Here is a 234,867-nt window from a genome sequence, read left to right on the forward strand (position 1 = left end):
GAGGTGTTGTGTCATTGTTATTGTGGGTTGTGTGCTGGTTGTATGAGGTGTTGTGTCATTGTTGTTGTGAGTTGTGTGCTGGTTGTATGAGGTATTGTGTCATTGTGGGTTGTGTGCTGGTTGTATGAGGTGTTGTGTCATTGTTGTTGTGGGTTGTGTGCTGGTTGTATGAGGTATTGTGTCGTTGTTGTGGGTTGTGTGCTGGTTGTATGAGGTATTGTGTCATTGTTGTGGGTTGTGTGCTGGTTGTATGAGGTGTTGTGTCATTGTTATTGTGGGTTGTGTGCTGGTTGTATGAGGTGTTGTGTCATTGTTGTTGTGAGTTGTGTGCTGGTTGTATGAGGTATTGTGTCGTTGTGGGTTGTGTGCTGGTTGTATGAGGTGTTGTGTCATTGTTGTTGTGGGTTGTGTGCTGGTTGTATGAGGTATTGTGTTGTTGTTGTGGGTTGTGTGCTGGTTGTATGAGGTATTGTGTCATTGTTGTGGGTTGTGTGCTGGTTGTATGAGGTGTTGTGTCATTGTTGTTGTGGGTTGTGTGCTGGTTGTATGAGGTGTTGTGTCATTGTTGTTGTGGGTTGTGTGCTGGTTGTATGAGGTGCTGTGTTGCTCTGGAGAGATGTCACGTACGGCACCCTTTGTGTGGAGGGACTGAAGGCCCTGCTGGGTGGTTGGGAGCTCCAGGTTGGAATACAAGCTGTGTGGGGGCGAGTGTACCAATTGGTATATGGCTGTGTACCAGTCCTGCGTGGCCTAGAGCAGTGGTTCTAGGAGTATAGTTCTCAGGTCAGCAGCATAGCATCACCTGGACACTTGTCAGAAATGCACATTCTCAGGTCCCACCCCAGACCTCCTGAATCAGACACTCTTGGGGTAGGGCTTGAGGTAACAAGCCCTCCTGGTGCCTCTGAGGCATAAAGTGTGAGGAGCACTCCCCTAGGGATGCCTGTTTGGCATTCAGTGTTTGGTATGTCTTTGCACAAGCAGGCAGGGTCTGGTCTCAAAGCGGTCTTGCTGGGAAGCAGAAGTGCTGGGCCTCCAGTGCAGCGTTCCTCCTGTCACCCACTCAGCCTACCCAGCACATGCACCCACAGCACTCATGTGTGAAGGAATGCTGCACGTTTCCCCCATTCCCTGTGCCTTCCACACTGCTGACTCCACCCACACTACCTTAGCAACATGGGAGAGTTTTGTACACTGCTTTGAAAATGTGCCCGGCTGCATGTGAATACGAGCGTGCCAACTTGCATGATGTGTCTGTTTTACCTCCTCTGTTAGACAAAGTGCTCCTCCAGCAGAATCTTCCCACTGGCTGCTGCAGTACTCAGTATACAAGCGCCTGATCCAAGCACCAGACTCACTCTAACCCTGGCCACACAACCCGCCCCAGGCTGACGGTCCCAAGCTCATTCGTGGCCCCCATAACCTTGTGGTAACCTTGATGTGCCTACCCAGCACCTGCAGCCCATTTCCCCCCTGCAGGACTCTACGTGTTTCCTAACGAGAGAGGAGCTGTGCGTGGGTGCCGGCTGCCGGCAATGACAGCCTTTACCACCCCACTTCCTGTGTTGACTTGTGATGGGGTGTTGGGTCCCTGCTGCCTGAGTGAGCTGTGAACATTCATGCTACTTCCCATTACTGTCTGAAGCTTGGTTTCCGCATCTGCAGTGTGGTAATAAAAATACCCAACCCTTGGCAGGGTGCGGTGACTCACGCCTGTAATCCCAGCACTTTGGGAGGCTAAGGCGGGCGGACCACGAGGTCAGGAGATGGAGACCATCCTGGCCAACGTGGTGAAACCCCGTCTATACTAAAAATACAAAAAATTAGCTGGGCGTGGTGGCGCGTGCCTATAATCCCAGCTACTCCCAAAGCTGAGGCAGGAGAATTGCTTGAACCAGGGAATTGGAGGTTGTAGTGAGCCGAGATGGCGCCACTGCACTCCAGCCTGGCGACAGAGCGAGACTCCATCTCAAAAACAAAACAAAACAAAAAACTCAACACTCAAAGGCTGTTCAGGGGATGAAAAGAAACGACCTGTAAAAACCTATCATAGTTCGTGGCACATCGAAAGTACCTGATGAAGAGCCCGTGCAGGGCTTAGCCATAGTTTTCCCTTTAGCCAGCCAGGTAAGTGCCTGTCCTTTGCAAACAGCGCCTCTGAGAGAAGGGCCGTGGGGTCTTGTGGAGGGAGCCCCGCATTTGGTGCCTACAGGGCTGACTTCAGGCTCTGACTCCGCGACGAACCCTCCCTGCAATCACGAGCAAGAAAATGAGACTCGGTTTCCTTATCCCCCCAAAATACGGCCAGGAGTGATGCCAATCCCTCTTGTACAAGCTGCTTCAAGGACTACAAATAATTTTTTTTTTTTTTTTTTTTTTTTTTTTTGAGACGGAGTCTCGCTGTGTCCCCCAGGCTGGAGTGCAGTGGTGCGATCTCGGCTCACTGCGAGCTTCGCCTCCCGGGTTCACGCCATTCTCCTGCCTCAGCCTCCTGAGTAGCTGGGACTACAGGCGCCCACTACCGCGCCCGGCTAATTTTTTGTATTTTTAGTAGAGACGGGGTTTCACCGTGGTCTCCATCTCCTGACCTTGTGATCCGCCCGCCTCGGCCTCCCAAAGTGCTGGGATTACAGGCGTGAGCCACCGCGCCCGGCCAGGACTACATATAATTAAATGTGAAGATTAAGTGAAATATAAAGATTAAGTAACATCAAATTTAAACTCTCATGGGACTGTGTAGACCGGTGACTGCTATGCAAGTGCTATGGTGAGTTTCCTTCAGTGCTGAGAGGCATACTCTACTCTTCCTGAGGCTGATGAGTTGGGGACCTGAGAGCTCTGTTCTCAGCTGTTAGGAAAGACCTAGAGAAAGAAGAGAACAAGGTCTCTGGCAAAGTCAGAGAGGGAGGGAGTCCCAGGTTAATAGAGGGGGAAACCCCAGCCCGTTCCCCGCAGCAGCACCCCAAAACTGTGTGGAACAGCTTACTTTTTCTGTGGAATATGGAAAATGAACTCTAAGACAAGTGATTGCATTTAATCTCTGGAACAAATAGAAATTCAACGTAATCCATGGACTGTAAAGTATAATTACTGAGAAAAATCCACCTAGGCTGATGTAAGCAGCCACCCATGCCTAAACCAGACACAAACCCAGTCTTTGGCGGATGCATCAGTAGTCTTTTTGTCTTTTTTTTTTTTTTTTTTTTTTTTTGAGATAGGATCTTGCTTTGTCATCCAGGCTGGAGTGCAGTGGTGCGATCTCAGCTCGCTGCAACCTCGACCTCCCGGGCACAAGCAATCCTCCCACCTCAACCTCCTGAGTAGCTGGAACCACTAGTGTGCAGCTAATATTTTTAGTTTTTGTAGAGATGGGGTATTCTATGTTGCCCAGGCTGGTCTCAAACTCCTGGGCTCAAGTGATCCTCCCACCTTGGCCTCCCAAAATGCTGGGAATACAGAGGCGAGCTACCAGGCTCAGCCTCTGGTGGTCATTTTGACGAGAAGGCTAGAAAACAATTTAGCCTCAGTTAGACTGCCTATGGGGTGGGGATTGGGATCCTGCATAGGTGAAATATAAACAAGTTGCAAACTGAAATAAAACCTGGGCTGCTTGACCTGGAAGGGTCCTCTCCCATCTGATTGTCACACACAGGTGGAACCTCTGACATCTCCCCTTCAAAGGCAAAGGATCACAGCTTAGACATTGCCCTCTCTATCCTAGGGAGCTAGTCTGGCTTTATGTGTGAAGACTGTAAGATCATGGTTTCTAGTAGAGGCAGTAACTCTGTGAGCCTTCTCAAGGCAGTATTAGAACTCATGGCTGCTGGGCATGGTGGCTCACGCCTATAATCCCAGCACTATGGGAGTCTGAGGCAGGCATATCGGTTGAGCCTAAGAGTTCAAGACCAGCCTGGGCAACATGGTGAAACTCTGTCTCGACAAAAAACATAAAATTAGCCAGGTGAGGTGACATGTGCCTGTAGTCCCAGCGACTTGAGAGGCTGAGGCAGGAAGATGGCTTGAGCTCAGGAGGTCAAGGTTGCAGTGAGCCTTGATTGTACTACTGCACTAAGGCCATAAGAGCAGCTCCTACCTTGTCCAGTACATGCTTCAATCACCTCCTCACTCCTCCCCCTGCCCTATCATCACCATCATCATCATCATCATTGCCATAGCCACATCACCACACACAGAATGCCTATGATGTGCCGAGCACAAGGTAGTTCTTTTTGTTTGTGTGTTTTTGAGACAGAGTCTCACTCTGTCACCAGGCGGGAGTGCAGTGGCACCATCTCAGCTCACTACAACCTCCACCTCCCAGGTTCAAGCGATTCTTCTGCCTCGGCCTCCTGAGTAGCTGGGACTACAGGTGCGCACCACCACACCCGGCTAATTTTTGTATTTTTAGTAGAGACGGGGTTTCACCATGTTGGCCAGGATGGTCTCAATCCCTTGACCTCGTGATCTGCCCACCTTGGCCTCCCAAAGTGCTGGGATTACAGGCGTGAGCCCCAAGTAATTCTTTCTCTCTTTTATTTTATTTATTTATTTTTTTTTTTTTGAGATGGAGTCTCGCTCTGTCACCCAGGCTGGAGTGCAGTGGCGCGATCTCGGCTCACTGCAAGCTCCGCCTCCTGGGTTCACGCCATTCTCCTGCCTCAGCCTCCTGAGTAGCTGGGACTACAGGTGCCTGCCACCACACCCGGCTAATTTTTTGTATATTTAGTAGAGATGGGGTTTCACCATGTTAGCCAGGATGGTCTTGTTCTGACCTCGTGATCCACCCGCCTCAGCCTCCCAAAGTGCTGTGATTACAGGCGTGAGCCACCATGTCTGGCCAGGGAATTCTTTCTACACATTTTTTCCAAGCAGTTCTCATCATGTCCCACACTCTCCACCCTGTCCGCCTCTCCAGGCGCACCAAGCCTTCGCTCTCTCCAAGCCTCCAGTGGCCAAGACTTCCATGAAGTGTCTCCTGACCTTTGGGTATAGTAGGTCTGTAATGACATGAAGCAGAGTTCTGATTTTGGCTTCATCCTGTCGATATTTGCCATCAGAACTTGGATAGACCCAAGGATGACTTATCTATATCCCAGAAATCACCCAGAGGTCAAAAAACAGGGTGTCAAAGGACCCAGAAACCAAATCTTCGAATAACGACTGAAGACACTGTGGAAGTGTGTTTTGGAGACAAGAAGACTCTCGGGATGTGCTGGCTGTCTTCAGAGGATGCTTATTGGAAGAAGAGTTAGACAGTCCAGACAGAAGGGACAGCCAGGACCTCTGGGGTGGAGTTACAGGAAGACATATTTTGACTCATCATGAGGAATAAGTTTCTAATCATGAAACCATTCTCCATTGAAACATGATCTATTGAAAGGAGCAAATGTCTCACCTTCAATGATGTTTGTATTCATTGATGCTGGGTGATCATCTGATAAGGATGCAGTGACAGGAATCTTGCATTTGCTGGGGGTGGGGGTGTGGTTGAGGATAGTCTGGTTTATCTTTCAAAGTTCCTTTCAATTCCTCTGTGATTCTATAGGCTGTACTCCTTCCTGATCAATGTCCCTAGCCGGGGTGGCCAAGGCTAAGTCGAGTATGCTGAGGGATTGGAGGGGCAGGGATGTTGAGAATAGGGTGAATGGAAGGATGAGGAGTTCCCAGCAAGCCTGGGACACAGGAAACCTTGGGGCAGCTTCCTCCCGGAGGTATCAGGACTGGAAGTGCTGGAGAAGAAGTGTGATGCCTTGTCCTGAAAGCCTTCCTCCTTGAAAGCAGCTTCTAAAGGCAGTGAATGGAGAAGAGCAAGGAAATGACCCCAATACCACCAACAGAGGCTGGAAACGCTTCAGGCTGTTTAAACCTAAGAATGATGCATCTGTTGGCTGGCCGCCGTGGCTCCCATCTGTAATCCCAGCACTTTGGGAGGTCAAGGTGGGCGGATCACCTGAGGTCGGGAGTTCAAGACCAGCCTGATCAACATGGAGAAACTCCATCTCTACTAAAAATACAAAATTAGCCGGGATGTAATCCCAGCTACTCGGGAGGCTGAGGCAGGAGAATTGCTTGAACCCGGGAGGTGGAGGTTGTGGTGAGCTGAGATCGCACCATTTCACTCCAGCCTGGGCAGCAAGAGCAAAATTCTGTCTCAAAATAAATAAATAAATAAACAAACAAAATTAGCCGGGCGTGGTGGGCATGCCTGTAATCCCAGATGCTCGGGAGGCTGAGGCAGGAGAATTGCTTGAACCTGGGAGGCAGAGGTTGCGGTAAGCCAAGATCATGCCATTGCACTCCAGCCTGGGCAAGAAGAGCAAAACTCTGTCTCAAAAAAAAAAAAAAAACAAAAAACGAATGGTACATCTGTTGGGGATGCAGTGAGGTAAGCATCTTCAGTAAGCAAGGTGTGAAGAGGGGAAAGAGGGAAGGTGAATATGGAGGAGAGGGTGAAGGAGAGCACTGGAAAGGGTAGGATCCCAGTGAAGGGCGATTTGGTTGAAAGGGAGCATGATACAAAGGTGGGGGTGGGGCCAAGAAACAGCCACCATGTGTGGGTGCCGCTATGCGTGCAGACATTGTTTTCACATCATTGTGGACCAAGAGAGGAAATGCCCACTTCTGGAAGAAAAAGCCACAAATGAGACTTGGAAGGGAAATTGATCAACATCTACAAAAGGGCTTCTTAAAGGAAACGGCCCTCAGACAGGGCAGAGTTGAGGGAAAGGACAGAGGTTATGAGCGCCTGCAAGAGTGGCAGCTTGGAGTAGAGAAAACACTAAAGGTGGAGTCAGAAGACCTGAGTTCAAGTCCCAGCTCTGCCACTGGTTAGCAGTGGGATCTTGGGTAAGTTGCTCTCCCTCTCAGCCTCACGGACCTCCTGCATAAAAATTGGGGGTTAGACTGGATGATCTCTGAAGTCCTCTCTCGCCTGGTAGTCTATGAGGTTAATAATTTATCAGCAAACCAAGTTAATTTATAGATAGAACATCATTATTTTTGAGTCAGAAAATGACTCTGTAACTGTATGCTTTTCTTGGTGATTTCACTTTTTTTTTTTTCTTTTAGAGACAGGGTCTTGCTATGTTGCCCAGGCTGGTATCCAACTCCTGGCTTCAAGCAGTCCTCCTGCCTCGGCCTTCCAGAGTTGATTTCATTTTTGTCTTCCAGTGTTGTTTTACTGTTGTTCCCTTTGAAAAATTCTAACCTATCTTTTCTGAACTTGAGCTGAGAAGGGAAGGGGTTTTGCCCCTGTTGGGCAAAAGGATGGTAGCAAGTAGTTTGACCAAGTGCCCTGATTTGCCAGGACTTAGGGGTTTCCCAAGTCAAGGGACTTTTCAGTCCTGGGCAGACTGGAATGGTTGATCGCCCTAGTGGTGAGGAAGATGAAGGTCTGGAGGTGGCTTGGAGGAGAGGTTGCTGGGAGCGCTCTTCTCCTGTTCTCTGTTGATCAGGAGTTTCCCTCATCAGTCTGCTGACTTTGTGTGGTGGTTTCATTACAAGTTGTGAGCCCCTTATTGGGGGTATAGGGAGGAGAAGAGAGAGCAGCCTTTAAACTAGTCATAGGCCCCAGTTGAGACAATTGTTGCCGGGAAAGAAGCTGAAATGCTTGACTAGCACTGATGCTGTGGGGGATTTTCCCTCTTTCTTCAAAAAAACAGAAAAGACCCAGTGGAAAAAAAAAAAAAGTGATGAGTTGTGAGGCAGGTCGCGGCCCTACAGCCCCAGGAGACGATGCGCAGCTCATTTGCTTAAATTTGCAGCTGACGGCTGCCACCTCTCTAGAGGCACCTGGCGGGGAGCCTCTCAACATCAGACAGTGACCAGTCTGGTGACTCACAGCCGGCACAGCCATGAACTACCCGCTAATGCTGGAAATGGACCTCGAGAACCTGGAGGACCTGGTGAGTAGACACGGGTAGCTTCCTGTCGCCGAGGCCCTGCCTGGAATTCTAATATCCTCTGCCAGAATCCGAGAGAGAGGGGACAGCGTGGGAATCCTCTCCCGCTGTGGATCTGTAAAATCTAGACAGGTCAGTCAGCTCCTGCCCTTTAAGAGTTTATTTTCCATTCTGTGGAAGAAGCAGATAAGGAGAGCTGCTGTCCTTAGTAGACATCCTTTAGAGGAAGCTGGAAGACATGGGGTCAGGCCCTGAATCCTCCTCTGAGTTGCTATGTGACCGGGAACAGGATACTTCACTTCCCCATTCTTTCTCTCCTTTTCTCTTAGGGTGGGAATATGGAACTAGACAGGAAAGTACCTTTGGAGGTTTTCTTACCATGAGGAGGCTGGCATTGCTCATCAGTCAATCAATGCATAGCTGTTCATCTCTTACCATGTGATTATATCATCAGGGCACTACATTCTATGTTGGGTGGAGAAGTTGAGGATCTGGTCTTTGCCCTCAAATAGCTTCTGCTCTGGCCAGAGAAAAAAAAATCACTCACTGGAAGCTATTAGACAACAATTATGTGCTAAACTGAGAAGTATGAGAACAGATGGTAGCAAGGAAGAGGATCCCAGCAGGTTGGAGTCGGGGAGCAGGGTGAGAAAACTGTTAATCTGAAAAAATGTCTTGGAACCTGTTGTAGAATCTCTAGAGATAAGGTATTCTTGGAAAGGTTTCTTGGGTGGGCTAAGAAAATGGTCCCCAGCACTACACCGCCAGCACTCATGTCTCTGCAGTGAAGCGTAGAGGTGCAGTTGACCTGGTCGTCACTGGGCTCCCAAAAGGTGTATGTGTGGAGCAGCTCAACCGGAGAAACACAGGGTTCCTTGTGAGCCGACGGCAGAGGCTGGTTGTAAGGGTTTCTTGGAAACTTCTTCACGGTCTTTTCTCCCCCTGGGGAGAGGACTTGTCTTGGGACTGCATTCTGGGTTAGATCATGAAGGAGCCAAACCCTGGCTCCTACCAACTCTCCTGGCCCAAACTTACCCTGAGATATTGTCTGACTCCCTCCTGCTCCCCCAGCTGGAGTGGACTTTGTAGTTCCACCAACCGTGTTCCCAGACCTGCTGGGAGAAGCCTGCCTCTCGCTTGCCCAGATCTCAAGGCTGGGAAGTGTAAGTAGGACACGGGGAGAAAGTGAGCAGAAGGGCTAACTACCCAAAGCCTGGCCTCTCGGATCCAAACCGCAAGCAGAATCAGAACTGGACCATTCATTTAATCAGGACCTGCTTCATAATTTGTGGGATGTAGTGCAAAACGAAAACATGGGGCCCCTTATTGAAAAATTATTAAAAATATCAAGAAAGCAACAGCAGAGCACTAAACCAAGTCAGGGGTCCTGCTGGGTGCAGGCCCCGTGTGACTGCACCAGTTGCACGCCTATGAAGCTGCCCTGAGTCTAATCGCAGAGTCTGAGCAATATCCCAAATCAGACTAAAAACCCGCAGCCCCAAAGGGGCAATGTGCTCCCACCCTGGTCCCCAGTCACGGCCGCTGGCCTTGCCTGATTCAGTTACTGGGCGTCTTCCTCTGCCTGCAGCTTCAAACTGACCACGAGCCCTGACCCAGTTGGATTTCTTAGTAACCGACTGGAGACCTGGCGGGTCCCAGCTTCTGAGAAACCTTGAGTTTCCCCTAACTGCGCGTCTCACCTCACTGAGTGACCTACTAGAGACAGGTGGTGGCAGGGGCCAGGGGCAGCAGGGTATGTCCCAAGAAAACTTACATCTGGGGGAAAGGGACCTAGTGACTTGCTTCATGTCACACCTCAAATGAGTGATCCTCAGCCAGGCATTCAAATATCTGGATCCCTCACTCAGGGTCTAGCCGGGAGTCCGGAGTCCTGGACCATCTGGGCTCTGGAGTTCTTCAGCCAGCCACCAGTGCGTCGTTCGCCCTTCACGAATCTCCTACATACCCTGTCTCCAGGGCCAATGTCCCCTCAGAACACAGACCCTCTCCTCCACCCCCACCTACTCACTGAAGGGCTGTGAGCAGCTTGGCAGACTGTCCCTCAGTGTCACAGTACAAAAACCCCGGGCATAGTGGTACAGGCAGGAGAATCTTGCATGTAGCAGCTTCTCAATAAGTATTTATTGATTTGTGATGCAGTAAAGCTCTTAGCTCACCATTTTCCTCTGGAATTAGTCCAGGTTCTTCTACTCCTTCTGCTTCCTAGTCTCCTCCTTGTCCTTGCCCATACCAAGTATTGGTTCATATTCCTTGAACACTGGGTTTTACACTCTAATGTTGGGCTAAGAACTGGGGACTTTTGGCTACACAAACTTGCCAGGAAAAAAAAAAAAAAAGAAAAGGAACTGGGGGCTCCTGGCCATAAGCCAGGTTGGTCATTCTGTATTCCATTTGTCCTGTTGAACTCGAAGACCAACTTGAGCCGCTTAAAATGTCCACTTCTTTAAGGCAGGGGCCGGGAGGTGTGGAGGGGCTACTAATTCTCAAGAATGAATGGTCCAAATAGAAAAAAAAATTAGATGGCTGAGAGCCAGGAACCAGAAGATTCCAGGTCCTGGGGTGGGCATGCCAGGGACCCATCCTGCTGGAAAGGCAGATCCAGGCAGACCTAGAGCAGCCCCTGTCTATGCGAACCTTGATCTGAGAGCCTCCTTCCAACAGAACCAGGGCCTGGGCTGGGGCACCCACAGAGGCTGGTCATAAACTATACCTCCAGCCCCACCCTGCACGCCAAGCAGGAGGGGAAGCTGCTATAGCGCAGGGTGAAGCTGGCCCAAGCCCCAGAGCCTGGCTTTCTATGACCCCTCTCCATAGATAATTACCACACATCATGACTTCAGTGTGACTAGAGCATCACAGGCTACACAGCCCGTCCACGTGGACCATCTCATTTCATCACGGAGGTGTGAAGAAGAGGAACCAAAACCAGCTCAGGCTGTTTCTGGGGGGAAGGGAGGTTCTCCACCCGCCCCCCCCAATCAGATCAAAAGTCCCAGAGCAACCCCAGCAGAGCAGGCCCAACTGGGGGTGTGGTTGGAGGGGTCAGACATGAGGGAGAGCCCCAAGGCCAGGCTGAGGATGGGTCAGGGTCAAAGTGAATCTGGGTTCAGGCATACAGACTGCAGAGTCTCGTCAGGAACTCTTGCCTTCCCCAGGGATGCAGTCTGCAGCTGATCCCACTCCTCTAGCAGAACGGCATCAACAGCGGCCGTGTATATGGATCTGAGAATCAGGACACAAGAATGAGCGTTCTTTCAAGAGTGGTGGGGCAAAATATTTCCAGCCCAGGAGATGGTTTCAAGAGGCTGCCACACACACCTGGGAGGCCTGTCTATCTGCACCTTGGATTGTGTGACCCTGTATCCAAAGGGCAAAGAGACGCTGGGGTGCCAGGTGGGGCCCCTTTAAGCCTCAAGACTTGCCGCAGAGGCTTGGAGTAGCTTAAACTCTCCCCCTAAAACCACAGCCAGCGCAGTACCTGCTTCTAATGGCCCAAACCCGTGGGAAGAGATGGAAGAGGAGTCTCACAGGCTTGTCCCTGAAGGCTATGGGTGTAGCAAGGGAGATGTGACAAATGGCAAGCCAGAGTCTCAGATGGTCTTTAAGGGCTGTGGGCCTCCTGAAGAAAGACGGGCTAAGGGATACAGACCTACACCCTCACCCATAGCCCAGTCTCATTCCTCCAGACCCCTGCACCCCTTAAGCCACCGAAGGCTGGAATGACAGATACCCTGGCCGGCTCCACTCACAGCTCCTGACTCTCAGCTGGGAATATCCACACAGGGACATAAAAGGAGATGGAGCTTGCATGCTCCCCGTGGCCAGAGCAATGACTGGCGTCTGTGTGCAGACACCTCCCGTGGCCAGCATGACTCAAGCCTTGGAGTCCTGGGGTTCGGCCTGAGTGAGCCACGCACGCAGGCAGCCCTGCCCCCTCCTCGGGGCTGAGAAGTAAGGTCAGGCTGGGGCATTCACTGGTGGCAGAATGGACTAGAAAAGCAAAGTCTCCAGCTACTGAGCTAGACGGAGATCACACTGAGAACCAGCTCAGCCCCAGGCAGGGCAGGACAAACAGAAAATCTGGGAGTGAGAGTGAGGGGCATTTGAAGGCAGAGTCCAGCCTCCTTCTTCCCAGGGCAGGAATCTCTTCCCGCACACTTGGGCTCAAACGTTCCTCTCCTTCCCAAGGGTCCCATCTCATTGCTGGACTCATTGCTGGACAGTTCTGCCTGTTAGAAAGTTCTCCCGCCTTTGACTGAAACTCTACCCCCTCAGCTTCTGCCCAGTCCTTCTGGACCGCCCCTGGAAGCCCACAGCAAGAGTCCATTGCTGCCCTCTTGCCCATGGAGTTTCTTTCCAATCCGTGACATCAGCCCTCATGGACTCAAGTCTTCTCTGTCCCAGACACTACACCCCTAGTACCTGAAAACTTCCTCCACGGGCAGGGTTTTCCAAGCCCCTCAACAAAGCGGTCATCCTTGTCCAGACCAACCAAACTGGGCTGGTGCCAGCTGCCCACTTCATCTGTTCTAGGTGAACAGATGAAGGTAACAGTGGCCCTTCTGCTGGCCACGTCACTCCCATGACTCATCTTAAGCTTGTAGGCAACAAACTCCCAAGTGTTTCTTATGAACTGTTGTTACCTGGTCTTCCCTAACTTATCCCTGGATGGGTAAAGTTTTAAACCTGAGTCCTGGCTTGTATATTTTTCCCCACGCAATTTCATCTGGTTAGGTTGGGCCCATGGTTCCAGCTTGTAAAGAACTCTGTGTTGCCTGAGAGTGCCCCCAAAGCTGGGTTGAGAGTGCTGAAGAGGAGGGGACCCAGGATAGATCCCTGAGGCATGCTAGACACCCCTGACCAATGTACCTGCTGACATAGAATCCCCATTAGCAAATGTGAGCTGAGCTTCATACTGGTCAGTGCTGGGCAGTGGGGCAGCTTTGTTATTTGGAGAAGTGAGGTGGGGCCTGGAAACTTAATTATCCAGGGAGGAGCCTGCATCCTACAGTGGAGGGAAGGAGAAGAGTAACATTTTGGGCCCTACCACAGGCCAAGTACTTTGCATCTCTTTACACCCCGCACCTTCCCCTAAGCCCCTCAATACTGGACACTGTTACAGCCCCTGATCCTCCCCAGTGCTCACAGCAATTTTCTAACTAGATTCTAGCTCCACTCAGCCTCATTCTGGTCATTGTGTTTCTTGCCTTCTTTGGGGCATGTGGCCCTGGCCTATGACCAGGCTGTTGTCTGCTGGGTGCCTGTCTATGCCACACGCTGGTGTGGCCCATCTTGGGACCTGTGTCTATGCAAGGTGGGTGTTGCTGTCAGAGTGCGTGTGTGCATGAGGGCCTTGGGTTTCTGCAGCTTTTCATGTCAAAGAATGGGCACACCGCTCACACAAACGGGCCGCCCTGCGCTCCCTCTGGGCACGGGATTGGAGGGCTTTCTCAGCACCACATGCCCCACAGTATTCAGGATTCCTGATTCCTCAACTTCCCATGAGGAAAGAGCCAACCTTGCTTTATTGCCTCTCTCCATAGTTTGGGGGAGATTGGGGGAGCTAGAACTCCTATGTGTGGGAAGTGGCTTTAACACGTGCCACTCCTGAACCCCCAAAACGTCTGTTTGACACCTCCTGCTGAGATGTGCCGTCAGTTCCCAGCACCCCTCAAACCAGCTTCCTCCCATCTTCCTCTCTCTGACGCTGCCAAACAAATACCTCTTGGCAAGGAGGAAGAGACAGGCCCCTCCCAACCCCCCTCTAAATCTGGTTCTCAGGAGATGGGAGCCCTAGGGACAGAAACCCAGGGCTTTCTGGGTCAGATAGGCTGGTTGGACCTAAGCCCTCACCCAGGCACAGCCAAGGTAGGTGGAGTTCAGCCCTGCTGACCGCCCTGGGCCCTGCTGCTCTCCTCCCTCTGCATGAATGGCTTGGCTCTGCGTGAAGACTGCTGAATTCCAGTATTAGTCAAGTGGGTGTGCTCAATGACAATACTGGAAATAGCTCCCAATAGAGAGAGAGCAGTCAAGATAGGATCTAGGATCCAGGCGGTCAAGGTTATTGGGAGAAGGCAGAATGCAGAAGGTGACGGAGTGAGTCCCTGCTGAGACACTAGCCTAAGTCTCAGATTATCAGGGCTCCTGGCCTTCTCTGGGAAACTGCTTTCAGAGCAGGTCAGCACACATCTGTCCTATGTAAAACACATGACCTTGGGAGGGGGACACAGAAGGCCTGCTTCTAAGACCTTTGCCATCTGGTTAGAAAGTGGTCATCCCAACCCTGGGTGCTGTAATAAATGCACACACATCATAAGGAGAAGAGAGAATTCCAAGAGGGGAGCCAGCAAGGATGTGGGAAGATGGGATTGAATTCGGCTTTGGAGGAAGGGTAGAAATTAGATAGGCCAATTTGGAAAGAAAGACCTGCTAGGCAGAAGGAAAAGGCCAAGGGGTGACCTAGAGCAATAATATATTAATAGAAGACAAAGTTTGAAAGGTCAGAGGAATATACATTTGGGAGGAACATAAAGGCTCTGTTGGGGAGGTTACACTTCATCCCACAGGTCCATGGTTTTCAAATGAAAGTAGAACCATTTTCTTCAACAAAAGCTTATGTGTGAAGCACTACACAAGTCAAAAGTGGAGAGCTATAGTTTAAAGTCAAGAAGGGGAGCCTGGAGCCACACCACCACTCTCCACCCCAGGGGAACCCTGTGACACACACACACAGTCATGGGTACTCTAAAGAAAGTCCTTGGAGCTGGGCGCTGCTGTCACATACCTGCAGTCCCAGCTACACAGGAGGCTGAGGCAGGAGGAGGATCACTTGGGCCCAGGAGGTCAAGGTGTAGTGTGCTATGATCACACCTATTAATAGCCACTGCACTCCAGCCTGGGCAACATAGCAATACACTATCTATCAAAAAACAAAAACAAAGGTGTGTGTTTGGGAGAGAAATTCCATGGAATCCTACTGCATGGGATGTTCTGCAATTAGTTCTAAACTTTATTTTAAAAAAAAAATGTTTTGTAGAGTTGAGGTCTCGCTATGTTGTGCAGGCTGGTCTTGAACTCCTGGTTTCAAGCAATCCTCCCACCTAAGCCTCCCAAAGTGCTGGGAGCCACTGTGCCCAGCAGTTCTGAAATTTAGCAATGTGTGAATGGCACTAAGTTTGGCTTACTCTACTCTTTTTTTTGAGACTGGGTCTTGGTCTGTTACCCAGGCTGGAGTGTAGTGGCATGATCATAGTTCACTGCAGTCCGAAATTCCTTGGCTGAAGTGATCCTTCTGCCTTGTTCTCCCAAAGTGATGGAATTACAGGCCTGAGCCACCATGCCCAGACTCCAATCAATCTTCTACTGACGAACATTATCACAAATATGACTTTTTCTTGTAGTTGACTTTGTTATTAAATGTGAAATTGAGACCTGGTACGGAAGCTCATACCTGTAATCCCAGCACTTTGGGAGGCCGAGGTGAGTGGATCACTTGAGGTCAGGAATTCGAGACCAGCCTGGCCAACATGGTGAAACCCTGTCTCCACTAAAAATACAAAAAAATTACCTGGGTGTGGTGGCAGATGCCTGGAATCCCAACTACTCGGGAGGCTGAGGCAGGAGAATTGCTTGAACCCAGGAGGCGGAGGTTGCAGTGAGCCAAGATCGTGCCACTGCACTCCAGCCTGGGCAACAAGAGCAAAAATCCACCTCAAAAAAAAAAAAAAAAAGTGAAATTGAAAAAATAAATAAATAAAGACAAAAACCAAAAGAAAACCACTGCTTATGGGTGATGGGGAACCGGCAAAGGACTTTAAGCAGAACACTGAGGCAGTGGGATTTGTGTTTTAGAACACGCACCCCGTCCTCTGTGCAGGACGTGGACAGGAGTAGAGAAGCTGGTGGAGACGGGACCCATGGAGAGATGGTCTCCTGAGCGTTAGCGTGAAGAGAAGGAAGACTAGACTGAGGCAATGGCAGAGGGATGCTGTGGGAAGAGTTGGCAGATGGCTCTGCCCTTGCACTGATGTATCTCCCACACCTGCTTCTCACAGAGCCCCATTCCCCCAGAGCCAGAAGGAAAGACCCAGGCTGGGGAATGGGTCTGCTCAGCATTAGGAGTGAGTGTGTGACCCACAACTGTGGCTCCAGAGAGGCAAGAAAGCCCTGTGGCACCCAGTGTGACCACCCCCTCCTTGTGGGGGGGCCTTGCTCTCCTAAAATGGGGGCAGCATTAAGCCACCCGGAGCCTGGTGGACAGGGTACCCCATCCTATCCTCTGCCTCCCTGGGGCTCATCATTTATAGTATTGCCTTTTTGAACCCACATAGGTTGGTTATAATTGATTTTGAATTGCCTGGGGAGGGGCTTGGGTAGGGAGGGTGGGAAGAACAGAGCTGAGAGGTGAGGAGGAACAGGTGCAGGGGACAGCTGTGAGTGAAAGGTGTGAAAACAGGCACATGTCTTCCTTTGTGGTTAGCTGGGTAAACAACCTGAGTGCTGGGGTGATGGAGGTGGGGTGATGGGGAGAGGAAGAGGAGGATGGGGAGGAGGGAACTTCCGGAGACATCATGGGCACGCCCCCTGCACTTGGAGTAGGCTCTCTCCTTCTCTCCTGCCAGTCTCCCTGGGTCACCCTCACTTTCTCCTGCCTCTGTCTGCCTCTGGGCTTTCTGCTTCTGAGTGCTCCTAGCTGCAGGGAGGTTGCCAGTGATGGGAAGTAGCAGGGAACCTGCATCTGCTGCCCCTAGAAGGAAGCCCAGGCAGGGTTGTTCAGTGGAAAGTATTGGCTTTGGAAGTAGATAAATGTCAGTTCACACAAACCTGATCTTTAGCAAGACACATCTGTGAAATAGGAATACTATTACATACCTTGAGCGGGTTGTGCATATTGAACCGGATGGGAGACTATTACTGCCATTTCAGTGATAACGGAGACGGTCAGGAACAGTGAGACCCATGAGGAGGGAGCCGCAGGCCACGTCAGCACCCGCCCGCCCCCAGCCCCCAGCACGATGCTAAGTTGCAGTGCCCGACTGTTCTGCTCGGAACTGAAACAGACGGGTCCTTGTACCAATCAGGTCCATTCCCCAAATTGACTCCAGCCCCCAAGGCTGCAGGCTTCCATACATGAGGACCCCAAAACACAAGCTGACTTATGGGGCCCAGCCCCTCAGCACTTACAAAGCATGGCCACCCGCACACCTCCCTTCATCTGCACCACCACTCTAAGGAATGCGATCCCTTTGACAGGCAAAAAACTGAAGTTGGAAAACACAAAGTGATTTGTTCAAAATTGAAATGTGAAACTTGACATTTGGTCAGTGGAGCCTATGTAGGAAAAACCTCCAAGAGAGCTAGGGTTCCTCTCGGAGAGGAAAGACAGTCCTCACCCTCCCGTCTCCTTGCCCTTGCAGTTCTTGGAATTTGACAAATTCGACAACTATAACGACACCTCCCTGGTGGAAAATCACCTCTGCCCTGCCACAGAGGGGCCCCTCATGGCCTCCTTCAAGGCTGTGTTCGTGCCCGTGGCCTACAGCCTCATCTTCCTCCTGGGCGTGATCGGCAACGTCCTGGTGCTGGTGATCCTGGAGCGGCACCGGCAGACACGCAGCTCCACGGAGACCTTCCTGTTCCACCTGGCCGTGGCCGACCTCCTGCTGGTCTTCATCTTGCCCTTTGCCGTGGCCGAGGGCTCTGTGGGCTGGGTCCTGGGGACCTTCCTCTGCAAAACTGTGATTGCCTTGCACAAAGTCAACTTCTACTGCAGCAGCCTGCTCCTGGCCTGCATCGCCGTGGACCGTTACCTGGCCATTGTCCACGCCGTCCACGCCTACCGCCACCGCCGCCTCCTCTCCATCCACATCACCTGCGGGACCATCTGGCTGGTGGGCTTCCTCTTTGCCTTGCCAGAGATTCTCTTCGCCAAAGTCAGCCAAGCCCATCCCAACAACTCCCTGCCACGTTGCACCTTCTCCCAAGAGAACCAAGCCGAAACGCATGCCTGGTTCACCTCCCGATTCCTCTACCACGTGGCGGGATTCCTGCTGCCCATGCTGGTGATGGGCTGGTGCTACGTGGGGGTAGTGCACAGGTTGCGCCAGGCCCAGCGGCGCCCTCAGCGGCAGAAGGCAGTCAGGGTGGCCATCCTGGTGACGAGCATCTTCTTCCTCTGCTGGTCACCCTACCACATCGTCATCTTCCTGGACACCCTGGTGAGGCTGAAGGCTGTGGACAATACCTGCGAGCTAAATGGCTCTCTCCCCGTGGCCATCACCATGTGTGAGTTCCTGGGCCTGGCCCACTGCTGCCTCAACCCCATGCTCTACACTTTTGCCGGCGTGAAGTTCCGCAGTGACCTGTCGAGGCTCCTGACCAAGCTGGGCTGTACCGGCCCTGCCTCCCTGTGCCAGCTCTTCCCTAGCTGGCGCAAGAGCAGTCTCTCTGAGTCAGAGAATGCCACCTCTCTCACCACATTCTAGGTCCCAGTGTCCCCCTTTATTGCTGCTTTTCCTTGGGGCACGCAGTGATGCTGGATGCTCCCTCCAACAGGAGCTGGGATCCTAAGGGCTCACGGTGGCTTAGAGTGTCCTAGGAGTATCCTTAGCTGGGGTAGCTAGAGGAACCAACCCCCATTTCTAGGACATCCCTGCCAGCTCTTCTGCCAGCCCTAGGACTCAACTGGAGCCCAGGGAGCGGAAAGCAGCTCAAAGGCACAGTGAAGCCTGTCTCTACCCATCTGCACCCTCTTGGGCTGAGAGAACCTCAGGTACCTCCCATCCTAATCATCCAATGCTCAGGAAACAACTTCTACTTCTGCCCTTGCCGACGGAGAGCGCCTGTCCCTCCCAGAACACACTCCATCAGCTTTAGGGCTGCTGACCTCCACAGTTTCCCCTCTCCCCTCCTACCCACCTGTCCGCAAGGCCAGGAGAAGCCAATCCCCTCTCCCCTCCTACCCACCTGTCCACAAGGCCAGGAGAAGCTGAGCACCAGGGGATGAGTGGAGGTTAAGGCTGAGGAAAGGCCAGCTGGCAGCAGAGTGTGGCCTTCAGACAACTCAGTTCCTAAAAACATAGACATTCCACCAAGCCCCCAAGCCTGCAGCCATTTTGACCAAGCAGGAAGCTTGGACTGGTTGAATTCAGGTAGCTGCCACTGGCTTGGACTGAAACAGCACTTGGTCCTCCCCATGTCACTGGGTCCTGGGTGGTTTGCAGGCAGGGCCGTCTCTAGGTGCCCTTGGAGAGCAGCCAGTGACCTGAGGAAGTGCAAAGACCAAGAAGCAAGAGAGAAACCCGACAGAGGAAAGAAAACAGCTTTCTTCCCCAACCCCAAGGAGGGACATGGATCAGTGAAACTCGGTGGTCCCCTCCACTAGGTGAGATGAAGTGGGGTGGAGAGCTCCTAGGGTGGCCGGGTCCAGGGGATGGGAGGTTGTGGGCACTGATGGGGAAGGAGGCTGGCTTGTCCCCTCCTCACTCCCTTCCCACAAGCTACAGACCCGAGGAAACTCAGAGTCCGAATGGAGAAAGGTGGACTGGAAGGGGCCTGTGGGAGTCATCTCAACCATCCCCTCTGTGGCATCACCTTAGGCAGGGAAGTGTAAGAAACACATTGGGGCAGGGAAGTCCCCAGGCCCCAGGAAGCCGTGCCCTGCCCCTCTGAGGATGTCACTCAGATGGAACCGCAGGAAGCTGCTCCGTGCTTGTTTGCTCACCTGGGGTGTGGGAGGCACTCCCTCCCACCTCCCTCCCACAGTTCTGGGCACTCCCTCCCACCTCCCCACCCTTTGATCGGGTAGGGAGTCAGGGACCCCTGCACTTGTCCCACCAAGCCAAGCAGCCAAGCTCCTTGGGAGGCCCCACTGGGGAAATAACAGCTGTAGCTGAGGGGAGAGTGTCTTCACGGGGGAACAACAAGGAAGACCTGGGACGGGCCTTTTTTCTCTGACTATCTCCTAGCAAGCTGGGTAATCTAATTGACAGAGTCTGAAGCAGAGGCAAAGAGGCAAGAGGCTGGATTTTGAATTTTCTTTTTAATAAAAAGGCACCTATAAAACAGGTCAATACAGTACAGGCAGCACAGAGACCCCCGGAACAAGCCTAAAAATTGTTTCAAAATAAAAACCAAGAAGATGTCTTCACATATTGTATTTATATATTTATATTTATATATATATTTATATAATGGTACAAAATGGCTAGGGGTATGGCCATGGATGGAGGGAAGAGTAGGCTGGCCTGTGGCGCGGGTGGGAGGAGAGGGGACTGAGAGGGCACTCGGCCCGCTGCGATCTGACCCCTCTCTCCTCAGGGCAGGAAACACAGAGTCAGACAGTTTGGGGGGTCTTGGGCCAGGGGTGGAGGGCTCAAGGGCACAGGGCCCAGGCTGAGGCAGGGTGGGCAAAGCGCCTGGCAGGATGAAGGGCAAGTGACCCCCCAAACACAGAGGCCCTGGCCATGGCCCCTGGGAGGTGGCCAGGGGGAGTCAGGGGCCTGTTGTCAGCCCCAGAGGAAGCGCTGGACCTGGCCGATGGTGGGCCGAGAGGACAGCACCAGGCTGGGAGAAGTGGGGCAAGTTCCCTTTGTATTACAGCTGCCAGTGCGAGACCAGGCCCTCCAGGCCAGGAAGGCTAGGGACTGGTCCTGGTAGAAGACACCCTGTCTAGAATGGCCCTTGGCCCTGGAGGCGGGGCGCAAAAGGCCTCAGCCAGGGAACTGCCCTGCCACCTCCCGAGGCAGGAAAGGAAGTGAGAAAAGGAGAAGTTTTTTACTCCTGGGGCCAAAGTAGGGGACAAACACCCAGTCGTATATGGCTTCAGCTCTGACCAAAGGCGGATGGGGAGCTCTCCTGGGGAGGAGCAGGGAGCCTAGGGGGAGGCAGTGGCTGTGCCTGGGTGGGCACAGACAGATCTGGTACATGGCCCTGAGCCCTGGGCAGAGGGACAACCTTGCCGGTGAGTGGACAGGCAGAAAGGAGGCGGCAGGATGCTGTTTCCCCAATTCCATCCTCAGGGGGTGGAGCCTGGAGGGGAGGTGCACTGACTCAGATGAACTGTTCTCCCCCTTCTTTGATAAGAAGTAGGTGGCAGCAGCCTCTGGAAGTCAGGGCCCTGGAGGTTACCTGGCCCATGGCTACTGCAGCCACAGGCCCCAATGGCACCATGCTACACCTTCCATGGCTCCACTCAAGGGGGCCACACAGCCACCGCCTCTTCCTCCTTTCCTTCATCCCAAACTGGGACAAAAGACTTCAAGTTCTGGCTAAGATGTAGCAGCGGGGGACGCCCAGGCATCGAAAGTGGGAAGCCAGGGCCCCGTGTCACCGGTGTGGGCAAACACGTGTGCGTGTGCACACATGTTCTCCCCGAATCACTCAGCAGCAGACAGGCTGCTGCCCTGGGGGTCTCAGCCCTGCTAGGGCTCACCAGGTGGAAGCCTAGGTGGTCTGACCTCAGTTTAGGAGTGGGGCATTTACGTCATTTTACCATTTGGGAAGGGGACAGGAATGGTATCCCTTAGGGACTCAGAGACACTGCAAACAGTGGGTGGCCATGTAGGGCCGCACGTCCTGGGTCCAGGGGAATGGAGAGGGCAATAACTTGAAGAAGGGGGAAGGGTTTCTTTTATCCTTTTTTTTTTGTGTGACTTCTATCAAAACACAGAAATACAGCACACGCACAAACCAGCACAAAAGTGCAGCGCTCTATTTACAGCTCCGGCTGGCACCTGCCCACCTGGCCAGCCACCTGCAGGGAGGGGTGGGAGAGGGGTCAGCCACATCAGCAGGGAAAGGATACGAAGCAGGTAAAGACAGAAGGAAAATGGGGGGGTGCAGAGAAACGAAGAGGGAGGTGGAGCTCCAGCAATGTGGACACGAGGAGACAAGAGCAGAAGGGGCTGGGGGAGACCTGACCTGTCCTTCCTCTCTCCCCCCAGATCCCATCCAGGACTCCAAAAGCATAGCTGAAGGGGGTGTGGCGGGTGTAGGGATGCAGGGAAAGAGGTAAAATAGAGAGGCTCTATAGGAATTAGGAGGAGTGGGGGAGGGGCAGTCCTGGTGGCCAAAATGGAACCAACCCCAATCCAAAATCCCCCCACCCCACTCTGCCACATCCCCCTAAGCTGCCAGCACATCTGGTTTCCACAAATGCCACTCCCTACGCAAGCTCCCTCCCACCCCCTCCACCCCACCCCTCGACCCAGGCCATCCCAACATTGAGGGGAAGAACTTTGTTAAGGTTATCGTATTTGCAACATTGCCCCGGCTCCAGCCCCAGCAGCGACTTCTAGAAGGGCAGGTTGGCCATGCCGCCTGGCGCCGGGAGGTAGCCCATCTGGCTGTCCAGGGACACACTGCGCTGCCGAAGGGGGTGGGACACCATGAGGTTCTGCTGGGGTGGGGGGCCCATGAGGGAGCCCTGTGGGGAGAGCATGTGGGGCGGCTGGCTGTAGACCTCGCCCCCCACGCCCCGCTGCTTCATCAGCATGAAATTCTGCTGGGTCATGAGGCCTTGTGGAGGGGACATGACCCCCTGGTGCAGGCCATGGGGCACCATCCCCTGCTGTGGGGGTACGCCTGTCCTGCCCAGCAAGGACATCTGTCCGGGGTGGCACATGGACATGTTGAGCCCCCGCTGGACACCCTGCTGGCCTGGGAGGTTGGGAGGCCGAGAAGGAGTCTGCTCCGCCATCATGTTCTGCAGGTTCATGAGATGCAGATTGGGGGGCTGAGCCTTGGGGGGCTGGTTCTCGCTCTTGGGGAAGTACTGGAGGGTGCTGCTTGGCTTCTCAGAGGGGATGATCCTCGACAAGTCGAACTCGGGGATCCCCGTTGGGGTGGGCCGGATCACCTCGCTCAGCTCGGGGTCGTTCAGCACTGATGCCACCCCAGGGAGCACACCCGGTGGGTATGTGTCGCCCATGCGCCCAGCCATGGCTTTGCCCATCAAGTGCTGCTGGGGAGGCATGGGGCCTGGCGGCTGGTTGGGCAGGTCCTCGGGAGGCAGGGGCATGCCTGACGGGTAGTGCTGCTGCAGGCCAGGCCCCCCGCCCCCACCCCCAGTGGGGGCCATGGCACCATGTGGCTGCTGCAGTCGAGGGGGGAAGGGCATCATCTGGGAGGAGCTGGGCACCGGGCCACACGGGGCATTCAGGGAGTCGGGGCCCCCTGGGGCCATCATCATGGAGTTTTGAGGGGGCCCTCCTGTCCCCTGTGGGTTGGGATGCAGTGGAATGTTGGAGCCCAGAGGGGTGGGGGAGGGCAGCATGGCGGGCGGGGGCTCATGGGACAGGGGCTGCTGGCCTGGCAGGTTCATGCCCATGGGGCTCTGGGCAGCGGCTGAGTTCAGGTGCATCTGGCTGGGCTGGCTGTTGCTGATCCCTGTAGGGAATAAAGACAGGGGGTCAGGCACAGTGCGCCCAGCTTAGGGAGGGTGCAGGGCTCAGGCCTTCCCCACTCCCAAGCCAGGTGGTGCCAGGGGTCGGAGTTTTCACCACTGGCTTCCCCTGGCTGGGAGGGAAGGGACTGGAGGCACTGAAGCTAGAAGCCAAGAGACCAAGTTCTGGCTCAGGTCACCAGACACCACCAGGTGTTGGAAAGACCACTCGAGTGCTCTGGGCTGCATTTCACTAATGACTCCAGTGAGTGGGAACAGCATCCCGGAGCCTCCACCCCCATGCCCAGGGCCTTCAGAAGCACAAAAAAGTCAGCACAACCACAGCTGTGCTACCCGATCCCAGTGCCCACACCAGCTGGCCTCCCTGGAGCCCCGGCCTGTCCTCGCACCTGGCCCAGAGCCCTGTGGTGGTGGTGGGGGGGGCAGCAGGGGCCGGTCGGGCAGCAGCTCGTCGTCTGAGGTGGCGATGGTCTTGATGGCATTGTGGTAGAGCGGGGTGGAGCTGGGCATGGCGTACTTGGACATCTGGGTCATCATCAGTGACAGGGGGTTCTGGGAAGGCGTGGGGTCTGGGGAGGAAGTGAATGGTAGGCTGGGGTTCATGAGGCCGCTGGGAGGGTTGGCGGGAGGTGCTGAGGAGCTGCTCCGGGGGCCGCTAGGCGGGAGGGCACCTACAGAAACGGGGAGACAAAGAGAGCAGGGGTGACTGGGGAGGGGCAGATGAGTTCGGCTGTGGATATTGGGGGGGTTTAGGAAGAGGTCAGTTCCCCAAATCACCTGGTCCTTCAAACACACCCATAGGCCCCCACTATCTCCAGAGCCCACCAGCCTTCAAGCAATCCCTGCAGCCTCAGGGCCCCGAGCAAGGGGACGATCCTGGGCACCAAGTACAATCCCTCAAAATGCCTGAGACTCACGTAATGCCCTCTGAGAAAGCCCACAGCTGTCATTATCTGCCCCGCAAGCAGAGTCATCCACCTCTGGGCCCCAGTACAGAGGCCTCGACTCACTGCCCAGCCCCAGCATGGGCACACTGCTCAGAGCCTGCCTGCCTGCCTGCCTGCGCAATTGACTCACCCTGTTCCATGTTGCTCAGGGTGGTGGAAGAGTTCATGTTGAGAGGCGGCTGCTTGTTCTGGGAGACCCCAGGACTGGGCATGGCCGTCTTGGGTGAGGCAACCCAGCCTGGAGAAGGCACCGCCATGGAAGGAGACTTGAGCCTGCTGGGCGAGCCAGTGGGTGAACGGACGCTGAGGGAGGAGCCGAGGACCTGGGGCGACTTGAGAGGTCCTGGCGGGTTGGCAGAAGGCAAGGGCACCATCTGTGAGGGAGTCTGGGGTGACTTGAGGTTGGCAGAGGGCGAGGTGACCAGGGGTGAGTGCACCTGGCTAAGGGTGGGTGACTTCAAGTGACCCATGCCCGGTGAGCCCATCTGATTAATACTGATGGTGAGGTCCGAAGGCCGCCTGCCTAGCCCCCGGTTTGGGGCTGAATGCACGGTCCCAGGAGGATTGGAGGCAGCGGGCAGAGGCATGTGGCTGAGCCGGGTGGTGCCCACGTTGCTCATGGGCATTGAGCTCTGATCAGGGCTGAACATGTCTTGGGTATTGCCCATGTCCTGGGACATGGCTTGGTAGGGTCCCTGGCCCCCAGAGAATCCCTGCTGGCCCTGGCTGGGAAACTGTGAAGGCATCAGCATCTTTTGCGGGCCGCCCATCACGCCACTGCTGTTCTGGGCCCGAACCCGGGCCATCTCCTCAGGACTGAGGCCCTGGGGCCCCATCATGTCCCCAGGGCCCCGCATCTTCTGCGACATCAGCATCTGCTGCTGAGGGGTCATCTGCACGTTCAGGTTCATGTTCATGTTCATGTTCACATTCATGTTCATGTTGAGGTTGCCTGGCCCCATGGGCGGGTCCACCTCCCTCAGCCCAGACTGTCCCATGGGAGGGCTCAGGAGGCCCCGGCCTCCACCAAACTCCATGCCCATGGGAGTGCCCGCCAGGCCCTCACCGCCAGCCATCTGCCCGGGGAACATGGCAGGATCCATCTGCCGGTGCGCCTGCATCATCCGCTCCATCTCCATGCTCTGTCCCATGCCACTGCCTGCCATGCCCAGGGGGCGCTGCATGCCCATCGACCGCTTCTCCAGCAGCTGGTGCCGCAGCAGCTCCTCACGGACTCGGGGGGTCATGAATCGCTCCGCCTCACCCTGCCCACCTGGGTAGGGCATGGTGTTCTGGGCAAAATTGCTGGGTCCCCCCATAGGGGGCAAGTCTTCGGTCCAGCCCATGCCTGGTCTTACGGGCCTCTGCATGGCATTCATGGGCACCTCCATGGGCATACTCTGCATGCCCCCAAACCCAGGCACCCGTTGTATCTGGTTGCCTGGGAAACGGGGGCCAGGAAAGGGAGGTCCGCCCCGGAGCTGCATGGGATCTTGAACATCCATGGGTCCCCGCAGCTGCGCACCCATTCCAGGCGGCCACTGATCCCCAGGCTTGCTGTGGTAAGGAGGCGGGGGCCCCCTCACCATCATGCCCCCCATGCCCATCATGTCCTGCAGAGGGCGGCCCCCGTGCAGCCCAATCTGTTCCTCTTTCCGCCGTTTCTCCTCGTAGTACTCCTCCTGCAGCTTGCGCCAGGCCACCTGCTCGGGCGTGAGGCTGTCCTGGCCCAGCCTCTGTATCATCATGTTCATCTGCTGCCCCATGTCCCCACCCGGGGGGTGCCCAGGCACTTCGTGCTCCAGAGGGGGGCCCCCTAGGCTCTGTGTCTGCGAAATCATGGACTGCAAGGGTTCCTCGTACTTCTTCAGCCCGCTGGGAGGGGCCGTGGGTGGCTGCTGGGCGGGGGGAGGGGGTGCTTGTGCTGGTGGGCCCCCCTCACCCGCTCCTCCTGGGGTCCCCTTGAGGAAGGGCTCAGTCTCTCCGCTGCGGAGCAGCAGTCGCTCAATGTCTCGCAGCGTCTGGAGGGACCGTTCCCGATGCTCCAGCTGCTCTTTGGACAGGCCCTCTGAGCCCACCAGGCTGCGCTGCCCGTTTCCAGTGGGGGCTGCCTCCCCCAGCAGGGCAGGGCCGGGGGCACTGCTGGGGTCTCCTCCAGGAGGCAGAGGGTTGTTGGCGGTGGTAGCCGTCGGGGTGTTAGGGTGGGTGCCCCCAGTCCCACCACCTGTGCTGGCAGCTCCCACTGAGTTGGGGGCCAGGTCCTGACTGCTGTCCTCAGGAGGCCCCTCTGGGGGCAGAGCAGGCGGGGCACTGCCAGGGGCCGGGGGTGGCGGCGGCGGCAGTGGAGGTGGCTGGGACTGTGGGGTGCCCGCTGTCGGCGTGCTCAGGGGTAGCGGTTCTGGGGTGGGGGGCACTTTAGGGGCCTGCAGAAGGACAAAGAGAGCATGAGACAGGTAAGGGGACGTTCCGCCCCGTCCTGCTGCTCACAGAGGCACCACGCTCACCTGGTCAAGCTTGGCCCGCGGCACGTTCTGCTGGTGGTAGGCGAGGATGGAGTCTGCCCGGCCCTGCAGCACTGCCTCCGCAGCCCTGCACAGAGTGAGGGCACCCACAGCTCAGAGAGGTGAGCAGGAGGGAGCCCCACCCTCACCCACCCCACCCTGCCCCTGCACATGGCTCCCTCAGAACCCCAGGCTGAGAGGTGCTGGGCAGAGAGAGAGAGAGACGTGGCCTGCCCACCAGGCACTTACGTGTTGGCCAGGTGGGTGGTGAAGACGTATACGAACTGCGAGGGAGGCTTTCCGGGGACGCCCCCGCCCCCGCCCCCAGGGGCATCAGGCCGAAGGCCAGGAGGAGGGCCGTGCGGGGCGCCTGGCACGCTGCTCTCGCTGAGGGGCAGTTGGGTGGTTTGGCCGGGACCCAGCTGTGGGGCCGCCATGGCTGGGTCTGCTACATTACAATCTGCAGGAGGAGAGAGGAGAGGGAAAGGGGCTAAGTGGTCCAGACGCAGGAAGGACCAGCTGATACCCCTCCCACTGATGCTCACAGCCTTACAGCTCGTGCCCACAGGAACATATGATGTCACTATCTGGTGTTCTCATCAGGCTGGTTTCCATCATGGCAAGAGTGGTGACCATGTGGAGAGCAGGGACAGAGAAAATGTGTCCTTTCCACAGGCTCCCATGGGCCTGGCATTCTGCTGGGGACTTAACAGGTGTGATTTCATCTCATCAACACACCCTGGGAGGAACCTGTCACACACTCCATTTAACAAAGGAGGAGGCCGGGCGCGGTGGCTCACGACTGTAATCCCAGCACTTTGGGAGGCCAAGGCGGGCAGATCACCAGGTCAGGAGATCGAGACCATCCTGGCTAACACGGTGAAACTCTGTCTCTACTAAAAATACAAAAAAATGAGCCGGGTGTTATGGCAGGAGCCTGTAGTCCCAGCTACTCAGGAGGCTGAGGCAGGAGAACGGCGTGAACCCTGGAGGCGGAGCTTGCAGTGAGCCAAGATCGCGCCACTGCACTCCAGCCTGGGCGATAGAGCGAGACTCCATCTCAAAAAAAAACAAAAAACAAAACAAGAAAATAAACAGTTACACAGCCAGTTAGTACAGAGCCAGAACTGAAGCCAGGGCAGGGACTCTGAAGCTCTGCTCTGAGCTCTGCTGCTGCCCCTCAAACTGGGTAAGTGTATGTGCACACAGTCTAGTCACCCAGTTAGGGAGAAGGCAGAGAGGGTACACAAGCTGATGATTCAAACGATGGATGGATTTTCACTCTAGCCCCACCACTAACTGACTTTGTGATTTTATGAACCAGACATCCCTCTAAGCCTCGGTTTCTTCATCTATAAAATGTAAAATACTAACCTCCTCCTTGCACAGCGGGCAGGTCAAATAAATATATTTTTTAACAGTAAGTTTAAATCAATGTCACAGAGTAAAAAAATCCATTTGAAAAACAGAGAGCCAGGAGCGGTGTCTCATGCCTGTAATCCCAGCACTTTGGGAGGTAGAGGCGGGAGGATCACCTGAGGTCAGGAGTTCAAGACCAGACTGGCCAACACGGTGAAACCCCATCTCTACTAAAAATACAAAACTTAACTGGGCATGGTGACGCATGCCTGTAATCCCAGCTACTCGGGAGGCTGAGACGAGAGAATTGCTTGAACTTAGGAGGTGGAAGTTGCAGAGAGCTGAGATCGTGCCACTGCACTCTAGCCAGGGCGACAGAGGGAGACAGTCTCAAAAAAAAAGAAAAGAAAAGAAAAGAAAGAAAAGAAAAGAAAAGAAAAGAGAAAAGAAAAGAAAGAAAAGAAAAGAAAAGAAAAGAGAAAAGAAAAGAAAGAAGAGAAGGAAGGAAGGAAGGAAGGAAGGAAGGAAGGAAGGAAGGAAGGAAGGACGGACGGACGGACGGAAGGAAGGAAGGAAGGAAGGAAGGAACGAAAGAAAGAAAGAAAGAAAGAAAGAAAGAAAGAAAGAAAGAAAGAAAGAAAGAAAGAAAGAAAGAAAGAAAGAAAGAAAGAAAGAAAGAAAGAAAGAACACAAAAAGCTGACATACTGGAAACACTCTCAAGACAGACCAGCTACCCTCAGCACCAAGGGAAGTTTTGTTCCATGGTTATACACTTGACTGTAAGTCTTAGTGTAGAAAAAAATCTCCAATGGGTCTAGGTGAGTGGGTAGGCCCATTCCCATGCCAAGAAAAGCAAGTCACGGTGCCTGGCCCGCAGACAGTAAGTCCCAGCATTCTCAGTTAATGGGAGACAAACTGCCTAAAGTTGTCTCCATTGAGCCAGGGCAGTGACCACTGGGCCATGGGCCCAGCGTCAGGCTGCCCTCTTTGGAAAAAGTTTCTTTTCCACCTTCTTCTCTGATGGACCCACCCCAAAATGGCCCTGCTCTAGACCCTCTCTCTCCAATTTTACATAGAAGAGCAGAGCCAGAAATTTGTGGGGGAGCTTAAGAGCTGACCTCGATGTGTGAGGGTTGCTGAGGGGCTCTTGGATACAAGCTATGGGGAGAGAGGCAGGGCTTAGTCCAACAAGGAACTTTCTAGTACAATAACAACGATAAAAGCTAACATGTTATATGTACAACCTCATTTACTCCTTGTACGAACCCTATGAGATAAATAATATTTTTATAGATGAGGAAACGGAGGCCCTTTCCCAAATTAACAGAAATAACCTGGGTTGCAAACCAAGGCAGCCTGATGGCAGAACTAGTTCTGTCAATGTCTACGTTCTATCGCCCCTCCAATAAGAACTCTTTAAGAATCTAAGGGCAGTGGCCAGGCGTGGTGGCTCACACCTGTAATCCCAGCACTTTGGGAGGCCGAGGCGGGTGGATCACCTGAGGTTGGGAGTTCAAGATCAGCATGACCAACACGGAGAAACCCCGTCTCTACTAAAAATACAAAATTAGCCGGTCATGGTGGCGCATTGCTATAATCCCAGCTACTCAGGAAAGCTGAGGCAGAAGAATCACTTGAACCTGGGAGGCAGAGGTTGTGGTGAGCCGAGATTGCGCCATTGCACTCCAGCCTGGGCAACAAGAGCGAGATCACGTCATTGTACTCCACCCTGGGCAACAAGAGCGAAACTCTGTTTCAAAAAAAAAAAAGAATCTAAGGGCAGGCCGGGCACGGTGGCTTATGCCTATAATCCCAATAATTTGGGAGGCTGAGGAGGGTGGATCACTTGAGGTCAGGAGTTCGAGACCAACCTGGCCATCATGGTGAAACCCCATCTCTACTAAAAACACAAAAATTAGCCAGGTGTGGTGACGCATGCCTGTAATCCCAGCTACTTGGGAGGCTGAGGCAGGAGAATCGCTTGAACTCAGGAGGCAGAGGTTGCAGTGAGCCAAGATTGCGCCATTGTACTCTAGTCTGGGCAACAAGAGTGAAACTCCAACTCAAAAATAAATAGGCCGGGCGCGGTGGCTCAAGCCTGTAATCCCAGCACTTTGGGAGGCCGAGGCGGGCGGATCACAAGGTCAGGAGATCGAGACCACAGTGAAACCCCGTCTCTACTAAAAATACAAAAAAATTAGCCGGGCGCGGTGGCGGGCGCCTGTAGTCCCAGCTACTCAGGAGGCTGAGGCAGGAGAATGGCGGGAACCCGGGAGGCGGAGCTTGCAGTGAGCCGAGATCGCGCCACTGCACTCCAGCCTGGGCAACAGCGTGAGACTCCGTCTCAAAAAAAAGAAAAATAAATAAATAAATAAATAAATAAATAAAAGACTCTAGGGGCAGTACTACTAAATTAGTTACAATAGTCGCCTTGAGTATGGGATGTCAGCAATTTCTACTTTGTATTTCCCTATGTTTGCCAGGCACAGTGGCTCACTCCTGTAATTTCAGCACTTTGGGAGGCCAAGGCATGAGGATCACTTGAGACCAGGAGTTCAAGATCAGCCTGGGCAACATGGCAAGACTGTCTCTACAAAAAATACAAAAATAGCCAGGTGTGATACATGTGTGATACATGCCTGAGCCCCAACTACTTGGGAGTCTGAGGTGGGAGGATCACTTGAGCTCAGGAGTTTGAGGTTGCAGTGAGCTGTGATCACACCACTGCACTCCAGCCTGGGTGTCAGAGAGAGACCCTGTCTCTAAACAATAAACAAATAAAACTCACAAAGCTTCTACAATGGTGCAGTCTGATGTGACATAAGTGAACTGGAGGTGTTGGCTATGGGGGGAGGTGTCTGGCCTGGGAGGCAGTAAAGGGTTCTATCATCAAAGGGTTCAGCCAGAGGCTTGGCGACCACCAGGTTAGTCCCACAGGGGAGAGAGAACCGATACAGGATGGTCTGTGAGGTTCCAGTTAGCTGTAGAGGTTTGGTATTTGACCCTCTGCACCCCGGCCACAGACATAGTCTGCTCACTCCATCACATTTGCTGACTCTCTTTCCTCCTCTGTAATTGACATTATGATAACACTGACCTCACAAGGCTATTGTAAGGATTAAATAAAATAGAGTAGCAAAGTAGTCAACGTACTCTTTTCTTTCTTATTTCTACCATCCCCGCCTTCAAGAAATTCACAATTTAATAGTCTCTAGCTAGTTTCTTTTTCTTCTTTCTTTACTTCTTTCCTTTCTCTCTCTCTCTCTCTCTCTCTTTAGAGATGGGGTCTCCCTATGTTGGCCAGGCTGTTCTTGAACTCCTGGGCTCAAGCAATCCTCCGGTTTCAGCCCCGCAAATTCTGGGGATTACAGGTGAGAGCCACCGCACCTAGCCTCTCTGGCTAGTTTCTTATGTCTCTCCCATCAAAAAGATGTAAACTTTGAGGGGGAAAAAAATGTGTACAAGCTTCCCAGGGGTAGGGGTTACCTCTGGCTCTCCCCCATCACTCATGGAAGGCCAAAATACAGGCGGATTCATAAAAGAATCGGAGGAGGAGTGGGCATCCCTCCACACCCACTTCTTGTCCTGGTGACACACCCTGGGTACTTGCCAGGAGTCAATTAGAGGTTAGGGAAGGGCACCAGAGATACAGCCAAGTGGCAGCTCACACCCAGGCTTAGCAGGGCTTTGCACAGCAGAGTCAACTGTCCCACTCCCAGGGACACTGGACCTTCACTGCCCTGCCTCCACTAACCAGAAGGTGGCAGCATAGGCCAGGAATTCACGAGTAGAGGTGTGGGTGATGTGACCAGTAAGGGGGCCATTCCACTCTGCCTCACCAAGGGTCCTTAGGGAGAGGGGGCCACTGAGCACCTGGAAGGCAGAGGCAAGGCTGTTGCAGTGCAGGGAGGGACAGAGTCTGAGGTGGGATGGGAGAGACAAATCCAGGGCTCCCAGCCCTCATTTCTTTCCCAGGCTCAGTCCTCTCAAGTCCATCCCCCTGGAACATCACTGGCTACAGCACCCTGGCATCAACAGGCACTCACTGTGGGTGGCCCCAATGGGCTTGTCGTCCTCCTCACTGTCCGGTCCAGAGCACCATTCGTCCCCACTGTATGGCTGCTTCCGCTCCAGCACACAGCGCCGCTTACTCCGGGGCGCCACCTCTGCCCAGGCAGGATGGAGGAAAGAGTGAGTGCCCAGAGGCCCCATCCTCCCACACCCGGGGTCCCTCCCAGACCCATTCTCTAAGATGCCCCACCCTAGAGGGCACTGCCCAGGCCATGGTGGGCACTTCGCCAGCCCGTGGTCCCTACCACACCATTTGTTTCTGATTTCTCTCTATAGCCCCATGCCTGTCTCCCCTCCCCCCCCCCAACACCAAGTACAGCATAATCCCCAACCACAACTGGTTCTAATTAGGGCTGGCGGGGAGGGGGAGCTGCTGCTACTCTTCCAGGCCCCAGTGCCTGCTCCAGAGGGCTCCCACCAGCAGGGATACGGAGGCTCCTGGGAAGTGTGTGGGTCTGGGGTCTGCTCCTCACTCCACAGCACCTCCCTGTCCCTCTCTGGAGCTCTAGTGGGTAAGCAGGAGGAGAAGGAATCCATAGTCTGACCACTCTGTGTGGCCCCTCCATGGGTGGCACCATGGCCAGCCCCAATCCCGAATGATCTGGTTGGTGGGTGTTGAAAGGTACCCATGCAGAAACACTGGAGAATAATGTGGGGTGAGGACTGGACAAGCAGGGGGCAGAGAGGTGATCTCCCAGAACATCTGAGCCTTGGACTATAGGAGATGCTAGGGTCTTGGGGATAAGGAAATAGGGTACCTTTGGCCTCCGAATCCAGGGATGGGGTCCCAGCCTCTCGCTGCTCTCCAGAGTCCACAGACACACTCCGTTCCCTCTTCACCTTGCCCTTGAGCGAGCTGAAAGGGGGCACCCCTGTCTGGGGGTTCTTCAGACTTGAGTTGCTAGGCGAGATCTGGTTGGCCTTGGCCCCATGGTTCCCCGCCCCCACGCCCTTCGAGCCCAGGTTGCAGGTGGGTCCTTGGTTCACATTCTGGTGCTGAGATTGGGCCCCGCCATTCCCTGTTTTGCCATGATTGGTCAATTTATTTTCTGGGTGCATTGGCTTGGCTGGGGCAGGGGGGCAATGGCCGCGGGGGGACAGCGGCGGGCTCCCTGGAGCTTCTCTCCTCCTGGGGTGGGGTAACCTGGGAGAAGGTAGGAGAGATGTGAAAAGTTAACCTTGCTAGGGGCTAGGCATGCCTGGAACTTAATTGCCCCATCCTGCCTCCTCTAATAATGGGGGATGGTAGGGGGAAGGGGTGGCATCTCAAGACCACCACCAGCTATTCCCTACTTCCCTCCACGGCTTCCTCAGACAAGGGCTAAGGCCCTCATCCACCTTGGGGAGTGGAGACGGGGAAACCCTCCACCCTCCAGCCTCCACAATTCGAATGGAAACCAGGGCCCAGAGTTGGCAGAATTCGCCCACCTCAGCCCCAACACCCATCAGCCTGCAAGCTTCTGTGGCAACCCTGTCCTCTGTATCAGACTTAAGCATCCTCTCTTCTAAGATCTGCTGTCTTCAGACTCCTTCCAAGGTCTCAAACCTCAACTCCCATATGTCCCAACACCAGCAGAGAAGGGCCGCAGGACCTGGGGTCACTGCACATGCCCCGGTCTCATTCCCCAGGGACAGTGGGGAAACGCACACTGGGGAGTGGTACCCACTGGTCCAGACAGCTGGAGGGGAAGGCCCGAGGAGGGGGGCCTGGCAGGCCGGCCGGCAGGCAGAAGCAGGAGGAAAGGGGGAGGGGAGCGGTGTGTCAAGCAGATGGGGAGTGCAGCTTGAAGCCAAGGATTCCTGCAGCCTAGGCTGCGGGCCCTTTAAGCTCCAGCCCGCTCCCCCCGCCGCCTCCCCCTCCCCGGAGACCTATTAATAGCCGCTGGAAAGATCACATCACGGGAGAGGATATTTATCCCCCCTCATTCCACACCAGCTCAGATTTATTTCAGCTCTGCTGTCCTGCTGCTGCCGCCTGGCCCTGTCTGCCGGCTTCTCCGGGGTGGGGGGAGGGAGGCAGGCACCGCCCCCTACTCCCGCTCCCACCTCCAGCTAGACTGAGGCCAGAGGCGGCCTTCGGACCCCACAGTAGGGTGGGAGGGGGTCTGCTGAAACCATTTTAAGGAGGGAAGAACTAGAAGGGACCAAAAGCCACAAGCAGAGCAGGCTGCCAGTCCCCTCTGCCCCCCGGGCCCAGGTACTAAGGCTGGCTGCGCCTCCTGCTTCGGGCCAGGCCTTCCCATGCTAACCCCGCTTTAGCCCACTGGTGGCCTGGGAGCCAGGTGCCCAGGGCGGCTCCTCTCTTGGCCAGCACAGCTTGGGCCCCATCACCACTGGGCCCTTCCCTTCCCACACTCCACACACACACATCCCGCCCGCCACGACACCCACACACCTTGTCTTGTTAGCCAGGATCCTCATGGCTCCCACACACAGTGGGGCTACGGCCCCTGTGCGTGCCCAGGGCCCAGCCAGGTACTCGGTACTGGAGCACGGACTGCAGCAACAAGCCCCAAAGAGAAAACTCGTGACTTGGGGAGGGGGTGTGAGAGGGGGAGGGGAGAAAGGAAGCCCCAACAGCCCTGGGACTAGGGAGCTGGGTAGGGTGGGGTGGCACTGGAAAAAGAGGATTACGAGATGGGATCTCGATCCTGGAGGCCAGCCCTGTCCCCATCCCTCCCGCACCTTGCCCTCAGGGGGCTTGCAGTCTCCAGCAAGCCCCCGCCCTGACGGGCGGCAGAGACAGAATTCACTAAAAGGCTAGGTAGCAAAGGTACCGCGTGTGGCGGCCGTGAGGTCTGCCCTGGCCCCTTGAGGGATTCCTGCTCCCAGACGCGCCCCTCATCCAGGGTGGGGTACCCCTCACGCCCCACCCCCAGAACGCTCCAGCCATGGAGGGGGCCCGGGGTGGGGGCCACGCCCCGCCCCGTCCCCAGCTCGAGGCCTAGCCCGTGCCCATCCCAGCAGGCCCGGGCGGGCAGCGAGAGGCCTGGCGGGGCCCCGGGGCTGCAGCTGGGCTCTTCTGGAGACCAGTAACGCTGGCTCGGATTCCTCCCCGACCGCAAGAATGCAGGAGCCTCCCCTCCCCCCGCCCTGCACCCCCACCCCGCCCCCTTCGGCAAAGCCCGGGTGGAGAGGCAGAGCGAGAGCGACAGCCAGCGAGGCAGCGAGCGGGAGGCGGACAGGACTGCAGCGTGCTTCTCCAGGCCCCGCGCGCGGACAGACACACGGACTAGTCCCGCCAGGAGCTGGGGCGCGCGCCAGCCGGCAAAAGCTTGGCGAGCACCGGGTGCTGCCGGCAGGGGCTCAGAGACCCACAGACACCCGAACTCTGACTCACACACACTCAACAGCTCACACGTGGACAGGGAGACAAAGACACGCACGGAGCCCAGGAAGCTAGAGGCGCGCCGGAGGCCAGGGAAGCGCCGGCCGGAGCGGGAGCCGCGGAGATAGCCTGGGGCACGCGCAGACACCGGGGCTGCCCGAGGGCTGAGTGCGAGCGCCGGACTCATTGAACAGATGAAAAGACTGAGGCCGGCCACAAGAGAGCCGAAGAAAGTTGAGCCTGGTAGTTACAAAGAAACACGCACAGGGCCATAGATACAGCAACAGACTTACACAAACAGAGGCCTCACCCAGTTGCCCCCAGCCCTGGCTCCCCCTCGCCTCCCCTACCCGCCCTCCAGCAGTCGATCCCTGTCAAAGGGGAGGAGTCTTGGGCCCATGAGCCTCGTCCCGGTGACAGGCCCGGCCAGACACCGGTGCACACTCCTGATGCTCCCTGCGGGGCTGCTGGAGGCTGGGCGGGGACCTCGGGGTGAGGGGCCCCCACCTGCCACCCTGCGGGAGTGTAACCCCAACTTAACCCTAGGGCACATTGGCCTTCGCCACTCCAGCCCTGTCTCTGGGGAGGAAGGCTCCTGGGGGAAGGTTCCAAAGTCCAGGACCTGCCTGGGAAACAGCCCGCCACCCCCAGCTTCTCCATCACAACCAGGGAAGAGCAGAGGCAGAGGCTGGAGTCACTGGAGACAGCAGGGCTCTGAGCAGGCTCCTGGCTGGCATGCATCTCAGGCTCTCCCTTCACCAACTCGCAGATTCTCAAAAGAATCGACCCCATTTCAACAAGGAAACTGAGGTCTGGGAAGAGGAAGTGATGTGACCTTGAGTCACAGACCCAGTACGTGGCAGTGTGGGGACCCTCATTCCAGACACTGCAGTGGCCCCACCTCGACACCCCAGGCAGGACTGCTCCTCTGAGCCTGCATCAGATAGGTGGGCTTCCCACACTCCAGCCACAGTGCCCAGGCCCCCCATAAGGGGGGAGGGGCAGGGCAAGGGCCATTCACTACCTGTGTTCACAGCCTCAAAAATTGAGAACCTGTAAGAATTTGGGAAAGGGCTATTAGAAAATCAGTCCTCCCCAGTGGCCTTTCAGGCCTAGGCTCCTCCCCAGAAGACTCTTTCAGTCACCCTCCCCTCTGGGACTCCACCCCCTCTCTCCCACCCCGCCGCAGGGCGAGCTGAGTCAAGCGTGGATGAGTCAGGACTTTCCCATCTCACACCTCCCCACTTTGCCCCTCAAGAGTCTGCCCCAGCTCCCAAAGACCCCTCCTCCTCCACACACTCAGTCTCTGAAGACACCTGGAAGGCCTGGTGATGGGAAGCAGGAGGGCTGATCTCAGTCCAATGCAATTTTGAAGTACCAAGTGAAGGGGGCTTCCTAGTACCAGGCCAGGGGCCCTTGAGGTGCAAGAAAGCAAAGGGATGGGGCTCTGGGAACGCATCACCGTGCCTCCCTCTTAGGGGGTTAGGTGGGGAGGGGTAGCAAGCTCACAAACAGGGAGCAGGTGCAAGTCACCTGAGTGGAAGGCCAGGCACATACCAGGAGAATGAATGTGCCCGGAGGAGCGGAGGAGGCGGCTTGACAAAGGGCCTGAGATATCCATCCGTTCCCCCACCCACCACCCCACCCTGAGTGACTGCGAGGGTAGGAGCCAGCAGCCTAAGGGTTGCTAAGGGTTAAAGTGGACCTGGTCCTGGCTGGGGGAAGAGCTGAGGAAGGCTCAGATGCCCAGAGCCTCCAGGTGTGACACACCAGCTCTGCTCCACACACAACTACCACAGGTAGGGCAGGCGTTCACACATCCAGTGGCAACCTGCCTGCTTCCAGCTGCCCCCACGTTGGGAGCCTCTGCTTGGCTCACCAGCTGGCCCACCAGTGTCACTGCCTAGCTCAAAACCACCCCAAAGAGGCAGTAAGAAAATGTTTTGGAGGGTCCATGCTTCTGTCTGCCAGGGCCCTCTGTGATGACACGAGGGCTCAGGACCCTGCTGGGGACAACAGAGCAAACGAGATCCTTGGCCTCTGGCTCAGGGAGATACAGCGCCAGAGATGACAGGGTCCCAAATCCCCTTTCTCCTGGGTGTCAGGACCCCTCAGACCTCAGAAGCTCTCTCCACCACTCAGGTCACTTCCTCTTCCTGAGGTGGTGACTCAGCGGGTGGGGAGATCAAGGATTCGTAGCCCAGCAGGAAATCTGCTCAAGGACCAAGGTGCTGCTCTGGGACCCTCGCTGTGGGGACTTCCAGGCTTAGGGGGCCTTCCCATGGCCCTGGTTCCTAGTAGCTCTCCCCACTTCCCCCCACCCTGTGCCAAAGGAGACCATGCAAATCAGCCATTTTTGCTTGGGAGGTTTTCCCTGGGAGTTTCCAGCCCCACCCCACCTGCAGCCCTAGGGTAATGTCAGACAACCCCAGCTCCACAGGGCCATGGAAACTCCTGGTCCCAGACCTTTCTGGTCTGGGATCGTTGAACAGGGTACTGGGGGGCGATCGGTGGTTTTGCCCATTCTGGCCCACTGTCCCTTCTGGAGCTCGCAGGGACAAGTGGCATTGCTTGGACAGGCCTGAGGTCACCTCACTTCTCTTGGATCCTACAGTCATTGTCAGTGTGGTCGGGCCTTGGGCAGCAATCATGGCCTGGCAGTGGGGTGCCCCCAAAGACAGCTACCCAGTCCCCAGCTGCTCCCTCCCACAGGGGGAGGGGTGGAGAGGGGGTGGGGGGCACAAGGAAACAAGACAGGGCAGGAAGCCCAGGCAGGCGGCGGGCACTCTGGGCCAGGCACAAACAACCAACACAGGAAACCACAGCCCACCCCCGCCCACCCCACCCGCCCAAGGCTCTGGGAGAGAGGAGTGCCAAAAGCCTGGTACCCCAACAGAGGCAAGGGCCAGGGGTTAGCCCAGGGCGAGGGAGGAGCAAGAAGCTCTCCAGTCCTCTCTCTGCCCCAGACCCTACCTGGGCAGGGGAGAGGGAGCCAGGCTGGCAGGGATGGTGCTGCCTCTTTAAATCCACCGAAATCCTGAGCTAGGCCCAACCTAGCTCTGGTTTCACAGGAAGGAAAGGAGCTCAGGAGCCAGTAGGGCAGGCAGTGGTGGCTGGAATTAGCCCCACCGGCCCAAATATATCTGGTCTCTGCCCGCCGCCCCACTGGTACTTCCTGTCCCCTGGCACCTGTACCAGGGTGGGGGTAGGAGATGATCCAGGTGCCACTCTCTACCCTATGGAGGCTCCTATCTCAGGAGGTGGTCTGGTGCTGGGTTCATGTGGGTAGAAGGTAACTTCCCAAGCCTGGGTTCCCAGAACAGGCAGAGATGGGCAAGGCAGCTCCCTGTGGGCCCTCACCTGGCCTCAGTCCTCCAAGGGGTTAATCTGGTCCCTATTTAGGGGGGTAGGGGTGGCCGAGGAACCTCCTCCAAACTGCCTGGCTGCTGGGAACAATGGGGCCATTGTGGGAGGATGGAGTGCAGCAGACTGCTGGCACAGCCAAGCGCACCACGGTGGGACCTCACCCAGCGCCCGCCCGCCTGCCTGCCTGCTCTGCTCTCTCCCCAGGTACAGCCAGAGGCAGAGGCATCCTCCTGGCCCCTCACCTCGCCTGCTGGCCCACACTCTTGGCACCAGCAGCACCTGGGGGCTCCATGAGCTCTGCCCACATTGACATCCAGACTGTCATGACCCTCCAGGATGCATGGGCACGTGGGCCAGGCCGGGAGGGGTGGGGGTGATGAGACAGGATGTATGCCTGTGATCCTCTGCAGGGGAGACAGGAAGGCCACACGGGGTTTCTGGTGTCAGTCCTGGCACCCTCAGGCAAAAAGGGCTTAGGGGATTGTGAGAGCGGTGACAGGCAGGGTCCCCTGTCCCCAGGCCTCCTCTCCCACACCCATTCAGTAAAGCTGCTCCCAGAGGAGGTCTGGTGCCTGGCGGCCTCGCCCTCTGGGGCTGGGGCCCTGGCATGCAGTAGGATGCAGTGGAATAAGAACTGAGTTTGAGGGCCGGGCGCAGTGGCTCACGCCTGTAATCCCAGCACTTTGGGAGGCCAAGGCAGGTGGATCACGAGGTCAGGAGTTCAAGATGAGCCTGGCCATGATGGTGAAACCCTGTCTGTACTAAAATCACAAAAATTAGCCGGGCATGGTGGTGGGCACCTGTAATCCCAGCTATTTGGGAGGCTGAAGCAGAGAATTGCTTGAATCCGGGAGGCGGAGGTTGCAGTGAGCTGAGATGCACCACTGCACTCTAGCCTGGGCGACACAGCAAGACTCCATCTCAAAAAAAAAAACAAACAAGGCCGGGCGCGGTGGCTCACGCCTGTAATCCCAGCACTTTGGGAGGCCGAGACGGGCGGATCACAAGGTCAGGAGATCGAGACCATCCTGGCTAACACAGTGAAACCCCGTCTCTACTAAAAAATACAAAAACTAGCCGGGCGAGGCGGCGGGCGCCTGTAGTCCCAGCTACTCGGGAGGCTGAGGCAGGAGAATGGCGTAAACCCGGGAGGTGGAGCTTGCAGTGAGCTGAGATCCGGCCACTGCACTCCAGCCCGGGCGACAGAGCCAGACTCCGTCTCAAAAAAAAAAAAAAAAAAAAAAAAAACAAACAAAACTGAGTCTGTAGTCAGACAGTGTCAATCACACCCTGCCCCTTCTCATCTATGGGGCCTTGTCCTTCCCTTTATCCCTCTGAGCCTCAGTTTCCTCATCTGCAAAATGAGAATAATTTTATACAGTGAGGTAACAGTGTGAAACTACCAGAATGCCTAAGACACACCAGCCCTCAACGAACCACTTCTGGCCTTAATGTCCTCATTTTTACCTTCTGCCATGGCACCCAAATATGTGGGCATTTGGTAAAGGAAGGCACTGTCCAGATATTTTCCCTGTGAGTGTCCAAGAGAACAGGGCCCGTGGGCATCATATTAGCGGCACCAAGTACCAAGACCTGGCTCCTTCCCTGCCTTCCTCTCAGAGGCCAGCTCCCTCCACTGGCACAGTCCTGGGCATCCTGGGCTCACCGACACACTCAAACCCACAGCATGAAAAAAGAGAGGGGCTGGGCAGCTGTCCACTCTCTTAGCCTCAGGACCATGTCTCAAAAGTCCAGGAGGCAAGTAAAGGGGAATTTCTCTTCAAGAGGGTCAGCCTCCCCTCTGCCAGGTGCCCTTCTCCCTGCCTGTCCCTTGGCTGTCACCCTGTAGTACTTGGGCCGGGAGAAAGCTTAAGCCTACTCTCTAGCCGTGGATCTCAAAGGAACAATTGACAAGCAGTTCTGGAAAGTAGGGGCCCAGGGAGAAAACCTGTTCTCTTCTCAACTAGAGAGGGCTATATCTCTCCAGGTGGCCCCACAAGCCCCCAAAGGGTTAACAAGGTCCTAAAAATAACCTGCGCCCAGCAGTACCCACTGATCGGAACCCTCCAGCCATCTGTTCCCATTTTCTCCCGTTCACATTGGAACATCTGAAACCAGCCCCAGAGCCCCAGCCCGATCCCAAAAATAGCCCCAGCCTGCCCAAGGAACAGGCCCCAGGGGCTGGGCACAGGAGGCATGGCCAGCCCAGCAATGAGGCGAGGCATGGCCCAGGCAGACCCTGAGCCCTCATTCCCCCAGCCCATGGAAGGGAGGTGTCCTCTCTGGATCCAGAGGAACATGGTAAGCAGGGCCAGGGGCTCCAGCCCACCCCTCTTGGTACCACGCCAGAGAGACACCTGCTAGCTCAGTCCAGGCCTCAGACCCAGGGGCCCTGGGATCCTAGGCACTTCTACCACATCTTAGTCCCCAGAAGATTTTACCCACCTGTCTGCATAGCTTCCACACCTCATTGTGGGCACCCCATCCCTGCCGCCCACTCCTGGGCTCCTCATCCAGAAGCTCCCAAGCCTCAGCCCCTCCACCATCCCACTCTCACCCCAGGGCCTATAGGAGCCCTGGCCGCCTGGCCCCACGCAGCATTCTCCCTTGCCAGCACACAGGGTTAAGGCAGAACTTTTCCTAGTGTCCACACTCCCCCTTGCAGCTCAGGGAGGGACTCTGGAGGTGTCCCTTGGCCGTTGTGGATGCTGATATTACTCCACTCCACTTCTGGGCTTCAGCATGCCCCGTCCCTGACCATCTGTGTCCAGCAGGTACCAAACACGCCCCTCAGGGCTCCCCCACATTATCATAGGCCTGGGCACTGCCCCTCAGGGAAATGCCCCGGCAGGGCACAGGGAATCCGGGGGCCCAGGGCCCTGAGGCGTTCCTAACAGCTGCCATCCAGGTCACAGCTCCACACTGACACTTCACTCCCCAAGCCAGGTCCCTGACCCCTAGGCCAGGAAGGAGAGGAGGCGGCCATTTAAGCCATTTAAGGACGGAATGTCTTGTTTGCCTGGTGAGAGCAGAGCAGCAGGGGATGGGGCAGTGGGAGGAGTGCTGGAGCAGAACTGAGCAAACAGCCTCAGGGAGGAGGGCTGGCCCTGAGAAGCCTGAAGATAGCGAGGGAGACGTGTCCTAAGCTCCCTGGGCCTTCTCCAGGCCCCTGGCTATTTGGCAAACTTGCAATCAAGAAGTCAGCAAGCACCAACGATGGGGAAACAGAGGTAGCAAACAGTGGGTCTGGAGGGGTATTAGAATCCAGGAATCTGGGCCAGGCGCGGTGGCTCAAGCCTGTAATCCCAGCACTTTGGGAGGCCGAGACGGGCGGATCACGAGGTCAGGAGATCGAGACCATCCTGGCTAACACCGTGAAACCCCGTCTCTACTAAAAATACAAAAAACTAGCCGGGCGAGGTGGCGGGCGCCTGTAGTCCCAGCTACTCCGGAGGCTGAGGCAGGAGAATGGCCTAAACCCGGGAGGCGGAGCTTGCAGTGAGCTGAGATCCGGCCACTGCACTCCAGCCCGGGCTACAGAGCAAGACTCCGTCTCAAAAAAAAAAAAAAAAAAGAATCCAGGAATCTGGAGTGTGGAAAGGCTGTCTCTTCCCCACCCCCACACTCCCTCTTCTCACTATCAATTCTTTCCGTGCTAAAACCCTGGGAGGGTCTAAAGTTCCTGTGAAGAGCTCTAACTAATAAAATGAGAAGGATCACCAACATTTATTGAGCATTTACTTTGTAACTTCACAGTCCTAAATGCTTCAAGTGCATCATCTAATTTAATCCTCAGAACAGTCTGGTAAGAAAGCATTCTTATTATGCCCACTTTCCCACTAAGAAAAGGGAAGTGCCAAGAAGTGAAATAACTCGCCTAAGGCCCATAAAAAAAGGCCCATAAAAAGAAGAAGCAGGATTTGAATTCAGACTCCCTGGCATCTGGGTTCTGGGCCATTTCACAATACTCCAGATGCACCACAGTATCAGTCCTCTGAACGATGATGAACGAGGTACCCAGGCCCCACCCTCTCGCTCCTCACATCCTCCCTTCATGCCTGATGTGCCCAGGGCTTGCCCAGGGAAGATGAGAGAGAGAGCACCACTCCCCACTCCCTCAACCCAGGTACCCGTCTGGCCTGGCCTGTGCTGCCAGGACACAGCAAAGTTCTCCAGCCTCCCCCAGCCCCGCCCAACTCCAGTCCGTTACCTCCTCACCCATCCTTGTCCCTGCTGGTCAGAGGAGGGCACAAGGCCAGTCATTGAGACAACAGCACAGAGCCCCTGCCAAGAGTTACCATGGGCTTGTGAGAGGCCCCAGGTGGGGGTCAAAGGTCAAGTGGGACTCACCAGTGAGGGTGGAGTCCCAGCCCTGCTCCCCACCCACCTGCTCAGCCACACCTGGCCAATGTTCCCCATTTCTTTCATTCCTCAGTAGAGAGCAGGACCACTTCCTCGGTGTCCCTGGGGGGGTGGCTTCAATGGGGAGGGTGTGGGCTGAGGTGGGGGGATGAGAAGCCCCTCCCTCCTGGGGATGGTCTAGGAGAAGCGCCTCCTCCCAGTCCCCAGCTTCCTCCAGCTTTCCCTAGTCGGACCAGGAGCCCTCAGGAGTGTTTGTTGTGAATTCAGGGAGTTGTTGCTAAGTAAGGAAGGGGGGCTGACGGAGGGAAAGAGGCTGGCGCGCGCGCACGTGTGTGTGTGTGTGTGTGTGTGTGTGTGTGTGTGTATACATGCACACATGTGTACACTAGGGGACCAGGGGGCCAGGGCAGAAACCACGCTACTGTGGCTGGCAGCCACTCTGGCTTTGACTGAGCCAGAAGAGGCCAAGCCAGCGAGGAGGAGCAAGGACTTGGGATAACCAGGAAATCGTACCTTGCCCTCCAGGGCGATTGGGCGGAATCTCCTCGCCTCCCGCAGGGTGGGGCGGGTGGGGGGTGAGATCGGCTGAGATAGAGAAGGGCTGGACTCTCACTGGAGCCTGGCTGTAACCCCTCCCGGCCCGGCCCCACTCCCCACCCGACTGGGTCTAGGGTTCTGGTCAGGCTGTTTGCCCACCAGGAGCCAGAGGAGACCTCCCTCCTCTGGAGGGAGGGGAATGAAAGGAGAGATGGGGGCAGAAAGCCAAGAGGAGGGAGCCCAAAAGACAAAAAGCCAAGCAAGAGGCTAAGCCAGGATGACGCGGCCGCCGCGGACAGAAATCAGGGAGGCTGAGAGGGACACACAGGGGCACACAGACCTCTCACCTCAGGAATAATGTCGGGCTCAGGCTCAAGGGTGTGGTCTGGGATGGGGGCTCCCTGTGGAGAGAGGGTCAAAGCTAGAAGCCCCCTTCCAGCAATCTATGCCCCCGCTCCTCCCATCACCCCAGCACCCCCCACCAACACACCACATAAACATGTACACACAGTCCACACAGCCTGCAGCTCCAGGAAGTCTCTGAGCTACTCATTTGCCACCCCCCACCCCCGCTAGGACTTCTGTGGATTGGCTGGGAGCCAAGCCTGACCCAGCTGCACCGCCCCCCCGCACCCCCCACCCACCACGCCATCCCCTCCCTAGCCTGGAAGAGACGAGAAAGCACTGGAAGACCTTAGCGCTCCCTTAGAGCTTGGCCCCATGGGGAGGAGGAGAGGCAGAGGACTCCCACGACCTGGCCTGAGGACCTGGGGGAGGAGAGGCATGGGGAGGCTGGAGGACCCCAGATTCTAGTGCCAGCCACCTCCAGGTTATCCTATGTCAGGGAAAAGAATGGCTGTGTATTCTGTGTCCCTGTGTGGTCTCCCTGGCTATAGCCCTGGTCCCCTGAAGACGCCAAGTCCTGAGGACCTGGTCTGGTTGGGAGGGCCTGGGGCGAGGGAATAGGTTTAGCAATTCAGTAGGAGGGGGCTGGGCGAAGCTCCCACAGCAGGCGGGAGGGAGGCTGGTGGCTGGGCTCAGTTTGTACTGGGGGGTCAAAGGGGAGTTCTTTTCCGAAGAATTCTGGGAGAGACGCCAACTAGAGCAAGCTGCTAACCACCCCTCCCTCTCTCTCACTGCACTGGGCGGGGGGTGTCCCTGCCAACCAGACTTAACCCTCTCCAGCCTGTGTTCCTCCCAGACCTGAGATGGGGGCTGCTGGGGAGAAGACCTTTGGCTGGGCTCAACTTTCCATTCTAAGGCTCATACAGAGCAGGGCATCTACCAGCAAAAGGCTGGTTCCACATGGCCCCGTCTGGCACTGCCCTGCCCTGCCGCCACCTAGGTGACTTTTCTGAGCTCATCTCCTAAAGGTGTCTGCAGTGACGTGTGTGCGTGTCTCAGAGACAGAGATTGAGAAACAAACTGAAAATTCCTTGCCAAGGCCCTCCCCCTGCTGGGTCACTGAGCACGGTACCAACCTGTACCCCTCCCTTCCTCCCACTGTGCTCTGGGACCAGAGGCCACTGGGGGTGGGGACGTAAAAGGGACAGCTTATCCTTGTGTCCACCTCCTGCTGCTGTCTCCATAGGTCTCTGACTCACACAATCAGCCCCAGCCCCAGCACTCTGCTTCCTCACTGATTTGTCACAAGTGCTTCTGGAGGAATGCATTCCATTCTAGCCTGAGATCCCAGGATGGAAAACTGAGATACAGAAAGGTTATGGGGGTTCTAGCGCCTGCATCCCATGCCGATACAACTCTGCTATCACCGTCCTCTCTTTGGCCCCAAATCAAAAAACCCTAGGAACCTTCTCTTATGTAGAATACTGGGAATGAGATTAAACATCAAGAAGGACTTCCCACAATCGATCAAGGCTACAAGGGCAGCTGGCCCCACCCCAGATGCCTGGATTCCAGACCCCTCTGTCTTCTGCTCAGGCTGGAAATATGAGTGTCTTCTCTTGTTTAGCTATTTGGCCCTCACTGGAGAAGTCAACTTTTTCTGAACCTTAAATTTGCCACCAAGCTCCCAGGTCTGATGTGATTGGCTGTTCCTTGCCCTCAATGAAGCAAGTGACCCCAGGGTGGGGGGTTAGCTCCCTTTCCCCACCGCTTTGCCTTTAGAGCACCGGGCCTCCCTGTAACAACCACCACTGTATAATCAGGACCAGAAGAGGGTGGACAGGTGGTATGGGGACCTTACAAGGTGTTAGGTGCCCGTGAGGGGTAGAGGGAGAGAACCCAGTTCCCAGGGAGGGTTCATCACAAAGTCCCCACTGCACCACTCTCTCTCCAAGGACCACAGAACTGCCAGAAGCCTTGGCCCCACTCCAGGAAACTTCCCTATCAAAGGGCAGAGGACTCCATGTCCCAGGGAGCTGTGGGGAGACCTGTGACTACACACCCCAGACATGTTCCCAGGGAGGAGAGAGGAGGGAAGAGAAGTGAAGCGCATGTGTGTGCACGCACATGCACATGCACGTGGACGAGACACGCCTCCAGCACACACACTCTCCAGAGGTACCCCGACACTGACAACACAGACGCAACTCCCAAAGATGCACATCCAAAGACGTTTCCTAAAAAGCACTCCAAATTCTCCAAGAGTGGCCCCTTAAGACCCACAGAGGCTACCGTATTCATACAGACAGTCTAGGGGAGCTCAGGAAACACACATGACATCGGCCAATCACACAGAACTGCCAAACAGAACCGCCGACAGAAGATACACCCACACTGAGACACACACACACACACAAACTTACACACACACACAAAGTAGTACGCAGCCATGTGCTAGCACACAAACTCAAACACACAAACTTGCAGCGTACAGTGTGTGAAGTCGGATTAGAAGGCAGTGCTCTGGGGAGGAGGGGAGCCTGCAGGGGGTGGAGAACCACTCAGGGATTTCAAAACAATCCTGGTTTCGAAATGCTGGAATTGCTGGATTCAGGGCCATTCCCACTTGAGGCTGGGGGTGGGGAAGTGCAGAGTGAGGAGGAGGGGAAGACAGGCCAGCCCAGGGCTACCAGTCCATTGGAGAAGGATCGGGAATGGACAGAGGGAGTCCCAGCCCTGGCGGAAGGGGGCCTAGAATAAAACACCAAGGTTAGGAGGGGGGCCGGTCCAGGGTCAAGCAGGGAGGGCCTGGGCTGCAAAGGAGAGGCCTCTGCTTTTGCCACTGACAGAAAAAGTGAGAAGGCAGGGGAGGCCGCCCCTCCCCCTCAGCATGGAGAATCAGAGGGAACCTGTCTGTGTCCTTTCCCCTACTCCTGGGCAGTGACCACCTTCTGCTCTCCAGAGTGGCACCCTGGCTCCCCTTCCCCACCAGCTAGCACAGCCCCAAAGTGGGTGGAAAGCTAAGGGATCACAGGGGACAGGGAGACGGCAAGGGCCTGCAGGAGTCAGGGGTCTTCTACAGGTTCCAGGACCCCCCACACTCAGAGCAGGCTGTGGGCATCCCCCTGGGAACCCAGTGCTTTCTTCCTCTCCACAGGGATGCGGAACCCTCGGGGAGACTGAGGCAGTGCAACACATGCCCACACCCAGGAAGTCACCCCTCCCACAGCAGCCAGAATGCCCTTACTGCCCCTCCCCCAGCCTCCAGGGAAAGTCAGGCTGAGCTCTCCCCCAGGAGGGGAGGGAGGGGAGGTCAGTCCAGGCTGGGGGTGGGGCTCGGAGGCCTGGCCCTGGCACCAGGCAGAGGAAATTCCAGGCTGTAAGTCCAGGCAGCCTTCAGGGCCGCTGAGCCAAGTGACATGCACCAGCTCAGGAGCTGCAGTGCTCTGGCCTTCCCCTCCTAGCCCTGGCCTTCCAGCCCTCCAACTGGCTTTAGCCCCAGCTCTGGGACTCAGATGGGCTCCTCAGCCCTGGGAGGAGCTCCCACCGGCCCCATCCCGGCCCCTCTGGCCAGTTAGAGCCTCCTTCCCTCAGTTCCGAGGGCAGCCCCCACGGTGTGGCTATGGGTGGGCAGCTGGCAGGGCTGGCAGGCAGGGGCACACACGCCGAGCTAGAGAAGCCAGGCGCTCAACAGGTTGAGCCAGTCCATGGAACAGCCGCCCCACCCCAGGGAGAGCGGGCCTGGCAGAGGCTCCCTGCCCGCGGCACCCAGCCTGTACCCGCTTGGCTCCCACAGCTGCCCACTTTCCCACGGTGCCATCCCCCTTCTGCCCCCTCCCCCATCAGAGGTCAGCACCCGGGCAGTGCCCAGGGCTCTGGCACAAGGAAGCAAGGGATGCCATTCCCCTGTCACCCCTGGGTGCCCAGACTCTTGAGATACCTTACTCTCAGCACCCAAAGAGCCCCAGAAACAGCCAGCATGGCAGCAAGACCATGAGAATCCCAAAGGACCCCCCCATACACCTCCTTGTGGGCCTCTTCTGATCCTGGGAAGACTGCACACTTGAACACCCCAGCTCTCCAGAGCTGCCCCAGGTCCTGTGACAGAACTTCAGCGTGTGGTGCTAGGGGCAGTGTGGGGGTGCCCCCAGCTCCTCCTATTGGACTCCCTGGAGGAGGGCTGCAGAGCTGGGTGACAGTGGCTCCCTCCATTCCCGCCTGGGCTGCTGCTGCTGCAACCCTGGTCCTTTCCTCCCACTCCACTCCTGGGGTCCATGGAGCTCCATTCCAGCCACTCCCCTGACAGGCAGGCAGCTCCCCTTTGCTCGGCATCTCCTTTAATCTAAAGCAGGTGCCAGGCATTCCAGCCCTTGCTGAGCCGACACTGCCACCCCCTAGGCCTCTGCCTAGAGGCTACTGTCCTGCCTGGTGTGGAAGTTGAGATCCCAGCCTAGGGCTCCCGCTTGACCCAGGTACCAGGACTCCAAAGGCAGGAACTAGCTAAGCAGGGTCATGGGTACCCAACACAGATTCAACAAGCAAGATCAATAGGTCCCACACTGCCACTGAGGCGCTAGATTTCTGTGGACTGCCAATCCCTCTCTAGGACCCTGTAGTATCTCTCCAATCCTATGACTCCCCATCCTAGTAGAAACTCATTCTGAACCTCCATATGGGCCTCCAGAACCCATCACCAGTCATGGGACCCCTTCTACTCCATGCACAAGAGTCACTCTGGATCCAAGATTTTAGGTATTCCATCTGCCCCTCAGCACCCTTCCTGCTGTGAACTATCACCCCACACCACTCAGGAGCAACATGGGCAAGCAGGGAACCCCTAGAGGGAGGTGGCCAGAAGGCTGGCCTTCCAGACCTGGCTCTCCAAGGCCAAGGAGGCAAATCACCTGGGGGAGGTGGCACCTTCCTTCCTGGCACCAGCCTCCCAGTCTCTCTCCCTCCTCTTCACCTTCTTCACTCATTCTCTCCCGGTCCTGTCCTGAGGCCTCTATCAGCAGGGCCTCAGAGCTGACACCAGGAAGACAGAGGCTGAGCATGCTCTTCCTCTGGGGTCATGAAACTGTGGTTCTGACCCGGAGAAGGTAGCCAGGCCCATGCTGAGAGGCAGCAAAGGAGCAAGGCAGCCCCTGCCCGGAAGTGGCTGCACCCTGGAGAGGCTGAGAAGAGAGGGAGAAGACAGTAGAAGGCCACTCACTGTGGCGGTCTCATCCAGAGAGCTGCTCAGAGGCAGCAGCAGAGTTAAAGCAGACACAGTGCACAGACAGCTTTCACACTAAACCAAGGCTGGGAGTCAGGGCAAAAGATCCAGGGAGCCTTGGAGCCCCTTTCTGAAGGCTCAAACACATGCCCAGGTCACCTCTCTCAGAGCAACACTTATTCTCCTCTCAGCAGAGGTCCCCCCAGACACAGACACAGACACCCACCCCAAGCAGCAGACAGACAGAAAGAGGAGGGAGGGAGGGGGTGTCAGAAAAACCCGGAAGGAAGGAAGCTGGACAGACAGACAGAAGCTGATCCTAGCCTCATTGCTCCACAGAGACACCCTCCAGACTCCTAGACTTCAAGGGACTCTCTCCTTAGTAGTCCTCTGTCTTTTCTGAAACCAAATTCCAGCAGCTCTGGAATAGGACCGACCCTAGCGGAACAAGAAGCCTAAGCTCACTTCTCTTCCTGCATTCTTCCCCGAGGGTTCCTTTGGATCAAGGCAGGGGCCACCTCCCCTTAGCAGCGCAGGGACACCTCCAAGGAACTGTATGACTGCCCCACCCCCCAGCCAAGCCCACATCACTCAGAAGCCTTGAAAGAAGAGACTCCTCAGTCACAGCCCCCGCTACTCGCAGGCAGTGCCTGGGGGAAAAGGGTGACTGACCCCCAGCTCTCCCTAGTCCTAACCCATCTCCTTCTGGAGGCTCCCATCAGTCAGGGAAGGAGGGCTGGGGTGCGAAGACCCACGGGGTTGGTGAGCCTGGGAGGGGGACTACATCTCCCAGAAGCCCCCAGGGCAAGGTTCGCTACTCCAGCTGGCCCAAGGCCGGCCTTGTTCTCTGCGCTAGGGTGGCAGGGTCCCCTGGCTGCCCCTAAGCCCTCCCCACGGTGTTCTGGAGCTGCCAACCTGATTGGGGGCTTAAGAGTAGCCTCCACTGACCCTGGGGGCGTCCCCCACACCTTAAACAGCCTGGGGTTACGTGCCAGAGAGCAAGAGACAATCCGACTGTGTTTCCCCTCCCCGATTCAAACTGGATCTCCCTCCTCGCGCCTCTGCTGGCCTGGCATGACTTTCGCCTTGCCCCCAGCCCACCCCTCACCTCACGCGGATTGGGGGGTCCTCACGCCAGGCCGGAGCTGGAAGCCATAACCAGGTCAGGGTCGGTGTGTGGATGGGGGTCCTCCCGCTCGCCAGTTGGAGATGCAGAGAGGGCGGGCAGGCGGTGATCTTTTGATCCTGGACGCCTTGATCTCAATACCAGCCCGGCCTGGGGGAGGCTATCCGGGGATCGCTGGGTGCCTGGGTTCCTGCCTCCCAACAGCGGAGCATGGTCGTGGGCGCCGGGCAGCGGCGGGAGAGCGCGCACACCCGCCGGGGCCGGGGCGCGGGGCTGGGGTCTCGGCCCCGAACCTCAGGACTCTGGCTCCTGCTCCCGCTCCTCCTCCCTTGCTTGCTTCCTTCCTTCCTTCCTTCGCCTCCTCCTTTCACTTTCCCCAAAGCCCGCGGGGATGGCGGGCGCTGGGTGGGGAGGGGGCTGTCTGGGCGCTTATTGTTGGTCGGACGCCGAGGGTCCGGGTCGCAGCCCCCGGGCTGCGCGGCGCCGGGGGACCCAGGCGTGCGGGCGTCCGGCCGTCTGGCTCCGGGCGGCGGCAGTGGTGCAGCGGCCCCGGGTCCGGGGCATGTCCAGCCACTGGCTCCGCCGCGCGCCGCCGCCTCCCCGGGCTCCCCTGCGCTGCCGGAGCCTCGCTCGCCCCTCCACTCGGCTCCACTCCCCAGCCTGAATAAGCATCGGGGCTCTCTGGCTGCCTCCTTCTGCCTTCATACCAGAGCCCGGAGAGGCCCCTGTCAAAATAAGAGCTCCCCCATCTCGCTTGCCTCCTCGCCCAACCCGGCTCCCCCAGCCTCCCAGTGGTCTGACTCGGTAAGGCGCCCGGCCGGCTAGCCGGAGGCAGGTTGGCCCGGGGGCGGGGAGGGGGGTTTCTTCTCCCCACTCCTGAGGATTGAGGAGGAGACGCGCCAACAACATCCCAGGCTAGGGAAAGGTTTGACAAACCTACCTTCCTGTCTGCACTGATTGGAAGGAGTGGAAGTTGCCCCGACACACACACACACACACACACACACACAGCACTGGGTCCCCTCTTCATTGTACCCACCCACATCCATAAAGCACTGAGCATCTCTTTATTCATGTCTCTCCCCTAGTAGACCATGAGGTTCTTGAGGACACAGACTGAGTTTTTTCATCTTAATCCTCAGCAGCACAAAGTAGATGCTAAGAAAATGTTTGTGGAAGTGAAACCTTTGTCTTCTCAAAAGAGCTCTCCTAACCTAACCTCAAAGTGCTTCTCTCTCTCTCTCTTACACACACACACACTCACACCCACTCTCACCACCCTATAGGATTATCGATGCAATGAAAAAGAAATTGTAAAGCACTTTTTTTTGTTTTTTTGAGACGGAGTTTCGCTCTTGTTGCCCAGGCTAGAGTACAATGGCGCGGTCTCAGCTCACTGCAACCTCCGCCTCCTGGGTTCAAGCGATTCTCCTGCCTCAGCCTCCCAAGTAGCTGGGATTACAGGCACCTGCCACCATGCCTGGCTGATTTTGTATTTTTAGTAGAGACGGCGTTTCATCATGTTGGCCAGGCTGGTCTCGAACTGCTGACCTCAAGTAATTGGCCTGCCTTGGCCTCCCAAAGTGCTGGGATTACAGGAATAAGCCACTGCGCCTGGCCCAAAGCACTTTTTAAAAACATTTCACATGTTTCTATGTTCACCATAAACCTTCAAGAAAGATGTTATAGTCCCATTACAGAGGTGAGGCAATTGCGGTTTACATTACCTAAGGACTTACCCAGAGCTACCCAGCTAGAAAGTGGTAAGCCCAGGACTAGAATTTGGGTCTCCTTATCCCAGGGCACTTTCTCTGTTTCCTACTGTCCCCACCCACCCAGAATTAATACCAAGTGACAAGCATTGACCGTCTGATAGGAAGAACACTAGCCAGCCTGCTTGCTCCTGCTGTTTCCTCGGTCCTGTCCCCTGCCCATCCTCACAGATGGTCCCCAGATAACTCTAGCCTCACTGACCTCCCTCTCTTCTGACCACCTATCCTGTCATAGCACCTGAGTACTTCCTCATGTGTTTTATCTTGTCACATACACATATGTGTGTGTATATATATATACACATCCCTATACATATATAGGTGTATACACACACACACATATACATATATATATATGTCTGATTTCCCCCAAAAGATTCCTAAGGGCTCAGACCATGCCTCCTAGCCTCTACATTCCCCACAGTACTCAAGTGCTGGCTGGGTTCATAGTTGGACTTCAGTAAATACTGATTTGATGGGTTGGTGGTGCCAAGAGCTGGGCACTGGACAAGGTTTAGGGAGGCACAGGTGGAAGGAGCCAAAAACCTGAAAGTAGATAAAATGGTAGCCCCCCCCCCCCGTGTGTCCCGTCACCGCTTACAAAGCATTTTCATGCATGTTGTCTCATGATGATGCTTTGATCTAATCACCAAAACTTTTCCAAGTGCCAATCTGCTGTGCCAAGCACTGTCCTGGGTTAGGTGGTTGAATCACCACAGTCCTGAGAAGTCGATTTTATCCCCACTTAAAAGAAAAGAAAACCAAAAGCCAGAGAGGCTTCTAGTGTGAAAGATCCCAGCACCTAGACTAATACCTGACCCATGGAAATAAGGTTTAATTTCTTATCTTCTCTCCAGAAGGACATGAGCCCCCACTTCTCGAACAGGGTGCTTGTTAGAGGAGACCACGGCATTTATGTGGATCAGTTTTCCCTTACATATGTGACAAGCCAAAGGGGCTTGTTATGATCCCTTTGGCACAATTCCTGGTTCATAGCAGGTCCAAAACAGAGTTTGCAGGGGCGAGTGAGTCTGTGTTGCCAAGGGTCTCTTAAATGGTGCACAATACATGTCCTATGGAGCAGCCATGCAGAGCGCTCCCCTGGGTGGGGCTGTGACTCATTCCCCCAGCGGAGGTTCCAGGTTGGGATTCGGAGCTGAGCTCTGGGCAGCCACAAGTTCTGGGTGGAACCCTGGAGAGAGCCAGGAGGAAAGGAGAGGCAGGGGGCCCTTGCTGGAATCGAGCGGCTCCCTCTACTGGCCAACTTGGGGAACCTCTGTGTTTCCGTGTATCTGTGTGTCACTGTGTCACGAGGGGTGTCACAGGTGTGTCAGCCTTGGCGTTCGTCGGTGGAAGTGCCCGCATGGGTATGGGTGCGTGAGGGTGCCCGTTTGTGACGCAGTGTGGGCGTGCCAGCGCCATGAGGGGCTGTTTCTGGAAGCACAGTGTGTACACACAACTGTTACATTGTAATGCAATTTACTTTGGGGCTGCTGGGGGTCGGCGGGAGGGCTGCTGCTGATCTGAGATTAGGCATCCCGTTGCCGGGGTTACTAGGACAAAAGGATTCTCCAGCTGGTACTCCTCACTGGCTGGAGCACTAGCCCAAGACGGTGGGAGGAGTCCAGACCAAACAGTTCCTGGAAAGGATTCTATCCCCTAAAGCAAATAGGGACCCAAGAAAGAGTTAACGCAGAGTCCCACAGTGACTTCAATCATTGGTTCAGGGCACTGTCAGTCAGAGGTCTGGGGGCGGGGTTTGTGTGGCCGCCGTCTGACTGCCCAGCGCCCCTCACTTGCCCCTCGACCCCCACATCATCTCGCTGCCGGGGTGCGCCCGCACCCCCATCTTGGTGGCGACACCGTCCTGGGCCCTGGAGGAAGAGCTGATCCGGGCATCCTGGCTTCCCCACTCACTCCAGCTGCCTGGCTTCCTGATAGATGGTGATTATTATATAATAGACTTGCTGGACAGAACCGTGCCAGCGCTCGGAACATTGCCCCCTCCTCGAAGCTTGCCCCAGGGCCTGGCACCTGCCACACAGAGCCTGCTGCCTGGTTCTGCCGGCGCCCCCCAGGAACGCCTCCGTTTCGGGGTGGGAGACCCCAGGACCAGGTCCTGGGATGGGGCGGGCGCCAAGCGGCGAGAAGCAGAGCCGGTGCCCCGCGGGTCTCAGGGTCGGCCTGAGGAGTGTGGCTTCATAAGCTCCTTTCAGGATAGTGGGACCCGCCTGGCCCCTTCCAACCTGAGCTTGCAACTTGGGAGCCAATAGAGGAGGTGCTAGAGGGCGCAGGGGCCAGGGTGGGAACGGGAAGGAGTTTGGAAAAGGTGCGGGGGCAGGAAAGGGAGGCTGAGAGAGGGGGCCGGCTGGGGCAAGGGGGAGGGACTCTTATCCTGACAGGGCTCCCGCCTTCCCCGACTGGAGGGTTTGGAAAAACTGAGCAGGCAGCCAAGGCTTGGCTGGAAATCCTGCAGCCCACCCTCCTGGGGACACAAAGCTGGAGGGCGGGGGCAGGGCGGGGGGAGAGAGAACGACCCCGGGGAGGACAGGGCCTCTTTTGGGGCTGGGGGCCCAGGGGCCAGGACCCTGGGGAGGGGGTTCCTGACGCTGTCTCCCTGCAGTCTGCTTCCCCCTTCTCCTCTACCCCCTCAGCTTCCCCCTCCTCCCCCTCCGCGGCTCCAGTCTTGCAGATTGCGGGCAGACTTAACTCCTTGAGTGCCAGCCTGGTGGACTCTGTGGTGATGACGCTGTGAGGGAGGGAAGGAGGAGGGACTCCGGACCCCACTCCCACGCACAGTTTAACACCTTGTGCCCCGGAACGCAATCCCGGAACTGGTCGGGTTCCAGGGCCCAGAAAGGCTGCTTGGTTCTGGAGTCGCCACACGCAAAACAAGGCACCTGAGAGTTGCGGAATCGCCCGCTCTCTTGCCTAATCTTCCCTGCCTCCCATCCCCACCGCCGCCCTCTGGGTCTCTCCCTCCACTCTTTGGCTACCCTCCCCCCACCCCACCCCCATCTCCAAGTTGCAGTCGAGAGCCGAGGTCCTTGCCAGATTGAAGCAGGGGAGCCCGGAAGTCTGGGTTCTGTAGCTGCCTCAGCGCTCTCCTCTACATCCCACCACTGAGGCCCAGCGCAGGTGACCGCAGCCCATGCCTCTCTTGCCCCCAGAGGGCCTGCTTCACCCATCTGGGGGGCTAACTACCCTACGGAGGCAGGGAACGCTGGCCTCCCCCAGCTCCAGCGAGGACTGAGGACCTGAGTAGCTGGAAACCTGACTTCGCCTCTACCCTAGCCCCTCCCCTAGCGAACAGCCCCTCCCCCGTCCTCTGTGCCCCATCAGCTCTGCTGTGAACGACTCTGCCGAGAGAATACCGCAGACTAGGCAGGAAGGGGTTAACGCAGCTACCGCGCTCGACTGGAGCGCCAGGTGAGGCACCGCCCATCTTGGCCTTCAGGTGTGTGGGTGGGGAAAGAGGAGGGTATACTGACCTTAAGGGCTGCTTTTTTGCCCCCTGGTGGCTAAATCTGGCTTAGCAGCCGCTGGCAAAAATAGGCTCACATGGGGATTCGCGGAAGAAGAGCATTGGCGACGACAGTAGAGTGTTCCTCTTGCGGGAACAGCACCTTCCCAGGGAAGGAGATCCTTCTGGGAAGGCTGATGGAAGGAGGGAGCTCCCACAGTCCCTGCCACACCATCTCTTTCAGGAGGCTGCCTCAGCCACTTCCAGATCCTTGCCCTAGGGTCTCTATTTGCGCGTCCCAAACACCTGAAGGAGGGTAGAAAAAAACCCGGAAGACATAGGCCCTGTCCTCCCAGGGTCTCCATCTAATAGAGAGGGTCTGTAGGAGGAAGTTGCTCGCTCCTACCTTTTCTTTCTGTACCTCAGGCCTTCCCAGAGCACCCATTCCCTCCAGACCCCAGCATCAAATACAAATCAGCCAGGCTTCAAAGCTCCTACCAGCCACCCCAACCCCCGTCAGCTTCCCTCCCCTCTAGCCAAGCTGCTTTCTAGGTCCCTCCCTGTAAAAAGACTCCACTTGAGGGATTCCAGGTGTTCTTATCCCCAGCATGGCTGAGACCCTTCCTCCCATCTACCCAAAGCCCTCCCTGGTTAGCAAAGCCAATCATCTTGAAGGGCTCCTTCCCCTCCCCCTTTCAATTGCCTTACTTTTCCGCCTCTCCTTATTTCCCACTACTTTCCTTTCAAGACTTCTTTTTGCATGGGCAGTTCACCCAGTTGGAGACAATTCTGTCCTCCTTGTACCCTGTGATACCTCAATATTTGCCTTTTCTCCCAGCTCAGTGGCAAGCCCTGTAGCCCCAGCTAGCAGGCGGGAGGATCGCTTGACCACAGGAGTTCTGGGCTGTAATGCATTATGCTGATGGGTGTCCACAGCAAGTTCAGCATCGATATGGTGACCTCCTAGGAGTGGGAGACCACCAGGTTGACTAAGGAACGGTGAACTGGCCCAGGTCAGAATGGAATAGATTGAAACTCTGGTGCGGATCATGGTGGGATTGGGCACACAAGCCAGGACAACACCAAGACACCCTTTCTCTTTTTTTTTTTTTTTTTTTTTTTCAAACACCAGCTCAAACCAGATGAGACCTTGTCTCTTAAAAAAAAAAAAAAAAGGCCGGGCGCGGTGGCTCAAGCCTGTAATCCCAGCACTTTGGGAGGCCGAGACGGGCGGATCACGAGGTCAGGAGATCGAGACCATCCTGGCTAACACAGTGAAACCCCGTCTCTACTAAAAAATACAAAAAACTAGCCGGGCGAGGTGGCGGGCGCCTGTAGTCCCAGCTACTCGGGAGGCTGAGGCAGGAGAATGGCGTAAACCCGGGAGGTGGGGCTTGCGGTGAGCTGAGATCTGGCCACTGTACTCCAGCCTGGGCGACACAGCGAGACTCCGTCTCAAAAAAAAAAAAAAAAAAAGTCTTTTCCTTCAGGAATCCTTCTCTGACCAGCCCCACCTACTTATTCAACCAACAGATATTTATTGAGGAGCTGCTATGTGCCTGGCACTTGACTAGACACTAGGTTGGCATATGTTGGTGACATAGATGTTTGTCCTTGACCTCACACAGCCTGCAGCCTAGTGGGAGTCAGAAAACAAGTGAACGGGTGATTTCAATTCAGTGTGGGCACACTTAGGGGAAGTGGACACCAATCCCAGACTTGAGAGTTTGAGGAAGCTGCCTGCAGGGACCAACTGTCTGAGCTGGAACTTCCAGCATCAGGTATGGTTCTGTCCAGGCAAACAGTACATCTCACTAGAGCGCTAAAGATAGAATAGGAGGCTGGGTGTGGAGGCTCACGCCTGTAATCCCAGCACTTTGAGAGGCTGAGTTGGGTGGATTGCTTGAGTCCAGGAGTTCAAAATCAGCCTGGGCAACATGGCAAAACTCTGTCTCTACTGAAAGTACAAAAAAAAAAAAAAATTAGCCAGGCATGGTGGTGCATTCCTGTAGTCCCAACTACTCGAGAGGCTGAGGTGGGAGAATCACCTGAGTCTGAGGTGGTCGAGGCTGCAGTGAGCCGAGATCATGCCACTGCACTCCAGCCTGGGCAACTGGAGTTAGACCCTGTCTCAAAAAAAAAAAATAGCATCCCACCAAAGCCTCTCCACCAGTTGTTATGAGAGGCCTCTAAGGCAACATTCCCAAACAATGCTTCTTTTTGTTTGTTTTTTTCCCAGACAGTCTTGCTCTATTGCCCAGGCTGGAGTGCAGTGGCGTGATCTCTGCTCACTGCAACCCCCGCCTCCCAGGTTCAAGCAATTCTCCTGGCTTAGCCTCCTGAGTAGCTGGGACTATACGTGCCTGCCACCACACCCAGCTAATTTTTTGTGTGTGTTTTTAGTAGAGATGGGGTTTCACTGTTTTAGGCAGGATGGTCTCGAACTCCTGACCTTGTGATCTACCCACCTCGGTCTCCCAAAGTGCTGGGATTACAGGCGTGAGCCACCATGCCCAGCCCCAAACAACCCATTTCTGATTCTCCAAGTCCCAAAAGAACTTTGGTCTAAGAGTCCAAAGTACAAGACCTTGGCCTAGTCACTCCCTGTCTCTGGGTTGCAGCTTCTTCAAATATAAAACAAGAGGCTTAGGTGCCTTTATCTTCATGCTCTTCTTTATCCTATAGATAGCGATTAAATAGTTGGCTTGTTGAGAGAAAAACACTCACTTGGCTCTGATCTGCGTGGGGCTACCAGAGCTCATAAACCCAGGAGAAGCTGCCAGAGGCAGGGTCTCAGAGAAAGCCAGTTGGTCAGTCACCCATGTCTCGCCCACTGCCCCCTTGGTCTGGCAGTTCTGCGTCCTGGGAACATTTCATTCTTGCTACTAATGGAAGGCAAGAGGCTTTCTGAGATTGTGCCAGAGGGGAGAGCATGCCCATAATATATTTAGTTACTGCATTAATCTGCTCCAATATGTAGCACTATAGGACTGTTATTTTTGAGAGATGGAATGTTCTCAGGTGAGGAAACTGCTTGGTGAAGGTCCAGAGTGGTGAAAGGACTTCCCTAAAAGCATAGGGCTGGTGCTGATAGCTGGAAGAGGTACCCAGGCCTCCATGTCCAGACTCTTTCCACTACACCACAGCAGCACTTGATCCAACTTTCCATTGGACTTCTTCCTGTGTCTGGCTCATTTCCCTGTGAGGCCATACGATCTGGGAAGGCAGACTCGGCCTCCTTATCTGGACATCCCCCAGAGCCTGGAGGGGTGCTCAGAACCTGCCTTCTCCCAGGCCCCCCTTTTCTCTCTCATCATGACCCTGTTTATATTTATGTAGCTCTCTTACTCGTTCTAAAACGGCTTCCCTGGATTATGGACAAAGCCCTGGGCCAGGCATAGTCCCAATCCCAGCCAGACCTAAAACCCGCTCTGTGACTTAAAACAAACTGATTCACTTCCCTGGGCCTTGTGTTCTCCATCTGTCAAGACCTATAACCTGGTGGGGCACAGTGGCTCACGCCTGTAATCCCAACACTTTGGGAGGCCGAAGTGGGTGGATCACTTGAAGTCAGGAGTTCGAGACCAGCCTGGCCAACATGGTGAAACCCTGTCTCTACTAAAAATACAAAAATTAGGCCAGGCACGGTGGCTCATGCCTGTAATCCCAGCACTTTGGGAGGCCGAGACAGGCAGATCACGAGGTCAGGAGATTGAGACCATTCTGGCCAACATGGTGAAACCCTGTTTCTACTAAAAATACCAAAAAAAATTAGCTGGGTGTGGTGGTGCACGCCTATAGTCCCAGCTACTCGGGAGGCTGAGGCAGGAGAATCACTTGAACCCAGGAGGCAGAGGTTGCAGTGAACCAAGATCGTGCCACTGCACTCCAACCTGGGTGACAGAATGAGGCTCCATCTCAAAAAAAAAAAAAAAAAAAAAAAAAAAAAAAAAAAAAAAAAAAAAGACCTATAACCTATTCTAACTCTTAAGGCATTTGTAATCTCACCTCTGAAATCCCAAATCAGGGAAGTGTTTTTAAAAGACATAGCTCTGCCGGGCGTGGTGGCTCACGCCTGTAATCCCAGTACTTTGGGGGGCCTAGGCGGGTAGACCACAAGGTCAGGAGTTTTGAGACCAGCCTGGCCAATATGGTGAAACCCCGTCTCTACAAAAATACAAAAATTAGCCAGGCATGGTGGCACGCACCTGGGAGACTGAGGCAGGAGAATCACTTGCACCCGAGAGGCGGAGTTTGCAGTGGGCAGAGATCGCACCATTGCACTCCAGCCTGAGTTACAGAGCGAGACTGTCTCAAAAAAAAAAAAAAAAAAAAAAAAAAAAAAAAGACGTAGCTCTGAGGTAAGAGAATAAGCCTAGTGCTTCTGTCTTCCTGCGGGGTCTCACAGCCTCAGGACCGCATCTGCTTTATCTGCAGGGACTAGGATGCTGCTTTTTTTTTTTTTTTTTTCCCCAGAGGTGGTTGTCTCTCTATATTGCCCAGCCCCAAGTTCTTGTCCTTACTAGTCATTGTACAAATAATACAGGTACCTGCCTTCAAGGGGCATGTAAGATGGGGACAGTGAGAGAACAATAAAAGATGCTGAATAGGCCGGGCACAGTGGCTCACACCTGTAATCCCAGCACTCTGGGAGGCCCAGGCAGGCAAATCACCTGAGGTCAGGAGTTCGAGGCCAGCCTGGCCAACATGGTGAAACCCCATCTCTACTTAAAATACAAAAAAATTAGCCTGGAGTGGTGATGCATGTCTGTAATCCCAGCTACTCGCGAGGCTGAGGCAGGATAATCACTTGAACCCAGGAGGCGAAGATTGCACTGAGCCGAAATCATACCACTGCACTCCAGCCTGGGAAACAGAGCAAGACTCCATCTCAAAAAAAAAAAAAGATGCTGAATAATTAAATGATATGAAGTTTATGCAGTCAGTGCAAATTGCATCCTCAGGTAGACCTGGTGGAGAAAGAGAAAACTGACCTGGGCCTGGAAAGACAGGCCAGGGACAGAGGCACGTAGAGGGCTCGGTGAGGGGCAAGGAAAGAGCAAAAGCAGGATGAATGTCAATGGGAAAGGAGTGAATCTCAAAGACCAACCACCTAGTTCAAGTTCTCTCTCTCTCTTTTTTTTTTTTTTCTGAAATGGGGTCTCACTTTGTTGCCCAGGCTGGAGTGCAGTGGCGTGATCACGGCTCACTGCAGCCTCCGCCTCCCTGGGCTTGAGTGGTCCTCTCACCTCAGCCTCCCATGTAGCTGGGACTACAGGCACATACCACGACACCTGGCTAATTTTTGTATTTTTTGTAGAGCTGGGGTTTTACCATGTTGCATAGGCTTGTTTCTAACTCCTGGGCTCAAGCAACCATCCCTCCTCAGCCTCCCAAAGTGCTGGGTTTATAGGTGTGAGCCACTGTACCCAGCCTTCAAACTCTTTCTGATGGTTACCTCCCTGCCAACATCTCTGGCCAGCAGTGTATTAGCATCTTCTTTTTTTTTTTTTTTTTCTTGAGATGCAGTTTTGCTCTGTCGCCAGACTGGAGTGCAGTGGGGCGGTCTCAGCTCACTGTAACTTCCACCTCCCAAGTTCAAGCGATTCTCTTGCCTCAGCCTCCCTAGTAGCTGGGACTACAGGCACGTGTCACCACTCCCAGCTAATTTTTGTATTTTTAGTAGAGACAAAGTTTAACCATGTTGACCAGGATTTCTTGATCTCTTGACCTCATGATCCACCCACCTGGGCCTCCAAAGTGCTGAGATTATAGGCGTGAGCCACGGCGCCTGGCCATCAGCATCTTCTTGAACACCTTCAGTAACAGGGAGCTTACTGCCTCCCAAGACAGCTCACTCCATTTATGGACATCTGTTTTCCTTCCTTAAAGCTGAACTTCATCTCCCAGTGGTCCCCACGAAACTGAACTTCATTTTGAGCTGATCTCTTATCTCCTGGTGGTCTGTGTACCACTTTGTGGGGGTGCACACTGTAAGTCTAATTCTTCTTCCCCATGATAGTCCTTCAGGTATTTGAGCTTTAGTGGTCCCTACTCTTTCTCTCTCTCTTTTTTTTTTTTTTTGTTTTGAGACAGAGTCTTGCTCTTGTTGCCCAGGCTGGAGTGCTATGGTGCAATCTCAGCTCACTGCAATCGCCACTCCTGGGTTCAAGGGATTCTTCTGCCTCAACCTCCCAAGTAGCTGGGATTACAGGCGCCTGCCACCACGCCCAGCTAATTTTTATATTTATAGTAGAGACAGGGTTTCGGCATGTTGGCCAGGTTGGTCTCAAACTCCTGACCTCGTGATCCACTCTTTTCTTTTGCCTAAACATTCCCAAGTCACAAACAATGGCTCCCATTATAACACCTGGCCAACTTACAGTAAAGCAAGATTATCTATCTTCTCCTTTATTCCAAATACTGTATCTCCAGTAACATGACTTAACATTGGATTTGCTCCTGGCAGTCACGTTATGCTGATGCCCCTTTTTCTTTCTTTCTTTCTTTCTTTCTTTCTTTCTTTCTTTCTTTCTTTCTTTCTTTCTTTTTTTTTTTTGGAGACACAGTTTTGCTCTTGTTCCCCAAGCTGGAGTGCAATGGCACGACCTTGGCTCCACTGCAACCTCCGCCTCCCACGATCAAGCGGGGTTTTGTATTTTTTGTAGAAACGGGGTTTTACCATGTTAGCCAGGCTGGTTTTGAACTCCTGATCTCAGGTGATCCACCCGCCTCAGCCTCCCAAAATGCTGAGATTACAGGCATGAGACACCACTCCCAGCCTGCTGTCACTTTTTCTTTTCTTTTTTTGAGACGGAGTTTCACTCTTGTTGCCCAGGCTGGAATGCAATGGCGCAGTTGGTCTCAGCTCACCACAACCTCCGCCTCCCAGGTTCAAGCGATTCTCTTGCCTCAGCCTCCCAAGTAGTTGGGATTACAGGTGCCTGCCACCACGCTGAGCTAATTTTTATATTTTTAGTAGAGACGGGGTTTCACTATCCAGGCTGGTCTGGAACTCCTGGAATTCCTGACCTCAAGTGATCCGCCCACCTCAGCTTCCCAAAGGGATTACAGGCATGAGCCACCACACCCGGCTTGATGTCCCTTTTTCTTTCTCCCGATCCCCTCTCCCCCACCAATGCTGATGTCTCAGACTGAACTTACTAAAACCCCTGATTCTTTTTCACCTGAACTTCTTCTAAGCCATGTCTGGCCCACTGTGTATTGCTGAGGTCTTAGATATTTGATCACTTTATTCTGTTAGGTTTACCTAACCATTCTATACATGGAGGTGATTCTTGGATTTTAAAATTTTTTTATTTTTATTGATTTTTTTTTGAGAAAAAGGCTTTTTCTACGAAAAAAGGCTCAGAGGTTTTTGAGTAGAAGAGTGATACAAGGAACAATCTGGCATAGCAAAAAAAAACAAAACACTAACCTTGGAACTCAACAGATCTGGATCTGATCTACAATTCCAGCTCTATTGCTTATCAGCTGTAGAACTTTGGGCAAATTGACTGCTCTGAGCATCAGTTTCTTCTGTAAAATGGGATAACAATCACCTTAGGATTTATTGTGAAGATTAAATGAGATAGCATGTATGAACAGCCTAGTACATAACAGGTACTCAATAAATGAAGAAGAAAAACGAGAGGGTGAGGAGGAGGAGAAGAAAGTGGTGCTCAGGACAGGCCCAGGTCTAGTAGTGTCTCACTCTATTGCCCAGGCTAGAGTACAGTGGCATGATCTTGGCTCACTGCAACCTCCACCTCCTGGGTTCAGGTGTTTCTCCTGCCTCCGCCTCCTGAATAGCAGGGATCACAGGCATGTGCCACCATGTCCAGGTAATTTTGTATTTTTAGTGGGGTTTCACCATGTTGGCCAGGCCGGTCTTAAACTCCTGACCTCAGGTGATCCACCCGCCTCGGCCTCCCAAAGTGCTAGGATTACAGGCATGAGCCACGGCACCTGGCCAGGTCTGGTTTCTGAAGAGGGACTGCATTTGTAGTAAACCCAAGTGGGAAGTCCACCTCTGAGGCTTCTATGAGGGCCTAGAATGACTCGCTGGGGCTGGGGCTTGGTCTAGGATAATATGTATGGAATGGCAAAGGGAAGGAAGCAGATCCAAATGACATTTCCAAAGGAGAATTGGTCCACCTTGGACTCGAGTGAGGTGTGGAGGATGACAGAGAGAGGAGTCACAGGTAGCACAAAGGTTTTTACTCTAGGTAGTACAGGGAAGTATGAAGGGGGTGATGATTTGGGGAAGATTGTTCATGTTTAGTCACTGCATTAGGCATGGCAGTAGGATACCAAGTGGACATGACCAGTGAGGAGGTGAAAAGATTTGATTAGAACTTCAGAGAAAGAGAAGTCAGAGCCAAAGTTAAGTTCCTGGGAAGCACCGCATGCCAGTGGTAGCTGCAGGCAGTGGCTCAGGTCTCTGAGGGTGAGCTGGGAAGCGAACCAAGGACAGGACCCTGTAGAACACATCCAGAGCCATGACTTAGGGCTGGAGAAGAAACTGCCCAACACTGCTTTCCCTCCCCACCATTCTCTGCCTCCTGGTCAGAGTTGAAAAGATCAACCCAAGCTGACACCCACCCACCCACTGCATCACGGCAGACAGAAATCTGCGCAGAGCCCACTGGAATCGAAACCCTCCAGGACTCTGCTTTTCTGTCCTGATATCAGAAAGGACACAAGTTATTGTCTCATCAACAGACCCCAGCTTGTTGCTGCAAAGGAGGGATGCCACAGAGAGAGATGTGGACAGAGGCAGGCAGGGACACCTTCGTGAAGAGCAGGAGAGAAACAGAAGCTGAGGGACAAAGGGGAGGGGAGCGCTGTGAGTACCTCGAAAGGCCGACTGATGGAGGAGAAAAAGAGACTTAAGGAGGGGGCAGGAGAAAAGATTCGCTGAGAAGCTGATGAAGTGCAACTGAGAAAACTGTTGCCATGGTGATGGGTCCAGAGGAGGGAGTAGGAATATAAATCAGATTATGAGTTGGGGGAGTCTGTGTGTGCCGGGGGTGTTCAAAACCCAGATGCTGTCCCCCGACACCAGGCCTTCCCCACGAGACGTCCCACTGCAAGGAGCCCTTCCCAGAGGTCCTCCCCAGGCCAGGCCAAGGAATGCAGTGAGCAGAGGCACTGGAGTGGCCCGGGGCTCAGCATTCCTCCCCTTCTCCCCGAAAGGCCCCTCAGTGAAACAGAATAGCCCTGCACCCCCACACCGGCTGCCCCCTGCCTCTTGGAGAGCCCTCTGCACGGACCCTCTTCATCAGCGCCCCGAGGAGGAGAGGAGGGCATTGTTTTAAGCACCTACTTACTCTGTGGCAAGCAGTGTGTTGGGCACTTCATTCCTTGTTCATTTGGTGCCCACCAGGGCTCTGTGGGACGGTATTACCACCTCCATTCATAGACAGGAAGCGGGTCCAGGACACAAGCTGGAAGGCTGCAGACAGAGGGCGTGTAGTCCTGGCCCATCTGCTCCAAAGCCCATTCTTTCTCTCCTAGACCTTGCCTGCTTCCCATCCCCTGCTTCCCATGCCTTGCTTCCCATCCCCCACTGCCATCTCCTGCATCCTCAGGGCACGGTGGGCATCTTGGGAGCTGCTCAGGGGATAGACTAGGGTGAGGCTCTAACTCCATTCTTGGAGATGAAGGGAACTGGGAAGGCTTAAGCCAAATATGTCACAGCCAGCGAGACTCCAGGTTGGGGAGGAGGTGCAGGGCAGCGCTGAGCTGAGGGCTGGGGAAATGGGGAGGAAGGGCTGAGGTTGAGAGGCCCCAGCAGGTGGGGGGAAGCTCCAAGGCCCAGCCATTTCCGGCAGAGCAGAAACTCCCAGCATGGGCCACGTGGGGAGCTGGGGAAGCTGCAAGTCTCAGGAGTGGTGAGGGAGAGTGCTGGGGGTGGGCATTTTCCTGCAGGTCCCTGCAAGTGGAAGTGGCTGGAGGGAGGAAAGGGGGGGAGCAGCTTCCCTCCTTCGTCTTCCCTCAGGTTTCTGTACAAATAACAGTTTTGCAAAGGGCACTGGTATCTGATGTGCATACCAAACAGGGCCTGGGGAGGTGGGAGAAGGCCAAGTTCAGGGCTGTGGCCTGGGCAGCTGTGCCAAGACCACCCCCAAACCCAGGAGGATGGGATAGGATTCCAAAGCATTCCCACCCCTTCCCATCATACCTGGCTGTTCCTCCTGGTGACCATGAAACATCCCCCACTGTTCTCTCAGGGGACCAGCCTGAGACACTTGGAAGTCCCTGTTGGGGTGGGTGGGGTGTCAGAAATGCCTGGACTCCAAGAGGGGTTAAAGGTCACAATGCTGTTGGGTCCCTTGGCCACTGGGCTGGAGAGTCCAGGTCTCTGCCCCACCTCTCCAAAGGAGGATGGGGCTCCTTCCTCCACAGGCCTAGAGGGAAGGGCATTCCAAGATCAGCTTGCTTTGGTGCTTCATTCATACCTTCTCCTCCACCCTCCACCAGCATCCCAGGGAGGCCCTCCTGACCCTACTTCCCTGTGCCCATCAGAGGTTCTTTCAGACAACTCAGAAGGGGGCCCAGCAAGAGCCAAAAAGATCTAAAGAAGTGCATGGGGTGGTGGGGTGGGGCAGCGGGGAGGATCCTTCCCTTTCCTTCTCCTGCCCTCTGGAGGCCCTCTGGTCTCTTAGCCTTTCACTGAGTCCTAGACCCTCCACACAGACATTTAGTCCTTCAGCATCCTCTTGCCCAGCTTAGTCCCTCTCATTCGCACACCCTCCAGTTTGAAGAGTTTTCCAATGACTCCTCTGACTTGCCAAATCCAAGGAGCACATTTCAGCACATCTCTTCAGTTCCCTGTGGTCCCGCTGCTGCTCGATGTGCCTCCCACAGGAATCTTCCTTGGGCATCTGGGCTACTGCTCCCTCCTGGCTATTCTTTTTTCTTTAAGGGAAGCTTCTTGGTTTCCTTTGCAGTCTCCTCTTTTCCTTTGCCCATAAATGTTGGGGCGCCCCAGGCTCTGTCCTTGACCTTGTCTTCTCAATCAGCATCCACTTGCTCCTCTCCAAGGCTTCAGCTGTCGCGCCTGCACTGACAACCTTTCCTGTGCTCCAGACCACACATCTAACCACCTTCCACATACCTCCATCTGGGTGTCCTTCAGGCACCTCAACTGGCAAGTTCAAGACCCAAATATCTCCACCCAGCCCCTTGCCACAACCTGCCCCTCCCACCCTCTACTGTGTTCTCTAGCCCCTGACAGTTCTGTCATCCACCCTGCTGCCCAAACCAGGACCTGGGAGCATCTTCCTTAACTCTGCTCCCCAAACCGCACACAACTGTCCCTATCACCAGACCTTGTCAGTTTTTCCCTCTGCCTAGAGCAGTAGCCTATGCCTATAATCTCAGCACTTTGGAAGGCTGAGGCAGAAGGATCTCTTGAGTTCAGGAGTTTAAGACCAGCCTGGGAAACATAATGAGACCCTGTCTCTACAAATAAAAAGTTTTAAAAAATAGCTGGGCGCGGTGGCTCACGCCTGTAATCTCAGCACTTTGGGAGGCGAATGCGGGTGGATCACGAGGTCAGGAGTTCAAGATCAGCCTGGCCAACACGGTGAAACCCCGTCGAGAAAGAGAAAAAGAAAGAAAAGAAAAGAAAAGAAAAGAAAAGAAAAGAAAAGAAAAGAAAGAAGGAAGGAAGGAAGGAAAGAAATTAGCTGGGCTTGGTGGTATATGTCTGTAGTCCCCCAGCTACTCGAGAGGCTGAGGCAGGAGAATTGCTTGAACCTGGGAGGTGGAGGTTGCAGTGAGCCGAGATCATGCCACTGCACTCTAGCCTGGGTGACAAAGCAAGACTCCATCTCAAAAAAAAAAAAAAGTTTAAAAAATCAGCCAGGCATGATGGTGCACACCTATAGTCCCAGCTAACCTGGGAGGCTGAGACAGGAGGGTCACTTGAGCCCAGACTTGAGCTGCAGTGAGCTATGATCATGTCACTAAACTCCATTGTGGCCAACAGTAGAAGACCCTGTCTCAAAAAAAAAAAAAAGCCCTCTCCCTAATTTTTTTTTTTTTTTTGGAGACGGAGTCTCACTCTGTCACCCTGGCTGCAGGGATATGATCTCAGCTCACTGCAGCGTCCGCCTCCCAGGTTCAAGCGATTCTCCTGCCTCAGCTTCCTGAGTAGCTGGGATTACAGGCCTGTGCCACCATGCCTGGCTAACGTTTGTTATTTTTAGTAGAGACGGGGTTTTGCCATATTGGCCAAGCTGGTCTCAAACTCTTGACCTCAAGGGATCCGCCCAAAGTGCTGGGATTATGTGTGAGCCACCACGCTGACCTAGAATCTGTTTTTTTTTTTTTAGACAGAGTCTTGCACTGTTGCCCAGGCTGGAGTGCAATGGCGCGGTCTCCGCTCACTGCAACCTCCGCCTCCCGGGTTCAAGCAATTCTCCTGCCTAAGCCTCCCCAGTAGCCGGGATTACAGGCGCCTGCCACCACGCCTGGCTAATTTTTTATATTTTTTAGTAGAGACGGCGTTTCACTATGTTGGTCAGGCTGATCTCCAACTCCTGACCTCGTGATCCACCCGCCTCAGCCTCCCAAAGTGCTGGGATTACAGGCGTGAGTCACCGTGCCTGGCCTTAGAATCTGATTTTAACAGCCTCTAAAATGTCTGCCAGCTATCTATCCAACACAATCTCTACATTGCAGCAAGAGCCATCTATATTCAATACAATGTGATCAGCACACTCTCCAGTTTAAAACCTTTCAAGGGCTTTCTTTTATCCTTAGGATCAAAATTAAAATTCTTTAAAGGGACTGCAAAAGCCTTCCATCTTTTCCCAGCTACTTCTCCAGTGACTTCCCCAAATTCTACTCTGACCCTCCAGTGGACCCATTCTCTGACCTTGTGCCTTTGCAGGTCTCTCAGCCTAGAATAATCTTCCCTCTTCCTCCGCTCTCTCCACTTTCACCTTGCTAACTCGGACTTAAATTTAGGTCTCCACTTAGTTACTACTTCCTCCAGGTAGCTCTTCCACACTACACAAGCTCATGTAAGTTGCCCTTTGGTGAGAAGCCTCTTTAGCAAGTTATTTAACTTATTGTGCCTTAACTTCCTCAATAAAATGAGGATAATAGTATTGCCTGCCTCACAGAGGTTGTTATAAGGTTTAAGCAATAAAATATATGTAAAGGGGCCGGGCGCAGTGGCTCGTGCCTATAATCTCAGCACCTTGAGAGGCCGAGGTGGGCGGATCACGAGGTCAGGAGTTCAAGACCAGCCTGCCCAATACGGTGAAACCCTGTCTCTACTAAAAATACAAAAATCAGCTGGGCGTGGTGGTGCACACCTGTAGTCCCAGCTACTCGGGAGGCTGAGGCAGAAGAATCTCTTGAACCTGGGAGGTGGAGGTTGCAGTGAGCTGAGATCATGCCACTGCACTCCAGCCTGGTCCAGCCTAGGCGACAGAACAAGACTCTGTCTTGGGGAAAAAAAAAAAAAAAAAAAAGGCTGGGCACGGTGGCTTACGCCTGTAATTCCAGCACTTTGGGAGGCCGAGGCAGGCAGATCACCTGAGGTCCGGAATTCGAGACCAGCCTGACCAACATGGAGAAACCCCGTTTCAACTAAAAATACAAAATTAGCCAGGCATGGTGGCGCATGCCTGTAATCCCAGCTACTCCGGAGGCTGAGGTAGTAGAACGGCTGGAACCCAGGAGGCAGAGGTTGCTGTGAGCCGAGATTGCGCCATTGCACTCCAGCCTGAGCAACAAGAGCAAAACTCCGTCTCAGGAAAAAAAAAAAAAAAAAAAAAAAAAAAAAGACGGCGTGGTGGCTCATGCCTGAAATCCCAGCACTTTGGGAGGCCAAGGTGGGTGGATCACCTGAGGTCAGGAGTTCGAGACCAGCCTGGCCAACATGGTGAAACACCCTCCCTACTAAAAATACAAAAAATTAGTCTGGCGTGGTGGTGGGCGCCAGTAATCCCAGCTACTCGGGAGGCTGAGGCAGGATAATTGCTTGAACCCAGGAGGCAGAGGTTGCAGTGAGCTGAGATCACACCACTGTACTCCAGCCTGGGTGGCTGGGTGAAACTCCATCTCAGAAAAAAAAAGAAAGAAAGAAAGAAAGAAAATATATGTAAAGGAATTAATGGAAAATATACATACAAAGGAGTTAACATGCCTGGCATGTGGTAAACACATTATTCTTATTCTTATTAATTTTGAGAAAAGGTCTTGCTGTGTTGCCTAGGCTGGAGTGCAGTGACACGACCTCAGCTCACTGCAACCTCTGCTTCTGGACTCAAGCAATTCTCCCACCTCAGCCTCCTGATTACAGGTGGGTTTACAGGCTGGGTTTACAGGTGGGATTACAGGCCGTGATTAAAGGTGTACACCACCATGCCCAGCTAATTTTTGTATTTTCTGTAGAGTCTCATTATGTTGTCGAGGCTGGTCTCTAACTCTTGGGCTCAAGCAATCCTCCCGTCTCAGCCTCCCAAAGTGCTGAGATTACAGGCATGAGCCACCACACCCAGCCATGGGAAACACTTAGTGAGCAATAGCTGTTCTTATATCTTCCACTAAAATCCTGATGCAGTGTAGTAGTGAACTCTTCTCAGTACCTCTCACTAGACCTTATTTCAGTAAGAGCAGTGTCTTATTCACCCCTCAATGTCCATAGTTCAGCATAGTGACTGACACTAAAGCATTTATTTATTTATTTATTTATTTTTTAAATTTTTTAATTTTTTTTTTGAGACGGAGTCTTGCTCTGTCGCCCAGGCTGGAGTGCAGTGGCCGGATCTCGGCTCACTGCAAGCTCCGCCTCCCGGGTTTACGCCATTCTCCTGCCTCAGACTCCCAAGTAGCTGGGACTACAGGCGCCCGCCACCTCGCCCAGCTAGTTTTTTGTATTTTTTAGTAGAGACGGGGTTTCACCGTATTAGCCACGATGGTCTCGATCTCCTGACCTCGTGATCCGCCCGTCTTGGCCTCCCAAAGTGCTGGGATTACAGGCTTGAGCCACCGCGCCCAGCCAGCATTTATTTATTTATTTGAGATGGAGTTTCACTCTTGTTGCCCAGGTTGGAGCGTAATGGCGTGATCTCAGCTCACTGCAACCTTCACCTCCTAAGTTCAAGCGATTCTCCTTCTTCAGCCTCTCGAGTAGCTGGAATTGCAGGTGCCCACCATCACACCCAGCTAATTTTTATATTTTTAGTAGAGACGGGGTTTCACCATGTTGGCCAGGCTGGTCTCAAACTCCTGACCTCAGGTGATCCACCTGCCTCGGCCTCCCAAAGTGCTGGGATTACAGGCGTAAGCCACCATGTCCTGCCGACACAAAAGCATTTAATAAGACATTTATTGAATAAACTAATTCATGTCAATTTAGTTCATCATTATGTCTTGTGTGGATGAGCTCTCCTTCGGGCCTGAGGAAAGGGTTGATTACCCCACAGTGAAACCTCCACCTACTCTTAATCTTTCTATAACCAAACTTAATTATATCCCTTTCCTGCTTAACCCCTGTGAGAGACTCCTCATGTCTGCAGAATACTTGTGGACCAGGTCTTTCCCAGGGCAATTGCTCCGCCACCTCCTCCACTGCCACCCCATGCCACTGCAATTCCTCCTTCCCAGGGCTCTGCTTGCTGGCTGCCCTGAGCACATTGCTGCTTCTAGAATCCTCCAGCCAATTTCCCACCAACTCCAAATATTCCTCCTTCTTGCTCACCTAACAACCTATTCTCCTCCCAATACCCTGTCCCAAATGGCACAATGTTGGGGGTCCTAATGACAAGGCTGACCTTGAAGAAGTATATGATTTGGCTCACAAAATGCATTTTCATAATGTGTATTTATTCATTGCAAATTTTAAAATAAGGTTGTTTTGCCTGAAAATCCAGATTTCTGACTCTGTCACCAGGCTGGAGTGCAGTGGCAAGATCTCGGCTCACTGCAACCTCTGCCTTCCGGGTTCAAGCGATTCTCCTGCCTCAGTCTCCTTAGTAGCTGGGACTACAGGCCCCACCACCACATCCAGCTAAGTTTTGTAATTTTTAGTAGAGACAGGGTCTCACCATGTTGCCCAGGCTGGTCTTGATCTCTTGACTTGTGATCTGCCTGCCTTGGCCTCCCAAAGTGCTGGGATTTCAAGCGTGACCCACCGCACCTGGCTGAGACCTGACGGTTTTATAAGGGGCTTCTCCCTTCGCTCAGCACTCATTCTCTCTCCTGCTGCCCTGTGAAGAGGTGCCTTCCACCATAATGGCCTTCCCAAGCCATGCAGAACCGTGAGTCAATTAAACCTCTTTCCTTTATAAATTATCCAGTCTCGGGCAGTTCTTTATAGCAGTGTGAAAATGAACTAATACAGTCCCTCTTTCTGCAAGGCAACTCTCACAGAGCTGAGTGAGGCAACCCCTTTAGACAGAGCTCATGCTGCTACACTCTCTTCAGTTGGCCGCTCCTTGTACTATTTTTGTTATCTGCTTGGCCCCTGGAGGCAACTGGGTCTGCGACCCCTGACCTGGCCTCACAATATTTTGATCCACCCAACTGCAGTGAGGACCTCGGCTTCCTCTCCCCTGCAGCCACCTAACTAGCTGCCACTCTATGTCCTGTCCCCATCTACACTCTCCTGCTCTTTCGCGTCTCTCATGCCTTCCTTCTGCCCTGAGTTCACTGAAAATCTCCATCCCTCAGTGCTTTCCCCTCTATTGCTCTTGTCCATCACTAGCCTGGACCTTCTTCTCCATTTCTTCACTTCTGCCAATACCTCCACATTTCCCTGCCTTGAAAACCCCAACCCTAAGCCAATACGACCTGATGGCTTTGTGATTTCTTCACTCAGCTGTTGGGTAATTTGAAAAAATCTGAATATGTCAAGGTAGATGCGATGGTTAATTTTATATGTCAATTTAGGTGGACCATGGTGCCAGGGATTGAGTCAAACATTATTCCAGATCTTTCTGTGATGGCATATTTTTGGATAAGATCAACATTTAAAATGATGGATTTTAAAATTTTTATTAAATTTGGCCAGGTGCGGTGGCTCACACCTGTAATCCCAGCACTTTGGGAGGCCAAGGCCAGAGGATCACTTTAGCTTTGGAGTTTGAGACCAGCCTAGCCAACATGGTGACACCCTGTCTCCACCAAAAAATATAAAAATAAGCGGGACATGGTGGCACATGCCTGTAATCCCAGCTACTCTGGAGGTTGAGGCAGGAGAATCACTTGAACCAGGAAGGCATAGGTTGCAGTGAACCGAGATCACATCACTGCACTCCAGCCTGGGTAATGGAGTGAGACTGTCTCAAAAAACAAAAATGAATAAGTAAATAAATTTAGAGAGTTGCGCTCTGTCACCTATGGTGAAGTGCAGTGATGCAATCTTGGCTCACTGCAACCTCTGCTTCCAGGGTTCAAGCGATTCTTGTGCCTTAGCCTCCCCAGTAGCTGGGATTACAGGCACGCGCCACCACACCCAGCTAATATTTTTGTATTTTTAGTAGAGATACGGTTTCGCCTTGTTGGCCAGGCTAATCTCAAACTCCTAGCCTCAAGTGATCCATAATTTTAATTTATAATATTTATTTAGCGCCGGGCACAGTGGATCACGCCTGTAATCCCAACACTTTGGGAGGCCAAGGCGGGGAGATCATGAGGTCAAGAATTCAAGACCAACCTGGTCAACATGGTGAAACCCTGTCTCTTCTAAAAATATAAAAATTAGCTGGGCATGGTGGCGCATGCCTGTAATCCCAGCTGCTCGGGAGGTTGAGGCAGGAGAACTGCTTGAACTCGGGAGGCGGAGGTTGCAGTGAGCCAAGATCGCATCACTGCACTCCAGCCTAGGTGACAGAGCAAGACTCCATCTTGAAAAATATACATATATATATATTTTTTGGGGGGATCTCACTCTGTCACCTAGGTTGGAGTGCAGTAGTGTGATCACAGCTTACTGCAAGCTTGACCTCCTGGGCTCCAGGAATCCTCCCGCCTCAGCCTTCCAAGTAGCTGGGACTATAAACGCATGCCGACTAATTTTTTTCCTTTTTTTTTTTTTTGAGACAGAGTCTTGCTCTGTCACCCAGGCTGGAGTGCAGTGGCGTGATCTCCACTCACTGCAACCTCTGCCTCCTGGGTTCAAGCAATTCTCCTGCCTCAGCCTCCTGAGTAGCTGAGATTACAGGTGCCCACCACCACGCCTGGCTAATTGTTGTATTTTCAGTAGAGACAGGGTTTCTACTACTACTGTTTTGTTTTTTTGTTTTTTGTTTTTTTTTTGAGATGGAGTCTCGCTCTGTCGCCCAGGCTGGAGTGCAGTGGCCGGATCTCAGCTCACTGCAAACTCCGCCTCCCGGGTTTACACCATTCTCCTGCCTCAGCCTCCCAAGTAGCTGGGACTACAGGCGCCCGCCACCTCGCCCGGCTAGTCTTTTGTATTTTTTAGTAGAAACGGGGTTTCACCGTATTAGCCAGGATGGTCTCGATCTCCTGACCTTGTGATCCGCCCATCTTGGCCTCCCAAAGTGCTGGGATTACAGGCTTGAGCCACCGCACCTGGCCTACTGTTTTGTTTTTTTTTAGAGGGAATCTCATTCTGTCGCCAGGCTGGAGTGTAGTGGCGTGATCTCGGCTCACTGCAACCTCCGCCTCCCAGGTTCAAGAGATCCTCCTGCCTCAGCCTCCCAAGTAACTGGGACTACAAGCGCATGCCACCACGCCCAGCTAATTTTTTTGTATAGAGATGGAGTTTCACCATGTTAGCCAGGATGGTCTCAATCTTTTGACCTTGTGATCCGCCTGCCTCGGCCTCCCAAAGTGCTGGGATTACAGGCGTGAGCCACCGCGCCTGGCCAGGAATTTTTTTTTGTTTGTTTTCTGAGTCTTTGCTCTGTCACCTAGGCTGGAGTGCAGTGACCCGATCTCAGCTCACTGCAACCTCCGCCTCCCAGGTTCAAGCGATTCTTGTGTCTCAGTCTCCCAAGTAGCTGGGATTACAGGCACATGCCGCTATACCCAGCTAATTTTTGTATTTTTTTTTTTTTTTTTTTGAGACGGAGTCTTGCTCTGTCACCCAGGCTGGAGTGCAGTGGCCGGATCTCAGCTCACTGCAAGCTCCGCCTCCCGGGTTTACGCCGTTCTCCTGCCTCAGCCTCCCGAGTAGCTGGGACTACAGGCGCCCGCCACCTCGCCCGGCTAGTTTTTTTGTATTTTTTAGTAGAGACGGGGTTTCACCATCTTAGCCGGGATCGTCTCTCGATCTCCTGGCCTCGTGATCCGCCCGTCTCGGCCTCCCAAAGTGCTGGGATTACAGGCTTGAGCCACCGCGCCCGGCCAATTTTTGTATTTTTAGTAGAGACAGGTTTTCATCATGTTGGCCATGGCTGGTCTTGAACTCCTGATCTCAGGTGATCCACCTGCCTTGGCCTCCCAAAGTGCTGGGATTACAGGCGTGAGCCACTGCACCTGTCTGAAACAAGTTTTGCCAGCGGACTACCTTTGGACTTGAACTGCAACTCTTTCCTAAGTCTCTAGCCTGCTGCCCCCCGACATCACCATTTTGGGACTTGCCAAGCCTCCACAATCACATGAGCTAATTCTTTAAAATCTCTTTCTCTCCCTCTCTCTCTCCATATATATATATGTACACACACACACACACACACACACATCCTGTTGGCTCTGTTTCTCCAGAGAACCCTAATACAGTTGGTTCCCCAGTAGTCCCCAAACTCAGCTGGGCCATCACCACCAAATACAGCCTTCCTTGAGGTTCTTTGTAGCTGCACTCACTCCTGACAACAGCTATTTCAAGCTCTTGCTCCTCTCTGGCCTCCAAACCCTTCTCCCCACTGTTTCCTATTTTGCAGAAAAAGCAAAGGCCTCTAGAAGGGAGCTCCCTTATTTCTCCCATCTTCCTGCCTTTCCCACCTCACGCCCCCCAAAAAGCATAGCATTTTTCTGCATCATCACCCCCATTCTTCTCTCTGCTTGGAAATGTCACCCTTTTGGCCAAAGGCTAACCTGAACCCCAATTTCTTCCTCTTTCAGAAGTCTCTCAATCACATCTCTCTCCTGCATCTTTTTCTTTTTTTTTCTTTTGAGACGGAGTCTCTCTCTGTGACCCAGGCTGGAGTGCAGTGGTGCAATCTCAGCTCACTGCAAGCTCCACCTCCCAGGTTCACGCCATTCTCCTGCCTCAGCCTCCCGAGTAGCTGGGACTACAGGCGCCCGCCACCTCGCCTGGCTAATTTTTTTTGTATTTTTAGTAGAGATGGGGTTTCACCGTGGTCTCGATCTCCTGACCTCATGATCCACCCGCCTCGGCCTCCAAAGTGCTGGGATTACAGGCATGAGCCACCACGCTCGGCTGCATCTTTTTTTTTTTTTTTTGAGACGGAGTCTCGCTCTGTCGCCCAGGCTGGAGTGCAGTGGCTGGATCTCAGCTCACTGCAAGCTCCGCTTCCTGGGTTTACGCCATTCTCCTGCCTCAGCCTCCCGAGTAGCTGGGACTACAGGCGCCCGCCACCTCGCCCGGCTAGTTTTTTGTATTTTTAGTAGAGACGGGGTTTCACCATGTTAGCCAGGATGGTCTCGATCTCCTGACCTTGTGATCCGCCCATCTCGGCCTCCCAAAGTGCTGGGATTACAGGCTTGAGCCACCGCGCCCGGCCTGCATCTTTAACTTTAAAAACAAAACACGCAGTGGTGTGCCAGTAGTCCCAGACATTTGGAAAGCTAGGGCAGGAGGATCACTTAAGCCTAGGAGTTTGAGTCCAGCCTAGGCAACATAGTGAGACTCCCATCTCTAAAAAACAGAACAAAAACCAGGAAATCAATAGAGAAAACAAATGAAAATAAAATCTGTAAAATAGTTATAAAATATATGTTTTTTAAAATACAAGCCTTTCTTGTATTCCAAATTCCCCTCAAGTTATCTCTTTTCTTTGCTAGCCAAGCTTCTTCAAAGAACTGTCTACACTAACTCTAGTGCCTCAACTCCCAGTTACTACTGCACTTTTACAGGGAGCTTCTGCCTCCTCACCCATAGGCAGCTGCTCTATATGCATAACCCCCAAGATACTAGGCCCAGTGGACATTTTAATAGAACTTACCTTCAATCCTCTTCTTTGTACTATTTGACACCTCTTTTTTGAAACTCTCCATCCACTCCCTCCTGATTTTCCTCTTATCTTCGTCTTTTTCTTTTTTGGAGACAGGGTCTCTTTCTGTCACCCAGGCTGGAGTGTGATGGCATGATCAGAGCTCACTGTAGCCTTGAACTCCTGGGCTCAAGTGCTCCTCCTGCCTCAGTCTCCTGAGAAGCTGGGAGTACAGACCTGTGCCACCACATCTGGCTACCTCATAATTTTCATTCCTCCTTCATCAGCCCCTCTTGCTGTATCTGTCCTTTAAATGCTTTATTTCCCAGAATTCTGTCCTTGGCTGCCTTCTCCCACTCTCCTTCCACTGCTCCCCTCAAGGACTCTCTTCCACAGGCATGATTTTAACCAGTGCCACCTACCCTGTCTGCATCCCACACCTCTCCTCCATGTTCCAGAATCCTATGCTCAATGTTGAGTTGCCCAAAATATTTGTATTCATTATTTTTTACCGCACAGCAAATTATCCCCCAAATCTAGTGGCTTACAAAAATAAACATTTGGCCAGGTGTGGTTGCTCATTCCTGTAATCCCAGCACTTTGGGAGGCTGAGGCAGGCAGATCACCTGCGGTCAGGAGTTTGAGACCAGCCTAACCAATATGGTGAAACCCTGTCTCTATGAAAAACACAAAAATTAGCCAGGTGTGTTGGTGGGTGCCTGTAATCCCAGCTACTCAGGAGGCTGAGGCAGGAGAATTACTTGAACTCAGGAGGTGGAGGTTGCAGTGAGCCAAGACTATACCACTGCACTCCAGCCTAGGCAACAGAGCAAGACTCTGTCTAAGCAAAAAAAAAAAAAAAAAAAGAAAAAAGAAAAAAAGGAGAAAAAATTCATCCTGAGAGTCAGGAGTTTGGGAGAGACCTACCTGGGAGACCTACCTGGGTGGTTTGGGCTCAGAGTGTCTTGGGAAGCTGCAGTGAAGATATCTACCTGGGCCACAGTCATCTGAAGGCTTGACTGGGGCTGGAGGATCTGTTTCCAATCTTGCTCATTCCCATACCTACTGCCTGGAAGTCTCACAACCTCACAGGTCACTGGCAGGAGGTCTCAGTCCCTTGCCACACAGACCTCTCCACAGAGGAGCTCCAACATCCTAGAGAGTAGAGTGAGCAACCCAAGAGAAAATGAGGAGGAAGCCACCCTACCTAGCCTCAGAAGTGACATGTCATCACTTCTGTTGTATTTATTGGCCACACAAACCAATCCTGATGTGATGTGGGAGAGGACCATATGAGGACACAAATGGGAGGAAGCAGGGATCATTCGGAGCCATGTGGGGGGCTAGCAGCCCCAACACCTCAGACTCAACAGATCCACAAGTGAACTTTCTTTTCTTTTTTCTTTTTGAGATGGAGTCTTACTTCTTTGCACAGGGCTGGAGTGCAATGGTGCAATCTCTGCTCACTGCAACCTCCTCTTCCCAGGTTCAAGCAATTCTCCTACCTCAGCCTCCCAAGCAGCTGGGATTACAGGCATGTGCCAGCATGCCCAGCTAATTTTTGTATTTTTAGTATAGACGAGGTTTCACCATGTTGGTCAGGCTGGTCTAGAACTCCTGACCTCAAGTGATCCACCTGCCTCTGCCTCCCAAAGTGCTGGGATTATAGGCGTTAGCCACTGCATTCAGCCCACAAGTGAACTCTCTTCTCCTCAGTCCTCCCTCCAAATCTGCTCCAAGCCATATATCTGGAAATTGTTCTTGATTCTTCCTTCCTAAAATTACTCTGCAGTCAGTCACTGATTCCAGTCAATCTTTCCCTAACATCACTGCAGTCTGTCTGCTTCTCTCCACTGCCATGCTCATTGCTAGGCCATGAACTTTTTCACCTGGATCATTTTGCTTCTCACTTAGTTTTCCTGCTTTATGTCTCACCTGCTGCCAATCCATTCTCCACACTGTGCCAGAATGATCTTTACACATTTTAAACTCCTCTAAGGCTTGCTAAGAAACACGATCCTTAGCGTGGGATACAAAGCCAGTGGCTGTAGCTCCCACCATGCCCATCTTTGAATACTTCTCTCCAGCCAAGATGTATCATTTGCAGTTCCCAGAAAGTGTCAGCATAATTCACATCCCTGAGGCTTTTCATAGGCTGCTCCCTCTTTTTGGAATATGCCCTTCCACTTATCTCAACCAGGCTAACTCTGATTCATTCTTCAAAGCCCAGCAAGTTTTGAGAGCAGGAACTATGTCTTGTCCTCTCTGTATCTCAGCCCTTAATACAGTACCCACTATAGAGGAATTGCTCAACAAATGTGTGATGAGTTAACAAATGACCGGGAAGTTCCTGTGTGCCTGGTACCCTTGTGGCATGCTTGGCACACAGGAACAGCAGGTCCACAACTCAGTCACTTCCCCCCTTGGACTATCTTTCCCCGTCCAAATAGCTCCCTCTGCATCAGTGACAAAGCTGGAAAAACAAATTGTAAATCATATCCAACCTCATTCCCTGTGACCTTGGGAAAGTCATTTATTGTCTCTAGTCTTCTTCTGCAATGAAGGTTAATAAAAAGATAAAATGAATTACTTACATTAATATTTATTGAGCCAGATACTGTTCTAGGCACTCAAATAAATTCACTTGAGGGGCTGGGCACATTGGCTCATGCCTGTAATCCCAGTACTTTGGGAGGCTGAGGCAGGCAGATCACTTGAGGCCAGGAGTTCAAAACCAGCCTGGCCAACATGGTGAAACCCCATCTCTAATAAAAATACTAAAAACTAGCTGGGTGTGGTGGCATGTGCCTGTAATCCCAGCTACTCAGGAGGCTGAGGCGGGAGAATTGCTTGAACCTGGGAGGCAGAGGCTGCAGTGAGCCGAGATCATGCCAGTGCATTCCAGCCTGGGTGTCAGAGCAAAACTCTGCCAGAAAAAAAAATTGCCTTAGGGTTAGTCAATATCGAAGTGAGATAGGTTTTTAAATTTTATTTTATTATTATACTTTAAGTTCTAGGGTAGTTGTGCACAACGTGCAGGTTTATTACATAGGTATACATGTGCCATGCTCATCTGCTGCACCAATTACCTCGTCATTAACATTAGGTATTTCTCCTAATGCTATCCCGCCCCCTGCCCCCCACCCCACTACAGGCCCCTATGTGTGATGTTCCCCGCCCTGTGTCCAAGTGTTCTCATTGTTCAATTCCCACCTATGAGTGAGAACATGCAGTGTTTGGTTTTCTGTCCTTGTGATAGTTTGCTCAGAATGATGGTTTCCAGCTTCATCCATATCCCTGCAAAGGACATGAACTCATCCTTTTTTATGGTTGCATAGTATTCCACAGTGTTTATGTGCCATATTTTCTTAATCCAGTCGATCACTGATGGACATTTGGGTTGGTTCCAAGTTTTTGCTATTATGAATAGTACCACAATAAACATATGTGTGCATGTGTCTTTGCGGTAGCATGATTTATAATCCTTTCGGTATATACCCAGTAATGGGATTGCTGGGTCAAATGGTATTTCTAGTTCTAGATCCATGAGGAATTGCCACATTGTCTTCCACAATGGTTGAACTAGTTTACACTCTCTGCTACCAACAGTGTAAAAGCTTTCCTATTTCTCCACATACCCTCCAGCATCTGTTGTTTCCTGACTTTTTAATGACCACCATTCTAACTAGCCTGAGATGGTATCTCATTGTAGCTTTGATTTGCATTTCTCTGATGACCAGTGATGAGGATTTTCTCACGTGTCTGTTGGCTGCAGAAATGTCTTCTTTTGAGAAGTGTCTGTTCATATCCTTTGCCCACTTTTTGATGGGGTTGTTTTTTTCTTGTAAATTTAAGTTCTTTGTAGATTCTGGATATTAACCCTTTGTCAGATGGGTAGATTGCAAAAATTTTCTCCCATTCTGTAGGTTGCCTGTTCACTCTGATGGTAGTTTCTTTTGCTGTGCAGAAGCTCTTTAATTAGACCCCATTTGTCTATTTCGGCTTTTGTTGCCATTGCTTTTGGTGTTTTAGTCATGAAGTCCTTGCCCACAGTTATGTCCTGAATGGTATTGCCTACATTTTCTTCTACGGTTTTTAGAGTTTTAGGTCTAACATTTAAGTCTTTAATCCACTTTGAATTAATTTTTGTATAAGTGTAAGGAAGGGATCCAGTTTCAGCTTTCTACATATGACTAGTCATTTTCCCAGCACCATTTATTAAATAGGGAATCCTTTCCCCATTTCTGGTTTTTGTCAGGTTTGTCAAAGATCAAATGGTTATGAGACTGACTTTATACCATTTTTTTTTTTTTTTTTTTTTTTTTTGAGACGGAGTCTGGCTCTGTCGCCCGGGCTGGAGTGCAGTGGCCGGATCTCAGCTCACTGCAAGCTCCGCCTCCCGGGTTCCCGCCATTCTCCTGCCTCAGCCTCCCAAGTAGCTGGGACCACAGGCGCCCACCACCTCACCCGGCTAGTTTTTTGTATTTTTAGTAGAGACGGGGTTTCACCGTATTAGCCAGGATGGTCTCGATCTCCTGACCTCGTGATCCGCCCATCTCGGCCTCCCAAAGTGCTGGGATTACAGGCTTGAGCCACCGCGCCCGGCCTTATACCATTTTTTTTTAAGACGGAATCTGGCTCTGTTGCCCAGGCTGAAGTGCAGTGGCGTGGTCTCGGTTCACTGCAACCACCACCTCCCGGGTTCAAGTTATTTTCCTGCCTCAGCCTCCTGAGAAGATGGGATTATAGGAACCTGCCACCACGCCCAGCTAGTTTTTTGTATTTTTAGTACAGATGGCATTTCACCACGTTGGCCAGGCTTGTCTGGAACTCCTGACCTTGTGATCTGCCCCCCTCGGCCTCCCAAAGTGCTGGGGTTATAGGCATGAGCCACCACGCCCGGCCTGGTTTTATACCCTTTCTACAGCAGAGGAAGCTGAAGCTCAGAGCAGTTAGTGAGGTATGTAACTTGGCAAAAGTCACAAAGCTGGAAGATGATTTGGGGTAAGTGGTTGTATCATAGGCTACATTTTTTTTTTTTTTTTTGAGACCGAGTTTCACTCTTGTTGCCCAGATTGGAGTGCAATGGTGCAATCTCGGCTCACTGTAACCTCCACCTCCTGGGTTCAAGCAAGTCTCCTGCTTCAGCTTCCGAGTAGCTGGGATTACAGGCATGTGCCACCACGCCCGGCTAATTTTGTATTTTTAGTAGAGATGGGGTTTCTCCATGTTTGGTCAGGCTGGTCTCGAACTCCCGACCTCAGGTGATCCACCTGCCTTGGCCTCCCAAAGTGTTGGGGTTACAGGTGTGAGCCACCATGCAAGGTGACTACATTTTTTAAAATAGAGCACCCAGGTCTCCTCCAACCCTGAATGACTGGTATTTTCTCATTCTCACAGCATTTTCCAGCCTCAGCTCTCAAGGATAGAGGCACCACCACTTCCCAATGGGCCAACATTTGGTGAGCACCACATCTTACCTCCAAGTCCAGTCCTCCAGGACTCCCCCATCCCTGGCTGCTCCTAGGATTATGAAAATGATCTCCAACATTTCTTCCACACCTTTATTTTAAACCATTTTTATACCTGTCACAGTTTGATCTCCTGTATTTCAGACAGGGTCTTGCTCTGTCACGCAGGCTGGAGTGCAGTGGTGCAATCATAGCTCACCAAAGCCTCAGACTCCTGGGCTCAAGCCATCTTCCTGCCATAGCCTCCCAAGTAGCTGGGACTGAGGCATGTGCCACCATGCCCAGCTCATTTTTTTTTTTGAGATGGAGTTTTACTCTTGCTGCCCAGGCTGGAGTGCAAGGCGTGATCTCCGCTCACTGCAACCTCCATCTCCCGGGTTCAAGTGATTCTCCTGCCTTACCCTCCCAAGTAGCTGGGATTACAGGCATGTGCCACCACGCCCGGCTAATTTTTTGTATTTAGTAGAGAGGGGGTTTCACCATGTTGATCAGCTGGTCTTGAACTCCTGACCTCAGGTGATCCACCCAACTCGGCCTCCCAAGGTGCTAGGATTACAGGTGTGAGCCACTGTGCCCGGCCTGTTTTTTTGTTGTTGTTTTTGTTTTTGAGATGGAGTCTTGCACTGTCACCCACGCTGGAGTGCAATGGTGCAACTTCGGCTCACTGCAACCTCTGCCTCCCAGGTTCACACAATTTCCCTGCCTCAGTAGCTGGGATTACATACAAGTGCACGCCACCACACCTGCTAATTTTTTGTATTTTTAATAGAGACGGGGTTTCACCATGTTGGCCAGACTGGTCTCGAACTCTTGACCTTGTGATCTGGTCGCCTCAGCCTCCCAAAGTGCTGGAATTACAGCCATGAGCCACCGTGCCCCAGGCCTTTTTTTTTTTTTTTTTTTTTTTTTTTTTTTTTAAGAGACAAGATGTCACTATATCACGCAGGCTGGTCTTGAACTCCTGGGCTCAAGCAATCTTCCCATCTTGGCTTCCCAAAGTGCTGGGATTACAGGCTGTGAGCCACAGCACCTGGTCATAATCTTTTTTTATTTTTTTAATTTTGTAGAGATGGAGCCTTGCTATGTCACTCAGGCTGCTCTCAAACTCCAGCCCCAAGTGATCCTCCTACTTCAGTCTCTCAAAGTGCTGAGATGACAGGCATGTGTCACTGTGCCTGGTGAGTTTTCCATTTTTTATTTTTTTATTTTTTTTGAGATGGAGTCTCGCTCTGTTGCCCAGACTGGAGTGCAGTGGCATGATTTCAGCTCACTGCAACCTCCACTTCCTGGATTCAAGCAATTCTCCTGCCTCGGCCTCCCAAGTAGCTGGGATTACAGGTGTGCACCACCACACCCGGCCAATTTTCATATTTTTAATAGAGACAGGGTTTCACCATGTTGGCCAGGCTGGTCTCGAACTCCTGACCTCAGGTGATCCAACCGCCTCGGCCTCTCAAACTGCTGGGATTACAGGCGTGAGCCACCGCGCTTGGCCAAGTCTTCCATTTTAAATGTGAGAACATTGAGGTCCACCTAAAGTTATATGGTATCTCATCAACAAGAGAACAGTAGCAGCCATCAGAGGCTGACATCCCCGTGCAGCCAAATATACATGTTTTTCTAATTGACTGGGAGGCAGAGAGTGGCACTCTGGAAGGAGAACTCTGGCCATGTCAAACAGACCTGGGTTCTGATCCCAGCTCTCCTGGTTGAAGAACTGCCATAGTTCAAGAAAAAAAAAAAGGTACCACAGTCCAGAAAGAAGAAGTGTGTTTTAGGAGATAGTCTTCTAGGCTGAGCAGACTAGAGCTATTAAGAGCTCCCTGAGGGCAGAAACTTATCTTACCTTTATATCCCTGGTGGCTAGTGCAGTTCCAAGGACATAGTTGGTACTCAATAGGAGTACTTGAATAGCAGATTTGGAAGAAAGGAGGCAGGGGAGGGAACTCAAGAGAGTTTAGAATCAAGAATCCAAGGAGGAGACAGCCTAGAAAGAGTGGGTCCAAGACAGAGACTTCAGGCATGTGGGGCCCTGGTTCCCTTCTCCAAGCCATTGGGAAATCCTCTAGAGGAACATGGTGCTGTGGCTTTAAATGACTTCAGCATTGTCAATGAATCTGCTCTGCTAAAAGAGTTATCCTCTTGCTCCTGTGCTTGGCCTCCCCCTCCTCTCAGCTCCCCAAACCCTTCTCGGCCGCTGTGATGGGATAATTAGATGCGAGAGCTCAGCACAGATGATGCTCCAGTTGCTTAGCAACTAATGGTTTCCATGGAGACTGCAAAGCACAGCCTTCAGAGCAGCCAGTGAGCAGCTCGGCAGGGCAGGGAGAAGACGCAACTCCCCGCTCCTCCAGAAACCTGGGGAGGGCTGGGGTGGGGAAGGCTGGGGTGGGGGATTGGAGGGAGAAGGGAGAGCTTAAAGGCACAGGGCCCTCTTATCCTTTTAAAATCTGGTCAGAGATCTGCCCTCCCCTACCCCACTCTATCCCACTCATAATTTTAGATGGGGATGGGGGCTTAAGAGTGGACCCAACGCAACCCATCCTGCAATAAACCCAACCTCTTCTTTCTGCTTCTTGGTTGTGAATGAGGAGAAAGACCTCCCAAGTTCAAGTGTAAACAACTTACTGGTGGGTGACAGGTTTTGAGGAGTACCAGGAAGATCCCCTCACCCTGGGTCCCCTCTCTCCCAAGTTCTCCTTAATGTGCAAGAGATCCTCTTTCAGTTTGTGCAGTGGTGGTGGAATCAAAAGCCAAGGTGCAGGAAAACCAGAACCAAATTCTTCACCCAAAAGCAGCCTGTTCGGGCAGATTGGGAAGGAACACCTGCCCTGATCCCTGATGTCTGTGGAAGAGGATCCAGTTGGGGGTGGGGATGGTGTTTACCAGTATAGAGCAGCTGGCAACTCCAAGTGTGGCCTGGAGACCACATCATCAGACCAGCATCATCAGTGTTACCGGGAAGTCACTAGAAATGCAGAATTGACTGGGAACGGTAGCTCACGCCTGTAATCCCAACACTCTGGGAGGCCAAGGTGGGTGGATCACTTGTGGTCAGGAGTTTGAGACTGGCCTGGCCAACATGGTGAAACCTCATCTCTACTAAAAATACAAAAATTAGCTGGGTGTGGCTGGGCACAGTGGCTCATGCCTATAATCCCATCACTTTGGGAGGCCAAGGCTGGTGGATCACCTGAAGTCAGGAGTTCGAGACCAGCCTGACCAACATGGAGAAACCCCATCTCTACTAAAAATACAAAATTAGCTGGGCGTGGTGGCGCAAGCCTGTAATCCCAGCTACTCGGGAGGCTGAGGCAGGAGAATCGTTTGAACTTGGGAGGCGGAGGTCACAGCGAGCCAAGATTGCACCATTGCACTCTAGCGTAAGCAACAAGAGTGAAATTCGTCTAAAAAAAAAATTAGCCAGGTGTGGTGGCAGGCGCCTGTAATCCCAGCTACTCCGGAGGATGAGGTTGTAGTGAGCTGAGATCGCACCACTGCACTCCAGCTTGGATGACAGAGATTCTGTCTCCAAAAAAAAAAAAAAAAAAAAGGAAAGAAAGAAAAGAAAAGAAATGCAGCCAGGCGCGGTGGCTCACGCCTGTAATCCCAGCACTTGGCCAAGGCGGGCGGATCATCTGAGGTCAAGAGTTTGAGATCAGCCTGACCAACATGGAGAAACCCCGTCTCTACTAAAAATTCAAAATTAGCCGGGAGTGGTGGTGCATGACTATAATCCCAGTTACTCGGAAGGCTAAGGCAGAAGAATCGTTTGAACCCTGGAGGCGGAGGTTGCAGTGAGCTGAGACCACGCCACTGCACTCCAGCCTGGACGACACAGTGAGACTCTGTCTCAAAAAAAAAAAAAAATGCAGAATTTCAGGCTTCACCCCAGACCCATCACATGACTGCATGAGAAGCTGCATCCTAACAAGATCCCTGGTAATTCATATACACATTAAATTTGGAGAAGCCCTGGCTTAAGACCCTCCTACTCTCTGCTTAGGCCCATGAGTTCTTCCTTTACTGTCATTCTCCACTCACCCCAAACTTTGAGCCTACCCTTCCCTGTGGCGGTAAGGACACAACCTCCCTCACATTCCTACCAGGACCCCAACCTTCCCTGGGACTGAGGAAGATAGAATAGTTCATAGAGCAAACGGTTATACAGCAACAGTCTCTGTACAGCTCTCAGGCTTCTGGAAGTTCTACAGCTTCTCCCGACAAGGTATTCCACTTTCCACAAGTAACTCTATGTGTCTGAGTCTCAGTTTCCACTTCTCTCTCTCTCTCAATTTTCTGAGACAGAGTTTCACTCAGTTGCCCAGACTGGAGCGCAGTGGCACAATCTCGGCTCACTGCAACCTCCACCTCCCAGGTTCAAGCGATTCTCCTGCCTCAGCCTCCTGAGTAGCTGGGATTACAGGCGCACGCCACCACGCCAGGCTAGTTTTTGTATTTTTAGTAGAGATGAGGTTTCGCCATATTGGCCAGGCTGATCTCAAACTCCTGACCTCAGGTGATCCGCCCACCTCAGCCTCCCAAACTGCTGGGATTACAGGCATAAGCCACCATGCCTGGCCGATCTCTTTTTTATTTTAATAGAGATCAGTCTCTCTGTGTTGCCTAGGCTGGTCTTGAGCTCCTGGCCTCGAGTGATCCTCCCACCTTGGCCTCCCAAAGTGTTGGGATTACAGGCATGAGCCACCGTGCCTGGCCTCAGTTCTACTTCTACAAAAGGAAGTCAATACCATCTACCACCCAGGATGGCTGTAGGCCTACAACGGAGCACACAGAACCCCTGTCCAGGGCCCAGAAGAAGTCCTGACTCCTCTCCTCTCCCTCTGCTCAGAACTCCTCTGCTTCTCTCTGACGTAGCCCAGGGCTGGAGGAGGCAGTCAGAAAGTTCTCTCTCTTTTTCCTGTTCTCTTATGAGGTCTCTTTCCTTCATTCTCAGTTCAACAAATGGTTGCTGCCCAAGGCTGACTGTGCACACCCCCTACCCCTGCTGGCCGGGTCAATATCTGTCTCTCTGGTCTCTCCAGAAGTCTTCTATGGCCACCTTCGTCCCCACCCTCCAGAGGAATCTGAAACCGCATGTGCTCCCTGGCCCCCACAGCCCCTGCCTCTCCCAGAGCAGCAGTACCTGAGCCTCAGTGCACTCCAATAATTAAAACCCTTGGTCTGCTGCCCCTCCCCACCAGAATGTTTCTCTCCCATTTTTGCCCACTCAAGGCCCTTTCAGTAGCCCCTTGGAGTATTCTCTTCCTACATACTGGGGCAACTTCCAAACTCATCACCCTTCTGAGGGGTGGGGAAAGACACCCACCACATTGGGGGAGCAGTCCCCCAGGGACAGGACAGGCTCCAGATGCCTGTGCACACAGGAACACTGCCTTACGCATGGGAGTCCCAGAAGAAGGGATGATTTCTTTCCCCACCTTAGTTACCCAGCTCTCGGCAGCTGGCTACGCCACCAGGATCCAGCCAGGGCGTCCCCCTTCCTGGCCTGAGGGCCAGCTCCCCATCCTGAAAAACCTGTCTGCTCCCCCTACCCCTTTGAGGCCATAGGGCCCAAGGGGCAGGTTGGACTGGATTCCCCTCCGGCCCCTCCCACCCCCAGGACAAAATCAGCCATCCCAGGGGCAGGGCCTCACTTGCCTCAGGAACCCCAGCCTGCCAGCACCTGTTCTACCTCCCAGCCCAGCATGGCACCCCCGCTGCCCATCCAGACCTTGCCCTTGATCCTGATTCTGCTGGCTGTGCTGTCCCCAGGGACTGCAGGTCTCTTCCATCTCTGGCAGGGGTGGGAAGGGGGCTGGGGGCCTGGACAGGGAGCACTGTACCTTCCAGGGCTCTCAAAGAGAGGTCTGGACAGTTGGGAGTCAGAGCTGGTGATGGCAGTGACTGGGTATCAGACAATGGGCTCAGGGTACACTCTTGATCCTCCTCCAGACCTAGGAGGCAGAGACGTGTGGGCAAGGATCCCCCAAGGCTGCAGGTAGGGGTGAGGTTGGGCGCTGCCGGGCTCCTGGCATCCAGGATCTGGCTCTGGGGACCGCTTGGTGGAGGGTGCAGCTTCTGCAGCCCAAGCCTGCCACCTGGTGGTCATACCGGCACAGGCCTGGCTGTTCTACCCAGGGTTCACAGAGTGGAAAGGGAGATGACTCCAATGGGACAGGGCCAGATCTGTTGGCCAGGAGGGGGCCAATCCCCATTGGAGCTCCCTCCTGCCTCCCATCAGACTTCAACATCTCAAGCCTCTCTGGTCTGCTGTCCCCGGCACTAACGGAGAGCCTGCTGGTTGCCTTGCCCCCCTGTCACCTCACAGGAGGCAATGCCACACTGACAGTCCGGAGAGCCAATGACAGCAAAGGTCTGCTACCCCTTCCTGCCACCCCTTCCTGTGACACCCCCTGTGCCCCCTTCCCCATTCATGCCTTCCTGTCCACCTCTCTCCTGGGGCACCCGTACTCTAAAAGCTGCCCCTTCTCCTTGGGGCCTCCAAGGAGAACCTTGACCCAGCCTTCTCCTCCCCCCACTTCTGCCCAGTGGTAAAGTCCAGTTTTGTGGTGCCTCCGTGCCGTGGGCGCAGGGAACTGGTGAGTGTGGTGGACAGTGGTGCTGGCTTCACAGTCACTCGGCTCAGTGCATACCAGGTGACAAACCTCGTGCCAGGAACAAAATACTAGTAGGTACCGGGTCCAGCCTGGGGCGCCTAGGGAAGGGGGTGCAGGAAGAGAAGCTAGTGTGGGGGAGATCTGGTGGGCATGGGGAGAGAGTGAGGGCACAGCAAAAGGGGGTGAAAGCTGGGCCTCTAGTGGAGGAATGCAAACTGGGGAGACACAGCTGTGAGGGCAGATGGCCCAGGCTGGAGTCCCTCTTCCTGTAAGTCCCAGATACTCACTGAGGGTTCTCCACTCTCTCCCAAACCCACCACAAAAGCATTTCCTACCTAGTGAAGAAGGGAACAGCCACTGAGTCTAGCAGAGAGATCCCAATGTCCACACTCCCTCGTAAGTAACACTCCTACCTTCCTTTCCCATCTCAGCGGCCACAAAAGTTTCCCTGGCCATTTCTGCCTCATCCCCAGTCTGGGTTGCCTGTGCCTCCCCGTGCGCCCTCAGGGCCCCTGCTTACCTTTATCCTAGCACAGAGCCTTCGGCATGGCTACTGCACACTCAGCTAAAGGTTCCTTGTGGGCAGGGACTGTGTTCTTAACCTTTCCTCAGCAGCTGACGTAGGAGATGCTTCATAAATGTCTATGTGATGGGTGTTTGGATCCATCAGCTGGTTGGTTGGTTGGTTGGTTGATTGGTTGGCTGGTTGGTTGGTTGGCTGTCTGGCTGGCTGGTTGGTTGGGCAGTCTGTTGGCTGGATGAGTGCGAGGCTGTGAGACTCAGGCAGGCTAGGGGCCTCTCCCACCCACAGTGGCCTCCCCTCTCCCTCTTTTGACAGGAAGCAACATGGAATCCATTGGGCTGGGCATGGCCCACACAGGGGGCATGGTGGTCATCACAGTGCTGCTCTCCGTCACCATGTTCCTGCTGGTGCTAGGCTTCATCATTGCCCTTGCACTGGGTGCCCACAAGTGAGGAGGTCTGCCCGGAGCAGCGGCTTCTCCAGGAAGCCCAGGGCACCATCCAGCTCCCCAGCCCACCTGCTCCTAGGCCCCAGGCCTGTGGCTCCCTTGGTGCCCTTGCTTCCTTCTCCTGCCCTCCTCTTCCCCAGAACCCTCTCCTCCCTCTGTCCCTCTCCTTGCCCCCAGTGCCTCACCTTCCAACACTCTTGTTATTCCTTTCACCCGACTCCTGTCAGAGTTGACTTTCCTCCCATTTTACCACTGTAAACACCCCCATTAATAATTCCCCCATCCTTCAGTGAACTAAGTCCCTATAATAAAGGCTGAGGCTGCATCTGCCACGTGTGTTTCCCTTTAGTGGGCTTTACCTTGGCTCAAACCTGCAGGTGCTCCCGGTGTCCTCCCTGTCCCACAGCCTGGAGTTGCTTTTCCCGTGAGGCAGGCAGGGGTCAGATGAGATAAGAACCCAGGAGTCAGAGTTCTCAGAGACACACCAGGGCTGTCCATCCACAGCACACAGTGGGCCACACCATCCACAGCACACAGTGGGCCACCCAACCAGGGGTGTGGGTCAGGGCAGAAGCTGGGACTGGTGCCATATGTTGAGGCCTGGAGGCCTGGGGGTGGGGGCGGGGGGCAGGACAAGCAAGGGAAGTGCTGGGGAAAAGAGGAGAGGATCTGTCTGGGAAAAGACAGGCCAGGTGCAGTGGCTCATGTCTGTAATGCCACCACTTTGGGAGGCCAAGGCGGTTGGATGACTTGAAGCCAGGAGTTGGAGACCAGCCTGGCCAACATGATGAAACCCTGTCTCTACTCAATATCAAAAAAAAAAGAAAAAAAAAAAGAAAAGAAAAAAAAAAGAAAAGAAAAAAAAAAGCCAGGTATTCTGGCAGGTGCACATCCCAACTCTCATCCCAGTGGCTGAGGCATGAGAATCACTTGAACCTGGGAGGCAGAGGTTGCAGTGAGCCCAGATCACACCACTGCACTCCAGCCAGGGTGACAGAGTGAGACCCTGTCTCAAAAAATAAAAAGACAAAGACGAGGCCACCAGGCTGAGACCTGAGAACATCGGGTCATGGGGAGGGAAGAACAGGCTAAAAGGAACCCTGGTTGGAGGGGAAGCAGAGGAACCCTGGTTGGAGTGGGCCAAGAGTGGAACAGCCTAGTACTGAGGGAAAAGGGCAGGAGTGGCCACCTTCCTTCACTTTTGTCCTCTGAAGTATATAATGTATTCTTTTTAAGGATCAATGATCTTTGCATTGTACTTAGGGTAAAGACCTTCAAGGCCAGGCCTGATCCAACTGTTCCTCAGCTAACAGGTTCCCTCCAATTTCCCAGGCTCCCTCTTGCCTCAGGGCCTTTACACAACTATTTCATATGCCCACACTGATCTTGGCACTCCCCACCCCGCCCCGGCCACACCTCCATTCCAGTTTGCATAGTTAGCTTACTGTTCATTCTCTAGGGAGGCCTTTTCTGACATTTTCTGCTATTTGGTTGGGTTCCATTCTCTGTCTTTCACAGCATTACTATGGTTTATAACCATGTGTTTGTGTGATTATTTGGTTGTCTCTCCCATCAGACTGTAAGCAGTTGCTTTGCTCCCAAGGACCTTGCTCCACAGTGCCTGGGACACAGTAGGTACTCAATAAATGCTTGCTGAATAACTGAACAAACAAATGCACAAATGAATGAACCAGTCTCTGAAGAGAAGGACAAAGCTGGGAAAGTGCATGAAAGAGGAAGGAAAGGGGGAGAGAGAGAGAGAGAAAGGAAAGAAAAGAAAGAGAGAGAAAGAGAGAAAGGAAGGAGTGAAGGAGGGAAGGAGGGAGGGAAGGCAGGCAGACAGGCAGGCAAAGAAAGCAAGCCGGGCATGGTGGTTCATGCCTGTAATCCTAGTACTTTGGGAGGCAGAGGCAGGAGGGTTGCTTGAGACCAGGAGACCAGCCTAGGCAACAAGGCGAAACCCCGTGTTGCTCTGTCACTCTGACATCCAGGCTGGAGTGCAGTGTCTCAATTTTAGCTCACTGCAGCCTCAAAATCCTGGGCTCAAGCGTTCCTCCTGCCTCAGGTCTCTGCATAGCTAGAGATACAGGTGTGTACCACCATACCCAGCTAACTTTTAAAATTTTTTGTAGAGATGGCATCTCACTATGTTGCCTTGGCTGGTCTCAAACTCCTGGGCTCAAGTGACACTCTCGCCTCAGCCTCTTAAAGTACTGGTGTAACAGGATCTCTGGGGTGTCAACTTTACTGGTTGGAAACTTCTGTGGCCATGATGTCTTTGCCCGAGTTCTTGTCCTGCATCCAGGAAGAATGAAGTATGCAGACAAGTGAAGGGTGAAGAAGAGGGTTTTTTGTTTGTTTGTTTGTTTGAGACAGTTTTGCTCTTGTTGCCCAGGCTGCAGTGCAATGTCGCCATCTTGGCTCACCACAACCTCTGCCTCCCAGGTTCAAGAGATTCTCCTGCCTCAGCCTCCTAAGTAGCTGGGATTACAGGCATGTGCCACCAAGCCCGGTGAATTTTGTATTTTTAGTAGAGACAGGGTTTCTCCATGTTGGTCAGGCTGGTCTCTCTCCATGTTGGTCAGGCCAGTCTCGAACTCCCGACCTCAGGTGCTCCACCCACCTTGGCCACCCAAAGTGCTGGGATTCAGGTGTGAACCACTGCATCAGGCAGAAGAGTTTTATTTAGAGTTAGAACAGTTTGGAGGGCTGTTCAGCTCCTAGCAGAGAGAAGGCCCTGGAGAGGGTGGCTCTCTCTGCAGGCAAGTCATTCCAACATCTCTGCAGGTCTCTGAAGCTCTCAGAAGAGAGGGTAACTCCTCTCTGCCAGCAGGTCATCTCCACAGCTCTCAGCAGAGAGGGTACACCCTCTGCAACTGGTTGTCCCATGGTCTCCTGCTATTGGAAAAAAGGGTACTCCTTTCCGCAACTGGTCATCAGGTCCCATCGTCTCTCTGCCCTCTTCATCCTCTGGCCATCCTCTGCCCTGCTCTGGCTGAGCCCAGAGCTTTTATGGACATCAGAGGGGAGAAAGGTCCATAGGAAGCCAGGGGCAAGCCCACAAGAGGCACCATGAGTCCCCACTCCGGTCAGTGGGACTGGCAACCCAGCCCCCAGCCTTCAGGCCCTCCCTGGCCTGAGGGTGGGGCCTTACTGGGGGCCCCATCCCCTCCCACTGCCATTCATGACCCCTGGGCTTGGCCCCAACTCCCCTCCTTTCTGAGATCGGAGCAGGTGCTGGGAGTAGAGAGAGGCCAGGCGGTGGGAGCAGACACCCATAAGCCTGCAGGGATGGGGGATCAGGGTGGGGGGGTGCTTCCTAGGGCCCCTGAAGGTACAGAGACGCCAGGGTCCTGTGCCTGGGAGGGTGGCCGCAGCTGCACCCAGGAGCTCCCACCCTGCCAACTCAGAAGGGGCAGGACTACTGCTTGTCCCTGGCTCCTGCCTGCTTCCTGGAGCAGGAGGCCCACGTCTGCAGCTGCACCCAGGAGGGCAGATCCTGCCTGTGCTGGGCTCCCCCAAGAGCACAGGAAGGCAAAGATCCACAGCTGCGGTTTGGGCGGCTGTAGCCTCCTGGGCAGGGCTTCTGCCTGCTAGATAGAGCAGGAAGCCTGGGTCTGCAGCTATGTTTGCATGGCTGCAGTGGCTCGGGGAGCTCCTGTCCCAACTCAGAAGGGGCAGGGCTCCCACTGGCTCCATGGAGTGTGCAGCCCCAGCTGTAGTTCCCTGCTGCAGCTGGCATGATGCCATCACTGGGATTATAAATGTGAGCAACCATGCCCACCTACACATTATTTAAAATTGTGGTAAAATATACATAACATAAAATGTACTACTTTGCCCAGATGCAGTGGCTCACAGCTGTAATCCTAGCACTTTGGGAGGCAGGCAGATTGCCTGACCTCAGGAGTTCGAGACCACCGTGGGCAACATGGTGAAACTCCATCTCTACTAAAATACAAAAAGTTAGCTGGGCATGGTGGTGTGTGCCTGTAGTTCCAGCTACTTGGGAGGCTTAGGCACGAGAATCGCTTAAGCCCGGGAGGCGGAGGTTGCAGTGAACTGAGCTGAGATTATGCCACTGCACTCCAGCCTGGGCAACAGAGCAAGACTGTCTCAAAAAAAAAAAAAAAAAAAAGTACTACTAGTTTAACTGGTTTTAAGTGGACATTTCAGTGGCATTAAGTATACTGACATTGTACAACTATCACCACTGTCCATTCCCCAATTTTTCATCATCTCAAATAGAAACTCTGTACCCATTAAACAATAACTCTCCACTACTAACTCCTTCAGCCCCTGGAAACTACCATTTTACTATGAATTTAGGTCACTGTAAGTACCTCATATAAGAGTAATTATACAAAATTTATCCTGTTGTGTCTGGCTTATTTCACTAAGGATAATGTCTTCAAGGTTCATCCATGTTCTTAGCATGTATCAGAATTTTTTTTTTTTTTTTTTTTTTTTTTTTTTAGACAGAGCCTCAAAAAAAAAGGCTTAGATTCCAGAGTAGCTGGGATTACAGGTGTGCACCACCATGCCTGGTTAATTTTTGTATTTTTAGTAGAGATGGGGTTTCGCCATGTTGTCTAAGCTGGTCTGAACCCCTGGCCTCAAGTGATCCGTACACCTCAGCCTCCCAAAGTGCTGGGATTAGAGGTGTGAGCCACTGCACCTAGCAGCATTATTCCTTTCTATGGCTGAATAATATTCCATCATATAGATATCCCATATTTGGTTTATCTGTTCATCTGTTGATGAACACTTGCATTGTTTCCACTCTTTGACTGTTGGCCATTGTGAATAATGTTGCTGTGAACATGGGTATGCGAATATTGCTTTCTGTCTTTCTTTCTGTCAGTTCTCTTAGGTATAGAAGTCTCTGCTTTCAGTTCTTTTAGGTATAGAATCAGAAACAGAATTGCTGAATCATATGGTAATCCTATGCATAATTTTTTGAGGGACTGCCAAACCGTTTTCTTTTGCTTGTGTTTAAATTTTTTTTCTTTCTTTTGTTTTTTTTTTTTTTGAGACGGAGTTTCACTCTTGTCACCCAGGCTGGAGCGCAATGGCGTGATCTCAGCTCGCTGCAACCTCTGCCTCTCTGGTTCAAGTGATTCTCCTGCCTCAGCTGGGATCACAGGTGTCCACCAAAACTCCCGGATAATTTTTGTACTTTCAGCAGAGACAGTTCTGCCATGTTGGCCAGGTTGGTCTGGAACTCCTAACCTCAAGGGATCCACCCGCGTTGGCCTCCCAAAGTGCTGGGATTACAGGTGTGAGCCGCGGTACCTAGCCTGTTTGTTTTTTCTAACAGCCATCTTATAAAGCCCTCCTATGAAGTATGAAATTGTATCTCACTGTGGTTTTGATTTGCATTTCTCTAATGATGTACGCATCTCTTCATGTGCTTATTGATTATTTGTATATTTTCTTTGGATAAATGTCAATTCAAGTTCTGTGCACATTATTTATTTTCTTTAGAGACAGGGTTCATGTGCGGCGGCTCATGCCTGTAATCCTAGCACTTTGGGAGGCAGAGGTAGGAGGACTGCAGGAGTCCAGGAGTTTGAGAGCAGCCTGGGCAGCATAGTAAGAGCTAGTCTTTACAAAAATAAATCAAAATTTAGCCAGGCATGGTGGTGCTCAGGTAGTCCCAGCTACTCAGGAGGCTGAGGTGAGAGGATTGCTTGAGCCCTGGAGGTTGAGGCTGCAGTGAGCCATGATCATGCCACTGCACTGTAGCCTGGGTCACAGAGTAAGACTGTCTCAAAAAAATAAAATAAAACAGTAGACACAAGGTCTTGCTCTGGAGATCCTCTTACCTTCGCCTCCCAAAGTGCTGAGATTACAGGCTTGAGCCATGGTCCCATACCAGACATATATTTGTATAATTAGGGTAGAAAAATTATCATTAAAATTATTATTGTTGGCCAGGTGTGGTAGCTCACACCTGTAATCCCAGCACTTTGGGAGGCTGAAGCAGGTGGATCACCTGAGGTAAGGAATTCAAGACAGCCTGGCCAACATGGTAAAACTCCGTCTCTACTAAAAATACAACAACTTTGATGGCAAAAGGGAAAATAAACAGTATAGTACCGGCCAGGTACAGTGGCTAACACCTGTAATCCTAGCATTTTGGGAGTCCGAGGCGGGCAGATAACTTGAGGTCACGAGGTCAAGATCAGCCTGGCCAACATGATGAAACTCCGTCTCTACTAAAAATAGAAAAATTAGCCAGGAGTGGTGGTGGGCACCTGTAATCCCAGCTACTCGGGAGGCTGAGGCAGTAGAATCGCTTGAACTCGGGTGGCAGAGGTTGCAGTAAGCCGAAGAGTGCGGCATTGCACTCCAATCTGGGCTACAGAGTGAGACTCCAACTCAAAAATAATAATAACGATAACGGCCGGGCGCGGTGGCTCAAGCCTGTAATCCCAGCACTTTGGGAGGCCGAGATGGGCGGATCACGAGGTCAGGAGATCGAGACCATCCTGGCTAACACGGTGAAACCCCGTCTCTACTAAAAACTACAAAAAAAAAATTAGCCGGGCGAGGTGGCGGGCGCCTGTAGTCCCAGCTACTCAGGAGGCTGAGGCAGGAGAATGGCGTGAACCCAGGTGGCGGAGCTTGCAGTGAGCTGAGATCCGGCCACTGCACTCCAGCCCGGGTGACAGAGCGAGACTCTGTCTCAAAAAAAAAAAAAAATAATAATAATAATAATAACGATAACAATAAATAAATAAATAAATAAAATAGGCTGGGCACGGTGGCTCAAACCTATAATCTCAGCACTTTGGGAGGCCAAGGCAGGCAGATCACCAGAGGTCAGGAGTTCAATACCAGCCTGGCCAACATGGTAAAACCCCATCTCTACCCAAAATACAAAAATTAGCTGGGTGTGGTAGCACACACCTGCAACCCCAGCTACTCAGGAGACTGAGGCAGGAGAATCGCTTGAACCCACGAGGCGGAGGTTGCAGTGAGCTGAGATCATGCCACCGCACTCCAGCCTGGGCAACAAGAGTGAAACGCCATCTAAAAAAATAAAAAATAAATAAATAAAATAAAATAAATAAAAAATAAGAATACAAAAATTAGCCGGGCATGGCAGTGGTGGGCACCTGTAATCCAAGCTACTAGGGAGTCTGAGGCAGAAGAATCACTTAAACCCAGGAGGCAGAGGTTACAGTGAGCCGAGATCACGCCACTGCACTCTAGCCTGGGCTACGGAGAGAGACTCCATCTCAAAAAAAAATACATATATGGCCGGGCGCGGTGGCTCAAGCCTGTAATCCCAGCACTTTGGGAGGCCGAGACGGGCGGATCACAAGGTCAGGAGATCGAGACCAGCCTGGCTAATACGGTGAAACCCCGTCTCTACTAAAAAAATACAAAAAACTAGCCGGGTGAGGTGGCGGGTGCCTGTAGTCCCAGCTACTCGGGAGGCTGAGGCAGGAGAATGGCGTGAACCCGGGAGGCGGAGCTTGCAGTGAGCTGAGATGCGGCCACTGCACTCCAGCCTGGGCGACAGAGCGAGACTCTGTCTCAAAAAAAAAAAAAAAAATATATATATATATATATATGTGTGTGCGTGTGTATATTTATGTGTGTATATATATGTGTGTGTGCGCATATATATATATACACATACATAACATACATATATACACACACACACACACACACACACACACACACACATATACACAAATTAGCCAGCTGTGGTGGTGGGTGCCTGTGATCCCAGCTACTCGGGAGGCTGAGGCAGGAGAATCGCTTGAATACAGGAGGTAGAGATTGCAGTAAGCCAAGATTGCGTCACTGCATTCCAACCTGCGTGACAGAGTGGAACTCTACCTCAAACAACAACAACAACAAAAATTGTTATTGCAATTAAAGGTAGACTCCTAACAAACTTTTTTGTTGTTGAGACAGAGTCTCGCTCTGTTGTGCAGGCTGGAGTGCAGTGATGCGATCTCGGCTCATTGCAACCTATACCTCCTGAATTCAAGGGATTCGCCTGCATCAACCTTCCAAGTAGTTCGGACTACAGATGCATGCCACCACACCCAGCTAATTTTTTTTTTTTTTTTTGAGATGGAGTCTTGCTCTGTTGCCCAGGCTAGAGTGCAGTAGTGCGATCTTAGCTCACTGCAACCTCCGCCTCCTGGGTTCAAGCGATTCTCTTGCCTAAGCCTCCCAAGTAGCTGGAATTACAGGCGCCTGCCACCGCGCCTGGCTAATTTTTGTATTTTTAGTAGAGACGGGGTTTCACCATCTTTGCCAGGCTGGTCTCGAACTCCTGACCTCGTGATCCACCCGCCTCGGCTTCCCAAAGTGCTGGGATTACAGGCGTGAGCCACTGTGCCTGGCCAACTAATTTTTATATTTTTAGTAGAGACGGAGTTTCACCATGTTGGCCAGGCTGGTCTTGAACTCCTGGCCTCAAGTGATCTGCCCACCTCCACTTCCCAAAGTGCTGGGATTACAGGTGTGAGTCACTGTGCCCAGGCAAACTTTTTTTATTATTATTATTAGAGACGAGGTCTTGCTATGTTGCTCAGGCTGGTCTCCAACAGCCGGGCTCAAGTTTGAGTTTGAAACCAGCCTAGGCAAGAAAGGAGATCACTGTCTCAAAATAAAACAAATTTTAAAAAACAAAAAAGAAGCTGTTTCCAATCACAAGCATCTGGGGAGTGGGAGAGGAAATTGCTGATTTCACTTTAGTTAAATCACCATCTATTGAGGGTCTCCCATGTACCAAATCCTAAAATACTATGCAAAATTTCTGGTCTAGCACACAGGCAACAGGCAACACAGTACAGGGTGGAAGGTCTCTGCTAAGGGAACCCAGGATGCCACACCAAGGAACCAGAGGATGCCTCACCTCCTGGGCAAGTTTTAGGACTAAAAGAATAACAGTAATGAATTACAATTACTCAACAAAATAAGAATCCATTGAGTCAGGCCAGGTGCAATGGCTCATGCCTGTAATCCCAGCACTTTGGGAGGCTGAGCCAGGTGGATCACTTGAGGTCAGGAGTTTGAGACCAGCCTGACCAACATGGTGAAACCCCGTCTCTATGGAAAAAAAAAAAATTAGCCAGGCGTGGTGGCACATGCCTGTAATCCCAGCTACTTGGGAGGCTGAGGCAGAAGAATTGCTTAAACCTGGGAGGTGGAGGTTGCAGTAAGCCGAGATTGCGTCATTGCCCTCAGCCTGGGCAACAAAAGCAAAACTCCTTCTCAAAAAAAAAAAAAAAAAAAAAATTCCACTGAGTCTATTCTTATTTTTTACTTTTTGACACAGAGTCTCGCTCTGTTGCCTAGTATGGAGTGCAGTGGCATGATAACAGCCCACTGCAGGCTTGAGGATCAGCTAATTTCTAAATTTTTTGTCAAGATGGGGTCTTGTTATGTTGCCCAGGCTGGTCTAAAACTCATGTGCTTAAGAAATCCTCCCAACTCCGCCTCCCAAAATGCTAAGATTACAGGAGTGACCCACTGTGCCTGTCAAGTACATTCTAACAAATACGGGAGGAGAAAAAGCTCTTCTTTGCAATAGAATGCTAACTAAATAAATGGAGAAGGAATGATAGATTGGAAAAATTATCATTTTACAACCATCATACTAATGATTCAGTCAAGAATCATAAATGAATGTTAGTGAGTCCAAGTTTAATAAGGAATAGGATTTTAGATAATTTCAAAATATCTCCCCACAAATTACTTACTAATTACAAAAGGGAAAAAAGATAACTTTACAGTAGAGAAATCTGATACCACTAAATCAAGTGATTGAAGTTAAACATTACTAATAATGAGACAAACTGACACCATCTGCTTCTTGATGCCATGCACTAAGAAAGAAACATCACTTCTTTGGCCCAAAAGCTCCCTCAGCTGGTAAACAACTTCAGCAAAGTTTCAGGATACAAAATCAGTTTACAAAAATCACTAGCATTCCTATACACCAACAAGAGCCAAGCCAAGAGCCAAATCAGGAATGCAATCCCATTCATAATCGCCACAAAAAGAATAAAATATCTAGGAATAGAGCTAGCCTGGGAGGTGAAAGATCTTTACAATGAGAATTACAAAGCACTGCTCAAAGAAATCAGAGAGGCTGGGTGCAGTGCCTCATGCCTGTAATCCCAGCACTTTGGGAGGCCAAGGTGGGAGGATCACTTGAGCCCAGTAATTCAAGACCATCCTGGTAACATAGTGAGACCCTGTCTCTCTCTTAAAAAAAAAAAAAAAAAGAAAAAGAAAAAGAAAAAAAAAAGACTTAAATGTAAAACCCAAAACTATAAAAACCCTGGAAGACAGCCTAGGCAATACCACCTTGGGCAAACATTTCATGACAAAGACACCAAAAGCAATTGCCAAAAGCAATTGCAAAAAGGCAAAATTTGACAAATGGGATCTAATTCAATTTAAGAGCTTCTGCACAGCAAAATAAACCATCAATAGAGTAAACAGTCAACCTAAAGAATGGGAGAAAATACACATCTGACACAGGTCTGATATCCAGAATCTACAAGGACTTTAAACAAATTCACAAGGAAAAAAACAAGCCTATTAAAAAGTGGACAAAAGACAAAAACACTTTTCTTTTTTTTCCTTTTTTTTTCTTAGATGAGGGTCTCACTCTGTCACCCAGGCTGGAGTGCAGTGGTGCAATCTCAGCTTACTGCAGCCTCCGCCTCCCAGGCTCAAGTAATCCTCCCACCTCAGCCTCCTGAGTAGCTGGGACTACAGGTGCACACAACCATGCCCAGCTAATTTTTGTAGCTTTTGTAGAGATGGGGTTTTGCCATGTTGCTCAGGTTGGTCTTGAACTCCTGAGCTCAAGCGATCCACCCACCTCAGCCTCCCAAAGTGCTGGGATTACAGGCACGAGCCACTGTGACCAGCCAACAGATGCTTTTCCAAAGATACACACATACATGAAAAAACGCTCATCACCAGCAATCATTAGAAAAACGCAGATCAAAACCACAATGAGATACCATCTCACACCAGTCAGAATGGCTACTTTTTTTTTTTTTTGAGATGGAGTCTTTCTCTGTCACCCAGGCTGGAGTGCAGTGGCACGATCTCGGCTCACTGCAACCTCCGCCTCCCGGGTTCAAGCGATTCTCCTGCCTCAGTCTCTTGATTAGCTGGGATTACAGATGCACACCACCACGCCCAGCTAATTTTTGTATTTTTAGTAGAGACAGGGTTTCACCATGTTGGCCAGGCTGGTCTCGAACTTCCGACCTCAGGTGATCCACCTGCCTCGGCCTCCCAAAGTGTTGGGATTACAGGCATGAGCCAATGTGCCCAGCGAGAATGGCTATTATTAAAAAGTCAGAAAATAACACATGCTGGCAAAGTTGTGGACAAAAGGAAAGCCTTACATACACTGCTGGTGGGAATGTAAATTAGTTCAGCCATTGTGGAATGCAGTTTGGTGATTTCTCAAAGAACTTAAAACAGAATTACCATTCAACCCAGTAATCCCATTTTTGGGTATATACCCAAAGGAATATAAATCATTCTACCATAAAGACATATGCATGGCCAGGCACAGTGGCTCACGCCTGTAATCCCAGCACTTTGGAAGGCCAAGGCGGGCAGATCACTTGAGGTCAGGAATTTGATACCAGCCTGGCCAACATGGTGAAACCATATACTAAAAATACTAAAATACAAAAAATAAAAATACAAAATTAGCTGGGAATGGTTGGGGCCACCTGTAATCCCAGCTACTAGGGAGGTGGAGGCAGGAGAATTGCTTGAACCCGGGAGCAGAGATCACGCCATTGCACTCCAGCCTGGAAAACAAGAGTGAAACAAGAAAAGAAAGGAAAAGAGAAAAGAAAGAGGGAAGGAGGGAGGGAGGGAAAGAAGGAAGGAAGGAAGGAAGCAAGGAAGGAAGGAAGGAAGGGAGGGAGAGAGGGAGGGAGGGAAGGAAATAGTACATATACACCATGGAATACTATGCAGCCATAAAAAAGAATGAGATCATGCCTTCTGTGGAAACCTGGATGAAGCTGGAGGCCATTATCCTTAGCAAACTAACGCAAGAACAGAAAACCAAATGCCATATGTTCTCACTTGTAAGTGGAAGCTAAATGATAAGAACTCATGAACACAAAGAGGGGAAACACACAGACACTGGGGCCTACTTGAGGGTGGAGGATGGGAGGAGGGAGAGGAGCAGAAAAAAATAACTATTGGGTAGTAGCTTTAGTACCTAGGTGATGAAATAATCTGTATAACAAACCCCTGTGACATAAGTCATATATAGCAAACCTGCACATGTATACTTGAACCTAAAAGTTAAAAAAAAAAAAAAGACACATCACTTCTGTGGTATTCTTGCCAAAAATGCATACTCTAAGAGGAGACATTAGCCAAATCCAAACAGAGGGCCAATTCTACAAAATAAATGGCCAGTGCTCTTCAAAAATGTCAATGTTATGGAAGATTATAAAGACAGAGAGGCCAGGTGCAGTGGCTCACGCCTGTAATCACAGCACTTTGGGAGGCTGAGGCAGTTGGATCACTTGAGGTCAGGAGTTTGAGACCCAGCCTGGGCAACATGGCAAACCCTGACTCTACCAGAAATTAGCTGGGCATGGTGTCGCACACCTGTGGTCTCAGCTACCAGGGAGGCTGAGGTGGGAGGATTGCTGGAGCCTGGGAAGTCGAGGCTAGAGTGAGCTGATTGCACCACTGCACTCCAGCCTGGGTGACAAAGTGAAATCCCATTTCAAAAAAAAAAAAAGAGTAAAGATGGCTGGTCTGATGGTAGTGGGTTATCAGAACTTATTATTAATAACATTAGTGTCACTAAAGTTGGTATACAAGCCCCTATTGCTAAATTTGGCTTAAAAAAAAAAAAAGAAATTGTTCCAGATTTATGGAGAGTAAACAGACACGGATATTGAGTGTATTGCATAGTGCTGAAAGGGATTCTAGGCCAGAAAAAAAATTTATATAAATGACATTGTTGGGACAATTGGTAAAATTTGAATAAGAACCATATATTAAATATAACATTGAATCAATCTTAAATTTTCTGATTTCTGATTTTCTGGATAAAACAATATCCTTGTTTTTAGGAAATAACAGAAATATTTATAGGTAAAGGGACACGATGTCTGCAAATTACTCTCAAATTGTTAAGCAAAACATAATATATATGTAGTATATATGGAAATAAAAATATAAATGTGATAAAATGTTAATAATTGGTGTAATTGGTGAATCTGGGTGAAAACGTATACAGGAATTTTTTATAGCATTCTTGGGATTTTTCTGCAAATCTGAAATCATTAAAAACAAAATTTTTATTTTAATTTTATTGTCCCCTAGGCTGGAGTGCATTGGCACCATCTCGGCTCACTGCAACCTCCACCTCCTGGGTTCAAGCGATTCTCCTGCGTCAGCCTCCCTGGTAGCTGGGTTACAGGCTTGAGCCACCACGCACGGCTAATTTTTGTATTTTTAGTAGAAACGGGGTCTCACCATTGGCCAGGCTGGTCTCAAACTTCTGACCTCAGGTGATCCGCCCACCTCGGCCTCCCAAAGGGCTGGATTACAGGCGTGAACCACCGCGTCCGGCCGAAAAACAACAAAAAATTTTTTCATCAAATCACCATCCAATCTAACTCCATCTCCACCACCTACTACAGATGTGATCGTGGATAAGCCATAAACCTTTCATAACTTTTAGAAAGTAACTACAATTATGGTAGAAAGGATCAATGTTAAAGCAAAACTATAAAAATAAATAAATACGATCACGTGACCATGGCGCCTTTTCAATGAAATAAGGGGCTTGGGCAAACGAGGATGCGGAAGATGGTCTGGGGTCCCTTCCGGATCCCCAGGTCCTCGACCCCCAGCATGTAAGGGTAGGGTCAAGGAGGGTCTTCCTAAGCGTTCCTCGGCGCCGTCCTGAGGAGATTAAAGGCGTCAAATGGACCGCTCCACACCTGAGCTGCCGCCAAGCTAACTCAATCGCAGCCGGCGCATTTGAGAAGGCGCCTGTGAAGGTCGCTCCTCAGCCGCCGCGCTCCCACTCCGCGCCGCCGCGCCTCTGCCCGCCCCGAAGGTGGACGTGAAGCTCCAGCACCTCGACTTCTGGGCCAGCCTCCATGGCCAGGTCCCGGGACTGCTGGACTGGGACATGGGGAACGAGCTCTTTCTGGCCTTCACCACATCTCACCTCTCCTTAGCCGAGCAGAAACGTGAGTAGCGGGTGGGGTGAGGTGGGGGCTGGGCGTGGCGGCGGGGTGGCCTAGGGGCTCGCGGGACCCCGGGGCCGGGCGGCTCCCCAGCCTTCGCCCCCGCCTCCCGGGGAGGCTTGCGGGGGCCGAGCCCCCCGGGCTTAGCTCCGCAGCCCCCACTCCACCCCTACTGGCGAACTCCACTCGGGAGTGGTGGGGCGGGGGCGGTTCGCGCCTGACTCTGACTCAATTGGAAGCTCCCCGAGGGCAGCTGGTCTTACCTAAAAACGGAGGCTTTCCACTCTACGTCACCCGCCAGGCTCCCAGAACATTCCAAGGCCTCTTCTGGGTCTTCGTCTTGGCGCTGGTCGCCATTTGCTATACTGTATATTTCAGTTACTTTTCCGTCTCTTAAAAAAACAGGACTCATCGTTTTATCCATGGCTGTATTCTCCCTCTTAACATATTGTCTGACACCTAGAAGTGCTCCGTACTTGCCAAATGCTTGGTTGACCATTGCGATCTTTTAGGTTTTCTTTTTCTTCTTTGGACCTCAAGTGTGGAGAGTTGAGGTAATTACTCCCCACATTCATGGTACCTTTTTGCCTGCAAGGCCCTTGGATTAACTTTTTTTTTCCTCCAAATTTATTGTTTTTGAGACGGAGTCTTGCTCTGTCTCCCAGGCTAGAGTGTCAGCTCACTGCAGCCTCCGCCTCCCGCATTTAAGCTATTCTCCCGCTTCAGCTTCCTGAGTAGCCTGGATTGCAGGCGTGCGCCACCACGCCCTGTTAGTTTTTTTACTTTTAGCAGAGGCGGAGTTTCACCATGTTGCTCTTGTCGGCCTTCCAAAAGTGCTGGGATTACAGGCCTGAGCCACCGCCCCCGGCCTTAACTCTTCCTTTTGCCCCTTAAGTCTCCACCCCTCCTTCCATTACCTCCGCTACTCCCATAACCAACCCTAATCCATTTAACGTCTGTTTTCTCCACTCATTGTTTTTGAGAGCTGTTGTTTTGCGTTGCTAAATTCAGGCCTGGTTCATTATTTCTGATTGTTGTTACTATTCTATCTGCTGGGTGTCCCACCTTTTACATTTTAATTTTCTTTACACCTAGATTGCTTCCAACTCTTTGCCACCATAATTAATGGTAATGAACATTCTTTCTTGTTTCTTCATTCAAGAAATATGTATTGAGGCCGGGCGCAGTGGCTCACGCCTGTAATCCCTGCACTTTGGGAGGCCGAGGCGGGCGGATCACGAGGTCAGGAGATCGAGACCATCCTGGCTAACACGGTGAAACCCCGTCTCTACTAAAATACAAAAAAAAATGAGCCGGGCGCGGTGGCGGGCGCCTGTAGTCCCAGCTACTCGGGAGGCTGAGGCAGGAGAATGGCGCGAACCCGGGAGGCGGAGCTTGCAGTGAGCCGAGATGGTGCCACTGCACTCCAGCCTGGGCGACAGAGTGAAGACTCCGCCTCAAAAAAAAAAAAAAAAAGAAATATGTATTGAGCACCTCCAACTGACCTGGCACTGTTCTAGAAACTCATGATACACAGTGAACAGAACAGACAAGGAACCTTACATTCTACTGGGGGCAGATAGATAATCCACATAAGTATAATAAATGGGTAGACCATATAGTATGCTATAAAGTGATCATCTGCAATGGGGAAAGAACAGGAGGAGACTCAGGAATAGGGGAAGCGTATGGTAGCAGCTACAGTTTGTTTTTGTTTATTTTTGTTTTTTGAGATGGCGCCTGGCCCTGTTGCCCAGGCTGGAGTTCAGTGGTGCAGTCTCGGTTCACCACAACCTCTGCCTCCCGGGTTCAAGGAATTCTCCTGCGTCAGCCTCCTGAGTAGCTGGGACTACAGGCACGTGCCCCCATGCCCGGTTAATTTTTGTATTTTTAGTAGAGATGGGGTTTCACTCTGTTGGCCAGGCTGGTCTCGAACTCCTGACCGTGATCCACCGTCTCAGCCTCCCAAAGTGCTGGGATTACAGGTGTGAGCCACGGCACCCGGCCTTTTTTTTTTTTTTTTTTTTTTTTTTTGACATGGAGTCTCACTCTGTCGCCCAGGCTGGAGTACAGTAGCGCAATCTCAGCTCACTGTACCCTCTGCCACCCAGGTTCAAGCAATTCTTGTGCCTCAGCCTCACCAGTAGCTGGGATTACAGGCATGCATCACCATGCCCACCTAATTTTTGTATTTTTAGTAGAGACAGAGTTTCACCATGTTGACCAGGCTGGTCTCAAACTCCTGGCCTCAAGTGATCTGCTTGCCTCGGCCTCCCAAAGTGCTGGGATTACAGGTGTGAGCCACCACGTCCAGCAGCAGCTACAGTTTTAAATAAGATTGTGGGGTTGAACTCAATTAGGAACATAATATTTGAGCAAAGAGTTGATAGGAGGGGAGGAGTGAGCCTAGAGGGTACTTGAAGGGAAAGTGGTAAGGAGGTCAGTAAGGCTGAATGACAGTAAATAAAGAGCTCCCAAGGGTGTGGTTGAGAGCAGGAATGCCTGTCCTCTAAGGACTTTAGGGTTGACTTTGAGTCAGATGAGGGTTGGTTTTAAGGTTTTGTTTGAGATGGGCTCTTGCTCTTGCTTAGGCTGGAGTGCGGTGGCACAATTACCTCCAGGCTCAAGCAGTGCTTCCGCCTCAGTCCCCAAAGTAGCTGCAACCACAGGCACGGGCCACCACACTGGCTAACTTTTTTAGTATTTGTAGAGATGGGGATCTCCCTATGTTGCCCACGCTGGTCTCGAACTCCTGGACTCAAGCAATCCTCCTACTTCCCAAGTTGAGCAGAGGAGTGACTTGCTCTCAGGGTCTGCTTCATGAGTGTGTGACCCGTGCAGTTGCCTAGGTGCCTGTGTTTGGTTTAATACACTGCTATCACTGTCTTGAAATTTTTAATAATTTTTCATTGAGGAGCCTCATGTTTTCTTTACTGGACCCTACAAATTATGTGGCTAGTCCTGCATGATCTGTATTTGAAAAGATCACTCTAGCTGTTGTGTTGAGGGTAGACTGTGGATGTACAGAGACTAGGAGGCTGCAGTAGTAATCCAGACAAGAGATGATGGTAGATTGGGCCAGGGTAGTAGCAGGGAGAACCAGCTGGCTATGCTGATGGATTGGATATGGAGTATAAGACAGACAACTGAGTATGAACCTTTCAAAGTGTTTTGACCTAGTGGAAGGATGGAGTTGCCTTGTACTGCAAGTGGGATACAGGTTTAGGAAGGAAAATCAGGAATTCTATTCTGGATATGCTGAGCTGAGAGATCCTTAGACATCCAAGTAGAAGTGTTGAGTCTGCGGTTGGATACCTGAGCCTAGAGTTCTGGAGAGAGGTGGGGACTGCAGATGTAAATTTTGGGTCTTTTGGTATATGGGTGGAATTTAAGGAGTAATAGAGGAGGAACAAGAATGAGCCCTGGGGGCAGTCCATTGTAAAGAGATTGGAGAGAAGAGAGATAACTAGCAAAAAAGACCATTGAGAATCAAAAGTAGGGGGTCTGTGGTGTCCTGGAAACCAAGTGGAAAAAGCCTTTCAAGGAGGGAGTGGTTGGATGAGTGGAATGTAAGTGATGATTGGACTTAACTAAGCAGAGGTCCCTGGCTAGTGGTTTTACTAAGTGGTAGAATGTAAAACCTGACTGAAGGGGGTTTAAGAATGGAAGGAGGGGAAGTAGAGGCAATGCGTTATGCTTTAACAGGAAATAAGATGGTATTTTTTTTTTATTTTTCTTTCTTTTCTTCTCTTTTTTTTTTTAGAGACAGGGTCTTTATCTGGTGCCCAGGCTGGAGTGCAGTGGCACCAGCACAGCTCACTGCAACCTTGAGCAGGCTTGAACTCCTGGGCTCAAGTAATCCTCCTGCCTCAGCTTTTTAAAGCAGGCTGGGATTACAAGCATAAGCCACTGCACCTGGTCCCTAAAATGGGAGAATTAACGGCATGTTTGCATGCTGATGAGAATGACCCAACAAAGACAAAAAATCAGTGACACAGGACAGAGAGGGGAAGATTTGTGGAACAGTGTCCTTTAAAAAGCATGGGGGATCTGTGCCAAAGCGAGACACAGACATCCAGAGGTGCTATCCTTGGGTCGCAATGAGATCAGCAGTCCATTGATCCTGCCTTTTCACTGTTTCAGTCACTTGATGTGTCTACCCTTATTCAACTAACTTGAATCCCATGGTCAAATATTACGCAGGTTCCCTGGATCGTCTGTGGCTTTGGAGCACTTTGTTGGCCAAACCACAACCCTGACTAAATCCACCTCTGCCAAACGAGTGAGCCAAAACCATAATTCAGTGGACTGGTGATCTCAGTGGGATCATAGTTGGGGTTGAGGGAGTTAGCCAGAAAGACACAAGGTGGTGCATTTTTATGTGGTGCATAAATGAGGTTATGGAGAGGTTGCAGTTGTTAGTTTAGGTTATGACTGAGGGAGTGTCTACAGTAGAGTAGAAGTCAGACTCACTGGAGAAGAGTTCAATAAACAGCAAAGATCATGTTTTTGTTTTCAAAACAAGGTCTGGCTTTGTTGCCCAAGCTGGAGTGCAGTATCGTGAGCTTGGCTCACTGCAACCTCCCCTTTCCCTCTCGAGCCATCCTCCCACTTTAGCCTGCTGAGTAGCTGGGACTGCAGGCTTACACCACCACACTCGGCTAGACTATTATCTTTGTATTTTTTGTAGAGATGGGGTTTCACCATGTTGCCCAGGCTGATTTCAAACTCCTGGGCCCAAGCAATCCGCCTGCCTAAGCCTCTTAAAGTGCTGGGATTATAGGCATGAGCCACCACACCTGGCCAGCAACCAAGATTTAAGGCAGGAGTAGTGTTGGAGAGTGACAGTAAGTCAGGAGCTAAAACAGGAGGTCAGTAGATGATAGTAACAATGGAGATTGATTAGTATATAAGTTCCTGTATTAACTTGAAAATATACATCCAGGAGCAAACAGTAAGGTAAATTGTAGTCCTGCCTCATTGCTCTTAACAAGGGCTGCTCCAGTTGATACTCAGAACTGCAGTATAATAAGAGATTCTATTTCTTTGCATGTTTCTCAACACTTGGTATTATCTTTATAACTCTAGTCAATTTGATTATCTCATTATCTTACAGTGTTTTTCTTATTAATAATACTGATCATCTTGTTAGCCATTCAGTTATCCCCTCCTTGTGAATGCTGATTCATATCATTTGCCCATTTGTAAGTTTGTGTTGACCTTTTACATATTGATTTGTAGGAGCTCTGTATATATTAGAGAACTGAGAAATTTGGGTTGAGGCCGGGCGCGGTGGCTCATGCCTGTAATCCCAGCACTATGGGAGGCCAAGGCGGGCGGATCACAAGGTCAGGAGATCGAGACCATACTGGCTAACACGGTGAAACCTCGTCTCTACAAAAATACAAAAAAAATTAGCTGGGCATGGTGGCGGGTGCCTGTAGTCCCAGCTACTCGGGAGGCTGAGGCAGGAGAATGGTGTGAACCCGGGAGGTAGAGCTTTCAGTGAGCTGAGATGGCGCCACTGCACTCCAGCCTGGGTGACAGAGCAAGACTCTGTCTCAAAAAAAAAAAAAAAAAAGAAAGAAATTTGGGTTGAAGTTTGCTTTTTTTTTTTTTTGCTTATGGTGATTTTTACTATGTTTGAACATTTTTTAAGAGAGTCTTGCTCTGTCACCTAGGCTGGAGTACAGTGGCATGATCTCAGCTCACTACAAACTCTGCTTCCCAGGTTCAAGTGATTCTCCTGCCTCAGCCTCCCAAGTAGCTGGAACTACAGGTAAGCGCCACCACACCCGGCTAATTTTTTGTACTTTTAGTAGAGATAGGGTTTCGCCATGTTGGCCAGGCTGATCTCGAGCTCCTGACCTCAAGTAATCCACCTGCCTTGGCCTCCCAAAGTGCTGGGATTACAGGTATCAGCCACCGCACCTGGCCAAACTTTAATTTTTGTACTATAATATGTGCATAAAACTTATAGATTCATTTTAGGGTAACTGGCATCTTAATAGTATGTATTATAAGTCTTTGTTCAAGTCTTTTAAGTTATTTATTTCAGGCCGGGCGCGGTGGCTCAAGCCTGTAATCCCAGCACTTTGGGAGGCCGAGACGGGTGGATCACGAGGTCAGGATATCGAGACCATCCTGGCGAACACCGTGAAACCCCGTCTCTACTAAAAAATACAAAAAACTAGCCGGGCGAGGTGGCGGGCGCCTGTAGTCCCAGCTACTCGGGAGGCTGAGGCAGGAGAATGGCGTAAACCTGGGAGGCGGAGCTTGCAGTGAGCTGAGATCCGGCCACTGCACTCCAGCCCGGGCTACAGAGCGAGACTCCGCCTCAAAAAAAAAAAAAAAAAAAAAAAAAAAAAGTTATTTATTTATTTCAGAGCTGAGATGGGAGGATTGCTTGAGCTGGGAGGTGGAGATTGCAGTGAGCCAATGTCACACCACTGCACTCCAGCATGGGCAACCAAGCAAGACCGCGTCTCAAAAAAAAAAAAAAAACCCTATGTTTATATCTTTTGCTACTTTTTCCTTTTTTGAGTACTATGTTGAATATTAGCAACCTAATAGGCATCCTCTCTAATTAAGCTCTCCGATAAGTATGTCATTTCCCAAACAAAAGCCTAGATTCATCTGTAATATAATGACACTCATAGTGACAGTGAGGGGGCAAAAATAGTTTTTGTCCTGAACAATCAGTTAATGGTGGTGCCACTTGCTGAGACAAAGAATACAGGAAGGCTAGGCATGGTGGTTCACGCCTGTAATCCCATTTTGGGAGCCTGAACAGGAGGATTGCTTGAGCCCAGGGGTTCAAGACCAGCCCAGGCAACAACATAGTGAGACCCTCATCTATACAAAAAATACAAAAATTAGGCCGGGCGCAGTGGCTCATACCTGTAATCCCAGCACTTTGAGAGGCTGAGGCTGGTGGATCATGAGGTCAGGAGTTAGACACCAGCGTGGCCAATATGGTGAAAGCTCTACTAAAAATACAAAAATTACCCGGGCGTGGTGGCAGGCACCTGTAATCTCAGCTACTCGGGAGGCTGAGGCAGGAGAATCACTTGAATCCGGGAGGCGGAGGTTGCAGTGAGCCAAGATCACGCCACTACACTCCAGCCTGGGTGACAGAGCAAGACTCCATCTGGAAAAAAAAAAAAATTGCAAAAATTAATGGGGCGTAGTGGCATGCACCTGTAGTTCCAGCTACTTGGGAGGCTGAGGTGGGAGAATCTCTTGAGCACACCACTGCACTCCAGCCTGTGCAACACAGCAAGACCCTATCTCAGAAAAAAACAAGAATACAGGAGGAAGAGCAACAAGATGGAATTCAGTTTTAGAAGCCGTCTGAAGTGCCTGTGGGCTACCCAAGTAAAGATATCCAGTAAGTAGTTCTCCTTAAGGGCTAGCACAGAATGCTAGGCTAGAGGTGAAGATTTGAGAGCTCTACATTTTTTTTATAGATGTTAACTGAAGCCACGGGCATGCAGGAGATCAATTCAGGGACAGTATATGTAGAGTGAGAAGAAAAGAATGCAGAGGGGAATGAGAAGGTCAGAGAGGTAAAGGGAAAACCAGTAGAAGTACAATGTGATGTTAACTCCCCAGGCAGGGCCCACAATACCTTCTCCCAGAGAAGCCTTAATGCCTAGGATCCTAGGGTCACAAAGGGATATCCTAGGATGTTTTGACTCTCTCTTTCTTTTTGCCAGTTGCCAGGTATAAACTCCGAATTGTTAAGCCACCAAAATTACCCCTAGAGAAAAAACCCAACCCTGATAAGGATGGTAAGTATTGAGTTCTCTGACCTGTTTCTGTGACCTGGGCTGGAGACCAGGGGCACCCAAAGCCAGTGGGCTGCAGCACACAATCTCCTTTTGTTCTGCACAGGTCCAGATTATGAACCCAACCTCTGGATGTGGGTAAACCCCAACATCGTGTATCCCCCTGGAAAACTGGAGGTCCCAGGACCTAGGAAGAGGGAGGATCTGACAAGCACACTTCCCTTGTCTCAGCCACCACAGAAGGAGGAAGATGCCAGCTGCTCAGAAGCCACAGGGGTGGAATCACTGTCCCGGTCCTCCAGCAAGTGGTCTCCCCCTCGGAAGCGCTTTGCCTTTTCCCCCAGCACCTGGGAGGTATGGATCTCTGGGGGTGGGAGCCGGACTTGGGCAGTAGGTGAGGGGCATGGGGAAGAGCCATCACAATTCTGCTCTCTTAGCCATAGCAAAAGGCGAATGGGTTCAGAAATTACCTTCATGCTTGGGTTGGGGAGAAGCCCAGATGGTGGCCTTAGACCACCCCCCCTTCCTGCCACTGCACCCTGGAGTAGAGGCTGAGGAGTCAGGACCAGTTCCTACTCTGTGCTCCTCTAGCTCACAGAAGAGGAGGAGGCTGAGGACCAGGAAGACAGCTCCTCTGTGGCTCTCCCATCCCCTCACAAAAGGGCCCCCCTCCAGAGTCGGAGGCTTCGGCAAGCCAGCAGCCAGGCGGGGAGGCTCTGGTCCCGGCCCCCTCTCAATTACTTCCACCTAATTGCCCTGGCATTAAGAAACAGTCCCCCCTGTGGCCTCAACGTGCAACAGATCTACAGTTTCACTCGGTATGTGCCGGGGGCCCTGTGAGGAGGGGGAAGTGGGGGCCAGGGCCCTGGGCTGATGCCTTCCAATCCATCCCAGGCCCTGGGTTGCTGACCTGGTTTCCCTATCTGGGTCTGAGAGGACGAGTATGTTCCCAGTTCCCTTTTCCCAGGCGCATTTGTGCCCACATGTGTACAGGAACATATCCATTCCCACCCCTTTTCACATCTAAAGAACCCTCCAACCTTTTTATGACTTTAGTTCTTTTTTTCTTTTTCTTTTTTTTTTTCTTTTTAACTAGTTTTCAGTGCTCTTTGGGTATAGTTCTCCTTTAAAACATAAATTCACTTGGGTCAGGTAACAGTTTTCCACCATCCTCTGAAGATGAGCCAGTCTAAAGTCAGGTTCCCCAACAGTTCCCACCTGCTTCTGCTAGGACTGGACTGCCTGGCACAGCTCCCTGCACCCCCAGGGGCGCAGGGAACCCAGTTGAGAAGGGTTTTCCATTTAGCTCAGAAAGTCCTGCTCACATGAGTGTGAGGGAGTTTGTTGGGCCCTTTCCCAGTGTTAGGAAAAGTGCCTAATGTCTCAGAATAGGCATTTTCAAGTGGTTTCCGTCCTCGATCAAGATTCCTCTTATGGGAGATGCTTGGCCTGATTCTGCTTTGTTCATGCTGTGGTCCAAGCCCTGGGCCCTCAGAGGGAGGGAGGGTTCAGGTGAGCCCCACACCATGTGGATGCTTTGCCACGTGCTCAGTCAGCAAAGAGCAACTCCAGGCCAACTTGCTACTATCCCCCTGTAGAGGGGCTGAAGCCCCTGGCCCCTGGGTAGAACATGCTCCAGAGAAGGGCATTCCCAAGACATAACATCCCTTTCCTTACCTCTCCTCCCTGTCCACAGAAAACACTTCCCCTTTTTCCGGACAGCCCCGGAAGGCTGGAAGAATACTGTCCGTCACAATCTCTGTTTTCGAGACAGCTTTGAGAAAGTGCCTGTCAGCATGCAGGGTGGGGCCAGCACACGGCCTCGATCTTGCCTCTGGAAGTTGACCGAGGAGGGACACCGCCGCTTTGCGGAGGAGGCCCGCGCCTTGGCTTCCACTCGGCTGGAAAGTATCCAGCAGTGCATGAGCCAGCCAGGTGTGAAGACTTGTCGTGCGTGGGCCCAAGGGGAGGAGACCTGAGGATCCTGACCCAAGACTGAGTGTGGAAGCCTGGGTCACACCGTGGTGGGGGGGCGGGGGGGCATCTTCTATAGGAAACAGGGATTAGCAGTGATCTGAGACCTTCAGGTGATGCCTGCCTGAGGTGAGACCTCCCCCACCAATGTGGGACGTGATGTGCCAGGAATCCATGGGCAAACACTAAGGGGCAGCTGGCCTTACCAAGCCCAGCAGCCTAGGCAATAGTAAGCACACAACATGAGAAGCACACTAATAGAGGTTATGTGCAAAGAGTACTTGTACTTTCCCTGGAGCAGTGCAGGGAGGCTTCAGAGAAGAGGCAGCATTTGAGCCTTGAGTGAAAGAAGCAGATCACTTGCTATGAGAGAGCATCCCAGGCCTAGGAAACAGCAACTGTAAAGCATAAACTCCTGAACTCTCTCCTTTTCTTACAGATGTGATGCCCTTCCTCTTTGATCTTTAACCCCAAGAAGCAGGAGCCAGCTAATGCTTTATTAAATTTACCATCAGTAGCCTTCTGTGTGTGTCTATGGAGGTGTGGGGGTCTCTAAGGATGGGGTTAAGGGTGGAGGTGGAGATCAACTCCAACGTTGGAGATGGGACGCCTTCAGCTTACAGATGCTCCTGAGGCAATGGGGCAGGTGCCTGCTGTGCAGCAAAAGGAGTCCGTAATTTTCTTTCCTCAAAGGAGGAAAATGCACAGCCTTCTAAAGCATCTTGGAGCAATTTCCATTTTCCTGAATTATGAAGATAATCTTGGCTGGGTGTAGTGGCTCACATGTAATCCAGCACTTTGGGAGGCTGAGGCAGGAGGATCCCTTGAGCACGGGAGGTTAAGGCCGAAGTCAGTCATGATCACACCATTGCACTCCAGCCTGGGCAACAGCAAGACTCCATCTTTAAAAATTATCCTGGGAGATGCCAGTTTGTAACAGCCAATTCTGTAAGCACCACACATTCATTCAATTGATACTCCTTAACCACTACGCCCAGCTAATTTTTTGTATTTTTTAGTAGAGATGGGGTTTCTCCATGTTGGTCAGGCTGATCTCGAACTCCCGACCTCAGGTGATCCGCCTGCTTTGGCCTCCCAAAGTGCTGGGATTACAGGCGTGAGCCACTGCACCCGGCAGGTGACTTGTTTTTTTTTTTTTTTTTTTTTTTTTGAGATAGAGTCTCGCACTGTTGATCAGGCTGGAGTGCAATAGCACAATCTTGGCTCACTGCAACCTCCACCTCCCAGGTTCAAGCGATCCTCCTGCCTCAGCTCCCCTAGTAGCTGGGATTACAGGCATGCACCACAAGGCCCAGCTAATTTTTGTATTTTTAGTAGAGACAGGATTTCACCATGTTGGCCAGGCTGGTCTCCAGTTCCTGACCTCAGATGATCCACCTGCCTTGGCCTCCCAAAGTGCTGGAATTACAGGCGTGAGCCACCGCGCCTGGCCTCTTGAGTTAATTTTTGTATGGTCAGCGTTCATTTTTGGCTTGTAGATGTCCAATTGCTCAGCTTTCCAAAGTGCTGGATTACAGGTGTGAGCTGACTACAGCCTCGAACTCCTTGGGCTCAGGCAATCCTCCCACCTCAGCCTCCCAAGGAGCTGGGACTACAGGTGCATACCACCACACCCGGCTAATTTTTTTTTTGAGATGGAGTTTTGCTCTTGTTGCCCAGGCTAGAGTGCAATGGTGCGATCTCTGCTCGCTGCAACCTCCAACTCCCGAGTTCAAGCCATTCTCCTGCCTCAGCCTCCCGAGTAGCTGGGATTACAGGCATCCACCACCACATCTGGCTAATTTTTTTGTATTTTTAGTAGAGATGGGGTTTCACTGTATTGTTCAGGCTGGTCTCAAACTCCTGACCTCAGGTGATCCACCTGTCTCAGCCTCCTAAAGTGCTGGGATCACAAGCGTGAGCCACCGCACCCGACCTGGATACTGATTTCTAAGTGATAGCCACTAAAGGAGTGGGTAAGGGAGACCAGGTCAGGTCAGTTGCTCTGGGCCCACCCAGAGCTCTCCTGCAGCCAGAGCCTCTTTCCTACCACCCTAATCTATTCAGCTCCCAGGAAGGAGAGGGTCCTGAGTCGCAAGCTCTGCTTTCATCTGATTTCGCCTCAATTTGTCCACCTCATCTGCACTTTGTATACAGCCTTATCACTGTGCACATTCTTGTTAACATCAGGGTTTTTTTGCTTTGTTTTTGTTTTTTGAGATGGAGTCTCACTCTGTTGCCTCGGCTGGAGTGCAATGGAGCAATCTCGGCTCACTGCAACTTCTGCCTCCCAGGTTCAAGCGATTCTCCTGCCTCAGCCTCCCAAGCAGTTGGGACTACAGGCATGCACCACCATATCTGGCTAATTTTTGTATTTCACTAGAGATGAGGTTTCATCATGTGGCCCAGGCTGGTCTCAAACTCCTGAGCTCTGGCAATCCACTTGCCCCGGCCTCCCACAGTACTAGATTACAGGCGTGAGCCACCACACCTGGCCAACATCAGGTTTAAGTTGCAAGTGGATCCCAAAATGCAGCAGATCAGAAAGAAAGTACAAAACAATACAGCCTTTGGGGAAAATGGGACTTGGAAAAATATCTGCCTTTGCCCACTTTGCTCTCTAATAAACTCCTGTACTTGCACCTAGTTTTCACTTATCAATTACTTTGTTATTTTTCTTTTTTTTAGGCAGAATTGCAATCCCACCTCACTGCACTCCCAGGTTCAAGCAGTTCTCCTGCCTCAGTCTCCTGAGGAACTGGGACCATAGGCACATGCCATCACATCCTGCTAATTTTTGTATTTTTAGTAGAGTCAGGGTTTCACCATGTTGTCCAGGCTGGTCTTCTACCCTCCCTGAGGTCAAGCGATCCACCCACGTCAGCCTCCCAAAGTGTTGGGATTACAAGTGTGAGCCACCGCCCCAGGCCAGAGGAAAAGCATTCTAATAGAGGGGTTAGAATGGACAAAGCCCTGGAGGTAGAGACATACCTTGGCCTTTTGAGCAAATGGGGATGAGACCATGGAAGACAGAACACACTAAACAAGGGCAGAAGGATCCAAGGTGAAACTGGGAGAGGCTCAGGGTAGGCTTTTCTAGGCTATAACGGGGCATTTGGACTTTTTTCCAGTATGGTGAAAAGTAATTAAGTAACTTACTTAACCTGTTTGTTGTTGTCATTGTTGTTAATCACAATTAGCCATTCGTTGACAGTGGCTTGTCGGGGGAAGCCAACATGGAAGCAGGAAGACCCATTAGGAGGTGACTGCGGTAAATGAGACCGGTTGGAGTAGTAGTGGCAGCAGAGATGGAGACAGGCAGAAGAACAATTTGATGATGCATCATGGAGGTAGAAAAAACAAGTCAATAGTATTGACTGCAGGAGAAGTAACGACAAGAATGACTCTGAGGTTTTTGGTTTGAGCAAGTAGGTGAATGGTGAGGAGATGAAGCCTGCAGGAGTAGCAGGTTTGAGCGTTCTGTGTTTAGTATCTGTGAGACAAGAGCGGGCACGATGGCTTACACCTGTAATCCCAGCACTTGGGGAGGCAGAGGTGGGTGGATCACTTGAGCCCGGGAGTTGGAAACTAGCCTGGGCAACATGGCGAGACCCCTTCTCTACAAAAAAGAAATAAGCTGGGCATGGTGGCATGTGCCTGTGCTCCCAGTTACTTGGCAGGTTGAGGTGGGAGGATTGCTTGAGCCTGGGAGGTCAAGGCTGCAGTGAGTCATAATTGCGCCACTGCACTCCAGCCTGAGTAATGACAGAGCAAGATCCTGTCTCCAATTAAAAATAAATAAATAAAAGGAATCTGTGAGGCCAGGCGTGGTGGCTCACACCTATAATCCCAGCACTTTGGGAGGCTGAGGTGGGAGGATCACTTGAGTTCAGGAGTTTGAGACCAGCCTGGCCAACATGGTGAAACCCTGTCTCTACTAAAAATGCAAAAATTAGCCAGGTACGGTGGCTCACACTTGTAATCCCAGCACTTTGGGAGGCCGAGGCGGGCAGATCATGAGGTCAGGAGTTTGAGACCAGACTGGCCAACAGGGTGAAACCCCATCTGTACTAAAAATACAAAAATTAGCTAGGCGTGGTGGTGGACGCCTGTAATCCCAGCTACACGGGAGACTGAGACAAGAGAATTGCTTGAACCCAGGAGGAAGAAGTTGCCCTGAGCCGAGATCGCACCGCTGCACTCCAGCCTGGGTGACAGAGCAAGACTGCATCTCAAAAACAAACAAAAGGCGGGGGGGGGCCGGGCGCAGTGGCTCACACCTGTAATCCCAGCACTTTGGGAGGCTGAGATGGGTGGATCACCTGAGGTCGGGAGTTCGAGACCAGCCTGACCAACGTGGAGAAACCCCGTCTCTACTGAAAAAAAAAAAAAAAAAAAAAAGATTAGGTGGGGGTGGTGGCACATGCCTGTAATCCCACCTACTCGGGTGGCTGAGGCAGGAGAATCGCTTGAGCTTGAACCCAGGAGGCGGAGGTTGCGGTGAGCTGAGATCGCACCATTGCACTCCAGCCTGGGCAATGAAGAGCAAAACTCCATCTCAAAAAAAAAAAAAAAGGGGAATCTGTGAGACATCAGAGTGGTTATGTCAATGTCAAGTAGATAGTTATAAGTCTGGAGTTCAGAAGAGAAGTCTGAGGTGAAAATGTAAATCCACTGAGAGTCAGCAGTATGTGGATAGCACTTAATATCATGCTCTATGTACTGACAGAAAGATATCCACAAGGCCGGGTGCAGTGACTCACGCCTGTAATCCCAGTACTTTGGGAGGCCGAGGTGGGTGGATCATTTGAGGTCGAGTGTTCGAGAGCAGCCTGACCAACATGGAGAAACCCTGTTTCTACTAAAAATACAAAATTAGCCGGGCATGGTGGTGCATGCCTGTAATCCCAGCTACTTGGGAGGCTGAGGCAGGAGAATCGCTCAAACCCAGGAGGTGGAGGTTGTGGTGTGCCGAGATGGCGCCACTGCACTCCAGCCTGGGCAACAGAGTGAAACTCCATCTCGAAAAAAAGAAAAAAAAAAAGGAAAGATAACCACAATACATTTTGAGGAATTACAAAAAAAGAGTAGCAGAACAGTGTGTTCAAAATTACTCCAAATATGGCAGAAATTATGTTTATATATATATATGAAGTCTAAACAGAAAACATCTTGATCAATATAGGTGTCAAACAGCAGTGGCCACCTTTGAGGACTGGGTAGGCAACATAAATGGGGCAATTGTTTGTAGCCTCTGTACAGTTTTTGTTTTTTACAATAAATTGCTTTTTACAATTTTTCTTTTTTCTTTCTTTTTTTTTTTTTTTTTGAGACTTAGTCTTGCTCTATTACCTAGGCTGGAATGCAGTGGCAAGATCTCAGCTCACTTCAACCTCTGCCTTCCGGGCTCAAGTAATCGTCCTGTCTCAGCCTCCCTGGTAGCTGGGACCACAGTCGCACACAATCCTGCCTGGTTAATTTTTTATATTTTTAGTAGAGAAGAGGTTTTGCCATGTTGCCCAAGCTGGTCTCAAACTCCTGAGCTCAAGCAATCTGCCTGCTGGGATCACAGGCGTGAGCCACCGTGTCCGGCCTATAGTTTTTGTTTGTTTGTTTGTTTATTTGTTTGTTTTTGAGACGGAGTCTCGCCCTGTCGCCCGGGCTGGAGTGCAGTGGCCGGATCTCAGCTCACTGCAAGCTCCGCCTCCCGGGTTTACGCCATTCTCCTGCCTCAGCCTCCCAAGTAGCTGGGACTACAGGCGCCCGCCACCTCACCCGGCTAGTTTTTGTTTTTTTTTTTTTTTTTTTTTTTGTATTTTTTAGTAGAGACGGGGTTTCACCGTATTAGCCAGGATGGTCTCGATCTCCTGACCTCGTGATCCGCCCATCTCGGCCTCCCAAAGTGCTGGGATTACAGGCTTGAGCCACCGCGCCCGGCCTGTTTTGTTTTTTGAGACAGTCTAGCTCTGTCACCCAGGCTTGAGTGCGGTGGCATGATCTCAGCCCACTGCACCTCCACTTCCTGGTTTCAAGCCATTCTCGTGCCTCAGCCTCCTGAGTAGCTGGGACTACAGGTGAGCACCAACACACCTGGCTAATTTTTCTATTTTTAGTAGAGACCAGGTTTTGCTATGTTGGCCACATGTTGGCCAGGCTGGTCTTAAACTCCTGATCTCAAGTGATCCACCTGCCTCGGCCTCCTAAAGTGTTGGGATTGCAGGCATGAGCCACTGCACCTGGGCTACAATTTTTAATAAAGGAAATTTTTTACAATTTTTTTTTTTTTTGAGACAAAGTCTCGCTCTGTCACTCAGGCTGGAGTGCAGTGGGACAATCTCAGCTCACTGCAACCTCCGTCTCTGGGTTCAAGCGATTCTCTTGCGTCAGCCTCCTGAGTAGCTGGGATTACAAGTGCGCGCCAGCACGCCCGGCTAATTTTTGTATCTTTAGTAGAGACACGATTTCACCATGTTGGTCAGGCTGGTCTCAAACTCCTGACCTCGTGATCCGCCTGCCTTGGCCTCCCAAAGTGCCAGGATTACAGGCGTGAGCCCCCATGCCTGGCCCATTTTTTACAATTTTTAAGGAAAACTACCCATGAGCCCATTTGGTAGCTTGATACTACTAATTAGCAGGCTGTTAGCTGCATGCTTCCTGGGCTCCTTCCATGCACTAACTCCCACCACTAAAGGGCATCTTAACCTCAAGGTGCCTGGGTTTTGATGGTTTTTACTTAATTTGACAAGCATACATAGAGGACCACCATCTGTTAATTAAGAGTCAGGCATGAATAGAACACAATCCCTGAACTTGAGGAGTTTTTCTTTTCTTTTTTTTTTTTTTTGAGACAGAGTCGGCCGGGCGCAGTGGCTCAAGCCTGTAATCCCAGCACTTTGGGAGGCTGAGACGGGCGGATCACGAAGTCAGGACATCGAGACCATCCTGGCTAATACAGTGAAACCCCGTCTCTACTAAAAAATACAAAAAACTAGCCGGGCGAGGTGGCGGGCGCCTGTAGTCCCAGCTACTCGGGAGGCTGAGGCAGGAGAATGGCGTGAACCCGGGGAGGCGGAGCTTGCAGTGAGCTGAGATCTGGCCACTGCACTCCAGCCTGGGCGACAGAGCCAGACTCTGTCTCAATAAAAAAAAAAAAAAAGAGACAGAGTCTCGCTCTGTCACCCAGACTGGAGTGCAGTGGCCCTATCTCGGCTCACTGCAAACTCCTCCTCCCAGGTTCATGCTATTCTCCTGCCTTAGCCTCCCCAGTAGCTGGGGCTATAGGTGCCCACCACCATACCCAGCTAATTTTTTGTATTTTTAGTGGAGACAAGGTTTCACCGTGTTAGCCAGGATGGTCTCGATCTTAGCCAGGATGGTCTCGATCTGCTGACCTCGTGATCCGCCCGCCTCCGCCTCCCATAGTGCTGGGATTACAGGCATGAACCACCGTGCCCGGCCGAGGAGCTTTTCAATTATTGGTTTTCAACTAACTGCTAGACAAAAATGATGACAGGATGAGCAAAGGATCTTGAAGTTGAGGAATTAATTCTTCAGAGACAACTCTGGAAGGCTTCACAAAGGGGTGACATTTCATTCTTTCAATAAACATTGATTTAGAGCTTACCATATGCAAGATAAAGTCATCAGCTTCATGGAAATTACTTCTAGTTCATAATTCAGAGCCTTATATAATAGAAAATTTGTAAGGCAGGATTGGAAAGATGTAAATTCCAGGCAGAGGAGCTGAAGATGCTGAAGCTCGTAGGAGCAGACTAGAGTATGAGGATATATGGAGCGTAAGAGCAGACACTTGGAAACCAGTTAGAAAGATTTTATGTGAACCAAAGCAAGAGAGGAGGAGAATTGAAATGAGGTATGCTCTGAGTTTAAAAAAATGTAAGATAGGGTGCGGTAGCCCATGCCCGTAATCCCAGCACTTTTGGAGGCCGAGGCAGGAGGATCCCTTGAGCCCAGGAGTTCAAGACCAGCCTGGGCAATATAGCGCGACCCTGTCTCTATTATACATATATAGATTTTCTTTTTTTAAGGGTAGGGGGCTGGGCGTGGTGGCTCACGCCTGTAATCCTAGCACTTTGGGAGGCCAAGGCAGGCAGATCACCTGAGGTCAGGAGTTAAAAACTAGCTTGGCCGACACAGTAAAACCCTATCTCTACTAAAATACAAAAATTAGCCGGGCATGATGGTGGGTGCCTATAATCCCCGCTACTCAGGAGGCTGAGACAGGAGAATTGCTTGAACCCAGGAGACGGTGGTTGCAGTGAACGGAGATCGCACCACTGCACTCTAGCTTGAACAGCTGAGTGAGGCTCCGTCTCAAAAAAAAAAAAAGGAAGACAGCTGGGCACCATGGTGTACCCTGTGGTCCTAGCTACTCAGGAGGCTGAGGTGGGAGGATCCCTTGAGCCCAGGAGTTCTACACTGTAATGCATTATGCAGTTTGGGTGTCCACACTAAATTTAGCATCAATATAGTGAACTCCCAGGACAGGGGACCATCCAGGTTGTCTATGGAGGGGTGAAACAGCCCAGGTCAGAAATGGAGCAGGTCAAAACTCCCATGCTGGGCTGGTCTGATGGTAGTGGGTTATTAGAATTTAATAACATTAGTGTCACTAAAGTTGGTATACAACCCCCCACTGCTAAATTTGACTGGCTTAAAAAATTTTTTTAAAAACTCCAAAGTTCCCTTGCTGATCAATAGTAGGTTGGCCCCTGTGAACAACCACTGCACTCCAGCCTGGGCAACACAGAAAGACCCTGTTTCAAAAAATAAATGGAGACAGACCCCTTAAACATATTAGAAGTCCAGTGAATAAGACAACTTGTGTGCAGTGGATGTTGGTGGGGTTGAGTAAAAGGGAAGATGTTGAGTTCCATTTGACATAAGCCAAGTTCCAGGTGCATTGTCTTATGCCTGTAATCCCAGCACTTTGACCAGCCCAGCATGGGAGTTTTACGCCTGTAATCCCAGCACCTTGGGAGGCCGAGGCAGGTGGATCACCTGAGATCAGGAGTTTGAGACCAGCATTACCAACACAGTGAAACCCTGTCTCTACTAGAAACACTAAACTTAGCCAGGTGTGGTGGCACACACCTGTAATCCCAGCTACTCAGGAGGCGGAGACAGGAGAATCACTTGAACCCAGGAAGCGGAGGTTGCAGTGAGCCGAGATCTAACCACTGCACTCCAGCCTGGGTGACAGAGTGAAACTCTGTCTCAAAGGAAAAAAAAAAAAAAAAAAAGCCTGGAAGTTTGGGGTGAGTTATTCTTTTTTTTTGAGATGGAATCTCACTCTGTTGCCCAGGCTGGCAGGCTGGAGTGCAGTGGCACAATATTGGGATGGTCTCGATCTCCTGACCTTGTGATCCACCTGCTTCGGCCTCCCAAAGTGCTGGGATTACAGGTGTGAGCCACGGCACCCGGCTTTTTTTTTTGTTTTTTGAGACAAGGTCTCATTTTGTTATCCAGGCTAGAGTGCAGTAGCACAAATACAGCTCATTGCTGCAGCCTCAACCTCCCAGGCTCAAGCAATCCTCCTGCCTCAGTCCCCCAAGTAGCTGGGACTATAGGCATATGCCACCAGGCCCAGCTAATTTTTGTTTTGTGTTTGTTTGTTTTTGTTTGAGATAAGAGTCTTGCTCTGTTGCCCAGGCTGGAGTGCAGTGGCGCGACAGGCTCACTGCAGTCTCTGCCTCCCATGTTCCAGCGATTCTCCTGTCTTAGCCTCCGGAATAGTTAAGATTATAGGCACTCTCCACCATGCCTGGCTAATTTTTGTATTTTTAGTAGAGACAGGGTCGCACCATGTTGGCCAGGCTGGTCTCGAAATCCTGACCTCAGGTGATCCGCCCACCCTTCCTCCCAAAGTGCTGGGATTACAGGCGTAAACCACCATGCCTGGCCTGTTTGTTTTTTTGAGACAGAGTCTGGCTCTGTAGACCAGGCTGGAGTGCAGTGGCACTATCTTGGCTTACTGCAACCCCCTGGGTTCAAGCAGCTCCCCTGCCTCAGCCTCTCGAGTAGCTGGGACTACAGACACATGCCACCCCACCAGGCTAATTTTTGTATTTTTAGTAGAGATGGGGTTTTGCCATGTTGGCCAGCCTGGTCTCAAACTCCTGACCTGAGGTGATCTGCCCACTTAGTCTCCCAAAGTGCTGGGATTACAGGTGTGAGCCACTGTGCCCAGCAGTATTTTTTTGTAGAGACAGGGTTTCGCCATGTTGGCCAGGCTGCTCCCAAACGCCTGGGCACAAGCCATCTGCCCACCTCAGTTTCCTAAACTGCTGGGATTACAGGCATGAGCCAGCACACGCAGCCTCCAGGCTTTAACTTGGTGGTGTCATTCACCGGGAGGATGAAAATAGGGGATGTCCTGAAGAGGAAGAGCCAGCACACGCAGCCTCCAGGCTTTAACTTGGTGGTGTCATTCACCGGGAGGATGAAAATAGGGGATGTCCTGAAGAGGAAGATGTTGAGTTCCATTTGACACAAGCCGAATTCTGATGCTAGCTGACTACTTGGTGGTGGAGAACTTCAGTGAAGCAGTTTCACAAGCAAAACTGTTGAAGGCTTAGACGTTACCAGAAGTTGAAGCAGATAGTAGTGTAGACTACTCTGACCAGCTTTGGAACACATGAGGGAAGGATGCGTGGGTTGATCCAAAATTGGGGTTTGACAGAACGAGAGGTCTTGGAAGGTCAAGTGAAGTGAGAAGTTGCCCTGAGAGTGTAGCTGAACATTCCTGAGATCCAATGAGGAAAGTGAACCAAGAGGATCTAAGACCTAGACCAGTGTTTCTCAAATTTGATCACGCATCACTATCCCCTGAAGAGCTCATAAAACCACAGCTGGCTGGGCGTCACCCTGAGTTCCTTTTTTTTTTTTTTTTTTGAGACGGAGCCTCACTCTGTTGCCCAGGCTAGAGTGCAGTGGTGCAATCTTGGCTCACTGCAACCTCTACCTCTTGGGTTCAAGTGAGTCTCCTGCCTCAGTCTCCCAAGTAGCTGGGATTATGGGCACACGCCACCACATCTGGCTAATTTTTCTATTTTTAGTAGGGACAGGGTTTCACCATGTTGGCCAGGCTGGTCCTCAACTCCTGACCTCAGGTGATTCGCCCTCCTCTGCTTCCCAAAGTGTTGAGATTACAGGCATAAGCCACCGTGACCGGCCCTCACCCCAAGTTTCTGATTCAGTAGTTCTGGGTTGGGGCCCAAGAATGTGCGTTACTGACAAATTCCCTGATGCTGATGCTCTAGGCCCGGGGGGAGCGGGGAAGCACACTTTGAAAACCCCTGGTGGAGAGCAAAGCATCAGCAGCAGGCAGACATTGAATCATTTCCAGAGTGAATGAATGAAAAGAGGTGTCTTCTTTAGGAAGAGAGGTTTCCCTGCAGTCAAAGACTAGGCTGATGGTAAGGCCACATGGGATAACTTAAGGTTAGGTAGGCAGAGCCGAACTTCAGAGTCTGGATTCAGAGACGGAGCAATTTGGGGGGACAAGGCCGAGGACTGACCCTGCCAGGAGAATGATGGGAGATCAAGGAATTGGGAGTTACAAGGGTATTCAAAATGAATTATTTCTGGCAGAGGCTAGAGTCTAGAGGGCAGTTCCAACAGGAAGTGAAGATCTGAAGGGGGAAGTAGTTACGCCGGGCCTGAATTCTGTAGCGCTGACCCTGTGCAGGCCCTACAGACAGTAGTCCATCCAGGTTAGTGCACCAGAACTAGCAGCAAAATCTACGAGAACTGTGCGATCCCTCAGCAACGACGCTGCAGACTGTGTAGCTTCCCTTACAGCTTTATAGGAGCCACGGCGAGCACACCCTGTGGGGGCGACTACGATTTTTAGTTCGTGGTCCCCTCCAGCAGGCATTCCCCTCCATCCGCCGCACTGATGAGTGCCGGGGCTCAGGTGCTGACCGTGCTACTTAACACCTGTGCAACCCTCCTCAAAGCTCCTTACCTCCTCATGCCTCAGGTTTCCCGCTTAAAAATGTGCTAACAGTAGTAAACCACACAACCTCAGCGAGATGACACAGTGAGGTGGTTAACGTAAAGCTCTGTACACACAGTGCGCACCTATACATCAGTTATTAAGTGTCCTGTTGGCTACTACAGGTCCTGGCCAATGCCGAGTTGTGTGTGGCCTGTGAGCCTCACGCTGCGGAGGGCGCACGTCCCCGCACATCTGCAGGATGGCGCCGCCTTCCCCCTTAACCGGCCGGACTCTGGAATGCTGGTGCCTGGGCGGGACCAGAGGCCTGGGAGGAGTCTGCGCAGCCGCAGAAGGGCTTGCAGTGGCGCCTGCTGGGCGCTTGGGGGCCGCTGGGTTAGCCCCGCCCCGAAGGGTCAGAGGTCAGGGGTCAGGGGCCGCCGGATGGCGTAGGATCAGCTGCTGGTGGTGGTGATACCGGGTCCCCCGCCTATGGCGCCGGCGCAGCGCTGCCCTCTGTGCCGCCAGACCTTCTTCTGTGGTCGCGGGCACGTCTACAGCCGCAAGCACCAGCGGCAGCTGAAGGAGGCTTTGGAGAGGCTCCTGCCCCAGGTGCGGCGGCAAGGCTAGAGATGGGATGGGAGTGCGGGGCAGGTCGGTGAAGGCCAGAGCGGGTTGATTTGGGTGCCCCCCTTGGGGTTCTACTTCGTCTCTCTCCCGCAGGTGGAGGCGGCCCGCAAGGCCATCCGCGCCGCTCAGGTGGAGCGCTACGTGCCGGAACACGAGCGATGCTGCTGGTGCCTGTGCTGCGGCTGTGAGGTGCGGGAACACCTGAGCCATGGAAACCTGACGGTGCTGTACGGGGGGCTGCTGGAGCATCTGGCCAGGTGAGAGCCGAACTGGGAGCCTGCTCCAGCACAGACGCATACATATACGGGAGGAGGGTTTGGAGTGGGTAACAAAAAGAACGCTTTTGTGATTTGATCAAGATGGATGGATTGAGTCACTTCACAGGTGCTGCCAGCCTTTTTAGGGTAGGGGTCCTATGCTGCCACGGTCCCAAGTGGTGCTGGTGGTCTGGCTGCGAAAGCCAACTTGGTTACCGCCCCTAACCCCCCCTCAGATTCTCACAATTTTATGGAAAGAAGAGACAAGAGATCTTGAAGAGATGGTAACAGTGTTCCTCTCTCAGCCCTGCCCCGGGCAGAAACCCAGTTGTCAGTTTGCATTACAAACCTAATGCTTAATATCTGAGTAATATTTTATAATCTATAGCTGAGATTACTTATCCTCTCCATTTTCAGCCCTGAGCACAAGAAAGCAACCAACAAATTCTGGTGGGAGAACAAAGCTGAGGTCCAAATGAAAGAGAAGTTTCTGGTCACTCCCCAGGATTATGTACGGTGAGTCACTGGTATTGAACATGAAGTAGCAGAGTGAATTATCTGGATCTTTGTCAGGTATGGGAGCTTACTCTATTAACTGGAAAGTTCTGGAGGGACTTCTGAAGTATCTACTGTCTTCATAGCACTTCTTATTCTAGGTACTATGTTGGACACAAAAATGTGACAGTTCTTGAGGTTTGGTTGGGGGATGGGATTTAGCAAATAGAGAACAATACTAAAAGTTGGCTATTGTCAACTACTTAAATGTGAGGCACAGAGAATACTAACGTTAGAAGAGGCTGTTTATAGTTTGTAAGAAACTGCTGTTCAGCCAGTACCTACTTTTAATAGTTTTGAACTCTATTTTATTTTTTTTGAGACACAGTTTTGCTCTTTTTGCCCAGGCTGGAGTGCAATGGCACAATCTCAGCTCACTGCAACCTCCACCTCCTGGGTTCAAATGATTCTCCTGCCTCAGCCTCCCAAGTAGCTGGGATTACAGGCGCACACCACCACACCTGGCTAATTTTTGTATTTGTAGTAGAGATGGGGTTTCACCATGTTGGCCAGGTTGGTCACTAACTCCTGACTTGTGATCCACCCGCTTTGGCCTCCCAAAGTGCTGGGATTATAGGTGTGAGCCATCATGCCTGGTCTCAGTGATTTTCTTAATGGTATCTGGGAATTCATCTGCTGCCTCTTGGTTGGCAGAAGCTGCCCCTTCTGCTGTTTTGACATATTTTAAGCCAAACTTCTTTCTAAAAGTATCAAACCATCCTTTGTTGGCATTAAATTCTCCAGCTTTAGATCCTTCACCTTCCTTTTGCTTTGTCATGTAATGATTTTGCTGTTTCTTGAATCCTATTAGAAGCTGTAGGTAGGCCTTTCTTTTTTTTTTTTTTTTTTTTTTTTTTGAGACAGAGTCTTGCTCTGTTGCCCAGGCTGGAGTGCAGTGGCGCAATCTCGGCTCACTGCAAGCTCCGCCTCCCGGGTTCACGCCATTCTCCTGCCTCAGCCTCCTGAGTAGCTGGGACTACAGGCGCCCGCCACCGTGCCCGGCTAATTTTTTGTATTTTTAGTAGAAACGGGGTTTCACCGTGGTCTCGATCTCCTGACCTGTGATCCGCCTGCCTCGGCCTCCCAAAGTGTTGGGATTACAGGCGTGAGCCACCGCACCCGGCCGTAGGTAGGCCTTTCTAACAACCCTGTACCCACATAAAAGCTGTGCTTTCAATATGAAGACAAAAAGGTATTGTGCAAAGCATGCAAGGTGCAGTGATAGCTTCATGAATTTCCTCCTATTTTTTTTTTTTTTTTTTTTGAGACGGAGTCTCGCTGTGTCTCCCAGGCTGGAGTGCAGTGGCGTGATCTCGGCTCACTGCAAGCTCCGCCTCCCGGGTTCACGCCATTCTCCCGCCTCAGCCTCCCAAGTAGCTGGGACTACAGGCGCCCGCCACCACGCCCGGCTAGTTTTTTGTATTTTTAGTAGAGATGGGGTTTCACCATGTTAGCCAGCATAGTCTCGATCTCCTGACCTCGTGATCCACCCGCCTCGGCCTCCCAAAGTGCTGGGATTACAGGCTTGAGCCACCGCGCCCGGCCCCTCCTATTTTTTTAACAGTGTTCCTTAGGCTGGATTTAGTTATTTTTTTCTTTGCCTTTAGACCAAAAAAATTTTTTTGGGGGCGGGCATGGTGGCTCATGGGAAGTCAGGAGTTTGAGACCAACCTGGCCAACATGGCAAAACCCTATCTCTACTAAAAATACAAAAATTAGCTGGGTGTGGTGGTGGGTGCCTATAATCCTAGCTACTCAGGAGGCTGAGACAGGAGAATTGCTTGAACCTGGCGAGGCAGAGGTTGCAGTGAGCCAAGATCACACCACTTCACTCCAGCCTGGGCAGAAAATAGAAACTGTCTCAAAAGGAAAAAAAAAAAATTCTTTTTTAAATTGAGACGGGGTTTTGCTATGTTGCCCAGGCTGGTCTCGAACTCTTGGGCTCAAGCAATCCGCCTACCTCAGCCTTTCAAAGTGAGCCACCATTCTCACCCCTCACCCTTTTTTTTTCCACATGGGTTTTGTCAATGTGTATGGATTCATTTATCTTGAAATGCTGGGCATCTGCAGCTGTAGATCTTAATCTACAGTACTTATCAAACAATTCAGCTTTTTCTTGTAATGTCATGACTTTTCTCTGCTTCTTGGGAGCGCTTCAGGCATCACTAATGGCGCCTCCTATAGGTCCCACGTTACTATTCAAGGTTAATGGTATGACATTACTGAAAAATATGCAGGAACCATGAGTGATCACTTTCACTGTAATATGCAATTTACTGGTGAGACAACTGCTTACAAGATGACCAGCATTACTGTGTTTTAAGCAGATACCACAACACTTGAGTTCACTGCAATAGGTGGCTACAAAATTGTGACAGTTGTACAGTTTGGAGTGTAATTTTATGCAGTTATGTAATATTGCATCTTTACATTTATTTTCATTTCTCTTGACTGCGAATGTCACCATGTACAGTCTGTGTTTCTGTGTGTAAGTTTGATAGATTTTAACTTTTTTTTTTTTTTTTTTGGAGAGGGAGTTTTGCTCTGTCACCCAGGGTGGAGTGCAGTGGTGCCATCTCGGCTCACTGCAACCTCTGCCTCCCAGGTTCAAGCGATTCTCCTGTTTCAGCCTGGATTTGTGTATTTTATGCTAATAAATAATAAAAGACTAGTATCTACATATATTTTATGCATTCATGACATACCTTTTTCTTAATTTTTTTCGTATTTCTAGACTATGTGGTTCATCTGTAAGTTTTTTCAAATTATTGCAAATCTCCAAAAACTTTTTCAAGTGAACTTGTGCAGTTCGAACTGCGCTGTGCAAAAGTCAACTGTATCTGCTTATTTTCTCAAAAAGGAATGCCTAAAGGATAATCAAGAAACTAATGAAACTGGCCGGGCGCGGTGGCTCACGCCTGTAATCCCAGCACTTTGGGAGGCCGAGGCGGGCGGATCACAAGGTCAGGAGATCGAGACCACGGTGAAACCCCGTCTCTACTAAAAATACAAAAAATTAGCCGGGCGCGGTTGTGGGCGCCTGTAGTCCCAGCTACTCGGGAGGCTGAGGCAGGAGAATGCCATGAACCCGGGAGGCGGAGCTTGCAGTGAGCCGAGATCGCGCCACTGCACTCCAGCCTGGGCGACAGAGCGAGACTCCGTCTCAAAAAAAAAAAGAAACTAATGAAACTGCCAGATGTGGTGGTACACACATGTAGTCCTAGCTACTCAGGAGGCTGAGGTAAGAGGATAGCTTGAGCTCAGGAATTTGAGGCCAGCCTGGGCAATGTATCAAGACCCCATCTCTAAAAATAAATATGAATTTGTTTTTAGAGAAGTTAATGAAACTGATCACATGGCCGGGCACTGTGGCTCACACTTGTAATCCCAGCACTTTGGGAGGCCGAGGCAGGAGGATCACTTGAGGTCAGGAGTTCGAGTTCGAGACCAGCCTGGTCAATATGGTGAAACCCCAACTCTACTAAAAATACAAAAAATAGCTGGGCATGGTGGTTCATGCCTGTAATCCCAGCTACTCGGGAGGCTGAGACAGGAGAATCGCTTGAGTCCGGTAGGCAAGAGATTGCACTGAGCTGACATCGTGCCATCCATTGCACTCCAGCCTGGGCAACAAGAGCAAAAAACTGCCTCAAAAAAAAAAAAAAAAGGAAAAGAAACTGATCACATATCAGTTAGTGTAACCAGTTGGTGTGATCCAGTTTGTGGGTCAGTAAAAATGTTTAGAGGTGATAGGAATAGAAAAAAGATGTTTCTTTTTTGGACAGAGTCTCACTCTGTCACCCAGGCTGGAGCACAGTGGCATAATCTCAGCTCACTGCAACCTCCACCTCCCAGGTTCAAGCGATTCTCCCATCTCAGCTTGCCAAGTAGCTGGGATTACAGGCTCGTGCCACTACACCCAGCTAATTTTTGTATTTTAGTAGAGAGGGGGGTCTCAAAATGTTGGCCAGGCTGGTCTTGAACTCCTGACCTCAAGTGATCCACCTGACTCAGCTTCCTAAAGTGCTAGGATTACAGGCGTGAGCCACCACACCCAGCCTAGAAAAAAGATTTCTATGTATACTTTTAAAAATAAGGTTTTTTTTTTCTTTTTTCTGATGGTACATTTGGGAATTATACTGTAACAGGCATAAGAAGTAAGATTTCTCCCATAGGAAAATTTTCATTCAGAATCCAAAAGAAATATTTCGGGTTTTTTTTGAGATGGAGTCTCACTCTGTTGTCCAGGCTGGAGGGCAGGTGTGTGATCTCGGCTCACTGCAACCTCTGCCTCCTGGGTTCAAGCAATTCTCCTGACTCAGCCTCCTGAGTAGCCGGGATTACAGGCATGAGCCACCAGGCCTTGATAATTTATTATTATTTTTTTTTTTACTGGTGAAAAGATATACATATATTTAGAATTAGCCAACTGGATTCAGTTGAGATGATCCCTATTTTGTTGGCAACATCCAAAGCATTGTATATCAGGAGCCAGTCAAACATAGGCCTTCTTCTCTCCATGAGGCCGAATCAGGGTGTTGACCTTGGCCACATCAGTGTCATAGAGCTTCTTCCAGTGCTTTCTGGCTTTAACATTCACCATGAACACAAGTGTGTTGTCTTCTGTCTTCTTCATGGGACACTCAGTGGTTAGAGGAAACTTGATAAATAGCATAGTGGTCAAGCTTGTTTCTCCTGGGGGTACTCTTCTGAGGATGTTTGCACTGCCTCCAGAGTCGCAGTGTCTTGGGCCACTGGAAGGCTGGTGATGTGCAGATTTTTTTGTGTGGCTGTAAACACCTTTCAACACTGCCTTCTTGGCCTTCAGACCCTTCGCTTTGGCTTTAGGAGGGGCAGAAGCTTCCTTCTTAGCTTTTGGCGCCATCTTGTGAAAAGGGGCTAATTTTTTTTTTTTTTTTTTTTTGAGGCGGAGTCTCGCTCTGTGGCCCAGGCGCGATCTCGGCTCACTGCAAGCTCCGCCTCCCGGGTTCAGGCCATTCTCCTGCCTCAGCCTCCCGAGTAGCTGGGACTACAGGCGCCGCCACCACGCCCGGCTAATTTTTTTGTATTTTTAGTGGAGACGGGGTTTCATTGTGTTAGCCAGGATGGTCTCGATCTCCTGACCTCGTGATCCGCCCGCCTCGGCCTCCCAAAGTGCTGGGATTACAGGCTTGAGCCACCGCGCCCGGCCTAATTTTTGTATTTTTTTGTAGAGACAGGGTCTCACCATGTTGGCCAAGCTGGTCTCAAATTCCTGACCTCAAATGATCTACCCGACTTGGCTTCCCAAAGTGCTGGATTACAGGTGTGAGCCACTGCACCTGGCCAATAATTAGAAATATTTCCTTTTTTCTTTTTTTGTAGACAGAGTCTTGTTCTGTTGCCCAGGCTAGAGTGGCATGATCTTGGCTCACTGCAGCCTCCACCTCCTGAGTTCAAGCGATTCTCTTGCCTCAGTCTCCTGAGTAGCTGGAACTACAGGCCCACACCACCACGCCCAGCTAATTCTTGTAATTTTAGTAGAGATGGGGTTTTACCATATTATTGCTCAGGCTGGTCTTGAACTCCCGACCTCAGGTGATCCGCCCGCCTCAGCCTCCCAAAGTGCTGGGATTATAGGCGTGAACCACCGAGCCTGCCCCAGGTTAGAAATATTTCTAATCGGCCAGGCGCGGTGGCTCAAGCCTGTAATCCCAGCACTTTGGGAGGCCGAGACGGGTGGATCACGAGGTCGGGAGATCGAGACCATCCTGGCTAACACAGTGAAACCCCGTCTCTACTAAAAAATACAAAAAAACTAGCCGGGCGAGGTGGCGGGCGCCTGTAGTCTCAGCTACTCGGGAGGCTGAGGCAGGAGAATGGCCTGAACCCGGGAGGCGGAGCTTGCAGTGAGCTGAGATCCGGCCACTGCACTCCAGCAAGGGGGACAGAGTGAGACTCCGTCTCAAAAAAAAAAAAAAGAAATATTTCTAATCAGGTATTTCCATGGTTATAAATATTTGGTTGCTTGATTCATATGCATAGAAAAAACAGTTGTCATAACTATAAAAAGCAGTACTTAGCAAGTATTTCTAAGTGATTGGAATAGTTTTCCTTTAATATTACAATACTGCCTATTGGTTTGGAAATTAGATCACGCTGTATGTTTCGATTTTACTCAAAGGCATCATGAGTACTCTGCTCATTCTTTCATTCTTCATAGTGTTCTAGTTGAGTTAGGAACTATTTTATCAGAAATCATTTTAGCACTATAATAAGGATAGATTACATACCATAATGATTTTCAGACCTTTTTTTTTTTTTTTTTGGAACAGAGTCTCGCTCTGTTGCCCAAGCTGGAGTGCAGTGGCGCGATCTCAGCTTACTGCAACCTCCGCCTCTCCGCCTCCTAGGTTCAAGCAATTCTTCTGCCTTAGCCTCCCGAGTAGCTGGGACTATAGGCACACACCACCATGCCTGGCTAATTTGTATTTTTAGTAGAGACAGGGTTTCACCATATTGGCCAGGCTGGTCTTGAACTCCTGACCTCATGATCTGCCCACCTTGTCCTCCCAAAGTGCTGGGATTACAGGCATGAGCCACTGGGCCCGGCCTGATTTTCACATTTTTAATAAAAAGGGTATCTGGATTAGTGGATTAGTGGGGTATATAGTCCTACCTGCTTTGAAGGCTAGCCTATAGTCCATACTTACTCTGGAGGCCAAGGCAGGAGGATCACCTGAGCCCAGGAGGTTGAAGCTGCAATCAGCTGTGATCCCACCACTACACTCCAGTCTGGGCAACACAGCAAGAATGTCTCTTAAAAAAAAAAAACAAAAAAAAAAAAACGGCAATTCAGTTGCAGTAGCTCATGACTATAATTCCAGCACTTTTGGAGGCTGAGACAGAGGATCATTTGAGCCCAGGAGTTTAAAACCAGCCTGGACAACATAGCAAAACCCCATCTCTAAAAAAAAAATTGTATTAGCCAAGCATGGTGACATTTGCCTGTAGTGTTAGCTACTGGGGAGGCTGAGGCAGGAGGAATGCTGAAGGTCACGAGGTTGAGGCAGCAGTGAGCTGTGATCATGCCACTGCACTCTAGCTTGGGCAACATAGCAAAAGACCCTGTCTCAAAAAGAGAAAAAAAAAAAAACAGTACCTGGAGAGTTTGAACAGGGCGAAAAGAAGAAAACGTGGAGGAGTCTGCTAAAGCACAAAACTTCTCTCTGGTCCTCAAATAAATAAAAGTTTTTGGTCAGGCGCGGTGGCTCACACTTGTAATCCCAGCACTTTGGGAGACCAAGACAGGAGGATCATGAGGTCAGGAGATTGGGACCATCCTGGCTAACACAGTGACCCTGTCTCTAAAAAATTAGCCAGGTGTGGCAGCAGGCGCCTGTAGTGCCAGGTACTCAGGAGGCTGAGGCAGGAGAAACGCTTGAACCCAGGAGGCGGAGGTTGCAGTGAGCCAAGATGGCACCACTGCGCTCCAGCCTGGCGACAGAGTGAGACGCTGTCTCAAAAAAAAAATTTTTTTTTACAATTCCACATTGTCATTTTCTTTTCCTCTGGTCTCAAACTCCTGGTCTCAGGCAGTCCTCCCACCTCAGCCTCCCAAAGTGCTGGGACTACAGATGACCCACTGTGCCCAGCCAGCCACCTAGAAATTTCTGGACTTCAACCACAGTGTAATGTTTTTTTTAAATCAGTTTCTTCTATTTCCTTGAACTCAGTTTCCAGGAACTTCTGGTTTGGAAATTAGATACCTGCCTTCCAGGTTAGTCTATAGAAAGTCCAATTGTGTTCCACTGTGTCTTCATTGTCCTGCTCACTCATGTGATACACTCAGGTGTTGTGGATTACGAGACCCATAGAGAAATTTCCTGGTGATAATCGCACAAAGTAAAGGAAAGAAACCTGGCAGTCTATACTATCCATTATCATTATGTGCTTTTAGTCCATTTGGTTAAATAATTTGAGATGCTTTTTTCTTTTTTTTGAGACGGGGTCTTGCTCTGTCACCCAGGCTGGAGTGCAGCGGTACAATCATGGCTCACTGCAGCCTCAAACGTCTGGGCTCAAGCAATCCTCCTGCCTCAGCCTTCAGAGTAGGCAGGATTTTTTTTTTTTTTTTTTTTTTGAGATGGAGTCTCGCTCTTTCACCAGGCTGGAATGCAGTGACATGATCTCAGCTCACTGCAACCTCTACCTCCCAGGTTCAAGCGATTCTCCCGAGTAGCTGGGACTACAGGCGCAGGCCACCACGCCAAACTAAGTTTTGGAATTTTTTTTTTTTTTTTTTTTTTTTGAGACAGAGTCTCGTTCTGTCACCAGGCTGGAGTACAGTGGTGCAATCTCGGCTCACTGCAAGATCCACCTCCCGGGTTCATGCCATTCTCCTGCCTCAGCCTCCCGAGTAGCTGGCACTACAGGCACCTGCCACCATGCCCGGCTAATTTTTTGTATTTTTAGTAGAGACGGGGTTTCACCGTGTTAGCCAGGATGGTCTCGATCTCCTGACCTTGTGATCCGCCCGTCTCGGCCTCCCAAAGTGCTGGGATTACAGGCTTGAGCCACCGCGCCCGGCCTAATTTTTGTGTTTTTAGTAGAGATGGGGTTTCACCATGTTGGCCAGGATGGTCTCGATCTCTTGACCTCGTGATCTGCCCACTTCAGCCACCCAAAGTGCTGGGATTACAGGCGTCAGCCACTGTGCCCGGTTAAGTCCACCTATTTCTAATGTGACTGGGTCAGTCATCAACCTCTGTGATAAGGTTTAGCTGTGTCCCCACCCAAATTTTTTTGAACTGTATCTCCCGTAATTCCGACATGTTGTAGGAGGGACCCAGTGGGAGATAACTGAATCATGGGGGCATTTTCCCCCATACTGTTCTCATGGTAGTAAGTCACATGATCTGACCATTTTGTAAGGGGTTTCCCCTTTTGCTTGGTTTTTCATTCTGTCTTGCCTGTCACCATGTAAGACATGCCTTTCACCTTCTGCTGTGATTGTGAGGCCTCCCCAGCCACATGGAACTCTAAGTCCATTAAACCTCTTTCTCTTTGTAAATTACCCAGTCTTGGATATGTCTTTATCAGTCAGCAGTGTGAAAACAGACCAATACACCCTGTCAGCATCATCTCTCTGCTCCAGCGCTGCATCTTCAGGAGCCCAAGTTCCAGATAAATGAACCGTAGTGGCAGCCAGTGGCCAGGAGATACCCGCAGCCTGAACAGTTTTCGCTTCTTTTTTTTTTTTGAGACGGAGTCTCACTCTGTCACTCAGGCTGGAGTACAATGACCTGATCTTGGCACACTGCAACCTCCGCCTCCCATGGTCAAGTGATTCTCCTGTCTCAGCCTCCTGAGTAGCTGGGATTACAGGTGCGCACCACCACGCCCGGCTAGTTTTTGTACTTTTAGTAGAGATGGGTTTCAGGATGTTGGTCAGGCTGTTCTCAAACTCCTGACCTCGTGATCTGCCCACCTCGGCCTTCCAAACTGCTGGGATTACAGGTGTGAGCCACCGCGCCCGGCCTTTTTTTTTTTTTTTTTTTTTTTTTGAGATGGAGTCTTGCTCTGTTGTCCAAGCTGGAGTGCCATGACACAATGACAGCTCACTGCAGCCTCAACCTCCCAGGCTCAAGCAATGCTCCCACCCCCCCCAAGTAGGTGGGGCTAGAAGCGTGCACCATCACACCTGGCTATTTCTGTATGTTTTGTATAGACAGGGTCACTATGTTACCTGAGCTGGTCTCAGACTCCTGGGCTCAAGCAATCCTTCCACTTTGGCCTGTATGCCTACACTCAAGTGTAAAGACATATAAACCATGTCTATACTAACCAGCCAAATACCTGAACACTAAAAAGAATAATTTTCTTGATGTGGTAATGGTATCATGGTTGTATAGAATGTTCCTCTTCTTGGGAGATACGTGCTGAAAATCTGGTTTGACATCTAAACCTATTTTTGTTTTGGCAAAGAGGACATGTGTCTGTACAAAAGAAATGGAGCCAGCGTGGCAAAATGTTTACAATGACTCTGGGTGAGAGGTACATAGGTGCTTATTATACTGTTTTGTTTCTGAATTTGAAATTTCTCAAAATTAAAAAAAAAAAATCTGAGGAGCTTTTCATAACTGGTGGGGAATGGGTTCTGGGCGGTTTTGCCCCTTTTCTTTTTAGATTCAAGAAATCCATGGTGAAAGGTTTGGATTCCTACGAAGAAAAGGAGGATGAGGTGATCAAGGAGGTAAGTTAAAGTAGCAGTCCCTCACCTTTTTCGCACCAGGGGCTGGTTTCGTGGAAGATGATTTTTCCAGATGGACCCAGGCAGGGGATGGTTTCAGAATGAGACTGCTCCACCTCAGATCATCAGGCATTAGATTCTCATAAGGAGCGCGCAACCTAGATACTTTGCATGCCCAGTTCACAATAGTGTTTGCGCTCCTATGACAATCTAATGCCACCGCTGATCTGACAGGAGCTCAGGCAGCAGTGCTGTTGCAGCTTGCTTCCTGACAGGCCACAGACTAGTACTGGTCCACACCTGGGGGTGGAGGGCCCCTGAGTTAAAGGAAAGGCCTCTGAAGAAACTGGCCCCCATGATCCTGTCTAAGCAGCCTCTCTCCCACAGATGGCAGCTCAGATCCGCGAGGTGGAGCAGAGCCGGCAGGAGGTGGTTCGGTCTGTCTTAGAGGTTGGTTTCCCTCGGAGGATCCAGACAAGTATCCAAATCCACTGATCCCTGGCATTCCCAAGTCCAGCATTTCATGAACCAGTGCTGTTTTTTTTTTTTTTTTGGAGACAGAGTCTCACTGTCACCCAGGCTGGAGTGTAGTGGCACAATCTTGGCTGACTGCAACCTCCACCTCCCAGGTTCAGGTTCAAGTGATTTTCCTGCCTCAGCCTCTTGAGTAGCTGGGATTATAGGTGTCACCACCACGCCTGGCTAATTTCTGTATTTTAAATAGAGATAGGGTTTCATCATGTTGGCCAGGCTGGTCTTGAACTGACCTCAGGTGATCCACCTGCCTCAGCCTGCTGGGATTATAGGCGTGAGCCACTGCACCTGGCCATGAAAAAGTGCTTCTAAGAGAACTCTGACTGCATTCTCATTTGCTTGGCTTGAATTCCCTTGCCTGTGCACAAGGGGGCAGGCCTAGTCAGTGAATATGTGGACGGGGCTGGGAGGGAGGGAGGGAAGAGTCTGTAAAAGATGGCAGGGCAGTACCTTCCATATGCTAATTTGTTTCCTTCATGTGATACTGGGGTCTGGAGGGTGGAGGCATGGCCTAGGCAGGCTCTTAAGCATCCCAGACACATTTATTTTTCCTGAATCAAACTCAGCCTCAGGCAGTGCCAGACCCAGAAGAGGGCTCTTCAGCACCTAGAAGCTGGAAAGGGATGAACAGGTAAGACTGTTAGAGAATCTCTTGTTGGGGGCCGGGCGTGGTGGCTCAAGCCTGTAATCCCAGCACTTTGGGAGGCCGAGACGGGCGGATCACGAGGTCAGGAGATCGAGACCATCCTGGCGAACACGGTGAAACCCCGTCTCTACTAAAAAAATACAAAAAACTAGCCGGGCGAGGTGGCGGGCGCCTGTAGTCCCAGCTACACAGGAGGCTGAGGCAGGAGAATGGCGTAAACCCGGGAGGCGGAGCTTGCAGTGAGCTGAGATCCGGCCACTGCGCTCCAGCCCCGGAGACAGAGCGAGACTCCGTCTCAAAAAAAAAAAAAAAAAAAAAAAAAAGAATCTCTTGTTGGGAATTTGACATCTTAGAACATTCTGCAACCTTTTGGCCGGGAAATGGAAACAGATCTAATCTTTACCACCCTCATGGCTCAAGGACCTCATCTGCCAGCCTGGCTCATGTTTTTCAGCCAAGTAGCTTCCAGCTCACAGCAGCCCTCAAACTTGGACCTGCCACCAGCTCCAGAGCTTGACTGGATGGAGATAGGACCATCTCTGACATTCATTGGCCATCAGGTACAAAGGATAAGCAAGCCAGAAGAGGGCCAATGCTCCCTCAGGTCTCAGGACCCCTCTTCTGATTTTCTACCTATTCTAGTCACTGCTGTCTCCACTGCAGGCTTTTCCTTCTTACTTCACTGTTCCCTAGTAGTGTTCTCAGACTTCTTCTCACCCTCCAAAGGGATCCTATTCACATGTATTGCCACTTAGGAGTGCCAACTCCTAAATCTTGCCCTCTGTAGAACTCATAGTACCAACTCAACACAGGACTATTATATTTAAATATCCCATAGGCATCTGAAACTAACCTCCACCACTCCTGTATTTCCAATCACTAGATGCAGATCCTTTCCTTTTCCGTCTCCCATATCTTGTCAACAAGCAGTCAGTTTTAAACATCTGTCTGCCTCTATTCAGCTTTTGGACAACTTCTACTCCCCCTTCAATCCTGCCTCACCAACAGAAAATCATCGTACCACTTATGATCTTACTCTACACTTCAGCTGTATTGATTGTGTTGCTTCGGGCTTTTATAGTTGCCATTGCCTAAAACATGCTTTCCTTCCCTTATCACCTAAAGTTTACCTTCCTTTAACTGTTAGCTCAAATGTCACTTTTTCATAAATGGCTTATCTGAACAGGTTATCTCTATTTCAAGTGGATGTAGCACCATGTAAAGTTGCAAACGTAATTTACCTAACTTGTGCTTAATGCTGTTCCCCAATTATATGTGTGCTGTGAAGGCAAGGTTTTGCTCACCTGGCACGTAATAGCCACTCTACTTACGGACATCTCCACTGTTATGACTGTGAGCTTCCTAAGGACAGGGCTGTCTTAAGAATGACTTACTGTGTTTTCAAAGTTTAACATCAGCTGGGGTGCAGAATTTAGCATTGTGGCAGCAGTCACAGCCACCTCTTTTGAAGTGTGCTCTGTCTATCTTTTCTAGGTTTTGTTTTTTTTTTTTTAATCATGGCTAGACTTTAACTAGCATTTTTTTTTCCCATTTCCAACTACAGGATATACCAGGAGTTGGTAACATCCACTCAGGTAAGGTCCAGGGCAGAGTTTTTAAAACCCTGGGAGATAATTTTCTTGTTTCCTTTTTTAATAAAGTTGGCCAAGATAAAGCATATGTATCTGGTAAAAACCTTGTATCCAGAATATAGGAAGAACTGTCAACTTGATATTAAACAACCCAATAAAAGCATATGAATAGATGTTCATCATTAGTCATTAGAGAAATGCAAACCACAGTGAAATACCACTATGTATATATTGGAATGGCAAAAATTAAAGACTGACTGTGCCAAGTGTTTGGCAATGTAGAAAAACCAAACCCTCGGACGGGCACGGTGGCTCAAGCCTGTAATCCCAGCATTTTGGGAGGCCGAGACGGGCAGATCACGAGGTCAGGAAATCGAGACCATCTTGGCTAACACGGTGAAACCCCGTCTCTACTAAAAAATACAAAAGAAAAAACTAGCCAGGCAAGGTGGCGGGCGCCTGTAGTCCCAGCTACTCGGGAGGCTGAGGCAGGAGAATGGCGTAAACCCGGGAGGCGGAGCTTGCAGTGAGCTGAGATCCGGCCACTGCACTCCAGCCTGGGCGACAGAGCAAGACTCCGTCTCAAAAAAAAAAAAAAAAGAGGCCGGGCGCGGTGGCTCACGCCTGTAATCCCAGCACTTTGGGAGGCCGAGGCGGGCGGATCACAAGGTCAGGAGATCGAGACCACGGTGAAACCCCGTCTCTACTAAAAATACAAAAAATTAGCCGGGCGCGGTTGTGGGCGCCTGTAGTCCCAGCTACTCGGGAGGCTGAGGCAGGAGAATGGCGTGAACCCGGGAGGCGGAGCTTGCAGTGAGCCGAGATCGCGCCACTGCACTCTAGCCTGGGCTGGGCAACAGAGCAAGACTCCGTCTCGAAAAAAAAAAGAAAGAAAAACCACCAAACCCTCATACACTACTGCTTAAAATGTAAACTGGTAATAGTCACTTCGGAAAACAGTTCAGGATACACCTACGATATTATCCAGCCATTCCACTCCTAACTAGAGAAAAGAAAGCCTGTCTACACAGACTTGTACACAAACCTTCAGAACAGCTTTATTTGTAGCAGCTCCAAATTGGAAACAATTCAAATGTCTATCAACAGGCAAATGGATTAACAACGGAATAGTACTCCAGGATGAAGACAGAATTTTTGATACATACAACACAGATTAATCTCAAAAGGCCAGACCCGGCCGGCGCGGTGGCTCACGCCTGTAATCCCAGCACTTTGGGAGGCCGAGGCAGGTGGATCACGAGGTCAGGAGTTTGAGACCAGCCTGGCCAACATGATGAAACCCTGTCTCTACTAAAAATACAAAAATTAGCTGGGCGTCGTGGTGTGCACCTGTATTCCCAGTACTCGGGAGGCTGAGGTTGCAGTGAGCTGAGAACGTGCTACTGCACTCCAGCCTGGGCTAGCGTTAAGACTCCTCTCAAAAAAAAAACAAAAAAAGCCAGACCCCACTCAATATCCACACACAGAAAATCCTAAAAAATACAAACCAATAAAGCAACGGAAAGATCACTGATTGCCTGGACAGGAAAATATTTTAATGGGGGCAGTGATACTTAGAGGCAGATGTTTGGGGTCTTGATTGTAATAGCTTCACTCAAAAGTCACCAAATTTAAATGTGTATCGTTATGTCTATTATGCCTCAAAGCCATTTGAAAATGACTATCACATATGAGGTATGTTGCTTTAAATTAGCCTAGGGCCTTCTTCCTAAGCTCCAGAATTCCTGGGCTTTGCTTTTTGCTTTTAGACATTTCTAGTTCTTAATTAGGAGAAGTGAGCTAACAGCTAGGACATGCTTCACAATAGCCTGAAGACTTAAAAAAAAAAAAAAAAAAAAAAAAAGGAAGCCTTTATTTCTTTTTCAGGTGCCACACCTCCCTGGTTGATCCAAGATGAATACATCGGTGGGAACCAAGAAATAGGACCATCCTATGAAGAATTTCTTAAAGAAAGTAAGTAAACTAATTCAAGAGAGGGTCTTCTAAATCTTCACACTCAAAAACAGTTTCCTTGCCTGTGTGTGATGGCTCATGGCTGTAATCCTAGCACTTTGGGAGGCTGAGGTGGGAGGGTCACTTGAGCCCAGAAGTTTGAAAACAGCCTGGACAACATAGTGAAACCCCATCTCTATATTCTTTTTTTTTTTTTTTTTTTTTTTGAGACAGAGTCTGGCTCTGTCGCCCGGGCTAGAGTGCAGTGGCCGGATCTCAGCTCACTGCAAGCTCCGCCCCCCGGGTTTACGCCATTCTCCTGCCTCAGCCTCCCGAGTAGCTAGGACTACAGGCGCCCGCTGCCTCGCCCGGCTAGTTTTTTGTATTTTTTAGTAGAGACGGGGTTTCACCGTGTTCGCCAGGATGGTCTCGATCTCCTGACCTCGTGATCCGCCCGTCTCGGCCTCCCAAAGTGCTGGGATTACAGGCTTGAACCACCGCGCCCGGCCTCTATATTCTTTAATAAAGAAAAATAAAAAGCTGTTTCCTTATCATTGCACAGAGGAAAAACAGAAGTTGAAAAAACTCCCCCCAGACCGAGTTGGGGCCAACTTTGATCACAGCTCCAGGACCAGTGCAGGCTGGCTGCCCTCTTTTGGCCGAGTCTGGAATAATGGACGACGCTGGCAGTCCAGGTATGTGTTCAGTGCCAGGTCTCCAACCTACCCATCCAACCTCCTTTTTGGAGATATCACCCTTCATCCTGTTAACCCTTTATTTCCTTTCAGACATCAATTCAAAACTGAAGCTGCAGCAATGAAGAAGCAGTCACATACAGAAAAAAGCTAATCATGCTTTACCAACTACCATGAGGCTAAAAGCAAAGTCAACAAACCCCTACTTTCCACCGAATTCTTTATCATTGTCTTTCTTAGGAAACAGACATACTCATTCATTTGATTTAATAAAGTTTTATTTTTCCAAATGTACAACTGGTTGGACCTGTAAAAAAAAAATTACAAGAATCAGAACCATAAAGCTTTGTATCTACCTCCTACTCCATGAGCCCACGCATTCCTACTCACCTATTCATGCATCTTCACCAGCAGCTGGAGCATCTCCGCCCTTGGTATTTCTGGTGTAAATTACTTGAGCTCTGTGCTTTGAAACCAGTTTGATAAGTCCTAGGGAGATAAGATTGTAGGATGAGATGCTTAATAGATGCTATAATAGAAACTAGTAAGGTTTTTGGTTGGGCATGGTGGCTCATGCTCGTAATCCCACCACTTTGGGAGGTGAAGGCGGGCAGACAGCTTGAGGTAAGGAGTTGCACACCAGCCTGGCCAACATGGTGAAACCCCATCTCTACCGAAGATACAAAAATTAGTGAGGCATGGTGGCACGTGTTTGTAATCCCAGGTACTTGGGAGGCTGAGGTGTGAGGACTGCCTGAACCCAGGAGTTGGTGGTTGCAGTGAGCCAAGATTGCCCCTCTGCACTCCAGCCTGGGCGACAGAGTGAGACTGTCTTAAAAAAAAAAAAAAAAAAAAAAAAAACCAAAAAAACAAAAACATACTATTAAGGTTTCTGTTTTGGCCAGGTGTAGTGGCTCATGCCTATAATCCCTGCACTTTGGACAGGTGGATCTCTTGAGCCCAGGAGACCAGCCTGGGCAACAGAGCAAAACAGCATCTCTATTTAAAAGAAAAAAAAAAAAGGCCGGGCGGGGGGGGGGGGGGTCCTCTCAAAGGTGCCCAGAATGTACTCAAACTCCTTGGCTCAAATGATCCTCCTGCCTTGGCCTCCCAAGTAGCTAGAAATACAAGGATATCACTGCACCTGCTTAATCTGACGTTTCGTAACAGAGAATCCTACAGTTTTTAACGATCATCTATCTTTACTTTTCCTTTAAATTAGGGGCCCATTATCTTCCACCGCACCTCCCCGCCCCCTTTTTTGAGACAGTCTCTTGCTCTGTCACCAAAGCTGGAGTGCAGTAGTGCCATCTCGGCTCACTGCCACCTCCATCTCCTGGGTTCAAGCAATCCTCATGCCTCAGCATCCTGAGTAGCTGGGATTATAGGCGTGCGCCATCACGTCCGGCTAATTTTTGGATTTTCAGTAAAGACAGGTTTTCACCATATTGGCCAGGCTGGTCTCGAACTCCTGACCTCCGGTGATTCACCCGCCTCGGCCTTCCAAAGTGCTAGAATTACAGATGTTCAGTCACTATAGTTAGCTGACCCTTATTATTGTGGAATTATGGTAATCAAACCATACTACTGAGTAGACCATGCTAAATTTCTGGTTTTAAAATTTAATACATCAAAATATTTACCATAAAGGTTTTCAACATTTTCAAAATTGTTTTAAAATATTAATCTAATTATTTCAAAACCTGTTGTCCCTGTAATTCTATGCATCCATTTACTTGAAACATAAAAGATCCTTGGGCTTCACCAAACTGCCACAGGGTCCACAGCACGAAAGTGGCTACAAACCCTAAGAATTCATCTCAGGAGTAAGACATCAGAATTACATTACTAACAGTCAATGGTCAAGCTATGCCTTTTTTTTTTTTTTTTTTTTTTTAAATTCTGCTTTTCCAGCAAAATCACTGAAGATGGTTAACGTGGTCAAGACAATTTACCCTACAAAAGCACACATGTAGGATACACCCCTCACCTTTACTAAGGAGCTCCTGAAGGGCTGCCCTGGCCAGGGAGCCTCGAATCTTCAGTCTCTCAGAGACTACAGCTGGGGTTATAAGTTTATAGTTGGGAACTTCCTTACAGAGTTTGTCGTAGGTAGCTTTGTCAAACAAGACTAAGTTATTGAGCTTGTCCCGAACTTTGCCTTTGGACCACTTCTGCTCACCAAAACAAAACAGAAACAAGTTAGTATTTCTGGCAGAAGCACCCTTTCCCTCTCGAGTAATCTGCGTCAGAGAAATCTGTTCCATCATCATCAAAGATAAATTACACATTACTAAAAAAAAAAAAAAAAAACCCGACAGGTGCTTGGGCTTCAGAACAGGGGCCGAGCCCCACTAGATCAGTTAAAAATCACACGACAGGCACAGAGGCAGACACTTTACACACTGGTCTCATTTTCATGATTCTAATGGAAACTAGAAAAAAGAATGAATGGTGATGGGAGGATAAACTCTCACATTTTTACTCTAGAAATCTATACCTGAAAAACCAATTGCTATACAAGCTACCTATTACCAGAAGGCTACGGGAGGGAACCCCTAGTCTCTCTCAGAGGGATCTTATTCCTACCTTCTTTTTGGCCTTGCCCCCAGATTTGTTCACTGGGTCTTTGTCTTTCTTGGCCGACTTTCCGGCGTCCTTCTTCTTCTTGTCGTCCTTGGGCGGCTGTAGGAGGGCAGCGGGAATGCAACCAGGTCCTCAAGTAGCCCCAAACTCCCCTAATACTGCGCCCTCAGCCCCCGCAAACTCCACCACCGAGCACATGGGCGAAGCAATAACCGCGCCCGCCCTGCAACCAAGGCCGGCAGGCCAAGGAGAGCTCCAGCCGAAGGCTCTCCCCACTGAGTCCTCAAACCCAAGAACCCCGGCGAGTTCATACCCCTGTAGCTTACCATTGCGAAGCTCGGGGAGCAGCAGCAGACACCGCAGGCTTGCTAAGATGTCGGACAAAAAGGAAGCGCTGCTCAGAAACGGGCCCAGAAACCTCCGTCCGCCGTAAGTACTTCCGGGGCAAGAGGCGGAGCCAGGCGGAGGAAGTCCCACGGCGAAGCGCTCGCCCTCTAGCCTCAAGAGGAAGACAGGAAGTGAATTCTGGTTCCCAAGCCGCACCGCCTAAATACCGCGCCAGGTTGTCGGAGTCCGGGCTAGTTGTGACGCAGTACTGTAGTACTGTTTTCCGGCACTGATAAACGGAAAACAATCCACCAGGTCTCGGCAACTAACTTTCCGGCACTACTTATGCCCGAGCGTGTCGCTCCCAATGCGCAGGCGCCGCAGGTGCCGCAGGTGGCTGCATGCAGGGCCTGGGAGGAGGAGGAGGAGGAGGAGGCGGCTGGGGTGGGGCCGGGGGCAAGTGCTGTGATGCGGTTCCGGGGAGGGGCCTTCGGGTAGCGGCCGAATGACAGTTTCCGAGCGGCAGCGGCAGTGATGGCGATTTTTAGTGTGTATGTGGTGAACAAAGCTGGCGGCTTGATTTACCAGTTGGACAGCTACGCGCCACGGGCTGAGGCTGAGAAAACTTTCAGTTACCCGCTGGATCTGCTGCTCAAGCTACACGATGAGCGTGTGTTGGTTGCTTTCGGCCAGCGGGACGGCATCCGAGGTGGGCTAGGCTCGGGCCGGAGGCGGGGGGTGGGGGGGGGACGGGCCCCAGTGCTGCAGAAGTGGGTTGGTTGTAGGTGCCGGGCTGGGGGAAAGGGGGTGGTGTCGGGTCTCTTGTCCCCGCGGCGGAATCCCGGGGCTGCAGTTTCGCTGACCGTTAGCTTTACCTCTGCAGTGGGCCATGCAGTGCTGGCCATCAATGGCATGGACGTGAACGGCAAGTACACGGCCGACGGGAAAGAGGTGCTGGAGTATCTGGGTAACCCTGCTAATTACCCGGTGTCCATTCGATTTGGCCGGCCCCGCCTCACTTCTAATGAGAAGCTCATGCTGGCCTCCATGTTCCACTCGTAAGTCCCCCGTCTCCTGAACGGCAGCGCTTGTAATTTGTCTACCTTTTCTTAAATCGTCATTTTGGTGTTATGAAAAACGCAACCGATCCAGATCTAGATTTTAGGTAATAGTGGCAGTGGTGTCATTTTTTTTGTGGGGGGAGAGGAGGGGGCACGGAGTACCGCTCTGTTACCCAGGCTAGAGTGCAGTGGCGCGATCTTGGCTCACTGCAATCTGTGCCTCCCAGTTTCAAGCGATTCTCCTGCCTCAGCCTCCCGAGTAGCTGGGATTACAGGCGCGCGCCACCAGGACCAGCTAATTTTTGTATTTTTAGTAGAGACGGGGTTTTTGTTTGTTTGTTTGTTTGTTTGTTTTGAGACGGAGTCTCACTCTGTCGCCCAGGCTGGAGTGTAGTGGCCGCATCTCAGCTCACTGCAAGCTCCGCCTCCCGGGTTCACGCCATTCTCCTGCCTCAGCCTCCCGAGTAGCTGGAACTACAGGCGCCCGCCACCTCGCCCGGCTAGTTTTTTGTATTTTTTTAGTAGAGACGGGGTTTTGCCCTGTTGGCCAGGCTGGTCTCAAAACTCCTGACCTCAGGTGATCCACCCGCCTCCGCATCCCAAAGTGCTGGGATTACAGGAGTGAGCCACTGCCCCCGGCCGAGGTGTCATCTTACTTAAAGTCACCTTCTCTTCGCTGAGCCTTAGTTTCTTCATATTTAAAGAAAGCCAGTTTAACTAAATGATCTTAAAAAATCTTTTCCTGCTCTCAATTGTGGTATCAGATGTGCCAGCTTTTGCTTAAAAGCACAAGCTTAGTAAGCGCGGCACACATTCCTAGAGTAATCATTTTATCCAAAGTTTTAGATGTAAAATGTCTTTTTTTTTTTTTTTTTTTTTTTTGAGACGGAGTCTTGCTCTGTAGCCCGGGCTGGAGTACAGTGGCCGGATCTCAGCTCACTGCAAGCTCCGCCTCCCGGGTTTATGCCATTCTCCTGCCTCAGCCTCCGGAGTAGCTGGGACTACAGGCGCCCGCCACCTCGCCCGGCTAGTTTTTTGTATTTTTAGTAGAGACGGGGTTTCACGGTGTTAGCCAGGATGGTCTCGATCTCCTGACCTCGTGATCCACCCGTCTCGGCCTCCCAAAGTGCTGGGATTACAGGCTTGAGCCACCGCGCCCGGCAAGATGTAAAATGTCTTAAAACAAAGTATGAATGTAAAATATTCACAGAATTCAAATGAACTTAAAAATTTTGACACTATTGCCAGACAGTTCACACTACTTCTCCTGACTGTCCCAGGCCATAACGTTAACTCTTCAGCAAATAGGGACACTTCAGTGGAAGTTTGAGAAGCACTCCTGCCTTAGAGCAACTTTGCCTCCTTTGCATATAGGTTGTTTGCCATCGGCTCCCAGCTGTCTCCTGAACAGGGAAGCTCAGGCATTGAGATGCTGGAGACAGACACATTCAAATTGCACTGCTACCAGACACTGACAGGTATGCATCTCCACGGAGGCCAGAGGAGTGTGATGGAGAAGGTGGGGAAGAGACACTGACAAGTTTGCATCTCCAGGTGGGCCAGAGAAGTGTGGTGGAGAAGGTGGGAGGAGGGGATTGACCAAAGACACCTTTGGTAAGCAGGAAGAGGGAGTATACTTTTCCTGGCACAATTCTTTTTTTTTTTTTTTTTTTTTTCTGAGCTGTTTCACTCTTGTTGCCCAGGCTGGAATGCAGTGGCATGATCCGCCTCCTGCGTTCAAGCGATTCTCCTGCCTCAGACTCCCAAATAGCTGGGATTACAGGCATCCGTCAACATGCTCGGCTAATTTTTATATCTTTAGTAGAGACGGGGTTTCTCCATATTGGTCAGGCGGGTCTCAAACTCCTGACCTCAGGTGATTGCCCACCTCGGCCTCCCAAAGTGTTGGGATTACAGGCATGAGCCACCGCACCCGGCCCACAATTCTTTTTTTTTTGAGATGGAGTTTCACTCTGCCACCCAGGCTGGAATGCAGTGGCATGATCTTGGCTCACTGCAGCCACCACCTCCTGGGTTTAAGCAATTCTCCTGCCTCAGCCTCCCAAGTAGCTACGGATGCCCACCACCATCCCCAGCTAATTTTTTGTGGGGTTTTTTTGCTTTGTTTTGAGACAGAGTCTCACTTTGTCGCCCATGCTGAGTGCAGTGGGACGATCTTGGCTCACTGCAGCCTCCGCCACCCGGGTTCAAGCAATTCTCCTGCCTCAACCTCCTGAGTAGCTGGGATTACAGGTGTCTGCCACCACGCCCAGCTAATTTTTGTATTTTTCTAGGAGAGATGGGGTTTCACCATGTTGGCCAGGCTGTCTTGCACTCCTCACCTCACGTGATGCACCTGCCTCAGCCTCACAAAGTGCTGGGATTACAGGCATGAGCCACCGTGCCCGACCTTCCTGGCACAATTCTACAGACACATCTGTTTGTTTGTTTTGCAAACACAAAACCAATATTTAATCTGAAACTGATTTTGTGCATGCCACCCAGCATGTTCAGCACAGGTTATCTTGTGTTCAGATAAAACTCACCTTAATGCTAGCCCTGTTGCATGTACTTTGGAAGGTGTTAAATGTCTTTCCAAAATGAAATGTGAAAGCCAAATGGATATGACCTTTGGATTGCGAGTGTCATTGCTTCACCCCTTAATTTACTGAAAACTGCCTGAGTTTGTCCCTTGCCTAGCAATGTTTCTGCTGAGGGACTCCAAAACTGTTAGTTAGTAAGTGGTAGAGCTAGAACTCAAAGCTTGGTCTTAATCAGTTGGGTGACATAATAAAGTTACTTCACTTCTCTGGTCTCATCAGTAGATTCAAAGTCTTGCCTTTCCTGCATTATGTGGTAAAAATAATAAAATTAAAATGGGCTTATAAAAGTGTTTTGCAAAATTGAAAGTACTGTACAAATACAGAATGACACTATTTGCTCCAATGTCTACCCTTTGGTAACCATTCTTGGTCTCTCTCCAGGGATCAAGTTTGTGGTTCTAGCAGATCCTAGGCAAGCTGGAATAGATTCTCTTCTCCGAAAGATTTATGAGATTTACTCAGACTTTGCCCTTAAGAATCCATTCTATTCCTTAGAAATGCCCATCAGGTAAGTGGCTCCACTTCTAGATACTGGTTAAAGCCTCCTTGCCCCAAGCCTCCTTGCCCCTCCCTGTGTGCTCTGTCCAAAGTTAGTTGAAGCATAGTAGAATATTACTTTTTTTGTTTGTTTTCGAGACGGAGTTTCGCTCTTGTTGCCCAGGCTGGAGTGCAATGGCGCGATCTTGGCTCGCCGTAACCTCCGCCTCCCAGGTTCAAGCGATTCTTCTGGCTCAGCCTCCCGAGTAGCTGGGATTACAGGCATGTGCCACCACGCCTGGCTAATTTCATATTTTTAGTAAAGACAAGGTTTCACCATGTTGGTCAAGCTGGTCTCGAACTCCCGGCCTCAGGTGATCCACCTGCCTTGGCCTCCTACAGTGCTGCGATTACAGGCGTGAGCTACTGCACCTAGTTCAGTATTACTTTTAAGTAAGACAGAAGGACAGGCCGGTGGCTCACATGTGTAATCTCAGCACTTTGGAAGATGGGGGGGTAGGATCACTTTAGCCCAGGAGTTTGAGATCAGCCTGGACAACATAGACCCCATCTGTACAAAAAAAAAAAAAAATTAGCCTGGTGTGGTGGCAGACACCTGTAGTGCCAGCTATTAAGGAAGCTGAGGTGGGAGGATTACTTAAACTCGGAAGGTCAAGGCATCAGTGAGCCATGCTCATGCTACCGCATTCCAGCCTGGGCAACAGAACAAGACAGTGTCTCTAAATAAATAAGACAATCGCTGGGTGCAGTGGCTCACGCCTGTAATCCCAGCAATTTGGGAGGCCGAGGCGGGCAGATCACTTGAGGTCAGGAGTTTGAGACCAGCTTGGTCAACGTGGTGAAACCCCACCTCTACTAAAAATACTGAAAATACAAAAATTAGCCGTGTGTGGTGGTGTGCACCTGTAATCCCAGCTACTCTGGAGGCTGAGGCAAGAGAATCACTTGAACCTGGGAGGCAGAGGTTGCAGTGAGCTGAGATTGTGCCACTGCATTCCAGCCTGGGTGACTCTTTAGAGAAAACAGTCTTTCCTTGGGGTTTATGTCATTTTTTTGGTTTTTGTTGTTGTTTGTTTTTGAGACAGAGTTTCACTCTTGTCACCCAGGCTGGAGTGCAATGGTGCGGTCATGGCTCACTGCAACCTCTGCCTTCTGGGTTCAGGCGATTCTCCTGTCTCAGCCTCCAGAGTAGCTGGGATTACAGGTGCCCGCCACCATGCCCAGCTAATTTTTATATTTTTAGTAGAGACAGAGTTTCACCATGTTGACCAGGCTGGTCTCAAACTCCTGACCTCAGCTCATCCACCAACCTCAGCCTTCCATGATACATGTTGTTCTTCAAGCAGTTTCCCCTGGCTTAAGTGGGGAGAAAGCCTCAGGCCTCACGCTTTTTTTCCCACCTTGGGCCTGGCTTAGGTGTGAGCTCTTTGACCAGAACCTGAAGCTAGCCCTGGAGGTGGCAGAGAAGGCTGGAACTTTTGGACCTGGGTCATAGGCTGAACCTGTGATGGACCCCCAAATTCTGAGAGTTCCTGCAAAAGGAATACTGCTGTTTATACTCCAGTGGAAACCCCAGCAGCCTTGTTAGTGCACTGGAAAATAGGAGAATGCGGACCCTGAAGACAAAACTGATTCCTGAGCCTTAACACTGTGTTCTTTCCTTCTGTATATACCATGGTCTTACTTTCCAGCTCTGTATGGATTTATTTTTGGAGGAGCTAGGTCCATAAATGTTGTAATAAATATTCCTTTGATCTTGGTGTTTGCTCTCTATCTTAATCGATGGTTTTGGGGGAAAGGTAAAGGAAGGGAGACAAAAATGGTGAGGGAATTCTGGGAAGATGATTATGTTCTAGTAAAAAACATAACAAATATGTGTTCATTAAATAAATGAATATAAGATTTTGAAGCATGAGCACTGGATCTAGTCCCAGAATTGCTGCTGATTTCTTGGGGTCCTGGGGTGGTGGTGGCCGTGGTGGTGGCTGTTATAATGATGATGATGGGCCGGGCGCGGTGGCTCAAGCCTGTAATCCCAGCACTCTGGGAGGCCGAGACGGGCGGATCACGAGGTCAGGAGATCAAGACCATCCTGGCTAATACGGTGAAACCCCATCTCTACTAAAAAAGTACAAAAAAACTAGCCGGGCGAGGTGGCGAGCGCCTCTAGTCCCAGCTACTCCAGAGGCTGAGGCAGGAGAATGGTGTGAACCAGGGAGGCGGAGCTTGCAGTGAGCCGAGATTGCGCCACTGCACTCCAGCCTGGGCGACAGAGCGAGACTCCGTCTCAAAAAAATAAATAAAAATAAATGATGATGATGATGGAACATATATCAAGCACTTACAGTCAGGCATTCCTGCTTTATCTCACTTGATCTTCACCCTGAGTCCAGGGGGTACGTTCTGTTACAGATTTAGCAGACTTTCTGCCTCAAAGTTTCCAAGCTAGTTACTGACAGTATGGGTTTGAACCTAGGCTTTCTGACTACACACTCAGTAAACCACTGTTACACTTCCTCCCTCCATCAAGTTATTTCACCTGTCCACAACCCAATAGCTTTATCTCTAAAATAGTCATTGAACTATTCAATGTTCAGGTGAAGGCAGAGGAGGCATGAGCTTTAAAGGAGTCCATCTACACTTCAGCTTCCCGATTCCAGGGAAATGAAGTCTTTCCCTTTTGGGGTGGCAAGAGCAGGTATCAACAGTATTTCCCAAGGAAGCTGTCTCACTTTGAAAAAATGAATCACTGACAGTGTTCAGTATCAAATCTAGTTTTAATCTCCTATAACAAGTCATCTTTTCTTCCCACCTATACCCAACTGCACCTAGTGGTACAGTGAGAGTGATAGCCGCCTCTCTTTCCCTGGAGTCTGAGGTATTGGCAACAGCTGTCGCCCACTGCTGAGAGGACTTAGGGCCCAGCAGAAGTCAAGGGCCATTAGTGCCCTGCAGCTGCAGGGATAGCCTCACTTCAGGTGGGGATGGGGTAGGATGGGGACAGGATGGGGCCTAGGAAAAGAAGGGTACAGGAGGCTTCCTGACTGCAGAAGTTTTCTGTTTGTCTGCAGGCAGGAAATAGGAGCTAATGGAGTCTAAGGCCAAAGGTTATCTTTTAAATAAAGCATAGGACCGGGGAAACTGGGACCTCACTAGCCACTGATAGCTTCCAGCGCCACCTGGGTGAGGGAAAAGGCGCAGAAATGGAAAGTGAAAGGTTCAGGGCTAGCCAAGCAGGCCCCGCCTTTTCTCCCCCCTACAGTGTGCAGGGGGAAGGCCACCGTGGGATGGTGCTCTGGAACCTGGACTCTCTTCACTCAGCCTTCTTGGACACTCGGCCCATCTTGGTGCGGATGTTTCGTAGGAGGAAGAAGGCAGCTGTGCTGGCTGCACAAATCACTTCAGCCACCCAGAAGGCTGTGCTCCAGCTGTAGTGCTTGGCAATGGTGCTGAAGGGCAGCCCAGCCAGAAAGCCGCCCACTGTCAGGAGGAAGGGGATGAACCTAAGCCAGTGGTGCTAGCTCCAGCTTCTCACTGGTTTATATGCAAAGCACGGGTCGGGGTGAGGGAGAGACTCTAGAAAGTAACACTTACCATTGGCCATGAGTCCCACAATGGCGTGGGAGGTGCCACACAAGTTGGGAGGGGCACTCTCGTTGGCTATGACTCCAAACAGGGCAATGGGACCATACGAGGAGAAACCAAATACAGCTCCCAATACCAGGATCCAGAGCTGCCAAGGGCAGAGTGGAGTGGCATTCAGAGTTGGAAAGCTGACCTGCCTGCCCACCGCTGCCAAAGCGAGGAAGGAGGCTTGGTCCCCAGGAACAAACGGGAGTCATAAAGGGACAGTAAGTAAGTGACCCTTTTCCTCCCACTCCCCAACACAATTGACAGTACAGAGCTAGAGTAGCAGATGCCACATTGAGCAAACCCTGGGACCTAGGTGGGCAAGGAAAGGAGGTACAGAAGTCATCCCTCCGAGCTAGAGGCTGTCCTCAGGATTCACACAAATTGGACTGGCTAGGGGTAAGGCAAAGGGGTAGGACAAAGGTAAGACAGACTAGGAGAAAAACCAGAGGTATCTTTAAGGCACCTCATGCTCTGTAAAGCCTGTGAGCTCTGCGAGAGGGTGAAGAGCCGGAGTCCAGAAAGCAACGTCCTAGAGGAGCACAGGGAAGAAAAGAAAACCAGGCCCAGAGTGGAGGAGGAGAACCCAGACACAGAGAGGAACGGTCCAATCAGAACTGAAAAGGAAATCTGAGAGGCAAAGAAAAGATTGGCCCAGGCTACAGCCAGGAGAGGAAGAGAGAGTCAGTGGCCCTTGCCTTCTCTCCTTGTGCCCTGCTGTGAGCCAGGCCTTTCTTAATTACCTTGGGGGAGTCACTGGTCACTGTTACCCGGAAGAGGTACATGGTCACTGTCATGCCAGCCATCATGAACAGCAACAGGCCATGGCGAGGGTTCCCGTAGATGGACAGTCCCGCCTATGGATACAGTCCCGGCAATGTCACACCCTCAGAACAGGGCAGAGAACCCCCATCCCTGGACTCTGATACAGCAGGGACTCTGCTGACAGGTCTTTGGCAATCCCACCTCAGTTCTTGGCCCTGGGCAGCTCTGGGAGGCCCTGGGACCTGCTCATTACATTCTGAGGCCAAACTCCACAACATCCCTTCCTCCCCCATGGGGCAGGTCTAGGACACGTGCTGGGGAGTGCACCTAGTCTGTTCCCAGCCCGTTTTCCTGGGGCTGTGGAGAAACCTATAGCTAAGTTAAGAAATATTCTGGCTATCCTTCACATCAGTTAAAATTCTCCCAAGAGCTTACCTCCACAACTGTAGGAAAGCTAAGACCAGCCCGGAATCGTTCCCTCCTCACCCGGTCTAAACCAGCAGATGCCAACCTGCCTGTGCCCTGGGACTCCCATCTCTCCAGTGCCTGTCTCAGCCATGCTGTGAAGACTGAAAGGGACCCTCCTCCTTCCTGTCCCTTCTGCCCACTCACCTTTGCCATGGCCCGGTCTGACAGGTAGCCAGCTGCGATGCTGCCTACAAGGCCCCCAACTTCCAGGGCACTCATGTAGGAGCTACCTGCAGTGGGGAGTTGTGGTAGGAAGAGGGAAGGGAAGGGTGGGAGGGTGTTACACATTGGGGTTGTCCCACAGTGGCTTAAACCTGGAGAGGTACAGGGTTCCCATGGGTGACTGGCCATAGCTGCCTGAGTAGTGCCCGGCCTCAAAGAACAAATAGGATAAAGGGAAGCAAGGCCTGAATTTCCATCCCCTGCATTGGTTCCTGCTCCTTATGCCCACCCTTGTCCCCATGCTCATCTTACCTACAAGGGCTGACTGTCCTTTCTCCTGGATAAGGAAGAACTGGCCCCAGTCAGTACAGCAGGTCTTTACTCCAAACACCACAAGGTAACCAGTGGAGAGCACCCACAGGTAAGGGGATAGCAGCAGCTGCTGTAGGGTGCTCTCCTCCTTCAAGGAGCCTGGAGGTAGGAAGAGGCTGGGTGTCAGGCTCGGCTCTGACTGCTCTCCCCAACCTGAGCCCCCAACATTCATTAACCAGCTACAGGGGCAGAGTCCATCTGCCCAGCCAGGATCAACGTGAAGGGTATTCCCTCACCCCACTGCTCTCCTCTCCCCTTCTCCTCTGCAAGCTCAATGAATGAAAGAGAAACAGGACCAGGGAGGACCAAGCCACTTAAGGACCAAGCTCAATGAATGAAAGACAAACAGGATCAAACAGGCCTAAACCACTAAAGCTCATGATTCTATCTATCCAGGACAGGGAAGTCTGTGCTGTTGTGAGGAAAGGCCAGAAAATAACATGAGTCACAGCTCTTGCTGGCTCTGCCACTTGTCCAGTATTTAACTGCCTCTTGGGATGGAGTTTTGCTCACTCCCCATGCAGCCTTCGTTACCACTCCTTCCCCCACATCCACTGACTAGCATAGGACCAGGCAAACGCCTAGTCTTCAACAAAAATCTGCCTGCTGAATGAGTGCCCCAGTGGTTGGCTTGGGTGGGGGCTTACCCTTCTTGCCCTTAGAGGGTGTGGGGTCCAGGTTGCGGAGTCCGACATCAGCAGGTTCATTGTGGATGAGCAGAAGACAGAGGAAGGAGACAACCACACACAGTGCCCCAGACAGGGCCAGCGTGCTGCGCCAGCTGTAGCTCTGGGCGAGGACGGTTGCCAGGATAGGGCCCAGCCCTCCAGCCAGGTTCATGCTGGTTGACAGGATGGCCCACCAAGTGCCAAACTGAGATGGCTCAAACCACTGTGGGGCAGAGAGCAACAACATAGGTGCCCAGCCTACTGCCCATGTTGAGGGTGGGGTCAGGTGGGGCAGCCCTAGAAGCTCACATTACAGGGAAGAGGGAGAGGGCGCTTCTGTTTGGCAGGGCAGTTCCCTCCTCTGCCACCTGATCCCACCACTCTCAGCCTCCTAAAATATCTTGACAAGCAATAGGAGCTGGCCAGGAACTGCTCAGGAACCTGCTCTGGGTTGGGTATGGAGGTGGTGGGTAAGAAGGGGCGCTCCCACATGCTCTTTAGGCATCCTCTATGACAATCCAAACAGGCTCTTTGGAAACACTCACCTTCCTCAGGACCTTCCCACATGGGGGCCAGCCCAGCCCCTGGGCCAGGCCATTAAGGAACCAGAGGGCAGCAAAGACAGGTACTGTGGAGCTCCAGGAAAAGAATATGTTGACCAGGCCAACCAGGAGCAGCCCAGAAGAGAAGAGCCAGCGAGCACTCATCTGGTCAGACAGCACTCCACTGACAAACTTGCTGATAGCATAAGCTGCTGACTGGCTGCTGGTGATGAGCCCTGCAGGGGAGGGGAGCAGGGAACAGTACACTTAGGGGTTAGGGACCAGGGGAGAAACACGGGAGCAATGGAAGAAGGCATGGGGTCAGGTGTGTAGGGGTGCCCAGTGGGGTGAGACAGGTTACTTCCCAGAGGAACAGGAGGAGCCTGCGCTGCAATCGGACACTCACACATGGGGCCCTACTACTTCTGCCACTTCTCCTGCCTCACCATCAGCACTAGCCCCAGACTGACCCATGATTCTCAGCTACAGTTGTCAGGGAACAAAAAGAGAGCAGGACATGGCAGCTCCCCATCCCTGGGATTTGCATATGGGATTTCCCACCTCACCCTGGATGCCAACCCCGGGCCTCTAGCAGTTCTGTTGCTCCACCACCCAACATGGGGCGAAGGGCTCAGGATTGGAGTCAGGGACCCTGTCCCTCCTGAAGGGTAGCATGCCAGGCCACATGAAGTCATTGTGCCAACTTTTTAGTTTCCAGTGCTCACAGTGTCAGTAGCCAGCACTCACCCTGAAGCCTCCACATGCACCCAAACAGATGTGAAAACCATGCTCAGAAGCCCCCAGACACTCTCAGAATAAACAGTGCCTCCAGGGGCATGCGCACACACATCCACACACATCAAATAAGCAGCCCTCCTTAGCCCTGCATGCACCCACATCCATGGATCTCAGAGCCTCTTTTTCTGGCACCTGGCCTCTACTGCACAGACACTCCACCCACACGACATGCCCGTACACAAACACCCAGTGTGTCCTGCTGGTTCTGTGTCCCCAGGCCCACCACCCTGCTGTTTCAGGGCTCACCCAAATCATCCTTGTCCAAAGGGATCTCTTCCACCAATGATGGCATGACAAAGGAGAAGGTCTTGCGATTGAAGTAATACAGGCTGTAGCCCCCAAACATGGCCGAGAAGATCACAGTGCGATAATAGCCATAGCCCTGGGCTGCCATGGTAGAAAAGAGCAGGCCCTACCAGCCAAGACGCACAGCCTTTGACCACAGCTCCTGCTTGCCACTCTCACAGTTCCCAGATCTGCTGAGTTGGATTTTTTCTGCTCCCTCCTCCACCCAGCCTCCCAGGCTCCCTTTATAGCCACCTCCTGGACAATCATTAAGCCTGGGGAGGCTCCTAGGGGACCCAGTGTCCTGAGGGAAACAAGAAAACAAGAGATTACTGATCACCAAACTGCAGGGGGTGGAGGAGGTCCCAGAAGGAGGCATGCCTGTGAGCCAGGCCAGCACCCTGTGTCCCCAGGATTTCTGCCTTTACCTCCTCTATCATGTCTGCTTGCCTGTGAAACCAGCTTTGATTAAAGGTTCAACCTAATTACTTTTGTCTGCATGAGCCCAGGGGAGGCGGGGGGGGGGGGGGATGAGCAGAGATGCCCTCTCTAGCCCTGCTCCCTCAGTCACAGAACCTTCTCATTCATTCATGGAAGGTTTATTAACTTACTAGTTGACAGACACTGCACTTGGCACTAGGTTAGTTTCTACACCCACTCACCACCACCCCAGCAAAACACAAAGTCAGACACACACCCCGTCTACCCCACTTCTAAGCCTTCTAGAGAGGGCCTCAATCCATGGAACTCTCAATCCTTAGCACATAATAGATGTAATTGTTTCCTACAGTTGCCCCCTGTAATTCTAAGCAAAGGGGACCTCCCCAGTTCAGGTCCCACGGTGTCACACAGAAAGTCCTGCTAAGCTCTGATGGGGCCCCACAGAGCTACCTCTGGATCCCCATTACCCTACGACGTCAGTCTGGGCTTCCTTTGGGCTGGCTGGGGGCTGCAGGGTCTGGTTTCCAACCTGGGGGACGTTGGCAGGGGCCGCAAGCAGAGGGACTGGGCAGCCCGTGGGCGGGAAGGTGCACAACAGTCCCGCCCAGGGCCCCGGCAACATGCCCCGGCTTTTCCGCTCAATTGGTAAAGCAACTGGAGCAGAAGGCGTAGGCGCACGCGGAGCGAGGGACCGCACGTATTCCCCCGGAGGCCCCGCGCTTCTGGCACCCAGAGGCTCAGCCTGGTAGGGGAGGGCCAGGCGGCGGGCGGGGGAGGAGGAGAGGCGGCGGGCTCCTGGCACCTGCCCAGCCGCGTGTCCTCACGCTACTCAGGACACGCGATTGTGCGGCTGGAAACCACGGGTCTGGGGGTGCAGGAGCTGGAGAGGTGCGGAGACCACAGGACTGGCGCCATAGAAAGGGGTCTTGTGCTGGTCAGGGGCAGCGTCTCGGTGCCCCCAAGACCCATGAATTGTCTCCGGAACTGCAGGAACAGCTCCGGGTCGTATCGGAAGTTGGGGTTAGCCAACAATGGAGCCCCAAGACCTGAGAGCCCCGCCCTCAGGTGACGCCCCTCCCCCGCATACCGCCCCTACCTGAACAGAGGCAGGAGCCCGAATAGGACGGGGCGGAGCCAGCGAAGGCTGCGCATGCGCGACGAGCGGGGGCGTGGTCTTCTCCTGCTTCTTCGCTTGCCGGCAAGTGGAGTTCTCCGCGCCACATGCCGGGGACATCGACTTACTCCCTTCCGCCGGTCACGCTGCTCCTTGGACCAGCACAGCGCCCCTTAGGGGTTGAGCACGGCATGTCCAATTCTTAAGTGGTTGCATTCAGCAAACCATGTTTTTAGTGAGTGCCCTCCTCTACAAAACACATGGAACACTGAGGTGGATAATCATTGTTCCCAAGTTGCTCACAGTCTGGGAAAGGTGTTGTAAGATAACACAGCATTTTTTTTCTTTCCTTTTTTTTTTTTTTTTTTTTTTGAGACGGAGTCTCGCTTTCTCGTCCACGCTGGAGTGCAGTGGCACGATCTCAGCTCACTGCAAGCTCCGCCTCCCAGGTTCACGCCATTCTCCTGCCTCAGCCTTCCGAATAGCTGGGACTACAGGCGCCCACCACCACGCCAGACTAATTTATTGTATTTTTGGTGGAGACGGGGTTTCACCGTGTTAGCCAGGATGGTCTCGATCTTCTGACCTCGTGATCCGCCCGCCTCGGCCTCCCAAAGTGTTGGGATTACGGGCGTGAGCCACCGCGCCCGGCCCACAATTTGGAATTTTAACTTGTGGTTTGATCGTTGGGGACAGAGACGGGGCCCAGAGTAAATATCAAATTCTAGTCCCAGACCCACAGCATTCTAACAGTGTGACCTTGGTTAATTACTATGAGCCCCGGTTTCCTACCAGCCTGGTAGGTCATTGCAAAGACTCGACAGATGATTTAGATAAGAGCTCAGAAATTCTGTAAGAGTTCTCAACAACAGTGGTTTTCACTGATCCCAGGTAAGAGTTGTGAGGAGTAACAGTAGTGATGCTATTTTACAACAATGATGACAAAACAAATGTTAACCCTGCCCATAGCTTCAACAGAAGATAACATAGCCTAACAAAGTCCCCAACAGTCCCAATCAGCCAGCGCTTCCCAACCCCTCCCCAATATAAAAGCCTCAGCTTGTAAGCGATCAGGGTCTCAGCCAGACTCCTGACTGGAACCCCTCGCAGGCTTATTCCTGTGAATAATCCTGTTTGGCCGTTAAGTTGCCTCCTGTCTCTCGCTCTCTTCCCTTATATCTTCCTAACAAGAGTGACTGAAGGAATTTTAAGTGTTCCAAAATTGAGAGCAAAGATCTTTTACTCTAGAGAAGGTGGTCGGAGAAGGGAGGAGGAGGAGATGAGATAAAATAGGATGACAGGCCGGACCTGATGGCTCATGCTTGTAATCCCAGCACTTTGGGAGGCCAACGCAGGCAGATCACTTGAGGTCAGGAGTTTGAAACCAGCCTGGCCAACATGGTGAAACCCTGTCTCTACTAAAAATACCAAAATTAGCCAGGCTTGGTGCTGCACGTCTGAAATCCCAGTTACTGGGGAGGCTGAGGCAGGAGAATTGCTTGGACCTGGGAAGCAGAGGTTGCAGTGAGCTGAGATCGTGCCACTGCGCTCCAGCCTGGGCGACAGAGCAAGACCCTGTCCAAAAAAAAAAAAAAAAGAATGGCAATGTCACTGAACTTCGTTAATTCAAAACTGAGCAGGAGCCTAGTTTGTACCAGGCACTGTGCTTTCAGCCAGGTAGATCAGAGGACCAGGAAACAGTGTCTCCAAAAGCAAACCAGAACAGATTCTTTCTTTACCTAATAGAGGAGTACAGAGCCATCAAGTTTTTCTCCCCTTTTATTTTTAAGATTAACATACACATAATAAAATACAAAAAGTGCAGGAATCTTACATGTACAACTTAATAATTTTTTACATATATTAATACCCCTGTAACTACCACCTAAATTAACAGCCCTATCGTTTTATTTTGGAAATGGAGTGATCTCAGCTCACTGCAACCTCCATCTCCGGGGTTCTTGACTGAGTTTTATTCTGTTGCCCAGGCTGGAGAAGTGAAGCAATCTCAGCTCACAACATCCACCTCCCAGATTCAAGAGATTCTCCTGCCTCAGACTCCTGAGTAGCTAGGATTACAGGTACGTGCCACCATGCCTGGCTAATTTTTGTATTTTTAGTAGAGATGGGGTTTCACCAAGTTTGTCAGGCTGGTCTCGAACTCCTGACCTCAGGTAATCCACCCACCTTGGCCTCCCAAACTGCTGGGATTACAGGCGTGAGCCACCATGCCTGGCCAGCAAAAGTAATTTCTTTCTGAAGGAAGATAACATAATCCAAAACCTCAAATTATCTTTTTTTTTTTTTTGACAGTCTCACTCTGTCACCAAGGCTGGAGTACAGTGGTGCGATCTGGGCTCACTGCAAATTCTGCCTCCCAAGTTCAAGGGATTCTCCTGCCTCAGCAGGAGTCCCAAGGAGCTGGGACTATAGGCGTGCACCACAGCGCCCAGATCATTTTTGTATTTCTAGTACAGACAGGGTTTTTCCATGTTGACCAGGCTGGTCTTGAACTCCTGGCCTCTAGTGATCTGCCAGCTTCTGCCCCCCTAAGTGCTGGGATTACAGGCGTGAGCCACTGTGCTCGGCCTTAAAGCTGAATAGATTTTAAAATAATTGTGATTGAGGCCAGGAGTTAGAGACCAGTCTGGGCAACAAAACATGATCTCTTATAGATAAAAAATTTAAAAACTGAATGGGTGTGGTAGCATGTGCCTGTAGTTCCAGGGAGGTAGGAATCAGCAGGACTTGTTTTCCCAACCCTAGTCATGACCCTGGCCAGGACCCTGCTGGCTGGAGCAGGATCTGATAGAAACAAGGTACAGTGGCCGGGCGCGGTGGCTCAAGCCTGTAATCCCAGCACTTTGGGAGGCCGAGGCGGGTGGATCACGAGGTCAGGAGATCGAGACTATCCTGGCTAACATGGTGAAACCCCATCTCTACTAAAAATACAAAAAACTAGCCGGGCGTGGTGGCGGGCGCCTGTAGTCTCAGCTACTTGGGAGGCTGAGGCGGGAGAATGGCGTGAACCCGGGAGGCAGAGCTTGCAGTGAGCCGAGATCACGCCACTGCACTCCAGCCTGGGAGACACAGCGAGACTCCGTCTCAAAAAAAAAAAAAAAAAAAAAAAAAAAAAAGAAACAAGGTACAGTGAAGAAGCCCACCAAAATCAGCAGATGGTGACAAAAGTGACCTCTAGTTGCCCTCACTGCTCATTAACATAAGAGACTCCCACCAGCGCCATGACAGTGTACAAATTCCATGGCAACACGCCATGGCAACGACTTGAAAGTTACTATATATGGTTTCATACACTTCCTGCCCCTTTTCTAGAAAGCTCTGAATAACCCACCCTTAATTTGCAAGTAATTAAAAGTGGTTATATACTTAAAAACACACACACACAGACACATGAAGTGGGTAGAAATACAGCTGCTAACAGGCCATATGCTGCTACTCTGGGCACACTGCGTGTGGGTTAACCTTGCTCTGCAAGGAGTAGCACCTTGCTATTGCTGCTGTACTCTGCTGCTTCGATGAAGTTGCAAATTGCTTTCTTTTACCACCATATTGCCCTTGATTCTTTCCTGGGAGAAGCCAAGATCCCTTCTGGGCTAAGCCCCAATTTTGAGACTTGCCAGCTCTGTATCACCAGCTACTTGGAAGGCTGGGGCAGGAGGATCACTTGAGCTCAGGAGTTTGAGGCTGCAGTGAGCCATCTTTGAGACTTTGCACTGCGCCCAGGCTACAGAGCAAGACTCTGTTTAAAAAAACAAACAAAAGGCTGAGTGCAGAGGCTCATGCTGTAATCCTAGCACTTTTGGAGGCCAAGGTGGGCAGATCACCTGAGGTCAGGAGTTCGAGACCAGCCTGGCCAACATGGTGAAACCCCGTCTCTACTGAAAAAAATACAAAATTAGCCAAGCATGGTGGTGCATGCCTGTAATCCCAGCTACCCGGGAGGCTGAGGCAGGAGAATCGCTTGAACCCAGTAGGCGGAGGTTGCAGTGAACTGAGATCGTGCCATTGCACTCCAGCCTGGGCAACAAGAGTAAAACTCCATCTCAAAAAAAAAAAAAAAAAAAAAAAGATATATATATATATATAGGCTGGGCACGGCGGCTCACGCCTGTAATCCCAAGACTTTGGGAGGCTGAGGCAGGCAGATCACAAAGTCAGGAGATTGAGAACATTTTGGTCAACATGGTGAAACCCTGTCTCTACTAAAAATACAAAAATTAGCTGGGCATGGTAGTATGCGCCTGTTAGCCTAGCTACTCTGGAGGCTGAGGCAAGAGAATCGCTTGAATTCTGGTGGCGGAGGTTGCAGTGAGCCGAGATCGCACCACTGCACTCCAGCCTGAGCGACAGAGCAAGACTCCATCTCAAAAAAGAAAAAAAAAAAAAAGCAAAGAAAATTAGAGATGGTATCAACATGGGAGAGGTAACTTGATAAATTAATACTGAGGAATTTATTTGGTAAAGGGGGATAATATCAATTTTGAAAGTTTAAGGAATTGACAGAAAAAATAAACATAAGAATAGGTCTTAATAATTAAAGAGTGGCCGGGCGCGGTGGCTCAAGCCTGTAATCCCAGCACTCTGGGAGGCCGAGGCGGGCGGATCACGAGGTCGGGAGATCGAGACCATCCTGGCTAACACGGTGAAACCCCGTCTCTACTAAAAAAAATACAAAAAACTAGCCGGGCGAGGTGGCGGGCGCCTGTAGTCCCAGCTATTCGGGAGGCTGAGGCAGGAGAATGGCGTAAACCCGGGAGGCGGAGCTTGCAGTGAGCTGAGATCCGGCCACTGCACTCCAGCCCGGGCGACAGAGCGAGACTCCGTCTCAAAAAAAAAAAAAATAAAAAAATAATAATAATAATTAAAGAGTAACCACCAGAATAATCTCAGCTGTCATGCTTGGCTAATTTTTAATTTTTATTTTTTGTAGAGATGGGGGTCTCACTATGTTGCCCAGACTGGTCTCGAGCACTTGGGCTCAAGTGATCCTCTCACCTCAGCCTCCCATCGTGCTGGGATTATAGGCGTGAGCCACTACACCCAGCCATGTGAGAGTTTTAATTCCTCTACAGCCTCATCAACACTAGTTTTCTTTTTTCTTTTATTTTCTTTTATTTTCTTTCTTTCTTTCTTTTTTTTTTTTTTGTTGAGACAGAGTCTCACTCTGTCGCCAGGCTGGAGTATGGTGGTACGATCTTGGCTCACTGCAACCTCCACCTCCTGGGTTCAAGTGATTCCCCTGCCTCAGCCTCCCGAGTAGCTGGGATTACAGGCGTGTGCCACCACACCCGACTAAGTTTTGTATTTTTAATTGAGATGGGGGCTTCACCATGTTGCCCAGGCTGGTCTCGAACTCCTGACCTCAGGTAATCCGCCTGCCTCGGCCTCCCAAAGTGCTGGAATTACAGGCATGAGCCACTGCGCCCAGCCAATTTTTGTATTTTTAGTATGGACAGGGTTTCACCATGTTGGCCAGGCTAGTCTCAAACTCCTGGCCTCAAGTGATCCACCCACTTCAGCCTCCCAAAGTGCTGAGATTACAGATGTGAACCACTGCGCCTGGCCTACAGAGAGCAGATTTATTAATCAAATGCTAACAGTTGGGATATGGCCAGACTCATGCCTTTAAAAGACTCTTTCAGCTTTTTGGGCTCAGTGAAGAGATTTTATAAGAAAAACTTGGTATGGGAAACATGGGAGTGGTACAGGAGGGTGTCTGCGTGTCTTGTTCTGATAGCTCTCTTGAGTAATTTCTTGTCTGGAAGCCCAGCTGGCATCATCTTGACTCCTACCTGGTGGTTTTGGATTAATTGTTCATGACTCCCCCGAAACAGGAGAAACAGTAGGATTCCGTAGCTGAGTCTTTATTACTGGCTTGTTTCAAAATTAGGCCCTGTCTGAATAAGATGGCTCATGCTTGTAATCCCAACACTGGGAGGCAGAGGCGGAAGGATTGCTTGAGCTCAGGAGTTTGAGACCAGCTTGGGAAGCATAGAGAAACCTTGTCTCTACTAAAAATTAAAATGGTGGCACACACCTGCAGTCCCAGCTACTTTGGAGGCTGAGGTGGGAGAATTGCTTGAGCCCAAGAAGTTGAGGCTGTAGTGATGATCACATTACTGGACTCTAGCCTGGGTGACAGAGTAAGACCTTGTCACTAAAAAAAAAAAAAATATATATATATATATATATATATATATATGTCAGGCATGGTGGCTCACGCCTGTAATTCCAGCACTTTGGAAGGCCGAGGCGGGCGGATCACCTAAGGTCAGGAGTTTGAGACCAGCCTGGCCAACATGGCAAAACCCTGTATCTACTAAAAATACAAAAAAATTAGCCAGGCGTGGTGGCAAGCACCTGTAATCCCAGATACTTGGGAGGCTGATGTAGGAGAATCGTTTGAACCTGGAAGGTGGTGGTTGCAGTGAGCCGAGATCGTGCCACTGCACTCCAGCCTGGGTAACAGAGCGAGATTCCACCTCAAAAAAAAAAAAAAAAAAGTAGCCACTGGATTTTCTGAGCAAGCACATAATTAGAGAAGTGAGTGTTGTGCATGGGAGTGCCTGGTGGGGAGGGAAACAAACTGTTTGTTTGTTTGTTTGTTTTTTGAGACTGAGTCTCAGAGTCTCGCTCTGCCGCCCTGGCTGGAGTGCAGTGGTGCCATCTTGGCTCATTGCAACCTCTGCATCCCAGGTTCAAGCAATTCTCCTGCCTCAGCCTCCCATGTAGCTGAAACTACAGGCGTGTGTCACCACGCCCGGCTAATTTTTTTTATTTTTAGTAGAGACGAGGTTTCACCATGTTAGCTAGGATGGTCTTGATCTCCTGACCTTGTGATCTGCCCGCCTTGGACTCGCAAAGTGCTGGGATTACAGGCGTGAGCCACTGCGCCCGGCTCAGTTTTCTTTTCTTTTTTTGAGATGGAGTTTCGCTCTGTCTCCAGGCTGGAGTGCAGAAGCACTTGGCTCACTGCAGCCTCTGCCGCCCAGGTTTTTTTTTTTTTTTTTTTTTGAGACTGAGTCTGGCTCTGTCGCCCAGGCTGGAGTGCAGTGGCCTGATCTCAGCTCACTGCAAGCTCCGCCTCCCGGGTTCACGCCATTCTCCTGCCTCAGCCTCCCGAGTAGCTGGGACCACAGGCGCCCGCCACCTCGCCCGGCTAGTTTTTTGTATTTTTTAGTAGAGACGGGGTTTCACCGTGTTAGCCAGGATGGTCTCGATCTCCTGACCTTGTGATCCGCCCATCTCAGCCTCCCAAAGTGCTGGGATTACAGGCTTGAGCCACCGCGCCCGGCACCGCCCAGGTTTAAGCAATTCTCCTGCCTCAGCCTCCTGAGTAGCTGGGACTACAGGCACCCGCCACCATGCGCAGCTAATTTATTGTATTTTTAGTAGAGACAAGGTTTCACCATGTTGGCCAGGATGGTCTCGATCTCTTGACCTTGAGATCCGCCTGCCTCGGCTTCCCAAAGTGTTGGGATTATAGGCGTGAGCCACCACGCCCGGCTCAAAGAGTTTTCAAGGATGTTTTAAGGCTATATTCTGAGATTAAGAAGGAAACGTTAAAAACAGTTTTGGTTTTTTTTTTGGAGTGGGGATCTCCTGACCTCGTGATCCGCCCGCCTTTGCCTCCCAAAGTGCTGGGATTACAGGCGTGAGCCACTGCACCCGGCCTAAAAACAGTTTTATAAAACTGGATTTTATTATACTAGGAAAAAGATTAAAAATAAAATTTAAAAATGTTTCTTTTTTTTTTTTTTTTGAGACGGAGTCTTGCTCTGTCACCCAGGCTGGAGTGCAGTGGCCGGATCTCAGCTCACTGCAAGCTCCGCCTCCCGGGTTTACGCCATTCTCCTGCCTCAGCCTCCCGAATAGCTGGGACTACAGGCGCCCGCCACCGCGCCCGGCTAGTTTTTTGTATTTTTTTTTTTAGTAGAGACAGGGTTTCACCGTGTTAGCCAGGATGGTCTCGATCTCCTGACCTCGTGATCCGCCCGTCTCGGCCTCCCAAAGTGCTGGGATTACAGGCTTGAGCCACCGCGCCCGGCCTAAAAATGTTTCAAAATGCATTTTGATGCTATGCTAATAGGTTACACTTTTAGTGTCATATTTATGAAATCATTATTATATTAAACCATTCTTGCATTGCTATCCACAAATACCTGAGACCAAGTAATTTATAAAGAAATGAGGTTTGTGGCCTGGCATGCTGGCTCATGCCTGTAATCTCAGCACTTTGGGAGGCCGAGGTGGGCAGATCACAAGATCAGGAGCTCGAGATCAACGTGGCCAACATGGTGAAACACTGTCTCTAATAAAAATACAAAAATTAGCCGAGTGTGGTAGGGTGCGCCTGTAATCCTGATTACGCGGGAGGCCGAGGCAGGAGAATCGCTTGAACCTGGGAGGCGGAGGCTACAGTGAGCTGAGATCGCGCCAGTGCGCTCCAGCCTGGGAAACAGAGCAAAACTCCATCTCAAAAAAAAAGAGGTTTAATTGGCTCACGGTTCTGCAGGCCTCACAGGAAGCGTGGTGCTGGCATCTGCTCTACCTCTGATGAAGCCTTAGGGAGCCTTCAATCATGGCAAAAGGGAAAGTGGGAATAGGCTCGTCACATGGCAAAAACAGGAGTAAGCAAGTGGTGAGAGGTTGGGTTGGGGAGGCTTGCCACACACTTTTAAACAACCAGAATCTTTTTTTTTTTTTTTTTTTTTTTTGAGGCGGAGTCTCGCTCTGTCGCCCAGGCTGGAGTGCATTGGCCTGATCTCAGCTCACTGCAAGCTCCGCCTCCCGGGTTCACGCCATTCTCCTGCCTCAGCCTCCCGAGTAGCTGGGACCACAGGCGCCCGCCAGCTCGCCCGGCTAGTTTTTTGTATTTTTTAGTAGAGACGGGGTTTCACTGTGTTAGCCAGGATGGTCTCGATCTCCTGACCTTGTGATCCACCCGTCTCGGCCTCCCAAAGTGCTGGGATTACAGGCTTGAGCCACCGCGCCCAGCCCAACAACCAGAATCTTGTGTGAACTCAAAGCAAGAGTTCACACATCACAAGTGGATGGTGCTAAGCCATGCAAGAGGGATTCACTGCAATGACCCAAATACCTCCTACCAGGTCCCACCTCTAATGTTGGAGACTAGTTTTCAACATGAGATTTGGAAGGGACATATTTCCAAAACCATATCAATTGCCAAATCCAAATTCCCATATAGTTTCTTCTAAGAGTTTTATAGTTTTAGCTCTTAAGATTAAAAATAATCTTGTCTTATTTCTGATCTTAGAGGGAAAGTTTTCAATATTTTACTATGGAGTATGCTGTTAGCTGTGGGGGTTTCTGTTTTGTGAGACAGAGTCTCACTTTGTCACCAGGCTGGAGTATGGTGGCACAATTTGGACTCACTGCAACCTCAGCCTCCCGGGTTCAAGCAACTCTCTTGCCTCAACCTTTTGAGTAGCTGGGATTACAGGCGCGTACCACCATGCCCGGCTAATTTTTTTTTTTTTTTGAGATGGAGTCTCACTCTGTCGCCCAGGCTGGAGTGCAGTGGTGTGATCTTGGCTCACTGCAAGCTCTGCCTCCTGGGTTCATGCCGTTATCCTCCCTTAGCCTCCCAAGTAGCTGGGACTACAGGCACCCTTTTGAGAGCTCAAAAAAAAAAAATAAATAAATAAAAATAAAAAAATAAATAGCCTTGGTGACAGAGTAAGACCCTGTTTCAAAAGAAATGAATTTTTTATTTCTTTCTATGTTTTAATTAATTAATTATTTATTTTTGAGATGGAGTCTCGTTCTGTCACCCAGGCTGGAGTGCAGTGGCCGGATCTCGGCTCACTGCAAGCTCTGCCTCCCGGGTTCATGCCATTCTCCTGCCTCAGCCTCCCAAGCAGCTGGGACTACAGGCGCCCGCCACCTCACCAGGTTAATTTTTTGTATTTTTTAGTAGAGATGGGGTTTCACTGTGTTAGCCAGGATGGGCTCGATCTCCTGACCTCATGATCCACCCGTCTTGGCCTCCCAAAGTGCTGGGATTACAGGCTTGAGCCACCGCGCCCAGCCCCCCCCTTTTTTTTTTGAGACAGAGTTTCGCTCTTGTCGCCCAGGCAGGCTGGTCTCGAACTCTTGACCACAGGTGATCAGCCCTCCTCGGCCTCCCAAACTGTTGGGATTACAGGTGTGAGCCACTGTGCTGGGCCTTTTTTTTTTTTTTTTTTTTTTTGAGACCGAGTCTCACGCTGTTGCCCAGGCTGAAGTGCAGTGGCGCGATCTTGGCTCACTGCAAGCTCCGCCTCCCGGGTTCCCGCCATTCTCCTGCCTCAGCCTCCTGAGTAGCTGGGACTACAGGCGCCCGCCACCGCGCCCGGCTAATTTTTTGTATTTTTAGTAGAGACGGGGTTTCACCGTGGTCTCGATCTCCTGACCTTGTGATCCGCCCGCCTCGGCCTCCCAAAGTGCTGGGATTACAGGCTTGAGCCACCGCGCCTGGCCTTTTTTTTTTTTTTTTTAAGAGTCAGGGTCTCTGCCTCCCAGGCTGCAGTGCAGTGGTACGATCACAGTTTACTGCAGCTTTGAGCTCCTAGTCTCAAGTGATCCTCCTGCCTCAGCCTCCTGAGTAGCTAGGACTACTATTTTTTGTAGAGATGAGGTCTAGCTATGTTGTCCAGGCTGTTCTCAAACTCCTGGCCTCAAGTGATCCTCCCACTCCTGCCTCCCCAAATGCTGGTATTACAGCCATGAATCACTGCACTTAGCCCCGCCTTTTTTTTTAAGAGCACTTTTAGGTTCACAGCAAACTTGAGGGGAAAATACAGAGTTCCTGTATATTCCCTTCCTCCATACACTCACAGCTTCCCCCGTGATAAACATTTCACACCAGAGGTCTACAGGTGTTACATCTGAGGAACCTACATTGACACATCATATTTGCCCCAAGTCTACAGTTTCAGTTGTCTTGGTGTTGCACATTCCATAGGTTTTGACAAATGTATATGTACCCACCATTATGGTGTCATACAGAACTTTGGGAGATAATAAATTGTAAGTTCAGTGATTGTAACAAATGTACCACTCTGGGGGAGATCCAATATGTGGGGACAGGAGTTATATGGCAACTCTGTACTTCCTGCTCAATTCTGCTTTCTGCTGTGAATCTGAAACTGTCTAAATGTCATCCAAAAAAAAAAAAAACAAAACAAAACTTCCACATTCAAAACTTATGTGACTTGTTCAACTTTTATTTTTTTTATTTTTATTTTTATTTTATTTTTTTTTTGAGACGGAGTCTCGCTGTCACCCAGGCTGGAGTGCAGTGGCTGGATCTCAGCTCACTGCAAGCTCCGCCTCCCGGGTTCACACCATTCTCCGGCCTCAGCCTCCCGAGTAGCTGGGACTACAGGCGCCCGCCACCTCGCCCAGCTACTTTTTTGTATTTCTTAATAGAGACGGGGTTTCACCGTGTTAGCCAGGATGGTCTCGATCTCCTGACCTCGTGATCCGCCCGTCTCGGCCTCCCAAAGTGCTGGGATTACAGGCTTGAGCCACCGCGCCCGGCCGACTTGTTCAACTTTTAGAGAAGAAAAAAGACAACCTTCATGGTTATTGTTATTTTTTTTTGAGATGAGTCTGTCACCCAGGCTGAAGTACAGTGGCACGATCTCGGTTCACTGCAACCTCAGCCTCCCGAGTTCATTTGATTCTCCTGCCTCAGCCTCCCGAGCAGCTGGGACTACAGGCGGGTGCCACCACGCCCGGCTGACTTTTTGTATTTTTAGTAGAGACGGAGTTTTACCGTTTTAGCCAGGATGGTCTCGATCTCCTGACCTCGTGATCCGCCTGCCTTGGCCTCCCAAAATGCTGGGATTACAGGCGTGAGCTACCACACCTGGCTGGGCCTTCATGGTTATTAAATGTAAATACAACGGGGCTAGGCTCAGTGGCTCATGCCTGTAATCCCAGCACTTTGGGAGGCCAAGGCAAGCAGATCACTTGAGCCCAGGAGTTCAAGACCAGCCTGGGCAACATGGTGAAACCCCATCTCCACCAGAAAATACAGAAATTAGCCAGGTAGTCTCTGCTACAGGGTTGAGTGGGAGGATTGCTTGAGCCTGGGAGGTCGCGGGTGCAGTGAGCCAAGACGGCACCATTGCACTCCAGTCTGGGTGACAGAACACCCTGTATACTGTATACAACTGCTTAGATATGTACATGATTAGGCCGGGCGCAGTGGCTCAAGCCTGTAATCCCAGCACTTTGGGAGCCCAAGGCAGGTGGATCACTTGAGGTCAGTTCGAGACCAGCTTGTCCAACATGGCAAAATCCCGTCTCTACTAAAATACAAAAAAAATTGGCCGGGCGTGGTGGCTCACGCCTGTAATCCCAGCACTTTGGGAGGCCGAGGCGGGCGGATCACAAGGTCAGGAGATCGAGACCATGGTGAAACCCCGTCTCTACTAAAAATAGAAAAAATTAGCCGGGCGCAGGGGCGGGCGCCTGTAGTCCCAGCTACTCGGGAGGCTGAGGCAGGAGAATGGCGTGAACCCGGGAGGCGGAGCTTGCAGTGAGCCGAGATTGCGCCACTGCACTCCAGCCTGGGCGACAGAGCGAGACTCCGTCTCAAAAAAAAAAAAAAAAAAAAAAAAAAAAAAAATTAGCTGGGCATGGTGGCGGGTGCCAGTAATCCCAGCTACTCGGGAGGCTGAGGCAGTAGAATCACTTGAATCCGGGAGGCGGAGGTTGCAGTGAGCCTGGATCGCACTATTACACTCCAGCCTGGGCAACAGAGCAGGACTCAGTCTCAAAAAAAAAAAAAAAAAAAAGTTACCTAAAAATACCTGGGATATAGGAGTCCAAATAATGTTAGCAGTAAAATAAAACCAGTGTTTTGTTCCCATGAAAAAAATACATATACAAATCTCAACTAAGTCCAAAGTGTTAATAACATTTTGATAATTATTCAAACATTTTTGAGGTTTTCACTGTCACACATGCTGGAGTGCAGTGACACGATCATAGCTCACTGAAGCCTCAAAGTCCTGGGCCCAAGGGACCCACCCTGCAGCCTCAGTCTCCGAAGTAGCTTGGTCTACAGGCACACATCCCCACACTCAGATTTTTTTTTTTTTTTTTGAGACAGGGTCTCGCTGTTGCCCAGGCTGGTCTGGCCTCAAGCGATCCTCCCATCTTGGCCTCCCAAAATGTTAAGATGACAGGTATGAGCCACCATGCCTGGCCCAAAGTTTCTATTTAAAAATTTTTCTATTTTTAAAAACTCACGGCACAAAAACTGTAGAAAAGAATATTTTATTGAAATAGTTTCTCAATTAACAATGGAGCAAAGTACAACTTGACTCAAACCTGTCCAACCAGCATCAACTGCTACTGAAATAATTCAAACATACAGAAGAGGTGGGGGTGGGGTGAGGGGTGGGACCCTTAGGCCCCATCTCTGCCAATGTGGCAAAAAAAAAAAAAAAAAAAGGAAAAGACAAAATGACTGACACAGCCAGGTTCATTCTTGTCATGGACCTGGGGTGGCAGCCCTAGCTTCTGCTACAGACGGAATACTGGAGACGGGCTCCCTAGGCATAGGCATGGTGGGTCAGGGGTCCCCATCCTAGCAGAGCGATGCACAGAGGAAGGCCAGCCCTGACCCTCCTCCTTCATCCACAGGCCTGCCTCGGAGAGAGGGAGGTGGCATCTCTACATTCACGCCATGGTCTCTCCTTTCCCCAGGACCTTGGGATAGGGGCTCACAGTAGAAAGCACATTTGGTCAGCCCAGGGGTCAGGGGGTGAGGGAAAGGCTCTGTCTGGGAGGAGCAGAACAGCAGAAGAGAGGAGGAGGCAGGGAGTTACAGGAACCTGGGGTACCAGGCTGCTGGAAAGATGCAGATTATGACAGAGCTTGCAGGATGTGGGCACCCCATGCCAACCTCTCTACGTGGCTTTCCTCTTTGGAGAGGTGGTGGACTCCCTTCTTCACTGTGTCCCTCCCTCCTCTGGCCACTAGGGGTCGGAAATACGAGTGAGAATCCTTCCAGATTTACTTTCACCAATCCAGAGGTACAGGTTTTTAGGCAAGGGGCAGAGAACTGCCCAATTTGCAGCAGGAAGCCAAGGAAACCCAGGGGGAAAGAAGCTGGATGGGAACGGGGGAGGAAGGCTCAGGGAAAGAGAAGCCCGCAGAGGGAGGAAAGAGTACAGATAGGCACTCGGAAACCAAACCTGGTAACCGAGGCTCTGAAGACACTGGCCTGAAAGAATGCTGATCGCATGGTGGGAGAGGAAGGGAGGGAAGGAAGGATCACCAGAGAAGAGTGGAAACTTCCCAGCAACCCCAGATACCCTTCCCATCACCAGGACCCATCAACCACTGGCAGCCATTCTCTCCCTACCCACAGGCAAATTAAGACATAACAGTGATTTTTCCCAAATTTAGGGCCTATATGGGTAGGGAACAGGGAGTGGGGCTGGGGAAGAGAACAGGTTCCATTTTTAACCACAGAGGTACTGCAGAAGGAACCAGTGAGCTGTCTCTCTCTACCCCTTCTCCACACCTCCAATCACGGGTGAGAAAGGAACTCCAGCCGAGGGCAGGACCTACCCCTCCCCCCACCCTTGATGTTTAATAAATAGAAGTAGTGGGGGAAGGGGGTGGAGATGAATGGGAAAAACAGAGGTGGGCGTTATAGTTCGTCGTTCTTCAAAGGCCGCTTCTGTCCTGTCAATTGTTCTTTCTGTTCAGGTTCTGTTGGGAGTTTGGGGGAGCAAAGGAATCACGGCAGGTGAAACAGAGGAACCAACCCCAGTTCTTTGCAGAGGATTTCCTGAGACCCCACCAGGCTTCCCACTGTAGCCCCAGCACCACCCTCACCTGCTCCAGGACCTCCTAACTCCAAAGGCTCAGTGTCTCCTGGCTCTGATCCTGCTTTGGAAAGGAACAGGTTAGTCTCCTCAAAAGGGAAGAAGAGGCTAAGGGAAGGCTGGGCCAGTTTTTCCATGAAGAGCCACCTAGTAAATATTTTAGGATACATGAACCACATTTGGTCTCTTTGCCTACTCTTTTTTTTTTTTTTTTTTGAGACGGAGTCTCTGTTGCCCAGGCTGGAGTGCAGAGTGCAGTGGCGCCATCTTAGTTTACTGCAATCTCCGCCTCCCAGGTTCAAGGGGTTCTCCTGCTTCAGCCTCCTGAGTAGCTGGGATTAAAGGTGTGCGCCACCACGCCTGACTCATTTTTTTGGCATTTTTTAGTAGAGATGGGGTTTCACCATGTTGGCCAGGATGGTCTCGAACTCCTGACCTCAGGTGATCCACCCGCCTCAGCCTCTCAAAGAGCTGGGATTACAGGTGTGAGCCACCGCGCCCAGCCTTTTTTTTTTTTTTAAACAACCCTTTAAAAACGCAAAGGCCATTCAAGCTCATGGGCTGTCTAGAAACAGGCTGTGCCTGCCAGTTTGCCTAGCCCTGGGCTAATGCAACATCCACGTGCTCAACCATGGTTGCTCCAACTCACCAGTCTCTACTTTCTCCGGTTCTGAAATGGGCTCTGCATCTTCAGTCTGGCCTGGAAGGAAACCAGGGGTAAGACACAGCCTTAGGAGGGAAAGGAGGCCATCTCTCTGTCCAGCAGAACATGCAGCCAGGTACCCTGCCCTCACCTGCTGGAAGGATGACCTTCTCCCCCTGGTCACTGGCACTGGCATTGAGGGGTGGCTCTGCCCGGGTCCCATTCTTGTCTTTGGGCCGGGGCCGGGGCTTGGTAAACTTGGCCTTATTGAGCAGATACTGCACCTCTCGGTCCAGGGCCATCATCTTGGCCTCAATGTCTTTTGAGAGCAACACGGGCTTCTCTGTGGCGGGCAGCTTGGCCTGCTCGGCCAGAGTTGCATTCTTCCAGGCCTGTGGGTGAGACCAGGAGAGGCTCCGAGCTAGCCATGGAGAGAGCAGACATCTCTGTCCCAGATGGAATCACACCCTCAACCAGCCTCTTCCCTCAGACTGCAAATCACTGCCACCCCTGGCCTCAGTCCCATGAGGCTAACAGACTCCTCAGAAGGGTATTATAAAGGTTCTCCACAACGAAGTCCCAACCTGCATGTTTCTGGCTTACATCCTACTACTCTGGAGTGACTGCAACTGAACAAACCCCTTGAAAATTCCTTTTTTATTTTTATTTTTTGAGACGGAGTCTCGCTCTGTTGCCAGGCTGGAGTGCAGTGGCACGATCTCAACTCACTGCAACTTCCGCCTCCTGGGTTCAAACAATTCTCCTGCCTCAGTCTCCCGAGTAGCTAGGACTACAGGCACGCCCCACCACGCCCAGCTAATTTCTGTATTTTTTTTTTTTTTTTTTTGAGATGGAGTCTCGCTCTGTCGCCCAGGCTGGAGTGCAGTGGCCAGATCTCAGCTCACTGCAAGCTCCGCCTCCTGGGTTCCCGCCATTCTCCTGCCTCAGCCTCCCGAGTAGCTGGGACCACAGGCGCCGCCACCTCGCCCGGCTAATTTTTTGTGTTTTTAGTAGAGACGGGGTTTCGCCGTGTTAGCCAGGATGGTCTTGATCTCCTGACCTTGTGATCCGCCCGTCTCAGCCTCCCAAAGTGCTGGGATTACAGGCTTGAGCCACCGCGCCTGGCCTAATTTCTGTATTTTTAGTAGAGATGGGGTTTCACCATGTTGACCAGGATGGTCTCGATCTCTTGACCTCATGATTCACCTGCCTCAGCCTCCCAAAGTGCTGGGATTACAGGCATGAGCCACTGTGCTCGGCTGAATACTCCTTTCTTGACTCTCCACTTCTGAGCTGTGGCTCGAGTCCCCACACATCCAAAACAGTTTCTACTTCACATGCCACATCAGTCTCACCTAGCCAAACCCTGGACCATGTTCTGACCTAGGTCAAATCCCAGCCCCTCAAAGCAGCTTTTTCTATCCTCATGGCATGGGCATTTTGCTCCTCCAGTCTGATGACTCTTATGGCCATGGCTCTTGCTTGGGACTAATCAGATGTGGGCTCAAATACAAACATCTTTTGTTTTCAGATTAGATGCTAAGCCAGGAGGCAGGGGTTGCTGTGGATTCCTCTCTCCGCCTCTCCCACAGTACCTAGGATGGCAGCTAAGTATCTGGTTAAGTATTTATGAAGTGATTACCCAGGTCTCATTGATGACTTTCTCTAATGTTGTCATCTCCACCTCAGTGAAGATCTGGTCCATCTCTGGGATGAGCCTGGCCCCCCTGGAAGGCAGAAAGGAGACCATTAACTTCAGTGGGAGAGGGGTCTGGGGTGTGGGGAGTGGGAAGCTGGGAGGAATGAGAACCAGTGGCCTGGCAGGACTGCATACAGGGTTCAGGGGCTGCTTACTTGAGGAACATGCTGGAATGGTTGAGGAGATTATCGAGGGCAGACAGCCGTTCGGGCCACTTCTTGCGCTCCTCTACCCGAAAAAACAGCCCTTGGCACAGCTTCCTCAGCTCAGCCAGCTTCTCCTTCAACATCTGATGGATGTGGGATTGGGCAGAGGGGTGGAGGGACGACAGCAGAGCCTGGAGTCAGCCCCCTGTCTTTCTTTATGGGCTCAAGCCCCGGCTCTTCTCTCTCTCTCTGACCCTGGGAGAGGAAGGAGAGCTCCCATTCCACCTGCCATGTCCTGAGAGGCCCCTCACCACTGTGGTGGCTCCAACACCCTCATCCTCCAGCCAGGTGGATGCGGCGCTGAGCTTCCCAGAGATCTCCTCACGCTGCTCCTCTGTGGACACTTCCTGGTACTCGGGCTGGTACAGCTTGTCCTGGGTGGGGGACATGCAAACACATGCACCCGCAAGCCCAGGGGCAACGCCCGCAGAGCCAGGCATAAGCCCGCAGGGGCTGCTGCCTCCTGCCCACTGACCTGGGTCTCAAAGATGAACGCTTCCAAGCTGTTGGCAGCTTTTTCCCGTTCCTGCTTCTCCAGGTCTCGGAGTGTCAAGTCCTGAAGTCTACGGGACGAAGGAGGGGTAGGGATGAGGGAGAGAGCGAGTGAGAACTTGAGACTCTGGGTCAGACAGCCCTCCCTCCCAGGGCGCCATCCCACACCCTGCCCACCCTGCCCACACACGTACACACCATCTGTCCTCACTTACTTCTGCACCGACTGAGCCAGCTTATCCTCTGGCAAGTCAGGCAGGTCCAGAACGACCAGCTCCACCCCAATCTCCTCAACCATTCGCTGCTTCCTGGCAGGCTTCTGTTTCTTCTCTCCCTCTGGGGCTGGAGCGATGCCCTCAGGCCCTGCCTCTGCCTTCTCACTTGGCTTCTGGGTGGGAAGAGTCAGGGGTGTCAGGAAAAGCCTCTGCCCTCCTACATTCTCCATGGGGTCAGATACAAGGCAGTTGCCCGCTCCCTTAGTCTCTGGATCCACACTGGCCTTCCTCCGCCACAGCTCACCTGGGCCTCAGACTTGTCCCCATTTTCTTTTTCTGTGGCCTTTTCTCCCTCGGGGGCTGCATCTCCCTTAGGTTCAGGGGGCAGGGGCTGAGAGCCATCCTCCACCGGGGCCTCAGCTTCCTCCTTGAGCTCCACCTGCTCCCCAGGCTCATCCTTGCTCCCCTCTGCAGGGCTCTCCTCTTCCTCCTGGGAAATACCGCAGGCGCCCCACGGAATGATCAGGAGCAGAGCCTCCAGGCAGGCCTGGCTGAGCACCGCTGACCCCATGGGGGTTCCATACAGGTGACCGCTCTATGCAAATGGTCAATGGCCTGCTTGGACTGTGACAGTTTAGCTGGACAAAGGAAGAGAATCTGGAACAAGGGGAATGGGCCTTGGGAGCACCGGTCAAGAAACAGTTGAGAGCCCAGTAGATCCTGGGGAGTGAATGGTTAACATAACAGGGGCAGGTGTGGCCTACCCTCACCCCCTTCCTCTGCTGCTACCACCTGCATCCCCCACTGTCCTCCATGCTCCCCTGGCTCCATCCTGAACTCACCTGGACAGTATCAGTACCGTTCTCCTTGGCATCTGGTGTGGTACCGCCTCCAAACAGGCTGGAAATGGTGTTGCCAAGTTCTAGGGGGAGGAAAACCCAAAGACTCAAAAGGAGACCACAGCAGTGACTCCACCTTCTAACCCAAGGGCCATGCCCTGTCCACCACCCGAACGCTCACACATTCTCTCCCGTACACACATGCATGCCCATCTTACTGGTGAGAGTAGATTCCTCTTCTGGGCTGTCCTCCACTAGTGTCTCAAATACAGACTCCACCTGAAAACAGGTTCAAAATCAAGAAACACACAGGCTAATCCACCTGTTCTCCACAAACATCCTGCCAAAGTGGGTGTCTGCTTATGCACACTCCATGCTGTTGCAGGCCTAGTCTCTCAGCTGCCTTTTCTAAGGACTTGGGAGTTGGTTGCCCATCTCTTGATTAGGAGGCCTCCACGAATAGGGTCCCAGCTCCTCTTTCCCCAAAGAGCCCCCTACTTCTCCACTCAGTAATTGTATGAGCCATTAAATCCATATTCCCAGGTTTGTTCTTCAAAAACGGATTCCTGCCTGAGTACAGTGGCTTATGCTTGTAATCTCAACAGTTTGGGAGGCCAAGGCGGGTGGATCACTTGAGGTCAGGGTTTTGAGACCAGACTGGCCAACATGGTGAAACCCCATCTCTACTCCAAATAACAAAAATTAGCCAGGCGTGGTGGCGGGCGCCTGTAATCCCAGCTACTCAGGAGGCTGAGACAGGAGAATCGCTTGAACCCAGGAGGCGGAGGTTGCAAGACTGCGCCACTGTACTCCAGCCTAGACAAGCAGACTCTGTCTCAAAAAAAGTAGTAATAATAATAAGTGGATTCCTGAGGCCAGGCACAGTGGCTCCCACCTGTAATCCCTGTACTTTGGGAGGTTGAGGCAGGAGGATCGTTTGATCCCAGGAGTTAGAGACCAGTCTGGGCAACATAGTGAGACCCTGTCTCTATAAAAAGAACAAAAAAATTTAGCAGGATGTGGTGGCACATGCATATCATCTCACCTACTCAGGAGACTGAGATGGATCATTTAAGCCCAGGTGTTCAAGGCTGGAATGAGCTATGACTATGCTACTATATTCCAGCCTAAGTGACAGAGCCAAGACCCCATCTCAAAAAAAAAAAAAAGAGTGGATTCTTCAAACTATTCAACAGTTCCAAGAAATTTACAATGCCTATAAGCACTTATAGGCTATAAGGAGGTCTGCACCAGATCACTGCTTAGCTGTTTAGAGCCAACATTTTTCTGATTCCTAAACTTCTGGTTACCATATCCTAATGCCATGTGGAACCCACTTTGGAAATGGCTGGCAGGGCCTGAGCCCCTGCCCTGCACCCAGGGTCTCCTTTAGCTCTCACCCTATCTAGACTGAGCACGCCACTCTCATCCAGGTTGAAGTGAGCCTTGATGCCCTTGGACTCGTAGTCAGGATACTTCTTGAAGCTGTCACCCACCCCTTTTAGCTTCACTGTGGTCAGATTCTGGGAGCCAAATACCCTGGTTGGGGAGGAAAGAGGAGTTCAGGGGGACCCATTCCAGCCCATCTCCCCCTCTAGACAACATGGCCTCCTGGCATGAGGTGTCAGGGGCACTCCCCAAGGGCACACTCAGGAGGATGGATGCATTCTCCAGAGAAGTTGCTCATAGCTGCCCTGTTTCAGCCCTGCAGGCCCACATCCTCCCTCACCCCCAGTCCTCATTGTCCAGCAGCCACGCCTCCCTGTCCCTGGAGCTCCCATCCTGCACCCCCGCCCCTCACCGAAGATCTTCAGGCCCCAGGAAGCCCAGGTCACCGTAGTTGATGTGGAAGTTGAAATCATGGCTGTAGCGGTTAAAGGTGATGACTTTGCGTTGAGGGTAGGGCCCCATCCGAGAGAAAAGTACCCGTTTATTGTGCTTCAGGCTGTGAACCCCAGGCTCCTCCTCCACCTCCCTCGTGAACTCCACCTACACAGCAGGCAGACAGAGGCATACTGTTGCACACTAGAGAACCCAAGTAGGTTCTGGGGTAAGGATGGGGGTAGGGTGGGGAATACCTCTTAGCAGAAAGACAAAGGGATGAGACAGAGCAGACAGAAGGGGAAACCCCACTTGGGAGAGGTAAAGGGAGCTTGTCACCTGCTCAGTCAGGCTCACTCACCAGGATGGGGTAGACCACTGCATCTCGGACGACAAATGGCTTCACTTTAAAGGCTTTGCTGAGTGCAGCTGCCTGGTACACTGCCCCCATGGCAGCTGCTTCATCTGCATTGATGTTCTTCCCCAGCTCCTCCCTGGGAAAATCCCAAGCCTCAGCACGGCCTACCCTGGAGCATGCAACTGGGACTTCCCCCCTCAGCCCTCCAGCTGCTCAGCCCAAAGCTGTGCCCCAGGCAGAACTCAGCCCAGCGCTCTAGCCCCTAAACTCACTTGCCCACGGCCTTCAGCAGCACCTCCTGAACTTTGGGGACCCGAGTGGCCCCGCCCACCAGGATCACCTGCTCAATCTCATCCTGCAGTGGGTAAGAATGAGAGGTGGAACAGCAGACACTGAGTGCTCTTCCTCAGCACTGACTCGTCCCTTGACATCCCATGGGTTTCCTATGCCCTTTCCTACAGGGCATTCCCACCTTCCCCTACTCGCTCACCAGACTCATTTCAGCACTCTGGAGGGCCTGCTGTACAGGCCCAGGCACCCGCTCAAACAAGTCTGCACACAACTCCTCAAATTCCACACGAGTCACTTTTGCCTTGAAGTCCACATCATCCATCAGGCCTTCAATCTGGGGAAGGATGGGGACTGTCAGGGAGTTCTTGCCCAGGTCCCACTCTCTTGGTGAGTAGGATAGAAACAAAAAGAATAGGTCTTTGGGGAGGATGGTAGAGGGAGGAGCATGGGCCATGCCAGGAACGAGCAGTCTAGTTCAGTGGCAGGGTCCCCCACCCTCTACGTGGGACAAATATAGCCTCAACCAGCCACTTGTGGGCACCTGTGCCATGTGGTCAGCATTGGCACTGAGGACGGTTTTGAGCCGATTAGCCTCACGCAACAGCTTGGCCATGGCGCGTGGGTTCTCCCGCACATCCTTTGCTCTCTGACCCTTGCGCTGCTCATTGAAAAGCCCAGCCAGGTGTTCTCGAAGCCGGAGCTCCATCTCCAGGCCCCCCAGGGTGCGGTCAAATCTGTTGAGAAAAGGGAGCAGGGAAAAAAGTGAAGAAAACATGGGGTCCCCACATCTGCATAGGAGCCTGACTCTCATCCCCACATGGCAACTTTCCTTCATCTCAGGGGACCTTGTTCATCTCCAGTGCCCCATGTGTGGACACACACTCTGCCCTCAACGCTCTACAGCACAGCTGACACCTCACAGTGACCCTTCTTCCACTCATTCATTCGACAGTGTTTACTGAGCATTACTTATGTACTTCTCTCTGGGAATACAAATGTGGCAGCGGGGAGAGAGACAGGGTCCCTGGTATGGAAAAGTTGAATAGTCGCATAAATGTGAAATTATCACTATGTCACATGTTGTAAAGGTCAGGGGACAATGCCTGAAGAACATGCAGGGGGAGATTCAAGCTACTGAGGGAGGCCCAAGAACATGTCCCCTAAAGTGATGCTTGAGGCTGGGTGCGGTGGCTCACGCTTGTAATCCCAGCACTTTGGGAGGCCGAGGCGGGCAGATCATGAGGTCAGGAGATCAAGACCATCCTGGCTAACACGGTGAAACCCCTTCTCTACTAAAAAAAAAAATGCAAAAAATTAGCCGGGCGAGGTGGCGGGTGCCTGTAGTCCCAGCTACTTGGGAGGCTGAGGCAGGAGAATGGCATGAACCCGGGAGGCGGAGCTTGCAGTGAGCCGAGATCTCGCCACTGCACTCCAGCCTAGGCGACTAAGCAAGACTCCGTCTCAAAAAAAAAAAAAAAAAAAAAAAAAAAAAAAAAAAAAAGTGATGCTTGAACTGAAACCTGAAGGATGAGTTCAGTGCAAGCATCCCTTGAACTGAAGAGTTCAGAGTTCACTAGCTGGAGGGGAAAGAACATTCTAGACAGAGGCAATAATGTTCATAAAGAACTTGAAGTGGGAGAGTACATGGCAAGTTCCAGAGGAGGGCAAGCATCTGGGGCTCAAAGAGCGAGAGGGCTCAGGGCTCAGACAGGCTGCAGAAGGCAGGGTTGAGACAGGCGCAGGGAAAGTTTTGGAGCCAATGACAGGTTTTTAAAGAAACAGGTTAATGATCAGGTTGGATTTTAAGAAGAACCCTCTAATACGAAGAAAGAAGTAAAAGGAGACATCACCAGAAACAGGGAGATGTTTTTAATTCTGCAAATAAAAGCTGATGGTAACTTGGACTGGGTGGTAATGGTGAAGTCAGAAAAAGATGGCTTCAAGAAATGAGACAACAGGGCACATGTTCTCAGGATCTCCTGAAGGCTATGTCACAGGTCATAAAAATAAAAAAAATTAAAAAACATGACAACAAGAGTGGTAAATTATTTAACTGGAAATGACAAGAGAACAAAAACATGATTGAATCTGACACCCTACATATGGCCTGCAGCTCCATGGATTTCCTTAGAATACGTTTCGAAAGTTCATGTCTTCCAATTTTCCCAAACTGTCCTCCCCTGCACCCCAGCTTCCCCTTACTCTTTGTGAGTGGTCCCCTACAATGACTGATGGCTCAATCGGGAGAGCATTCCTGCAGCATGCAGGACAGCAAAGCAGTGTTTCTTCTCCAAGAAGAAACCCCTGACTTGAGGGTCTTCACAAGAAGCCCTCCCTGCCAAGTACCCACTTACCCTACTCCCCGGATCTGCAGCTGTGGCTGCATCCCAGCTTCCTTAGTCTTCACCATCTGGTAGGTCACAATGGTGCATACAGTGCTGCCCGAGCCCATGTCATAGAACATGATATTCTGTAGAGATATCAAGGCAACTGTCACAGGAACCTTTTCAAACTCCAGGGTGCCTGCCTGCCCACCCGCCTGCTTCCAAGGGGCTGTCTGACTCTTAACATAAAGCTAAACAGCTCCAAGAGGGACTGGGAGGAGGCTATTGGTACATTTTGCCAAGGGCCAGCCCATGCAAACAAGATGCAAAAGGGACCAAGTGGCCTCCGTCCTTAGATTCAGTCACCCTGCATGTCTGGTCAGGCCCCCCGGCTTACCTGGGCAGTGGTGTTGATATCTTTCCGGCGGAAGACACCATAGCTGAGGGCAGTGGCAGTGTTGTCATTGATGAGCTGCAGCACTTTGAGGCCAGCCATGCGAGCAGCCTGCAGCACAGCTCGGCGCTCGGCCTGGTTGAAGAAGACTGGCACGGTGATCACTGCATCCTTGATGGGCTGCTCTACAGATGACAATAGAAAAGAGTCCCACCGGCTCCACACCTTAGATGAGGGCTTCTAATCTCATCACTAATGACATTTTGGACGAAGTAATTATTTGTTGTGGGTGCTGTCCTGTGCACTATAGGACGTTTAGCAGCATCCCTGGCCTCTACCCACTAGATACCAGTTGCACCCCTTAGAAGAGACAACCAAAACGTATCTTCATATGTTGCTAAATGTTCCCTGGGAGGCAAAGTTGCCGCTGTTTGAGAACCACTGCCCTAGATCCTGGGGAGCCTGGCCATGAAGGGCCCCACCTTGACTACTCACCTGCAAAATCTTCAGCTAGAGAACGAGAGTAATTGAGAACCATGCCCAACACTTCCTCAGGTGAGAACTGCAGCTGCCTGAGGGGAGGGAAGGTAGTTGGAGCCAAGGAAAGTCAGGCATTAAGGCGGCACAATCAGGAACACACACCAATGAGGAGCCCAGCAGAGTTGCTGAGACCACCTTCCCCAACAGAACACTCACGGGCTGATCTGAAAGTGCACAGTCTGCCTCTGTGGGTCGAAAGTCAGCTCATGCTCCGGGAAGCGGGCCTGGTAAAGAGCTACGTGGGGGTTATCTGCCTGCTTCCCCAGGAGGTGCTGGAAGTAACGCAGCGTAGCCTTTGGATTCTTAATGGCCTGAGGGGTGAAGAAGGAGCAGAGTATTAGGCTCCCAAGTCCACCATTACCTACCTCTTACATCACAGAGACTGATAAGGAAACAGACTCCAGGGGCTGCCATCTCCTCTCCTCTGCCCACCACTCTGGTGGGAACTGCTAGCTCTGGGAAGGGGGACTGCTAGCTCACCATGCTTGCTGCACTGTCTCCAAAGAATCTTTCATTTTCTTTCAGGGTCACAATCACTGGGGTTTTCCTCCGAGATTCCCTGAGGAAAAGAGACTTTGGGCCCAGGTGCCTGCAGCAGAAGGACTCAGAAGCCTCGACACTCACACACATTTAACCACTCAGACGCCGAAGTCTGCTGTGGGCACTATGACGAACACATTCACACTTGCAGCCCAGACTCCCTCGTTCCCCACCCTTAACACAGGAGCCACCCTCACTTATTCAAGACAATTTCCATGGGCACTCCAGGTTTGACGATGGCCACCTTCATGGACTCACTGCCCAGGTCCACAGACATCACTGCCAGCGTATCTGAAGGGAAAAGAGGTTTGTCAGTTAGCTCTCCCTTCCCCCACCTTCCTGAGACCCCCCTCTAATCAAAGCATACCACTTTCCATAGGTAAACGAAGATGGCAAAAGACAAAAAGGTCTGGACCTAACAACTCAAGAGACTTCTGACCAAGAGCCCCAAGCCCGCTTCCCATCACGCATCCTTCAGTCATCATTTATCCATTTGCTCCCTCTACTTGGGTACATACCACTCAGTGCCAACAGGTCTGCCAAGAGCACAGCCACCAAGGCCCAAAAGACTCGCCTCCTCGGCCTCTGCCTCCTAACTTTGACTGTCATTGTGCCCCTGGGGGAGGCGAAGAAAGAAAACACTTCAAACTGGATGCCCGGAGTGAAGGAGACAGAACCACATCCCAGAACGGAGAAGCTGTAAGATTCATACCTACTCCATTCTTACCCAGGGCAAAGCAGCCTACTTCTCCCCCTCTCCCTCCTGATGGGTACTAACCACTCTCTAATCATCCCAGCAGCGCCCACACAAAGGCCCAAGTGAAAGAGCATGGGTCCTCAGCTATGCCACATCCCTAAACAGAGAAGCTAACAGGACAAGACGAAGGAGACCCGAGCCTTTCATCCACCACACAGGCAGTGAGTGCCGCACCGCAGCACTGTGCCTGTTGTCAGACACCTGGGGTGCGGCCAGGGATCCCCGCCCAGGGCACAACCACCTCCCCACACCTGGAGCTCCCCCGCTGGCGGGGAAAGCCAGGCTGGGCCTGGACGGGAAGAGAAAGGTAATGACGTTGGGGGTGACTAGGATGGAGGAAAGGCCTGTCTCCTCCTCGGCATCCCTGCGGGTTGTCCCGCCCCCTCCCTTTCCCCACCTCACTCCCCGGCCCCGCTGTGCCCACAGACGCAGTGCCAGGGGCGGTAAGGTTCCCCGCCCGGCAGGTATCCGGTACCCGGTGTTCACCTAAGCCTCACCTGACGAAGGCGGCGGCTCCCACTCCCGGAAACGGATCCCGCCCGTCCCAGCGCGTGGGGACAGACCGGGGGGCCGAGCTGCGAGCAGCCCGGTGCGAGGCCGAGTGCCCGGCGTCCGCGCGGCCCTCCCTTGCGCTTCCGACCCGCCCCCGGAGCTCGCACGCTGTCTCCCCTAGGAGGGGTGGCTGGCCCGCACCTCCATCCACCCCCGCTACCTCTTGCCTCCGCTCCTGCGGCCCCAGCTCTGGGACAGACGCCACACGAACGTACCCACGAGGCCGGCAGCACCCCCGACCCGCGCCCTTCACAACTCCCCTCGGTTTGCAAACTGTTACATTAGCCACCAACCTCTTGGCGGCGTCTCGCGCACCAGCCGGCCCCGGACGCGGCGCGCGCTCATTGGCGCCTCGGCCGCCCGGCCCTGCACCGCGCGCCCGGCCCCGCCCCTGCCGCCCCGGCGCGCGTATCCATTGGACCACGTCCCAGGCCCCGCCCCCCCTTTGCCTGCCTTGTCCTAGGGGCGGCGGTGGGGACCAGCCACCGGTTGGACAAAAACCGCCGGCGTCGGCTCGGGATTGGACCACGTCACGGGGCCACCGCGCTCCACTCCTTCCTCCCTACCGCCGGCCCCGGGGCGACGGCGGGACCTTTTCCGGCGCTGGATGCTTCGCTGCCGGGGTTCGGGAGTGACCCGCTCCTGGAGCCCGTCGGGCGCACTGCAGTCCCGCACTCGGGGCTTTTCTTCTGGTCACCTGGAGAGCCCGGCCAAGGAATGGGATGACAGGCGTCCCGTCCGCAGCCCTGCGGAGGAGGCGCTTGCCTGCCGGTTGGTATTGAGGTGCCCTAGGCTTTAGATAGACGTTGGAGAATGGCTGTGCCTCCAACTGAGTCCGCCGCAACCCCCTCTGTTTTACTGAGGAAACTGAAGCCACAGAAAAAGATGTTTGTTGATGAGTCAGAGATAACCGATGCATTCGTCGCAGAATTTGGCCTAGATTTCTTAGGTTAAGCCCCACTCATTTGTATAAGAATATTCCAAACTTTTGCTACACGCAAAAGACACTTTTATTTGTGAGGCTATAGTTGGTTGAGCATGTGTGCACCTTCTCCTATTTCTATTCTATTAAATCTTGTGAATATTTCTCTACTCTTTAGCTGTTTCTGCCATAGAATGACAGAAGCACCTCACTACCTTCTCTTTTAATTTACAGCTCCATAGAAATGTGCGCAGTCGCCCGGGCGCGGTGGTTTACGCCTGTAATCCCAGCACTTTGGGAGGCCGAGGCGGGCGGATCACTTGAGGTCAGGAGTTCGAGACCAGCCTGGCCAACATCGTGAACCCCCGTCTCTACCAAAACTACAAAAATTAGCTGGGCCTGGTGGCAGGCGCCTGTAATCTCAGCTGCTCAGGAGGCTGAGGCAGGAGAATTGCTTGAATTTGGGAGGCGGAGGTTGCAGTGAGCCCAGATTGCGCCACTGCACTCCAGCCTGGGCGACAACAGCGAGACTCCTCAAAAAAAAAAAAAAAAAAAAAGAAAAAAGAAAAAAAAAGTCCGCAGTCCTTGGAGAGTGCATTTTCCTTAAGTGTGGATGGAAATAAGTCACCTGTTTTCTCTCCTACTAAATTGATGCCTGGCCACCTTTCACAGAAAGACCCGCTTGAAGGCCCTGGCCGTTAGGGCCAGGGCTGTGTCAACCCTGAACTTGTTTAAGTAGCTCTTAGCTTTTCCTTTCTCTACATTTTTCGTGATGCTTAGGTGGAGAGTGGTCCGGTGTCTATGCTTAGAAGGAAAAATTATTGGCAGTCCCAGAGAGAGAGTCTATTCTTCCTTGTAAGAATAGTTATGTATTCAGGCAGTAGACAAATTGGTAGAAATAGAAATTCATGGCCGGGCGCGGTGGCTCAAGCCTGTAATCCCAGCACTTTGGGAGGCCGAGACGGGCGGATCATGAGGTCAGGAGATCGAGACCATCCTGGCTAACACGGTGAAACCCCGTCTCTACTAAAAAATACAAAAAACTAGCCGGGCGAAGTGGCGGGTGCCTGTAGTCCCAGCTACTCGGGAGGCTGAGGCAGGAGAATGGCGTGAACCCGAGAGGAGGAGCTTGCAGTGAGCTGAGATCCGGCCACTGCACTCCAGCCTGGGAGACAGAGCAAGACTCCGTCTCAAAAAAAAAAAAAAAAAAAAAAAGAAATAGAAATTCACTTGGCCGGGCGCGGTGGCTCACGCCTGTAATCCCAGCACTTTGGAAGGCCGAGGCGGGCGGATCACAAGGTCAGGAGATCGAGACTATGGTGAAACCCCGTCTCTACTAAAAATAGAAAAAATTAGCCGGGCGCAGTGGCGGGCACCTGTAGTCCCAGCTACTCTGGAGGCTGAGGCAGGAGAATGGCGTGAACCCGGGAGGCGGAGCTTGCAGTGAGCCGAGATTGCGCCACTGCACTCCAGCTTGGGCGACAGAGCAAGACTCCGTCTCAAAAAAAAAAAAAAGAAATTCACTTAAAATTTTAACAGAATTGGCCGGGCGCGGTGGCTCAAGCCTGTAATCCCAGCACTTTGGGAGGCGAGGCGGGCGGATCACGAGGTCAGGAGATCGAGACCATCCTGGCTAACACGATGAAACCCCGTCTCTACTAAAAAATACAAAAAACTAGCCGGGCGAGGTGGCGGGCGCCTGTAGTCCCAGCTACTCGGGAGGCTGAGGCAGGAGAATGGCGTAAACCTGGGAGGCGGAGCTTGCAGTGAGCTAAGATCTGGCCACTGCACTCCAGCCTGGGCGACAGAGGAGCAAGACTCCGTCTCAAAAAAAAAAAAAAAGATTTTAACAATTTAATTACACAAATAATACACAAGTGTAATCATTAAAAAATTCATTCTACAGCCGGGCGCGGTGACTCACGCCTGTAATCCCAGCACTTTGGGAGGCCGAGGCGGGCGGATCAGGAGGTCAGGCGATGGAGACCATCCTGGCTAACATGGTGAAACCCCGTCTCTACTAAAAATACAAAAAAGTTAGCCGGGCCTGGTGGCGGGCGCCTGTAGTCCCAGCTACTCAGGAAGCTGAGGCAGGAGAATGGCATGAACCCAGGAGGTGGAGCTTGCAGTGAGCCAAGATCTCGCCACTGCACTCCAGCCTGGGCGAAAGAGCCAGACTATGTCTCAAAAAAAAAAAAAAAAAAAAAATTCATTCTACATAAAGGTAAATTTCCTTGACACCAACCCAAACCCCCACTCTTTCTTGTGGAGGTACCTGCTATTGTTGGTGCGATGTATAAGCTTCCAGGTCTTTCCCTCTTTTACACATATATATGTCTCTAGAAACTTGTAGCTTTTATCTTTTCATAATATACACTTTTTGTTTTTTGCAACCAGCACCTTGCTTGCATTTTATCTTTTTTAAAACCATAAAATGTTATACAGTTACATTGTTTGCCATTTTTTTAAACTAATAATAAAGTGTGGAGCATTTTCCATGTCACTGTGATTCACTTCCTCATTTACTGCTGTAGAACATTCCATAGCATGGGGTTTGTTCTGCCATAATGATGGACATATAAGTTGTCAATTCAATTCCACAGGGAAAGATTTTGTTTCTCAGTAATTGACTCCACTTTTGACCAACTATCCAAGTAGATTCTTTCCATCCATTTCTTTTTTTTTTTTTTTCCGACAGAGTCTGTGTCACCCAGGGTGGAGTGCAGTGGTGCAGTCTTGGCTCACTGCAATCTCCACCTCCCGGGTTCAAGCGATTCTTCTGGCTCAGTCTTCCAAGTAGCTGGAACTACAGGCACACACCACCATGCCTGGCTAATTTTTGTATTTTTAGTCGAGACACGGTTTCACCATGTTGGCCAGGCTGGTCTCTAACTCCTGACCTCAGGTGACCTGCCTGCCTAGGCCTCTCAAAGTGCTGGGATTACAGCGCGAGCCACCACACCCAGCCTTTTCATTCATTTCAAACAGAGAGCATGCGTTTTAACACTTATTGGGCCACTCTGATATGCAAGCACTGGGCTAGGTGCTGCTAATCCAGAGATGGGTATGAGCTTGTCCTTACCTTCAAAGAAGTCATAATGTGTTGGGAAACAAACATGTTCATCGTTTCATGCGCTTATTAAAAACCTATTTGGGGGGCCGGGCACAGTGGTTCATGCTTGTAATCCTAGCACTTTGGGACGCTGAGGCAGGCAGATTGCCTGAGCTTAGGAGTTCAAGACCAGCCTGGGCAACATGGTGAAACCCCATCTCTACTAAAATACAAAAAAATTAGCCGGACGTGGTGGGGCATGCCTGTAATCCCAGCTACTCGGGAGGCTGAGGCAGGAGAACTGCTTGAACCTGGGAGGCAAAGGCTGCAGTGAGCCGAGATTGTACCACTGTACTCCAGGCTGGGCGACAGAGTGAGACCTTGTCTAAAAAAAAAAAAAAAAAAAAAAAAAAAAAAAAAAAAAAAAAGAACAGTTCTCAAATGGGTATCTGTCCCCCTGGGTAGTGAAGCAGGTTCAAGTGCTCTGAGGAGTCAGCTGTTTTGTTCTGGGACCAGAGGGGAGAATAGCATTTCACAAGAACAAGCTGAAGAACAATGGGAAATTTTTAGTGTAGAACACCTGATTTAGATTGACCTAGGCAGGTGAACTCATTAGTTCTTTTCCAGAATAACTTGTTAACATGTGAGGACTATATCTCTTCCCCTATACTGCAGAAACCCAAGAGAAGAAAGTTGCTCTCTTGCAGAACACGTGCCAAACTGACAGAGGTGTAAAACAGACACATTGGTAAGGGTATATGTGCACATAAACCATGCAAATTACATGATGGGCTGAGGGCAGTGTTGATCAGAGAGAACATCCTACATCAGAAGAATTTTAAAAAATTAATTGTTGGCCAGGGGTGGCTCCCACCTGTATTCCCAGCACTTTGGGAGGCTGAGGCGGGTGGATCATGAGGTCAGGAAATTGAGACCATCCTGGCTAACACAGTGAAACCCTGTCTCTGCTAAAAATACAAAAAATTAGCCAGGCGTAGTGGCACGTGCCTGTAGTCCCAGCTATTCAGGAGGCTGAGCCAGGAGAATTGCTTGAACCCGGGAGGTGGAGGTTGCGGTGAGCCAAGATCGCGCCACTGCACTCCAGTCTAGGGTCTGAGCCAGACTCCATCTCAAAAAAAAAAATTAGCCTGGCGTGGTGGCACACACCTGTAATCCTAGCTACTGGGGAGGCTGAGGCAGGAAAATTGCTTGAACCCGAGAGGTGGAAGTTGTATTGCGCCAAGATCGTGCCACCGCACTCCAGCCTGGGTAACACAGTGAGACTCTGTCGGAAAAAAAAGTAAACATATGTTCACCCAGAGGCTGTTGGTAATAGCTTTATAACAGCCCCGGGCTGAAAACTATCCAAATGCTCATCCACAATTGGATAGATAAATGAATCACAGATTCATACAGTGGAATTCTATATAGCAATAGGAATGAGTGGACTATTATTACATAGGACAACTTAAATGAATTCCACAAACATAATACTGAGTGAAAGAAGCCCAAATATTACTGTATGATTTAACTTACATCAAGTTTAAAAGCTAGCAAAACTAAGCTACAGGGATAGAAGTCAGGATGCTGCTATCCTTTAGATACAAGGTCTTGCTCTGTTGCCCAAGCTGGAGGGTTTAGAAGAGGACATAAGGCAAGCTTCTGGGGGTGCTAGATATGTTCCCCCTTTTTTTGAGACAGAGTCTCACTCTGTCACCCAGGCTTGTGTGCAGTGGCACAATCGCAGCTCACTGCAACCTCTGCCTCTAGGGTTCAAGCCATTCTCTAGCCTCAGCCTCCCAAGTAGCTGGGATTGTGGGCATGCAACACTACGCCCAGCTAATTTTTGTATTTTTAGTAGAGACAGGGTTTCACCTTGTTGCCCAGACTGGTCTCAAACTCCTGACCTCAGGTGATCTGCCTGCTTCGGCCTCCCAAAATACTGGGATTACATGCATGAGTCACGGTGCCTGGCCGCTAGCTGTGTTCTCATTGCTGGTTACTATGGGAGTGTCCAGTTCGTTTCTGGAATTTCAGTGGGCCGTATTATAGAACTTTTTTGTATGTTGTTACTTCAATAAAACATTTTAAAATTATTTTGTCTGTCATACAAATGACTCTAGGGTTTGTTGTTGTTGTTGTTTTGAGACAGGGTCCTCACTCTCTTGCCTAGGCTGGAGTGCAGTGGTGTATCACAGCTCACTGCAGCCTCCATCTCCTGGGCTTAAGCAATTCTCCCTCCTCAGCCTCTCAAGTAGCTGGGACTACAGGTGTATATCACCACATCTGGCTACTTATTTATTTATTTATTTTTAGTAGAGATGAGGTCTGCCTGTGTTGCCCAGGCTGGTCTTGAACTCCAGGCCTCAAGTAATCCTCCCACCTTGGCCCCCCAAAGTGCTGGATTATAGGCATGAGCCACCTTGACTGGCCTCAAGAGACGCTAGGTTTGACTTTGCTGTAACCCTAGGCAGGAGAGAGCCCATTTTCAGCAGGAGAGGAACCAAGATAAGTTTTTTCCTACTTCTATAACAATATTTTTAGAATTAACGAAAGAAATACACGGCTAGGGCTGGGCACGGTGGCTCACACCTGTAATCCCAGCACTTTGGGAGGCCCAGGCGCGTGGACCATTTGTGGTCAGGAGTTTGAGACCAGCCTGGCCAACATGGTGAAACCTGGTCTCTACTAAAAATACAAAAATTAACTGGGTGGTAGTGGCGTGCGCCTGTAATCCCAGATACTTGGGAGGCTGAGGCAAGAGAATCACTTGAACCTAGGAGGTGGAGGTTGGGGTGAGCCAAGATCGCACCACTGCACTCCAGCCTGGGCGACAGAGTGAGACCCTGTCCCCGCCGGGTCCCCACTCCAAAAAAAAGAAAGAAATATGTGGCCAGGCATGGTGGCTCACACTTGTAATCCTAGCACTTTGGGAGGCTGAGGCGTGTGGATTGCTTGAGCCCAGCAATTCGTGACTAGCCTGGGCAACATGGCGAAACACTGTCTCTACTAAAAATACAACAACAACAACAACAAAATTAACTGGGCCTGGTGGCGTGAGCCTGTAGTCCCAGCTGCTGGGGAGGCTGAGGTGGGAGAATCACCTGAGCCTAGGAAGTGGAGACTGTGGTGACCTGTGATTGTGCCACTGCACTCTAGCCTGGGTGACAGAGTAAGACCTTGTCTCAAAAAACAAAACAAAACAAAAGAGAATGAAAGAAATATGTGATTATTGACGAAAACTGGAAAAACATTAAAACAACAACAGGCCGGGTATGGTGGCTTATGCCTGTAATCCTAGCACTTTGTTGGCAGAGGCGGGCAAATCACTTGAGGCCAGGAGTTTGAGAGCAACCTGAGAAACATGTCAAAAACACGTCTCGGCCGGGCGCGGTGGCTCAAGCCTGTAATCCCAGCACTTTGGGAGGCCGAGACGGGCGGATCACGAGGTCAGGAGATCGAAACCATCCTGGCTAACACGGTGAAACCCCGTCTCTATTAAGAAATACAAAAAACTAGCCGGGCGAGGTGGCGGGCGCCTGTAGTCCCAGCTACTCTGGAGGCTGAGGCCGGAGAATGGCGTGAACCCGGGAGGCGGAGCTTGCAGTGAGCTGAGATCCGGCCACTGCACTCCAGCCTGGGCGACAGAGCGAGACTCCGTCTCAAAAAAAAAATTAAAAAAAAAAAAAAAAACAAAAAAAAACACGTCTCTACAAAAAATGCAAAAACTAGCTGGGCATGATGGCGTGCGCCTGTAGTCTCAGCTACTTGGGTGACTGAGGCAAAAGAATCACTTGAATCTGGGAGATGAGATGGAGGTTGCAGTGAGTTGAGATAGTGCCACTGCACTCCAGCCTGGGCGACGGAGGGAGACTCCATCTCAAAAAAATAGAAGATAGTTTCTTTCTTTTTTTTTTTTTTTTTTGAGACGGAGTCTTGCTCTGTCCCCCAGGCTGGAGTGCAGTGGCTCGATCTCGGCTCACTGCAAGCTCCCCCTCCCGGGTTCATGCCATTCTCCTGCCTCAGCTTCCTGAGTAGCTGGGACTACAGGTGCCCACCACCACGCCCGGCTAATTTTTTTTTGTATTTTTAGTAGAGACCGGGTTTCACCTTGTTAGCCATGATGGTCTTGATCTCCTGACCTCGTGATCCACCCACCTCGGCCTCCCAAAGTGCTGGGATTCCAGGGGTGAGCCACCGCGCCTGGCCAAAAAAAGAAGATAGTTTCTACCTGGAGAGCCAGATGAGAAAAACAGAAAATTAAAGTTTTCTGAAGCAGCTACTTGGGAGGCTGAGGCAGGAGAATCACTTGAGCCCAGGAGGTGGAGGTTGCAGTGAGCTGAGATCGCGCCACTGCACTCAAGCCTGGTGACTGGCGACAGAGCGAGACTCCATCTCAAAAAAAAAAAAAAATATATATATATATATATATATATATGTATATTAAAGTTTGCATTTGGGACAAGAAGTTTTCTTGTTTTGTTCCAGTGGATATAACTGTTTTATATCATGGGCAGCAGTTTGCTAAAGGGAAAAGAGAGAATACTGCAAGACAATTCTTGCATTCTTGATTCTGAGTTATGACCTCTCTAATTTGAAACTAAAGACTTATATTTCTTCTTTATCTTTAGTCCCTTTAGAACTTGAGTTCTCAGTATGCAGAACTAACTGTAAGTGAACAGTCATTTTCTGTGTAATTTGCTTGGTTATCTTCCTCACTATCCTGAAATTCCTGGATTCAGACCAGTGTAACTAAGAGACAAACCCTGGTGTATGTTCTGACAAGCATAATCTAGCTTTACACCCATCAAACTATCTAATTAGAGGGTAGGGGGCTGAATTACTCATTTTGTTTCCAAAGAACTTTGCAGTTTTTGCGTAGAGAGAGCCACTTTAAGTTAAACTCTTTGAGACTCCATTTCTTATCAGGGATAATGATACCTCTTCTGCAGATGGTTGCTATGAAGATTCCGTGAAAAGCAAAGGCACTTTATTAGATATAATTTACTACACGAAATTAGGGGCTTGTTACTGTCCGTTCTTTTTATGCCTGTCCCTAGGGTGGTGGTTGAGGACCATGTCTTGTTTATTTATATTCTGGGCATTTGGTATAATTCCTGGACTAGGAGTGCTCAATACACATTTGTCAAAAGAAGGACAGGAAAGAAGGTAGTAAGTCTGAAGAGGTGTTGTGGGTCTCTCTGGCAGGCCAATCTCAGCCTTTGTATCCCTCATCAATAAGAGGATCCAATGGGCACAGGGAGAAACAGATTCAGCCCTCAGAAGACGACGTGGAGCCTCTGCCATTGGACAGCAGGGGGAGCACCCAAGCAACGGAGATGCACTCTATCTCCTGTTCACATCTCTGCTTTTACATTGTGTCTTTTTTTTTTTTTTTTTTTGAGGCGGAGTCTTCACTCTGTTGCCCAGGCTGGAGTGCAGTGGCACCATCTCGGCTCACTGCAAGCTCCACCTCCCAGGTTCGCGCCATTCTCCTGCCTCAGCCTCCCGAGTAGCTGGGACTACAGGCGCCCGCCACCGCGCCCGGCTAATTTTTTGTATTTTAGTAGAGACGGGGTTTCACCGTGTTAGCCAGGATGGTCTCGATCTCCTGACCTCGTGATCCGCCTGCCTCGGCCTCCCAAAGTGCAGGGATTACAGGCGTGAGCCACCGCGCCCGGCCACATTGTGTCTTTTTTGAAGTCTGTTGCCCATGCTGGTCTTGAACTCCTGGCCTCACGGGATCCTCCTGCCTCAGCCTCTTAAAGTGCTAGGATTACAAGCGTGAGCCAGCTTGCCTGGCCACATTGCTTCTTTTAACATATATTCTTCATAGGCTTAACAACTGACATATTAACATACCATCTAAACATTCTGATGACTACTATGGAATATGCTCAGTAGGTGAAAGTGGGTTCAATCTGCTCCCATTTGTGCTTCTGCCCAAGAATTGGTATCCTGAAACAGTTCCAATGAATTGGAGATATCCTGTGTCATGAAGAGGAAAGAAACGTTAGTTGAAGTCAGGAAATCTGTGTGCATGGTGGTGGCTAGAGTTTCTTTCTATCATTTACCTCTTCAGACAAATGGACACCACCTGCCCATCAACCAGATTGAGGAGAGGAGTGGATAAGAAGGGAGTCATCCACATTCATTCCTCCAACCAAACATGGGACTTCTACCAGGCTCTGCTAGGCCTCGTTCACGGTAAACAAGACGTAGCCCCCGCTCTCAGGGAACTGTGGCTGGTGGAAATACAGCATCAAATATTCTGAAATAAATTGGGGGAGGGCCAGATGCGGTGGCTTACGCCTGTAATTCCAGCACTTTGGGAGGCCGAGGCAGGTGGATCACCTGAGATAAGGAGTTTGAGACCAGCCTGGCCAAAATGGCAAAACCCCATCTCTGCTAAAAGTACAAAAATTAGCCAGGCATGGTGGCAGGCACCTGTAATCCCTGCTACTCGGTAGGCTGAGGCATGAGAATCGCTTGAATTCGGGAGGTGGAGGTTGCAGTCAGCCGAGATTGTGCCACTGCACTCCAGCCTGAGGGATAGAGAGAGACTCTGTCTCAAAAAAAAGAAAAAAAAAGGATGTTAGAGGAGTGCAAAAAATAAACTTCACAAATACCACAGAGTCACTTTTTCATATGTCCCTACTATCTCAAAATGATGCTATGTCACTTCTGTGTATAGCTTCTCATGGCACACAAACAGTAAACCTACAGTAGTTGTCCATGAGGATAGATCTTGCTTGCATTCAAAGCTGGTTTAGCCAGAGTTGGGAGTGGAGAATGGCCATGTAATATCTTGGACACCTGCCGCTTATCATGAAAACACTCAGCTCTCAAAGCCGCCACTTCCAGGTTTTTGCTCAGTTCTATGTCCCATACCCTGCCACTATGGAAAGGGGGAGAAAGCCCAGGGCCTTGGGAGTTCCTGCCCCATCAGTATTTCCGTTTCCTTTTTTTGTTTGTTTGTTTTTGAGACAAGGTCTTGCTCTGTCACCCAGACTAGAGTGCAGTGGCACAATCACGGTTCACTGCAGCTTCCACCTCCGGGGCTCAATCGATCCTCCTGCTTCAGCCTCCCAAGTAACTGGGACCACAGGTGTCCACCACCACGCCTGGCTCATTTTTGTAATTTTTGTAGAGGTGGGGTTTCACCATGTTGCCCAGGCTGGTCTCGAACACCTGGGCTCAAGTGATTCCCCCACCTCGGCCTCCCAAAGTGCTAGAATTACAGACAGACATGAGCCATCGCGCCCAGCCCGTTTCCTTGGGAAACGTTTTGAGCGTCTGTTAGGTGTCATACGCTCTGACAGGGGGAACAAAAACGAATGTAAGACATTGACTATGGTTCACAATCTGCGTGGTGGCAGACACAAACTTCTAATTTTATTTCTCCTCTCATACAGCCGAAAAACTGGTTTAACATACACTGTTTCATTTATGCCCCAAAACAGTCCTGTGAGGTCAAAACGTCATTCACTTAGGCACGACGGGTTACAGTCCACAAGGCGCATGACATCGCTCATCTTGATCTCCCGGTACCTGCGCATTTTAGGAAGAAACACGTTCAAAGGGATGAAGGGTCCGCTCTCAAGCATTTTAGCTAGCGAAGTTAGTCACATCCGGCAAAGTCGCACACTGCGGAACTAGGACTACCGCGCGCGGCCCCGCCCACTTTCCCAGCAGCGGGAAGCTGTCACCCGGACTCTAGAGATCCTGGGCCCAGAGGCTCCCGGAAGCTGCCGACCACGTGATTCGCTGGCTCAGCTCACGTGACAAAGCTCCCGGAGGTGGGGGCCCTCGGCCAAAATGGCGGCCTACCTGCAGTGGCGGCGCTTCGTTTTCTTCGACAAGGAACTGGTGAAGGAGCCGCTGGGCAATGATGGGGCCGCTCCCGGGGCCACACCTGCTTCTGGATCCGCTGCTTCCAAGTTCCTTTGCCTCCCTCCTGGCATCACTGTCTGCGACTCAGGCCGAGGGAGCCTGGTCTTTGGAGATATCCTTCGTTTGGAGCTGTCTTTTCCCTCCCGGGATCCCGAAGAGATCGAGTTAGGATGAAATCTGTTTGTTGGAGGGGTCAGTGCCGCGTGCCTCTTTCCTTTAGCTGGTCATCCAGAGTCGTTCTGTGATCTACGGGAAGAAAGAAGTCCATTTCCTAACTTGTTATCAACTGAGCAATCCTGGGCAAGTCATTTAACCTCTCTGGGTTTTAATTTCCTTATCTGTAAGAGAAGTGCACATGCCAATTTGACTAGCTTAATTTGAGATCAATAAAAAAAAAAATGCAAGTTGGCTTTAAAAGATGAATATGTAAAGTGACATGCTCTCCCCTGCCCGTTATCGTTGGCGAGGAGGTAAATGAGGCTAGCAGTTGTTGCTTTCGTCTTCATGTTGCTGGTACTCAACTCTGGCCTTTTTCACTCTTTTTTTTTTTTTTTTTTTTTGAGACGGAGTCTTCCTCTGTTGCCCAGGCGGGAGTGCAGTGGCACGATCTCGGCTCACTGTAACCTCCGCCTCCCGGGTTCAAGCGATTCTCCTGCCTCAGCCTCCCGAGTAGCTGGGACTACAGGCGTGCACCACCACACCCGGCTAATTTTTTACATTTTTAGTACAGACAGGGTTTCACCGTATTGGCCAGTCTGGTCTTGAACTCCTGACCTCGTGATCCACTCGCCTCGGCCTCCCAAAGTGCTGGGATGGCCCGCTTTCTTTCTTTTTTTTTGAAACGGAGTTTCACTCTTGTTGCACAGGCTGGAGTGCAATGGTGTGATCTGGGCACGCTGCAACCTCCGCCTCCCGGGTTCAAGCAATTCTCCTGCCTCAACCTCCTGAGTAGCTAACAGGCACACATCATTATGCCCGGCTAATTTTTGTATTTTTAGTAGAGACAGGGTTTCGCCATGTTGGCCAGGCCGGTCTCGAACCCCTGACCTCAGGTAATCCGCCCTCCTTGGCCTCCCAAAGTGCTGGGATTACAGGCATGAGTCACCGTGCCTGGCCCTACTCTTTTTAAGATAGGGAGTTCTATGAGATGATATGTAGGAAAATCCTTGAAAATTTTAGAGTTATATGCATATCATTGTTATCTGAGTTCTGGTCTGAATATAAGTATCTCTCCTTGGAAAGGAGGCTCCTTGACTACCCTGCACATATGGAAGGCCAGATCTGGTTCTTGCCACGTTCCCTACAGCTTACAGGCTTCCAGGCCTACAAACTACGGGTGACACACCTGTACCAACTGAAGCAGCACAATATTCTGGCATCTGTTGGAGAAGATGAAGAGGGCATCAATCCCTTGGTGAGTCCCAGCAGGGAAATGGGAAAGATCCGGAAGCCTGGAAATGATTTTTTCTTGGAGAATGACTAGCATTTACACTTCTGAGGTCTGTCCACAGGTTAAGATCTGGAACCTGGAGAAGAGAGATGGTGGCAATCCACTCTGCACTCGAATCTTCCCTGCTATTCCAGGAACAGAGCCAACTGTTGTATCTTGTTTGACTGTCCATGAAAATCTCAACTTTATGGCCATTGGTAAACAGAAGGCAAAACTAACACTCCTAGATTCGTTATATATTTTCTTCACAGTTGCTTCTGCCTCTCATCTTTACTGTTTTCGTGAGACCACTTTGAATTGAACTGAGGCCTTTGAGATATTAAAGTTTGGAATGGGGGCCAGGCACAGTGACTCACGCCTGTAATCCCAGCACTTTGGGAGGCTGAGGTGGGCGGATCACCTGAGGTAGTTTGAGACCAGCCTGACTGACATGGAGAAACCCCATCTCTACTAAAAATACAAAATTAGTTGGGCGTAGTGGCACATGCCTGTAATCCCAGCTACTAGGGAGACTGAGACAGGAGAATCGCTTGAACCTGGGAGGTGGAGGTTATATGTAGTGAGCCGAGATTGCGCCATTGCACTCCAGCCTGGGCAACAAGAGGGAAACTCCATCTCAAAATAAATAAATAAATAAATAAAATAAATAAAGTTTGGAATGGGAAGGGATTTAATTTTGTTCTTTGAAGATGTGTCAGTGAGTGCCAATATTCAGGTTAACCATTAATTAGAGAGGTTGGGTATATGGAGAAAGCTTGTCACTTCTGAGTGCCTCAAGGGTCTTTTTTCCCTCTCCATTTCCTGATCTTTTCAGCCTCACTGAAGTAATTTTCTTGTTCTCCTACAGGTTTCACAGATGGCAGTGTTACATTGAACAAAGGAGACATCACCCGAGACCGTCATAGCAAGACCCAGATTTTGCACAAGGGCAACTATCCTGTAACTGGATTGGCCTTTCGCCAAGCAGGAAAGACAACTCACTTGTTTGTTGTGACAACAGAGAACGTCCAGGTATGACCAAGGCCTCCACTCTTAGGAGCAGGCAGGAAGGGCTTCTCCATTGCTCAGGGGGATAGGGTAAGGAAGTGACAGGAAAGGTGGGATTGTTAAAATTTTAATCATATAATTCGAATCATTTGCCTAGCTTTGTATTTTATTTCTTTGCCTAGGAAGCTGGGAAGAGTTAGACTCTGGGCTTGTAGTAAAAAGACGTGAATTTTCTTTCTCTTTTTTGAGACGGAGTCTCACTGTGTTGCTCAGGCTGGAGTGCAGTGGCGAGATCTCGACTCACTGCAACCTCTGTCTCCCAGGTTCAAGCGATTCTCCTGCCTCAGCCTCCTGAGTAGCTGAGTAGCTGGGATTATAGGCGCACAGTAGCACATCCAGCTAATTTTTGTATTTTTAGTAGAGACGGGGTTTCACCATGTTGGCCAGGCTGGTGTCGAACTCCTGACCCCAGGTAATCCACCCACCTTGGCCTTCCAAAGTGCTGGGATTACAGGCATGAGCCATCGCGCCTGGCCTTGAATTTTATTTCTAATTAGCTTTTTTTTTTCCCTTGAGACAGGATCTTGCTGTGTCGCCCAGGCTGGAGTGCAATGGCGCTGCATCAGCTCACTGCAACCTCTGCCTCCTGGGCTCAAGCGATCCTCCCACCTCAGCCTCCTGAGTAGCTGGGATTACAGGCATGCATCACCATGCCTGGCTAATTTTTGTATTTTTTTCTTTTTTCTTTTTTTTTTTTTTTGAGACGGAGTCTTGCTCTGTCGCCCAGGCTGGAGTGCAGTGGCCGGATCTCAGCTCACTGCAAGCTCCGCCTCCCGGGTTTACGCCGTTCTCCTGCCTCAGCCTCCCGAGTAGCTGGGACTACAGGCGCCCGCCACCTCGCCCGGCTAGTTTTTTGTATTTTTTAGTAGAGACAGGGTTTCACCGTGTTAGCCAGGATGGTCTCGATCTCCTGACCTCGTGATCCGCCCGTCTCGGCCTCCCAAAGTGCTGGGATTACAGGCGTGAGCCACTACGCCCGGCCTTTTTGTATTTTTTCTAGATATGGGGTTTCACCATGTTGCCCAGGCTGGTCTCAAACTCCTGGGCCCAAGCAGTCCACCTGCCTCAACCTCCCAAAGTGCTGGAATTACAGGCATGAGCTACTGCACCGGCCTATTTCTTTTTTCTTTTTTTTTCTTTTTTTTTTTTTTTCCTGAGACGGAGTCTGGCTCTGTTGCCCAGGCTGGAGTGCAGTGGCCGGATCTCAGCTCACTGCAAGCTCTGCCTCCCGGGTTTACGCCATTCTCCTGCCTCAGCCTCCCGAGTAGCTGGGACTACAGGCGCCCACCACCTCGCCCGGCTAGTTTTTTTGTGTGTTTTTTAGTAGAGGCGGGGTTTCACCATGTTAGCCAGGATGGTCTCGATCTCCTGACCTCGTGATCCGCCCGTCTCGGCCTCCCAAAGTGCTGGGATTACAGGCTTGAGCCACTGCGCCCGGCCTGCACCGGCTTATTTCTAACTAACTTTTTAAATGACAATGGACAAGTATCTTTACTTTTCTTGTTCCTGGTGCCCCAGATTTACAACAGTCTACTCTCTCAGGAATACTGTTGATAAAACAGTAGAAGATTATTGCATTTCTCTTACTTGTAGAATTTCTGTACTAGATAGAAATAATATATACAGAGAAAGAAATGGTGGTCCCTGTTTTATATATATATATATATATATATATATATATATATATATATTTTTTTTTTTTTTTTTTTTTTTTTTTGAGACGGAGTCTCGCTTTGTCACCCAGGCTGGAGTGCGGTGGTGTGATCTCAGCTCACTGCAAGCTCTGCCTCCCGGGTTCACGCAATTCTCCTGCCTCAGCCTCCCGAGCAGCTGGGACTACAGGCACCCGCCACCGCGCCCAGCTAATTTTTTGTATTTTTAGTAGAGACGGGGTTTCACTGTGTTAGCCAGGATGGTCTCGATCTCCTGACCTCGTGATCCACCCGCCTCGGCCTCCCAAAGTGCTGGGATTACAGGCGTGAGCCACCGCGCCCGGCCCTCTGTTATATATTTAATAGATGGGTGATGGTTAATGAAGAAGGTCAGCAGCCAAGAGAAAGACTTAGAATGCTAAGAGGGAAAAAAGAGCCAGTATGGAGATGAGAATACCTTCGTGAAGGCTTAGTGTTACCTCCTCAAAGGAGCCTGTTAACCCCTTTCTTACTTCTGGCAGTCCTATATAGTTTCTGGAAAAGACTATCCTCGCGTGGAGTTGGACACCCATGGTTGTGGTCTGCGCTGCTCAGCCCTAAGTGACCCTTCTCAGGACCTGCAGTTCATTGTGGCCGGGGATGAGTGTGTCTACTTGTATCAGCCTGATGAACGTGGGCCCTGCTTCGCCTTTGAGGGCCACAAGCTCATTGCCCACTGGTTTAGAGGCTACCTTGTCATTGTCTCCCGTGACCGGAAGGTTTCTCCCAAGTAAGGACTCCAGTGAAAAGGGACAGGGAGAGGGCTGGACTTGTTCCCCAGAGTCCGCCTGATTTTAAAATCCTAATGCCTGGATCCTGCCAGTCTCCTACTCCTACTCTGGTGTTATGTAGATAACATTTCTTTTTTTTTTTTTTTTGAGATGGAGTCTCGCTCTGTCACCTAGGAGTGCAGTGGCGTGATCTCGACTAACTGCAACCTCTGCCTCCTGGGTTCCAGTGATTCTCCTGCTTCAACCTCTTGAGTAGCTGGGATTACAGGCATGTGCCACCATGCCCGGCTACTTTTTGTATTTTTTGTAGAGACAAGGTTTCACCATGTTGACCAGGCTGGTCTCAGACTCCTGACCTCAGGTGATCCACCTGCCTCGGCCTCCCAAAGTGCTGGGATTATAGGCATGAGCCACTGCACCTGGCTGGTGACACATATCTAGAGTTGGTTATAACATTTTTTTTTAATGAAAAATGGGTGTTTTTGCTGCAGGTGTTTGCTACATAGCCCTAGTATACTAGAATGCTCCAGGGAATTTGGACCTGTTTGTTTGTTTGTTTGTTTTGTTTTGTTTTGTTTGAGATGGAGTCTCGCTCTGTTGCCCAGGCTGGAGTGCAGTGGCACGATCTCGGCTCACTGCAAGCTCCGCCTCCTGGGTTCACGGCATTCTCCTGCTTCAGCCTCCCGAGTAGCTGGGAGTACAGGTGCCTGCCCTGATGCCCGGCTAATTTTTTGTATTTTTAGTAGAGATGGAGTTTCACTGTGTTAGTCAGGATGGTCTGAATCTCCTGACCTCATGATCTGCCCGCCTCGGCCTCCTAAAGCACTGGGATTACAGGCGTGAGCCTCCGCTCCCGTCCTTACTTTGTTTTGTTTTTTAACTCTTTTGTCAAAATAAGTTGGGCAGAGGAACAAAGGATTCAGGAGTGGAGAAATTAGAAAGTGCTGGGAAATGTGGGATGCAAGTTTTTTGTTTTGTTTTGGTTTTTTTTTTGTTTGTTTGTTTGTTTGTTTTTGTTTTTGTTTTTTTTTTTTTTTGAGACGGAGTCTCGCTCTGTCGCCCAGGCTGGAGTGCAGTGGCGCGATCTCGGCTCACTGCAACCTCCGCCTCCCGGGTTCCCGCCATTCTCCTGCCTCAGCCTCCTGAGTAGCTGGGACTACAGGTGCCCGCCACCGCGCCCGGCTAGTTTTTTGTATTTTTAGTAGAGACGGGGTTTCACCGTGGTCTCGATCTCCTGACCTTGTGATCCGCCTGCCTCGGCCTCCGAAAGTGCTGGGATTACAGGCGTGAGCCTACGCCCGGCCTTGGTTTTGTTTTTTAAGGGGTAGGTGGGGTCTTCTGCATGATGAAAGTACTCCCTGTTAGATGCTGGTTTGTTTTGCTTTCATTCAGTTCCAGGCACAATGTTTTAAATATACCATGTATTGGATGATTATTTTCTAAATGAATGGATATCTGAATGTACTTAATTTTCTCATCTGTTGCTTTGGTTAATTGTAGGATCCTAAAGGGTAAGGTCAGGTTTATATGTTCTCTTTCTACAACTACCAGCATAGTGCTGCATGGTATGGGATGTGAGGGACCAGAGAGGTGATTTGTGCTGGGTGGAATGTGCACCAAAGTTATCATGGGAAAGGAAATAAAGGGGAGATAAGACAGAGATGTCCAAATATCTGGTGCTTTTTCTTTCCTATGCAGGTCAGAGTTTACCAGCAGGGACTCACAGAGCTCCGACAAGCAGATTCTAAACATCTATGACCTGTGCAACAAGTTCATAGCCTATAGCGCCGTCTTTGAGGATGTAGTGGATGTGCTTGCTGAGTGGGGCTCCCTGTACGTGCTGACGCGGGATGGGCGGGTCCACGCACTGCAGGAGAAGGACACACAGACCAAACTGGAGGCAAGGCCACCAGGCTCCCAGAGCTGGCCACAGGCACCTAGAAGCAGCTGCAGGAGCAGGTTCCCCAAGTCATATTGGCTAGGGTGTTTCCCTCCTTGTGGGTCACAGCCTTACTCAGCTTCCTTAGGGTAGGATTATAAGGTAAATGGCCTGGGATGGGGCTTTAGAGGGAAATAATGGCTGGGAGTCTGAACCCACTCTAAGGGTTCACTTTGTTTCCAGAGCACCTTATGAAATAAGGTGATACTGATCTTGGGGATTTCTGGGAGCTCTAGGTTTGTCTAGGATCTAGGCAGATCAGAAATCCAGGACTTTCTGTTTTGCATGTTGTGGGCACATTTTGGGAAAGTGTCTTACCAGGACCGCTTCTACCAATTTTCTAATCTCTCTTCCCTTCTAGATGCTATTTAAGAAGAACCTATTTGAGATGGCGATTAACCTTGCCAAGAGCCAACATCTGGACAGTGATGGGCTGGCCCAGATTTTCATGCAGTATGGAGACCATCTCTACAGCAAGGGCAACCACGATGGGGCTGTCCAGCAGTATATCCGGTCAGTCTGGAGGCACTTTGGGATATAGCTGTGAATGCAGGGACAGGCAGCTAGATAGCTAAAGCCCATCCATGCTCCAGGTAGGGGCTAGAATTCTACCAGGAACTGTTTTTGCTTTTGTTTTTGTTTTGTTTGTTAGTTTTTTTTTTTTTTTTTGAGATGGAATTTCGCTCTTGTTCCCCAAGCTGGAGTGCAATGGTGCGATCTTGGCTCATTGCAACCTCTGCCTCCTGGGTTCAAGTGATTCTCCTGTCTCAGTTTCGCGAGTAGCTGGGATTACAGGTGCATGCCACCACACCTAGCCACTTTTTTGTATTTTTAGTAGAAACGGGGTTTCACCATGTTAGACAGGCTGGTCATGAACTCCTGACCTCAGGTGGTCTGCCTGCTTCGGCCTCCCAAAGTGCTGAGATTATAGGTATGAGCCACCGCTCCCAGCGTTTTTGTTTTTGTTTTTGTTTTGTTTTGTTTTTTGAGATGGATTCTCACCTTTTACCCGGGCTGGAGTGCAATGGTGTGATCTCAGCTCTCTGCAGCCTCTGCCTCGGGCTCAAGCGATTCTCCTATCTCAGCCTCCCGAGTAGCTGGGATTACAGGTGCATGCCGCCATGCCGGGCTAATTTTTTGTATTATTAGTAGAGACGGGGTTTTACGGTGTTCCCTAGGCTGGTCTCGAACTCCTGAGCTCAGGCAATCCACCTGCCTTGGCCTCCCAAAGTGTTAGGATTACAGATATGAGCCAACATGCTCGGCCTTTTTAATTTTTTTTACAGGAACTATGATGCCTTAAATGAGAGGACAAGATTCCTTGTTGAAAAGGGAATTTTAGGGTCAAATATTATATGACCAGTATGCAGTTCAGCTGATGATTACCTCTCATTTTAAACTTTAGCTTGGCCTTTGTAAATACTTACTTTGACCTGGTTCTTTAAGGGGGAAAAGATATTCATTTCTTGTTTCCATAATTCCTTCCCTCAGTACTAATTCTTGGAATTTTCTGCCTTGAGAAGGGGTTTTAGAAACCAGTCTAAGGTGGCCGGGTGCGGTGGCTCACGCCTGTAATCCCAGCACTTTGGGAGGCCAAGGCGGGCGGATCATGAGATCAGGAGATCGAAACCATCCTGGCTAATGGTGAAACCCCGTCTCTACTAAAAAATACAAAAAATTAGCCGGGCGTGGTGGCGGGTGCCTGTAGTCCCAGCTACTCGGGAGGCTGAGGCAGGAGAATGGCCTGAACCCCAGAGGCGGAGCTTGCAGTGAGCTGAGATTGCGCCACTGCACTCCAGCCTGGGCAACAGAGCGAGACTCCATCTCAAAAACAATAAATAAATAAAAGAAACCTGTCGGCCGGGCGCGGTGGCTCAAGCCTGTAATCCCAGCACTTTGGGAGGCTGAGATGGGCGGATCACGAGGTCAGGAGATCGAGACCATCCTGGGTAACACAGTGAAACCCCGTCTCTACTAAAAATACAAAAACTTAGCCGGGCGAGGTGGCGGGCGCCTGTAGTCCCAGCTACTCGGGAGGCTGAGGCAGGAGAATGGCGTGAACCCGGGAGGCAGAGCTTGCAGTGAGCTGAGATCCGGCCACTGCACTCCAGCCTGGGTGACAGAGCGAGACTCCGTTTCAAAAAAAAAAAAAAAAAAAAAAAAACCTACTCCAGCACTTTGGGAGGCCGAGACGGGCGGATCACGAGGTCAGGAGATCGAGACCATCCTGGCTAACCCGGTGAAACCCCGTCTCTACTAAAAAAAATACAAAAAACTAGCCGGGCGAGATGGTGGGCGCCTGTAGTCGCAGCTACTCGGGAGGCTGAGGCAGGAGAATGGCGTAAACCCGGAAGGCGGAGCTTGCAGTGAGCTGAGATCCGGCCACTGCACTCTAGCCCGGGCGACAGAGCGAGCGAGACTCCGTCTCAAAAAAAAAAAAAAAAAAAAAAAAAAGAAACCTGTCTAAGGCTGGGGTGCAGCGGCATGTGCCTGTGATCCTATCCCTTTGGAAGACCAAGGTGGGAGGATTGCTTGAGCCCAGTCTGAGCAACATAGCAAGACCCCATTTCTAACAACAAATAAATACATAGATTTAAAAATATGGCTGGGTGCCATGGCTCATGCCTGTAATCCTAGCACTTTGGGAGGCTGAGGCGGGTGGATCACTTGAGGTTAGGAGTTCGAGACTAGCCTGGCCATCATGGTAAAACCCTGTCTCCACTTAAAAAAAAAAAAAATACAAGGCCAGACGTGGTGGCTCATGCCTGTAATCTCAGCACTTTGGGAGGCCGAGGCAGGTGGATCAGAGGTCAAGAGTTAAAGACCATCCTGGCCAACATGGTGAAACCCTATCTCTACTAAAAATACAAAATTTAGCTGGGCATGGTGGTGAGCGCCTGTAATCCTAGCGTAAAAAAAAAATTAGCTGGGCGTGGTGGCATATGCCTGTAATCCCAGCTACTTGCGAAGCTGAGGCAGGAGATTCACTTGAACCTGGGAAGCAGAGGCTGTCGTGAGCCGAGATTGTGCCACTGCAATCCAGCCTGGGCAACAAGAGCAAACCTCTATCTCAAAAAAAAAAATTTTTTAAATTAAATTAAAAAATAATAATATATAAGAAAAAGAACAAAAATACAACAATAAAACAACAACAAAATAATAATATAAAAAGAAACCTGGCCGGGCACAGTGGCTCAAGCCTGTAATCCCAGCACTTTGGGAGGCCGAGACGGGCGGATCACGAGGTCGGGAGATCGAGACCATCCTGGCTAACATGGTGAAACCCCGTCTCTACTAAGAAATACAAAAAGCTAGCCGGGCGAGGTGGCGGGCGCCTGTAGTCCCAGCTACTGGGGAGGCTGAGGCAGGAGAATGGCGTAAACCCGGGAGGCGGAGCTTGCAGTGAGCTGAGATCCGGCCACTGCACTCCAGCCTGGGCGGCAGAGCGAGACTCCGTCTCAAAAAAAAAAAAAAAAAAAAAAAAAAGAAACCTGTCTAGCCTCTTCCCCATTCTCTTTAGAATTCCTATTTTTAGCCAAATTTAAGAAGCAGTGCCCTGGAGCCTTGCTACCCACTGTGGTCCCAGTCTAGTAGCACCGATATTACCTGGGACTTTGTTAGAAATGTAGAATCTCAGGCCCCACCCCAGATCCACTGAAATAGAATTAGCATTTTGAGAAGATCTGCAAGTGATTCCTGTGTACATGAGTTGGACAAGTATAGTGATTCAGATGCTATCTGGTGCACATGTCTCCCTAGAACCATTGGAAAGTTGGAGCCATCCTACGTGATCCGCAAGTTTCTAGATGCCCAGCGCATTCACAACCTGACTGCCTACCTGCAGACCCTGCACCGACAATCCCTGGCCAATGCTGACCATACCACCCTGCTCCTCAACTGCTATACCAAGCTCAAGGACAGCTCGAAGCTGGAGGAGTTCATCAAGGTGCAGGATGGTGTTGGTGGGAGAGTCCTGGAGGCCCCACTGAGCATGAGGTGGCTCCACTGGGACTTGTTCGTTTCAGCAAGATATAGGGAGAGGAAAGGGCTGACCTTATTTAGAGGAGCGGCTGTTCCTGTTAGTTCTGTGCCGTCTCCCCTCTTGTTTTATGACTCTAGAACTTCCCATGATATCTAAGCCCAGGGTGGTGGCACTGGGGAAGCCCTGTCCCTAGCGGTGTCCCTCTAATGGTAGGGGTAGAGGAAAACTTTAGTCAGACACTCCCACAGGCTGACTAGCATAATATTTTCAAAGCGTGGACTTTATGGTATCACCTTAGGCATCTGTCTGAAAGTCAGATGCCTGTTTCCTCTCCCTTCTCTAGCTACGTCTGTGTAAATGATTTTGTCTCATGTCTCCTCGGCAGACAAAAAGTGAGAGTGAAGTCCACTTTGATGTGGAGACAGCCATCAAGGTCCTCCGGCAGGCTGGTTACTACTCCCATGCCCTGTACCTGGCAGAGAACCATGCACATCATGAGTGGTACCTGAAGATCCAGCTAGAGGACATTAAGGTAGGTGAGACTCTGTCTTTTTTCCCCAAGAGACAGGGTCTCGCTATGTTGCCCAGGCTGGACTTGAATTCCTGGGCTCAGGTGATCCTCCCACCCCATCCTCCTGAGTAGAGGTGAGACTCTTAACTTGGGCCGAGCCGTGTTGTTTTTGAAGACATCCCCAGAATGATGAAAGTGCTTTCTGGTGGCTGAGGCAGGAGTATGCACTACTCTGCCCTTTACTTTTCCACAGAATTATCAGGAAGCCCTTCGGTACATCGGCAAGCTGCCTTTTGAGCAGGCAGAGAGCAACATGAAGCGCTATGGCAAGATCCTCATGCACCATATACCAGAGCAGACAACTCAGTTGCTGAAGGGACTTTGTACTGATTATCGGCCCAGCCTCGAAGGCCACAGCGATGGGGAGGCCCCAGGCTGCAGGGTGAGGCTGCAGGGAAAAGAGCTTCAGACAGTGGGGATCACTTCAGGGGCTTCCTGTATATCACGCCCACTCACTCAGCCTCCTTTCTCCTCCCTTGCCATCCTAGGCCAACTCTGAGGAGTTCATCCCCATCTTTGCCAATAACCCGCGAGAGCTGAAGGCCTTCCTAGAGCACATGAGTGAAGTGCAGCCAGACTCACCCCAGGGCATCTACGACACACTCCTTGAGCTGCGACTGCAGAACTGGGCTCATGAAAAGGACCCACAGGTGAGGCCTGGCCAGGGCTGCAGGAGAAAAGACAGTTCATGCCATCTCCATTCTTCCGTCTTGGGGGCTGCCTTTCACTGCATTCCTTAGACCAGTAACACCTTACCATGGGGCTCAGTGGTCCTCTGTGAAGAGGGAATGGACTGAGGGAAAGAGTTGACTGGCCTTGTCCAAAGAGACCTTGTGATTTTCCCCTTTTGTCCAGCAACTCTGCCCTCCTTCTTCTCCAGGTCAAAGAGAAGCTTCACGCAGAGGCCATTTCCCTGCTGAAGAGTGGTCGCTTCTGCGACGTCTTTGACAAGGCCCTGGTCCTGTGCCAGATGCATGACTTCCAGGATGGTGTCCTTTACCTCTATGAGCAGGGGAAGCTGTAAGAGTTTGGGGAATTTCAGGGAAAGGGGAAGAATCCAAGTCATTTTCCAGAGACAGCCACTGAGGTGTGCCCTTGCCCTGGCCACAGATTCCAGCAGATCATGCACTACCACATGCAGCACGAGCAGTACCGGCAGGTCATCACCGTGTGTGAGCGCCACGGGGAGCAGGACCCCTCCTTGTGGGAGCAGGCCCTCAGCTACTTCGCTCGCAAGGAGGAGGACTGCAAGGAGTATGTGGCAGCTGTCCTCAAGCATATCGAGAACAAGAACCTCATGCCACCTCTTCTAGGTACTTGGGAAGACAGGATGGGTGGGTGACAAGCTGCTGACAGCTGGGCTCTGTGGCAGGGGCCCTTCAACTCTATCCAGAGAGTGCCGCACGCAGTTCATTGTCTTGTTTCCTCTTGGACCCCAATCTCAGTGGTGCAGACCCTGGCCCACAACTCCACAGCCACACTGTCCGTCATCAGAGACTACCTGGTCCAAAAACTACAGAAACAGAGCCAGCAGATTGCACAGGATGAGCTGCGGGTGCGGCGGTACCGAGAGGAGACCACCCGTATCCGCCAGGAGATCCAAGAGCTCAAGGCCAGGTACCCAGGGCATGGATATGTGGAGGAGTCCAGGGGATAACTTGCCCTTCACAGGGTATTTATTACTAAGTACTTTCCATAGAGGATTCTATGGAGTGCTTTTGAGCATTTTGATTCTTCAAGGTGTGTTTTAATGGAGGAATTCCAAAAAATGGTTTATTACACAGATCATTATTTACTGGGCTTTGGAGGATATTATTTTGTAGCAGGTACTTTTTGTTCTTTATATGCCTGTATTTTACCTTTTCTAAACACATCCATATTGTGGTTGGAAGCCATTCTGGTGTTTTTCTTTTTTGAGACAGGATCTTGTCACTGAGGCTGGAGTGCAGGAGCGTGATCACGGCTCACTGCAGCCTTGACCTCCCGGGCTCAAGTGATCCTCCCACCTCAGCCTCCAGAGTAGCTGGGATTACAGGCATGCGCCACCAAGCCCAGCTAATTTTTGTATTTTTAGTAGAGATGGGGTTTACAGTGTTGACCAGACTGGTCTCGAACTCCTGGCCTCAAGTGATCCTCCCGCCTTGACCTCCCAAAGTGCTGGGATTACAGGCATGAGCCACGGTGCCCAGCCATAATCCCAACTCTGAAATCTTATCTGCCCTTAACATTCTGTAAAATATTTATTAGACGGCCGGGCGCGGTGGCTCAAGCCTGTAATCCCAGCACTTTGGGAGGCCGAGACGGGTGGATCACGAGGTCAGGAGATCGAGACCATCCTGGCTAACACGGTGAAACCCCGTCTCTACTACAAAATACAAAAAAAAAACTAGCCAGGCGAGGTGGCGGGCGCCTGTAGTCCCAGCTACTCGGGAGGCTGAGGCAGGAGAATGGCGTGAACCCGGGAGGCGGAGCTTGCAGTGAGCTGAGATCCGGCCACTGCACTCCAGCCTGGGCGACAGAGCGAGACTCCGTCTCAAAAAAAAAAAAAAAAAAAAAAAAAATATTTATTAGAGAACAAGTTTCTTCATTCTACAAATTCTGAGTCTCTGTGATGTCCCAAGCACTATTCTGAACAGCACAGGCAAAAAGCCTGGCCTTCCTGGAGCTTTATGTTTTAGAAGAGACAGACAGCAAACATGTTAAATAGGCAAACTTTTTTTTTTTTTTTTTTTTGAGATGGAGTCTCACTCTGTCACCCAGGCTAGAGTGCAATGTTGCGATCTCGGCTCACAGCAACCTCCACCTCCTGGGTTCAAGCAATTCTCCTGCCTCAGCCTCCTGAGTAGATGAGATTACAGGTGCCTCCCGCCATGCCTGACTAATTTTTGTATTTTTGTAGAGACAGGGTTTCACCATGTTGGCCAGGCTGGTCTTGAACTCCTGACTTCAGGGGATCTGCCTGTCTTGGCCTCCCAAAGTGCTGAGATTGTATGAGCCACCGCACCTGGCCAAACAGGCAAAAATTTTTTTTTTTTTTTTTTTTGAGATGAAGTCTCGCTCTTGTCCCCCAGGCTGGAGTGCGATGGTGCGGTCTCAGCTCACTGCAACCTCTGCCTCCTGGGTTCAAGCGAGTCTTCTACTTTGGCCCGCCGAGTACCTGGGATTACACGTGCCTGCCACCATGCCTGGCTAATCTTTATATTTTTATTAGAGACAGGGTTTCGCCATATTGGCCAGGCTGGTCTAGAAGTCCTGACCTCAGGTGATCCACCTGCCTGGGCCTCCGGAAGTGCTGGGATTACAGGTGTGAGCCACTGCGCCCGGCCAAACAGGCAAACTTTTGTAGTACGTTAGGTGGTGGTAAGTTCTGAGTGGAAAATAAATTGCGCAAGGGGAGCGGGGAAGAAGTGTGTCAACAAGTTTAGAGAATGTCGCCAGGAAAGGCCTCACTGAAAGGGTCACATCTGAGTACAGACCTGAAAGTTAATTTAGTGGCAGTTGTGAAAATGGAGAGAGAGGAAATGATCCCCAGGCTGAGTTGGCCTTGTTGGGAGCATGCTAAGACTCACTACAGGTCCAGGGCTGTTATAATCATTTGACTCCCCTAAGGCAATAAGAAGAGCAGGGCAGGGCCTTCAGGGGCCTTACCGGTGACCTTGCGCCGTCCACTTCAGCTGCCTTCTTTCTTATCCTTGACTCCTGGCCTTGCCCTCACTTTTGCCACTCACTTCTGGTCTTTCTTCCCTGTAGTCCTAAGATTTTCCAAAAGACCAAATGCAGCATCTGTAACAGTGCCTTGGAGTTGCCCTCAGTCCACTTCCTGTGTGGCCACTCCTTCCACCAACATTGCTTTGAGAGTTACTCGGAAAGTGATGCTGACTGCCCCACCTGCCTCCCTGAAAACCGGAAGGTCATGGATATGATCCGGGCCCAGGAACAGAAACGAGATCTCCATGATCAATTCCAGCATCAGGTGGGGATGAGTGGGCTAGATGGGCCAGGGGATTCCCACTAGTGTCACAGAGTCACTGGAGGGCTTGTTTCCTTATCTCCTCCTCACTTGAGAAACAAGCACTTTGATTCTGATTGGTACTCCTTCCCTCCTCTTCTCCTGCAGCTCAAGTGCTCCAATGACAGCTTTTCTGTGATTGCTGACTACTTTGGCAGAGGTGTTTTCAACAAATTGACTCTGCTGACCGACCCTCCCACAGCCAGACTGACCTCCAGCCTGGAGGCTGGGCTGCAGCGCGACCTGCTTATGCACTCCAGGAGGGGCACTTAAGCAGCCTGGAGGAAGATGTGGGCAGGACCGAGTGGAGGACCGAGAGGACAGACACAATGGGACCTGAGCGGGTGTTACACAGAAGGCTGGCTGACATGCCCAGGGCTCCACTCTCATCTAATGTCGCAGCCCTCAGAACTAAAGCAGACTTTCTTTCCCTGCCTTCTTATTTAGCCAGCCTGCCATCCCTCCTCTTCACTAGCAGTGTAGATCATTCCAGATCAGTGGGGGAGGGCACCTCAGCAACCTCTGAGTGTGGACAATAGCTGCTTTATTCTCTATCCAAGAGCACCAGGCTGTGCTTGGGTCCTTGCTCGCAGAGTCTATAAATAAAAGAATATAATGATTTGGGAGCTTAAGGATTTTTTTCTGGGGACTTCCTGGTGATTCTTAACTGCACGATGGACTTCCTTCCCTCTGCTCTCCTGGCGTTCCACTTCCCTCCTATGGTGTTCTTGGAGACCATGTTGGCTCAGTCTCGTTCCAGTAATGGGTGGGGCCTGTGGCATTGCGTACAGTTCAATTTACTGAAGGACCTCTGCAAAAGACCTAATGACTGAGCTCCAGGAGCAGCCTGGACCAAGACATACAAAACAACTCTTGCTCTTTCCTCTTGCTGGTCTCTATGGCTGTAGTTTGGGCAAAATACTCAAGCAGGAGGCAGACTCGGGTAGGGAGCTTTGGGCTTAACCTACCTTAATAATGGGTAGGTTGGCATCTTGCTGTACGTACTATCAGATGATAAACAGGAGAAAAGGTCCTTTCTGGAAACATCTTTCCCTCTTTGAAATTGTCAGCTAAAGTTTATGTTGTTAGGTGTCCCTGTGTAATTTGGGTGGCGCTGCCTGTCTGAAAATTGCTCCTATGTTGTTTTTTTCTCCACAGCCTCACCTAATTTCATCTCCTATGTTGTTTAATTGGAGGAAGTACGTTTGACATTGTGGTTTAGGTAGTATGTAGGATTGCCATGGGCTGGGCGCGGTGGTTCATGCCTGTAATCCCAACACTTTGCAGGACTGAGGTGAGAGGATCACTTGAGTCCAGGAGTTCAAGACCAATCCCCCAGGCAACATAGTGAGACCCCGTCTGTGCAAGAAATAAAAATAAACTAGCCCAGCCTGGTGGCGCTTGCCTGTGGTCCCAGCTACTCAGGAGGCTGAGGTGGGAGGCTTGAGCCCAGGAAGTTGAGGCTGCAGTGAGCCTTGATCACACCACTGCACTCCAGCCTAGGTGACAGAGACCCTGTCTCAAAAAGTAAAAAAGAAAAAAACAGTGGCAGTATTGTAGCTGCTATGAGTAGACTTTGGATCCACTGACCTGGGTTCGAATCCTAGTTGTGCTGTTTGACTTAGGGTACATCTTACCTTCTCAACTGGTTATTTATTTTTTTTTTTTAATTTTTTTTTTCCCCAGTGGGCTTTTGGGGAACAGGTGGTATTTGGTCATGTGAACAAGTTCTTTAGTAGTAATTTCTGAGATTTGGTGCCGATCACCCAAGCAGTGTACACTGTACCCAATGTGTAGTCTCTTATCCCTCACCCTACTCCCACTCTTTCCCCATCAATCTGTTTCTTCATCTGTGCATTAGGGATTATAACACCTACCCTATATGGCTGTTATGAAAGCCTAACAAGCAAATAGGTGTCCAGTTCTTTGTACAGTGCTAAGCACATGGTGCGGTGGCTCATGCTTGTATTCCCAGCACTCTGGGAGGCTGAAGTGGGTGGATCACCTGAGGTCAGGAGTTCGAGACCAGCCTGACCAACATGGTAAAACCCCATCTCTACTAAAAACACAAAAACTAGCTGACTGTGGTGGCGGGTGCCTGTAATCCTAGCTACTCAGGAGGCTGAGGCAGGAGAATTGCTTGAACCCAGGAGGCGGACGTTGCGGTGAGCCGAGATTACACCATTGCACTCCACCCTGGGCAACAAGAGTGAAACTCCATCTCAAAAAAAAAATAAAAAAAAACATAAAAAAGGGGGGTCTCACTCTGCCATCCAGGCGACAGTGCAGTGGCACCACCATAGCTCACAGCTGCCTCGACTTCCTGGGCTCAAGCGATCCTCACACCTCAGCCTCTTGAGTAGCTGGGACTACAGGCGTGTGCCACCACACTGGATATTTTCTTTTTTTTTTTTTTTTTTTTTTTTTTTTTTTTAGTGGCCGGATCTCGGCTCACTGCAAGCTCCGCCTCCCAGGTTTACGCCATTCTCCTGCCTCAGCCTCCCGAGTAGCTGGGACTACAGGCGCCCGCCACCTTGCCTGGCTAGTTTTTTTTTTTTTTTGTATTTTTTAGTAGAGACGGGGTTTCACTGTATAGTCTCGATCTATAGACAGGATAGTCTCGATCTCCTGACCTCGTGATCCGCCCGTCTCGGCCTCCCAAAGTGCTGGGATTACAGGCTTGAGCCACCGCGCCGGGCCGCACACTGGCTATTTTCGTATTTTTTGTAGAGATGAGGTTTTCACCATGTTGCCCAGGGTGGTCTCAAACTCCTGGGCTCAAGCAGTCTTCCTGCCTTGGCTTCCTAAAGTGCTGGGAATATAGGTGTGAGCCACTGCACCCAGCTGGGTGATTATTAATCATGATTGTTCATTATGTTCATGGGAAAGCACTTTTCCTAATAAGCTCTTTTCTCACTACAAGTATGTAGCGTTTGTGCTCCCACTTCAGTTACTTGTCGTTAGGCATAACCTTTAATCTCTCTGAACCAGTTTCTTCATCTTAAGAATTGAAATGCTGGCTGGGCCAGTGGCTCACGCCTGTAATCCCAGCGTTTTAGGAGGCCAAGGTGAGATAATTGCTTGAGTCCAGGAGTTTGAGACCAGCCTGGGCAACACAGTGAGACCACCTCCCTGCTGTCTCTACAAAAAATCTAGAAATTAGCCGGACGTGGTGCTGTGCACCTGTAGTCCCAGCTACTTGGGAGGCTGAGGTGGGGGGATCGCCGAAGCCGGGAGGTCAAAGCTGCAGTGACCCGTGGTCATCCACTGCACTCTAGTCTGGGGACACAGTGAGACCCTGTATCAAAAAGAAAAATGCTGCCTACTTCAGGGATGTAGCAAAGCTAAGTTTGAACAGAGCAAAGGAAGTGCCATAGAAGCTGCACTACTTGCTCATGCCACAGCTGGGGAATGGAGAGGTCGAATGAGGAGCTCCACTCTGTCGCAATGTTCCAATTCCCGCCCAGAGGGAGGGACCTCCCCTTCGAGGGAGGGCGCCGGAAGTGACGTGAGCCTTGCGGAGACCAGGAGTCAGACTGTAGGACAAGCTCGGGCCCCACGTGTCCCCGGTACTCGCCGGCCGGAGCCCCCGGCTTCCCGGGGCTGGGGGACCTTAGCGGCACCCAAACACAGCCTACTTCCTAAGCGGAGCCATGTCTGGTAACGGCAATGCGGCTGCAACGGCGGTGAGTGCTGAGCCGGTGACCAGCACACTTTGGGCTTCTGGACGAGCCGTGCAGCAATTGGCCCCAGGTTGCCATCCTCAGTCGCTATTGGTCAGAACGGCTTTTTTTTTTTTTTTGGTCCGAATAGTTTTTAAAGGGCCAGTAGTTCTGTTGCCCTCCGGAAGGAATGGGGAAATCAAGAGAGAGGTGGTGCTGGGTTAAGAGTGGAAGGATTGTCTGGAACAGAACCCCGGTCCCTGCGGGCATCTGGGTGGGATTCCCATCAGGCCTGGGATGCACGGCTCTAGATTTAGTGACCCAGACCGCGAACGTTCGTCTACACAGACGTGGTCCTTTCATTCGAGGCTGGGCCGAGGCGGATGCAGATGCGGCCCCTTTGGGAAGACACGTTCCAATTTTGATTCAGAGGAGAGAGCATAAGCCAAGCCTCCGAACTGCACACAAACGTCTTAGAAGTGCGCCTTATTTTTGTATTACAGTGGTCTCCCAGCCACAACCAACTCTCCAAGTCCTCAGCTGAGACACACCTACTGAATTACTGCCGTGGGTGGGAGGCCGCTGTGGGCCTTCCCATTACAAGCCTGCTTGCTGAGCCCTGGGCTTGTGCACAAACTGCAGAGTTGGTGGAGGCCACTGTCAGGCTGAGATAAGAAAGAGATGGGGAGCTGCTAATCTCCCCCTGTCCAGCCAGTTGGTGAGGGCTGGGATCTTTGCTCCTGCAGTCATTCCGGAGCCCTGGACTAGGAGTAGGAAGATCTGAATTGTAGCCCCAACTCTTTCTCGGTTATTATCTCTGTGACCCTGGGCAAGTCACCTCATGCCTTGGTGCCACCCGTTGCTTCTGTAACATGGTCCCAAAGGTGCCTGTCTTGTCTACCTGATAGGATTGTTGAGAGGACAACAATATGCAGAAGCAATAGCTTCAACATAGAAGTGCTCAATGTTTTATTTTTTAATGAAACGGTTTGACTTGAATATGCTGTGCACATTCAAGGAACTTAAGGAATTGTTTGAACCTAGTAGTTCTGGGACCTTAGAGTCCTTTCTGTGGGCTCCCTGTGGCCCAGAATTTTGGTGGCCACGTTTAGTATTTCAAGCCTAGCCTAATTTGCAAAGGGTCTCCCAGGGTTAATTTACTGGCGTGATCACACGGAGTAGACCAGAGTCTGAGGGCAGCAAACTGTCACCTGCTCCCACAATAGAGACCCCAGATGTTTGGGTGCAAAAGAACTCCATAGCACCCTGGCCAACATGGTGAAACCCCGTCTCTACTAAAAATATAAAAATTAGGCCGGGCACAGTGGCTCATGCCTGTAATCCTAGCACTTTGGGAGGCCAAGGCAGGTGGATTTCCTGAGCTCAGAAGTTCGAGACTAGCCTAGGGAACATGTTGAAACCCCGTTTCTACTAAAAATACAAAAAATTAGCTGGTGTGGCAGCATGCACCTGTAATCCCAGCTACTTGGGAGGCTGAGACAGGAGAATCGCTTGAACCCGGGAGGTGGAGGTTGCAGTGAGCTGAGAATGTGCCACTGCACTCCAGCCTAGGCGACAGAGGGAGACTCTGTCTGAAAGAAAAAAAAAAAAAAAAAGGAACTCCATAGGATGAACATCCCATATCAGGGAATGTCGACTGTTGACAGTTTCAGTATCTACAGTGGCTACTGTCTGATGTAGAAAGAAATGGGATCAGGCCGGATGTGGTGGCTCAGGCCTGTAATCCCAGCGCTTTGGGAGGCTGGGGCAGGAGGATCACAAGGTCAGGAGTTCGAGACCAGCCTGGCCAACATAGTGAAACCCCATCCCTACTAAAAATGCAAGAATTAGCTGGGCATGGTGGTACATGCCTTTAGCTTGAACCCGGGGGGTAGAGGTTGCAGTGAGCCTAGATCATGCCACTGCACTCCAGCCTGGGCAAAAGAGTAAGACTCCATCTCAAAAAAAAAAAAAAAAAAAAGAGAAATGGGACGTCTGTCTTAGACTGAAGAATTCAGTTCTACCTGCTTGGCAGTGAATACTTTTGTCCAAGGTACTCTGGCAGGAGGAAGAGGCGTGTCCTCTTGAGTTCTTGACTTGGGCTCTGCCCTCCCAATATTTCCTTGTTGGCGAAACTGGAGACAACACTCTAGGTGAATGAACTTTAGGCAGCGCAGCCTCCTAGTCTTATGGAACATCTGAGGCAGAAGAAACCTGAGTCCAACCTCTTCATTTTATAGATGAACAAACAGATCCTGATGGGACAATGTACCCAAGGTCACCCAGCCAAGAGGCTGAGCAGGACTGTACATCAGATCTGTTGACCTTAGTCCTTAATGCATGCAGTCCAGCCAGATTAAGTGACTGTTAATACTGTCAGCTTTCCCCACTGTGGCATCTTCATCCTCTTGAGTTCTTTTGCAGCCAGACATCTGGGCCTCTTGCTGGAGAAGGTGGCAGCTTGCTGCTCTTAGACTCTAGTCTACTCCATGTGGCATCTGGATGGCACTGAAATTTTCTCAAGTGCCTCGTCTGTTGTAGATAAGGAATCTATCCTCCAGTGACTCAGCACAGGTTCCCCAGTGTGGTCCTGGCTGCCCCGCCCCTGCCAGCTGCAGGCCCCACCCTTCCTGTGGCCAGGCTGATGGGCCTTATCTCTTTATCCACCTGGCTGTGCACAGCACTCCTACTGACAACTTCCTTGGCCAAGGTGGGCTTCAGGGCTCAGTGTCCTGGTTACTGCAGTGGCAGCAACAGCAGGTCCTACTGTTGCCTCCCTCTAGTCTCTGCTTCTCTGGATCCCTGAGGAGGGCAGAAGGTACTGAGGAAGGTGAAAGGGACCAGCCCAAGTATTTCCCCACTCTGAGCCCCAGCTAGCCACAGGCCAGGTTCTGAAGTTCCTTTCTTCCAAGCCAGTGATTCTGGTTCTTGGACAAGGTGTTGAGGAACACAAGGAACAGAGGGGACTGTGACCTGGGGACTTTTTCTGCAGGAAGAAAACAGCCCAAAGATGAGAGTGATTCGCGTGGGTACCCGCAAGAGCCAGGTGGGTGCAGGAGCCTGGGTGGAAGAGGTTTGTCAGAACAGTTGTGATGTTCACAGTACCACAAATTGGGGGACTCAGAAGGTTAATTCCTAGTATGGAGGAGATGGGGTGGCAGGGCGTTAAGTTCCCTGGGGAATGGCAGATTACATTCTATGGCAAGATCGTCCCTAGGCTGGGAAAATTGTTGGAGTACAGAGGGCTCCCAAGCCCCTTCTCATTCTCAGATGGAAATTCCAGTCCCTTCAGGATCTGCCTAACCTATGAGAGTCTGAGCAGTGGCTGGGAAGGGCAGGACTAATCCAAATCTCTACCCGCAGCTTGCTCGCATACAGACGGACAGTGTGGTGGCAACACTGAAAGCCTTGTACCCTGGCCTGCAGTTTGAAATCAGTGAGTTTTCTGGAAAGGAGTGGAAGCTAATGGGAAGCCTGGTACCCCGAGAGGGGAGAACACAGCATTTCTGGCTTTGCCTTTAGCTAAAGCCTGTCTCGCTGCCCCAAGAATCCCTCTGGGCTGCTCCCAGTTCCGAAGGTGCTTTCCTCTGAATACCTCCAGCTCTGACTACCTGGGTTAGCCTGGCATTTAACATCTTGAGCTTTGGGTCTTTTTAGGAGTGTTTCTGGTCTTCCTGCTCGATCGTATGTACTCAGAGGGCAGGGACCAGGGATTATGTGCCTCTGTCCTCATCATGAATCGTAGCACAGTGCTGGGCTCAGTAAATGCTGATCAATAATGAGCGCCTGATTGATTGACTCTCTCCTCAGTTGCTATGTCCACCACAGGGGACAAGATTCTTGATACTGCACTCTCTAAGGTAACAACATCTCCCTCCCCAGTTCTTGTCCCCACTCTTCTTTCCTTCCCTGAAGGGATTCACTCAGGCTCTTTCTTGTCCGGCAGATTGGAGAGAAGAGCCTGTTTACCAAGGAGCTTGAACATGCCCTGGAGAAGAATGAGTAAGTAAAGATAGGAGAGTGTGGTGCCCCCCCAGTCTCTTCCTGGGAACCTAGTGTGCTAGGTCTCTTGCTGGGACCCCGGGTGTCAGATAGGCTGCTGGGCTTAAACCCTCAGAGAGGCTGAAGGCGGCGCATAGGTGGGTTTTTTCAGGCTTCAGAAAAGGAGAGAGTCTGGTTCTGAGCCAGCTGGCTGCCTGGACTGCAAGAATGGCTGGGGGAGGGAGGGTAGGAGGGAGAGTGAGAGGAGGGCAGGTTTCATGCTCCTGAGATTTTGGGAAGGCGTGCTTCCTGAACTGCCCTAGGCTCCACCACTGAAGTGGAGGCAGGGGTGGGTGGAGAAGGGGTGAAGGCTGGCTGCTCATTCCCTTTCTCTTCACCCCCATCTCCCATCTCTGTAGAGTGGACCTGGTTGTTCACTCCTTGAAGGACCTGCCCACAGTGCTTCCTCCTGGCTTCACCATCGGAGCCATCTGCAAGTAAGAGTTTTGCAAGTAAGGGGCTTGGGCAGGGGTAGGCATCAGGTGAAACTTTACCTTTCCCTTTGGGATCTGACCCTCTGCTCCAGGGTTATCTCCTCTGCCCTGAGGAGTGTTGACTGGTGGCAGAAAACTCAGGAAATACCAGTGAGTTGGTGGTGATCTGAACTTAAATTTCTTCCTTCATTCTATGCCCTTCCCTCCTCCTCCAGGCGGGAAAACCCCCATGATGCTGTTGTCTTTCACCCAAAATTTGTTGGGAAGACCCTAGAAACCTTGCCAGAGAAGAGGTAAGTGGGGCCTGGATAGGCAGCTTGGTGGGATGTGCCCAGAAGATGCAGGGATGGGAGGAGGGGGAAAGGAACAGTGACCGCCTAGAGTTAAAATCTCATTGTAACCTCTCTGGGCAGTGTGGTGGGAACCAGCTCCCTGCGGAGAGCGGCCCAGCTGCAGAGAAAGTTCTCACATCTGGAGTTCAGGAGTATTGTATCCTTTTAAAAGAGTGACAGGGGCAGCAGCCAAGGAAAAAGGCAAGGTCTAGAGGGCTCTGGGAGTCCTGAGAGTGGAAGGGGCTTCCAGCAAGCAGCCCGTGGGGTTAGTGGCCTGTCTGTCCTTCCATCCACTCATCCGTCCACTCATTTATAGTCTAGTGTTTTCTTAGTCCCAGACAAGTGTTTGGAGTGCAAGGCATTGGGGATAGTGGTGAGCAAGATAAACATTCCCCTGCATATGTAGAGTTTACTTTTTACTTAGGGATAATGCAGTTATACTGAACAGTGACTACTTCTGGAGGGATAGGGAGTACTTCCTTATTTTTTATTTTTATTTTTTGAGACAGGGTCTCACTCTGTTGCCCAGGCTGGAGTGCAGTGGCGCAATCTAGGCTCACTGCAACCTCTGCCTCCTGAGTTCAAGCAATCCTTCTACCTCAGCCTCCCAAGTAGTGGGGATTACAGGTGCCTGCCACCACACCTGGCTAATTTTTGTATTTTTAGTAGAGATGGGGTTTCACCATGTTGGTCAGGCTGGTCTCAAACTCCTGACCTCAGGTGATCCACCGGCCTTGGCCTCCCAAAGGGCTGGGATTACAGGCTTGAGCCACCATGCCTGGCCAGTACTTCCATTTTTATATGCTACTATATTGTTTTGACTTTTACAATGAATATGTAGTACATTTCATAAAACTAAATTTAAAAATAGTATGTGCGAAGTGCTCCAATAAGTGAAGTTGGGAATTTTCTGGAAACTTCCAGTTGGAACATCTAAACACAGAATTCTGGGGGTTCAGGGAAGGTTTGTTAGAGGTCTTGTAACCTTGGCAAGTCATTTAGCCTCCCTATGTCATTTTCCTTATCTGTAAAGTGGGGATAATAATACTACCTTCCTCACAGGGTTGTTGTGAAGATGAAATGATCTGACATATGGAAAGTACTTTTACAGCAGTGTCTGGCATGTAGTAAGTATGATGTAAGTGTTAGCTGTTACCATTAAGCTGAGAGCTGGAAGATGAGTGAAAGTCAGCCAGCTAGAGAAGGAAAGACAGACTCAGGCAGAGGGAATCTCATGAGGCCCCAGATTGCCCGACACTGGTCCTTAGCAACTCTCCACAGCGGGGAAACCTCAACACCCGGCTTCGGAAGCTGGACGAGCAGCAGGAGTTCAGTGCCATCATCCTGGCAACAGCTGGCCTGCAGCGCATGGGCTGGCACAACCGGGTGGGGCAGGTAGGGGCTGCCCCTATCCTATCCCCAGTTCATCTGCATCTCCTTTCTGCCTTATAGTCATCCCCAATTTAGGATTTTTAGACTTTATGATTGTGTGAAAGTGATATACGTTCAGTAGAAACTGTACTTAGTAGCCATACAGCCATTCTGTTTTTTACTTTCAGTATAGTATTCATTACATGAGATATTTAGCACTTTATTATAAAATAGGCTTGGTGTTAGATAATTTTGTCCAACTATAATAGGTTAATGTTAAGTGTTCTGAGCACATGTAAAGTAGGCTAGGTATATTAAATGCATTTTCAGCTTGTGTTTTCAACTTAGCAATGGGTTTATCAGGATGTAACCCCATTGTAAGTCAAGGACCATCTGTCTTCACTTCTTGACCACCCCACCTCTAACACCACAGGCTGGGAAGATTGTGAATCAGAGGCTAGACTCTAGGCCTTCATGGAGAAAATTTACCGAAAAAAAAAAAAAGAGGCCAGACCTGCACTTAGGCCTACCCAGGCTTTCTCGATGATAGGAATCATCTCACTGCCAAGTGTTTTTAGACATCCCTGTGTCCACCCTTTTGACTACCTGTTCTGCCTCCACAGATCCTGCACCCTGAGGAATGCATGTATGCTGTGGGCCAGGTATACTTGACCAGGGAAGCCACATGGTGACATATCCCTTCCCTTTGTTCTCAACCAAGAAGCTGGTCTCACAACCTTCTGCATCTGCTACCCCAGAATAGCATTCTCAGGGAGGGGCAGGCCTTGGGATGCTACTGGTCCAAAAGGCCCTGGGGAGCAAGTAGATAGAGATGGTCCTATGCTTTGCGCCATTGGTTGGGGAAAGAGCAGGCCTGATGTCCTAGGCTGTTTTTCCATCAGGGGGCCTTGGGCGTGGAAGTCCGAGCCAAGGACCAGGACATCTTGGATCTGGTGGGTGTGCTGCACGATCCCGAGACTCTGCTTCGCTGCATCGCTGAAAGGGCCTTCCTGAGGCACCTGGTAGGGCCTGTGCTCCACCTGTGGAGGGCTGGGGACTTGGAGAGCTGGGAAAGGTGGTGGGGACGATTTCTCACATGAATGCTCTGTATATAGTGCTAACTCATTCTTGTTGAATGTTGTGTATGGAGAGGACCAGGTCTGAGCCCACAGTTATCTTTTCAGTGATGTCCTCAGGTCTGTGGTCACAGGATGGTGTTAAGAGCCCTTGGAGCTCACAAGAACTTCTCATTCCAGGAAGGAGGCTGCAGTGTGCCAGTAGCCGTGCATACAGCTATGAAGGATGGGCAAGTAAGTGGGGGGAAATAGGTGGCAAGCCAGGGAAGGGAGGAATGTGGCATTTCTTCCTGTGCATCCCAGGTTTCTAAGCAGTACGCTCTCAGACTGTGCTGAGGCAACTGTTTTCTTCCCCAGCTGTACTTGACTGGAGGAGTCTGGAGTCTAGATGGCTCAGATAGCATACAAGACACCATGCAGGCTACCATCCATGTCCCTGCCCAGGTACCAAAGCTGGAGGGTGAGGGGGTAATAAACAAGAGTGCATATAATCTCATTTGTTCTCACCAATTCCCACCTCCTTCCCGCATACAGCATGAAGATGGCCCTGAGGATGACCCACAGCTGGTAGGCATCACTGCTCGTAACATTCCACGAGGGCCCCAGTTGGCTGCCCAGAACTTGGGCATCAGCCTGGCCAACTTGTTGCTGAGCAAAGGAGCCAAAAACATCCTGGATGTTGCACGGCAGCTTAACGATGCCCATTAACTGGTCTGTGGGGCACAGATGCCTCGGTTGCTGCTGTCCAGTGCCTACATCCCGGCCCTCAGTGCCCCATTCTCACTGCTGTCTGGGGAGTGATTACCTCAGAAGACTGAACTGCAGGGTTCAAGCCTTCCGGGGATTTGCCTCAGTTTGGGGCCTTGATGACTGCCTTGCCTCCTCAGTATGTGGGGGCTTCATCTCTTTAGAGAAGTCCAAGCCACAGCCTTTGAATGTAACCAACTCTACTAATAAACCAGCTCTGAAGGTGTTTTTGTGTGTGTTGGGGGGGGTTGGCGGGAAGATATGAACAAACACAAAGCCCTTTCATCCTTACCTGGGAGGCTGGGCCTTTTGCCCAAAGTTCTCCTGGTACATCCTTTCTGCTTCTGCCTCAATAGTTTTCATTTCACACAGAATAAATTGTCTCGCAGGAACACCAAGAAACAGAGCCATAATCTTAAATTCCTATGGTTTGCTCCTTCTTCGGTTAACAGTAGAGCCTATTTATATTGCATGCCCCTCCCACCCCCACTATCAGGAAAGTATAGAAAGTCACTAATCCAACTCTCTTGCAAAATGAAAACAAATGCTCCATTTTTAGAAAAACAATCCTTTAATAAAATTAGTTCATCTAAAACTCCCCAATGCCTAAGGTTCTAGTCTTGGAAGGGTTAGCTGCAAAATTCCAGTTCGGAAGCCAACGGAGGCTCAGTCCAGACAGGGATTAACCGACTTGTGCTGGTATCTAGGTGCTTGGATTGCCGAGTTGAGTTTGCTGGAAGGGAAATGGGGAGGCCCGACAGGCTTGGCTGCCAGTCGGCTTCCGCGAAAACGACTCTTGCTGTCCACATAGCCAGCCGTGAAGCCAAACTGCAGGCCTCTGCCCTCCCCTAAATGTCCTCGTAGGAGGCAGTCACTCGGGAGGAAGATGTGCCTGTTACCAAGTGCTTCGTCCCGGCCCCAGCGCAGACCTATGAATGAAGATGGAGGGAGATCTGATGTGAAAGGCCTGGGTCCCGGCCGCAGAGGGGGCGCCAGACCGAAACCAGCGATCGTGTCTCTCCCACCAAAGCCTCCAGGCCAGCGGCCACGTCTGAAAGTCCTGGGCTAAGCACCACGCCGGGGGAGTACCGGACACCCTGGCTGCAGCTGCCGAGGGCCTCACTCACCTTCAGGGCCGCCGGCCTCTCGGCCTGGACTGCCCACCTCGGCCCTGCGTCAGAGCGGAAGGCCAAGTCTTCCAGAAGGTGCTGCGGCCTCCCCGCAGCCCCTCAGCGACTCAGGATGGGGCAGCTGGCTGAGTCACGAGCGCCGAGGCGGGCAGGTGCGGCGCCGCCGGCCTTCCCCCGGCAGGCTCGGGTCCTCCGCGCCACGGTGGTCCCCGAAGAGTGCCCAAGCCGCGTCCAGAGGGCCCGAGCCCTACCGGAGGGCGGCCGGCGGATGGGGCAGGGCCCGAGGCCGACGCGGCAGGCGGTGCAGGCCAGGAGGGGGGCGGGCGGGGACTCGAGGCCGGGCGGCAAAGGCGGGCGATGGGAGGGGAAAGGAGCCGGGAGCCGCGGCCCGCTTGCCCCGCAGTCTGAAGTGGCTCAGCTCTTTCCATGAGGGCGGTGGTGGCCCTTAAAAGGGCCTTTGTGGTGGCATGGGGAGGCCTGGCGGCCGGCCGCGGCGCGGGCCCTCTTAGTACTCCTGGGAGGCCTGGGTGGCCTTCTTGCCGCCCGAGGGCGCCTTCGGCCCCACGGTGGCGCTGGTCTTCTTGGGCAACAGCACGGCCTGGATGTTGGGCAGGACGCCTCCCTGGGCGATCGTCACGCCGCCCAGCAGCTTGTTGAGCTCCTCGTCGTTGCGGATGGCCAGCTGCAGGTGGCGGGGGATGATTCGCGTCTTCTTGTTGTCGCGGGCCGCATTGCCCGCCAGCTCCAGGATCTCAGCGGTGAGGTACTCCAGCACTGCCGCCAGGTACACGGGCGCGCCGGCGCCAACGCGCTCGGCGTAGTGGCCCTTCCGCAGCAGCCGGTGTACACGGCCCACTGGGAACTGGAGGCCGGCGCGCGACGAGCGCGACTTGGCCTTGGCGCGGGCCTTGCCGCCAGTCTTGCCGCGGCCCGACATGCTAGCGAGGTAGACCGGTGAAGTACAACGGTTCAGAGACACCCCAACAGAAGCCCGCCGCAGTGTAACTGCTGTCGCGCGCGCGCCGTGAGGCCGCCTTTATAAGCCCCCAGGACACACCTCTGCGCCCTCCTGATTGGCTCTTTTCTCCAATACCCGCCTCCGGTTGGTTGCGGTTAACCCTTGGGTGTCGCGCCTCGGCTGAGGGAGCGCGCCCGCTGATTGGTCGAATTTGAAAACCTTTTGCCCGGGGAGAAAAGGCGAGGAGGCGGGGTAGCACGCAGACGGCCAAACACCCGCTGATGTAGCCAATCCTTGTAAAGCGCGCGAGATTTAAACACTACAGTCGGAAGGCAGAACCGGAAGACAAAAGGGGTGGAGTCTGAGGCCACCTAGAGAGCGTCTGGGAAATCTGTGCTGGTGTAGGATGTTTAAAGGAAAGGGGTCAATACTATAGCTACCCTTTCCAGGTCCGGTCACTCCACACTCCCTTCTCCTACCTGACAAAGGGAGAATGGAAAAGGGAAGAAATTAGACCCCTTAAAGTTTTCTTTTTCTTTCTTTCTTTCTTTTCTTTCTTGTTTTTAATAGACCAGGTCTTGCTTGCTGTCACCCAGGCTGGAGTGCAGTGGTGTGATCTCAGCTCACTGCAAGCCTCGGACTCCTGGGCTCAAGGGATCCTTCCTGCTCAACCTCCCGAGTAGATGGTACTACAAATGCTCCACTACAGTGGGCTAATTATTTATTTTTGTAGAGACGGAGTCTCGTTTTGTTGCCCAGGCTGTCTTGAATTCCTGAGCTCAGGCAATCCTCCTGCCTCGGCCTCCTAAAGTGCTGGGATTACAGGCATGAGCCACTGTACCTGGTGTCTTTGAAAGTTTGACCCCATGCCAGGAAACAGGATAACTTCAATTTTGTGGCCCTCCATGCCACCTGAAGTATCAGGATTTAAATGTTTATTCAATATGTTCTGTTTGGTCTCAGTTCTGTTCACTTCTTGTTAGACGGGGTCTGGTGGGGCAGAGAGATAGGCATCCTGTTGGAGGAAGTACCCCCACCTACCCTCCCAATCCACCCAAAAATGCCCATATAGGAAATATACCTACAGGAACAATAAGAAATAGACAACACTTTATTGTCTCCATTGAGAGCATGTGGCCCCCTGCTTACTTCTTACTAATCAGAACACTCAGTTTACAATCAAATAACAGGTCACTGTGGAGCCTGTGTCCCTAGCCCTGGCCCAAGTTCTATCCCAAAAACCAGTAGTTCCTTGAGAGTCAGGACTCTGAAATGTGACTGTGGATAACTGCAAAAAAAAAAAAAAACTGCTGTATCCCACCCTGTGAGGCTGCAAAGACAGGATGGAGAGGGAGAGTAGCAAGTTGCAGAAAGTCATAAGTAAAATCCAATCAGTAGACAGTAGGGGGCAAGAAACGCCCAGGATGCCAGTGATCACAGGGAAAAGAAAATGCTGAGAACAAAATCTGGAAGAGTATGAAGAGTGAGAGAGGCCTGGGCAAGGAGGCAGTCTGGGACCAGAGAGAGGTCAGCCTGAGTCAGGAATCCTAGAGACTGTGAGGTAAAGGACAATGATCAAGGGACTCAGACATCATAGAAGAGTCGAACGAGCTGATATCGAATGGAGAAGGTGAAGGCACTGCCCAGGATCTGCAAGGAGAAATGGACTGGAGTAAGAATCACGGAGAAAGGGAGACAAGGAGGTATAAACCCAATCCCCATCCTCACCTGCAGCAGCAGCAGGAGCAATGTGAGGTTTCTCTCATGTATGGGCCCAAAGATTTTAAGTAGCAAGTTGATGAGGGTCATGTTGTTACATTCAGTGAATTCACCATCCTCAGTATCACTTTGGTGTATTGTCACCAGCCGGAGGCTCTCTGCCACCTGGAGGGACCAGAGGTGAAGAGAACCTCAGCTAATACCTATGCTTTAGGAATGTGGATCTATTTAATGCTTCCAAGTTCCCCTTGGATCTGATGTAGGCCTAGGTTCCCCATTCCTCAAGGTCAGGATGGCAGCCTAGGGCCTTACCTCCTTGTTACCCTGTTACCTTTAAAATAAAGGTGCCCAAGAAAGAGAGGCTCTTGGTCTTGAACTTGGAATAGCTCATCTCCAGTTTGCCTGTCTTGATATTGAGTCTGCGGGGGGAAGACAGCTTCATGTGACTGGGCCACTATTTGAACCCTCCTCCCTGTGGCTAATCAATAGGAAGAGCATTGAATGTGGAGTCAACCTGAGATCTATTTCTGGCTCTGCTGCTTGCTGTTATCAGAACCACTGTGAGTATCAGATGATGCAAATAAATGTGCTTTGGAAGTTATAAAGGGTTACTCACATGGAAATAGCCCTTCTTTGGGCCCACTCCCTTTGCACAGCAATGTAAAGGCTGGCATTAGATATCCCAAGTGAAAAGGCTATGATGTCCATTTCAAGCCCCAAAGCGGCTACCTGGGTATGCGGTGGCGAGGGCAGGGGATGATATGCAGGAGCTGAGGCAGTGAGTAGAGGAAGTTGAACACCTGGGGCATGAAGAATAGTAGCATGGTCTTGCTGAAGTGTCCCAAGATGCCCACCACGGCAAAGGTCATGCCAGCAAAGTAACAGAAGGTATCTCCCACAAACACCCGTGATGGGTACCTGTGTGGGGGAGAGGATCCGAGCCAGTGGCAAGAGGCATTACCAATCCTTTCTCTCACATCACACCCTATGGGCACTGGACTAGCCCTGACCCTAGTTCTGACTTAGAGGAGACTCCAGTTGTGCAGCAACTCTGCAGGATCCAAGGCCCTGAATTCATCTATTCCTGGGACCTCCACGCACTCATCCCCAAATACTGTTGGGTAGGGAGAAATTTCAGAATACGACCAACTGAAGACACAGAAAATTCCATGGAGGTATGCACAGGTTTAACCTCTCCACCACAAGGTGGGTTATGATAAGGCCATCTTTGCCATGTGTTCGGGTAGTTTTCCCCTTTTCCCCTTATCCATAGGCCTACTTACCAGTTGTGGTACAGCAATCCCAAAGTGGTGAAAAAAAAGGGTATCATGAAGTAGAGGGAAAAGACATGATCATCCCGACAATCACCTTTGGAAGCAAGGAAGAAAGAAGGGAAAATTAATACTCACTTCTTCTGCATACCATGGTCCTATTTTTGTCTTAAGTTCTGTTTACAGCTGTATCACCCACCTCACCCAAGTCACTTTCAAGAACTCAATACCCCTTTTATGTCACCCAAGGCAATTCCCAATATTCCACCTCTTTCATGCAGTCTTCCAAACTAGTTACTGTCTTAAATTTGGTTTAGCCCATTCTGATGTCAGTTTGGACACCAACTTTACTTCTTAGCTTTGTGACCTTGATCTTGATCATGACACATTTAACTTCTCTAAATCTGTTTACTCATCTGTAAAACAGGGCTGATTATAACATGTGCCACATAAAACCATTACAAGATTTAAATACGATCATGTTTAAAAAGTACTTAGCTTTAATAAACATTTGTTGATGTCCATCAGCCAAAGACCACTAGAAACACATCTATAGTTCGAAGCTAGGTTTAATGACTTGTTGTAAAAAGGGAGACTTCAGAAACCACACACCATTGGGAACCACGGAATGTCTCAGTAAGAGAGTGTTAGGAGGGGCTTGCAGTTTTGGGTATTTTGGGAGAGGGTAAAAGAAAGTAAGAGTTTTGCTCTGGATTGGGTGCTGTTAGAAAGCAGGTGTAATTCATGGCCGGATGCGGTGGCTCACACCTGTAATCCCAGCACTTTGGGAGGCCGAGGTGGGCGGATCACCTGAGGTCTGGAGTTTGAGACCAGCTTGACCAACATGGAGAAATCCCATCTCTACTAAAAATACAAAACTAGCTGGGCGTGATGGCACATGCCTGTAATCCCAGCTACTAGGGAGGCTGAGGCAGGAGAATCGCCTGAACCTGGGAGGTGGAGGTTGCAGTGAGCCGAGATCGCACCATTGCACTCCAGCCTGGGCAAGAGTGAAACTCCGTCTCAAAAAAAAAAAAAAAGAAAAAGAAAAGAAAACAACAATAATTCTATGATCAAGCATTTTAATGTTTATCTAAGAAGTGGTAGGAACTGGCTGGCCACAGTGGCTCAAGAGTGTAATCCCAGCACTTTGGGAGGCCAAGGCTGACAAATCACTTCAGCCCAGGAGTTCAAGACCAGCCTAGGCAACGTGGTGAAACCCTGTCTCTACAAAAAATACAAAAATTTGCCAGGTGTGGTGGCGCATGCCTGTAGCCCCAGCTACCTGGGAGTCTGGGGCAGGAGGATCGTTTGAGTCAGAGGATGCAGTGAGCTAAGATCGTGCTACTGCTCTCCAGCCTGGGTGACAGAGGGAGACCCTGTCTCAAAAAACAAAATAAAAGGTGGTAGGAACTGAGTTGTTATTGGAAAGCCGCAGCAGTCGCTCATGGCTCACGTTAACCGAGAGAGAGGATCTTGGCCATTTTGTGGGTTGCTCAGTGTTTTTGTGGTTTTATCTGTGCTCAAACAGGATTATAGAGGGAGGGGTCTAGTTTTGGTCTTCCTCCATCATGGTCACAGAATGACCCTGTGTAACGTTGAGGTTCTGTGAAATTGTTTATATTCAATGGGAGAAGATCATGGCCTAGCTGTTAGTGCCAATCCAGCTATAAATGACACGGCTGCTATTTTTCTTTCTCACTTTCAGTAAATCTGCATTATTTGCAAAGTAAGTAGCCTCCCTTATCTTCTATAATTACTACGCATATTGCTTTTTTTCCCTGAATTTCCCAAAGTCATATATCAGGCCACACCTTTAACATTCAGACTTCTCTCTCCCCACCCCCAATCCCACCTACCTTCCAACTCTACCAGGTTGAAGACAATGATGGAAGCAGAAATTACTAGTGACTGGCCAGCCTCTAGGCCATTAATTCCTGCTAGGATATTGATGGCATTGGTACAGAACACTGCCAGCAGCCCCATGTAGACATAGTACAGGATTCCTGAAGGGAGAGATGGTAGGAAAAGTAGTGCCACCTAGGGGAGGAGGATTTAGAAAAGTGGTGAGGACAGAGGATAGGATGAAGGGCTACCAGAAAGGATCTGGGAAGACACAGAGACAGAAAAGGAACACTTGAAGGAGAATGTGAAGCACCAGGAAGGGTGCCCTGAAGTAGGTGCCATAGGAGTAGCAGTGGCAGGACTACCTACCCAAGTCCAGATGCAGGCCAAGAATCGGGCGGAAGGGCTTCGGCACCACAATGGTCGTGTTGCCAAAGTTGGTGAAATAGACCATGAGGAGAGGTAGTGAGGCAGCTGTGGGTAGCAGCAGCTTATGGCGCCAGCGCAGATTCAGTACGTCATCCGCAAAGCCCAGGAAGATCATGCAGCAGATGGCAAGGAGGGCACCTATCAGGGCCACAAACTGGGGGAGGCTAGGGCAGGTCCATGACTCAAGCCTGCTCCCATTTCACCTTTTAAGAATTCTTGTCTTTTCTTATCATTTCTTAGCCCCTCCCCACAAGCCCAAATAACACCAATTCTCTCAGGTACCTCCCAGGTCCCAGCCACAGGCAACAACCCCCACGAACCCACTTACTTCATGGTGGGGGAATGCCTTACACTGCTCCTTCACAAAGCAGTTCAGGAAGGGGAAAGGGATGAAGCAGAAGAGGATGATAAGGAAAACAGCACCGCTGATCACTCCCTGGGATTCTGGGCTGTGGCCCAGCAGCAAGGGGGCGAGGGGAAAGAGGAAAGGGGGCGTGGTCACTCACTAGTGCAGGTGTTACAATAACCCAAAGCGGTCTTCTCATTCCTGGTTTTTTATTTTGGGAAGTGGTGAGGGGGGCGGAGGGAGGAAAGCACCACTGCTAGAGTCCCTGATATACCCAAGGTTCCCTACCCATCCTTTCCCCAATGCGAATAAGTTCTGCTCATCACCTCTCCGAGTTCCAGGCTGTCTGGGTTAGTTCTGAGTTTTCACGTGTGGTCAAACACCCCGGTCCCCGCCCCTGCCCTAGCCACTCCTTCCTTAGCCCTTGCCCCCTGCCCGGAACCGTGTGCCGCTGCTCACATCTGTTGTCGGCTGGTTTTGTTGAGGTCCTGACCACAGAGGCGCGCAGCAATGAAGTGGCCCCGGAAGGCTGGGATGAGGGTGACTGTGGCCACAAATCCCAGCAGCGAGACGATCAAATTGACCAGCAGCGGCATGGGCAATTCCGAGAAGGCCCACATGGTGACCGGTCAGGGGCCCGGCTCCGCCGCCTCTTCAGGTAACTGGCAAGCTGAGCAGCAGTCCTGAGGCCTCAGCAGTATGGAGTGGCCGCTCCCCACAGGCAGGCTCTTCCCACACCAATCTGAGCAGAATCCAACAACTCTGACTTGAGCCGCCCTCGGGACCTCGAAGAACCTCTCTAAGGCAACCTAGGTTCTGCCCCACTGAACCAGCCTACCTACTGTTTCCGCCCGGATTTTGTTCGCTGAACAACTATTACTGCGGAGGGCGGCAGCCGCCATTTTTAATATGGGCACTAGAGGTGGGGGGGGGGGTGGAGGTGAAAAAGAAGTGTGATTCTAAATTTCATCCTATGTTCGAGAGTAGAATCACCGAGAGAATATTGGAAACGCAATTAAAGAAAAGCAGCCAAGAACGGATACTTCCCTAACATTATTTTAAAGATGTACTACCCAGAGCGGAAATGCCAGTTGCCCGGTTCCAAGATGAATGCCTCCTTGTACCACGTGTCTGATACAGCTCACATTCCGGTTGCACGTCAGTTTTAGCTCAGTCCGCCTCCGTAGGTCAATTTTAAAGGGACCGTACCTTGCCCTTAATCTGGGATGCCTCCGGCTTCAGGAAAATGGCTATTGAAAGGCAGGGGGTGGGGAGGAGGGACGATGGTGTGGAGCCGCGCCTGTTCCTTGCAGGAAACCTGTTGCCAACATAGTCAGAAGCCAAGGTAAACACAACTCAGTTCCCGGAAACGCAGCTACGGTTTGGAAGGATGGTGTAAATTCTGAAGCGTAGATCCTTGAAAAGCCCCTCCCACTCTGTTTTTCTTGTCCTCGATCCTGGTATTTTTTTCTCAGCATCCCACCCACCTTCTGCCCCAGCTGTAGCAGTTAGTTGCCCGGCAACCCAGCGCAGCACTTCACTCAGGGATTGGGAGTACCCTCAGGTCTTGGATTTAACTCGGGACTTCAGCTTGGCCCTGGATCCATTGTACTTAGCGCCCACAAGGAGGAGACGGAGATTTCCAGGCTGAGGCTCTGGAAACAGCTAAGGAGGCAGAGGAATCAGACCCACAACTGACTTCCTGTGAGTCTGAGGAACTCCCAGTCAGGTTTCTTCCTGTAGGTCACTGTGCATTTTGCTTGGCCTCCTGCAGGTCGCTGTGCATTTTGCTTGGCCTGTTCCCCTGCAAACAACAATTCGCCAGCTGTTTTTGTTTTGTTTTGTTTTGTTTTGTTTTTGAGATGGAGTTTCGCTCTTGTTGCCCAGGCTGGAGTGCAATGGTGCGATCTCGGCTTACTGCAACCTCCACTTCCTAGGGTCAAGCGATTCTCCTGCCTCAGCCTCCCGAGTAGCTGGGATTACAGGCAGTCGCTTGGATTACAGGCATGCGCCACCACGCCTGGCTAATTTTGTATTTTTAGTAGAGACGGGGTTTCCCCATTTTGGTCAGGCTGGTCTCGAACTCTTGACCTCAGGCGATCTGCCCGCCTCGGCCTCCCAAAATGCTGGGATTACAGGCCTGAGCCACCACGCCCAGCCAGTTCACCAGCATCTTTTTTTTTTTTTTTTTGAGACGGAATCTCGCTCCGTCGCCCAGGCTGGAGTGCAGTGGCCGGATCTCAGCTCACTGCAAGCTCCGCCTCCCGGATTTACGCCGTTCTCCTGCCTCAGCCTCCCGAGTAGCTGGGACTACAGGCGCCCGCCACCTCGCCCGCCTAGTTTTTTTTTGCGTTTTAGTAGAGACGGGGTTTCACCGTGTTAGCCAGGATGATCTCGATCTGC

The 234,867-nt window shown here is 51.1% G+C and overlaps 13 protein-coding genes and 1 long non-coding RNA gene across 39 annotated transcripts; 8 read left to right on the forward strand and 6 right to left on the reverse strand.

The window, feature by feature from the left end:
• Positions 1 to 7,750: 7,750 nt before the first annotated feature.
• LOC105476395 (C-X-C motif chemokine receptor 5) lies at positions 7,751 to 19,846 on the forward strand. 2 transcript variants are annotated; one of them, XM_011732288.2, is made up of 2 exons: positions 7,751 to 7,904; positions 17,339 to 19,846. In XM_011732288.2, exons 1-2 carry the CDS (start codon positions 7,854 to 7,856, stop codon positions 18,404 to 18,406), a joined length of 1,119 nt encoding a protein of 372 aa, XP_011730590.1. In that variant the 5' UTR covers positions 7,751 to 7,853; the 3' UTR covers positions 18,407 to 19,846. The 2 variants fall into 2 exon arrangements, with proteins under 2 accessions (XP_011730590.1, XP_011730591.1); XM_011732289.2 differs by lacking the exon at positions 7,751 to 7,904 and adding an exon at positions 7,916 to 8,033.
• A 97-nt stretch (positions 19,847 to 19,943) lies between these two features.
• On the reverse strand, positions 19,944 to 51,263 carry LOC105476396 (BCL9 like). 3 transcript variants are annotated; one of them, XM_011732290.3, is made up of 10 exons: positions 50,466 to 51,263; positions 44,145 to 44,198; positions 34,600 to 34,701; positions 32,963 to 33,348; positions 32,180 to 32,299; positions 27,023 to 27,233; positions 26,777 to 26,861; positions 24,403 to 26,695; positions 23,715 to 23,996; positions 19,944 to 23,309 (listed from the first exon to the last, which is right to left on the reverse strand). In XM_011732290.3, exons 3-10 carry the CDS (start codon positions 34,623 to 34,625, stop codon positions 22,216 to 22,218), a joined length of 4,497 nt encoding a protein of 1,498 aa, XP_011730592.2. In that variant the 5' UTR covers positions 34,626 to 34,701; positions 44,145 to 44,198; positions 50,466 to 51,263; the 3' UTR covers positions 19,944 to 22,215. The 3 variants fall into 3 exon arrangements, with proteins under 3 accessions (XP_011730592.2, XP_011730593.2, XP_011730594.2); XM_011732291.3 differs by lacking the exon at positions 34,600 to 34,701; XM_011732292.3 differs by lacking the exons at positions 34,600 to 34,701; positions 44,145 to 44,198 and having other exon boundaries at positions 22,216 to 23,309.
• A 35,896-nt stretch (positions 51,264 to 87,159) lies between these two features.
• LOC105476394 (uroplakin 2) lies at positions 87,160 to 90,219 on the forward strand. The gene is made up of 5 exons (XM_011732287.3): positions 87,160 to 88,080; positions 88,541 to 88,672; positions 88,849 to 88,987; positions 89,242 to 89,312; positions 89,755 to 90,219. Exons 1-5 carry the CDS (start codon positions 88,005 to 88,007, stop codon positions 89,889 to 89,891), a joined length of 555 nt encoding a protein of 184 aa, XP_011730589.1. The 5' UTR covers positions 87,160 to 88,004; the 3' UTR covers positions 89,892 to 90,219.
• A 13,233-nt stretch (positions 90,220 to 103,452) lies between these two features.
• On the forward strand, positions 103,453 to 114,416 carry LOC105476393 (forkhead box R1). Of its 2 annotated transcripts, XM_071075671.1 has the most exons (7): positions 111,429 to 111,523; positions 111,603 to 111,701; positions 111,852 to 111,926; positions 112,030 to 112,277; positions 112,515 to 112,741; positions 113,620 to 113,858; positions 114,337 to 114,412. In XM_071075671.1, the coding sequence occupies exons 4-7, from the start codon at positions 112,056 to 112,058 to the stop codon at positions 114,363 to 114,365; spliced, it is 717 nt and encodes a 238-aa protein (XP_070931772.1). In that variant the 5' UTR covers positions 111,429 to 111,523; positions 111,603 to 111,701; positions 111,852 to 111,926; positions 112,030 to 112,055; the 3' UTR covers positions 114,366 to 114,412. The 2 variants fall into 2 exon arrangements, with proteins under 2 accessions (XP_011730586.1, XP_070931772.1); XM_011732284.2 differs by lacking the exons at positions 111,429 to 111,523; positions 111,603 to 111,701 and adding an exon at positions 103,453 to 104,136 and having other exon boundaries at positions 114,337 to 114,416.
• An 11,868-nt stretch (positions 114,417 to 126,284) lies between these two features.
• CENATAC (centrosomal AT-AC splicing factor) lies at positions 126,285 to 143,179 on the forward strand. Of its 2 annotated transcripts, XM_011732281.3 has the most exons (11): positions 126,285 to 126,468; positions 126,580 to 126,743; positions 127,161 to 127,259; positions 137,466 to 137,532; positions 137,917 to 137,979; positions 138,630 to 138,694; positions 139,164 to 139,269; positions 140,274 to 140,304; positions 142,189 to 142,275; positions 142,817 to 142,949; positions 143,043 to 143,179. In XM_011732281.3, exons 1-11 carry the CDS (start codon positions 126,349 to 126,351, stop codon positions 143,101 to 143,103), a joined length of 996 nt encoding a protein of 331 aa, XP_011730583.2. In that variant the 5' UTR covers positions 126,285 to 126,348; the 3' UTR covers positions 143,104 to 143,179. The 2 variants fall into 2 exon arrangements, with proteins under 2 accessions (XP_011730583.2, XP_011730582.2); XM_011732280.3 differs by having other exon boundaries at positions 142,817 to 143,107.
• Positions 143,180 to 143,209: 30 nt separating this feature from the next.
• On the reverse strand, positions 143,210 to 146,185 carry LOC105476391 (ribosomal protein S25). Its single transcript, XM_011732282.2, has 5 exons — positions 145,862 to 146,185; positions 145,539 to 145,634; positions 144,940 to 145,123; positions 143,340 to 143,438; positions 143,210 to 143,256 (listed from the first exon to the last, which is right to left on the reverse strand). The coding sequence occupies exons 1-4, from the start codon at positions 145,862 to 145,864 to the stop codon at positions 143,344 to 143,346; spliced, it is 378 nt and encodes a 125-aa protein (XP_011730584.1). The 5' UTR covers positions 145,865 to 146,185; the 3' UTR covers positions 143,210 to 143,256; positions 143,340 to 143,343.
• A 137-nt stretch (positions 146,186 to 146,322) lies between these two features.
• On the forward strand, positions 146,323 to 151,784 carry LOC105476392 (trafficking protein particle complex subunit 4). The gene is made up of 5 exons (XM_011732283.3): positions 146,323 to 146,571; positions 146,746 to 146,920; positions 148,298 to 148,401; positions 149,908 to 150,034; positions 151,441 to 151,784. Exons 1-5 carry the CDS (start codon positions 146,397 to 146,399, stop codon positions 151,517 to 151,519), a joined length of 660 nt encoding a protein of 219 aa, XP_011730585.1. The 5' UTR covers positions 146,323 to 146,396; the 3' UTR covers positions 151,520 to 151,784.
• A 998-nt stretch (positions 151,785 to 152,782) lies between these two features.
• Positions 152,783 to 159,326, reverse strand: LOC105476388 (solute carrier family 37 member 4). Of its 9 annotated transcripts, none has more exons than XM_011732271.3 (10): positions 159,252 to 159,326; positions 157,676 to 158,018; positions 156,635 to 156,867; positions 156,069 to 156,312; positions 155,362 to 155,520; positions 155,032 to 155,117; positions 154,398 to 154,511; positions 154,121 to 154,186; positions 153,619 to 153,757; positions 152,783 to 153,504 (listed from the first exon to the last, which is right to left on the reverse strand). In XM_011732271.3, the coding sequence occupies exons 2-10, from the start codon at positions 157,821 to 157,823 to the stop codon at positions 153,338 to 153,340; spliced, it is 1,356 nt and encodes a 451-aa protein (XP_011730573.2). In that variant the 5' UTR covers positions 157,824 to 158,018; positions 159,252 to 159,326; the 3' UTR covers positions 152,783 to 153,337. The 9 variants fall into 9 exon arrangements, with proteins under 9 accessions (XP_011730573.2, XP_011730576.2, XP_011730577.2 ...); XM_011732274.2 differs by lacking the exon at positions 159,252 to 159,326 and adding an exon at positions 158,958 to 159,195; XM_011732275.3 differs by lacking the exon at positions 159,252 to 159,326 and adding an exon at positions 158,685 to 159,195.
• Positions 158,552 to 176,407, forward strand: LOC139357606 (uncharacterized). Of its 3 annotated transcripts, none has more exons than XR_011611109.1 (3): positions 158,552 to 158,630; positions 174,027 to 174,225; positions 176,320 to 176,407. It is a non-coding gene; the product is annotated as an uncharacterized lncRNA (long non-coding RNA). The 3 variants fall into 3 exon arrangements; XR_011611111.1 differs by lacking the exon at positions 158,552 to 158,630 and adding an exon at positions 161,257 to 161,350; XR_011611110.1 differs by lacking the exon at positions 158,552 to 158,630 and adding an exon at positions 172,370 to 172,492.
• Positions 172,568 to 186,215, reverse strand: LOC105476386 (hypoxia up-regulated 1). Of its 7 annotated transcripts, none has more exons than XM_011732269.3 (26): positions 186,110 to 186,215; positions 185,026 to 185,123; positions 184,705 to 184,798; positions 184,448 to 184,526; positions 184,124 to 184,278; positions 183,923 to 183,999; positions 183,431 to 183,612; positions 183,064 to 183,179; positions 181,251 to 181,443; positions 180,909 to 181,043; positions 180,691 to 180,773; positions 180,422 to 180,554; positions 180,041 to 180,228; positions 179,640 to 179,778; positions 178,458 to 178,518; positions 178,243 to 178,322; positions 177,705 to 177,890; positions 177,401 to 177,573; positions 177,169 to 177,256; positions 176,945 to 177,067; positions 176,643 to 176,776; positions 176,431 to 176,515; positions 174,940 to 175,180; positions 174,795 to 174,845; positions 174,156 to 174,206; positions 172,568 to 174,029 (listed from the first exon to the last, which is right to left on the reverse strand). In XM_011732269.3, the coding sequence occupies exons 2-26, from the start codon at positions 185,114 to 185,116 to the stop codon at positions 173,968 to 173,970; spliced, it is 3,000 nt and encodes a 999-aa protein (XP_011730571.1). In that variant the 5' UTR covers positions 185,117 to 185,123; positions 186,110 to 186,215; the 3' UTR covers positions 172,568 to 173,967. The 7 variants fall into 7 exon arrangements, with proteins under 7 accessions (XP_011730571.1, XP_011730567.1, XP_011730570.1 ...); XM_011732265.3 differs by having other exon boundaries at positions 174,156 to 174,209; XM_011732268.3 differs by having other exon boundaries at positions 185,977 to 186,163.
• Positions 186,216 to 195,895: 9,680 nt separating this feature from the next.
• Positions 195,896 to 213,729, forward strand: LOC105476384 (VPS11 core subunit of CORVET and HOPS complexes). Its single transcript, XM_071075673.1, has 17 exons — positions 195,896 to 195,997; positions 197,254 to 197,795; positions 198,949 to 199,097; positions 199,195 to 199,330; positions 199,981 to 200,144; positions 202,354 to 202,601; positions 204,301 to 204,502; positions 204,903 to 205,054; positions 208,301 to 208,487; positions 208,909 to 209,055; positions 209,288 to 209,476; positions 209,583 to 209,744; positions 209,975 to 210,114; positions 210,205 to 210,407; positions 210,540 to 210,711; positions 212,845 to 213,067; positions 213,212 to 213,729. The coding sequence occupies exons 2-17, from the start codon at positions 197,609 to 197,611 to the stop codon at positions 213,374 to 213,376; spliced, it is 2,826 nt and encodes a 941-aa protein (XP_070931774.1). The 5' UTR covers positions 195,896 to 195,997; positions 197,254 to 197,608; the 3' UTR covers positions 213,377 to 213,729.
• Positions 213,730 to 216,603: 2,874 nt separating this feature from the next.
• Positions 216,604 to 224,992, forward strand: LOC105476382 (hydroxymethylbilane synthase). Of its 4 annotated transcripts, none has more exons than XM_011732255.3 (14): positions 216,604 to 216,879; positions 219,758 to 219,811; positions 220,129 to 220,201; positions 220,576 to 220,625; positions 220,712 to 220,767; positions 221,166 to 221,243; positions 221,456 to 221,533; positions 221,654 to 221,729; positions 222,854 to 222,967; positions 223,567 to 223,605; positions 223,846 to 223,965; positions 224,200 to 224,253; positions 224,377 to 224,463; positions 224,554 to 224,992. In XM_011732255.3, exons 1-14 carry the CDS (start codon positions 216,757 to 216,759, stop codon positions 224,725 to 224,727), a joined length of 1,176 nt encoding a protein of 391 aa, XP_011730557.1. In that variant the 5' UTR covers positions 216,604 to 216,756; the 3' UTR covers positions 224,728 to 224,992. The 4 variants fall into 4 exon arrangements, with proteins under 4 accessions (XP_011730557.1, XP_011730558.1, XP_011730559.1 ...); XM_011732256.3 differs by having other exon boundaries at positions 216,604 to 216,789; XM_011732257.2 differs by lacking the exon at positions 216,604 to 216,879 and adding an exon at positions 218,755 to 219,583 and having other exon boundaries at positions 219,678 to 219,811.
• Positions 224,993 to 225,318: 326 nt separating this feature from the next.
• On the reverse strand, positions 225,319 to 227,798 carry LOC105476383 (H2A.X variant histone). Its single transcript, XM_011732259.3, has 2 exons — positions 225,894 to 227,798; positions 225,319 to 225,695 (listed from the first exon to the last, which is right to left on the reverse strand). Exon 1 carries the CDS (start codon positions 226,831 to 226,833, stop codon positions 226,402 to 226,404), a length of 432 nt encoding a protein of 143 aa, XP_011730561.1. The 5' UTR covers positions 226,834 to 227,798; the 3' UTR covers positions 225,319 to 225,695; positions 225,894 to 226,401.
• Positions 227,799 to 227,947: 149 nt separating this feature from the next.
• LOC105476380 (dolichyl-phosphate N-acetylglucosaminephosphotransferase 1) lies at positions 227,948 to 233,320 on the reverse strand. Of its 2 annotated transcripts, XM_011732249.2 has the most exons (9): positions 232,924 to 233,310; positions 232,447 to 232,567; positions 232,059 to 232,272; positions 231,704 to 231,850; positions 229,857 to 229,941; positions 229,303 to 229,491; positions 228,905 to 228,992; positions 228,583 to 228,738; positions 227,948 to 228,504 (listed from the first exon to the last, which is right to left on the reverse strand). In XM_011732249.2, the coding sequence occupies exons 1-9, from the start codon at positions 233,082 to 233,084 to the stop codon at positions 228,439 to 228,441; spliced, it is 1,227 nt and encodes a 408-aa protein (XP_011730551.1). In that variant the 5' UTR covers positions 233,085 to 233,310; the 3' UTR covers positions 227,948 to 228,438. The 2 variants fall into 2 exon arrangements, with proteins under 2 accessions (XP_011730551.1, XP_011730550.1); XM_011732248.3 differs by having other exon boundaries at positions 227,948 to 228,738; positions 232,924 to 233,320.
• Between the last annotated feature and the right edge of the window lie 1,547 nt (positions 233,321 to 234,867).

This window comes from Macaca nemestrina, chromosome 12 (assembly GCF_043159975.1).
Source record: "Macaca nemestrina isolate mMacNem1 chromosome 12, mMacNem.hap1, whole genome shotgun sequence".
Taxonomy (NCBI): domain Eukaryota; kingdom Metazoa; phylum Chordata; class Mammalia; order Primates; family Cercopithecidae; genus Macaca; species Macaca nemestrina.

What these genes read in the sequence shown, in the direction of transcription:
- LOC105476395 (XM_011732288.2), top strand. Translation starts at nt 7,854, where the DNA reads ATGAACTACCCGCTAATGCTGGAAATGGACCTCGAGAACCTGGAGGAC. An exon ending in TCGAGAACCTGGAGGACCTG is followed by an intron (nt 7,905 to 17,338) that starts GTGAGTAGACAC and finishes TTGCCCTTGCAG; the next exon opens with TTCTTGGAATTTGACAAATT.
- CENATAC (XM_011732280.3), top strand. Translation starts at nt 126,349, where the DNA reads ATGGCGCCGGCGCAGCGCTGCCCTCTGTGCCGCCAGACCTTCTTCTGT. An exon ending in ACTCCCCAGGATTATGTACG is followed by an intron (nt 127,260 to 137,465) that starts GTGAGTCACTGG and finishes TTTTCTTTTTAG; the next exon opens with ATTCAAGAAATCCATGGTGA. An exon ending in TGACATTCATTGGCCATCAG is followed by an intron (nt 139,270 to 140,273) that starts GTACAAAGGATA and finishes TTCCAACTACAG; the next exon opens with GATATACCAGGAGTTGGTAA.
- LOC105476396 (XM_011732290.3), bottom strand. Translation starts at nt 34,625, where the DNA reads ATGAGGATCCTGGCTAACAAGACAAG. An exon ending in GCCCATTGGGGCCACCCACA is followed by an intron (nt 27,234 to 32,179) that starts GTGAGTGCCTGT and finishes CTCCTCCTGCAG; the next exon opens with ATTGTAATGTAGCAGACCCA. An exon ending in CCTGAGCAACATGGAACAGG is followed by an intron (nt 23,997 to 24,402) that starts GTGAGTCAATTG and finishes CCGTTTCTGTAG; the next exon opens with GTGCCCTCCCGCCTAGCGGC.
- LOC105476386 (XM_011732265.3), bottom strand. Translation starts at nt 185,116, where the DNA reads ATGACAGTCAAAGTTAGGAGGCAGAGGCCGAGGAGGCGAGTCTTTTGG. An exon ending in ATATCAACACCACTGCCCAG is followed by an intron (nt 183,180 to 183,430) that starts GTAAGCCGGGGG and finishes ATATCTCTACAG; the next exon opens with AATATCATGTTCTATGACAT. An exon ending in GTGTTGGAGCCACCACAGTG is followed by an intron (nt 176,777 to 176,944) that starts GTGAGGGGCCTC and finishes CACATCCATCAG; the next exon opens with ATGTTGAAGGAGAAGCTGGC.
- LOC105476382 (XM_011732255.3), top strand. Translation starts at nt 216,757, where the DNA reads ATGTCTGGTAACGGCAATGCGGCTGCAACGGCGGTGAGTGCTGAGCCG. An exon ending in GCATGTATGCTGTGGGCCAG is followed by an intron (nt 223,606 to 223,845) that starts GTATACTTGACC and finishes TTTTTCCATCAG; the next exon opens with GGGGCCTTGGGCGTGGAAGT. An exon ending in GGGCCTTCCTGAGGCACCTG is followed by an intron (nt 223,966 to 224,199) that starts GTAGGGCCTGTG and finishes TTCTCATTCCAG; the next exon opens with GAAGGAGGCTGCAGTGTGCC.
- LOC105476380 (XM_011732248.3), bottom strand. Translation starts at nt 233,084, where the DNA reads ATGTGGGCCTTCTCGGAATTGCCCATGCCGCTGCTGGTCAATTTGATC. An exon ending in GGATTGCTGTACCACAACTG is followed by an intron (nt 229,492 to 229,856) that starts GTAAGTAGGCCT and finishes TCCCCCACACAG; the next exon opens with GTACCCATCACGGGTGTTTG. An exon ending in CCTCGCCACCGCATACCCAG is followed by an intron (nt 228,993 to 229,302) that starts GTAGCCGCTTTG and finishes TTCCCCCCGCAG; the next exon opens with ACTCAATATCAAGACAGGCA.
- LOC105476383 (XM_011732259.3), bottom strand. Translation starts at nt 226,833, where the DNA reads ATGTCGGGCCGCGGCAAGACTGGCGGCAAGGCCCGCGCCAAGGCCAAG.
- LOC105476388 (XM_011732271.3), bottom strand. Translation starts at nt 157,823, where the DNA reads ATGGCAGCCCAGGGCTATGGCTATTATCGCACTGTGATCTTCTCGGCC. An exon ending in CAGACCGGGCCATGGCAAAG is followed by an intron (nt 154,512 to 155,031) that starts GTGAGTGGGCAG and finishes CTGTATCCATAG; the next exon opens with GCGGGACTGTCCATCTACGG. An exon ending in CAGGCTTTACAGAGCATGAG is followed by an intron (nt 153,758 to 154,120) that starts GTGCCTTAAAGA and finishes TGCCCTTGGCAG; the next exon opens with CTCTGGATCCTGGTATTGGG.
- LOC105476394 (XM_011732287.3), top strand. Translation starts at nt 88,005, where the DNA reads ATGGCACCCCCGCTGCCCATCCAGACCTTGCCCTTGATCCTGATTCTG. An exon ending in GAGAGCCAATGACAGCAAAG is followed by an intron (nt 88,673 to 88,848) that starts GTCTGCTACCCC and finishes ACTTCTGCCCAG; the next exon opens with TGGTAAAGTCCAGTTTTGTG. An exon ending in GTGCCAGGAACAAAATACTA is followed by an intron (nt 88,988 to 89,241) that starts GTAGGTACCGGG and finishes CCACCACAAAAG; the next exon opens with CATTTCCTACCTAGTGAAGA.
- LOC105476392 (XM_011732283.3), top strand. Translation starts at nt 146,397, where the DNA reads ATGGCGATTTTTAGTGTGTATGTGGTGAACAAAGCTGGCGGCTTGATT. An exon ending in CCAGCGGGACGGCATCCGAG is followed by an intron (nt 146,572 to 146,745) that starts GTGGGCTAGGCT and finishes TTACCTCTGCAG; the next exon opens with TGGGCCATGCAGTGCTGGCC. An exon ending in CTGCTACCAGACACTGACAG is followed by an intron (nt 148,402 to 149,907) that starts GTATGCATCTCC and finishes GTCTCTCTCCAG; the next exon opens with GGATCAAGTTTGTGGTTCTA.
- LOC105476391 (XM_011732282.2), bottom strand. An exon ending in GGGGCAAGGCCAAAAAGAAG is followed by an intron (nt 145,124 to 145,538) that starts GTAGGAATAAGA and finishes TTTGGTGAGCAG; the next exon opens with AAGTGGTCCAAAGGCAAAGT. An exon ending in TCAGGAGCTCCTTAGTAAAG is followed by an intron (nt 143,439 to 144,939) that starts GTGAGGGGTGTA and finishes TTATCTCCCTAG; the next exon opens with GACTTATCAAACTGGTTTCA.
- LOC105476393 (XM_011732284.2), top strand. Translation starts at nt 104,076, where the DNA reads ATGGGGAACGAGCTCTTTCTGGCCTTCACCACATCTCACCTCTCCTTA. An exon ending in CTCCTTAGCCGAGCAGAAAC is followed by an intron (nt 104,137 to 111,851) that starts GTGAGTAGCGGG and finishes TCTTTTTGCCAG; the next exon opens with TTGCCAGGTATAAACTCCGA. An exon ending in CAGATCTACAGTTTCACTCG is followed by an intron (nt 112,742 to 113,619) that starts GTATGTGCCGGG and finishes CCCTGTCCACAG; the next exon opens with AAAACACTTCCCCTTTTTCC.
- LOC105476384 (XM_071075673.1), top strand. Translation starts at nt 197,609, where the DNA reads ATGGCGGCCTACCTGCAGTGGCGGCGCTTCGTTTTCTTCGACAAGGAA. An exon ending in TCCAGCTAGAGGACATTAAG is followed by an intron (nt 209,056 to 209,287) that starts GTAGGTGAGACT and finishes ACTTTTCCACAG; the next exon opens with AATTATCAGGAAGCCCTTCG. An exon ending in CCTCATGCCACCTCTTCTAG is followed by an intron (nt 210,408 to 210,539) that starts GTACTTGGGAAG and finishes CCCCAATCTCAG; the next exon opens with TGGTGCAGACCCTGGCCCAC.